Source organism: Mesoplodon densirostris, chromosome 1, assembly GCF_025265405.1.
Source record: "Mesoplodon densirostris isolate mMesDen1 chromosome 1, mMesDen1 primary haplotype, whole genome shotgun sequence".
Classification (NCBI taxonomy): domain Eukaryota; kingdom Metazoa; phylum Chordata; class Mammalia; order Artiodactyla; family Ziphiidae; genus Mesoplodon; species Mesoplodon densirostris.
The window spans coordinates 142,456,703-142,745,060 of NC_082661.1; the positions used below are offsets into that span (position 1 = coordinate 142,456,703).

General features: G+C 41.2%; 4 protein-coding genes and 2 pseudogenes across 9 annotated transcripts; 3 read left to right on the forward strand and 3 right to left on the reverse strand.

The window, feature by feature from the left end:
- The first annotated feature begins 38,949 nt into the window (after positions 1-38,949).
- IGFBP7 (insulin like growth factor binding protein 7) lies at positions 38,950-117,828 on the forward strand. Of its 2 annotated transcripts, XM_060109061.1 has the most exons (6): positions 38,950-39,475; positions 97,949-97,996; positions 106,419-106,528; positions 115,536-115,652; positions 116,331-116,457; positions 117,556-117,828. In XM_060109061.1, exons 1-6 carry the CDS (start codon positions 39,001-39,003, stop codon positions 117,573-117,575), a joined length of 897 nt encoding a protein of 298 aa, XP_059965044.1. In that variant the 5' UTR covers positions 38,950-39,000; the 3' UTR covers positions 117,576-117,828. The 2 variants fall into 2 exon arrangements, with proteins under 2 accessions (XP_059965044.1, XP_059965053.1); XM_060109070.1 differs by lacking the exon at positions 97,949-97,996 and having other exon boundaries at positions 38,952-39,475.
- Positions 82,353-83,105, reverse strand: LOC132484356 (protein FAM3C-like; annotated as a pseudogene).
- On the reverse strand, positions 117,443-164,943 carry POLR2B (RNA polymerase II subunit B). 2 transcript variants are annotated; one of them, XM_060109038.1, is made up of 25 exons: positions 164,830-164,943; positions 162,312-162,384; positions 158,911-159,061; positions 154,328-154,440; positions 153,991-154,210; positions 153,454-153,612; positions 149,688-149,852; positions 147,372-147,568; positions 147,089-147,208; positions 145,890-146,076; positions 142,351-142,494; positions 141,944-142,083; positions 141,735-141,846; positions 137,453-137,607; positions 136,370-136,568; positions 135,888-136,056; positions 125,587-125,683; positions 124,374-124,468; positions 123,095-123,345; positions 122,925-123,014; positions 122,235-122,342; positions 121,376-121,489; positions 120,820-120,980; positions 118,494-118,689; positions 117,443-117,990 (listed from the first exon to the last, which is right to left on the reverse strand). In XM_060109038.1, exons 1-25 carry the CDS (start codon positions 164,846-164,848, stop codon positions 117,901-117,903), a joined length of 3,525 nt encoding a protein of 1,174 aa, XP_059965021.1. In that variant the 5' UTR covers positions 164,849-164,943; the 3' UTR covers positions 117,443-117,900. The 2 variants fall into 2 exon arrangements, with proteins under 2 accessions (XP_059965021.1, XP_059965031.1); XM_060109048.1 differs by lacking the exon at positions 164,830-164,943 and adding an exon at positions 164,592-164,693.
- LOC132484366 (coatomer subunit zeta-1-like) lies at positions 154,932-155,519 on the forward strand (annotated as a pseudogene).
- A 736-nt stretch (positions 164,944-165,679) lies between the features above and the next one.
- On the forward strand, positions 165,680-176,591 carry LOC132496687 (nitric oxide-associated protein 1). The gene is made up of 7 exons (XM_060109084.1): positions 165,680-166,978; positions 168,116-168,280; positions 168,914-169,119; positions 171,638-171,769; positions 172,797-172,913; positions 175,708-175,828; positions 176,275-176,591. Exons 1-7 carry the CDS (start codon positions 165,829-165,831, stop codon positions 176,475-176,477), a joined length of 2,094 nt encoding a protein of 697 aa, XP_059965067.1. The 5' UTR covers positions 165,680-165,828; the 3' UTR covers positions 176,478-176,591.
- Positions 176,592-186,519: 9,928 nt separating this feature from the next.
- LOC132496694 (RE1-silencing transcription factor-like) lies at positions 186,520-211,673 on the reverse strand. Of its 4 annotated transcripts, none has more exons than XM_060109122.1 (5): positions 211,581-211,673; positions 211,392-211,460; positions 204,572-205,475; positions 199,416-199,499; positions 186,520-192,118 (listed from the first exon to the last, which is right to left on the reverse strand). In XM_060109122.1, the coding sequence occupies exons 1-5, from the start codon at positions 211,671-211,673 to the stop codon at positions 190,152-190,154; spliced, it is 3,117 nt and encodes a 1,038-aa protein (XP_059965105.1). In that variant the 3' UTR covers positions 186,520-190,151. The 4 variants fall into 4 exon arrangements, with proteins under 4 accessions (XP_059965105.1, XP_059965089.1, XP_059965098.1 ...); XM_060109106.1 differs by lacking the exon at positions 211,581-211,673 and adding an exon at positions 210,357-210,559 and having other exon boundaries at positions 211,392-211,478; XM_060109115.1 differs by lacking the exon at positions 211,581-211,673 and having other exon boundaries at positions 211,392-211,556.
- Between the last annotated feature and the right edge of the window lie 76,685 nt (positions 211,674-288,358).

Below are 288,358 nucleotides of genomic sequence, written 5' to 3' on the forward strand. Positions count from 1 at the left end.
GTAACAGAGGTGGCAAATCCCATGTGAGGGCCCTTGAGTCTCTGCTTGTCCTCCTCCTTCATCACCAGCCACTAACCTCCCCAGCTTCTGTCAGTCCAGCGGGGTGCCTGCTCAATGCTGCCAGTCCTTTCTGCTGCCTGTCTTTTCTTTCTTTGCTTTTACTGTCCTCCCCTTCTTCGTGAATTAGCTATAATTCTGGACTGGCTCAAAATGAAAAGGCTACTGAAAGGATAGAAAAAAAACGTCAGCAACCAAGGACACAGAGGACTGTTGGGTCTCTTGAGAAACTCGCAATGAAGACCTTCTGGGCTACCTAACCCTCCCCTCTTTTTTCTTCCTTCGACTCAGCTAGCTGCCTCACTTTACTCATCTTTCACATGCCCACCTCCAATTTATGTGACTTTTCAGCTCAGCTCTCCCTAGTTTGACTAGACCATTCTTGTCCCAGTCCCAAAATCTCAAAAGGAGACTCTGATCATCCCATTGCCACCCCAGTTTTGTAGCTTTGGGTCAGGCATCCTGCCCAGGTCCAATCATGCAGGGCTGGGATGGAGGCTCGGATCATGTGGCCCGATGTGCTTCCCTCAACAGGGGGTGGAGGAAGAAGGGATGGTTAGGTTCAGTGACTGCATCTCCAGTTAAGCTCGAGGTAAGGACATTTTTCAATCTTGGACAAGCCTTGAAAGAGAAGCACCAGCTGTTTGGAAGTAAAACATTGTTAATTTAAAGCATTGCTATACAGGAGACAAACGTTGCCCACCACGCTCAGTGTAATAGCCCAGAGACTACTTTCTAAACATTATTTCCATGCAGGCCCTGTTAGCCTGGCAAAAGTGAACAAATGGGTCTATAGCTCAAAAGAGAAATTTGGACTGGAGATAAAAAATGGTTGTCATCTGGGCTTCTCTGGTGGTGCAGTGGTTGAGAGTCCGCCTGCCAATGCAGGGGACGCGGGTTCGTGCCCCGGTCCGGGAGGATCCCACATGCCATGGAGCGGCTGGGCCCGTGAGCCATGGCTGCTGAGCCTGCGCGTCCGAAGCCTGTGTTCCGCAATGGGAGAGACCACAACAGTGAGAGGCCCGCGTACTGCAAAAAAACAAATAAATAAATAAAAAGGTTGTCATCAGGATTAGTGATCAACAAATGCTGGTGGTTGTTGAGAAGGTGGTGGTAGGTTGGCTCCAGGCACGTATACAGGTTCTCAGGGAAGGTGAGGAGAGAGAGAAGGGGGCCAAAGACAGAACGCCGGGACCATGGGTATTTAAAGGGTTGGCGAGGGAGCACATTTCTGAAGAATAGAGAAAAGAACAGCCAAAACAGTGGAAATCTCAAAACCAAAATCTAGCCGAGGTGACATAGATCTTGGAGGAAAGGACAAGGTGCCAATTCTAGAGAGGTGGAAAAAGTAAGGATGTGCTTCTGAGAAGTGGGGGGGAGGGGGTGGAAGAGTGGTGAAGGGGATTGAGGAAGCTGGCCAGCTTGGTGGTGGGGGAGGGCGCCTTGAGAGACGCGGGTAGACAGCAGAGAGGAACTCAGTGTCATGGAGATCCACCGCTCTCACCCCCATGAGGTTTACCTGAAGATGTTTAAAAGCTGATGGGAAAGAGCCCATCTATTCAGAGAGATTGAGAAACAAGCAAGAAGGGGGAGGATGGGTGGAATGAGGTTCTGAGAATAAGGGACCCAACACCCCTGAAGGAGCCCAGGGGAAGAGGGAATGCCCCCGCCACAGGCAGTTGCAGGTCCCAAGGTCAGGTCTAGGACGCTGACCGTGGGACCAGGCCGCCGCCTTCCCAGCCGGGCTCCTGGGCAGCATGTGACGTCGGTGCCCTCTAGTGGCGATAGTCGGAATCGTACGGCACGCGGAGTCTCCGTTGGCGGGAGAACCCGAGCAAGAGGCAGTGACTCGGGACCCTGAGCGGCTGGGGACACAGGGGTCGCCAAGGATAAAGCTCATGCCACAAAAGGAGTGGGAAAAGAAACCATTTGGATGGGGTACGTTTTTCAAACTTTCCTGCACTTCTCCTTTGCGGGGGGGCGGGGAGGGAGGGTACCGATCTGGGCCAATTAACCAAAGCAAAGGTTATGGCCGGAGCCACAAAAACACCCGAGCCTGAGTCAGATCCATGCTGTGGATTCCGACCTGTTGTGACCCGCCAGGCACAGATCGTCTGTAAATGGTGCAGCACGGCGGAAGTCGGGGAGTCAGGAGATGCTGCTACCTTTGCCTCGTGGTCAAGCACAAGGAAGACGGGGAGGGGAGAAGTGGGGCTGGCGCAGGGAGAGGAGGCATCGGCTGTGCAATGCTGCCATCTACCGGGCGCCCGGCGCTCGCCCCGGGGTGGGAGTGGGGCGGCATTTCAATGCAGAGGGAGCTACGTCCAGCTCAACTGTGGCACCGGATCTGGTCTTAGCGAGCGGTTTTCAGGCTTAGCCACACAAACTCACCGGCTCACATAGCAACTCGGGAAAATATACAGGTGTTTTGTTTTTGGGGGTCATTGGTTTTGGATTTTCCGTCTTAAAACATCCACAAAAAAGCTTCTAGGCACAGAATTGCTCCCATGGCCAAATGGGATAAAATCTCCAATAAGTGTATAAAACAAAGAGCAGATCAGTCTCTGGGGTCTGGAATTGTGTGGGTGGCAGTCTTAGGGTCCGAGGTCATTCTCAGCCTTACAAATCTGTGAAGCGCATGGAAAGAGGGTTTGGGTCTTAAGTCTGTTTGTTTCTCTGGGCTCAGTTTCTTCATCTGTAACATGGCAATAAAGTTGCCCTCACAGGAATGCTTGGGGGATCAGATATACTGATCCTTGGGAACAGTGTGGAAAGTATAAAACTACATGTCATCACTAGCTGTGATCAAATGCAAACTTTTCTTCCAAATCAGAGGTGACTGAAGATGTTGCACATACAGCAGCTGCTGGTAGGGAGGAGAGGATTTGAGTATCTCTGTTCCATTTTCCCAGATATTGTTTTCTATAAAACCTGACTTTCGGGCTTCCCTGGTGGTGCAGTGGTTGAGAGTCTGCCTGCCGATGCAGGGGACATGGGTTCGTGCCCCGGTCCGGGAAGATCCCACATGCCGCGGAGCAACTGGGCCCGTGAGCCATGGCCACTGAGCCTGCGTGTCCGGAGCCTGTGCTCCGCATTGGGAGAGGCCACAACAGTGAGAGGCCCGCGTACCGCAAAAAAAAAAAACAAAAAAAACAAAAAAAAAACACCTGACTTTCCTGAATGGTTCTCCCATACCACCCCTAGGGATTTTGTAAGGAAGACTTAAATCACTTTAACAGAAAGCTTGTCTCTGTTCCTGGAGAGATAATGATGAGGTCATTAGGTTTTTGGAGTTGTATTTGTTAAGTCAAAATGTATGTCGGTCTTATTTTTCGTAGCTAAACAGAACAAATGCTAGACGTTTTTGCAGTGAGAATGATTTTCTCCATATTGCATAAGACAAACTGAGGTTCATAGAAGTTAATTTACCCAAGGACATAAAGCAAGTAAGTGATGGGTATAAAACTCACAGTTGGGGGAGAATTAATCAATAAACTTTGAACAAAGCCTTGGGCATAGGCAGGATACGGGGCCATCCATAACATCTTTCCAAATGCAATATGAGGACTTCCCTGCCTAAAAAAAAGCACTTTCCATACCTGCTTATAGAGAAGATGTTACCATTAGACAATAATTCCTCAGGTTTAAGACATTTTTGTTCCCTTTTTGAAAAGCAAATTCTCCCGAGAATGATAATAACTTTAAGCTTTTTTAGTTATCTATACCTACGTAAGAAAAAGTTTATTATATTCTTCCCTAGAGAGCAGCTTTTGATAAAGAGATGGATGGAAAGCATGTAGAGAGTCTGAATGCTCACAGGGAATAAAAAGAAAAGGGATACAGAAAGGGAGGCAGGTTGCCCAAAATTGTTATTTCACTGTTTTACCTAGAGTTTTGGCTTTGTTGATGGGATGTGGTTTTGGTGCCAAAACATCACATACTGAAAAAGAACAAAGTTGGAGGGCTCACATTTCCTGATTTCAAAACTCATTGCAAAGCTACAGTAATCATGGTATAAATTTGGTATGGGCAAAAGGATTGACATATAGATAAATGGAATAAAATTGAACTCAGAAATAAACCTTAACATTATGGTCAACTGATTTTTGACCAAGATGCCAGGAAAATTAAATTGGGGGGGGGAATAGTCTTTTCCATAAATGGTACTGGGAAAACTGGATATATACATGTAAAAGACTGAAGTTGGACCCTTTACTCCACTATATACAAAAATTAACCCAATATGGATTATAGACCTAAGTCAGAGCAAAAACATAAAACTCTTAGAAGAAAATATAGGAGTAAATCTTCATGAACTCAGATTAGGCAAAGACTGCTTTGCTACGACATCAAAGGCACAAGCAACTAAAGTAAAAATAGATAAATTGGACTTAAAATTTAAAACTTGTACTTCAAAGGACACTTCAAGAAAGTGAAAAGATGCCCTACAGAATGGGAGAAACTATTTGCAAATCGAATATCTGATAAGGAAATTGTATCCAGAATATATAAAGAATTCATATACATCAATAATTTTAAAAGATAACCCATGTTAAAATGGGCAAAGAATTTGACTAGACATTTCTCCAAAGAAGGTATACAAATGTCAATAAGCATATGAAAAGATCATCAGCGTCATTAGCCATCAGAGAACCCACCTCACACCTAGCCAGATGTGTGTAAAGAAGACTGTAGATGATTCCAACCCCCAACCATTCAAATCTTCCCACTCAGACATGGTGGAGCAGACAAGTTATTCCTTCATGTGCTATCCAAATCCCTAACCCACAGGATCCATGCACATAGCAAAACAACTGTTGTTTTATACCCTAAGTTAGGGGTAGTGTGTAATGCTGTCATAGATAACCAGAACATCGTTCCAACATTGTGTTCAGACTCTCCCTCTGTCAACCTGACCAACTAGGACAAAGGAACAAGAGAGGAACATGGAAGCCTCCCTATGAAAATTATCCACCATGGCAATAGAAACCATTAATTGGGCATCTATTGTATGCTAGAGTGGTGCTAGGTGCTTTCTGTACTATATCACTAATCCTTCTGGAAACCCACCTAGTATGCGGTGTGAGCCCCATCATACAGACAAGGAAGCTGAGGTCTGGCAACTCTGAATGACTTGCTCAGGGTCACATAGACAGTAGACAGCCGGGATTGACATCCATGCTAATCTGACCACACCACATCCAAAACCCACATGCTTCCACCCACAGAGTAGTACCCACCCCCTGCCTACCCCCAGGCTCTGCACCAGGAATGCAAAACTATTTCTAAAGCTGTAATCATGGTATTGAGGTATATAAAGAAGGATGACATTTTTTGTTTCACTGTCAAAACATCATAAAATATGCCGAACGCCAGGTGGCAGAAGTGTTCAAGGTGTTCATTTTCATTAATTCATCTTATCAAAAGAACTTTAAATAATAAAAAGGAAATGAGGGGAACAGAAAAACAGCAGATTTCCCCTGCCTGGAGTAGAGACTGGTAAAGTCACAGGAAGAGCCTTTCCACTCTGGACCAGACTTAAGGTAGAGACCTGGCTGGTCATGTCCTGCCCTGTGGGTGCAAGGAGGTGGTCAAATTGTGGGAGGTGAGCCAGTGGACCAGGGTGCTTTGGAAAAAGGCCAGAGACTAGGATAACCCTGAAGATGGTAGAATACATGCAGCCCCTAGATATTTCCATATCAGCTCACCACATACCACATCCCCAAGCAGTTATATAATTATTTAGTATGTAAGTTGTTTGTTTAATGTCTGTATTAGTCAGGATTCTCCAGAGAGAGAGAGAGAGAGAGAGAGAGAGACAAAGAAATTTATTCTAAGGAGTTGGCTCATGTGACTATGGAAGCTGAAAAATCTCAATATCCACAGTCAGCAAGCTGAAGACCCAGGAGAGCTGCTGGTGTAAATTCCAGTACAAGCCCAAAGGAAGAACAGACTGCTTTCCATCTCAAGGAGCTGCCTCTGAAGTTCCTTCTTACTCAGCCTTTTTGTTCTATTCATATCTTCCACTGAATGGATGAGGCCCACCCACATTGGGGAGGGCAATCTGCTTTACTCAGCCGACCGATTAGAATGTTAACCTCATCCTAAAATACACAGAATAAAGTTAGACTAAATATCTGGGCATCCCATGGACCAGTCAAGGTGACACAGAAAGTTAACCATCATAATGTCCATTGCCCCTACCAGACTGTAAGCTCCCTGAGCCCAGTGACTATTTTTTCTTGTTCTCAGACATAATCCCAGAACCTGGCATAGTAGTTCATCATCACGAAGATGTTACATAAATATTTGTTGAGTGAATGACCCCAGGAGCCTTCTTCATTGATATTAAACTACCAAGACCCTGATGAACACCCGATTATAACTCATACCTGAGTATAAAATAACACCATACTGTGAACTACCTCTTAAGTTTCAAGATCCAAAGCAGAAGACCTACTTGGTCTCCACTAGTAACAGTGATGTCAAATGAAGAAGCAGAAGCTAAAAATAGAGTAAAGGCATTCAGGGATGTGGGTGAATATAGAGTAATCCAATAGAAATGTAATGTGAACCACTTGGGTATTTTAAATTTTCTAGTAGCCACAATTTTAAAAAGTAAGAAGAAGCAAGTGAAATTAATTGTAATAATATATTTTATATTCTTATAAATACAAAGTATAATTTTTAAATGTAATTATTGCACCCAATATATCCAAAATATCATTTCAGCATGTAATCCATCTAGTAATTGTGAATGAGGTAGTTTACCTTCTTCTTTGATACTAAGCTTTTAAAATTCACACAGCACGTCTCAATTTGGATGAGCCACATTTCAAGGGCTCAGCCGCCTCATGTGCTGGTGGCCAGCACAGTCCAGGGGCTGGCAGAAGATGTCTGACTACTTATAAATGAGGGTGAGAGCATCCTCTGAAGCCCTGGTTATTTAGTCAGCCTGATTTGAGTGTCCATGGGATTAAATGTCTATGTCCCCATGTCTTCTCTGATTTGATCAAAATCAGAAGCAGGGTCACCATGGACCTGAAGTCCATGGAGCCAGATGGGGCCAGAACTCGGGACCTGCCCCACTGTTCACAATCATTGAGACCTGGGGCAAGTCACTCAGCCTCTCCGGGCGCCGGTGTCCTCACAAATGAAATGGAGCATTGCTGTGACAGTCAAGTTTCAACACCGCCAAACCTGATGCTTCTCTTTTCCTGCACAAGGCATTCCAGGATTCCAGGCTTACCTCCCCAAACATGGAACTAAACTGGGGTCCTGCTATTGGCCTCTCCCATGGAATATCTGAGGCTTGACTCAAACCAGAAGAAAATTCTGCAATAAGCGACAGTATGCATAGATCTTGAGCACATTATGCTGAGTGACATAAGCCCAGACACAGAAAGGCAAGCACGGCATGTTTCCACTTATATGAGGTATCCAAAATAGTCACGTTCATAAATTCCAAGACTGGAACAATGGTTGCCAGGGGCAGGGGGGCAGGGATGGATGGAGAGTTATTAATCAACTGACATAAAGTTTCAGTTAAATATTGGCTTAGCCAAAAAGTTCATTCAGGTTTCTCCATAACACCTTGCGGGGAAACCCGAACGAACTTTTTGGCCAACCCAATAAGATGCATAAGCTCTAGAGACCTGCTGAACACATTGTACCTGTAGTCAGCAGTAGTATGTGCACTTCAAATTTGTTAAGGAGAGAGGTCTCATGTTAAGTATTTTTAGCAAAGTAAAATTAAAAAAAAAAAAAGAGGGCTTCCTGGTGGTGCAGTGGTTGAGAGTCTGCCTGCCGATGCAGGGGACACGGGTTCGTGCCCCGGTCCAGGAGGATCCCACATGCCCCGGAGCAGCTGGGCCCGTGAGCCACGGCCGCTGAGCCTGCGCTTCCGGAGCCTGTGCTCCGCAACGGGAGAGGCCACAACAGTGAGAGGCCCGCGTACCGCAAAAAAAAAAAAAAAAAAAAAAGAATGGCTGAGGCCTGAAATAGTGCCTGAAAGGGAGTTTCCACTTCCCTAGGACTCCCCTCTGTGGGACTCCTGAAGGAAGCTAGTGCATGAGGGGCCCCCGTAGGGTGGACTTCATGGTTGCCATCCGTGGAGAGAGCTGGTGGTCTCTTCCAGCCCCTGACGCGGGCTTCTAGACCAGACGTAGGAGATTTCACATAGAGCAAATCAACGGCCAGAACACAGAATCAGTGGCCCTCTCTACAATGTAGCCAAATGATGCACATGCTCTCACTCTCTCTGCCATTTTTGGAACTATCCCAGGAGCTCAGAGAGATGTGGACCACAGGACTGCAGCTGCATGAAGTGACCCCAGGCAAAACCAACACGGGAACCACCCACCTGAGCCCAGCCTAATTTGCTGACGCATAGAATCACAAGTAATTAAAACGGTGGTTGTTGTAAAAAAACAAACAAACAAACAAAAACACGCCAGCATCTCCAGGGAGTGATGCCAGGATCAGTCATATTAGGAAGACAATCACAAACCCATTGGGGGCCCTCACAGCTGTTTCCAACCCTCTGCCCATGATCTGGTTTCCCATGGCCCATGTACCTTCAAATTTCCCACAAGAGCAGCTTCTGAATGTCAAAGGCATTAGAAATGTATCATCTTCTCCTATTTTCTATTTTGTACATTGGCTTCCCAGCACCCTTGACATTAACCTCCTCCCAAATGTTATCAAATCCATGTTCCCATTCAGGATCTGTCAGCCTCTTTATCTTTTAGAAAGGTAACAGAGGGAAAAGAAACCAGCCCAAATGGCTTTTTTGGCTGCCCATGGTGTTCTTGGAAATCTGTAAGCAAGGCATCCAAGCCTTCTCCCCTATTGTTAGTACCAGCTGGCAGGCCGTGGACTGACAGTGCATTCACCAGCATCTGTGTTGTTCTATCCAGCAGAATAAAGCCTGGCTGTTTTTTCTCTCTACCAAAGTAAAAGAGGAGTCATGAGTAACTGACAAATTATCTGAATGAGACAACAAATTTTTAAGAAACTTCCTGCTTTCATAGAACTATACAGAAGACAGCTGAAGTGTGCACACTTCTAGGCCCCCTGCAGGGGAGCCGCAAGCTCTCAGGACTATGGGAAGGATGGGAGCTCCTGAAGGAGCAGGTGCAAGAGAAGCAGACAGATGGAGAATGGAAAGAAGATGGAGAAAAGCTAAAAAAGAGGATGGCTCTGGTGGCCGGAAGGAGGCATGTTTGTTGCATCCCTACCTGGTAGACGTGAAGATAAACCCGCTGACCCAGTCTCCAGGGAAGCCTTGCTGCTTTGCTGCAGGACTGTGGCCAGCAGGCAGCCTCCCGATGTCAGCTCAGGGTTTGCCTCTGATGCAGGAGCTGCCTAACCAAAGAGTACGCCTTTCTCCAAGGCAGCCACATCTGGTGGTTGAGTGAGGCAGGGATGGAGAAGGCCGGCCATCTCGGCCCCTCGTGGGACCATGCAGATGGGCAGTACTCACTCCAGGGCTCTGGGGGCCTGCACTGCAGCCCAGCTCTCCCTCTGCCCAGGCATGCCTCCCCGCCTTGCTACTCACAGAGACAGGTCCCTAGAAAGGATTTGCACCCCAATCTCCATCTCAGCATCTGCTTCTGAAAAACCCAGCCTGCAGTGGCCTAGATTTCATAACACGTTGCCCCTCTTCATCTGCACTATTATGACTTGGATATAGATAGATATAGATATAGATATAGATGATATAGATGTAGATATAGATGATACAGATATAAAGACAGATATAGATATAGATGGTATATAGATATAGATATAGATGATATAGATATAGATGATATAGATATAGATACAGATGATATAGACATAGACACAGATGATATAGATAGATAGATATAGATATAGAATTTCCCTTTTACAACTGAGGACACCAAGGCTCTAGGAGGTTTAGTAACTTGCCCTTGGGTCACAGGTGGCAGAACTGGGGTTGAACTCAGCCAATCCAGCACCAGTGTATGCTACCACCAGGAGCTTGCTGATTAGAAGACCCCCCAAATGAATTGCTGATGACCTAAAGTACACCAGAAATTCTGGAATGAGTGAGCCCCTTTAAGGGAAGAGCAGAGGTGGGAGAAAAACTGCAGACTCACCATTTGATGAGATTTCAAGGTTTCTCGGAAGGTCCCCTGCACCCAAAATACTCCTCCCACCTGACCAATTTTGGGGTTGACTACAGTCCCAAAACTGGAAGAAAAATTAATACATAATCCTGAGAGGAGTATCAAATTCACTTAATGTATTTGTAGGGTTAGGTCCGCAGGCCCCCAGGCACCACTTTCTGTGCTCCTTTCTATCATCCTCTGCTTTGCCTCCTGTTCCTATCCTATCATCAAGAAAGTGATCTGATAAACTAACTCCTTCAGAATGACATGCAGACAACACATGTACATTTTGCAAGATAACTCAGGAAGCGGTAAATGTTTAATGTAAGCACAGGGATTCCGGGTTGGGAAGATATTTTAAAGCAGGAGGATCATGATGTCACTTAATGGATTTGCATTTGCAAGTCCAACGCTCCCACAGCTGTTTATTTCTTTCTAGTTATGTTGCCCGTAATTGAGATAAGGTAGATAATGGTCCTTTAGTAATTGTCTGGTGGTAAAAATCGCTATAATTTACACGGGCATTGTTAACATAGATATTTTCTAAAAGTCAAAATAGAATTCTTCATTAAGCAACATCATTAAATACTAGTCTCTAAAATATAACACACAATTAAGGGTAGCTTTTTTAGTAAAAATAAATAAAATCATTTGAAATCTTAATCTAAGCATAGCTTCCCTTGGGCTGGATGACTATCACCCTGTCTCACCCTATAACACTGTGACACTGCTCTTGCAGAAGTCTGAGTTTCACCAGCCCTGATGTTGGCAAGTCTCTGAATCCAGTGAAGCCATCCAGAATATGCTAACCCCCAAATAAGCCACTTTGGTATAAAGATTATTTCTAGCTAAAGGTAATTGAGAGTCAACATATGCAGGAAATTCTCTGCCCTTCCTCTTATCTGCCTACAAGCAGGGCACATATCTCCCTTTGTGAAGGTATTTGCCTTCCCATTCCATACCAGGAAGAGAGGAGCATTCTTACCACACAGAGAAGGGTTTGCATAAACATACCTTACTAAGTAACCTGTATATTCCATATTAGTGCCCCCATATGTTTCCTAGTCACTTCCCCATGATTTATACCCCTTGAAGCCAAAACCCATTTTCCTTTGTTAAAATGGTATATAAGCCCCCTAGTCTCATCACTTCTTTGAGTTTCACCTCTTTTCTGTGAACTTCTGTGTAAATAAAATATTGATAAAATTGTACTTTTTTCTCTTGCCAGTCTGTCTTTTGTTAGTTTAATTCGCATGCCCCCAGATACTGAACTTAACAGGGTAGAAGAAAGTTTTTCCTCACCAACACCATATACAGTCTTTTATTCCAAGCCAGAGAGGCTTTCGACTGCTATTGAATTTCCCTGTTATGGGGCTCCGGCTTCTTTCTACCAAACAAGGCAGGCGCTCCTTGTTCTCTACTTTGAAGGGAAACACTTTCTGAATAATCTGGCTATTGAAAGGGCAAACCCATAATCCCCTGGTGCATTACTTCTCTAGGAGTAGAAATCTTTGAGACACAAGGAGAGAGGGCAAACTAAAAGTCACGAGGTTTGGGTTCTTTCCTAACTCTGCTCTATGACCTTGGCAATAATCAATCTGGGGCTCAGTTTCCTTACAGAGGGGAAGCAGGGGGAGAGAGAAGAGGGAGTTGATTCTAACCCCAGATTTTCTGCTTATTATCAGAGTCACCTTGAGCCAGCCCCTCACCTCTCCAAGTTTTAATTTCCCCATCTATAAACTGAGAGAAAGGGAAGTTGCCTTGATCAGTGCTTCTCAAGGCGTGGTCCTCCCATCCAACAGCGTCAGCACCTGCCTCACTGGGGAATTTATTAGAAATGCAAATATATGGGCCTTGCCCAGAACTACTAAATCAGAATCTCAGGGATTCAACCAATAAATCTGTTTTAACAAAATTTCCAGGTGATTCTCCCCCAAATTAAAGAACCACTGGCCCAAATAACCTCATAGGTCTCTTCCAGATTAAAAACCTCAAACTCAAGTCAGACAGAGAAAGACAAATATTGTAGGATATCACTTATATGTGGAATCTAAAAAAAAATACAACAGGGCTTCCCTGGTGGCGCAGTGGTTGAGAATCTGCCTGCCAGTGCAGGGGACACGGGTTCAAGCCCTGGTCTGGGAAGATCCCGCATGACGCGGAGCAACTAGGCCCGTGAGCCACAACTACTGAGCCTGTGCATCCGGAGCCTGTGCTCTGCAACGGGAGAAGCCACAACAGTGAGAGGCCCGCGTACCGCAAAAAAAAAAAAAGCCAACTCACAGGATGGAACACAATCTAAGGTCCTAAATCCAGATGAAAGTGTCTGTCTCCACAGTAGGACTCCATACACCTTTATTGATGTCACACTCTATCCATTGACCCTACTTCCAGAAAGAGCTGCCTACTCTAACTGTTGAGCCACCCTGCCCCACTCTCAGACCAGGAAGTTCTAGTGCAGCTGAGTCCACACCCAGCTCTGGGTACTCTAACTGATTCAGAGGTGGGCCCATGACCCATCAAGGCCAAAGACACATTGATTAAAGCTTCTGGGATATAAACATGTGAAATTTCTCACTAGAGTGGAATCTGAAGTGATGAAGCCTAGAACTCCATAGCTGTTTTAATTGAATGAAGGGAAACTTGTCTGAGATGGAGCCACCAAAGGGGAAGAGGAGCTGAGAGGCCAGGAGAGAGAAACTGGAGCCAGATGACATCATTTCTGAGCCTGTATTGAACCATGCTCAGAGTGGTTTGGTAGAAGGTCCATTAAGTGTTCCTTCTCCACTTTGGGTTGACTTTTCTATCACCTGACACCAAAACCATTTTAATGGGTACAGAGTATAAATCATTTCAGCTTTTGTTAGGCAACTTGTCAATATCTATAAAAAATTTTTTTCATGTGCAATAACTCTTGTCCTAGCAATTCTACTTCCAGAAAAATAATCTTCAGAAATGATCTCACAAGTATGGAAATATATATATGTACAATCATGAAGTTCATTGAAGCATTGTTTGTCACAGCAAAGAGTTGGAAACAACCTACTTTCATTCACTAGAAACCTGCCTCGTTTTAGGCATTTATGATGTTAATGAAGAGTAAAACATAACCCCAATTATAGGGTCAAGGACTCTCAGAGCTAGAAAGCATCTTAAGTCAAGCATTCCACATCTGTCCCCTGATAGATGCAAAATCTGAAGCCCACAGAGGTAAAGTGACTTGGCTAGTGTCATTCAAGCTAATTCTTCAAAGAGCCAGGACAAGACCCTTTATCTTCAGGCAGCCATTCATCCTCTATGTCATGCTGGGTCTGAAGTTCTAGTCGTGATGCTCATTGTTAGACAATGGCAGGTGTCTGTCTTTTCACCATAAAATCAATACCCCCAAATGCAAAAGTTAAATCAACATTACACTCAGTGTCAATGATAACAAATTAAGCTGCTTCAAGCTAACAAAAATAGCTTTTTCCCTAAGGACAACTTTTTCTTTCCCTTTCTTCCCCTTCTTTTCCCCCAAAACTCACACTTATCCTGGACAACCTAATACAAATGGCAGTTCAGAAAACTGCGGCAACTAAATGCCAGTCAGAGCAAAGCTCTATTCTCAGTCACAGTAATAAAAGCAGTTGAAAATGCTGTGCATTCAAGTCACAAAAGATATGATTTCTGCCTGAGATTGTCCGATAACAGAAATGAATGATGGTTCTTTGCCTGAAAATACATAATGATTGTTGGCTGTGTATTTCACCATGGATAATGCGGAAGTCACCATCCTTCAAATGTGTGTGGATTGAAGTTGCTGTTGCCTATTCCTTGCAGGATGATTTGCAGCAAGAGACAAGACAAGGCAGGAGAAATGTCTACATCCAGGTCAGGCTGGACGCTCTCCAGCCAATTTTCCACCATGAATTGTTTGATCTTCCCTTCTAAGGTCCCAGTTTATTGCATGCAAAGGGCAGATTGATTGCCTGCATTTGACTAAGATGAAGGCACCCTCATATTCTTTAAACTTTTGCAGAACTGAATTCCTCAGAAGTCACTCCATATTCCCAGGCCCGGCCACCATTTAACAACTTAAATCTCTGATGGCCTGACCTACCTAGTTTGTAAACACTTTCTGCTTGACTGAGAATGGGACCAAATGGAAACCAGCACATATACTGGGTGTCATCACCTCCCCCCAGGCCAGACCAAACTTCATTCTTGCTGCTCAAATGCACCAGTCGTTTTTATCACTTTCTGATGAATTAAGAATTACTGGCGGGCTTCCCTGGTGGCGCAGTGGTTGAGAGTCCACCTGCTGATGCAGGGGACACGGGTTCGTGCCCCGGTCTGGGAAGATCCCACATGCCGCAGAGTGGCTGGGCCCATGAGCCATGGCCGCTGAGCCTGCACGTCCGGAGCCTGTGCTCCACAACGGGAGAGGCCACAACAGTGAGAGGCCCGCGTACCGCAAAAAAAAAAAAATTACTGGCTAATTTGGCTACCAGAATACTATTAAAACCTGCGGAAGGTAGTTGGTTGGTCATTGTTGGCCGACAGAGGAAGAGAACAGTCTCTCTGAGCATCAGCCTCATGCTATTCACAACCCCAGGACATCAGAGTCCAGTGAGCTCAGGAATTTTAAGTATGAAGTTTTTCACAGGATAGAATTCAAGGGCTCCTAAGGTTTTCCCTAACCCCAAGCCCTTCCCCGGGAGCCTATTATACCTAAAATTTCACCATTAAAAATGTGTTTCATTAGAGTTCAGTCAAACTGAGGGTCTCTCAGTGGTCCCTGTGAAATTCTAGTACCACTGAGAGGGCTAAATATTATCTCCACCTTAGCAGAGATGTCCTCTAAATTGGCAGGCACTGAGCACAAGGTTTTATGACAATTTGAAGCATCCTGATGGGGGAGAGACAGGAGGAACAGGAAGTCACAGAAAGGAAATGGAAAAAGACACCACAGATACCTACTTTCCAATTTATCCGAGGATCATCTCAAGTAAAATACCAATCCAGTTTATAAGAGAAATCAGTCCCAGTGAGATGCTCTATGGACAGAAGTAAAATTCCACAGGACATTCCTGGAAAGTCAGTTAAGTCCCGGAAGAGGTTTTTCATGCCTTTCCAGCTCTGTACCTCATTTCATTGGTTGTTTCCAGGTGCCTAATGAGGGAAACAGGACCAGGGGGGCAGACAGACTTGAGGCATGGAGGATGTGAAGAGGAGAAACATACCATTCAATATCATCGAGTGTCAGTAAAAAAGTTTTTAATGCTTTATACAGCAAGACAAATTAGTTGACTTCACATTCTTATTTATTTATTTGTTTGTTTGTTTATTTTTGGCTGCTTTGGGTCTTCATTGCTGCACGCGGGCTTTTCTCTGGTTGTGGCGAGCAGGGGCCACTCTTCACTGCGGTGTGCAGGCCTCTCATTGCGGTGGCCTCTTCCGTTGCAGAGCACGGGCTCCAGGCATGTGGGCTTCAGTAGTTGTGGCACACAGGCTCAGCAGTCGTCGCCCACAGGCTCCAGAGCTCAGGCCCAGCAGTTGTGGCACACAGGCTTAGTTGCTCTGCGCACGTGGGATCCTCCCAGACCAGAGCTCGAACCGTGTCCCCTGCATAGGCAGGCGGATTCTTAACCACTGCGCCACCAGGGAAGTCCCCACCTGCTTTTTTAAAAGTGTAAAATATTTGTTAGAGCTTCACAAAAAAATCTCTTTAGCTATATCAATGCTTTATTATCGTTGTCAGCTCTTGATTTGTCTAACTAATGACTTAATCATGTTTCTCCCTCTGGCTTAATCATCTTTCTCTTTCCCCCAAGTAAGAACGGAGTCAGTTCCCCCCACTCATTTGAGACTTAGACCGTGTGCGTATTCAAGGGCTCTTTACCATCTCTTTTCAGCAAGGTCTCTACTGACTGAAACTCTTCTACTCTAAATGGATCCAAAAAAATTTAAAAACAAAACAAAACAAAAATGGATCCTATAATTGCCCTGAGCTCCAAAATTCACTAGGTTTCTTTTCTGGCTTGTTTTATGTGACCATTATAAATAGATAGAGGTGGTTCCTACACAGGCACTCCCATCCCACTTACTTCATGTGTATCTATTTTACTTCTCCAGTTTCTATTACTAATTGAAGCAGTTTACCTCTTGTGTTTTAGGACAACTAGACCCATCTGAGATTATCCAATGCAACCTTCATCATAGGACCCACTGGCCTCTGAGAAAACCTGCCTGGGGATAAATCCTCCAAACTCTCTCCTCTCAACCTTTGAATGTACTTATAATTCATCGTCCCTCCTTCAAACTCATCCCGGGATAAATGCACTTCCCTTCCCAAAAAAACACCTCAACTTTCTCTTAGTTTTGCCCGTTTTTGCCTCCTACTGTATCTTGAAATATTCATTTCTACCCCATCCAGCACCTCATCACAAATGCTCCCATCTCTCCACCTTCTCACTCCCAGCCTCTAAATATGCACCTATCTCCTCCAATTCAAAGACATCTCAATCCTCTCTCCATGGAGAAAGTGCAAAGACTAGACTTTATGTTCAATGACTAAACTTTATGTCCTTTAAACTATATTTCTAGAGTGCCAGTCACATCGTGGATGCTCAAATGTGGTTCTCTTTCCCCCAACTGGGGATTTGCTCCTCAGCCTTCCAGGCAAGCCCAGGGTGGTGCAGCATAGTGGAAAGAGCACAGACAGATCTTTATTTTTATTGAAGTATAGTTGATGATTTACAATGCTGTGTTAATTTCTGCTGTACAGCAATGTGATTCAGATATATACAATATATGTATTCTTTTCCATATTCTCTTCCATTATAGTTTATTATAGTATATTGAATATAGTTCCCTGTGCTATACAGTAGGACCTTGTTGTTTATCTATATTGTTTATATTATATTCTATCTGCTAATCCCAAACTGAAAATCCCTTTCCCCACCCCTTCCTCTTTGGTAATCATAAGTTTGTTTTCTAACAGACAGATCTTTAGGGTCAGGCAGATATAGGTGTCCTTCCCAGCTCTCCCACTTGCCATCACATCTATGTAATGGTGGGGATTGTGCATAGAGATCAATGTGGAGGTTTTCCCTCTCCCACCATCAAGGGCAAGGACCACGACCTCAGTGATCTTTGTCTCTATCTCCAGTCCCAAGAGGCACACCTAGCAGATAGAAGCTGTTTACTGGATGTTGAACTAACATGCAACAGTGATAACTGAAGATGGTATTAAAGGTATTAAATATCAGACACCATAGAGAAATGGTGGGGGGGGAGGGGAGAGGGAACCCAAGTTTTTCAGAAGTGCCAAGAAATCCCTGGATTGCCCCTAAAGCATCGGTCACAAGTTCCAGCAGCCGAAAGCCCTTTATCAGAAAGAAATATTATAGCAGAGACCAAGTTAATGATGACACTAGCGTCCCATTATCAAAAGAAGACAGTGGCTAGTACGTTTCTACCTACTTGAAAACAGCATGACTTATTTTCTGATGTGCTTGCTCTCCTCAGAGGAATGAAAGGTAATAATTGTGAAATGCTATCTTTACCCTGTTTTCAAAGAATCTAATAGATGCTAAAAGTGGAATTACGCATTTTTAAAATGTTCTTGTTTTTCCCTTTGTAAGCCAAACAAAACTGGGTATTCCATGGTTAGCTTCAACACAGTGTTGCATGCAAAAGAATCCAAAATCCAAAAAAAAAAAAGCACATTGAAAAGCAATTAAAATTTTTATGAAATTCTTTTGAAGAGCGTGGGAAAGGGGTATTAGATGGCATGACACTTGGGAAAATGTCTTTGTCTTTTTTTTAATGTTTCTCCTTGGCAGCTCCACGCAAAACTCCATCCTTGTTCCTCTTCCTCCCACCCCAGCCACTTGCTCTGAGACCCTTTCTGCTCTCCCAGTAGCTCTGGGCTCTTCCCACTAAAAACCAGTCTAGTCTCTCTCTTCTTTCCAGTTCTGCAGCCTCACATTTCCTCAATTAGCACAGCAAGATGTTAGAGCCGAGCCTTCTCAGAAAAGGAGGGAGTGGGGAAAGCTGTGATTACTTACCCGTTAATACTTTTTGTGTCACCAGTTCTATCATATCTTTATTTTCTAAATTTTCTAATAAACGTGTAACACTGTAATCAGAAAGAAAGACCTATTTCCTTTTTTTCCAATAAAACATAGAGCATCTTTAAAATGCACCTTAAGACAGTGGTGCCCAGATTTTAGAATTTTACAGACAAGTACAATTTTAATAAAAATTCTGAGAACTAACACAGGGCTAATAATTTTATATTTAGCCTCCCAAATGATTATTTATTTAATCTGCTATCCTCATTATTTCATAAAAGAAAGAACTTTTTAACAGACATACAGGTATGGTAGACATTATCCCATGATGAAAGAAAATGTTTTATATTGATTAACTTGGCTTTGCAAAAACTCCCTACAGGGTGCTTATGTTTTCTTTCACCACTCGCCGTGTATAGTATGAACTTTGTCAGGGGCCAGGGCTGCTCTGAGCACTGGCATCTGGGGACTACCAGCTGAGTGGTGGTGGAAAATACAAGAATGGAGTCAGTATAGACTAGTGAATGTAGAGAAAGAGATGAAGATTAGGAACCATCAGACAATGATTGAACAGAGTAGCTGCAGGGAAGGAGGAGAAGGTCAGCTGTGGGTCTCCTGGCTCCCACTTCAACCAGAGAGGCCTTACCCTCATTCAACATATATTACAATTCCACCTAATCAGGCTAGTCGGGTGCATATGGGTTCTCTGGCCTGGCTAATGGTTACTGCCAATTCTTTAAATATCGAGTGAGCCTATATGGTGAGAGGAGAAAGAAATGAACTGACTTCTGTTGATAAAAATTATATACGTTTTTATGTTCAGAACAACAGGCGATTCCATATACTTATCATTAACATAATACTTTAACTTATTTGCAATTGTCTTTCGTTTCACTGATTTTTCCATTATTCTTAACTGCTAAGCACTGTGCACTCGTACCCCGCTCTTCAGACTCACTGGGATAGAAGGAGCCTACATGGCTTTTTCAATGTGCTTTTATCCTGTTTTGTTTTGTTGTTCTTGTTAACAGAACATTCTGTTTTCTGAAATCTTTGATCTTATTTAGTCTGTAAATCTGGGTGTAGCCAAACCAGATATATTTTAGGAGACATTAAAGGTCTTAAAATTTATGTGATAAAATAAATCATTTGTTCTCAGTAAGTGGGACGAAGTGAGTGCTGTTGGGTTTCAGAATTTTGGCTGGTTGCTGGCTGGCTGGCTAGGCTTGATTGGGGCCGAATGAACTTCACAGAGTCACAAAAACATTCAGACAAAATTGGCCGCCACCTTCAAAGAGTGTTTCGTATTTTTGCTTTTGTTTCCACACGAAGGCTTCTGTTTCACTAGGATAGGAACAGTGTACATTTTGACGCTTTTGAAGATAACAGCAGGTGGAAACCTGAGTTTAAAAGTACCATATTTCTGATTTATTCCAGAATCCCTTATAGTTGCCTCCCTAGGAAGTAGCTCAGCTGACCTGCTTCCTAATCCAGCTTTATAAAATTCACATGAATAAAGGGCTTGACTTTTAAGTAAAGTTTAAAAACCACAAAAGCATAGGTGTGCACATCAGGGTACACCAGAGGGTGACAATACATAGTGGTAAAATGAAGAGTATTTTTAAAGTCTCACATAGTTATTGACTACCAACCTATGTTTCCCTAATGAGAACCTCATCCAGCCCAAACTCATAACAATTGCTTTCCCTCTGAGGTCAGCTTTGATAGCTGCCAGATATGGAAAGGAAAGAGGAAATGAAGGGAAGATGACACCAGGTGATGGCTGACAGTGTATCCTCTTTCTTTTCCGAGGAAGTGAAGAGAAACGAGACTCTTCCGCCTACCTCCACTTTTCCCCACTTGTAATTGGCCAAAGTAGCCCCTGCGGAAAAGATGTGCAAAAACAACAGTCACTTCCCCTTCCCTCGCAAATCTGCACCCATTTTTTGTGCTGATGCAGACAGTTCATTTGATGTGCAGAGAGGACCCCACACAGGAGGAAAGAATCCAGCCCAAATTCTTCTCCAACATCCTGAGGAGCAGCCTGGTTCCATCGCACCCACCTCCCCGCTGGCAGCATATCCACGTGGATGGGAGATATAGGTGGGTAGGACTTGGCACTCGTTGGAGCTGCCCTCTGAAGCTCATCCAATAATCCACCCACTGGAATCAGGAGGTGTGGAGATAATGACTATTTCCTGAATATCATGCTGTTTAAGCAGCCCCGCTGTGGTGTTTGGAGAAATTCAGGATGTTTTTGCACCCCAGGTGCTGTTGGAGCTGCCTAGCTAAGCTAAACATGACACACAGACATTGAGAACATGTGTTGGCTGGGCAGACTGCTGGCAGTCAGGACGGTGGTGGTGGTTTTTCTTGTTCCAACAGTTGGCAGAGGAATACATGCTTCAGTATAATCAGAAGCTTTCCACTCTTGAAACAGGAATGTTTTCCCTGACACCAGAGCATGAAGACAACGCTCTTCACTGCTCAAAAGCCCTTTCAGAGACAAAGTCCAAAACTGCAGACGGCCACTCAGAATGTTCCTCCATTTATCCCTGTTCTTAGTTGAAGCCAAAGTTGTTCTTTGGCTTGCAAGATGGGAGACCCATTCAAGCTAGCTCAAAAGAGGTTGTGTGTGTGTGTGTGTATGTGTGTGTGTGTGTGTGTGTGTGTGTATCGATATTATTGAAGGAATGCAAAGAGGCTCAAAACAACCAGGGGTCCACCAGGAATCACCTGTGGCTTCCCTAAATCCCTCAGGGATCTCATAGCCCCTCCCATCTCTGGTTCCCTCATGGACTCCTCCACCTGTCAACTATTTTCCTGTTTGTGGCCATGGCCTCCTGGCCCAACAGCATTGTCACCTTCTTGGAAAGGCCTTCCTTGACCCCCCTATATGGTGCTATCTGTCTCACCCAGTTATACTCTATCAGATGACCCTGTTTTATCATTCTATTGCCTTTATCACTGCAATGTATCAAATGTTTGTGTCACACTCACAATTCGTATGTTGAAACTGAACCCCCCATGTGATGTTATTTAGAAGTGGGGCCTCTATTAGGTAATTAGGCCATGAGGGTGGAGCCCTCATGAGTGGGATTAGTGCCCTTATAAGAAGAGGCCAAAGAGCTACCTAGCCCTCTTTTCACCATGTGAGAATACAACTAAAAGACAGCTGTCTGCAAACCAAGAAGCAGGTCCTCACCAGAATGTGACCACTCTGGCACTCTAATCTCAGACTCCCAGCATCTAGAACTGAGAAAAGTAAATTTCTGTTGTTTATAAGCCACTCAATCTATGGTACTTTTTTATAGCAGCCCAAACTGACTAGGACAATGAACACTAAAATTTGCTTCGGCCATTTCCCCACTTTGACATGAGCTGGATGAGAATAGGACTTTCTCATGTGCATCACTGTTGTCTTAGGCCCTAAAACAGCATGAGGCGGGTAACACTCTGTAAGTGCATGATCATTCACACCCAGTGCCCTCTGCTGTGAAAATCTCTGTGATCATTGGTTCAAATTCCCAAGAGAGATCATCCGGTTGGTGCTCTGGCCAACTAATGGGCTTGTGCCCTTAGTTATGGCATCTGTCCTTGGTCTGATCAGCCAGGTCACAGGGGAGGAGTCATAGACAGCCCTTTCCAAGAGAATGGGAGGTGCTGGGTCTCTAGAAGGCTCTATGGATGAAGAAGATACTGAAGCCTGTCTCAGAGAGAGCTGGCCACTTTGCAGAGTTACCTCTCATTACCTACATGTGTGAACAAGTGTGTGTGCAACCCATTCTCTATCCCATTCATGTGGGCCACTCACCATGCAGACACCTGGCTCAAATTAGGCACTCCAAAATTTTTGTTAGGTCACCCTGTATCCCCTGCTTCCAGATCTTGCCTCAAGCTGTTCCCTCTCTGCCAGAAAACCCTGCCCCAACTAGCCCAGCCCCACTACCAGTCTATAGATGTTATAGCCTCACTTCAGAATTCAACTCAGATTTTACTCCTTTTCCAGATTCTGCAATTCTAAATTAGTCACTCCTTTCTCCCAAGGGGCCACCTTGTTTTAACTTCTATTAGGAACTTACTCCAGGCTTCTTTCTAAGAGAAAGGCAAGAATCAGGTAATAAAATGCCACACAAAGAACCCAAGCAGTGGTAACCCAAAGACTTATTCACAATAAGATGGAGATAGGGCCTCCCTGGTGGCGCAGTGGTTAAGAGTCCGCCTGCCGATGCAGGGGATACGGGTTCGTGCCCCGGTCTGGGAGGATCCCATATGCCGTGGAGCGGCTGGGCCCGTGAGCCATGGCCGCTGGGCCTGCGCATCCGGAGCCTGTGCTCCGCAACGGGAGAGGCCACAACAGTGAGAGGCCCGCATACAGCAAAAAGAAAAAAAAAAAAAAAAAAATGGAGATAAAGCATGACATCCATGCCAGGTGGCCTCCTTCCTGAAGGAGGCCACTGGAGAATGCTGTGGCAGCACAAACTGACATGGAAAGAGGCAGCCAGGGAAAACATTGTGCCCATTTAACAACCAGGATAAGCCCAGCCTTTACCCAAATACAGGTGTCTCTAGATTGCACCTCTAGACCAATGATTAACATCACCTGGAGTACTTTTGCAAACTACCCAAGTCCAGACCCCAATCTAGTGATTGTGACTTAACTGCTCTGAGGTAGGGTGTGGTCATGGAAAACTACTGGCCTGAAGCTGTATCAAAACACGTATCATAAGAGAAAGACAAGGGCCTTGGTTCCAAAGCAGGCTGAGCATGAATTCCAACTCCACCATTTACCAGCTGTGCCACCTTCACTTAAAATCTCTGAGCCTCCATGCAGGTGAGTTGGTGCTAATAATTCCTACCTCGTATGATGATTGTTAGGATTAGAGAAAACATGTTTACAATTCCTAGAGCATAGTGGACCCTCAATGAAATGGTGGGTATAAGTATTGTTAATGCCTTCCCCCAACCTGTTGCAGATTGATATTTAACACTGTATGGTTTAAACATGTAAGGTAATGTTACCTGCATGAAAAAATATTAGTGCTTTACGGGTTGCTTTGTTTCTGTGTAGGCCACCTCAGTCCAGTCATACAGGAAAGTTGTTTGTCAGGCCAGATGCATGCTTCTCTGAAAATTAACATCATCCAGAATCTGACTTTTCATTAAGGCAATATGCCCTTATTAAATAACATTTGTGTCAGCAACTACAGACCAGGAGGCAGCTATTCTGCCACAAAGCAATTGACATAGAAGTCAGTAGCTGCTCTTGAATAAGAATGCTGTGCCCACAGAAAGCAACGTGCAGCAAAAGCACTATGGGAACATCACATGAGCATGGGCCAGGCAACTATCACGTTTTACAGGCACATTTGTATGTGAGGGGAAATCCATCATCACGAACAAGAGGCAAGGAGAAATATCTTTCCTGTTTGTTATTAGCAAAATAACAGTATCCAGTTCCCAAATTCCATTCAAGAAATGCTTCCTGGCTTCTTCTCTCTGCTTGACCCTCTTCCCACCCAAAACTGGCACTAAATCTAAAATACAGTCTTATGAACTGAGACTTGCAAAGTCTAGCCTGACTTAAGCCAAGTTTGTGTGTAAGATAAATATGCTGTCATTATAGTCTGAACCAACAGAGAAGAGAAATTTTTAATCAGGATAATTATTCATTGACTTAATTTAGACTTGTGGAAATGTCGATGAGCCTAGGTTCCCACTTTAAATACAAGATGGGGAGGGGAATTCCAATGTGGGAATCAACGGATTAAATTAAGACAAACTATTGCAAGACAAGCAAAACAAATCTATGATAACAAAAATTTGGACCCTAATCAGGACCCTAATCCATGAATTGACCTATTGATTATTCTCAGCTGTTTATATTAGCCAATGCTTGGTCATTATCCTCGATAGTCAGGGTCAGCAAACTATAGCCCATGGGTCAAACCCGGGGCCCATCACCTGTTTTTGTCAATAAAGTTTTATTGGAACACAGCCACATTCATTTGTTTGCCTATCATCTCTGGCTGCTTTCATGCTACAACAGCAGAGTTATATAGTCTTGAGATCATATTGCCGGTAAAGTTGAAAATATTTCCTATGTGGCCATTAACCAAAAAAATTCTCGCCAAGGCTGCTCTTCAGAAACATGGCGTAATGTCATTTCCCCACCAAAAATACTTAGGCTAGACATGATATCTTAAGTAAAAATATATTAAAATATGTGCTTGAAGACTTATGCTTTATGTGGAGTACATGGAAGAGCAATAATGTATTTGTTGTTTGTTACATATCATCTGGGAAAAATTACTAAGTAAAATTACCTTATACCACTAAATATTTTTACATAGGTAAGAGTATGCTAACAGTAAAAATTTCATTTCAATCCTTATTAGTAACTACTAAGCGGTTAGTTATTTTCACCTATCAGTGCAACTTGGAAAAGAAATACAGTTCATATTTTTTCTGTCTTGGCTTTTCCACAGAGTAAATGTAAAAGGAAATGGAACTGATGTGTTTAATTCAACTCAGCACTTTCTAACAAGGATGAAATAGTGTCAATTATAGGCACTGCAGTTGTTTCAAAGCAAACTGAAACATAAAATATACTCAATTTAATTAAAGCATAAAAATAAAATGAGGTACCAATAGTAAAAGAGTGAGAACAGCAGTATTGGTATGGTAATCTTATTTATGCATCTAGATTTACTGCATCCAAAATTGCGTGGGTTTTAAACAGTCATTAATAGGAATCCGGATAAAATAGAGCAACAAAGGGCGGGGGAGGGAACAATTTAATAAGTGACATTTTTCTTTTTTGCATTTAGCCATCTTCTAAAGAAGGGGCTATTAAAATTTTAAATCAGTTTTTAATCAAAGTTTAGTGGTACAATATTTAATTGAAAACAACACCAGATGTTCTTTACCAAAACATCTTTCATAATGGCTAAATCAAGGTCTGAGAAGTTATTTAATGAGATAATTGTTGGTCTGTGAATACAGCAGCAATTTCTTATTTCCTTGTAAAACTAAAAACACCCAGGTTTGGAGGCTGGCCTTGGTTCTGTTGACTGCTATCTGCTTCTCATAGCTCTCCTTGGGTGGTCCAAGCAAAGATGGGTGCTTGGAACACCAAACCTCAAAGTCCAAAACCAACAGAGAGCCCCAGGAATCAGTGCCCTGGGAGGTTGGCACCCTCTTTGAACCACATCGATGAGACAGGGAACAGGCAACAAACTGCAAGGTTCACAGACACATAAAAGAAAGAAAGGAAAGTCACAGAAGCTTGGCTTCAGTGAAGAGCTAATTTCAGAAAACAATACTTGACAACTGTGATAGACAGAATTCCAAACTGACCATCCAAGATTTCCCACCCTAATCTCCAGGACTGTAAATATGATGAGATATCATGCCCCTGATTACATTATATTACCTGGCAAAAGAGATTTTGAAAATATAATTAAATTATTACTGATCAATTGACTTTGAGTTAATCAAAAGGGAGATTGTCCAGATAAGCCTAGTCCAATCACATGAGCCCTTTAAAGGCAGAGAGTGTTCTGTGGCAGAAGAGGAAGTTAGAGAGACTTGAATCACTAGAAGGATCTGACTATGCTATTACTGGCTTTGAAGATGGAGGGGGCCACAGGCAAGGACCAGAGAGATGACCAGCCAACAACCAGCAAGAAAGTGGGGGCTTCAGTCCTACAACCACAGGAACTGGGTCTTGCCAACAACCTGAATGATCTTGGAAGTGGATTCTTCCCCCAGACCCTCTTATGGATTCCATATGAACCCAAACCAACGCACACTTTCACTTCAGTCTAGACAGAGGACCCAGTCAGTCCTACAAGCTGCTAAACTTGTGTTAATTTGTTAAGCAGCAATAGAAAACTAATACAACCACCACCCCCTCCATTATTCAGGCCAGAATGACAGGATATTTCCAAAGCATCTACTGGTTTTCCTTATGGAGCCTCTGCTTCATCAAATAGGTAAGACACCACCCACTAACACTCACGATGAAATTAATATTTCCTCTCTCTGGAAAAGAGGATGGAATTGAGAATCTATGAATATTAAACAAGTTACACTGAGATCTGCAAGCACCTTTTCCAAAAAGACAAATACTGAAACAGGTGGAACGTGTAATGCTTGTGCAATTCCTGGGAGACACCTGTCCCTAAAAGTTGTGCCAGTTCACTGTTCAATGCTGCTACTACAGAGCAGAGGTCGACTTAACTATGAACCTGCTTCAAATGGGGTGATTAAATTCAGATTGGATATTGACACTGATCATCATTTCTGCTACATGGGAGATAATAAAAAGAGATAAAAATAGCCCTACCCCAACCCCTCTGAATCAGCCCGTTTGTGAACAGAACCCTCTGTGTTCACTTTGCCCTTAAAAATGAAGGACTAGAGGGGCGTCCCTGGTGGTGCAGTGGTTGAGAGTCCGCCTGCCGATGCAGGGGACGCGGGTTCGTGCCCTGGTCCGGGAAGATCCCACATGCCGCAGAGCGGCTGGGCCCTTGAGCCATGGCCGCTGAGCCTGCACGTCCGGAGCCTGTGCTCCGCAATGGGAGAGGCCACAACAGTGAGAGGCCCACGTACCGCAAAAAAAAAAAGTGAAGGACTAGAAATATTTAGCCTTCTGAAAAAAGTGTATCTAACCGGCAGGGGGCTGAAACCAGTGTGGGGAATATTTAAATGTCATTTCCAATTCTTTGAGATAGAGAATTAAAGAGCAATAGGAAAACCCTTTGATGCCTTGGAACCTCTGCCTTATTGCTTATTTGAAAAGAATGAGGAAGGAGAATCCACACACTTCTGTAGGTCTTAAGGCAACAGCCACGAGACTGAAGAACTCCACGGGTGCAGAGGAGGCAGTGCTTTTCAAGAAGTATGGACTGTTCTCCTAGAGACCTTCCCATCAGCACATGGCTCAGAGATCCAGCTTGTAAGTCTTGCAAGTTAGGCTAGAAAGACTAGCCCTACACAAACAAGTTTTCATTTTGTCCCAGGCATCATTTTAACTTTATCAGTGTTCACATAGGGCTTTTTTTTTTTTTTAAATACAGATGTCCTTGTAAAACTGTTGAAACATCTTCAAACTTAAGTCTCAAACCTTAGGTATCACTAATATCCTAAGTGTGGCCTGCAAAGTCATTTGGTCCCAAGGGCCACCAACAGAGCTACCCACCCACCCCCCTCAGTACCCTGAGTCCTTCCAAGAAAGACAGGAGGAGTCAAATGCAGAAGCAAAGTAAAGGGAAAATAAAGCTATGTTACATAATTCCCACCAACCTGGTGAGAGGAAAATGTCCACCAATATTTTATTCTATCAATTTTGACAAAATTGTTGGTTTAGTAATCCTGTGCAAACACCAAAGAATGCACAGAAAATGATAGAAAAATAACATTTATTGAGGGTTAATTAGGTCCCAAGCACTGTTCTAAGTGCTCAATGTGTATTAGCTCATTTGATGCTCCTACAACATTGTGAGGTAGTTACTACTCTTTTCCTCACATTATAGATGAGAAAACTGAGGCACAGAGAGGTTAAGTTACTTACTCAGGTCATACAGCTAGAAACTGCTGGAAACTGGAATAAGAGAAGAAAGGGACCTCCCCACAAAAAAAGAGTCTGAAGAATTTATGGTAACTGAGATGTCTTAGACAACAGAGAGCTAACTCGTGGAAGATATAGAGAGAAGACATTCATTCAAGCATTCATTCATGCATGCATGCTCCTACTGGGCTGAGTGCTAGAGATACAACATTAGTAGTCAATTGGTTTTAAAAGCCATTCATCATCCTTGAGATTGCACAGTCTGTTGGTTGGATAGAGTGCAATGAAGCTAAGAGGGAGAACGTGCCCAGGAGGGGCCCCTCTACCAGACCTGAGGGTTAGAGAATGTTCTTCCCATGGAGATCAATGTCTGAGCCGAGATTTGAAGGAGGAACCAGGATGCTCTGGGGGTCAGAGCAGAATGCCTTAGTCTTGGGGAAAAGTTTTCATTCCTCCTGAGCCCTGAATGTTTTAAAAATAGACACCCAAAGAAGAGAAGATTCTGACAGCCAAATCCCAAGCAACTTCAGTCAGAGTTTACTTTTCCTCCTACCCTACAAGCCCCCAGGGAAAGAGACAGGGCTTGGTAAAGGCAGGATGGATGTGTTGGGAAAGGCTGGAAGCTGGGACGTGATGTGCTTACTGAAAGGAAGGAACCCCTGGCGGGCAAGCCCAGCTACAGACGCTGTGGGGGAACGCAGCCTGGAGTGTGGATGTGTACGTGGACGATACGACATATGCAGAGCGAAGGTAGTCCAGGTAAGCGCCTGCCCAGGACAGCCCAGCAAGAAGGAACTGAACTTCTGGAGCAGACGACACAGAGGTCTACATGGGCAGATGGGCATCAGACAGACCTGGCAACAAACTGCAGGAGTCCAGACGTGGCTGGGGTTCAGAAGCACAGCTCCCAGAAGGGAAACAGGCAAAGGAGGCAGGGTTCCATCACAGACAAAACTGGGTCTTGGGAAGATGAATGCTCAGTTTCTCCAGGGAATTCCAGAAAGCAGAAACAGCACATGAGAAGTCTAGAGAAGATGGCACATCCAGAAAACTGGAAGCCTTTCAGTTTGGTGGATCAGAGAGGTCAAAGGAAAAGGGTGCAGCGATGCAGCTGGAGGACAGGTTTTTTTTTTTTTTTTCTTTTTGCGGTATGTGGGCCTCTCACTGTTGTGGCCTCTCCCGTTGCGGAGCACAGGCTCTGGATGCGCAGGCCCAGCGGCCATGGCTCACGGGCCCAGCCGCTCCGCGGCATATGGGATCCTCCCAGACCGGGGCACGAACCCGTATCCCCTGCATCAGCAGGCGGACTCTTAACCACTGCGCCACCAGGGAGGCCCTGGAGGACAGGTTTTAAAGTGCCTTATAAAGAAAACTATAAGGGACTTCCCTGGCGGTCCAGTGGTTAGGACTCCATGCTTCCACTGCAAAGGGTGCAGGTTCAATCCCTGGCTGGGAAAAGAAAAAGAAAATTGTAAGAAGTATGGCATTCTTCTTATTAACTGGGGGTGATAAATCAATAGTATTTATTTGAATATAAACCCTCGACTGACCAGACCTGCCTCGAGAGGCCCAGATGAAGAATTTTATATGTTCTGAATGGTTTGATGCAGTTATACCTGAGAAAATCTCTAATTCGGTCCCCAGTGAGCTCTTCTTGTGAATGCTAGTGGTAGACAATTACACTAAGAATGTGACCCAAAAAGATTTAGCAAGATGGTTTCTGAGAGGCACATGAAGCTGTAATGTGTCACTTTCCCACAGTAAGCGAATTTCCCGGACTCTGGAATGTGCATCACCTGACTGCCATGGTTAAAGAGGTGGAAGGTTTTTCCACACCTGCGTCATTGCCACCACAAAGCCCCTCCTGCCACTCACTGTGCACCTACCAGGACAATTCAGTGGGTCTGCTTCCCACCCTGAAGGCTGTTCAAGCCTCCACTAGAGTCCCCTGCTGTGTGTTAGCCTGCCCCGTGGATTCCTGAGACCTGGGACTGCACAGGACCAAGGAAGCGTTGGTTCCTTTCTCTTAAAGTTGTATCCTCTCTCCCCTTTCTTGACTACCTCATCCCCAAATCACTTTTTCTGCAGTAAGAAAGTCACTGGGGAACCTCCCCTGCCCCTGAAGGCCTTGACTTTCAAGCCAACAACGAGTGCATCTCAGGGGCTTTCAGGACATTTTTGAGGACAAAATTTTCACCTCTGAACCTTGGGGAAAACCTAAAAATGTTACTTCTCAAGAAGGCATAGGAATATACTCAAATGACCTGAGAGAATTCCACTCAGCAAGAATTAAAAAGAAGAGAGACTTACACTTTTCCGGTATTCCCTCAGTTCTGGCACATCACCACTTCTCTTAAAAAGCAAGCATTTTGGGCTTCCCTGGTGGCGCAGTGGTTGAGAGCCCGCCTGCCCATGCAGGGGACACGGGTTCGTGCCCCAGTCCGGGAGGATCCCACATGCCGCGGAGCGGCTGGGCCCGTGAGCCATGGCCGCTGGACCTGCGCGACCAGAGCCTATGCTCTGTAACGGGAGAGGCCACAAGAGTAAGAGGCCCACGCACCGCAAAAAAAAAAAAAAAAAAAAAGCAATCATTTTTTATTAAACGTGAATGACATGAGGAGGCACTAATGAGGGAGGTGGCTTGGCATGAAGGGATTTTAATTTGAAGCTTGATAAGATATGGATTTTGACAATACTGGAATTAGCTTGTTATTCCCCTAAGAGGCTGACATCCCAGCTAGGTAGCTCCATTGCAGGAATAAAGGAACAATCATGTCCTTCGGGTATCAGCTTTTTAAAAAGTGAATTTTAAGCAGCATTGAAAGGAATGTTATTCTAATAACATTATTATTAGTGTTATTCTAATCCCTTAACAAGCTTAAAATAAATAAATAAATAAATAAAACAGCATCAGTGAAAGAAAATTTGTTCCTCAACTTCTTAACATTGTAGCTGATCATCTGTTCAGAAGGGAAGGAATCGAGGCTCTCAGGATAAACACCCTCACAAACTATCAAAGACAGCCGTCCCCAACCCCCTTAGTGGTCCGTGGTCTGTTAGGAACCGGGCTGCCCATTAGGAGGTGAGTGGCGGGCGAGTGAGCGAAGCGTCATCTGCCGCTCCCCATCGCTCGCATTAACGCCCAGATTATTCCCCAACCCACACCCCCACACACCCCCCCATCAGAGGAAAAGTTGTCTTCCATGAAACTGGTCCCTGGTGCCAGAAAGGTTGGGGACCACTGATCAAAGACATCCATGTAACCCCCTCATGAGCACAAAGTTTCACTCACAGTTAAGTTTGTGACTGAACCGCTTATTCCCTGAAAATATTTTTTTTCCTCCTGGTTTGATGTTCTCCCAGGCTTCTTATGATGAGGAGCCATTTTTAATTTTTTTATTTTTCTACTTTGCCAAGGTGAATTATGGAATCAGGCAACTGGAAGATTAATATAGGGGCACTGCATCATTTACCACCAAATGATCATATCATTTCCCCCATAACAAAAAAGGATGAAGCCTAATTATGGAATAACCCAAAGAGATTTCTTCCTACTTTTTGTCATAAGAAGCAATGCTTTCTAATTTATTTTATAGAGGAATGTAAATGTAAAAGTCTATGTTAATTCAAAGTTAAGGTATAAAATAATGAATTTTAAGCCAGGCAATGAAGCTCCTAGAGGTTTAAAAGCCTCACATGACATATCTGCTATAGTAAGGATTAGAGCTTAAACCTACATTTTCTTTGCAACTGTATATATTTGGAAGTTGGCTAATTATTCAGTGACTTTCTGAAATCTTGAAAGACTGTCAAATAATAGAGCAGAATACAAACAAGACCATCTTCCTCGATGATCTCTAAGAGTTCTCAGTTATCTCTGTGCCCCTGAGTTCTCAGTTATCTCTTACAATCAGGGCTAATGGCACACTCCAGTGTCAGCTAGCTTTAAATGACCTCTAGAGAGTCCTTCAAGTTCTGTCTCTAATATTGAATTTTATAGGCTATTAATGCCTTTTCTATTATATCATTAGCTATTTCCCTGCATAGCCATAGCTCTTTTAAGAGATCAGATACAGAATGCTGATAAGAAATCAGTTTCTGTCCTTTATTAAACAATAAGATTTAATCACTGAGGGACTTCACATATAGAGAGAACAAACATCAAGGGCTTACTCTAAGTCAGAGCCCTGCAGTGTCTCTAGAGCAATGTCATTTGATTACTAGATAGTTTCTCCTGTTTCCCTTTCTAGAACTGTCCAAAAAGGATAGATCTGGTTTTGTAAAGAATCAGCATGTGCAAAATCAAGCTGGTTTCCTTCCCCCAACACAAACCTGCAGCAGCTTTCACCCCGTCTCCCATGCAAGAAATGTCAAGGTCTTTCTTGACTTCCTCTCACAAGTCAGTTGCTTCCTGAGGCCTGATATATTCTACCTCTTAAAGATCTCTCAACCATCCCTTCCCCTCTATTTAGGGTGACCATATGTCCCTGTTGTCCAAGGCAATCTTGATTTATGCCTATGGTCCAGTGTAATTATGAACACTGCCCCCTTATCCAGGAAGGGCCAGAAATGATACAGTCCATTCCCTCCAGCCCCATGGCCACGACTTACTCCAAGCTCTCATTGATTCCTGCCTGGATGGTGGTAGTAGTTGACAGTAGTGGGTGGTGGTAGCTGCCCAACTGATCTTCCCTTTCATCCATCTACCTTTCAAACTTTTTAATTGAGTGCTAATTCTGAACCACACACAGTGTTGGCACCAGATTGGGTTTCCCTGTAAGGCTGTGCAGTTTGCACACTGTTCAGGGGTGCCCAGCCCAGGGAGCAAGTGAGGCCAAAGTTCAGCCCTCCCTCCACCTGCCAAGCCATGCACCTCAGTGGGGTGCAGGTCCTCTTCTCAGGAGAAAGAGGGTCCTTTTTCTTGGCACAAAGGTGCCAGCTGCTTGCCAAGTCTTGTACCCTCAGTGCCACATCTGCCTACAGTGCTTTTTTTCAACTCTGTCATATTTAATTCTGCATGCTCTTGTAAGTCAGCAAAATATTCCATATATCATTTAAGTTGTCACTTACTTTTTTTAAACATCTTTATTGGAGTATAATTGCTTTACAATGGTGTGTTAGTTTCTGCTTTATAACAAAGTGAATCAGTTATACATACACATATGTTCCCATATCTCTTCCCTCCTGCGTCTCCCTCCCTCTCACCCTCCCTAGGTAGTCACAAAGGACCGAGCTGATCTCCCTGTGCTATGTGGCTGTTTCCCCCTAGTTATCTATTTTACGTTTGGTAGTGTATATATGTCCATGCCACTCTCTCACTTTGTCACAGCTTACCTTTCCCCCTCTCTATATCCTCAAGTCCATTCTCTAGTAGGTCTGTGTCTTTATTCCCGTCTTACCCTTAGGTTCTTTTTTTTCTTTTTTTTTTTTTTTGCGGTACTTGGGCCTCTCACTGTTGTGGCCTCTCCCGTTGCGGAGCACAGGCTCCGGATGCGCAGGCTCAGTGGCCATGGCTCACGGGCCCAGCCGCTCCACGGCATGTGGGATCCTCCCGGACCGGGGCACGAACCCGTGTCCCCTGCATCGGCAGGCGGACTCTCAACCACTGCACCACCAGGGAAGCCCACCCCTAGGTTCTTCATGACCTTTTTTTTTTTTTCTTAGATTCCATATATATGTGTTAGCATACAGTATTTGTTTTTCTCTTTCTGACTTACTTCACTCTGTATGACAGACTCTACTCTACTCACTACAAATAACTCAATTTTGTTTCTTTTTATCTGAGTAATATTCCATTGTATATATATGTGCCACATCTTCTTTATCCATTCATCCAATGATGGACACTTAGGTTGTTTCCATCTCCTGGCTATTGTAAATAGAGCTGCAGTTAACATTTTGGTACATGACTCTTTTTGAATTATGGTTTTCTCAGGGTATATGCCCAGTAGTGGGATTGCTGGGTCGTATGGTAGTTCTATTTTTAGGTTTTTAAGGAAACTCCATAGTGTTCTCCATAGTGGCTGTATCAATTTACATTCCCACCAGCAGTGCAAGAGTGTTCCCTTTTCTCCACACCCTCTCCAGCATTTACTGTTTCTAGATTTTTTGATGATGGCCATTCTGACTGGTGTGAGATGATATCTCATTGTAGTTTTGATGTGCATTTCTCTGATGATTAATGATGTTGAGCATTCTTTCATGTGTTTGTTGGCAATCTGTATATCTTCTTTGGAGAAATGTCTGTTTAGGTCTTCTGCCCATTTTTGGAGTGGGTTGTTTGTTTTTTTGTTATTGAGCTGCATGAGCTGCTTGTAAATTTTGGAGATTAATCCTTTGTCAGTTGCTTCATTTGCAAATATTTTCTCCCATTCTGAGGGTTGTCTTTTGGTCTTGTTTATGGTTTCCTTTGCTGTGCAAAAGCTTTGAAGTTTCATTAGGTCCCACTTGTTTATTTTTGTTTTTATTTCCATTTCTTTTTTTTTTTTTTTTTTTCGGTACGTGGGCCTCTCACTGTTGCGGTCTCTCCCGTCGCGGAGCACAGGCTCCGGACGCGCAGGCCCAGCGGCCATGGCTCACGGGCCCAGCCGCTCCGCGGCACGTGGGATCCTCCCAGACCGGGGCACGAACCCGTGTCCCCTGCATCGGCAGGTGGACTCCCAACCACTGCGCCACCAGGGAAGCCTTATTTCCATTTCTTTAGGAGGTGGGTCAAAAAGGATCTTGCTGTGATTTATGTCATAGAGTGTTCTGCCTATGTTTTCCTCTAAGAGTTTGATAGTTTCTCATATGAAGGCACTGCATAGGCTTCAGGTCGCTTCTGCACTGTGAAAATTACATTACTTCTCAAGTCCATTTCCATCTGAATGCATTTCTCTCCTCTGTATTGACCTGCCTACATTGAAAACCTGATCTTGCCTCTCCCCTGCATCCTTCAACAGCTCACTGTCACCTATAAGTTCCAGTCCAAAGTCCTGGGCATGATCTGCAAAGCCCTTGGTCATCTGACATCTGCCCTCTCTCCAGACTCATTTCCCCCCATTTCCCCCCATCCACACCTTGCTTCAGCTGTGCTAGACTTTTTCCGGTTGCTGGAATGTGCCAAAATTGTTTCCACTGACTTCATTCCTTTTTACATGCTGTTTATCTAGGCTTGGAGGGTCATCCACATCCCATCCCACCACCTGACCATCTACCTACTGGTGATGATGAAGGAGGAGGGAGAGGGGAAAAAATGAGATGATGATAAAGATGATAGATAATTATTGTAACAGACTATTGAATAGAACAACTTTTCCCTTGCCTGAAAATGGCACTATCATCCATAACCCTAAACTACAAGTGCTATGTGTCCCCACATTCTGAAAAAGAGCCACCAAGAACTGGAGCAGAATGTTCCTCAAATTTTCCTAAATGGCCCTACCTCAATCAACCCCCCCAGGCACACTAACCCCCTCTCTATATGAGGAGGTTGGGGATAAGAGCCTAGTGGAGGATGCATGGGGTTTCTCCTCCCATTCCATGCCTGTCACCCCCCACCCAAAGAAGCCAAGTAAAGGGGGAGAAGCCAACATATTTGTGACAATTGCAATAAAGGGAGACAAACATTCCATTTTCCAGTTAGCCATCTAACTGCTAAGAAGGATGGGCACAGAGGGACACAGCAGTGTAGGCTGCATGGCACTATGGGTTTCCTACAAATGCCACTGAAGTTTGCTGGCCAGAGAAGTCTTGAAGATGCCCCACCAAGAAGGATGCTTGCCAGGTACAAGGACCCATCAATGAAGGTTATTGGAGTGTACTATGGGTTCAGGCAGGAGAATTTTGAGCTGAAGTAGGATAGAAGAGAAGGAGCTGAAAGGAAATCTCTCATGTGTCATTGCCCTTCATGTAAAGACCTCCAGGAACATACCTGTAGTCAAATAAGTTGGGTTTATTACCCATCTTAGCAAGAGAGAATGGACTCCATATGGAACTGTTGGGGGTCTCAGTAAGAGGAAGTTGTGAAATTATTATGGAATTTGGGCTTTGGTTGAGTAATTTTGGCAAAGGCCTAAGGAAGCAGGAGCTTGCTCTAGATGGGGAGAATTCTGTGATTGAGTATCTCAATAAATCTTATCTATAAGAAAGGCAGACTTGAGCAATGTAAAGCTATAACTGGTAAAGCAGCAGTCTTATTTAGTGAAGGGAGGAGGGTTCTTGGTATTTTGTGGGTGGCACCTTGTGGGAAGGATCTTGCCCTTATGACTCTCAGAGGAAAACAACCCTGCTGGCACCTTGATCTTGGACTTCCAGTCTACAGAACTGTGAGAAAATAAATTTCTTTTATTTAAGCCACACAGTCTGTTGTATTTTGTTATGGTAGCCCTAGCAAACTAATACAGACCTATAATAAGTGAAGAGATTGAGTTAATAGCCAGACACTTCCCGTGAAGAAAAACCCAGGTCCAGATGGCTTCACTGAATTTTACTAAACATTGAAAGAAGAATTATACCAATTCTTCACAAACTCTTCCAAAAAAGCAGAAGATAAGAAAACACTTCTAACTCATCCTATGAACCCACTATTACCCTGATACCAAAATCAAAGACATCACAAGAAAATTACAATCCAATATCTCTTATGAATATAGATGCAAAAATCCTCAGCAAAATATTAGCAAATCACATCCAGAAACATATTTAAAATGGTTATACATCACTATATAACAAGTGGGATTTAATCCAGGAATGCTAGCTTGGTTTAACATTCAAAAATCAATAAAATAAAATACAACTTTATTGATCATCTCAGTAGATGCAAAAAAGGCATTTGACAAAATGCAATACCTCTTCATGATAAAAGCACTCAACAAACTGGAAATAGAAAGCAATTTCCTCAGTGTAATAAGACCATCTATGAAAAACCCACAGTTAACATCTTAATGGTGAAAGACTGAAAGCTTTCCCTCTAAGGTCAGTAATAAGGCAAGGAAGCTCACTCTCACCACTCTATTCCACGCTATACTAGAGGTTCTAACCAGGGCAATCAGGCAAGAAAAAGAAATATAGGTCATCCAGCTTAAACAGGAAGAAGTAAAATGCTCTCTATTTGCAGATAACATATCCTGTCTCCACATCTAGGCTCTTCGTCTCACCAGAACTGAAGCTGAATGGGTGACAATATCTTCTTTCTTGGAAGGCAGGGGTTGTCAAGTTTCTTTGTAAAGGCCCCATTTTCCTGCCTTTTCTTCTTCTGAATAACCACATCTCTTCTTATTTTCAAGTCCTCCAGACTGGTGTCATCACACAAAGCCCAGGCACCGTCTTCAGTGATTAAAAACCCTACTTGCTCTTCTGCTTGCTGGGCAGTAAGGGTCTCCTCATGCCGCCAAAGGGATTCTACTGTGCCTCGTATTTGCCTTCTTACTGCTGGCTCCAATGCAGGGTTTGAAAAACACTGTGGTATACAGCCCTTAGTGGTGCAGTGTCTGCCCCCTACTCCCCCAACCCCCCCATACACAAAACTTTGCAGAGCCTGAGGAGGCTTCATCTGGCTACAGAGCCCACCCTGCCCAGAGCTGACTTGATAAGCATCTTTATTGGCTGTCTTCCCCTCTGGCTCACTCCCTACCGCCTCTGCCCCGCCCCCCCCCCCCAGTTGGTATGTCCTGACATGGCCTCTCAGGTAAACTACTTGTACTGGAATCCTTGTCTCAGGTTCTGGAGATCCTAAAACTATAACAGTTATAACAGGTCATGAAACCAACTTAGTGGACCTTGACCAGCGAATTAATAAAATTGAGATAGAACAGGCAATATCAGAGTGCACTCTCTGCATTTGTTTTAGTTTGGGACTGAAGACTGGGTCTCTAAACTCTATTACTGAGAGACAAAGGCAAGAATACTTAGAAAAAGTCTGCTCCAAAGACTTTTCATTGTTTTATAAACACTTGTCATGTCAACACATGACCTTTAAAAAAAAAAGTGCCACTTTTCTAGAATATGGTAAGGAGAGGCCAAAGAATCGGTGCTAGGTTTTCTGGTTAAGAGGTTCGTTTTTTATTCTGAGTTTTGTGACTATTTAATTTTCAGAAAAGTTTACAACGATTATCCCAGGAAGACTGGTGAGAGTGACATCTATACATTGCTGGTGGCATAGTGAACCGCACACTTTGAGTTAGCAATCCTATACATCCTTGGATTTGTGCTAAGAAAAAAGAACTCAGATGTGACATGCAGAATGACGCACACTGCAGTGTTGTATATTTAATAAACATGGAAACAAAAGTCTGGGTAAGAGGGATTTGAAGAGTCCTTTTTCTTGGAAAAAAAAGCTTTGAAGTTGAGTTTGCAGAGCACTTTTGAGAAAGACTGAGGAGGAATTGTCAGTCGTTTATATCAAAAACCTCACGGAATGACTGGTGAAAACTGGGGTGCTTTAGGGGCCTCAGTGGCACCCCCAGCTGTGCTCAGTTCTCCGGAGAGGTTTGATGGAGGTCCAGCACCACATATTATAAGCTGAAGACAGGAACTGTTCTCGCATGGGTTCCAGTACTCACACTTAAAACTTCGCATAAGGAAGCAGTTATGAGGTGCTGAGAACAGGAGTGGTTGGCAACGGTTTGTCCTTTTAGCTTGACACCCAAGACCACACCGGGCCTGTGGCCAACGGGGACACAAAATCCCCAAGCGGGGTTTGAAAAACTAATTGTTCTTAAAAGAGCTTCCCAAACCGCAGAGCAATCAACACTCAGGTCTCCCAGACTCACGGAGAATATAATGGGTTACACATGGGGTCATCTCAAAGCTGTTGTTAATAAGTGTGAATACCCGGGCTGCGAGAGTCGAGGGACCAGAGGGGAGGGAACTGTCTTCACTGCGGGAGAGCCCGAAAGGACGGGGTGCAGTCCTCGGGAGCAGGGGGCTGAGCAGCAGCCGGCGGGGTGCGCTCAGAGCCAAAACCAAAAGCGAAGAGGCGTGAGATAGAGCGTCCCTGGGCCCAGCGGATGCCCCGCCAGCTGGGGCGCGCTTGAGCCCCGCGGTCCCGGGAGGGGCGGTGCGGACGAGGCGGCCAAGCTCTAGCCGCCCGGGGGGTGTGGTTCCCGCGGCCCGGCCGGGCGGGGCGCCGGATTTAAAGCGCTGGCCGGCGGGACGCGGCTCACTCGCGCTCCCACCGCCGCGAACGCTCCCCGCCATGGAGCGGCCGCCGCTGTCCGCCCTGCTCCTCGGCGCAGCCGGGCTGCTGCTCCTGCTTCTGCCCCTCTCCTCTTCCTCCTCTTCGGACGCCTGCGGCCCCTGCGAGCCGTCCGCCTGCCCGCCCCTGCCCCCGCGGGGCTGCCAGCTGGGCGAGACCCGCGACGCGTGCGGCTGCTGTCCGGTGTGCGCCCGCGGCGAGGGCGAGCCGTGCGGGGGCAGCGGCGCCGGCAGGGGGCACTGCGCGCCGGGCATGGAGTGCGTGAAGAGCCGCAAGAGGCGGAAGGGTAAAGCCGGGGCAGCAGCCGGCGGCCCGGAGGTGAGCGGTGTGTGCGTGTGCAAGAGCCGCTACCCGGTGTGCGGCAGCAACGGCATCACCTACCCCAGCGGCTGCCAGCTGCGCACCGCCAGCCTGAGGGCCGAGAGCCGCGGGGAGAAGGCCATCACCCAGGTCAGCAAGGGCACCTGCGAGCAAGGTGGGCATGTGCGCTTTCCCCCTCCGACTCCGACCCCGCCCCGCCGGGCGGGGAGAACCAGGTGCCCCCTTGCGGGGAAGAGCCGACCGGGCGTCCGCGGCCGGCGCACCTGGCTGGTTCCCGCGGCTCCTCCCGTGGTCATCCGGGCCGACTCGGGGAGGGGGGAGTTGGCAGCGGGGTGATGCTGGGAGGGATGGGCGACACCTCCCCTTCTCTTTTTTTGGTGGTTTTGAGAGTTTGGTGCGTGCGCCAAGAAAGTGAGGACTTGCAGGGCGAGTGTATGTATAGAAAAGATTTCCAGATACCACAGATTCTCCCGTTCCCAAAGCTCACCCAGCTCATGCTAACAGCTGGCAAGTCGATTCGCAAAAGCTGCCCCCACTCTGCTAGGAACCCAAAAATGTCATTTCCTCTCCATTCTTTCTTGGCTTGAGTGTCTAGAGGTGAAGTCAAGAGATAGGAGAAAGGCGTTTGACGATGAAATACAGTATAAGGACTTTCAGAGAGAAGTTGTTTGTCCCATGTTTGATTGGCTAGATTGTAAGAATTTTAAAAATTGGATTTCATGGTTTCTTAATATTAAGGAAAATAATTCACTTACTGGAAGTTACAGATTCTCAAACAGTAATCTAACTAGCTAATTATTTGTGGGCCAAAAAATACAAACTCTTTGAAGGATGTTTTTATGATGTCGTTTGTGTTGTGAACCTTATGACCATTTTGTTTTTCTTTTTCCTTTCTTGTGTAATTTGTCCCCAGGATGCACTGTTCAGCAGGAATGCCTTTGAGGTTATTTTTGATCGTTTATTTTATTCCAAACAAGTCCAAGCTTGCCGTAAATGAAAGGGGAAAATAGAGTCTAGACTTACAAAAAAGAAAAAAAAAGAGCTTTTAATTCTAATGTCTGTTTAGGCAGTAGTTTCAAGGGAAGGTTAGAAATCCAACCTTGGCAGTCTCTCTCCTGGTCCCAGCCAAGGTAGGAAAAAGGGAGAGAAGAGGCAGTTCTCCTGAAATGACAGAAGCAGTTGCTTCTTTAACACAGCTCAGACTTTCTCCAAGCCTTCCAAGTAATTTTTTTTTTTTTTTAGTTTTTCCCAGAAGTCCACATGGCTAATAGGTCATCTGCCACTGATTTCAGAGTTCACTAATTGAAAGCCTTTAAATAGTGAAAGCAACTTACTGTTAACTATTTATATTATCATCACCTTAAACTTAAATCACAATCTAAAATAATCACACACTTTCCCAACAGAAACAGTCCTTTGGGTCTAATTTATCAGTCATACCATGAAAAGAGAAATGGGCATAGCTTAAGAATTCATTCCAAATATTGACATTTTTCTTACACATTCCAAGGGGACTTTTTCCCCACAGTCTTTCCAAATCACTGGAACTTGCCTTATCAGAGCAGAAGGATAGCTTGGTGATTATTTAAGTATTATCGTCACTTCTAGCCTGTAGCTAGTTTTATCCATCTTCTCTCATGCTATTTACATCTCTAAACCCTCACACAGTGCAATTATAAAATATTGAGACTGATAGTTGTATAGAACTAGTCATATAACCTCATTATCATGAAAACCAGATCCTCAGCATCTCTCCAGACTGCAAACCTCAGGAGGGTACAGACCTAATTTTTCTTTATGTTTGGGGAAAATGTTAAGAGAAATAGCATCTAAAACTGGAAACCTTGTCATAAATTAACCTTTCTTCCCAACCTAAATTTAGAGATAAGGGGTCTAGTGCCTGGGGCCATTTATAGAAGAATGCCAGGCAGAGCAGAAAAGAATGTGAGGTCCACCAGAGTACTTTCCCACAGCAGGGGCTAAAGCCAGATCTCCTAATATATTTCTCCTGGAAGTGTTTTAACAATTATAGAAGCAAACCCGTCAGAGTGCCATTAACTTCTGTGCCATTTAGTACTGGGGCTTTTAGAATAGGAAATGCATTTTCTAGGTTCTTCCAGCCTAGAAAGGGGTTCTTCTTCTACCCTCAGAGGAAACTTGTTATGCTTCCTCAAGTATTGAGAGGGAGGGGGCATCATTCCTTCTGGTGATTGGTCTCATTTAACCTGCATTTATTGAGTATCTGTCAGGTGTCAGCACTGTGCTAAGATTCTATACAGCTGAGGATACACAACACAGGTCTGGTCTTGTTGATTTAACAAAGTATCCATGCAAGTTACAAACCTACCTCCCAGAGTGCTTGCCCTGGAGCCCTGGAGACACTCTGAATCTTTTCCCAGTCCCTTCTTTTCTGAGGTCAACACTTACCCACCATCTGTGGAGAGACCTTGGTCTGCTTGCTTTCTGTGCCTCTGTGATAAGAGGCAAAGCCATCTTTCTAAAAAAAAAAAAAATCTATCTAAAAGGTAGTGACATAATAATCTCAAATCTAAAACTGTTATCATTAATTTAGTACCATTAGATCTTACTGAGGTCCCTGAAGTCATGCGAAACTGGAAGAGGAGATTTGAAAATTCAGTTTAATAAAAAGTTAATAGAGACATCAAGATGTGTAATAAAATCTCACAGTTAGAAGAGAACATGGTGCTCCTTTATTCCGGTTCTTGGTTACTCCTTTTGTTCATGGTCTGTTATATCTGAGCTCCTTGGCAATCCCTTGTTTCCTTTGGGTCCCATCCCCTCTTCTTCCTTAGAATTAATTTTTATTTGTGGAATCAGAATTCACTCTTAAGGGTCTTCCTTGCTAGTACCTTTAGTAGCAAGTTAAAACTATCTAGCACTTCACAATAACTCTTATTTTGGCCTCTTCTGTCCAACCCCCTTTGTGGTCCGGCCACCGTAATTGTTTGCTCTTTGCTGTTGTTTATAATCACACCCTCACTTATCTTTCCACCCTTTGAACTCTTAGCCTTCAAGGAACAGCTGGTGTCACTTTCTTTGTGAAACCCCTTGTCTTTCCCCTCCACACCCCCCATAATGATGTTTTTGTCCTTTTGCAGCTCTGTGTAGGCTTCCAGACTTTTTTTTTTATGTTCTGATTCTGTTTATACATTTTGTGGGGGGGGTGGAGGGTGTTACTTTTTAAAATTTTTTATTGGGGTAACGTTCGTTTATAACATTAGATAAGTTTCACGTGTACAATATTATGTTTCTACTTCTGTAAACCCAACAGGGTGCTCACCACCAAAAATTTCGTTTCCATCTGTCACCATACAGTTGACCCCCTTTACCCATTTTGCCATCTCCCCCACCCTACCCCCTCTGGTAACCACTTCTGTGTTCTCTATATCTACATGTTTATTTTTGTTTGGTTTGTTTATTTATTTTACGGTTTTATTTTTTTTTTAGATTCCACATATGAGTGAAGTCATACAATATTTATCCTTCTCCGTCTGACTTCACTTAGCACAATACCCTCAAGGTCCATCCATGTTGTTGCCAATGACAAGATTTCACCTTTTTTATGGCTGAGTGGTATTCCATTGTGTATATGTACCACATCTTTATCCATTCATGCATGGATGGGTACTTAACATTGTTTCCATATCTTGGCTGTCGTAAATAATGCTGTGATGAATGTAAGGTGTGTATTTCTTTTCAAATTAGTGTTTTCTTATTCTTTAGGTAAATAGCCAGGAGTGGGATAGTAGGGTCATATGGTAGTTCTATTCTTAATTTTTTGAGGAATATCCATACTGTTTTCCGTAGTGGTTGCACCAATATACATTCCCACCAACAGTGTACAAAGATTCCCTTTTCTCCACATCGTCACCAACACTTGTTATTTCTTGCCTTTCTGATAATAGCCATTCTGACACAGGTGTGTGAGGTGATAGCTCATTGTGGTTTTGATTTGTGTTTCTCTAATAATTAGTGATGTTGAGCATCTTTTCCTGTGCCTCTTGGCCATCTGTATGTCTTTGGAGAAATGTCTATTTAGGTCTTCTGCCCATTTTTCGACTGAGTTGTTTGTTTTTTTTGTTTGAGTTGTGTGAGCTGTTTGTATATTTTGGAAAATAAGCCCTTGTTGGTTGCATCATTTGCAAATATTTTCTCCTATTCCGTAGGTTGCCTTAAGATTCCTTTAAAGGTCTAGAGAATGGACTTGAGGATACGGGGAGGGGAAAGGGTAAACTGGGACAAAGTGAGAGTGGCATGGACATATATACACTACCAAACGTAAAATAGCTAGCTAGTGGGAAGCAGCCGCATAGCACAGGGAGATCAGCTTGGGTGCTTTGTGACCACCTTAGAGGGGTGGGATGGGGAGGGTAGGAGGGGAGGGAGATGCAAGAGGGAAGAGATATGGGGATATATGTATATGTATAGCTGATTCACTTTGTTATACAGCAGAAACTAACACACCATTGTGAAGCAATTATACTCCAATAAAGACGTAAAAAAAATAAAATAAAATACAAGAGTTTCAAACACACACACACACACACAAAGATTCTTTTAAAGGAATGTAATCGAAAGAACAGGTTAATGTTTCTTCATGGTTTGGGAATTAAATGGAAGGTGCCTGACCTACTGTTCTACAGCTCTTCAGGAGAGGAATTAACAGGCTGGAATTAAATAGCCACAAGGCACATTTAAGTTGCACACCAGGAAGAACTTGCAATAAAAGCTGTTGGATACTGTAAGTGCTATGTGAGAGTCCGGAGAATTCTGTTTCCAAGATTCCCTTTTAGGTTATCTCTCAGCTCCATAAGGGAGGAGGGGAAGTGTCTGGGAGAGGATGTTATAACTTTTAAGATCTTTTACACTCTAGACCTACGCTATGGAGTGATTGAGCTGAGAAGACATTTATTTGATGCCCTTAGATACGATTTCCATCTTTCTCTAGAGCCTGCCCTCAGGGTTTATTACAGACTTGCCTTCTAGAAGAAACTGCCTTATAAGGCTCTCTTTTGGGTAGTTTAGTGACAGAACTCCCTTGGATAAGCTCCAAGGCCAGCCAGCCTTCCCTCATTCTAAATCCCTCCCCACAGTGGATAAGATTATGGTGCTTCCTTTACCTCAAGCTACCCCACAAATTATCTCACCTCATCTGTGTTTTTAATTGTAAGATAAATAACATCTTGTTTTTAGCAACTGTTTGAAAACAAAAAACAAAAAAACCCTGAATTATTGTCAAAAGAATTTTTAAGCCAGGGAACATATGAGTGTAACCTTTTTGTAGTTTAGATCTGGGAGTGGCACTGTTAAAAAGCTTTGAGATGGAAGCAGACTTAGGAATATGTAAATGAATGAGTCTAGTTACTTTAGGAAATTTTAAAGATTTCCCAGTGAGTCCTTTACTCTTTATGAGGGGGGTAGGAGAGTGGGAGGGACTATAGAAATATCTAAGGAAAGCTTTGCCAAGCCTGATTGGTGTGGATTTTTCAGGTTGATCATAGACCATCACCCCACCAGTATCCCACTCACTACCCCTATGAAGTCTCCAAGAGAAAGTGAGGAGGTTAGGAGAAAAAACAAAACAAAACAAAACAGGTTGATAATGGAGGGAGGGGTGTTTTATTCTTGACTTAAAATTAATGTGTAAAATGGTTGAATTCTGTTTTACCCCAAGCTGGTTTAATGGCAAATGATCTGGTGCCTTTGAAAATGCTAATCTGTTGAATTGACTTAACCATCCTAGGAGGAAAGCAGGGTGAGGTTAATTAGAAACAGCTGGAGCTAGCAAGAACCCCACCCGCTCAGGGCCTCCACCAAGCAGTGGGTTCCCAGGGAGAGGAGGCATCCATGAAATTGCCTGGGCCCAAAAGCAGGTCCAGGTTGCAAAGTTTGGTGTCTGAAAAATAAGAAAGGTTCAGACCAGGTTAGACAGACCTAGTAACCCACTGTTGACAAAGCCCCGTTCACATGGTCTGAAGTTACTTACAGTAAGAGTGTTGGCAAGGCCAAGGACAAGCCAACATGCTCAAAGTAGAGTTTACCACTATGAAAAAGGAACCCCCGGGCTTCCCTGGTGGCGCAGTGGTTGAGAGTCCGCCTGCCAATGCAGGGGACACGGGTTCGTGCCCTGGTCCGGGAAGATCCCACATGCCGCAGAGCGGCTGGGCCCGTGAGCCATGGCCGCTGAGCCTGCGCGTCCGGAGCCTGTGCTCCACAACGGGAGAGGCCATGAGAGTGAGAGGCCCGCATACCGTAAAAACAAAAACAAACAAACAAAAAAAGGAACCCCCTCCAAACCTCAGGATAACATATATAATAAATGAAGGCACAGTGTAGTCTACCTACTTCACAGGATCATTGCGAAGATCAGATTATAGAATGGATATGAAGTCACTGTGTAAAACTGCAGCACCAAGTAAATGTAAAGAACCATTATTGACTAGACTGTAAACTCCTTTGGGGCCAAAACTCTACATAGTATCTTGTAGGGTGTGTTAATGATAACTGATGTTTGTGCAGTACTTAGGGTTTCTGTGGATGTTTCCTCCAAAACCTCACAACAGCCTTGGAAGATAAGGGGAATTATTATCCCAGTTTCCAAATAAGGAACTGAAGGTCAGCCATCACACAGCCAGTAACTAGCAGTTCTGGTACATAAATCTAGGAGTTCTGCTACAGCCTTGCTGTTCACAGTGTGGCATGTAGACCAGTGGCATCGGCTCTGTGTACATACTGTCTTTCTCTTCTGTAAACCTAAAATTATTTCAAAATTAACAGCTTAAAACAAAAGGGATTCACAAAGTCAAACTCTTGGGTGTGAAAAAGCATTAGGAAGAGCTTAATGAATTTATCTTGCTTCTGTTTGCCTTTTGATGGATTGACAAGGGGGATATGTGATACATTCCCATCTAAACTGCTCTAAAAGAGCTCTTTCAATAGCATAAAAGAGAAATTCTATATGATAACAGCATTGATATCATAGTTTAATTGGCTTTTTGTGGTTATGTGGTGGTATACCTTGTAATAAATGTCATAATATATTTAGCAAAAGATGGTATGTCTTCAATGAATGAGTGTCTCTGAGGCGCCTTTGTACAGATCGCTGAGCCCAGAGTCTAGAGTCAGGCCTTCCAGGGCCAGATTGGAAATCGGAGAGCCAGTGTCTTTAATTGCAACCAAGAGGCTCTTATAGATCCAGTATGCTGGGGGCAGCTGGCCTGGATATTTTCCCAAGCAGGACCTCTTGGGGGTATAATGTTTGTGTGTGGTGTTTGATCACTGGCCAGGCCTTTCTGGTAACTCCAAGCAGGATATAGGAGAAAATCACTAAGATAACTGTGAACACACTCAAGTGTGTGCTTTCACCTGAGGTTTTAGCCCTTGAGTGCTGACTGAGGCCTGCCCCCAGCATGGAGCCATCAATATTCCTAGTTGGGAAAATAACATTTACTCCACATCTGAGCTGTAGTTCACTGTAGGTCAGTACTCTCTTCAGGGAATTTGCATTTTTAGGGACTGAAGCATATTTTTTGTCAGTCAAGTGACAACTTGCAGAAGAAGGAAAAATGCATGTAGGAGTTTGAGAACTCAAGATAATCCATTGTGACTTTCTGAGAAAGAGGAAAAAAAGCACACTTTAATATTCTAACAGGCAGAAATGCAGCTGACTTCAATCACCCTGTTCTTTTATGTTATTTTTCTTGAAGAAGGGATGTCTCCAGCTTTTTTGGAATCTTGTCTTTTTCTGAGTGAGAAAAGCTCAAAGACATTTCATTTACATTAGGGCAGATTAGCAGGCCGGCGGTCAAGTGGTTGAATTGGGAAAGCTTCAGATCTAACATCTGTTCAGCTCTCTTCTGGCCCAGACCTCAAGCAAGGGAGAAAAAGTTATCAAGAAATAGATCTCCTGGAACCTTCAGAAGGTTTTGAGAGAGACCACACAGAAAGGAGGCTTTAGGAATTTGTCAGGATAGCCCGAGCCTGCAGGATGCAAAGCCTGCTCCCTTCTCCCTGGGAGCTTTCAGAACTTTCTGCTCAGGGAACGGAAATCCAAAAGTGAATTTCAATAGCAGCTGCAGCAATTACACTGCATCCCTGGCTTCCCGGGGGACACCCCTCAGGAAGCCGTAGAGCGCGTGATCCAGAATGAAGTGCTCAGGCGGCAGCGCAGCTCTGAGTTAGAGGAGGTGAGGCCAGGGATCCGTGCAGCGAGACCGCTTATTAGAGATGCTCAGCCCAGCTGGAGAGGGCAGGCTGGGGCAGAAATGAAGATGCTGCCTGAGTTTTGACAGGTCAGGACTGTGGAGCCAGAGGCCGCTCTCTGCTCAGGTGTGTCTCAGATCAGAGCTGCAGAGCAGAAGACAGAAGCTGATCCAGCTTGGCTCTTTCTACACCACAGAGCCTTTGATTCACTAGAAGATAACTGTCAGGGCCAGGGCAGGCCTGTTCAGGACCCAGTCGTGATGTGGGCGGGTTGTCAGCCCCACCTCATCTGAAGCCTCTTTCTTTTCACCTGCTCTGCCTGGCCTGTCATTACACGCTGCCCCTTTTTCCTGTCTGACTGAGTGCAAAGAAATGTGGTGTTCTTTCTCCACCTCCCACCCCTTTCTTAGCTACAGAGCCTGGCCAGCAACTTTATAAATGGTGAACTCGGCTCAGTCTGCTCCCTCAGCTCCATCCCCAGACTCATGAGCCATCTCCTGGCTTCTCCCACAAGACAGTGAAGACGCAGACACTTGGTGTGCCACCCCTATAAGGCAGCCAGCTCGGTCCACATCAGCCAGGAGTTGGCTGTCCCTTCTCTTCTTGATACTCCTTTGGGATGCAGTTTTTCAGATGTCTTAGGAGCCTAATCCGTTCCGTGTTATCAGCCCCAAACCCTGTGACCCCTCTCAGGTCCAGTCCAGAGGGTTGGGGAGATGGCCACATCCCATGGTGACCATGGGCTTAACAGATCCCCAAGGCTGACCCCAGGCCTGACCCTTGTCTTCAACTCTTGTGACTATGCTGGTCACCAGAAACCAAAACGTGGCTGGTATGCGTGGGGAAATACAGCAGAGGGGTGAGTATGTATACTTTGGACTCGGACCACCTGAGTCAAATTCCTCTCCGCCACTTAACTGTTTGTGTGACTCTAACCTCCTTGATTCATAGTTTTCTTACTTGCAAATCAAGTATAATAATAATGTCGGCCACTTAGGGTTGTTGGGAGCTTAAATGAGATACATGAAAAGCACTGGTACCTGGCATATAGTAAAGTCTCATTAAATGCTGTTTTCGTTTCAGTTTTTATTGTTATTAGCGTCATAAACCCTGGTATGAGTTAGTTTATAAGTGTCTTGACTGTGTCGTGTTGATGTCTTAACTTTGACCAATCCAAACTATCTCTAGGCTAGATCTGAAACCTGTGTTTAGATCTATGCAAACAAAATAGCAGTATAATGTTCTTATAAACAAATCCCTGGAAACTTCCATCTAGCTCTTGTTCTTGCTCTTCAAGGATTCCAGGACAGGGAGTCTTACTCCATCTGGGAGAGATACCAGAGTCCAAATGCACACAGTCACATGGGAACCCCCCAGGATACCTGCCAGAGGGTTCACTTTGCTTTTACAGCATGGAATATTTCCATCTTCGAGCACAGGTCACACACAGTATTTTCTAATAACACCTTTTATGTATAGAGGACATTTTGGATTTTCAGGACACTCAAATTCAGTAATTACTGGTCTATTTCTTCCCTACATGTATAGGAAATGTTGTGGGGTTTTGCTGGTTGGTTCATTAAAAAAAAAAAAAAAAATGGAGTTATTGTCTCCAAAGAGGAATGTGAATCAAAACCACAGAGATTGGCAGAGGAAGAGTATGATTAGTATCCATTAAGTACATATTGGGTATTATCCTTGACTTTGAGAGACTTATTGATGGAAATAATAGTCTTTTGTTTGCAATTCATGTGTCTCTTCTTTGGCTTTCATCTGTAGCCTTAGCTTAGCAGGAACTCATTTTAAAAAATCAAATGTTTAACTATGAACGGGCATATTTAGACTCAGGAAGGTACCCACTTAGGTTGGTTCTTTGCATCCATCTGAAAAGTGATAGCATCCACTTCCCAGTATAAGGGGCGAAAGCAGAAGAAATGAGGTGGTGGAGAAGAGATGTAAGAAGCTGGATAACTTTTCAGCTGCCCCAGCGTCAGTAATTTTGAGTGAAGTTGACAGAGCATTGGGACTACTGCCTCTCCGTGCACTGCATACCCTACGACCTTCTAAAGCAGTAGTTCTTGACCTTGGCTGGACACCAGATCACCTAGGGAGCTTTATAAACTGCTGATGCCTGAGTGCCACTCCAAGATTCTGGTTTAATTGGTTTGCTTGTGATCTGGGCAGCAGGACTTTTAAAAGCTCCCCAGATGATTTAATGTCCAGGCGAAGTTCACACCATTGTTCTTAAAAGACTTCATGTGACCTAGGGGGTGCATCATTTCCTCGGGATAATTATAATAATGATGGGCCAATGTTTGCTCAGTTTATCCAGCTTCTAGTGTTTTACAGCAGGTTGACTTTTCAGGCTATCTAGTACACCATAGGAAGCGGAAGCCCTAGAAAACATGATCACTCGATACGACACAAGCAGCGTGGTGGCTTGGCTGCTTCCTGTCTCCTTGACTATTCCAATGCTGTAATTTGAATCAGACGGAATGAAAATATTTCTACATCCATCGGTCTTGTTGGTATTAATAAAAGTTTGAGTACCACAGTACTTTAAGTATTCACCTAAATGCACACAATCCAACCTTTCAATCGCGTCACTAGAACATAAGTTCCATGAGCCCAGTGCTTTTTATCCTTTTTGTTCACTGTTGAATTCTCCGTGGCACTAAATAGACTGCAAGGTTACAGTGTGAGACCAGGAACAAGAAGGGGGGTGTCGCCTTGTTCGACCTCAGCTGGGCCTCACATTTTTTGCCACTCTGTGCATGTCCAAGGATGATTTGATTTGGGGGTTAAAAATAAATTTTAGCAAGTAGGTGGATTCGCAAATACGGAACCCACAAATAATGATGATCAACACTGTTAGAAAAGGGTCAGATCAGTGACAAGCAATAGGTAACTAGCAGGGTTTCTGAAACCAGAGCATACGTATGGGTTATGCCTCCTTTGCATAGTTCTGGTGCTTGGAGGTACTTGCTAAGAAGGTGCTTAGAAGATTATTCTTGGACTCTTGACCCAGTTTAACAAGCACATGTGCTATATCCCTGTGTTGACTGTCCCCATGATCAGTCTTTTTTTTGCCCTGCACCCACCTGCAAGCAGGACTTCCATCCCAAAGGTGTTCATGAGAAGTGTAGATTTTACTAAGTCTTTGTAGGGTGGCAGGAAGGTCCTCCCGTTTCTCTCTCCAGCCTTACCACCAGCTGGTCTCCTGGGTGCCCTTCCTTCCCTCACGCAGAGCCAGGCTCATGGTGCCATCCCTCACCTTGCCTGCAGCCGGGCCTCTCATCCCTCTCCAGGTTTACGCTTAGCAGTTAGGCTCTGTCCTGGCTCCTATGAGTTCACGCGTCACTTAACTAGGGAAACAACGGTTACCTGGTCCTCACTGTCATTAGAAGTGGAAAATGATAATGATTTCCCTGTCAGTCAAGTGCCTGCTTTTTGTAAATGCTGTGCAAGGTGCCATAATAAGGAAATTTGCAGTGGTGAGGAAGATAATGCCCCTTCTCTAAGAAGCCTACAAACCTGTGGTCCATCTGGTGGTTTGTAAAGTGTGGGAAGGCAGAAGTGGCAGTTAGACTAAAATAAAAGAGCCCTTTGTAAGTCAGGTTAATAAGAATGCATAGGAGCAAAGAATGCACACACACATATGTACTCACCTCAACTCTTTATCATTGGAAGCATTTATTTTCTGTGCAATTTATACTGGAAGGGAAAAGATGAACAAAAGTACATTCATGTTTGTGGCCTATGAATACATCATAATTTAATTATAGACTTATGAGCTTATAAATAATGTAACTATGGCTAGGTGTGTAGTATGTAAATGAATTAGCTATTACTTTGCCCAAAGTGCCATTCAGGAGAGGAGATGAGTGAATTTTGTTTTTGTTTGCTGAGAATTGAACTAAGGATAGAATAGTGACCCAAAAGAATCTTTAAGATTGTGTTTAAATACTTTGGTAACACTAAGAAAAAAAAATACTCAGTAAATTCACTTTGCTCTGCCTAATTCCCTGGCAATGTGTAAAAGCAAAATTTTAAACGGGCAATGCCCTACTGAGACCAGGAGGATATATTTTGCAGTTGCTAAACATCCATCAGCTGTTTAGCTTTTCGGACAAACCACAGTGGGTTTTAAATTCTAGACTTACATATCCTTGTTCATTTAATTTCAGCTGTGTGTTCTGGGAATGTTAATTCCCAGAATTAATTTCATTTTCAATAAAGATCTTTGTTATTGAAGAAAAATAAAGAAATCTGTAGAATTCATTGAAATCAATCATTAATATTTTTATTCTACCCAGTTCATATTTTATTATATTCTAGTGTTTTTTAGGCATGTATTATACAACCTTTTCTTTTTTTTTTTTTTTTTGCGGTATGCGGGCCTCTCACTGTTGTGGCCTCCCCCGTTGCGGAGCACAGGCCCCGGACGCGCAGGCTCAGCGGCCATGGCTCACGGGCCCAGCCGCTCCGCGGCATATGGGATCCTCCCAGACCGGGGCACGAACCCGTATCCCCTGCATCGGCAGGCGGACTCCCAACCACTTGCGCCACCAGGGAGGCCCTATACAACCATTTTTGATAGTGCTATCCATATATTTTTTACATCTTGTTTTTCATTTATAACTATTTTCCATGTGTTTAAAATCTTTTATAAATATTTACGATGTTGCATAAGCATCGTATGAGCCATAATTTACTCCAGTTTTCCTCTGTCAAAAACAAGCTTTAAATTCACATCTTTGGACATATAGATCTTCTTTCTTCTGCATTATTTCTTGAGAATAGATTGCAAATTAGAATTACTGATTCAAAGGTGTGAACATTTAAACATTTTTTATACATGTTGACATTGGTAGATTCCAGTTTAAAACTTAGCCTCTCCAAAATAATTTAAACAAAAGGCCAAAAGCAAAGCATTTCAATATGCCATTGGAATTACTTTTTAATTATCTTCAGACTTGGGTTATACTTGTGACTGCCCCTCTCTGATGGCATAGAGACCACTGAGAGTTGTTCCTTCAGCCCAGTTCCCATTTATGAAATTTGTAATGACTGGCCAAAAAACCAAGGGCCCTGCCAGTCATCTAGTTTGCATCCAAGACTGCCAGGCATCGGGAATAGTTCAGATCAGCTAGAACTCTGGTTACATCATTGAATCGGGGTTTATACAAAGCACATGCATCCCTGCTAGAGTAGCTTGAAAATGTCTGTTGGAGTGGCAGCCACCTATATGAGATGTAAACAGTAAAAACTTTGTGCAATTTGGAAGGTTTGTCTTTGGTATTTTTTTCACAGAAGAAAAAAAATAGCCTTCACAGCTTTATTTGACTACAGCCAAATATACGTACAATTGATTCTCAGCATCTCTTTAAACACGAGTTGTGTGCATAATACCAAGACCATGGTTTGACCCCTGTTTCATCTGTTTGTGAGATGCACTGTTACTCTCCACCTTTCAGTGAGAGCCTGTGGCCTGCTCCACTTCATAAAACTGGAAAAGAATCTACTTACAACATTTTACTGCACGTGTCCTTGGAGCTTTCCTTGGGTCCTTAAAGAGACCAGCAAAGCCTTGTTTCTTTTTTCCTTAAGTCCTTTAATCTCCAGCACATTCAGCAACAAAAGTCTTTTGTAAGGCAGTTATTCCAGCTAAGACAGTAACTAAACAGTGCTGAGAGTATATTTATAAAATGGAGACTCTGTATGTGATTGTTCTGGTGGAATTTTTCCCATATTTGACTGGGAGAGAGGAATACTAACAAGACCTTAAATCAACATAGCACAGTACAGTTTATAAGCATTTTCACATACATGCACAAATATATCACCTTTTTAATCCCCACAAGAACCCTGTGGTGTGTTATCCCCACATTATAAATTATGCAACCATGATTCAGTTTGAGTGCCCAAACAGAGCCCTAATTAAGGGGGAATCCAGTGAAGCTGGAGCAAGGATTTTGGGTGAGCTGTTGTGTAGATGGGTGCACACACACATACCCGTGTGCCCATATTTAAAGCCACAGGAAGCTAAAATTGAATTTCAGAGCCAGTTAAACATAAATGCTTCATTCCAGTTCTTGATCTGTGGATTTCAGTTGCCATTCCTAAACTTGTGTCTCCATTAAATTGACTGTATTGTGTTTTGTTTTGGGTTTTTTTGGCGGGGGGTGCTGCGTTGGGTCTTGGTTGCTGTGCGAGCTTTCTCTAGTTAAGGTGAGCGGGGCCTACTCTTCATTGCGGTGCGCGGGCTTCTCATTGCGGTGGCTTCTCTTGCGGAGCACGGGCTCTAGGCACGTAGGCTTCAGTAGTTGTGGCCCGTGGGCTTCAGTAGTTGTGGCTCACGGGCTCTGGAGTGCAGGCTCAGTAGTTGTGGCGCACGGGCTTAGTTGCTCCGCGGCATGTGGGATCTTCCTGGACCAGGGCTCGAACCTGTGTCCCCTGCATTGGCAGGCGGATTCTTAACCACTGCACCACTAGGGAAGCCCCGCCTGTATTGTTAAGTTACTCTGATTATTACTAAAGTATGGAAATGTATATACTTGTGCTTGTTTTGTTAAACCATGTATGTGTTTTTGAAGAAAGATGTCCAGAGAATCCAAAGCTGTTGTTTCAGCAAATAACCTAAATTCAAGGTTTTGGCAGTGGCAGTTGTCTAATACAGCATGAAATAATTATTCCCCAAGTGCTTGTGATTAACTTGGTTAATTAAGGTAGTCCAACTCCCAAAGCAAGCACACTGCCAGGATCTGTAAGCTTTGCTCAGTGAAATAACCAGTGTGCCATTCAGTGTTCTGAGGGAAGTGCAAAATAAGTTAGAAAAGGTAATGAGATAAATCGCTGCTTTCACATGTTTTCTAGAAAATAAAACCTATATCATTGAAGAGCCTAAGGAGAACTTTGTGAAGAACAAATTAAATTTTTAATCAATTTGAATAAAATTGAGTCTCAGGGAGATTTGGGGTTTTTTTTTCCTTGTGTCACATGAATTCATGTGAGTGTGCTTCATCTTTGTGGAATGAGAATGTGACCCACCGAGAGGTCCTTAAAACTAACAGAGTGTGTCATAAGAACTAGAAGGCCTTGACCTCAGATACTGCCAAAGAAAGCAGGAAATAGTAGGTTTCTCATGAAAGCGTGACATTTATCTCAGACTGAAGAAATCCTTAGTCAGAGGTGAAGGAACGTTTCTCAGCAATTTTCTGAATCATTCGTGTAATTTAGTGTGCATTATATTTTAGTTTGCAAATACTTTTTAGGTTATGTGAGCTTGTACCTGATGTGAAAGTGCCATTCTTACACCAGTTCCTTCAACATATAAGGGGATGTTTAGATTTGGGGAAGGGGAAAAGAAGAATGATCACCCAAAAGGGCAACAGCTGGTCTCTCAGTAAGGCACATGTTCAGCTGCAAGTAATAGAAAACCTGGCTACAGTGGCTCCCTTAGAAGGGGGTTAGTTGCTTGCAGAACAGAGTCCAGGTGTAGACAGCTCTTGGTGTGGGTTTAACAGTTCAACAATAACAGCTTGGAGGACCCAGGTTTTTTCTTTGTGCTCTGCCGTCCTTTGTGTGTTGGCTTTTGACTTCATGCCTAATGGTCACAAGGAGGCCGCAGTACTTCCAATCATTGAGTCCTAATTCAAGGCAGTTAGAAGGAACAAGGAAAAGGGCAGTGCCTGTCATAGGTCCCATTTTATCAGGTGAGCAAAAGTTTCCCGTACACTCTTCAGCAAACGTCTATCTCATTGGCCAAAAATGGGTCACTTGGCTACCTCTAGCTGCAAGAAAGACTGAGAAGGAGGGTGGAGATTAGGGCAGAGTCTGCCTACCTACAATGTCTGCTATAGCTGGGCAGCAGTTATCAGTTTTACACTTCAGAAACAGTTTCTGGAAGCAAATTTAAAGGATGACTGGAAGCTCAGTGTTTGAGAGTCCACAGACCCCCTCAGATTTCACTGAACAGTAATCAGTTACTTTTGAGAAGCAGGTGATAAAATAGATCATGGCTGGGAAAAAAAAAGAGCTTTCTAGAAAAATATGTCATTCCCAAAATTCAGTGGGAAGAGGGAAGAAGTCCTATCTAAAAGGTGCCAAAGATGTTCATAGAGACCATTTTGAAAGAAACGATATTTCACTCCTTAACAGTTTCCTTAACAGAAATGATGGCTAACAGATGAGTGTTCATGCCTTATTTGCTTTAAATACGTGGAAAAGGATCATTTGAAATTAACTCAAACAAGGAAAGTAGGGTTTTTAATTGTTTGTGGGTAAGAGCTGTAAAAATGCTTAGAAAACAAGAATACTTTGATTTTTCATAAATTGTATAAAGATGAACTTCAGTTCATCCTCAGGTCTAAGTATGGTGAATTTCTAATTGCTGTAATGTTTTTATGCTTATTTAAATCATACGTATTGCAGAGATTAATGTTTGAGAGCATGAGGTTCAAATTCCCACTCCCCCACTTACTAAATGCATGATCTTGGGCAAGTTACTTAACTTCTCTGAGCCTCGGTTTTGTCATGTGTAAAGTGGGGACGATATTGCCTACTTTTCATGGTTGTCTTCAAACGTGGTACTCAGCACACACAGTTAGGGGCTCACAGTCTGGTCATTACCTCATATTAGATGTAGTGCCAGTGCTTCTGGAACAGCCCCCAAATGTCATCCTGGTACTTTTGCCCTTCTTCCCTCTTTTTTGGTCTTTTTCTGCCTTTTTCTGCAAGGATGCCTAGAGATGTGGTAATCAAGGATGGAGGCAGCAACTGAATGGTAGGAGTAATTTGGGGGGATTGTATGGAGAAAATGAAGGCTATTGCCCAAACTAGTCCAGAACCTCTTTGTCTTTATATATTTATAATTTGTACCCTGCCTTCTTCCAAAATGGAATATGAGGTAGTCTATATCATCACACTCTTCAGGTATAACAATAGTGTTCTAAAATACTAATCTTGTATCAAATCACTATGTTGTGTACCTGGAATTAACATAGTGTTGTAGGTCAATTAGACTGCAGTTAAAAATAGGGCTTCCCTGGTGGCGCAGTGGTTGAGAGTCCGCCTGCCGATGCAGGGGACACGGGTTTGTGCCCCGGTCCGGGAAGATCCCACATGCCGCAGAGCGGCTGGGCCAGTGAGCCATGGCTGCTGGGCCTGCGCGTCTGGAGCCTGTGCTCCGCGACGGGAGAGGCCACAACAGTGAGAGGCCCGCGTACCAGAAAAAAATAAAAATAATAATAATAATAAAATTAAAATTAAAATAAAGAGTATGAACATATGGTATTAGGAATGAAAAGGGTGGGTATAACCTATAAATACAATAAAATTATTAAAAAATTTTAAAACCACTAGTCTTAGAAGAGTCAGAGTCCTGATTATACATTGACCAAATGTGTGATTGTGAGCACATTACTTAATCTCCCAGTCCTGTCCATTTCCTCACCTGTAAAATGGAGCCACCAAGACCTGTATTAAAGGGTTAAGGTTATGGGAAAGAAATGAGGTAATGGATTGGAAGGCTCTTTGTAACTGTAAAGCCCTGTATGAATGCAAGATTTTATTCCCTTTGATTTCACCCGTTGCTATAGCAACAACTCTCAAATATGCCCAATTAGTTAACTACCTTGTGTACACCTGTGTCAAATGTTTACTTTTTAATAGGCCACCCCATGTATGCCTTCCCTTCAAATCACTACCAGCAAATAGTGCCCAGGAACCTTTTATATTATAATGTTAGCCTGAACCAAACATAATTAGTAAGGAAATCTGCCCCAACAAATTCATACACAGCAAAAATATAAAGTAGTTTAAAATCAGCATCCATTTGAGTTAGTCTTTTCTTCTCCTGCCCTCCACTTGTTGAGTCATCAAGAGTTGGCAGTGCTCTCCCATCTAGAAGCTCGTGTTGCATATTGACCTGGAAAGGTATTAGTCCAGGTAAGGATGGCAACTTTTATGTTAACCATCAATCACTTTAATGAGTACAAGAAAGCATCCTATCACCCTGCCAAAAGGAACAGGAATTAAGAATGACTCCTTCGTCAGTTAACTATGTGCATGTTTTCTATGTGTCAGGTGCTACACTGGCACTGTGGGCATGGAACAGGCTCCAGTCTCCAGGAGTTACAGTTTAATAATGGGACCGTGGCAGCAGCAGAGTTTGTTGATCTCCCTGAATTCAATCCCCTCATAAAAACAGAGCCACTGGAAGGATGGTTGCCAGGACCTGGGGAAAAGGAAGAGTAGGGAGTTTTTGAGTGGCTATAGAGTTTCAGTTTTGCAAGATGAAAAGAGATCTGGAGCTCTGTTGCCCAAAAATGTGAATATGCTTAACACTACTGAACTATACACTTAAAAATTGCTAAGATGGTAAATTTTATGTTGCATATTTTACTACAGTTTTAAAAAAAGTAAAAAATAAAGCCATTAGATACCAAAATCAAAACCCCCATGGACAACATTTACCACACAAAAGTGTCAAGCTAGCCTTGTGAATCCCAAAATATAAGTGGCTTTAAACAAGCCCCCTGTGCTGGGAGGCCTGCATGATGTCAGCAGCTCTGTGGAAGGAAGCAGAGGGAAGTAATGAGGTGAAGACAGACCTGATAATAGGAAAATTCCAACATAGCCAACAGGTGTTCACTCACTGGAAAGTGTGGTGCACCCAGTCCATTAGTGGGTGAGCGCAAGCACCCATGGGAGGGTCTATGGAGCTGGAGCATCCTGAGCCCCGTGAATTCTCACAACTGACTAGCTAGGACTCCCTTCCAGGACAGGGTCCTTCACCAAGAAGAAACTTCTAGAAGTAGAATCAAAATTGAGCAGGAAAGAGACAACAGAGATGAAGGAAAGACAAAGGCAGTTGGGGAGAGATTTAGGTCCTTGTGATTTCGAGACAGCTCAACAACAACCGGAGAAAAGAGGATCCTATCTTCTTATGCATTCCACATTGCTATCAGAGAAAACCTTTCCAAGAAATGCTCCAGTAGATTTATTCGTGAGTCTCATCAGCCAGAATTGGAGCACACACCCATGCCTGAACCAATCACTGCCAAGGGGAATGAGACACCATGATGGGCTGACACCAGTTGTAATTCACCACTTAAGAAATAACCTTCTTCTGTCGCATGAGAGACTGAAGACCCAAACAAAAGCCTGGTTTGCCATCAAGGAAGAAGGGGCCTGCCTACTGGGTATATAATCAACAGTATTTGCAACAATTTGCTGTCTTCTATCTTAGCATCATGCCCGATTATGTTGTGGCCTCTGATCTTCAAATAGTGCAGTCACACTAAGTCTATGGGAATTCTTCTGTTTATTGCAGTTGGTAGATATGTTATCACACATGCAAAATGAGTCTTCAAGGGTGACATATGCAGTTGTTTGAGCCTCTTTTCAAAATATCCTCAGTTCTCTTGGGTAAGTTAAATGCATGCTCTACTACCACAGTATTAATTTAAATAAGTATTATTGACTGCTTAATATATCAAAATAATCTTTGAATTATGGCAGGATGTAGAATGAATAAGGTATGATTTCTATCTTTAAGGTTCCTAGACTATAATATAAAGTGTAATCAACCACATTCAAGCCCGTGACATAATTTTATTGTCTAAGCAGAATAAGTCTCAAGAAGCACCTGGGTCTCTTATCAAGTAATTCTCCTAGGGAGCAGCTCAGCACCAATTACATAAAAATTAAAAAAATTTTCCAGTGGGGAGGTAAAAAAAAAAATGGGAAGGGAAACAGAACAAGGAAATCACAAAAAGCAAGTTACCATCTTTATTTTTTTATTTTTATTTTTTTTTTCTTTTTGCGGTATGCGGGCCTCTCACTGTTGTGGCCTCTCCCGTTGCGGAGCACAGGCTCCGGATGCGCAGGCCCAGAGGCCATGGCTCACGGGCCCAGCCGCTCCGCGGCACATGGGATCCTCCCAGATCGGGGCACGAACCCGTATCCCCTGCATCGGCAGGCGGACTCTCAACCACTGCGCCACCAGGGAGGCCCCATCTTTATTTTTGAATAATTAATTTTAGATATTTTAATAGCACATAAAATGGTTGGTAGGGTGTACTTCTATTTTAATGTATAGAACACATAAAATGCAAGTTCTTTTTAGAACTTATTTTAATGTAATGCTTTTTATACAAAGTAGTGGCCAAAGCAGGGTCAAACAGTTTACCCTGCTTCCTACTGCATGCAAAACAAATTCAAGATGGATTAGCACTCCAAATAGGAAAAAAAATTTTTTTAACAAAAAATTCAAGATGAATTAAAGGATTAAATGCAGAAAAGTAAAAGTAATAAAAATAGAGCTATTCTGATAACCCAGAAATCATAAAGGAGAAGGTTGACAGCTACATACAAGTTTTAAGCTTGTATTCAGTTAGTCAGACATTATTTTTATTGGGAGTGAACTATGTGCCAGGCACTGTTCTTGATGCTGAAGATACAGCAGTGTGCTAAAGAGCCAGCATCGCTGCTCTCAAAGAGCTTACATGCTATATGGCAACCAGTACCACAAATAAATATCTGTAAAAACAAAAACAAAAACAAACAAACTTGAAAGACAGTCATAGCATGGAGAAATTATTCGCAAAATATAAAGAGTAAATATCTGTAATAAACAAGAGCTCATATAAATTGATAAATGACCCAAAGGCAAATAAACAAATTATAGTGAATTAAAGTGAGAACAAATGCTAATGGCCAATAAACATGTGAAGAGTTGCTCTGAAAAGTTGCTCAACCACACAAGCAGTCCTGAAAATGCAATTAGAACAGCAATGACATACAGCGTTTCCTCCTTCAACTGGGGCTAATTTTTTAAAATTCCTAACTCCCATTGCTGGGAAATGTGTGAGGAAATGAGCACCCTCATACACTATCACTAAGTGCAAGAATTCCTAACAAATTTTTGAAAGTGATCTAAGAATGTCTATTAAAATTACACATTCTCATACCCTTGACCCAGAAAGCACATTTCTTGGAACCTATCCCACAGAAACAAAAGCACTAAGAATATGTGTAAGAATATTTATTGTATCATAGTTTGCATATAGAAAAAAGTTGAAACATCCTGAATATTATTAAAGAGGTACACCCGTGTTATGGAACATTTTGCTGTTATTGAAAAGAATGAAGTTGATTTATGTGTATTGACCAAAAAATCAATATATGATATATTGATCACTGATAACAGGCAAATTTGTAGGGTGATAGTTATAAAATTTTTAATTTAAAAAATAAAATGAAAAAGTATATGGATGTATAAACTTTACAGGTTATTGGGAGGTTAGGATTATCATGAGATTAAAAGTGGACAATTTACTGTCTCTATATACTTGTATATTGTTTTAATTGTTACAATGAGCATGTACTTTTTTTTTAATCATCTTGAAAAACAATTTAACTTATTCAATGATGTTTTGGAGGGTGGAACTGTAATCAAAGGTGGAAGTTGCAGGAAGGCTGATTTTAGTTCACCTAAGGAAGAACCTTATAACAACAACAGTGATTCAGCAATGGATTTGGGAACCTTGGGTGAGGGTCTCTGGAAGTTTTCAGGCAGAGAACCATAAGCTGTTGGAGAGCAGACTTTTGTATCCAGTTTGAGGGTTGGACTAGATGACTCTTAAGGTTCTTTTCAACCCCAATAGTTTTATAATAGCTTAATGTTATACAGTGAGACTTGTGATTATTTTTTATTAAAGGTTATTGAGATATAATGGACATACATTATATTAGTTTCAGGTGTGCAACATAATGATTCAATATTTGTATACTTTATTGTGAAATGGCTACCACAATAAGTCTAGTTAACATTCATCATCACATAGTTATAATTTTTTTCTTGTGACGAGAACTTTTAAGGTATACTCTCTTAGCAACTTTCAAATATAGTACTATTAACTGTAGTCACCATGCTGTACATTACATCCCTATGACTTACTTTATGACTAGAAATTTGTACCTTTTGCCCCCTTCGCCAACCCCCTACCTCTGGCAACCACAGTATCTATAAGTATAGTTCTCTGTATCTATGAGTTCCATTGTTGGTTTGTTTTAGATTCTACATATGAGATCATAATGGTATTTGTCTTTCTTTGTCTGACTTATTTCACCTTTCATAATGCCTTCAAGATCCATCCATGTTATTGCAAATGACAAGATTTCCTTTTTTATGGCTGAATATTATTCCATTGTATATATATACAGCACATCTTCTTTATTCATCCATCAGTGGACACTTAGGTTACTTCCATGTCTTGGTTAGTGAAAATAATGCTGCAGTGAACATAGAGGTGCATATATTTACCGGTTAGTGTTTTTGTTTCCTTCAGATAAATACTCAGAAGTGGAATTGCTGAATCATAATGGTAGTACTATCTTTAATTTTTTTAGGAGCCTTCATACTTTCTTCCATAGTGGCTGCACCAATTTACATTCCCACCAGCAGTGCACAAGGGTTCCCTTTTCTCCACATCCTCCCCATCACTTGTTATTTCTTCTTTTTTGATAGTAGTCATTCTAACAGATGTGAAGTGTTATTGCGGTTTTGATTTGCACTTCCCTGATGATTAGTGACATTGAGCACCTTTTCATGTACCTGTTGGCCATCAGTATGTCGTCTCTGAAAAAAGTGTCTATCCAGATCCTCTCCCTATTTTTTAATCAGATTGTTTGGTTTTTGGCTGTTGAATTGTATGAATTCTTCATATGTTTTGGATATTAACCCCTTATCAGATAATATGATTTGCAAATATTTTCTCCCACTAGTTGGTTACCTTTTCATTTTGTTGATGGTTTCCTTTGCTGTAAAGGAACTTTTTAATTTGAGGTGGTTCCACTTGTTTATTTTTCATTTTGGTGTCAGATTTGAAAAATTATTGCCAAGACCAATGTCAAGGAGCTTACCCCCTATGTTTTGTTCTAGGAGTTTTATGGTTTCAGGTCTTACATTCAAGTCTTTAATTCATTTTGAGTTAATTTTTGTGTATGGTGTAAGATGGTGGTCCAGATTCATTCTTTTGCATGTGGCTGTCCAGTTTTACAAACACAGCTGTTGAAGTGACTCTTCTTTTCCCTTTGTATGTTCTTGGCTCCTTTGTTGTAAATTAATTGGTCATAAGTGTGTGAGTTTATTTCTGGACTCTCTATTCTGTTCCATTGATCTATGTGTCTGTTTTTATGCCAAAACCATCCTGTTTGGATTACTACAGCTTTGTAATATAGTTTGAAATCAGGACACATTATGCCTCCAGCTTTCTTCTTTGTCAAGATTGCTTTGGCTATTCAGGCTCTTTTGTGGTTCCATACAACTTTTAGGTTTGTTTTCTCTACTTCTATGGGAAACACCATTTTGATAGGGATTACACTGAATCTGTACATTGTTTAGGGTAGTATGGACATTTTAACAATATTAATTCTTCCAATCCATGAGCAAGGGATATCTTTCTATTTATTTGTATTTTCTTCAGTTCCTTTCATCAGTGTATTACAGTTTTTTTGTTTGTTTTTGTTTTTTAAAGAAGATGTTGGGGGTAGGAGTTTATTAATTAATTAATTTATTTTTGCTGTGTTGGGTCTTCGTTTCTGTGTGAGGGCTTTCTCTAGTTGTGGCAAGCGGGGGCCACTCTTCATTGTGGTGTGAGAGCCTCTCACTATCACGGCCTCTCTTGTTGCAGAGCACAGGCTCCAGACATGCAGGCTCAGTAGTTGTGGCTCACGGGCCCAGCCTCTCCGCGGCATGTGGGATCCTCCCAGACCAGGGCTCGAACCCGTGTCCCCTGCATTAGCAGGCAGATTCTCAACCACTGCGCCACCAGGGAAGCCCAGTATCTTATAGTTTTTAGTGTACAGATCTTTCACCTCCTTGGTTAAATATATTCCTAAGAATTTTGTTCTTTTCGATGCTATTGTAAATGAGACTGCTTTTCTTAGTTTCTCTTTCTGATAGTTCACTGTTGGTATATAGAAATGCAACTGATTTTTGTATATTTATTTTGTATCCTGCAACTTTACTGAATTTGTCTATTCTAACAGTTTTTTGGTGGAGTCTTTAGGTTTTCTATATATAACAGTATGTCATCTGCAAATAATGACAGCTTTACTTCCTCCTTTCTGATTTGGATGGTTGCCTAATTGCTCTGGCTAGGACTACGAATACTGTGTTCAGTAAAAGTGGCAAGTGTGGGCATTTTCATCTGGTTTATCATCTTAGAGGAAAAGCTTTCAGCTTTTCACTGTTGAGTATGTTAGCTGTGGGCTTATCGTATATGGCCTTTATTATGTTGAGGTATGTTCCCTCTATACCCACTTTGAGAGTTTTTATCATAAATGATGTTGATGAACATGCACTTTTGTATTTTTTTAAAATACCAACAAAATTTTTTAAAAAAATACTGTACCATTACAGCATTGGTGATCCCTGTGTAACATGATAAAAGCTGCTAAATTTGTGAAGGGAAATTTTCTTTCCCTTCTTTTAATTACCAAAAAACTTAATTAGATTTCAAGTGTAGACTCATAGATCTAGAATGATTCTCAAGTGATATTTTAGTTCACCATAACCATCCAATGCCCACATCCTGTATCATCCCAGTCTATGAGATTTCACACTTGACAGCTCCAAAACACCAGTCCTGGAAGAGTTTTCTTGGACCACAGTTTAAGACCCACGCTGGTCTAGAAGGGAAAATTCCAGAGTGTCCTTTGCAAACTCAGGGTTACTCTCAGGAAAGTCTTTCTTATTGTGACTCATGTCCTTTGGGCTGAAGCTTATGCCTATTTCCTCAGCTTCAGATATTAGAGACAAAAATATCAGAAATTATTGTTGGCCCCCAAAGGACCTCCTAGATGATTGCTTCAAACTTCCCATTTTAAAGATGAAAAAGCTGAGGACGAGTGGAATGTGTAACCTGCATGTGGTGAGAGTGGTACCAAAACCCAGTTATCCTACCTGCCAGACCTCACACTTTCTATTGCCTTAGTCATACCTTCCTCTCAGACACACACCAGCATCACCTAGTCGAGTCTACATACAGTGCCTTTCACGCATTGATACAAGGTCTGTTAGATATGTACTACTTACAGAACTTCTGAAGCATAAACTAATTTATCAATATCAAAGGCCCAAGAAGGCAAAGCAATTTTTCCTACTCCAAAGTAGGAGTGTTTCGGAGCAAGGATAAAACTCTGAATGACCCTCATTTTGTGCTGAAGACCTAGAACCTCCACTGGTTCCAGGCTCCATGCTAGAGCTTTGTTTTAAAATCAAGACCCCACAGGACCCACAGAGCTAAGAGGATTATTTTTTTCCTGTACCTATTCAAAACTGAAGCCCTGCAGCCATCAGGAAGCTCAAGTTCTTTGCTCAGCTTCTGCCTGTGTTTGGGCTAAGTGAAAATCCCTGGGTGGTAGTGGATGCTTCTAGCACCAAATGGTTTCTGTACAAAGTCCAGGCATTCCTCCTGGCCTGATTGGAGGGTTACCCCACACACAGAGAAGGATGTGACTAATACTGAATGTGACTTCAGACTCTGCAAGTCCAGACAACTTCTGATAAACATTTAAACAGAGGTCAAGAATGTTTTCCTTTCTGAGGGGAAACTATGCAGTCTATGGTGTGAGTGGGAGGGAGTAGAGGGGAATAAATCTAAACATCAGCTTCCTCCTTCCATAATTCTTATGCATTTTAGCAGCAACCATTTTTAATACTCTGACAGGCTTTCATACTTAGGACCCATAGCTGGGTGCTTGCCAAAAGAGAAGAGAGATGGAAAAGGTGAAGAAGATCCAGCAGTTCCAAAGTGATTACCAAGCAAGTTTAGAGCTAAGCAGGGCAATTAGGGCTGGTTTCCCTGTTTCCCACCCTCAGGCCACGAGTGCTCCAAAATGTATGCCCTCAAGGCACAATTCAAGTACCTGGTTGGGATGCTCCCTTCCTATGCTGACAAAAGGGGGAAGCTCTGTAGAGGAAATGGGCGTTGACTTCTGGGGGAGGAAAGGTGAGTTGGTCCAGATGGCACTTCTCAGCATCCTCAGCCCACCCAAGGAATTCTGGGGCGTTGGCCCAGGACAAGGAGCAGAGATTGAAGAGCAGAGAGCCAGCATAGATGTCCCCTTCACAGGGGAAAAGAAAGCAGCATAGTTTCTGTGACCCAAAGCGCTTTCACTGGTAGTGCGGATACAATGTCTTGAGCGCTTCCCTGCCCATGGGCTGTTTGGTTTGTCTCCTTACGTTTCCTGGATGCGTGTTGTGTTGAGGGAAGGAGATGTGGGTAAAGACTGGCATTCTGTCTCCCCAGTACTAAATAAAAAGCAAGAAGAATAAATGTCACTCAGCAAGCTCCCTCTAAATGGTAGGAGGGGGATTCAGTATTGGAAAAAGAGACGTTGATGTCAACTTTAGTGAAACCCTTCATGTATCTGAAATCAAAGTTCTTTTGAATATGTCAGCTTCGGTTATTTCAGCCATTACCTCTGTGGCCGGGAGCACTGAGGACCAATGTAGGTAGAATGCAATTGTGTCAGTTACTCCCTGTTGAGTTTTAAGCAGGTGGAGAAAAGATCTCCTTTTTGAAGTCATGACTGTGGAGTCATGGAGTATTCCCATACTCCATTTTAGACATGAGAGAGAACTTTACTTTAAAAAGCTAGTCTTCAGAAAGCACATCCACTTGTTTGTTGATTTCTTTCTTCATGTAGTCATTCATTAATTCATACATTCAAGTGCCCTCCAAGCCCTATGGTGGGCTCTGGGGGTATGGAATGGGCCATGTCAATGGGCCATTACTCAGAAAACTGGGAATCATGGTCAGGATGAAAGTTCTGGAGTTAAACGTACTGTAGAATCCTGGCCCTGCTACAGATACGCTCTGTGCAAGGTACTTAACCTCTCAGAGCCTCTGATTTCTCACCTGAAAATGGGGCTAATAAGCATAAACACCTCATTGGATTCCTGTGAGAGTTACCTGAAATAACATGAGAGAACCTGCGCCGTGCCTGGAATATAATAAGCTCATACGTGGTGGTAGAGGCAGTATTAGAGGTTATGGTAAGGATAGTAGTAATTTCTATTATTAGCAATTACTATTATTTATTTATTTATTTATTTATTTATTTATTTATTTATTTATTTAGGACTGTATTGGGTCTTCGTTTCTGTGCGAGGGCTTTCTCTAGTTGCGGCGAGCGGGGGCCACTCTTCATCGCGGTGCGCGGGCCTCTCACTGTCGCGGCCTCTCTTGTTGCGGAGCACAGGCTCCAGACGCGCAGGCTCAGTAGTTGTGGCTCACGGGCCTAGTTGCTCCGCGGCATGTGGGATCTTCCCAGACCAGGGCTCGAACCCATGTCCCCTGCATTGTCAGGCAGATTCTCAACCACTCTGCCACCAGGGAAGCCCAGCAATTACTATTATTAATGAGACCAACAGCACAAGAGTGAGAGAGCAAAGCAAAAGTGATAGGTTTCAGCAGGCGAGAGATTGCTGGATAGGAGATGACTTGTGGACTTTCTTTCCCTTGAGCGCTATTATTTTTTTCAATGACATCTTAGTGGAGAAATTTGGAAATTCCTTTCCCTTTGCATTCCATTTTCTATTACATTCCTGAAGACTGAAGCTTTGGTACAGAATTCAGCTGGAGGCTACATCCCAGCATTTGCATTGACCTTAGAGTGCTTAAGGTAATTATTCTGTCAATTATTTGACTTTTTAAAGTGTGCTTACCTTGAAGAACCTCTGCAAAGGAGGACCATGTTAATGTGTAACATGGAGATAAGCAGGGTGCTGCTCATTTTTATTTCTTTTTTCTTTTTCCTGGCTGTTCAACTGGAAAACTGAAATGGTTCTATTTGCATCTCATAGAGCAGTGTTGAAAGGTGGGGACGAAAGAGCTTTTACTAATGAAGTACAGCAGAATGTGAATTTTTGCAACACAAATTGCAAGGAATCATCTGCAATTTGTTTTGGTTTTAAGAGAAAAAAGGAAATTACAAGGCAATGTAATACCTTGCTTGAAAAAGTGACAAGACATTTGGTAGTGTATATATGTCCATGCCACTCTCTCGCTTTGTCACAGCTTACCCTTCCCCCTCCCCATATCCTCAAGTCCATTCTCTAGTAGGTCTGTGTCTTTATTCCCGTCTTACCCTTAGGTTCTTCATGACATTTTTTTTTTCTTAAATTCCATATATATGTGTTAGCATGCAGTATTTGTCCTTCTCTTTCTGACTTGAGATCAGCTCGGTGCTTTGTGACCACCTAGAGGGGTGGGATAGGGAGGGTGGGAGGGAGGGAGACGCAAGAGGGAAGAGATATGGGAACATATGTATATGTATAACTGATTCACTTTGTTATAAAGCAGAAACTAACACACCATTGTAAAGCAATTATACTCCAATAAAGATGTAAAAAAAAAAAAAAAGAAAAAGTGACAAGATAGCAGAGAGGATACTCTTGAGTTGAACCAAGTAGCTGTGTGCATCTCTTGTAGATGGAATGAGTGGTCCCTACTTGCATGGACAGCAAGGTCATTTTTCTCACCCTAAAGAGAGGGTATTAACCATCGGTGCTAGAGGAAACGTGGAACAGGAAGGAACGAGCAACTGCAGCAGGAGGCCTGAGTTGAGCCCAGGAGGGTTGGGGACCCTGTGGGCGGGAGCCAGCTCCACCCAGGTGGCAGCTCCCGGGCCAGCAGGCGTTGGTGGTGGAGCTGGGCCTCTCAAGTCCTAACAGCTTTTTCGGGAACTTTCTGTTGTTAGAGAAACCACCTCCGCATCATCCGAGTGCATTTCTGAAATGCCTGACTGTGCTCAGGGCTCTGTAAGCTCAGGATTAGCCAGCCCTCCAGGGACCTGGTCTGCATCACCAGCAAAGATCAGAGGAACTTGGTAGAGCCATTTTTTTGAAGGAAAAAAACAACCCTAAACCCACAAGTGAATGGAAATGCATATTTATATCACTGGCTCATCAAGGGTCAGGGTGTTTTGTGGCAAGGGAGAGAAATTGGTGATTAGGAATGAAACTCTGGAATGTAAAGCTAGAAGATCTGTAGCGAAGATGGAGAAGAGGAGACTGAAGGCAAACACTGGATCTTGTACCACTTTTTCATCAGCTGCAGCAAGTAGTTGACTACACATTGGTTAGCTGATATGTCGAGGCAGAATTTTAGGTTGCCTGGAAGGTCATATGGGACAGTGGTTAGGAGCCTGGGCTCTAGAACCAAATTGCCTGGTTTTGAATCCCAGCTCTACCATTTATAAGCCTCGCAACTTTAGGCAAATCATTCAACTTTCCTGTACCTCAGGTGTCTCCTCTCGTGAAATGGGAGGCGGCCCCAACCTCACAGAGTGGTTGACAGGGTTAGATTAGTTACACACCTGAATGCCCATGGTGAGCAGTCAGTGAATAGGCGTAGCTGTTGTTGTGAATGGCCATTGGTGGGGAGGTGAGGGGCAGGACTGAGTTGAGGGGAAACAATTAGCATGAAATAGGATAACAGAGTATATGGTGGTGAGAAACTATGAAAGTCATTGGGTCCAGCTTCCTCCTTAACCAGGAAACAAATCCTATTCCACTTTAAAATAATTAATTTGAAATCATAAATAACAGTGACCGTTTATTGAGTACTCACTGTGTGCCAGACAGCAGGGGAAGCCCTGTGCATGCATCCAAACAATCCCATGGGGCCCTGGTACTTATTATTACCCCATTTTTATCAATGAGAAGACTGAGGCTCAAAATGTTAGGTAACTTACCCAACATCACCTAGATCTGTCTGAATCCAGAGATTATGTTCAGAACACAGCAGTTCTGTTCCCTTTGCTTTCCATTTTCTATCACATTCCTGAAGACTAAAGCTTCAGGACAGATTTCAACTGTCAGGACAGATTTCAACTGAAGGCTGCATCCCAGCACGTGCATTGGACCTGGAGTGCTAGGGTCATTGTTCTGTCAATTATTTGACTTTTTTTTAATATAAATTGATTTATTACTTTATATTTATTTTTGGTTGTATTGGGTCTTCGTTGCTGCACGCTGGCTTTCTCTAGTTGCGGCGAGCGGGGGCTACTCTTGGTTGCAGTGCGCGGGCTTCTCATTGCAGTGGCTTCTTTTGTTGCGGAGCGTGGGCTCTAGGCACACAGGCTTCAGTAGTTGTGACACATAGGCTCAGTAGTTGTGGCTTTCGGGCTCTAGAGCACAGGCTCAGAAGTTGTGGCGCATGGGCTTAGTTGTTCTGCAGCATGTGGGATCTTCCTGGACCAGGGCTCGAACCCGTATCCCCTGCATTGGCAGGCAGATTCATAACCACTGCGCCACCAGGGAAGTCCCTATTTGACTTTTTAAAGTGTGCTTTCCTTGGAGAACCTTTGCAAAGAGAGGACTGATTTATTGTGTTCTATGGTCCCATTGAAGCAAGTATTTAATACCCATGAATACATGCCTTATTTTGTTTTGTTCTGTATAAATCCAGGCACCATATTTTGAAAAATACTTTAATTCTATTAATCTTGAGTAAATCATTTCCCAGTTCTTGGTTAGCTATTTAAAAGAAATGATAATATTAAGTAATAAAAAATTTTCCTTTGGAATCAATCCATCGTTTGATTGGATTTGATTGAAATTGTGAATAAAATGAAGAATTCATCCCTGACAACTCTCAGCCATTGCTCATCCATGCATGAATGCATTTAAAATTGTTAGACATCTTTAACTGCTGACGAACACTTTGTTACCTTGACTTTAAATATGCGATGTGTCTTTGATCTTAGTGCTTCCTTTGGGAGTAAGTAAAATCAAGACTTCTCATTCCCTGACATGGCATCCCTTCAGATGTTAGAAGATATTTAACAGGCAGTCCCTCACCCCAGGCATCTCTTCTTTAAGCTAAACACCCACATCACCTTCTATGTTTGTTTTCAGACCCCACACCAGTCTTTGATGGGTGGTTTCCACCCTTAAGAGTTTGAACAAGATCCAGGGCTGCCGGACTGACTGGATCAATACAGAACACACTGCAGCCACAGGGTCACACAAATGCAGACCCAGACAGATGGCCTCCAGCCTCCTAGCCTCACTGATGTCATAGTAGACTCCATGGTTAAATAATAAAGGCAGGGTGATAAGCAGAAGCCAACAGAAGGATTTCCCCAAACCGTTTCAGAGTGGTCCATGGTAGAGGCTTCATGTCATTGCTATTGTTTGTATTTCAAGTGAGAGTTCCTCATGTTGGTTCTAACAAAAAGATCCTTGATATTCAAGATTTGTGTGGACTGTTCCTAAATTCTCAGGCACAAGTTCTAAAAATGAAAAGCTGTTTCTTCTTTTCATAAGAGGGGGCATTTGTAGCTACGTTTATCACAGATCCATGTTACAAATAGACAAGGGTGCATGGAAAGGGAGATGTTTAAAGTCACATATTGAGATCATCAGGTGGCTCCTTTTGATCTAACTCCTACATTGCTCTGCTTTGTGTCTACCCTTTTTTCTCAGATGTGAAATTGTTGGGCTTTATTTTTCCACTTGTCAAATTCTCTTCAGCTTTTTAGCTGCTGTGTTGAACTCTTCTTTTCCTTAAAGGCATTTGGTTATTTTTTTAAATGTTTTTGCTTTACTGAAGGTTAATGTGCTTTTTATGGTTTTATAGTTACCTTGCAGAAATCTCATTAGAAAAGCACTTTAATATATTACTTGGCAACCAGACATCTGACAGTGTTCTAGTTCATTAGTTAGGAAACCTCCCCTGGCTTGGAGGAATGGACATTCCTCTGTGAATTGGGAAGCTTTGATCACTCCAGCAGGGGCCAGGGTTTATTTTAATTCATTTGAGGGGGAAGGGGAAGAGGTACTCTAAATCTGGCAAAATAAAAATAACACTGATTAAGAAAACAATGAAACATTCTTGAAAAAGAATTGCACTTCATTTAATATTATTCTGTGGTATCTCCTGAGTCCTTTGAAGACAGGACTTATTTTAGAAAATGGGTGTCTTTCTGTGGCAAGAGCCTAGTTAAACAGACTCATTCCAGGTCACAGATCACATTGAAATGATCCTAATGAGGGTAGACTTTTCAAAGCTATATTCATTTTACCATGAATAAATGGATTCAAGTCTTATTCGTGGGTTTTTAATTTTCAACTTTGAATTTGCAAACTATCAAATTCCTTCAAAGCTATGGTGTGCAGAGAAGGATCTGACTAATAGGATTGCTTTATTTTTAAAGAAAGATGCCCTTTAGCACAGCACTGGACTTTGAAATATGATCAGTCAAGGGTCTAACAGGCAAGGATTTCCCACATGACACTGTTTCTTGTTGAGTTCCAACCAGATTTAATGTCTCTCATACAAAAAAGCTACCGGGAGGGCTTCTAGTGCATTCAGAGTAGATAATGCTACGGCTTCCCTGGTGGCACAGTGGTTGAGAGTCCGCCTGCCGATGCAGAGGATACGGGTTTGTGCCCCGGTCCGGGAAGATCCCACATGCTGCGGAGCGGCTGGGCCGCTGAGCCTGCACGTCCGGAGCCTGTGCTCCGCAACGGGAGAGGCCACAACAGTGAGAGGCCCACATACCGCAAAAAAAAAAAAAAAAAAAAGATAATGCTATATTGTTTCAACACAGAGTATACCAAATGAAGTAAAAGTTCTGAAGCACGGCAATACTTGGGTGCTGGTGACTTTTTTTTTTTTTTTTTAAGGAGCTGTATCTTTTTTAATTGAAAGACTTGAAGCAAGCTGTATGAAAAGGTGTTTTTTTTTTGTTGTTTGTTTGTTTGTTTGTTTTTTGCACGATACGCAGGCCTCTCACTGTTGTGGCCTCTCCCGTTGCGGAGCACAGGCTCCGGACGCGCAGGCTCAGCGGCCATGGCTCACGGGCCCGGCCGCTCCGCGGCACGTGGGATCTTCCCGGACCGGGGCATAAACCCGTGTCCCCTGCATCGGCAGGTGTACTCTCAACCACTGCGCCACCAGGGAAAACCTGAGAAGGTGTTTTTTTTTTTTTTTTAAATGGGGGGGGCTCAGTTATTAGAATGGTATAAATAGGGCAGCAAGCAAATGGTCGTATGAAATGAGGGCCTCCTCCTTTATCAAGAGATAAAGGGAAAGGAATGGAGCATTTTGGCAAGAGTGACATTAAGCCGCTGAAGTAAGGTTGGAGAGGAAACTGGAGCATCCTGCGTAGTGACAGAAATAAATGAAAGAAGCATGTAGTGCTTTTCGGCTTGCCTGATTGACAAGCAGAACCCAGTTGCCAATGATGGCTGACTTTCACCTTTTAATACCTTCCAAGGCAGGTAGGAGAGAGGGAGGGATGGGCAGAAACAATAAATCGTTTAGTTCTGTGTTAGAGGTGCATTTTCCAAAGAAAATGCAATTTGGAGATCTGTGTGCTCAGACCAGGACCCGCTGTGTGAGTAGCTGGCCTCAGGCAGGTTACTAAGTACCCCCCCGACACACACACTGTGTTTCCTCATCTCTGTGCATTAGGGATCACAGAGGCTCTCAACCAACTCCACAGCTCTGTGCTGTGGGTCAGGTAAGATAACACACTTTAGAAAGTTCTCCACAAATGGGCAATGATGGTGGAGCAAGCTGGAGGTGGTGATGATGGCTGTGATGTCTTATCCTGACTGACTCCAAGCCTGGCCAGTTCCTTCGCAGCCGTGCAAGCTCAGGGGGCTACTCAGAAGGCCCATCTTATTGTCCCTTCTGATCCAGAGACCCTAGTTCTCAGGTAGTTCTGGCTTTCTTTATAACCACCTCCCTTCCCGCAAGGGTTCACAATCCGCAGAGAAAAGCTGTTCAAGACAAGACCTCTTAAGCAGGCTCAAAGTTTTGAAAGCCACTGTGGACCTGCCTTCCTGAGTCCCCAGATATTCCCCCACACCAAGTACAGTCCGAATCCATGGGTTTTGCATCCTCAGTATACCGACAGCCGACTATATTCATCACACTGCACCATTCTATATAAGGAACTTGAGCATCTGTGGATTTTGGTATCCGTGAGTACTCCTGAATCCAAACCCCTGCAGATATTGAGAGAGGAAAGTATGCACAACACCAGTGTGGCTCCCTTAGACCTGTCATGATATTGACCCAGCCCAGCCCCCTCTGCTGGGCTGGGAGCCAGGACTGTGGGCCGGGGTGATGGCCCAGCATGTGCTGTTAGAGGATCGTGACCACCCAGGAAAAACCAAGGGAAGCTGTCTTACCTTGTGTGTGTTAGAACCCGCCAGTGTTGGAATCTGGGGTTGCTTAGTCTAAGCCTGAATGATCAAGAACGGGGGACAGTGCCAGAATGAAAGCGAACATTTGTTTGTCAGCACAGATAGAGGAAGGAAATAGGCCTGCTAAATATAACAGCCTCAGTAGGCCTCCTACTGACTGGTCCTTCTCTCCTTACCCACGCAGAACTCGCCTGATTTGATGAGACATATATGTACTCAATAGCAGCATGGAACATAGTGTTTGACTAGAAGAGGCTTTCCAAAGGCTAGAGCAAGAAAGAGGAACATTCTTTGTAAGTTCCAAGTTAGTGTTTCATACCCCAGAGATATAAGAAATGGTGCCTTCAGTAGGACCTAGAGTTGTGCATTGATCAGCATCGCTTTTGGCCAAAATATACTCCTGATGCAGCTTGTACTGATTCACACACTTCCTCCAGCTAGGTTTCACCACTGCCACATGCACAAGGACCGAGGGGCTTCCTTAACTAGGTGAGCCTGGTGTGTTTAGAGCAGAAGAAATAGCATGTAGTGAAAAAAGAGCACATGCAGGGAGAGCCCATCTGCAGAAAAATTGGCCTTTTTTTTGTTTTGTTTTGCGGTACGTGGGCCTCTCACCATTGTGGCCTCTCCCGTTGCGGAGCCAGGCTCCGGACGCACAGGCTCAGCGGCCATGGCTCACAGGCCCAGCCACTCCGTGGCATGTGGGATCTTCCCGGACCAGGGCACGAACCTGTGTCCCCTGCACCAGCAGGCGGACTCTCAACCACTGCGCCACCAGGGAAGCCCAAATTGGCCTTTTTAATTAGCAGTTTTGTTTCAATACATTCTTTAATACATTGTGTTGTACTGTTCAGCATTGATCTTCAAGATCGATCACATTTGTTTTTCAGGAGGAATCAATCTTAACCAAATAGAAAAATGCACTGAGGCCCCCCCTGTGTTTGTTGCTCATTACTCCTCCCCCAAATCTGTGAGCCGGCTCAAGGGGTCTGAGGCATTCAGAAGAGAAGCATTCTTATTTAAACTTCTGGTGGTTCATTTTGCATGTTTTTGAGACCGATTATGGTCTCATAGAGGTTCAGGCCCACAGTCAGAGATTGAGAAACTTCCATCATTATAAATGTGGCCTGTGGCGCCCACCTCATTTTAACTAGCTTGATGCAAAGGAGTGATTGGGGCCTGACTTCTGCCTCCTACAAACTAGTCTTTTTCAATGGTGTGCACTTCTTTCTGTCCCCCAAAGGGATTTGTTAAATGTGATTTTCAGCAGGAAATGTGCTTTTTTAATTTGTTAGCCATAATGGAAATGCATAGATAAACAGAATCTGTGTGAATATAGTCAGATTTGGGAGTGGGGGACAGGATAGGGGAAACAAAAATAGAAAAAGCTCTGTCAAACATGAAATGAGGGGCAGCACAGGAATAAAGAAGCAGACGTAGAGAATGGACTTGAGGACACAGGGAGGGGGAAGGGTGAGCTGGGACGAAGTGAGAGAGTGGCATGGACATATGTACACTACCAAATGCAAAATAGCTAGCTAGTGGGAAGCAGCCACATAGCACAGGGAGATCAGGTCGGTGCTTTGCAACCACTTAGAGGGGTGGGTTAGGGAGGGTGGGAGGGAGATGCAAGAGGGAAGGGATGTGGGGACATACGCATATGTATAGCTGATTCACTCTGTTATACAGCAGAAACTAACACACCATTGTAAAGCAATTAACCTCCAATAAAGATGTTAAAAAAACAAACAAACATGAAATGAGTATGTACTTGATTTTCATTTTTGTTTAAACCAGCCTCTTTATAAAATTTATTTCTTAATAAGACAACATTTTACAATGAATATGATCAGCGTTTTGAAGAGAAAACATCTTACTGTGGAAGGACTTCTAGAAGAAAGAAAGACTCACCTAAGATTCCTGCAGGAAATCTAAAGAGAACTCCTGGTGGCGGGCCTCCCATCTGTGTTTTGTGGTGAGGGACCATAAACAACCCAGAGAGAGAGAGAGAGATCCCAGTAACTGGAAGTTCCCCGGTGGCCCGGCCTCTGCTTCCTGCCTAGCTTCTGCTCATTTGCCATCTTTATTCTTCTCTTCTGCTCCGTCCAGCCCCACAGATGGTCCAAGAGACTCAGAGGGGCCTTCAGGCTTCTACACCAATTTGAGTTTCCCTCCTGGGCAAGTCAATGTGTCTCATGGTAATATTCTGTCCTGAAACCATACAAGGAGAGGATGTAACAGTCCCTGACACTCCTGGGAGCACACCTGGAGGAAAGCCTGAGAGTGGTGGCCTGGAGGAAGCCCCCCGCCCTGGACCCTACTGTATGTCTGGGCAAGAGGCTCAGAACATTTCTCTAGTCTTGGCTAGAAAGGCTTCCTTAGAGCTTTGGCTTTTCTCTCATGTCCTTCAGATGGATTCTGCATACCAGAATGGCAAATTGAAAAGCTTCACAGAATTAGCTTTTAATGTTAAAAACAAACAAAAAAGCAAGTTGAGGAATGACTGAAGAGAAAGCACACTCCAGCTGTCAGACAACTTTGAGAGCATTAGTGGATGTTCTAAATTTAAATATAATTTGTCCCTTTCTCCTTATCCCTATAACACCCGAAGTTTCCTTTCACTTCCCTCCCTGCCTTCCACTAACCCCATTCCTGGTTTGCTACCTGGCGATGGTAATTATGTATATGCATCCTGAAAATTTAACCCTTCATGTGCCATTTCCTCTCTTTCGCTATTTTCTTTCCTTTTTTGTGGAAAATTATGTAACAGAAACTTGCCATCTGCATGCTCTTCACTTTTTTTAAAAAATAAATTTTTTGGGCTTCCCTAGTGGCGCACTGGTTGAGAGTCCGCCTGCCGATGCAGGGGACACAGGTTCGTGCCCCGGTCCGGGAAGATCCCGCATGCCGCGGAGTGGCTGGGCCCGTGAGCCATGGCCACTGAGCCTGCGCGTCCGGAGCCTGTGCTCCGCAACGGGAGGAGCCACAGCAGTGGGAGGCCTGCGTACCGCAAAAAATAAATAACTAAATAAATAAATTTATTATTTATTTATTTTTGGCTGCGTTGGGTCTTCGTTGCTGCACACGGGCTTTCTCTAGTTGTGGTAAGCGGGGGCTACTCTTAGTTGCGGTGCGCGGGCTTCTTGTTTTGAAAGAACAGTGATAAACTTTAATCAAATTAAAGTCAGGAATATAAAGATTCTGCCTCAATTTTTCTTTAATTTCCCACATATCACTTATTTTCCTACTGTCTGCTGAATTTTAACAGTCTGGGACAGCCTCTATGATTACAAATTTAAAAATACACATCCATAAGTCCTTAAACACCATTTTAAAAAACCAGAGTGTCAATGCCAAATTTCTGATTTTAATGAAAATTCTGAACATTAAATGAGCATTGCTGCATTTACAATGCTGACTTTTAAAAGCTATCTGAAAATAAAATATAGTAAAATTATTGCTTCCCAAAGTTATGTTGACATAATCTATACAAGGCAGAATTGAAACAATAGCAAACTGCATGAAAACAGTTACATAACCAATCTTTATCCCTTCTTTTGGCATTTTATACAGCTCTACAAAGCTATCACGTTATAGTCCTTATCTTTAAAGGGATGTCCTGCCATCTAGATTCTTAAATTCTATCCATGTTAAGATATATCCTGAGGATATTAGTGTGTTTACCCATAGGAATGACTTTAATTTTGCATGTTAAGCAGTACAGTACACGCTTGACAAATCTCAGTGTGAAGTTCTATAGGCATATTACTTTGCCAGATAATACAAAAAAAATCACAATGCAAAACCAAGAGTAGTTATTCTCATTATTTAAAAAAAAAAAAAAAGCAACACTTATTTCACAATCCCTGGACCTGTAAAATAGCCATTCTTTTAATTTACAGAATCGAGGGAAGTATTTTATTTTATTTTATTTATTAAATATGTTTCCTGCTCATACACAATGTTGATATCATTACCATGATTTTTTTTTTGAAGATGTTGTGGGTAGGAGTTTATTAATTTATTTATTTTTGCTGTGTTGGGTCTTCGTTCCTGTGCGAGGGCTTTGTCTAGTTATGGTGAGCGGGGGCCACTCTTCATCGTGATACGCGGGCCTCTCACGGTCGCGGCCTCTCTTGTTGCGGAGCACAGGCTCCAGACGCGCAGACTCAGTAGTTGTGACTCACGGACCTAGCCGCTCCGCGGCATGTGGTCTCCTCCCAGACCAGGGCTCGAGCTCGTGTCCCCTTCACTTGCAGGCAGATTCTCAACCACTGCACCACCAGGGAAGCCCGAGGGAAGTATTTTAAATGTCAGAACACACATGCTGAATGTGATTTAGTGTATCAGCACCAAAAATCTGAAAAGTCTACAAAAATTGTTTAGATATGTAAGGTGCATACATGAATTACATTCAGTTTGAGGGAAGAAACGGTACCCCCAGATGCACTGATATTTAAGAAATAGCTGAATAACTTTCACCTTGGTTTATAACAAAATTTAAAAATACTGCTTTTAATTTTTCTTATATGTCATCTAAAATTTAGATCCAAAATTGAAGTGCTGCCTTTTACTGTGAATAGCAGTTAGATCGTTACTTTTTTTTTTTTTACAACTTTATTGGAGTATAAATGCTTCACAATGGTGTATTAGTTTCTGCTTTATAACAAAGTGAATCAGTTATACATATACATCTGTTCCCATATCCCTTCCCTCTTGCATCTCCCTCCCTCCCAGCCTCCCTATCCCACTCCTCCAGTCGGTCACAAGGCACCGAGCTGATCTCCCTGTGCTATGCGGCTGCTTCCCACTAGCTACCTACCTTATGTTTGGTAGTGTATATATGTCCATGCCTCTCTCTTGCTTTGTCACAGCTTACCCTTCCCCCTCCCCATATCCTCAAGTCCATTCTCAAGTAGGTCTGTGTCTTTATTCCTGTTTTACCCCTAGGTTCTTTTTTTTTTTTTTTTTAGTTTCTGCTTTATAACTACCCCTAGGTTCTTCATGACATTTTTTTTCTTAGATTCCATATATGTGTGTTAGCATATGGTATTTGTTTTTCTCTTTCTGACTTACTTCACTCTGTATGACAGACTCTAGGTCTATCCACCTCATTACAAATAGCTCAATTTCATTTCTTTTTATGGCTGAATAATATTCCATTGTATATATGTGCCACATCTTCTTTATCCATTCATCGGATGATGGACACTTAGGTTGTTTCCATCTCCGGGCTATTGTAAACAGAGCTGCAATGAACATTTTGGTACATGACTCTTTTTGAATTATGGTTTTCTCAGGGTATATGCCCAGTAGTGGGATTGCTGGGTCATATGGTAGTTCTATTTGTAGTTTTTTAAGGAACCTCCATACTGTTCTCCATAGTGGCTGTACCAATTCACATTCCCACCAGCAGTGCAAGAGTGTTCCCTTTTTTCCACACCCTCTCCAGCATTTATTGTTTCTAGATTTTTTGATGATGGCCATTCTGACTGGTGTGAGATGATATCTCATTGTAGTTTTGATTTGCATTTCTCTAATGATTAATGATGTTGAGCATTCTTTCATGTGTTTGTTGGCAATCTGTATATCTTCTTTGGAGAAATGTCTATTTAGGTCTTCTGCCCATTTTGGATTGGGTTGTTTGTTTTCTTGCTATTGAGCTGCTTATAAATTTTGGAGATTAATCCTTTGTCAGTTGCTCCATTTGCAAATATTTTCTCCCATTCTGAGGGTTGTCTTTTGGTCTTGTTTATGGTTTCCTTTGCTGTGCAAAAGCTTTGAAGTTTCATTAGGTCCCATTTGTTTATTTCCATTTCTTTTTTTTTTTTTTTCGGTACGCGGGCCTCTCACTGTTGCGGTCTCTCCCGTTGCGGAGCACAGGCTCCAGACGCGCAGGCCCAGCGGCCATGGCTCACAGGCCCAGCCGCTCCACGGCACGTGGGATCCTCCCAGACCGGGGCACGAACCCGTGTCCCCTGCATCGGCAGGCGGACTCCCAACCACTGCGCCACCAGGGAAGCCCTATTTCCATTTCTTTAGGAGGTGGGTCAAAAAGGATCTTGCTGTGATTTATGTCATAGAGTGTTCTGCCTATGTTTTCCTCTAAGAGTTTGATAGTTTCTGGCCTTACATTTAGCTCTTTAATCCATTTTGAGCTTATTTTTGTGTATGGTGTTAGGGAGTGATCTAATCTCATCCTTTTACATGTCCCTGTCCAGGTTTCCCAGCACCACTTATTGAAGAGGCTCTCCTTTCTCTACTGTACATTCCTGCCTCCTTTATCAAAGATAAGGTGACCATATGTGTGTGGGTTTATCTCTGGGCTTTCTATCCTGTTCCATTGATCTATCTTTCTGTTTTTTGTGCCAGTATCATACTTCCTTGATTACTGTAGCTTTGTAGTATAGTCTGAAGTCAGGGAGCCTGATTCCTCCAGCTCCGTTTTTTGTTCTCAAGATTGCTTTGGCTATTCGGGATCTTTTGTGTTTCCATACAAATTGTGAAATTTTTTTTTCTAGTTCTGTGAAAAGTGCCAGTGGTAGTTTGATAGGGATTGCATTGAATCTGTAGATTGCTTTGGGTAGTAGAGTCATTTTGACAATGTTGATTTTTCCAATCCAGGAACATGGTATATCTCTCCATCTATTTGTATCATCTTTAATTTCTTTCATCAGTGTCTTATAATTTTCTGCATACAGGTCTTTTGTCTCCTTAGGTAAGTTTATTCCTAGATATTTTATTCTTTTTGTTGCAATGGTAAATGGGAGTGTTTTCTTGATTTCACTTTCAGATTTTTCATCATTAGTGTACAGGAATGCCAGAGGTTTCTGTGCATTAATTCTGTATCCTGCTACTTTACCAAATTCATTGATTAGCTCTAGTAGTTTTCTGGTAGCATCTTTAGGATTCTCTGTGTAGAGTATCATGTCATCTGCAAACAGTGATAGCTTTACTTCTTCTTTTCCGATTTGGATTCCTTTTATTTCCTTTTCTTCTCTGATTGCTGTGACTAAAACTTCCAAAACTATGTTGAATAAGAGTGGTGAGAGTGGGCAACCTTGTCTTGTTCCTGATCTTAGTGGAAATGGTTTCAGTTTTTCACCATTGAGGACAATGTTGGCTGTGGGTTTGTCATATATGGCCTTTATTATGTTGTGGACAGTTCCCTCTATGCCTACTTTCTGCAGGGTTTTTTATCATAAATAGGTGTTGAATTTTGTCAAAAGCTTTCTCTGCATCTATTGAGATGATCATATGGTTTTTCTCCTTCAATTTATTAATATGGTGTATCACGTTGATTGATTTGTGTATATTGAAGAATCCTTGCATTCCTGGAATAAACCCCACTTGATCATGGTGTATGATCCTTTTAATGTGCTGTTGGATTCTGTTTGCTAGTATTTTGTTGAGGATATGTTCCAGTTTAAGACACTTCACACAACAGATATTTAATGACCTAAAAATATTTTTTAAACTTGAGTCATTTTGTGAACACCTGAAGTTAGATCTTTTATATTTTTATGTAGAGTTGGGTATAAAGTCATTGTGTGTCAAATAAAAATTATTTTTAAATATTATCAGTCCCAATCAGTAATTAGGACTTTTCTAAATATGTCGTCATCTTTTCAGGCAAAAATTACTATCATGAAGTTAGATGAAAGTAAATACGGAATTTTTTGGTTTACAATCCAAAATTATTGTGGCATTAAAGCATGCCTCTTTCCAAACCATTTGATCAATGCTGATGACACTTAAATAAGGAAAACTTAGGCCAGTATTGCTCTAATTGTACTGACATGCTGTCCTGAATGACCTACCAAGGCTGGGGAAGGGACCTGGCCTGGTTCCTCCGCTCTGTGAAGTGGCCCCCTCCTGTCTTACTCTAAATAACTTATACAAAATCAACTTATGCACACTGTTAACACAAAATCCAGCAAGCTACAGCCATGATGCCACCTACATGTATATATTTACTTTTTACTGTGTACATTAAAGAATTCTGTTGTGCTCTTCACATATTGGATATAAGTCTTCATATTTTATTTCTAGGTTTCTTGGGAAGGGAAGAGAAAGACTAAGAAAAGAAATAGAACAGGGGAGTCAGACTGTAAAGTAACAACACAACTAGCCCAATATCTTTTTAATTTAAAAGATACTATCATCAAAAGGTTATATATATATATATATATATTTATATATAAAAGAAAAGTCTCCTTCCTAAAATCCATATTATCCCATGATAGATTTTCACAGTGATTAGTATATATATCGATATAGTTTTCAAATCTCTTCAGTTATCCATTGGGTAATGGTTTTGGAATTAAAAGATGCCATTATCATTGTAGTCTGAACATTGTACCATTAGAGAGATGTGCTTAGAAATGGTTCAGTGATTTGCTCATTATGATGACTATTTACAAAGATGTCTATTTAGCTTAGCAATAAATAATCCTGATACCAAAAGAGATAATGGTCATGCACACACTGAGATGGCTGCATGCTCTTAAAATATTTACATGTAGTTTTTCCATTAGGGCTTTCCCATTAGCAAGTGAAAGTGAGCTCTCTTCAATTTTCTCCACATCAGTCTTGCTTCTGGGGAATGCATCCTTCCATTTCTACAGTTTCGGGCCATCCTTCATATTTGTTTGTGTCCTTATTGTTCTTTATGTGCTGTTCAAAAGGGCTTTTTGTCATAATGCCTTTTCCACCACAGAAGACCCAGTTGTCTCTAAAACCAAGATGAGTAATAGATGTACTCCCCAATTCAGCAATGGGCTGCCAGGCCTCATCATTGAGTTTGGTTGCTCCATCATCATATGTTCCCATTAAGACTATTGTTCCATCTTGTATGGCCTTCAGAAACTCAATAAATGAGGCCACATTTCCTCCCCACATGTCAAAATATCTGGTGTCTATTAGATCTCCTGTTTTTCCATTTACCTAGGCAACATTGATTCCTCTTCCAACATTATTCTAAACACCACTCATTAAAACATTATCCTCCAGGCAGATTTTGGGTCCTACCACATTGGCTGCTCCACTTGCCATTTTAAAAGCAAAGTGCTTCTCAGGGCAAGCTTTTGAGATCCCACACTTATATCTGGGAGGTTTTGTGGAACGTGCAACTGCGTCCATTGCTGACCTTGCAAATAGATTTCCTAAACTCGCTTCCATTTTTATTTCAAATGCTTGAGAAACAACATAGAATGTCAGTAAGAATACTGCCACAGCTACCACCAACTTTGCAGCACCTGCTACCCTCATGTTTGGTTTTTCAGTCTGTGGCACTTTTCATTAAATAAGCTCTGGCATCCCGCCTGCCTCTCTGCCTCGTGCGCCCGCTCGCTCCTCCGGCTCCTCCCCTGTGCGCGGGCTTCTCCTTGCAGTAGCTTCTCTTGTTGCGGAGCACGGGCTCTAGGCGCATGGGCTTCAGTAGTTGTGGCATGCAGGCTCAGTAGTTGTGGCACACAGGCTTAGCTGCTGCGTGGCATGTGGGATCTTCCCAGACCACGGCTCGAACCCATGTCCCCTGCATTGGCAGGCGGATTCTTAACTACTGCGCCACCAGGGAAGCCCTGTTCTTCACTTTTGACCCCAATCATGTATTAATGGATAGAAAGTATTTCAGTTTCCTTATTTTTCTCTGCCATTGCTGATGCATTACTAGGCTCCTCTTATCTGGGCATTAGCTCATTGCTTATCTGAGTCTTCACTGGCTTCTGTTTTGCCTTGATCTCTTGGTTATGATGTCTATAGGTCTTGTCTCTATGGAGAATTAGATAGTAAACTGGCGACAGCAGTCCTTTGATTGGAGCTTAGCTTTTTCAAATGCTCAGAATTTTTTTTATTACTTATTTGTACTTTTTTATGGCTAACATTTTTCTGATTCTTTGCCTGAAAGTTTTTTTTTTAATTATTTATTTTTGGCTGCATTGGGTCTTCATTGCTGCGCGTGGGCTTTCTCTAGTTGTGGCGAGCTGGGGCTACTCTTCGTTGCAGTGCACAGACTTCTCATTGCGGTGGCTTCTCTTGCTACGGAGCACGGACTCTAGGCACATGTCAGATGTTTTTTCAAGCATGCTTCTTCTGAAACCTCAACATATCTCCAGATCAATGATTCTCAAACTTCTGGGAATTGTAACAACCTATCCTTACGTTTGGTTTGTATGAGATCCTACCTCCCTTTTCACCCTATCAATCCTCCAGGAAGAAGAGAGCAACATTTTTTGGTTTTTAATGTAAAAACATGTAAAAAATTTTTTAGTTTTGAGGGGGCTTGGGGATGACATGACACTCAGTGGTGTATTGGAAAAGACGTTGCAAAAAAGGAATCACTGCTGTGAATCTTGGAATAAGGTCATTTTAATCTCACTATTTCCTTTTTTTTAATTGAGGTAGAAAATGCATAACATGAAATCTACCCTGTTAACAAATTAAGTGTACATACAGTATTATTAAATATATGCACATTGGTATACAGCAAATTTCTAGAACTTTCTCATCTTGCAGAAACATTGAACAGCAACTCTGCATCCCCCCTACGTCTATCCCCTGGCAACCACCATTCTACTTTCTGCTTTTATGAGTTTGACAACTTTAGATCCTTCATGTGAGTGAAATCATGCAACATTTGTTTTTCTGGCTTATTTCACTTAGGTTAGTGTCCTCAAGTTTCATCCATGTTGTAGTATATGGCAGATTAATCTCACTATTTCCTGAAGTGTGAATATAAGACCCTTAAGGGAAAAAAAAAGTCTTTTATAGTTTCTATGGGCTGTTTAAGGTTACAAATGCTTACAGTTAAGGCTTATGTTTGGGGGATCCTGGGGGGATATAAGGTCCAATTCTTTTTTATATAATGATGAAGTAACGTAAAAGATTCTAGGAGAGCATGTACAAAGAACAGTCCTTGAAAATGCATATTATCATTATTGCAGTTATCTCCTTGAGACTTAGCCATAATGACCCCAAATCAATAAATGTCCATCCATGAGGACTGTACAAATGTGGGAGGTTTTGCCGTAACCCTTGAGGAAAGAACTGTATGACAAAAACAAAAAAACCCTCCTTCTCCAAAAAGAGATTATGATTAATTAAGGGACAGCTCTAGTTGACAGTAGAGAAAGCTCAAAGATGTTGTATTAGTTATTTACTGCTACACAATAAATTAGTCCAAAATTTTCAGGCTAAATAAAACAACAATGAATATCTAGTATCTCATACAGTTTCCGTGGGTCAGAAATTTGGGGCTGGCTTATCTAGATAGTCCTTGGCTTGGGGGTCTCTCATGAGGTTGCAGTCAAGATGTCAGCGGGGGCCAGTCATCTGAAAGTTTGAGGTTGGAGAATCTGTTTCCAAATTGGCTCACTCACATGCCTATTGTCATGAGGACTTAGTTCCTCATCACATGGACATCTCCATTGCACTGCTTGAGCATCCTAACAACATGGCAACTGGCTTCTCCCAGACCAAGTGATCTAAGAAAAAGCAAGAAGGAAGCTGCAATGCCTTTAATGACCTAGTCTTAGAATTCACATATTGTCACTTCCACCACATTCTTTTCATTAGAATGGAGTCACTAAGTCTAGCCCACATTCAAGGGGAGCAGAATTCGGCTCCACCTAAAAAGGGAGGATTTGATAAGGGGATGGGAGACCCATGAAGCAGAAGGGAAGAACAGGATCTGGACCAGATACTCTAGTGATACCTGGAGACAAAGAGAAAGAGAATGTGGACACAAACTCCAGTCTGTGGCTGGCATGGGGGCTAGTAGTGGGGGAGGGAACTGGGGGAGCAACTGGACAGCCAAACCAGAGAAATGATACAGGTAAGAGTAGTGGCTTTGACCATGAGCAAGGGTGGATGCCCCAGGCCAGCCCAGGAGCTTGGCACTGCTGGAGGGGGAAGTACTTTTCGCCGATATGACTTTCCTGTTGCTATCAGGCCTTCTTCACTAGAGATTCTTCTTCAGCTCAGCAAGGAGCTGGCTCAGAACCCAGACTCCACATGGGAGGAGGGCTAACGTCTTGGTGCTGTTTGCCTCTGGAGCTGCCCCTTTGAACATGTCCACCTGTTGGCATGTTCAGAACTCCATGCCTTAAGAGTGAGCCCTGGGCTTCCCTGGTGGCGCAGTGGTTGAGAGTCCGCCTGCCGATGCAGGGGACATGGGTTCGTGCCCCGGTCCAGGAAGACCCCACATGCCGCAGAGCGGCTGGGCCCGTGAGCCATGGCCGCTGAGCCTGCGCGTCTGGAGCCTGTGCTCTGCAACGGGAGAGGCCACAACAGTGAGAGAGGCCCACGTACTGGAAAAAAAAAAATAGTGAGTCCTTTTCTGTTTTCACTATGGAGTTTGATTCCAGGGATGGCCTCTGTGTTTTCTCCAAAGCCTCTTTCTGAAACTGAACTTTTGTTTACCTCCTAAATTGCTCTTCTAGCCTCCTTAGACTGAGTTGATTTGTCTTGATGGATGAATCCGATTCTTGAACTCATCCTCTTTGGCTCCACTTCTCTTGGCAGAGAACACAGGAAGATAGTTTTTCTTATGTGCGTGTTTGGGGAACATTTTTTTTCTTTGTTTTTCTGTCTCAGCCACAACCCGTGGGCGAGCCCAGCACCTGGGACCTTGACAAGCCTCTGTGTGTTCATGGGTTGAGGTCATCTAGGGAGTTCCTCCCAGTGTCGTTCGTCATGTCCCTGAATTCCAGAGCAGACTGCAGTTTCCCAAATCCCAGGCTCATGGAAATTGGGGGAATTACTTTTCTGGAGCCAGCTTTATCTTACTTGTCCATGTTCCATTCATGCAAATTGGAAATCCTCCCGCAACTAAACTGTGTGCCGCCCTTCTGCCTGGGAAATGCAGCTGTTCATGCTTAATGCTTTTGCTTAGCACCTTTCTAATCTCTCAGCTTTACACTGTTTAAATGGCAGCCAGCTGATTGAGAACAGATAATGTTTTTTCTGATTATTAATAAAGTACAAGGAAATGAATTCATACGGTTCTAGTTCCGCTTCTGCCAGCCCCCTGGAATGAGTGTAGGCAAATGTTGAACCAGCGCCCGTCCCAAACCTCATCTGTAAAATGAGAATTTGGACAAGATGGATCTTAGGGTCCTTCTACATCTAAAGGTCACTGGCTATATGATAATTTAAGAACATGGAAGTATTAATAGGGTAGGATTTATTTACCACAAGAGGAGAATCTCAGTACTGTCTCCTGTGAAGCATCCCACCAGAAAGGGCCTGTCTGTCAGCCGGTGCTTTTCCTCTGCACGTGGAATCAGCAATTCTTCTTTCATGTTTGGAAACAGACTTTAAAGTGGACCTTTTTCACTTAAAACCTCACATAAATGTTTGGGTTTTTTTTTTGTTTTGTTTTGTTTTGTTTTTTGCAGTACGCGGGCCTCTCACTGTTGTGGCCTCTCCCGTTGCGGAGCACAGGCTCCGGACGCGCAGGCTCAGCGGCCATGCCTCACGGGCCCAGCTGCTCTGCGGCATGTGGGATCTTCCTGGACCGGGGCACGAACCCTTGTCCCTTGCATCGGCAGGCGGACTCTCAACCACTGCGCCACCAGGGAAGCCCACATAAATGTTTTTAACATGTTTTAGGGAACTGGGGTTTATGCTTTGCTGATTGTTTCTTTTAAATCCATCTTTTCTAATATAACATTATTGCTTGTCAACATAGACTTGCCCTTTTGCACTTTTAAATAGTTACCCCAAACTTCACTCTGGTTTCTCCCACTAAAAGTATGACCAGTGACCCCCAATTTTTAAATCTCATAAACTGACTAATAAGACAGCATTTTGCTATAGGGTCAGCCTTTATCTTTTGTCTCCTGGGTTTTATCTAAATTTTTTAATGAAATTGCTACTTTTGTATAGATTTTTACCATATGGTCTATGTTAATGTAAGCATAAGAATACAGCATCAGCAACTCTGGCCATTTTATTGCTCTAGTTGAGTAGCTGGGTCAGGAACATAAACAGAGCATCTCTAAACATTGGCCTGTTTGTACCTATGAACAGCTGAGGACAAATTTTTAAAAAGCCACAGTAATCAAAATTTCTGCCCAAATGGTAAAACATGCCCTTGTACAAACTCTGGAATAAAAGTAGTTATAACTAGCTAGCCCCCCAAAATCTTTTTAATGACAAAGGAAGCCAGTCTCTTGGAATGGTTCTTAAAGTCTTGCTACTTAAACCTTTACATGAAAGCACAAAACCTGGTGTATATTTTGGTAACAGCATCAGTACACTCAGCTACTCAGGTTTGTTGATCATTTACTCAGTGCTAGGCACTGGGATACAGAATAGAACTTGAGAGAAGTTGGCCTGTCCTTACCAGCATTGAGCCCACAGTCTAATGGGGTGCGAAGACACAGTTAAAGCCCTGAGAAATTGCTGTGATGAGGGTAAATAGAACCATACAAGAACGAGGAAGGAGGCCCTCGTTCTATTTATTGAAATATAATTGATTTACAGTGTTGGTTAATTTCTGCTGTACAGCAAAGTGACTCAGTTATACATTATATATACATTCTTTTTTATATTCTTTTCATTATGGCTTATCTCGGGATATTGAATATTGTTCCCTGTGCTATAGAGTAGGACCTTGTTTTTCCTATATGTAATAGTTTGCATCAGCTAACCCCAAACTCCCGGTCCATCCCTCCCCTCCCCCAACCTTGGCAACCACAAGTCTGTTCTCTGTCTGTGAGTCTGTTTCATAGACAGGTTCATTTGTGTCATATTTTAGATTCCACATATAGGTGGTATCATATGGTATTTGTCTGTCTCTTTCTGACTTACTTTGCTTAGCATGGTAATCTCTGGGTCCATTCATGTAGCTGCAAATGGCATTATTTCATTCTCTTTTATGGCTGAGTAATATTCCATTGTGTGTGTGTTTATGTATATATTTATACACCACATCTTCTTTATCTATTCATATGTTGATGGACATTTAGATTGTTTCCATGTCTTGGCTGTTGTAAATAGTGCTGCAGTGAACATTGGGGTGCATCTATCTTTTCGAATTATAGTTTTCTCCAGATATATGCCCAGCTGTAGGATTGCTGGATCATATGGCAACTCTATGTTTAGTCTTTTGCGGAACCTCCGTACTGTTCTCCAGAGTGGCTGCACCAATTTACATTCCCACCAGCAGTGTAGGGAGGGTCCCTTTTCTCCACACCCTCTCCAGCATTTGTTATTTATAGACTTTTTTTTTTTTTTTTTTTTTTTTTTTTTTTGCTGTACGCGGGCCTCTCACTGCTGTGGCCTCTCCCGTTGCGGAGCACAGGCTCCAGACACACAGGCTCCGCGGCCATGGCTCGCGGGCCCAGCCGCTCCGCGGCATGTGGGATCTTCCGGGATCGGGGCACGAACCCGTGTCCCCTGCATCGGCAGGCGGACTCTCAACCACTGCGCCACCAGGGAAGCCCTATAGACTTTTTTTAATGATGGCCCTTCTGACCGGTGTGAGGTGGTACCTTATTGTAGTTTTGATTTGCATTTCTCTAATAATTAGCAACGTTGAACATCTTTTCATGTGCCTTTTGGCCATTTCTATGTCTTCTTTAGAGAAATGTCTATTTAGGTCTTCTGCCCATTTTTCAATTTGGTTATTTGGTTTTTTTAAATTTTATTTTTATTTATTTATTTATTTATTTATTTTTGCTGTGTTGGGTCTTCGTTTCTGTGCGTGGGCTTTCTCTAGTTGTGGCGAGCGGGGGCCACTCTTCATCGCGGTGCGCGGGCCTCTCACTGTCGCGGCCTCTCTTGTTGCGGAGCACAAGCTCCAGACACGCAGGCTCAGTAGTTGTGGCTCACGGGCCTAGTTGCTCCGCGGCATGTGGGATCTTCCCAGACCAGGGCTCGAACCGGTGTCCCCTGCATTGGCAGGCAGATTCTCAACTACTGCGCCACTGGGGAAGCCCATGTTATTTGTTTTTTTGTTATTGAGTTGTATGAGCTGTTCATATATTTTGGAAATTAAGCCCTTGTTGGTTGCATCATTTGCAAATATTTTCTCCCAGTTCATAGGTTGTCTTTTTCTTTTGTTTATGGTTTCCTTTGCTGTGCAAACACTTATAAGTTTGATTAGGTTCCATTTGTTTACTTTTGCTTTTATTTCTATTGCCTTGGGATACTGACCTAAGAAAACATTGGTACAATTTAGATCAGAGAATGTTTTGCCTATGTTCTCTTTTAGGAGTTTTATGGTATCATGCCTTATGTTTAAGTCTTTAAGCCATTTTGAGTTTATTTTTGTGTATGGTGTGAGGGTTTCTTATAACTTCATTGATTTACATGTGGCTGTCCAACTTACCCAACACCACTTGCTGAAGAGACTGTCCTCCCCATTGTATATTCTTGAGGAGGCCCCCATTCTAAATAGGGGGAAGGGGGATGAGGAAAGACATCAAGGGAGGTTTGTCAAACAAAAAGATAACTGAGATCTAAAGGATATCTAGGGGTTAACCAGGCAAAGATGGGGAGGAATGGGAAATGGGGAGAATGTTCCAGGAAAAGGAATGACATGACCAAAGGCTAGGGGCCAGGGAGAGCAGGACACATTTGAGGAACACTGAAGTTCATTATGGCTGGAGCTCAGAGTTCAGGAGGGACAAGGCAAGAAAGGAGGCTGGGAACATACTCAGGGCCAGATCTTATTTATTCTGGATTTTATAGTTTAAATAAATGTAGTCATTTCGAACCCTTCTCCCCTTTCTGGCAGTTAAATATTTTCTCAAGATGAAGATGTAAATCTGAAGCATATCTAAGCCCAAAGAGGAGACATTTTCAGTAATAGAAGGATTGTTTGGCTCTGCCCAGGAATGTTTACTAACTGTTAACATTGACTTTTAAAGTTTTCTATTAAAAAAAAAAAGAAAGAAAGAAAAGGGCTTCCGTGGTGGCGCAGTGGTTAAGAATCCGCCTGCCAATGCAGGGGACACAGGTTCAAGCCCTGGTCCAGGAAGATCCCATGCGCTGTGGAACAAATAAGCCCGTGCACCACAACTACTGAGCCTGCACTCTAGAGCCCGCGAGCCACAACTACTGAGCCCACACACCACAACTACTGAAGCCCACACGCCTAGAGCCCGTGCTCTGCAACAAGAGAAGCCACCACGATGAGAAGCCTGCGCACCACAACGAAGAGTAGCCCCCACTCACCGCAACTAGAGAAAGCCCGCGTGCAGCAACAAAGACCCAACACAGCCAAAAATAAATAAATACATTTATAAAAATAAAAAAATAAAGTTTTCATAGGATTCCTGCCTATATAAGGTACTTTCTAAGAAGATGACATCTTCTTAATGATTTGCAAAACAAAACACGAAGCATATTTTCAAATACTGATTTTCCCATTAAACATTCATTGAAACCATTCAAATCTAACGAAAAGGACTGGCGTTCTCAGACTGTTTTATTCTAAGATGTGGTAGGACTCTAAGTATGTGGTCGTGGTAGAGTTAACATCTGCTGAGCATTCAGCATGAGCAGGATAATTCTGACCTGTTTGGGGTTACAAGTCCAAACTGCTTACCCAGAGACGCTCAGAAAATACCCCTGAAACATTTCAGGCCGGAGTGTGAATGGTGAGCCGTGACCACTGTTTAGGATTCTCACAGTTGTGTAATCTTTTCTCCAAAAGACATTAATGTTTTCATTATCTTGTTTTTCTTTTCTCCTTGATAACTTGTAGACATACCTAATCTCCTTGCCTTGACACTGAAAACCGCTGCAAACTAGTCTGGCCTCCAGTTCTCAAGATATCTTTTCCTTCTCTCCAAACCCCTCACCCTCCAACAAAACAAAACAAGAAGGGACACTTCAGCAATACTGGGTTGTGTAGAGAGGCACCACAGGAGCCTAGGGAAAGCTCTGGGTTTGGACTCAGAAAACGTAGATTCATGTCCTGGACACACCACTCCCAGGCTTGGGGACTTTGCACAAGACACTGAACGTTAGTGAACCTCAATATCTTTATCTGTAAAATGACTCGCTTAGCTGATTGTTGGGAAAGTCAAAATGAAGTAATAGGTATAAAAACTCTTTGTGGGCTGTAAACCCTAACGCCAACATACAGCGACATCTCACCTCTTTGAGCAGGCTGACCCCCTCGCTTGGAATTTCCTTACCAACCCCACCCACTGCCTTTAACTTTGAAAGCCCTTTTCCTCTTCCATGAATTCAGTTCTGACCTACTCAGTCAGAATGCTTTTTATATTTATATCATAGGACCAGTCATACTCCTTCCATATTATAGTTGATTCTATACTTGTATTCTAGTCTACACTTTGTGGATTCTAAATCCGTATCAGATAGGAGTCCAACCCCATCATCTTTCCATTCCTCCTGTCACCCAGCACAGCACTTAGTTTGTGGAGGACCTGAATGAATTAATCCACTCCTTGTTTTTACCTGCTTAGTGCCATACAATGCTAAAATTCAATTTAGTTTCATTTTAGTTTCATTTTAGTGAGTCTTTCTCAACTTTTATACCTTTTTCCATAGGGATTTTTCCTTAAGGAGTAACTTCATCTAGGCAACAGTGGAAGTTAGTGCTCTCATTACAGGAAATGAATATTAATGATGACTAGATGACATTTTTCTTTTGATAACCCCTAACTAATAGGAATTAAACCACTGGCCAGTCCAGTTTTTTTTTTTTTTTAATTTATTCGTTTGTTTGGCTGTGCCGGGTCTTAGTTGCAGCATGTCGGATCTTTAGTTGCGGCATGTGGGCTCTTAGTTGCGGCATGCGGGATCTAGTTCCCTGACCAGGCATGGAACCCGGGGCCCCTGCATTGGGAGCGAGTGCAGAGTCTTAACCACTGGACCACCAGGGAAGTCCCTGGCCAGCCCAGTTTTACATCTGTTGATCAGTATGTTCCAAAAATAGCCGTTCTTTAATTGTCTGAGCATGTTATGACATTGGGAAAGCTATCTAGTGCTGACACTGGAGTATTTGTGGATCTGTTATTCCTCATTATTGCTGTGTAGGTTAAAATGCTGCTGTTAGTTTCCAAAGCATTATTCAGAGCTGTCTGTGGGTGAGGTTACGCTCTCTCAGCTGCAGAGATCATGGCTGTGTTTTCACAGAGGCCCGTGGATGTGTGGGTGGAAGCAGGTTTCGTGATTACCAGTGTCATGCTTGTCCCGGGGGTCTTGTCTCAGTTTATCTACTTGAGTCTACTTTCTTCTCTTCAAGTGTCAGTTTAACTGATTTACAGGCTCTGAGACCATAATCCTTTCCCATGGACTAGGTAAGTCTGGGCTGCTTTCCACCCCTTGTTCACAGGCAGAGCAGGCATCACCCCCTTGTGAACCAGCCTCATCTTTGAAGCCCCCAGCTTGCTAAAGGGGTCACACGTTTGCTAGAGAGATCCCCTGAGAATGTACCCAAAAGGCAAGGACTAAGGAGGCATAAAGCGCAGGTTCTATGTCAATTTTGGGAAAATCGTGGACATTTTCTTCCCCAAGTTTGTAAAGAACGAGTTTCCTGCTTTTATGCATGGCTGCTCTAAAGAGGTGCCCAGTCTGAAATCCCGGCTACTGCTCTGGAAGGAAATTACTTTCCTTTACTTAAACAGAAAAATAGAATCTCCAAGCCTGGAGCTGGTGGCTGCCCTAGAAGAAACACCTGCAGAGGGAAAGGTTGTTTCGATGACAGGCCCCATAGCACACTTCACATGCAGTTGCTCCAAGTCCTTGTAAAGATGCGGTATCTTAAACTTTCAAACCCAGTTTACTATTGAAACCACGAGAGCCCCTTTTTCCCCTGCATTGTAAAAGGAATTAACAACTCAAGGAAAACAAAACTCAAAAATAAAGAAAAAAGAAGAAAAGAAAAAGAACCACTAATTATAGAAAAATAATCACTGTCTGAAAATAATCAAGATGCCAAAGTAAAGCTGTCTGGTCCTATAAATACCAGTAAGAGCAGCAAAGAGCATTTTTATGCCCCCAGAGACCCTCCTTCTGGGGTAACTACTCGCCCATGAGGTAGCATAGCTTTCCTTTACCTGGTTCCCACTTTTCTTTTTTTTTGTTTACAATTGATTTATTAATTTATTTTTGGCTGCGTTGGATCTTCGTTGCTGCGCATGCGCTTTCTTTAGTTGTGGTGAGCGAGGGCTACTCTTCGTTGCGGAGCACAGGCTCCAGGCGCGTGGCTTCAGTAGTTGTGGCTCACAGGCTCTGGAGCACAGGCTCAGTAGTTGTGGCGCACGGGCTTAGTTGCTCCGCGGCATGTGGGATATTCCCAGACCAGGGCTCGAACGTGTGTCCCCTGCGTTGGCAGGCGGATTCTTAACCACTGCGTCACCAGGGAAGTCTGGTTCCCACTTCTCATAGCTTACACCCAGCAGGGTGGGCTCCAGGTCAACCTCCACCCAACAAGAGCAAGCAAGACTTGCCTCACTAATGAAAAATACAAAACCCTTATTCAAAGTTCCCCAGTTCCTCTTAGAGAGGTCTTCCTCCCCCGTGATCAGAGACCTGCCCATTTCCCTGATTTTCAGAGCAGTGTTACTTGGCACTTCTGAGCCTCTTTGAACAATCTAGCTCTTCTAAGCTCAGATGGTCCACTGCACCCACATCTAGCACCTTCTGTAATGTGAATTTCCTTTCAGCACTCAGAAAGAATGTCTTGTTATACTGGGAACACACAGTATGTCCACAAAGCAAGTACACAGTAGCAAATGTAGTAAGTACTCAGGACGCACATGAGAAGAATTAGCCCATGGGTAAGAGGAATGTTCTGTTCCAGTTTGAGCCTGGAGAACAGTGCTAGAAAAGTGCAGAACATGGGAGAAGGAACCTAAATCCTACTAGGAAGTGGGGAGGAAATCTGAGAACACTCAGCAAAGCAGAGATAAACAAAGGATGAAACTTGGAGTAAATAGCTGAGAGCTTTCAAGTCTGTGGAGATCACAGAGGAGTACAGAAAATAACCAGAGGGCACAAGTGAAGGAGGGGAAAACACTGAGAAAGAACAGGGGGAGCCGTTATGTGTGGCTGATTAATGTCTGGGGTTTTGGGCCAAGGAGGCAACTGTAACCATGAGAGCTGTAGAGACTGGGGCCTGATGGGCAAAGACATCACCGGGTAAAAATGCCAGCCAGGCACAGGCACGGCATGCCCTGCACTGTGTTCATGGTTGGGGGGGGACGGAGGGGGCCGTGCCTCACACAGATCCCTTGTGTTTAATGCGGCTCTAGGCCCTCGCAAAGCCGAGCTGAACGCGTATTAGCAGAGAGGGGATCTGACTCTAAATGAGCAAAGGCAAAGGGTCCAGATTTAGTGGGCTCTTAAATGAGACCCACAGACTCCAGACGGACGCAGAGCCCCATCTCTGGCACTGCCATCAAGGGTAGGAATTCTGAGGGCAGGAGAGGGGCAGGGGCGGGGCTGGGGATGTGAACCAAGTGCTTTATTTTAGGAAAATGGAAAACAGCATAGAAGGAGAACTACTGAGACTCTGAGAGCAGGCAACTCAAAGCTTGTGATAAACGGGGGGGAGGTCAGACATGGCCCACCATACCCCCCATGGAGCTAGAGCGATAATAGTAACAATAAGAAGGTTATCGGGTATCTATACCCTTCACTCCAGCTCCTGGAACTTTCCTCTCTTCTCCTTAAATGCTTGCACCTCCCAGTGTCCTCGGCCTCTCCCTGAACAGACCTGGGAGCAGTGTTTCTCCAGATCTGTCCTCCTCTTCTCCTCTCTTACTTTCCACCCTGGTGTTGTCTTCGTCATCTGAGCATCTCCTGCTCTGAAGCCGTGTTTTTTGTTTTTGTTTTTTACATTATTGGAGTAAAATTGCTTCACAATGGTGTGTTAGTTTCTGCTTTATAACAAAGTGAATCAGCTATACATATACATCTGTTCCCATATCCCTTCCCTCTTGCGTCTCCCTCCCTCCCACCCTCCCTATCCCACCCCTCTAGGTGGTCACAAAGCACCGAGCTGAGCTCCCTGTGCTATGCGGCTGCTTCTCACTAGCTATCTATTTTATGTTTGGTAGTGTATATATGTCCATGCCACTCTCTCGCTTTGTCACAGCTTACCCTTCCCCCTCCCCATATCCTCAAGTCCATTCTCTAGTAGGTCTGTGTCTTTATTCCTGTTTTACCCCTAGGTGCTTCATGGCATTTTTTTTTCTTAAATTCCATATATATGTGTTAGCATACGGTATTTGTCTTTCTCTTTCTGACTTATTTCACTCTGTTTTAATTGAGTGGTTCTACCTGGGGAGTTGAAAAAAAATAATTCCAGTGCCAGACCCCACACCCAGACCAATGCCCAGACCAACGCAAAACTCTGGGAATGCAGCCCAGGCCTGCGTACTAGTTAACCGCTCCCAGAGGAGCCCAGTGTGCAGCCAGGATTGGCAGCCACTGCAAGACAGCATCCTTCATAGAGGCCGGTTCCCAGGTGGCTGGAGCTTGCCCTGTTGGCTGTATGTCTGGTGCCTGTTATTCCTGCAGATGCCCCTCTGCGAGCTCTCTTCCAACCTGCATAATCTTCCAGAAACTGAACAAATCTCCTCTTTTTGATAATTCCTAATCTAAAAGAGTGACCCGGTACTGCACTGTCAATCCCCACAGTTTGCTTCCAGAGTGGTCAGCCTGGCCTGAGGGATTTACTGGGCCTCCTACAATGTAAATCTCTTCCTTGGATGAAGTAGAATTGAGGACTTATCTAGTTCTCAGGGAGCTGAAGAACTTTAGTCTTCTACTAAAGACCCCAGGTAGGAAGCTCCCTGGAGCCCGGGCTGTCTAGTGGATGGGGAACAGCAGAAGTGGCATCACGGTAGCATCCTCCCAGGTCCTCCTGGTAGCTCAGGCCTCAGCCTTCTTCAGCTTTCCAAAATGTTCTAGGCACTAGGCTTAGCAAGTCCAACCCTCCTGAAGTTGAAGGCCACTTGGCAGTCCCTCGTATCCTTCCCCCTAGGGGCAGGGTTCAAGAGCATCTCTTTCTTTGGACTACATCCCTTGTTAGTCAGCTCAGGGCCTATGGACAGAGACTAAGCTTTGAAGGTGGATGAGCCTCCAGATTCTGGAGGAGTTTCCCTTACAGCTCACAGCTCAGCTCAGGAAACACTTCTGATACCTGACGACACCAGGCACTGGGGGTGTGTAGGGAAGGCAAGGACTCAAAGATGAAGTGTCCTGGGGGAACTTGCACTCTGGGTTTCTAGGAAGCTCAGAATCAGCTGGCAATAAGTGCCCTCCTGTGGAAACTTCCCCACCCAGTTCTGTGCTTGCAGAATAGGAAAAAGTGACCCAAAATTTTAACGTGTTGGATTTAAGGTGAGTCATAGTCCAGATAGGACAGGCCCATGAAATGTGGGGAAAAAAAGTATTTCCAAGGCTTCATTAGCATGAACAAGATACACCCACATAAGTAGGGAGTTTCCCTTCATAAAGGTACTCTGTATGAAGTCAGTTCTTCCATATGCTCAAACCACATAAAAATGTAGCCTGCTAATTTAACTTGTGTGGACGTCAGTTATGCCGGTGTTGTGATGGTACTTTAGATATTCCAGCTCCGTGGGAGCTTTGCCGGATACATGAGCTCATCCCTTGGAGATGTTGCTGACACAGCCCCAGGTTAGCTCAGCCACCACATGGCCACCAGAGTGATCTCTCCACCTTACACATCTGAACTTGGCTTTAAATCCTTCATGGATTTATTTTACCTAGTGCAGTGTTGCTCCAAGGATGACCCCAGACCACATGTACCAGAATCACCTGTGGGTGGGAACCTCAGCCTGGAGTCAGACCCTTGGTTATTATTCTATCATTTTGTGCTGGGTCCATACTTGTTAGGGGAAAAGAATAAGAAGACATCATCAAATAAGAGATTGGTTTGCAAGCAACAACTTATAAGGAACAGCAACTTTCTTTTTATGTTCCATGGTCAGTTCAAACTTATGATACTTCTGAGACATTGCAAGAGTCACAGTCATAGAAAGACGTTTTGAATACTATGATATCTACTACAGAAAAAAAAAAGATTAATACACTCTAGGAAGATCTTCAGTATCAAAGATTGGAGCCAAAATGGGGTGTCCCATTAACCCAGAGATAACTAGCTGTCAGCCAGGAAGTGTAATTCACAAGATCTGTGTATGCCGTTACCAGGGTTGCATCATACTGGACAGTCTACTTTCAGACGAACTGCCCCTGCAGGTAAGTGGCTGGTTGCTAAGCAGTGTCTTAGCTGTCTACTTCCCTGCTTTACCTGGGATGGGGTGGGGTGAGAATGGGCTGGGTGTCGGCAGCGAGCTGATGGAATTCCCTCCAGAGAAGCTGTCCATGGGAAAGCGAGCCACAGCTGTCCTCCTTCCATACCCAGGAACCCCCCACCCAGCCTGCCAGGGCTAAAGTGTAAACTTGACAGTGTTTACCTTGGTACCACTTGTCCCCCAGTCTGTTTCCTTTCTCTCTGTGGGGTTCGGCACCTCCTCATCGCCCAAATCCACAAATCTAAGCCCAAGCTCATCCTTTCCCCGTCCTCCGATCCAAAGCCTTCCTCAGACAGACACCCTGGCTTCTGTCCATGGTGTTGCAGCCTCCTCTTACCCAGCCCACAACTTTTGACTCATTCCCTCTTCCCCACATCCAGTCAGTTCCCAGGTAGTGTTGGTTCTTCCTGAATAATCTCTCAAGTCTGCCTCTTTCCTTTCTGTTCCCATTGCTACCACTTTGATTTAGGCTTCTAATCCCCACCCTGTCCCAGTCCTGCTGCAAAGGCCTCCAAAGTCATCTCCTGAAATGTCACTTGAATCACATCTCTCCAACATTCAGAGACGCAATGGACCACAAAGTGTCCCCACCTCGTCCTTCCACTGTGCTCCACACCCGAATCTCAGCTGTGCTCTCCCTGAGCGGACTGGGGTGCTTGCTGTTCCACCAGTCAGCTGGTGTTTTCCTGCCTCCACACCTCTGCTCAGACAGGTCTCTGAAGTTGAAAACCCTCCTTGAGAGAAAGTTTACTTCTGAAATTCAGGGCCTGCTCAGATACCAGCTCCTTTCGCCAGCCACCCCAGCTCCAAACGATGTGTCATCTCCATTCTCTGAAGAAGCAATTTGTATTAGCTCCAGTCGTGAGGATTTACTTTGAAATAAAAGCAGTAACCAATACTTACTGAGTGTTTACCCCATGCCAGCTACTGTGCTAACTGCTGTATCTTGTTTGATCTTTCTGAAAATCTAATGACTTAGGTATTATCCCATTTCACAGATGAATAAACTGAGAAAAGTTAAATAACTTGTTCGGTGTCACATAACCCAGAAGTGGTAGAGCAGTCTATTACCTTCCTAGCATTTTAATCTCAGTCTATATGTGTTAAACCTCCCCATTCCACCTCAATATATTGTATCCAAAAAAGAGGAAGCATTTCTTACATACTTTTACCCCCAGCAGTGTTTGGGAGAACTCCATCATTATAAACTTCTGGGTCTTCACTCACACTAAAATGTAAATGACCAACAGTAACAACCATAACGAGATGACTTTGCCTTAAACAAAAACCCTGAAGTTAAATCTGGCCTACGGTGCTTAAGATTTAGTACTTTTTTCTCCTGCCCTTACTGTCCTCAACTGATACCCATGAGACTGTGTGCCAGATTCTCATACCTAGGGTCATTAGCTGTATCACCGCACCTCTAGAAGTTCCCGAAATGACCTGCCTTGGCAGATGGCTCTGCCCTTTAATTAGCCATACAGTTCCTGCTTCCGCTTATTTAATATCAGGAAGTTTCCACATATTTCATCCCCTTCCCCCTCTTGGCCATAGTGCCTTCCTACTATTCTTTTCCCATTTTGTACTTTTGTTTGGTGCTTTTCCCTTCAGTGTGTTATCGGAATCCAATCTGGGGATTTTTGCCAAGTTGTCTGAACTCTTTATCTCCATATGTGGTGTCTCACTTCGTTCTTAAACCCTCCTTTTTTGGTATGAATGCACATACTCTCTGTGAGCTATTTTAGGACCCAGCATCATTAAGAGACAAGATGAGTGTGGTTTGCAAATCTACCATAACTTGGAGAAGTCTTTATACTCGACTCTCTTAGCCATGTTAATAAGTACTCAGTGAGAGCTATAATGTGAATAATATAACCCAGCATATTGCAGAAACCCTGTTTTTTTTATAGTGTTTATTTATTTTTACTTGTTGACAGTTTGCTTATTTATTTATTTATTTATTTATTTGTGGCTGTGTTGGGTCTTCGTTTCTGTGCAAGGGTTTTCTCTAGTTGTGGCAAGCAGGGGCCACTCTTCATCGCGGTGCTCAGGCCTCTCACTATCGCGGCCTCTCTTGTTGCAGAGCACAGGCTCCAGACATGCAGGCTCAGTAACTGTGGCTCACGGGCCCAGTTGCTCCGCGGCATGTGGGATCTTCCCAGACCAGGGCTCGAACCGGTGTCCCCTGCATTGGCAGGCGGACTCTCAACCACTGCGCCACCAGGGAAGCCCCAGAAACCCTGTTTTTGATGTGAGGTTGATTGATGATCGTTTCCCCACAGCAGATCTACCCTTCTCACTGGAACTTTCTTGGCTAATATATATTTAAATTACTTTACATCCCTGATTGTATACAAATTGGTTGTTGAGTGGGCAGAAGCCAAGAAACCTTGTTTATGGCAAGAGGAAGTCAAGTGGAAGATTAAAGAAAGTCACAGTGAATAATCTTCCAGTTGATAAATAAGAAGTGACTATAGCACCACTTTGGTTAGATACCTTGGCAAATGTGTACACTGGTATATTTTCAAGGTCGTGGCTATCTTCTTAGCTCCGTATGACTGGTCATGTTATGTTCTGAATTTACTGCTGCCCTTTTCCCACTACATACAATCTGGTCTGTCCCTCCTGCCAATGAACACGAAGTACATCTGATTCCAGAGTTTCTGGCTCAGTTATGACTCTATCAGGACACTGGCATCTTCAATTAGCCCTGCTAAGGAAAGCACTAGAGAATAATGATGCACTAAGCTATGTAACACTAACTCTGAACTCAACAAAATTTCAGAGAAGAAATAAGTGCAAACTGGAGCTGTAAAAAAAAAAAAAAAAAAAAAAAAAGTCAAAAAGGAGATGAAACTTCAGCCTTAGAGCTCCAAATAAAAGGGTAGGGCATAGATAATAGATGAGAGGAAGGAGGACATCCCAAGTAGGCAAGTGCATCAACATAAGCAAAGGTTCTAGAAGTGGTAATAAGCATGTAATGAGAGAGTGAGCATGAATGCTAGGAGCAGAGAATTTGGTAGAAATAAGAAAGAAGAGTGAATTTGTAGGGTAAACATGGGAGAGATCATGGGGAAAATGAAGGCAACAATGAAGAAAAATGTGGTTAAATAGGATATCAACAAATTTGAACAAAAATTGACTGTTAAGGAGAATTTGACTTTTGACCATTTCCCAGATTCAATCGAGTATGTATATTTAGCTCCAAAACATGACCTCTCCTAACATCTTCTGTGCAGCTTTTCCAGATTAAAAAATTGGCTAACTAGGTAACCACTGATACCTTTATAATAAAGCTCTGTTTTTTTCATCACTGGGAGAATGAACTTTGTTATGAGTCATGTACAGTGCATTTAGGTAGATGACGTGGTGCATTGGACTGATTTGTAGGGAATGAGAGCTCCCAGAACCAGGCAGTGGAGCCTCAAAACTTCATGGATGTCAAAGATGCCATATGACTGTGCTCTAGGACACATTCATGATGGGTACATTCACTTCCAACCCAAAAAGAAAATTCTTAGACCTGCCCTGGTTTCTTCTGTATAAATGGGTAAGTGACTTGTCCAAGGTCTCTTGGCTATAAGCAGTAGACAAGGATCCAGAGCCAAGTGTTCTCTTCCCAAAAGTGCTTTGGGTATTTTTGTTTGTTTGTTTGTTTTAATGGTAACGTGGTGAGGGCATCTCAGGTCATGTCTGGGGAGTGTTTTGTGCTCTGTAAGAGACTAGGAAATTGTTCACATATTTCTTTTATATTATTCCCATGCTTTTTATTAGTAACAAATTTTAACTCTGTCCTCTCCTACAATTTTATGTAAGATCAGTTTGAATCAATTTCTTGTCAAGTTCAAAATTAATTCTATTTCAGGGTCTTTTTCTCATGACATTTGTGTGTTTTGTGAGAACTGCCCTTTACTTCTTCAGAATCAAATTGAAATATTCCAAATTTAAATCCATCGACAATTCTTCCTTTTCTATATCTTTAGTGATTTTTCAGACCATAGCTAATTTTAGGTTATAATTGAATAAGCAATCTGTGGTCTGTGGGTCATTTGTCTAGAATTTAATTAAGAGTGTCTGAGGGGGAGGATGTAGACTTAGGTGGGCATTCCATAGGAGAATCTGACTCCTTCCAGGTAGTTTTAAGGTGACACTGGTTCCTTAAATTGAATTTTAGTTTTCTTCCAAACTTAAAACTTTCTTCTTCCTTACACAGTTTCATTCAGGACCTGGTTCTCTTTATTTCACTTTCTCTTTCTTCTCCTTCTCCTTTACCTCCTCCCTCCCTCCCTTCTTTTTCTCCCTCTTTCTCTTCAAGGATTGATTAAAAGGAAGGGACCACCTAAGTTTACCAGGCAAGACTTATAAAAAATAAGGGAGCAAGAAAACAAACTTAGAGGGCTGAGAAAGATCAAATGAAATTGAATGAGAATTGAGTTGAGAAAGGTAAGAATGGAACATGGAGTAGCCTGGTTTGGGGACATTCATGTGAAACAGAAAGATAGGGTGAGTTGGAGGTGGGGAAAGTCTTGGGATGGACTCTCCTCACATCAGCCACCAGACATCACTGTGACAGCTTGGTTGCTGCCTGGAGTTGTCCACAGTGGGGAAGGAGAGGAGAGAGGCAGTGGGCAGTTAATCTGTACAGGATGTCTGCTAGACAGATGTTTGTGGAGCCTGAAGTCCTTACTGGAACAAAAGCAAGGATAAATAAATAATTGAACCTATTCTGGTGTTCATCCCTATACATTTAAATACTCTGTGACTTGTTTTAAGTGGAATCCAAACACTGTGCATGATTTAGATGGCAATGTTGTTACCCTTGGCTTGGCCTCAAGGGCTGATTTTGAGCTTTCTGCCCAAAAATGAGCTCAGAATGAACTAAAAAGTTATTTTATCCTTAAAAACAGAAATAATTCTGGATCTGCTTTGGCCTTCTTGGAAAAAAGGCAACGTGGAAAGATTTAGAAATTATTTTGGTAAAGAGTCATTTTGTCAACTGCTCTCCTGAGGTAGAACAGAACCTTCAGGAATTGAGTTGCATGGTACACATGTGATTTGAGGTGATTTGGGCAGTGACATTGCTTGTCAATGGAGTATGCGGGATGGTGGTTCTTTAGAGTGGGATGGGGTGCAGTGCTATTGGATCGGCCATCATATCAGCCCCACATAGTTTCACCGTCCTTCACTTCCACACAGAACGTGTCCACTTGGTGTCTCTGTGGGTCAACATTTGTTCAAGGACATCTGAAGTAGCAAGGGGTTTTGTAAATGTTGTGTAGCAAACTGGTCCTGATGGCCCTTCCTTTGCCTCTCCACCCCATCAACTCAACAGGGGTCAGTGAGTAACACAGATTTTTGTGGATGCAAATCTTGTTGAATTCTAGGCGTTGCCTGGTAGCAGAATTGACAAAATTATCTATATTCTCGGGATGGTCCAAATATTGACTCAGCCCATCCACCCGAGGTTTTATATGTATTTCAAGAGTTGGGAGAGAGAAAGAGGAACTCACAGCATGATTCGTCCTAATCTTGAATGCCCTGGGGATGGCTCTCATTCAGAGTGTTCCTGGGTAGGTTCAGATGTTTTTAAAGAATTTTTGCTCCTCCTGAAATGTTCTGCTTCGTGGAATAAGGAGAGGATTGCAGGGAGATAAAACAGATCTGTTCTCCATTCAGTGCTTCAGTTTTATTACATTTAATTCTAAATCATACCATGTTTGTTGGTACAAGATAGACACATAGACCAATGGAACAGAACAGTGAATCCAGAAGAAGACTCACACATATATGATCAATGGATCTACCACAAAGGCACCACTTGCAGTAGGAAAAGGATGGTCTTTTCAACAAATGATGCCAAAACAATCAGTTGTCCTTTGGGGAGAGAGTGATGAACTTTGACCTCTACTTCATAGCATACACAAAAATTAATTCAAGATGGACCACAAACCTAAATGTGAAAGGTAAAACCATAAAGCTTGTAGAAGAAAACAGGAGATCTTTAGGGCCATGGGCTAAGCAAAAAAAATTTAACAGGACACAAAACGCACTAATCATAAAAGAAAATTTTGATAAATCAGACTATATTAAAACTATGAATATCTTAGTTTTGGACTTCCCTGGTGGCCTAGTGGTTAGGATTCCAGGCTTTCACTGTGGTGGCCCAGGTTCAATCCCTGGTCAGGGAAGATCCTGCAAGCCACGGAGTGTGGCCAAAAATAAATAAATAAGATAAATAAAGAACATCTTAGTTTGGGATTTCCTGGGTGGTCCAGTGGTTAAGAATCCATCTTCCAATGCAAGGGACACCAGTTCGATCCCTGGCTGGGGAACTAAGATTCCACATGCCGTGGGGCAACTAAGCCCGCACGCTCTGGAGCCCGTGCACCACAACTAGAGAGAAGCCGTATGCCGCAACAAAAGATCCCGTGTGCTGCAACTAAGACCCGTCGCAGCTAAATAAATAAATAAAAATAAATAAATAAATTTTTAGAAAAGAATATCTTAGTTTTAAAATTAGGCTGTCGGGGCTTCCCTGGTGGCACAGTGCTTAAGAGTCCGCCTGCCGATGCAGGGGACACGGGTTCATGCCCTGGTCCGGGAAGATCCCACATGCCGCGGAGCAGCTGGGCCCGTGAGCCATGGCCGCTGAGCCTGCGCGTCTGGAGCCTGTGCTCCGTAATGGGAGAGGCCACAGCGGTGAGAGGCCTGTGTACCGCAAAAAATAACAAACAAACAAAAAAATTAGGCTGTCAGAGGAATCCATAGCATGTCTTCAAGATGTGTGACAGAAAATTAGGCTGGAGTTCTTCCGTGTGCTCTCCAGAATCTGCCCCTGGCAAAGATGGATAACTCTACTTCCTGCTCTGCCTATAGAGAGATGGCTGCGAATTGAAATAAGTGGTTTGTCACAAGGCTGAGGCACTCAGATCTCACAGGAATCTTGCATTCCTCCTGTGGTTTTGCTACGTGAGAGGCAGCTTTGTTCCCGAGCCCCTCCAATCTCTGAACACTGGTGTATTTTTCTCAACACTCCCTTGAGAACCCCCAAGCTTTGAGGTCATCCCACCAAGTCCGTGTGTGGGAAGGAGGACAGTCTCTCGGGGCCCTCAGAGGTGAGCCAGATCCGGTTCTGTGGTGTCCAAGCTCTTGGGGTTCCAGGGCCCTGGAGGAAGCCCGGGATGCAGTGAGGCCCAGCCCTGCCCTGCCCTTTGTGGGGCCTTGTGTTGGTGAGGACAGATGAGGAAGCATCGGAGACAGAGCCAGAAACACACATACACACAGCACCGCTGTGCTTACCACATCCACGTTTGCCACAGAAAAGCCAAGACCCCTGGCCAAGACAGACGCTTCCTTTCAGACCTAGGGTTTAGAGGGAAGGAAACACGAAATATATTTAGAGCTTTCAAAACTTTGTTTTGCACATTCTTACAAAGGGGAAAAATAAAACTACCCAGAGGGATTTTTAAAAAATCAGCTTCCAATACTTTAGATGAGTGGGAAAAATCTTACATGCTGTTATCATTTCCTTTCTGTTTCAAGAAGTTAATCGTGGGCTGGAAATAGCCTGTTGCAAAAGGGGAGACTTCATGCCCTTTGAATGCTGCTTATGCCAGAAAACTTTCCAGGCCCCAAGGGAACGTTGTCCCTTTCCCAGGACTGTGATGCAAGACCCTAAAGTTAGATATTTTATTCAGCTGGAAGACTCAAGACAGTGGAGAGCTGAAATTCAGAGGGAATAATTAACTTATTCTTTGAAGCAATGGCGTCGAGCTTTGGGTTCAGGCCAGGTTCGGTTCTGGAAGTAGTGCGCTGTCACCCCAGGCTCCTGGCTCTCCTTCCCTCTAATGCAGACTTTCTGAAGGCCCCTGGTGCCTGAAACCAGGCACTGTGAATTAGCAGTGGATGTGCTGAGTGTCCAGCACATTAACCAAGGAGTGGTTGTTTGTTGCCCCTCCCCTCCAAACAGAAATACTGGTATATAAAAAAGAGAAACATTAACTATTTGGGGAGTAAAATTTCACTGTATTAATTGGAAAGTCGCAGATAAGCAAAACAGCTGGTAAATTAAAACTCATTTAAGCATGATTCGTGGGAGAAGAAAATTTTGTAAGCAATATGTTTTTCTTCCTAATTATCTTTTGACTGTCAAGATGTATGCATCACCAAAGAATAGCCTAAACTCCCGCTGGTGGCTGGGGTAAGCTAGTCTGGTCTTTGAATTTGGCTTCACGTAATCAACAGAGGGGATAGCCTCCTAAATATAATGAGGTAGTTACTTCCTAGTAATACTTACAGATTACTAGCACGCTGACGGATGTTAAAGACTGCTTAAAAGGATGGTTTGACTTTGTGCCCTCTCATAGGTCCCTCCATCGTGACGCCCCCCAAGGATATCTGGAATGTCACTGGCGCCCAGGTGTACTTGAGCTGTGAGGTCATCGGAATCCCAACCCCTGTCCTCATCTGGAACAAGGTCAGTGGCCCAGATTTCAGAAGATACCCTAGATTGACCGGCTCCTCTTATGCTGCACAGGGTAGTAATAGCCTAAAGTCCTCAGCCAGTCCAGTGCCTGCGGCTCCTTAAACTCAAGGCCTCTGACAGTCTTCCAGACACCTGTTCTGGATCTCTCAAAACAATTTTACTGACCTCCAGAATAGTCCCTGCCCTACTTTTGTTAGCAGTCCCTGAGCAGGGAGCCTTAGGAGCTGGAAGAACTATGATGCTAAACACCCATCCCACCCTCTGAGTGTGTGTGTGTGTGCATATGTGAGTGTGTGTGTGTGTGTGCATGTGTGTCACAGTGTAACACTGTTACAAGTTAAGATTGTGAGTTCCTTGGGCGGGTTGGCTGGGTTGTCTCTGAGCCAGGATTTCTCAGCGTCAGCACTGTTGACATTTTGATCCAGATGGTTCTTTGTTGTGGCAGCTGCCCTGTGCACAGTAAGTAGTTTTGCAGCATCCCTGGCTTCTACCCACCTGACGCCAGTAGCAGTTGCGCATGTGCATGTGCGTGCGCACACACGCACACACACACACACACACACACACACACCACTGTGATGGTTAAAAATGCCTGCAGACATTATCAGATGTTCCCTGGGGGAAAAGCCACCCTAGATTGAAAAACAATGCTCTAAGTCTCAGTTTTTCCTCCACATGAACATGGCATAGAATTCTTGTAAAGATTACATAAAGTAACCCAGCTACATCACTTGGCCCGTTGTCAGGTAAGTAATTAGCACTCAGGAGATGTTAGCTCTTGTTCCTGAACATGTTTCCCTTTGAGGAGCGGTTATCTTGTATAGCTATCTTCATATTTGAAAGACAACATATTCTTAGTGTGTCTGTAGAAGGGAAGAGAAAACACTCGTTTGCCAGATCAAGTAATACTTCACAGTCATACTGTACCTTATTTTACATTATTGCCCTTATACCTTTTGACTTAAGTCTCACAACAGTCTGTGGGGTAAATATCATCAAACTCATGCTAACAAAAGGGAAATCTAGTTTCAGTTAAAAGGCATGACAAGAAGCCCCTTTTCAGGTGCTTTTCTTCTCCAGCAAGCTCTAAGGTGGATGGTGGTCTCTCCTGATTATCTTGTTTGCTTGGTGTCTGACCAGAGGAGCAACTTCTAGAACTCCAGGAGGGATTTTGGCTCCCATCGTCAGAACTCTTTCTGTTGCAAGTTGTAGAAACTCACTTCACACTAGTTTAGGCAAAAGAGACAAAAAAAAAAGGCGGGGGGGGTGTACGTTTCTAGCCTCAAGGGCAGCTGGATCCAGGTGCACAGTGGGGTCAGAAGTCTAACTCTTGGCTCTTTGCTTTCAATGTAAGGGTATCATTTTTTCCTTCTGCTTCAGAAAGATTCCTCCATGCTGTAGGCCATAGTGTCACTGGCAGCTCCAAGGTCACATTATAATGTTTAAAGACCCCAGAGGAAAGCAAGCGCCTCCTCTCCCTGCTGCTTTGTAGAATTCCCACTGAAGGGCTCTGACCCAGGCTAGGTCACCTGCTAACCTCCGGGTCCCCCACGTGGCCGTCTGGCAGGAGCGGTGTCAGGGTGACTCTGGAACCTCCCTGGGGCTGGGGGGTGGGCAGAGATGACACCAGCTGTGCTATTACTGTCCTTTACAGCCAGAACGTCTGTTAAAGGGAAGGATGAAATTTTACCTCCGTAAACTATTTTTTTTAAAAGGGGAGGCAGGAGCAGTGAAAAGCAAAAATGCAGCCGGTGGATATGTTCCTCCTGGCCTTCAGCAAAAGCTGCTTATGCTCCTCATTGCTTATTTGGAGGTTGCTGGTTTGATCCAGGGGGTGGAGAGGTGAGGAACAACTTTTCCAAGGATATCCATAAAAAGCTCTGTGCAGTTCTCTAGGGATACACAATGAGAAGCCAGGGTGACCCAAGCGTCCCAGGGCATGTGACCTTCAGGACCGATCTTGACAGAGAGTAATTTCTTCAGTCCTTGCTCTGCCTATCCCTCCAGCTAACGTACGCACATACCAGGGAATAAATTAGCCTCAGGAATCTTTTCCTTTAAACTTTAGGATCCTATGGGGGCAGATTCCATGGGCTTCCCTGAGGGCTTGTCAACTGGGGGAGTTCGGGGGGAGGGTGGGAATGGATGGAGTGGGAGTGGGGAGAGAGAAACAGAAAAAAAAATGTCTACAGACTTGCCAAAACAAAAACCCACCTGCCAGGCTCTGCTGATTTTCTTCCACCTTCATAATGTACTTTGCCACATGCATGACCTAAAGCAGTGTTTTTCAAACTGCAGACCATGACCCATCAGTGAGTCTTGAATTTAATGTAGGGATCACAACGAGCATTTTCTTAAAAAATTAAAAATAGAACATAAAGTGTCTTAGGTAAAGGTACATTTAGTAAAGGTATTTCATAAAACTTTTCCTTTGTATATTCCAGATTGCAATGCAAAATATATTTCTTACTATGGACCACGTCAAAGCACTTTGAGAGTCACTGACCTAAAGAATTAAAACAGGCCATTTGTTTTCTGCCCCACTCTCCTTGTAACCAAACTGTTAAGAATAGATTTATATTTAAGATCACCTGTCAAAGCCAATTTAAGCACAGGACTGCTTTTTGGACATAAATGAATCTTAGAGTCCTCACTTGTTAAACCAAGGTTCAAAGAAGGTAGCATGTCTTTCTTGCTCAAGGGTTCTTAGCAACAGCAGAACTGACAGGATGAGTCTTCTCTCCGAGACATTTCAGGCTACAGTGACAGTTCTATGGCAGGCCTGAGTGGTCTGTGCTATCCTGACCAGGATTTATCATTTGACCTTAACAAGTCCCATAGTTTTTTTCAGAAAATCCCTAGCCTATAAAGATTCCAAGGGAAATATTTTGAAATGGGGAAATGAACTGAAATAGCTGAATTTACCTTAACCCTGGTAAGTCAGAGGGACGCTTACAGGGAAGGTAAAACACCAGAATTCCTTCCAAACATTTAGATGTTTCTGAGATTGAGGCTTCCTATTCTTTTCCTACCTGAACATTTCTTCAGATTAGGGCTTTCATGACCTCTAAGAATATTCTTTTTTTAGTAAAAAAAAATATATATATATATATATATATATATATATATATATATGTATGTATGTATGTATGTATGTATGTATGTATATGTGTGTGTGTGTGTGATTGTGGTAAAAAGGAGAAACTATCCAAAGATGTATAAAGAAAGAGTTCATAATATCCTCCCACCTCCTTCCACTCCTTGAAATAACCAATGTGAACTTCCCAGGTTTTTATCTTTCTATACCCTTATTCATGCCCAAGTGTATACAAACACATATTCCCAGTGTGCGGGGTGAGGTGAGGATGTAGTGCACAATTACTCTGAAATTGCTTTTCTCAAGAAATATTTCATGGGCATCCCTCCAAGTCTGCTTCTCAAGAACTACATAATATTCCAAGTGTGGATGTACCATAATAAATACAGTTTCTGTATTTCCAACTTTTCATCACCTTAGATAATGCTGCCTTAAATATCTGAGTATACATATCCTACATGCAACTACCTTTTTTTCCCCTATAGGATAGATTCCCTCAAAAGGTACATGACTAAGTCAAAAAGATTTATTTAATTTTAGTCTTAATAGACATTGTCAGATTACTTTTTTTAAAATTCTTTACCACCTCATTTAATAATTATGAAAATGTTAAAAAATCTGACAAGTTGGAGGCAGTGTACCTCTTAGAGTACTCTTTAGTACCCTCAATACAGTAAACACTTATTTCTTATCTACAGTGTGTTATGCACTCTGCTAATCTCATTTGTTCCTGTTTTCAACGAATTCTCTGGTTTCTTTTCTAATTGAACTATAGTTGACTTATAATGTATTAATTTCTGCTGTGCAGCAAAGTGATTCAGTTATATATCTGAGTATAGCCTACATCTGCTAATCCCAACCTCCCACTCCATCCCTCCACCAACCCCCTCCCCCTTGGCAACCACAAGTCTGTCTTCTATGTCTGTGAGTCTGTTCCTGTTTTGTAGATAGGTTCGTGTCGTATTTTAGATTCCACATATAAGTGATATTATATGGTATTTGTCTTTCTCTTTCTGACTTACTTCACTTCACTTAGTATGATAATCTCTAGATCCATCCGTGTTGCTGCAAATGGCATTGTTTTGTTCTTTTTATGGCTGAGTAGTATTCCATTGTATATATGAACCAGATCTACTTTATCCATTCAAATGTCCATCATGTCTTGGCTATTGTGAATAGTGCTGCTATGAACACAGGGGTGCACGTATCTTTTTTTTTTTTTTTTTAAAGGTGTCACATTTTATTTATTTATTTATTTATCTTTGGCTGTGTTGGGTCTTTGTTTCTGTGCGAGGGCTTTCTCTAGTTGTGGCGAGTGGGGTCCACTCTTCATCGCGGTGCGCAGGCCTCTCACTGTCGCGGCCTCTCCCGCTGTGGAGCACAGGCTCCAGACGCGCAGGCTCAGTAGTTGTGGCTCACGGGTCCAGTTGCTCCGTGGCATGTGGAATCTTCCCAGACCAGGGCTCGAACCCACGTCCCCTGCATTAGCAGGCAGACTCTCAACCACTGCGCCACCAGGGAAGCCCCACACGTATCTTTTTGAATTACAGTTTTCTCTGGCTACATGCCCAGTAGTGGGACTGCTGGATCATATGGTAATTCTATTTTTAGTTTTTTAAGGAACCTCCATACTGTTTTCCATAGTATCTGTATCAATTTACATTCCCACCAACAGTGTAGGAGGGTTCCCTTTTCTCCACACCCTCTCCAGCATGTTATTTGTACTTTTTAATGATGGCCATTCTGACTGGTGTGAGGTGGTACCTCATTGTAGTTTTGATTTGCATTTCTCTAATAATTAGTAACGTTGAGCATCTTTTCATGTGCCTATTGGCCATTTGTATTTGTTCTTCAGAGAAATGTTTATTTAGGACTTCTGACCATTTTTCGATTGAGTCATGTTTTTTGTTGTTGGGTTGTATGAGCTGTTTGTATATTTTGGAAATTAAGCCCTTGTGGGTCACATTGTTTGCAAACATTTTCTCCCATTCTGTAGGGTGTCTTTTCAGGTTTTTTTTATAGTTTCCCTTGCTGTGCAAAAGCCTGTAAGTTTGATTAGGTCCCATTTGTTTATTTTTATTTCTATTACCTTGGGAGACTGACTTAAGAAAACATTGGTACGATTTGTCAGAGAATGTTTTGCCTATGATCTCTTCTAGGAGTTTTATGGTTTGTTTTATGCTTAAGTCTTTAAGCCATTTTGAGTTTATTTTAGTGTATGGTGAGAGGGTGTGTTTTAACTTCATTGATTTACATGCGGCTGTCCAATTTTCCCAACACCACTTGAAGAGACCGTCTTTTTCCCATTGTATATTCTTGCCTTTGTCAAAGATTAATTGACCGTAGGTGTTTGGGTCTATTTCTGGGCTCTCTATTCTGTTCCACTGATCCATATGTCTCTTTTCATGCCAGTACCACAGTTTTGATTACTATAGCTTTGCAGTATTGTCTGAAGTCTGGGAGGGTTATGCCTCCTGCTTTGTTCTTTTTCTTCAGGATTGCTTTGGCAATTCTGGGTCTTTTATGGTTCCATGTAGACCTGAGGATTATTTTTTCTAGTTCTGTGAAAAATCTCATGGGTAATTTGATAGGGATCGCATTAAATCTGTAGATTGCTTTGGGTCATATGGCCATTTTAACAATATTAATTCTTCCAATTCAAGAGCATGGAATATCTTTCCATTTCTTTGAATCATCTTCAGTTTCCTTTATTAATGGTTTATAGTTCTCAGCGTATGTCTTCCACCTTCCTGGTCAGGTTTATGTCTAAATATTTTACTTTTGGGGGTGCAATTTTGAAAGGTATTGTTTTTTTACATTCCTTTTCTGATACTTCATTGTTAGTGCAAAGAAATGCAACCGACTTCTGTATGGTATTTTTGTACCCTGCTGTCTTGCTGAATTCGTTTATCAGTTCTAGTAGTTTTTGTGTGGACAGTTAGGGTTTTCTATATACAGAATCATGTCATCTGAGTATGACAATTTTACCTCTTCCCTTTCGATCTGGATACCTTTTTCTTGTCTGATTGCTGTGGTGTCAGATCATTTTCTAAATGGATTGTAGCAGTTCACACTCTCCCCAGCAATGTTTGGATGTCATTTCCCTGCATCCTCACCAGCACTGAATATTACCACTCTTTTTAGTTTTTGTTAATGATGGGTAGAAGTATCATCTCATTAATGCTTTAATTTCCTTGACTACATTGAGAATATTTTTATATTTGAATTTTCTTTTATATGAATTACCTGTTCATAGCCTTAGTCATTTTTCTATTGAGTTGATTCTTGTTATTATCAGTTTGTGGCTTTTTGTACATTAGAGACACTGACCCTTTATCATGTATTACAAATATTTTTTCCTAGCCAACCATTCTTTTATTTGTTTACAGTGGCTGAGGAGCTTAAAATTTTAAGTTGTGTATTCTATTTCATCATAGAATTCTGAAACTTCACCAAAAAGGCACAGCAAACATGTTCTAAGCTGCATAAATGACCCCTGCAATTCAGTGAATGCTTAAGGTTTATCAATCTGTAGCAATCAGACTAATGCATCCTGTTTCTGTAGTCATTGGCACCTTTTTCTTAGTTATTGCTTGCTGCAGCTAAAACACAACCAGAGAGGGCTGAGATGATCCTGGGTCTCCCTCCCTCACCTAGTTGAGGCTCCATGGTGAGCAGTGACTTCTAGGCAGTTTTTTCCACCCTACAAACTTCCAGCCCATTGCACATCTGTAGAATTGTTATTAGAAATCACTTTTCTCAGCTCAGCCTGCATCTTTTTTCTCAAACCAAAAATGTATTTATCAACAAACTCCCCTTACATAAGTAAGGCAGTAGTTTGCCGTATAAAAATTTGCCACGTAAAAATTCTTTGCACTTCTGTATGTTTTCTACATGATATAAAACTTTTTACAATATGTTCATTAAAATGAGTTCTGTTGAATATAAGCATTCATTTTCCAATCAGATACTTAACAAGAACAGTTTCTTGGCACACAGTGGGTCAGGTTAATTGGTACAGAATGCTCTTTACTGAGAGCTACATGAGCTGAGGAGCAACAGCTCAGCTGCTAAGATTCACTATTTCAACACAGTAGTGTTTTTCTGCTTTGGTCACATACAAAACCCTTAAAGAATTCTGAAATTCAATATATAAAGACCAGAAACATATTACTTTAGCCACTGAATCAAATTAATACTTAAAACCATTATTTTAAAAAAAGAGAAATACCAAAACCATTATTTAAAACCGTTTTTAAGTAAGTGTTTCAAGATCTGCACTAGTATAAACCATTTCTTCCAGCTTGGAACTTGGGAACTGAAGGAAAAAGATGCCTATTGAGTTTATCTGTTTTGTCTTTATAACATTCATATGAGAAAAACACTGAGATACCTGGTTTTCTCTCACTAATAGTGGCAATATGGGGAAATCTCAGGGAAAAAAAGAAAAGCAAACAGGCGAAAACCAGGCATTCCAAATCAGTAATGTTAGGTATTTTTTATAGAGTACAAGTTGGCCTAGATTCCATATGGTCTGCAGAGTGCCAATCCTGGTGTCATGAAGCAGAAAAAATAAAGGGTGGGCTTGATGCTGAGACAACAGCTTAGTAACAGCATGTGGTGGCAGTGGGCTCACAAGAGAAGCAACTCTGATGTAAAGTGTCAAAAAAAAAATTGGATACTATGATCTAACTCAAGATTTGCTTAATTATGAAAGAAAATGAAAACTACCTATTTGAGACTGTAAATCCTTTTTTCTAATTACAAAGGTAATATCAATAAACATCAACCTAACCCTTGAAGGCTGGGATGGAATAAACAAACATTGCTTCATGTATTCTTTGATATATATTTTTAAACCCATCATTATCACAAGCCTTAAAATAGTTATACTGTGACTCAGCAATTCCACTTCTAGAAATTTATGCTAAATGTATATGTATGGAGGGGTTACAGGTAAATCTTACTCTTCTGTGAATTTTTATACATTTTCCAAAGTTTATATAAGGAACACAGTTTACCTTTTTATGCTTTTTTTTTTTTTTGCGGTACGCGGGCCTCTCACTGCTGTGGCCTCTCCCGTTGCGGAGCACAGGCTCCGGACACGCAGGCTCAGCGGCCATGGCCCACAGGCCCAGACCAGGGCACGAACCCGTGTCCCCTGCATCGGCAGGTGTACTCCCAACCACTGCGCCACCAGGGAAGCCCAGTTTACCTTTAAGTAGGACAGTATTCTCTAGTGGCCTCAAGCCAAGGGAACCCAGTTTCTTCTTACTTCATCTTTCTGAATCTCATCATGATATGCACAGGGATAGCAAGTTTTGTCATAAGAGAACAACGACAGCAGCTTGTACTTGACAGGTGTTTTTGCTCTCAGGTCTTTAGTAAATCATGTGATGAACCCTTAGCCCTCAGAACAAAGTAATGGTATTGGCTTTGGACTCAACCTGTTATTTTCCATTGATGAGGCTGTTGCAGGAAGAGTCCCAAGAGTTGAGCTCTTACACAAGGTCCCAAGTATCAAACCTAGGACTCGGTGACAGTTTATCAAAATGGCATATGGCAAATAAGACCCAACATTGAGAAGCAGAACTTACAAGGGCATGCGTTAATGATGGTAGCCAGTGGCAGGAAAGTGTGACAGTCTGTATTCCCCAAACATGCAGAAAAATACATTAATTCAAAATATACAAGCTTAGAGGGAAACTGACAGGAAGAAGTAAAAAAAAGAATGTATATTTTACATAAGTATTCAGGAAAGGGTAATATGGAAATTGCTGGGTTTAATCCAGTTAGGAAGTCTGATGTATACCCTGTGTAATTCTAGGAATGTTGACCACTTTCAAGTTGATTCAGTGCAGAGAACTCAGACTATATCCCACCCCCCCTTTTTTTTTGCAGGTTAAAAGGGGTCACTATGGAGTTCAAAGAACAGAACTCTTGCCTGGTGACCGAGACAACCTGGCCATTCAGACCCGGGGTGGCCCAGAAAAGCATGAAGTAACTGGCTGGGTGCTGGTGAGTACCAAGAGCTAGCAAGGATTTCACTCTTAGGAATAGACACAGCAAACCAAAGGTGCCTGATGTACTGCCAGGCTCAAAGTATTCATCTGCCCTTCCACATCTCTTTAGAACAGCCTTACCACGAGCTGCTGTTTCTCTTTCAAAGGAAACTAAAAAAAAAAAAAACCAAAAAAACCCAAAAACAAACAGCTGGGGTTTATTAGGATGTTTTGGAAACCACCAAAAACTAAGTGAGAACCAACTTTTTTTTCCCCCTTAGAGTTCAAAGCAAAATCCTCAAAGGGAACTAATGACCCAAGCATTATTTTAATCAATTATTATTTTACTTGACCTCTGACAGCCATGGACACGCATGGATAGTACTTAGATCACATACCCTACACCAAGGTCTCCCTCAAACGAGGATATGTGCACCTATCCTGTTTTTAACCTACGCAATGTGACCTAAAGTTGTCCATGACAACTTTACCTCATAGTAGGAATCCTCCTGACAGACCAAATATGATAGCTATATAATTACTCCTAACACAAGACTTGCACTGTTTCTAGCAGTAGAAATTTGCTATGAAACCCCTGGTCATGTTAGGAAACTTATGAAATAATGACCTAATTGAAGCCACAGGAGAAAAGTTCACTGCCATAGAGAAACTAAAGATCCTTTTTCTTTCACAGGTATCTCCTCTTAGTAAGGAAGATGCCGGAGAATATGAGTGCCATGCATCCAATTCCCAAGGACAGGCTTCGGCATCAGCAAAAATTACAGTGGTTGACGCCTTACATGAAATACCAGTGAAAAAAGGTAGGTAATAAATCTCATAACCATTTAAAAATGACTAGTGCTTTTGTTTAATAAAGGACAGAACCAAGTATGAAAGTATCAGACATAGCTCTTAATGAAATTCTGTGATGTTAGGAACCCACAAGGGAAGGGCATTAAGTATGTAATCAAAATGTAGAGTGCATGGCTCCAAAAGAACATTCAGTGGTTGATGGAATGCTATTATTATGACTCAGATGCTTTCACTTTATCTTACACATAAGAGTCAAACCTGATTGGAATGGTTTATATTTCCCATAACTTTCTATCTATCTTCACAGCATTTTCCTTGGTGTTGTGACTATTATATTAAATTCCCATTTAAAAGGAAATTATTGTAGACAATTCTGGTCCTTCACTTTGAGCTTTTCTAAGAAAAAACCAGAAAGAGTATATTGGCAAGTACTCAATTCTGTTCTGCCTCTATCCACTTCACTGTCAAAAGCTTCCTCTTAAGCATCCATCCTGGCGGTATGAGAGTAATGCTACTTTACATTTATATAGTTCTATTAGACTGATGTCTGAATTGGTTTTTCCTTAAGCCAAAAATAACGAAAATTACTGTCAGCATTTGTCAAAACCATTCCACTGTGTGGATCACTCAGCTGTGGTACGAAAAGAAGAAATACCAAGTAAAGATGTGTTTGGTCAGAGTCTCTTTAGCCAAGATGTGTAAAGTCAAGTGATGAAACAGAGCAGTAGCTAAGAGTCATGTGTTTGAGTCTCAGCTCTGCCACTAATTATTCCATTTTAAATTCTGAATGAGAACTGGATGACAAAGGAAAGTTCCTTGGCCTCTCTGGATCTCACCTTGCTCATCTGTGAAACATGCTTCTCCCAGTTCTATAGTAAGGTCTGTCGCTTACAGATAGACAAGTACAACAAAATCACCTTCCACATCTAAAATCATATGGCTCAAATTCCAAAAAGCATTCCCACCATATCATTTATAGTTACTCACACATCCTTTATCCCACATTTTAACAACTTCATTTATTTGGAAACACTAAACTGCCTCAAAATTAGAAAGTCAACCATGTCCATATATGTAACTAATTTTTATCTTTTCTTTTTAAACAGGTGAAGGTGCTGAGCTGTAAACCTGCAGAATATATTAATCTGCATAGCTAAAAGTAGTCTGGGTAACTACAACCCCTGTTCTTGCCTAATAACCAGTTTCTTTTCATCCAGTCCACTAACAAACACTTTAGTTATATTCACTGGTTTTACACCATGAAATATAAAATAAAGATAACACATCAAGACTGTCTACAAAAATTGTCTATTTACAGAAGAAAAGCATGCATATCATTAAACAAAACAAATAAAATGCTTTTTTTCATAGTACAAGTACATTTTTGTTGTTTTAAAATTTTTTTAAAGCTGTATCATCATAGAAACAAGACACAAAGATTTTTAAAAGAGCTAAACACTCATCATTCGAGGTGCAATACTCATAGACATGAGTTCCTGAAACAACAGCTTGCATGCATAAGGCATTCGCACCAAAGAGATCTGGGGGAGAGAAAAAAAAAAGGTAATTAGCAAAGCTGTATTGAAGGGACCCCACTTCCCTACCCCAGAAAAAGCTAAAGACTTGGTACTGGAGGTGATGAACAAATGAGGCTGATAACACTCATCCTACCTTAGCCTTTGGTGGCTCTTCTCCTAAAAGGCTTTGGTATTCTGCCCTTTCTGCCAGATATAATTTATATTCACCCTTCTCAATTAAAAGGTTTAACAAAACTCATTGTTTAAAATTCCTTGTACAAGGCCTTATTATTTCCAAAAGATGAACAGCTTAGCTTAGAGAAATTACCACACTAAAACTTAAACTAGTTTTTAGAAAAACAGAATTGTTACCTTTTTCCTCATTTAAAACTAGGAATCTTATAGAAGCATGCTATCAAAATTGTGAAAATGCCAATCTGTTCCACCACACTAAATCTGCCTGGATGATTAGGCCAACGTGGTTATATCCTAAACAGATATCAACTGCCAGTAAGGTCTGCACCTACCTGGGTTTTATTTCGGCAGCCCCTGCATTCATATGTATGGGTCCTGGTGTTAGCGATCGCCATTATTCCACAAAGATTGCAAACATGAACCTGATATGGATCTGATGCCTCAAACAATCTTTCCCTTAAAAACTGGGCTGCTCCGTGGGCAATCTGACAATCTCGTTCCATTTCTCCAAAACGCAGGCCACCATCACTGTCATGGAAAAAACAACAGACTATTTTGTACTGATTTTCTATTATCATAAAGAATATTAGAAAGAAAGAGAACTAGACTCCGATTTTTCTACTCTTGCATTCTCTCTACATGGTGGGGAGGTTGAGAAGTCTATCAACTATTTGGTGTGCATTAATTAGAAGGTCCCCAGAGTAAACACATAAGATTCTCAAGTATAGCATATACTTTTCCAAATAAAATACAATGAAGTACAAAATAAAATCTCATCAGACTATCATTTAACTTACTAGAATTCACCTCTATACTAAAAAATGAATAATAAAAAAGTCAATCTAAATAAAGCAGCTTCTCCATGAAAGAGACTCCCAGGCAATCAAACCTGAAATGATAAATGCATGTCGGCAAAAGTGATGGAAAGAACAGGTGACTAGTCACAGGTTTCCCCACATGTAAGTGAAATGCACTGTTCCGATGGCCAGGCAAGTGGATGGTGATGGCTTCCTTAACATTCTTAATATACAAAATACATAAGATCAATGAGCTTCTAATGATATTACCAAAAACAAAACATTTGGTCAGCTTTGGAGGATTCTAGGCAACCAACGCATCATTTTGAAAATTGGTAAATAAAAGGAAAGAATTAAGCATTTATTTTGCCTTTTAGTATATGAACCATGTCACCAGGTTAGCAGCTGAGGAAACAAAGTTTCTCTCTGAAAGTATTCCAGCTAATAAATGAAGGAATGATAAATTAGAATCTCATCAGTTTGCAAACCTTTAAATAATTAAAGGTTTTACGTAATGATCATTAATAGCTGCTAAAGTCATAAAAGAGACAAGCAGATATTGAAAGTATTTGCCTTTGAAGTATTACTGTAAGAGAACACAAACCCTTCACCTCATCAAGGCTCTAGATCCGATTAGCTATTTGCAAGAAAAATAGGAACACAGAGCCCAGGAATGCAATCAACAAAAATCCAGACTGTGAGAGGGAATTCCTTGGCAGTCCAGTGGTTAGGACTCAGCGCTTTCACTGCTGAGTGAAAATATTTTCCAAATGACCAAATATGATACTACAAAATTACATAAGTATAAAAGATACAAAGTGTAAGGCCAGTGGATTTTAATATAATAAACATAAAAGATTCATCTAAGTGGTTTCAAATTCTGCATCACCAGTAACCTTTAAGAAAGGACAACTTGGACCTCCCTGGTGGTGCAGTAGTTAAGAATCCACCTACCAATGCAGAGGACACGAGTTCGAGCCCTGGTCTGGGAAGATCCCACATGCCGCGGACCAACTAAACCTGTGCGCCACAACTACTGAGCCCACTTGCCTAGAGCCTGTGCTACGCAATAAAGAGAAGCCACTGCAATGAGAAGCCCGCACACCACAACAAAGAGTAGCCCCCGCTCGGAGCAACTAGAGAAAGCCCGCACGAAGCAACGAAGACCCAACGCAGCCAAAAATAAATTTATTTTTAAAAAAAGGACAACTTGTTTTGATGTAGCATCAAAAAAAAAAAAATCCACAATCACCTGACAATTATTAAAATATTCTTCCCTTTCCAACCACACATCTGTGTGAGGTCAGATTTTCCTCATATAGCAACACTTAATTATAAAAAATAAAATCCTGCAATGGGAAGAATGCAGAAGCAGACACAATAATCCAGCTGTCTTCTCACAAACCAGTTCATTAAAAAAGGTTTGCAAAAAGGTAAACCAAAGTCACTCATCACTAAATTTATTTGGAAAATATTTTTCACCTAAAAGGTTACTTATGTTAATGTGTAATGGATTTGTTACTGTTATTTTTTAAGTAAAGTAATAAATATTTTAAACCTTTCTCAGTTTTAATTTCTAACGGGATAAATATCAAAAGATACAGGGACTTCCCTGGTGGCGCAGTGGTTAAGACTCTGTGCTCCCAATGCAGGGGGCCCAGGTCCAATCCCTGGCCAGGGAACTAGATCCCACAACTAAGGAGCCCATGTGCACAACTAAGGAGCCTGCCTACTGCAACTAAGACCCAGTGCAACAACAAAAAAAGATACAACTCCCAGACAAAAGCCTTTGGGGTCCTGGAATCAAGAAATTTGAGAACCATTCCTTTATATAACAATGATGATGATGCAGCTCTCTTACCGAGATCTACCCTCCATGGGCTGCCTATTAAGGATCTGAATAGGTCCCCGAGCACGAGAATGAATCTTGTCATCCACCATGTGCTTCAAACGCTGGTAGTAAGTGGGGCCAATAAAAATTTGTGATGTGATTTTTCGACCAGTGAATCCATTGTATAGGACCTGAAACAGATTTTGAAGCACAGACTTAAAAGTAAACAAGTTCAAAGAATATATGTGCATATACTATATAATTCCATTTCTATAAAAATCAAAACAAAACTATAGTGTAAAGAGAGTAGTCACCTTGCGGGGGGGGGTATGATGGTAGTGAATGGAAGGGGACACAAGGGGGGCATCTAGGCATAAAAGGGTTCTGGTAATTTTCAAGATCTGGGTGCCAGTCACACAGCTGTGTTCACTTTGTGAAAATTCATCAACCTGTACATTTACGGTTTTGCATGCAATTTGAAGTATGTGGTATACTTTAATGAAAAATTTAATTTTTAAAAAAATGAAATTACAAACATACAAAAAAGAATACTCATAACAAATTACCAATGTAAGAGCAAACATACCTCATTTCCTCTGAGATGGTAGCCATAATCAGATAAAAGATTAGAAATCTTCTGTACATTAACAGCATCATTGAATGGAGTGGCATCACCAATTTCACCCTTGTTAGCTGATACCTTTAAAACGAAAAGTCATCTCTAAAAGGCTGCTTCCTTCTGTCACCCTTTCGAAGTCTATGTCAATACAAATATATTCAATAAAAAAAAAAGATCCTTTCTGGAAAGGAAGATTTTGAACTTAAGATTAAGGATTAACTTAAATATCTATATTATGGAAAGCTGTAATACAGTAAGGTTCATTTTATTAGCATTTTACATAAAATATAACAAACTAATTTACCTAAAAAATAAAAACAACTCAATTATAAGCCTTCAAGTAGGAAGCTCTCTGTGAGACCAGATACAAAAAGAGTGAGACTCCCAAGTACTTCCTACGACTCAAGGAGAATGACATTTTAATGCCCTAAAACCAAGCCATCCATGTGTTAGGCTGTAGCCACTCTGCCTTAATAAGATACTTAAAAATAGAAAAACCTCCACTGAAAGATGCATGCGTAGCTAATAGTATAGCTATAAAACCATTAGGTTCACACTGAACTAACTACCATTTATAGAAAAGAACCAGTCAAAAGAATAACCATATATACAAGTAAAGACTGGATGTCGTAAATTTTGCAAAACTTCTCAGTCATAACTTTGCAAAGTTTGGCAAAAAAAGACATAATCAAACCAATTTAAAAGCAGGAAAGTTAAGTGTCATATTGGCTTTTTCCAAAGTACCCTGGCTCAAATGAAAGAAATGACCTAACATTTCGGAAGAAACATCAATTTTGAACCTATATTTTTAAAGAAAACCTCTTACCTTCCCTTGAAGACATTCAATCAAGTGACCAATAGTCATACGAGAGGGAATGGCATGGGGATTTATGATGATATCGGGGGTGATACCTTCGCAGGTGAAAGGCATATCCTATAAGGGAATTTTTTTAAAAACACTTAAAAAAACTTAAATCTCTTAGCTAGAGAACTAGAACTCCCGCTCATCTAAACTTTTCTATGTCCTAAATTCTGTTCAACGTAGTGTGTTCACCTACTTATTCAACACTAAAATTAGGGCTTCCCTGGTGGCGTAGTGGTTAAGAATCCGCCTGTCAATGCAGGGGACACGGGTTCGAGCCCTGGTCCGGGAAGATCCCACATGCCGTGGAGCAACTAAGCCCATGCACCACAACTACTGAGCCTGCACTCTAGAGCCCATGAACCACAACTATGGAGCCCACGAGCCACGACTACTGAAGCCTGTATGCCTAGAGCCCATGCACCACAACGAAGAGCAGCCCCCGCTCACCACAACTAGAGAAAGCCCACACACAGCAATGAAGACCCAATGCAGCCATAAATAAATAAATAATTAAAATCTAAAAAAAAAAAAAAAAACCACTAAAATTAAAAGTCAAGCCTTTACTGCCTCTGGGCTCTTAAGTTAAAGAACATTTTGATTTAATAAAATGTTCAACAAAACTTTGGGTTAGAGGTGATAAAAGATACCTACCTCTTGTCTATACTGAATACCACAAGTACCCTTTTGACCATGTCGACTAGCAAATTTGTCTCCAATCTGTGGAATTCTAACAGAGCGTACCTGAATTCACACAAAAATAGGTTAGTTAAGTCATTCTGGTTTACTTTCTATAAATAGCAATATGACAAAGCTATACTCACCCTTATTTTACAAAATTTATATCCTTCTTGGTTGAGAGTTACCATAACCTGATCCACAATGCCCGTCTCACTAGTCCTGAGAAACGTGCTACAGTCTCTCTTAGTATACCGTCTATTAGTGCCCTCCAATTCATCTTCATTTTCAGGCAACGTGACTGTTTTGCCTATAATAACATCATCTCCTGATACACGAACCCCAGGAGCTATCAAACCATCATCATCCAGCTTGTCATAAATAGCATGCCTCATACCTGAGAAGAAAGAGACAGAATTTTCTGAAATGGTAATACCATAAAGAAAAGTATTTAAAATGTCCCATAATACCCCTCCCCAAAAGATTAAAAACCAAATATATAAATCAGTTTAAAGTCAGAGAGAAGTTCATAGGAATCTCTAACATGTGTAGTAATGTGCCCTTATTCCAAATACTACAAACTTCTGAACTCGGTAAAAAAGCACTGGACTGATTCAGATTCTCCATTTGCTAAGTGACTTTGGATAAGTGTGTTGCCATCTTCTGATCTCTATATTGCATAAGGAAGAGTATCTATGTCCTCTACATATAATTTCCAACAGAAAGTTTGAATTTAATCTTCTATAATCTTAACTCCACTGAACATCAATTCACTACCACAGAGAGCCACCCACAGGAAATGGAGTAATAGGAAGATATCTAAGGAAAAAAGAAAACATTTTGCTTCATGCAATACTATTAAAAGCCAAAACTGTAGGAGAGATAACCCTTTTCCCTGGGATATCCCATCCATCCCACTTTATACAGCTTTTAAATGTCTGTAAAAATAATAACTAGAAAATAAGTTTTGAGTTTTCCAGAGGAAACAGAAAGTTCTAGGTATCCTCTCATTAGTTATTTGTTAAATACATACAAATATTGTGGCTAGACAAACACTATGGTCACACCACAATGTGAAGAGGAGAGGAAGTTCCCATGCAAATAGATAAACTGAGGGACAGGACACAGTACAAGTGAGAATGGGGCTGAGGCGTGTCCCATGAAATTACATGACCTCTCTGATTTCCTAAATCCCCTCCTCAATGCAAGACCTAGCAGAATGGAAGGACTATAGCAAGTCCACTCCTAGGTGCAAAGACTTCTGGCAAATATACCTATTTCCTTAATATAAGCTCTAAGAATAATAAGAAAACATACTCCCACATGGCAAAAAGAAAGGGGGGTGGCCAAAACCAAAAAAATTAATCAGGAAAACCATGGTAAGCTAACTTTGAATTCCATAATTTCAATGTCAGTATTGCTTACCCTGGCAAGTTTCACGTGTAGGCTTCTCAAAAACTTCTTCTTGATCAAACCCTTTTTTAGACTCCTGTTCTTTGTATGATCGATAGAAAACAGACCTAAAAACACATGGTTCTAAAGTTAACTTCTATTTTCCTTTAATAATAGGGCTTAGAACATACCAATAAATTTTACTTAATTGATATGTGGTAATTTAAACCATGGCAATTTAAACCATGAATCTGGGACAAGAGTTAACTGTATTAAGGGTCAAAGTTAAGCCTTAAGAGCTATTACACAGGCCACACATGTAGCATTTGACCCATAACCTTAACACAGCTGGAATTATATGCGAGACCAGGAAGGACTAATGTCACTGAGTCCAACCTCCTACCCAAAATAAGAATCCCTCCCATAATAACCCTCAGAGATGGTCACCCAGGATCTGTCCCAATATTTCTAGTGAGAAGTTTATGATATTAAGCTATAACGTCCACCTCTGGTCTTAGTGCCTATCCTCTGAAAACTATACAGAAAAAAAAAAATCCATCCTCTCTTCTTAACTCCCAGTTTTTTAACCAACTTTCACATATCATGGATTTGAGATTAATGTTTGACAATAAAATAATCAAACTGAAGAATAGAAAATAAGATTGAAAAAGAAAATATACTATAATTTTAACAGTTGTTATTGGGTTGGCCAAAAAGTTCATTCGGGTTTTTCCATAACATCTTACAGAAAAACCCAAATGAACTTTTTAGCCAACCCAATATTCATGAGTCCTAAAACTCTAGGTTTATTTTTACTTTAGACATTTCTATATTATCTAAACACAAACATTTATTTGCTTACAAATAAAGGGGGGCTCAAAATATTAGTAACTGAAAATCCTCAGATACAAGAAGCAGTGTCTTCAGTTGTTCGTGACCATCACCCAGGCCTTCTACTTTCTGGAATAGGGCACTGATTTTACCACACTAACCCCTATATAGGAAACCATACAACAACATGTGCCTGGCAGATATCCACAACATTTCATGAATGGAGGCAGAAGATTAAATATCCTAACAGAAAAATTTCTCTGCTGTCAGATCAAAATTTCTTCCGGACTGACATTCAAAACCCCCAAAAGTTTGGAAACACACAATTCGCACCTATTTTTAAAGAATTTTTTAAAAATAAAATATTAATATTTCCACCATATGTGTATTTTGACAACTTTTATAAATAGCTGACCTGAAAAAGCCTCGGTCTACAGCTGAACGATTCATGATAACAGAGTCTTCTTGATTATATCCAGTGTATGATGCAATGGCCACAATTGAGTTGATACCTGCAGTGCATTTAAGAGAAAACATTAAAGCACAATATGAGAAACAAAGAAAAATTACCCCTTTCTTTTAAATCAATTTTATTTAATCATATTTGCCTCAAATGTTTTCACCGTGGTAAATGTCAAAGTCTACTCCTCCTGGAATAGGAATCTGTGAGACAGCTACTCTGATGGCTAAATGTTTGATATAAGCAAGTTTTTAATATAAACAATCTTATTTAGTTGCTGCTGCCAAAACTTTTTTTTTTTTAAGTCATAGTTAAGGCAGATGTGTTGGTTTTTTTTTTGCGGTACGCGGGCCTCTCACCGCTGTGGCCTCTCCTGTTGCAGAGCACAGGCTCCAGACGCGCAGGCCCAGCGGCCACGGCCCACGGGCCCAGCCACTCCACGGCACGCGGGATCCTCCCGGACCTGGGCACGAACCCGCGTCCCCTGCACCGGCAGGCGGACTCTCAACCACTGCGCCACCAGGGAAGCCCCTGCCAAAACTATTTTTGATGGGACCATAAAGATTTAAAGTATCAAGTACTGATAAACAAAATTGATAAACCTTTAGCTACACTCATCAAGAAAAAAAGGGAGAGGGCTCAAATCAACAAAATCAGAAATGAAACAGAAGTTACAACTGACACCACAGAAATACAAAGGATCATAAGAGACTACTACAAACAACTATATGCCAATAAAATGGACAACCTAGAAGAAATGGACAAATTCTTGGAAAAGTACAATCTCCCAAGACTGAACCAGGAAGGAATAGAAAATATGAACAGGCCAATCACAAGCACTGAAATTGAAACTGTGAATTTAAAAACTTCCAACAAAAGTCCAGGACCAGATGGCTTCACGGGCAAATTCTATCAAACATTGAGAGAATTAACACCTATCCTTCTGAAACTATTCCAAAAAACTGCAGAGGAAGGAACATTCCTAAACTCATTCTATGAGGCCACCATCACCCTGATACCAAAACCAGACAAAGATACCACAAAAAAAAAGGATCACACACCATGATCAAATGGTATTTATCCCAGGGATGCAAGGATTTTTCAATCAGTGTGATACACCACATTAACAAACTGAAGAATAAAAACCATATGGTCAACTCAATACATGCAGAAAAAGCTTTTGACAAAATTCAACACCCATTTATGACAAAAAATCTCCAGAAAGTGGGCATAGAGGGAACCTACCTCAACATAATAAAGGTCATATATGACAAACCCACAGCTCGCATCATACTCAACAGTAAAAAGCTGAAAGCATTTCCTCTAAGATCAGGAACAAGACAAGGATGTCCACTCTCACCACTTTTATTCAACATAGTTCTGGAAGTCCTAGCCATTGGCACTCAGAAAAGAAAAAGAAAGAAAAGGAATCCAAATCGGTAAAGAAGTAAAGCTGTCACTGTTTGCAGATGACGTGATACTATACACAAAAAATCCTGAAGATGCTACCAGAAAACTTACTAGAGCTCATGAATGAATTCAGTATAGTTGCAGGATACAAAATTAATACACAGAAATCTCTTGCTTTTCTATACACTAACAACAAAAGATCAGAAAGAGAAATTAAGGAAACAATCCCAATAACCATCGCATCAAAAAGAATAAAATACCTAGGAATAATCCTACCTAAGGAGGCAAGAGACCTGTAGTCTGAAAACTATATGACACTGATGAAAGAAATCAAAAATGACACAAACAGATGGAAAGATATACCATGTTCTTGGATTGGAAGAATCAATTGTTGTCAAAATGACTATACCACCCAAGGCAATCTACAGATTCGATGCAATCCCTATCAAATTACCAATGGCATTTTCCACAGAACTAGAACGAAAAATTTTTAAATTTGTAATGGAAATTCAAAAGACCCCAAAGCAATCCTGAGAAAGAAAAATAGAGCTGGAGGAATCAGGTTCCCTGGCTTCAGACTATACTACAAAGCTACAGTCATAAAAAGAGTATGGTACTGGCACAAAAACAGAAATATAGATTAATGGAACATGATAGAAAGCCCAGAAATAAACCCACACACCTACGGTCAATTAATCTACGAAGGAGGCAAGAATATAGTGGAGAAAAGACAGTCTCTTCAATAAGTGGTGCTGGGAAAACTGGACAGCTATATGTTAAACAATGAAATTAGAACATTCTCTAACACCATACACAAAAATAAACTCAAAATGGATTAAAGACCTAAACGTAAGACTGGACACTATAAAACTCTTAGAGGAAAACATAGGCAGAACACTTTGACATAAATCGAAGCAATATCTTTTTGGATCCACCTCCTAGAATAATAGAAATAAAAACAAATAAATGGGATCTAATTAAACTTAAAAGCTTTTGCACAGAAAAGGAAACCATAAGCAAAATGAAAAGACAATCCACAGCATGGGAGAAAATGTTTGCAAACCAACTGACTGACAAGGGATAAATTTCCAAAATATACAAACAGCTCATGCAGCTCAACATCAAAAAACAAACAACCCAATCAAAAAATGGGCAGAAGATCTAAACAGACATTTCTCCAAAGAGGACATACAGATGGTCAACAAACACATGAAAAGATGCTCAACATCACTAATTATCAGAGAAATGCAAATTAAAACTACAATGAGGTATCACCTCACACCGGTCAGAATGGCCATCATCAAAAAATCTACAAACAATAAATGCTGAAGAGGGCATGGAGGAAAGGGAACCCTCATGCCTTGTTGGTGGGAATGTAAATTGATACAGCCACTGTGGAGAACAGTATGGAGATTCCTTAAAAAATGAAAAACAGAGCTACCATATGACCCACCAATCCCACTACTGGGCATATACCCAGAGAAAACCATAATTCAAAAAGACACATGCACCCCAACGTTCACTGCAGCACTATTTACAATAGCCAGGCATGGAAGCAACCTAAATGTCCATCGATAGAGGAATGGATAAAGAAGATGTGGTACATATATACAATGGAATATTACTCGGCCATAAAAAAAGAATGAAATAATGCCATTTGCAGCAACATGGATGGACCTAGAGATTATCATACTAAGTGAAGTAAGAAAGAGGAAGACACATATTATATGATATTTGGAATATATGTGGAATCTAAAAAAAATGATACAAATGAACTTTTTTACAAATCAGAAACAGGTTCACAGACTTCGAAAACAAACTTACGGTTAACCAAAGGGGAAGGGTTGGGGGGAGGGATAAATTAGGAGTTTGGGATCAACAAGGATCTACTGTATAGCACAGGGAACTCTACTCAATATTCTGTAATAACCTATATGGGAAAAGAATCTGAAAAAGAACAGATATGTATATATGTATAACTGAATCACTTTGCTGTACCCCTGAAACTAACACAATATTGTAAATCAACTACAATATAAAATTAAAATTATATTTAAATAAAGTAACAAGTATTAAAGAAGAAAAAAAGTTGAAAACTCTATAAACTAGTAGATTGCAATATAAGAAATGACTGTTGAATGTGAGTGGGGTTTCTTTTTTTTTTAAGATTTATTATTTTTTTATTTTATTTTTGGCTACACCAGGTCTTAGTTGCGGCATGCGGGATCTTCCGTTGCGGCGTGCGGGCTTCTCTAGTTGTGGCATGGTTTTCTCTTCTCTAGTTGTGGCGCACAGGCTCCACGGTGCATGGGCGCTATAGTTGTGGCGCACGGGCTCCAGAACACATGGGCTCTGTAGTTTTGCAGCACGTGGGCTCTAGTTGAGGCGTGCGAGTTCAGTAGATATGGCATGCAGGCTTAGTTGCCCTGCGGCATGTGGGATCTTAGTTCCCTGACCAGGGAGTCCCCTGCATTGTAGGGCGGTTTCTTTACCACTGGACCACCAGGGAAGTCCCTGAGTGGGGTTTGAATGAACATAATTCATATATACATGAATCATCAGATTTTCCAAAAACTGAAACACACTCAACTCTAAAGCTACAGTAACATAATATCTTGATCTAAGTATTTCAAATGTGGAGTAAAAACTATGACTATGGAATACAAAGGAACCAAAATCTGGATGACTGTTTTGGTTATCTAAGTTCTGAATAAACTGTTTATATTTGCTTCCTTAAAGCTAAATTCAACTTTCAAAACACAACCCACCCTTCAAGAGGAGACACACCATTCATTCACACTTTTATGTGTACAGCAGGGATACAAACGTTTTCATAAGCGGAGTGCAGGTAAGGGGTGGCAGCACTGCTGGTCTGAATCTGGGTCACTAAAGACACACTCCTCTCCAAGTCTCTGATTCTCAGTAATTCCCAACCCAAGGTAGGAATAGATTTGTAGAAAGAGATACACACAAACAGCAGGCCCTCCTCCCTACCACATTTGCTCCTCCTTAACAACTACATTTCTATGGCCCGCTGTGCCATAGAAAGCTTTCCACTAGCTATTTTAAATGCACTGATCATAACATTTTAAAAAATAAATTCACACTAAAGCTTAGATTTCAAGCTTTTCTTGAAAAATCAGGTCTGGCATCACTGGGTCTGCACGTACACATCACAACCACAGCTGAAGGTGAATAGTGCTAACCTCAGCAAAAAGGCAAACCTCTCTTCAGCTCCACCTACTCACCAATCTTGCCTAAGCCTGTATGAATCTGAGACTGCAAGCTCTGTTGAAGAGATAACAAGAAACACTTTGTGCTAAATATAACCTTGATTGCTCTCTAAAGAAGGATCATAGTAACAAGAGGGCATCTGTTGTTCTGGGCACCCTGATGGGTCTGTGTACCTGTATTTGGAGCAGGAAAAACTAAAATGTTCTGCTGGGAGAGGAAGGGGAGTAAGAAATACTCCAAGGGAAAGGCAGTGTCAAGGAAGCTGAGTCCTTCCTGGGAAGGACCAGAGATAAAGCACCCAATAGCAGGGAGCCAAGAAGAGTTTTCAGAGATCAGAAAAGTCAAATAGTCTCTCCTCAGGTGTGCAATGAAAACTCCTGAAATCTAAATTATTTCCTCTAAGGAATCTTTAGTAATATCCACACTAGTCACCACTCTTTTGTGTGGATTGTCTGAGAAAACTAGAAGAATTTTAATTTTCACACACAGTCAAGCTGCATAACGCAGAAAAAGTACATAAAGATGCAGGATCCTGGGCTTCCCTGGTGGCGCAGTGGTTGAGAGTCCGCCTGCCGATGCAGGGGACACAGTTCGTGCCCCGGTCCGGGAAGATCCCACATGCCACGGAGCAGCTGGGCCCATGAACCATGCCCACTGAGCCTGAGCATCTGGAGCCTGTGCTCTGCAACAGGAGAGGTGACAACAGTAAGAGGCCCGTGTACCGCAAAAAAAAAAAAAAAAGATGCAGGATCCTGATGGCAGGGGGGGATCTGAAAAGAGTCGAGAATTTGCAGAAATCCCAGGGTCTTGGGAGATGTGATATGATCCTACTACTAGGGAGCCAGGAGCAGGACATACGTGACATCTGTAATACATGGAATGGGCAAGACTTCCCTAGCACGTCCTCATGTTTCTGTGCAGCGCTATCTATGCCCTCCCTCTTCTCCAGGTGACAGCCTATAGGTGCTCAACTGTCTTGGCCTTTGTGGGGCTTTCCTCCTCTCGGGTGACAATCCCTGGATCGCCCACACTTGCTATATCAACTACAGCCCAGGAGGCAACCCCCTCCATCCTACAACCTTTATCTAAGGTATCTGGGCAAGTCTGAAAGATCAGCTAAATTTAACTAAAAACAGTAAACTTCTGAATTATATGTCTAATATTTTCTTCTTAGCTTAAAAGCCCCAAATCAAGAAACAATGTAGTGAAGAGGAAACAGCACAAGAAAGTGAAATGGGGGGAAGGTGTACATCTGGTCTAAAAGGGAAAAAAAAGAACCAGAGTTTACATTCTGGATTTTCAAATTAAGTTGTATAAACTTTGGGCAAATAACCTTTCTGATCCTGTCACCACATCTGTAAAACAGAGATGATACAACCACCACTATCACTAATCAGCTAACATTTATTTCTCCCTTATTAACTGCTAGGCACTAAGCCATGAGTTTTAAGTGGATTTAACCATTTAATCATCACAAAAGCCTTATGAGGTAGGTATTATTATTATTCTCATTTTGTAGATGAAAAAACATCACAAAGTTTTTATGATGCTTAGAAATAACGTGTAAGGTGCCTTGGGTGGTGGTTCACACAAACTGCTCAATAAATATTAGTAACTTCAAAAAAGTATCTGTGATCTCAAAGACTATAAAATCTAGGATTATAACCCACCTGTCAGCCAGGCTCAAACCCTTTCAGCCATTCTGTCCCCACCTACTTCAAACCTCGGGCTCAGCAGTAAGGAGGCTCTAAGTATCTTGACCCACTTTAAGTCAAGGTGAACTTTTGTCACAAGGATCTTTGCTCCCAGAAGATGTCAACCAAAGAAACAGTACTCTATAGAAATAGGAATGATACTAATCCAAAGACATTCCTTAAGATAACCCTATTAGCCCCTTCCCCTTAGGGCTCAGAATTTGGCCAATGCAGCTGGCAGGTTAGGCAGGGCCAGAGCTAATAATTCAGCCACAATGGTCAGGAGATTGGTTACATCAACAGATTGAGCAAATAACTAAATATACTGAGGACAACAGGAGCCAGGTTTCTCACTGTCAGAGAATGGAATTCTAAAATAAACACTATGGTGTTGTACTGGGATGGGAGATATGGTATTGATATGAACTCATGGTTCTTTAGTATATAGAGATATAAAAATAGATAAAGGTGGGGAGGGGTATATGCATACATATATTTTCCTAGTTCCAACAGCCGAGAGGACCTAGAAATGATGATATTATAATAGCAAAGAGCACACCTACCACCCAGATTTTGGTTTCTACACACTATTCTTTTATCCTAAAAGGAGAAATGACCAAGTCCAAGTTTAGGGGAAGAAAAGCACAAGATGAGGCAAAATGTAAGGAAGTGCTTGAAGAACAATGAGGACCTATCAGGAGTCATCTTGAAGATACTCCCATTGGAAAATCTGGGACAATTTCAGCATCAAACACGGAGGAATGATAAAATTAGAAAATCACCATTTGGCAATAATCACCTGCTAAATTAATGACTGAAAGTGTGACAAGGAATAGCTATTCACATCATCTCAAAGTATCTTTTCACAAAAACTTATTACTTATCTAATAAGTACAAAATAATTATAATTAATAAAAAGTGGAGAAACCTGACAACACCATCTTAATTACATGAAAGAAGTTAAAATTACTAATAATGGGACAGAGATAGCATGTGCTTCCTGATATCATGCCCTAAGAATACAGCACTGCTTCTATGCTAGTACTGCCAAAACTTCATAACCTGAATATAAATCATGGGGAAAGAATAGTCAAACCCAAATTGAGAGATAATGTATAGAGTAACTTGACTGGACTCTTCAAAAATGTGGAGGTCACAGAGACAAGGAAAAACTAAAGAACTGTTCCAGATTAAAGAGACTAAAGAGACATGTACTATCCTGGATTAGACCCTAGACCCATAACGGACATTATGAGGACAACTGGCAAAGTCTGAATTGGGGACTGCTGACTAGATGGGTATCAGTGTTAACCCCCTGATGTTGACGGTTGTACTGTGGATAATGTCTTTTTTAGGAAACATACACTGAAGAATTAAAGAGTGATGTGGGACTTCCCTGGTGGCACAGTGGTTAAGAATCCACCTGCCAATGCAGGGGACACGGGTTCAAGCCTTGGTCCGGGAAGATCCCACATGCCACGGAGCAGAGAAGCCCGTGCGCCACAATTACTGAGCCTGCACTCTAGAGCCCGCGTGCCACAACTACTGAGCCTGCGTGCCACAACTACTGAAGCCTGCGTGCCTAGAACCTGTGCTCCGCAACAAGGGAAGCCACCGCAATGAGAAGCCCACACACCACAACTAGAGAAAGCCCGTGCACAGTAACAAAGACCCAACGCAGCCAAAATAAATAAATAAATAAATTAATTAATTAATTAGTGATGTGGCTTCAGGTCTGTAACTTAACTTTTAAATGGTTCAAGAAGAAAGAGAAAGGGAAAGAATAAGGCAAATGTGGCAAAATGTGAACTAGGAAATCTGGATGAATAGTATATAGGAGTTCTTTGTAACAGTCTTACAACTTTTCTGTAAGCTTGAAACTATCTCAAAATAAAGTTTTTAAAAATATAGATAGATAACAAGATTAAGGCATGAAGCAATAACAGAACTGAAAGGCTTGTAGTCCCTACCAGCCATGCCCTCACCACTTCATATCAGTGCCAAAGGAACATTCTATTTCAAATCCAATCCTTCACCTGTTTCTTTTCTTCTCTAGCCATAAAGAAATTATTATCTAAATGCTGAAGAAAAACACAGCACTGCAAGTATAGCCCAAAGATACCAGCACATTGTAGACAACGTAACAGATTTTGTTTTTCTAGACAATAGTAACCCCTTGTGGAAGACTTTGAAAATAAATCATTCTAACCTCTGAGAATTTGCTATCAAAATGTTAGATCCCCTATTACAGTAAATAATTTAAAGCCACTATTTACAAGGCAAACTTTACTAAACAATGTTATCCACGGTCAAAGCTAAAATTCCGCTAATAATACGGTAAGACAACAACTCTGCCAAAGAACTAAGCTGTCTCCTTTATATTCAACACTGATACCCTTCAGACTTCTCTGCACCATTTTACCCGTTGTCCAGTCTCCTTGAGAATCTCTTCCTGCAACTTCCTGATTCTTCTCCTTATCAGCTACATCTCAAATCTCCTCTCTGGATTTCTTTTCCTGGTGCCTGAAGTTCTGACGGTTTCTGGCTTTATTCTCACTCTGAATTTTCCCTCAGCAATTTCACAGTAATCTATAATTATCATTAATATATCAAAAACTTCACAGCTCTTGATTTGACCTTCTTTCTAACCACATTTGCAACTCACTGTTGGAGGATCATTCCTGAGATGTTTTGGCAGCAACTCAAAATCAGCATGTTGAAAACTGAACTTATTATCTTACATCTAAAACCTCTTCCTTCAATCTAAAAAAGAGTGGATATATGTATAACTGACTCACTGTGCTGTACAGCAGAAACTAACACAACATTGTAAATCAACTATACTCTAATAAAAATTGATTTTAAAAAATAAAGAAAGAAAACCTCTTCTTTCTTCTAACATGCTCCCAATATTATTAATAGTATCTATCTCTTGATCACCCAAGCCAGGAACACCAACAATATTTCTAATTCCTTTCTACCCTCTCTTCATCATTCTACATCCAATAAGTAATCAAGTGTTAATCTTAACAAGTGTATTCCAACAGGTGTCTCAGGCCCTTACACTTTTTCATGTCTTAATAAGGACCTTACCATTTCTCACTTAGACCACTACAAGAACCTCTAAGTTACCTCCCTACTTAATACCGTATCTGACTCTAATCGATCCTTTACGTGACTGCCAGAATTATACTGTAAAATAAATTTGTAACTGTATTACTTCCTTGTTCAAAAGGCTGGATAGGGCTTCCCTGGTGGCGCAGTGGTTAAGAATCTGCCTACCAACGCAGGGGACACAGGTTCGAGCCCTGGTCCAGGAGGACCCCACATGCCGCGGAGCGGCTAGGCCCGTGAGTCATGGCCGCTGAGCCTGCGCATCCGGAGCCTGTGCTCCACAACGGGAGAGGCCACAGCAGTGAGAGGCTCGCATACCGCAAAAAAAAAAAAAAGGCTGGATAGTTCTTCATTCTCCAAATAAAATTCAACCTGCTGTCTCCACACTATGAGACCAAGTATCACTCCCATGCATTTCCACTCAGGCCATATTAAACTGACATAAATACTGACAGTTGCCTTCATGCACCCAGGACCTTGTTCAAACCATCTCTCAAATTCAAATACCCTTTCATCAACTTTACTCTAGTCCAAAATGCTACCTCCCCTATGGAATTGGCTCTAGACTCCAACAGGAATCAATCATTTCTTTCACTCTGCGCTTCCAAAGGAATCTATACCTCCATCATAACACTATACACATATCTACCTTTTTATTGAATTGTGCTCATGTTTTCCCACCACATTATAAATTCTAAGAGAATAGAGACTGTGTCATATGCATTTATTAACCCTCCAAAGAACCCACAAAAGTGTCTTAAGCATGGCAGGATCTTAAAAAATGTAGAACAAAACTGAACATACCTGCTGGCAACTCTCTAAATCGTAGGTATTCCATTGACCGTGTAGTCACAAGTGGTTTTTGAGGATAATAGAGAACATGGGCCAATGTATCCATACGAACATGAAAGTTGGTAATATAAACCCCCATAGCCTGCTTACCCATAGCAGACTGGTATGTGTTTCTAGGGGACTAAAGGTAGAAATGAAAAGCAGAATCGGTGAAACTTTAATTACTTCTAAATAAACAGACTTTACAGGGTACTTCATAAATCAGAAATATGGTTGGTAAAGTTCCTATTCCTTCCGAAAAATAAGTGATAGCCATTTGGAATAATCAATTATGACTCTTAAGAGTCAAACACAAGAATAAGCATATTAAATGCTGTAGTTCATCGTCTTTACACTAAAAGGCTTTTCTTTCAGAAAAAACTACAGACTAATCTCTAATTTTTATTCTGCTTCCCCCAATTCCTCACAAAGCATAGTCAAAAACTGCTACCAACCTGGTTATGATCAGGAAAAGGAATAATAGATGCACAGACACCAAGAATCATTGATGGATGAATCTCACAGTGCGTATATGTGGAACAATAAGCTACTTCTTTCTCCTGTAAATCATCTGGGGTCATTGCGAGCATCACTGTTTCTTCTTCTAGAGTATCAATATATTCTACTACCCCACTGGCCACAAGATCCTGCCAACTAAAAAAGAATTCATTTAATTTCCTTACTTCCTGAACTATTTTAATTAACTAGGCTTCCTACTTAATAAAGAATATTCCTATATCTGTATGCATTCACATAGAAAGGGTCCCAAAATAAGCATATTATTGTTAACAGTGAAAGAAACAAGTTACTGAACAATACACATAAAGTATGGCTCTGTAACTACTGTTAGTTTGTTTTGCTCTGCTCTGATCTAAAGAACCTACTTGTGGGGCTAGGGTGAGTATATAAAAACAAAAATAAGGTCTGGAAGAACAAATACCCCAACTGGTAACAGTATTTACTTCTGAAAAGGAGAGTGTGAATTGGGGGCTTTTATATATTTTTATTACACCTATTTTTTGAATTTTTAACAATAAAAATATATACATTTATATATCACTAATAATAAATTGTAAAAGATTCTTTTTATTAAATTTATTACTATATTGTTCATATTATGTTATACATTGTTTATATCACATCGGTTATTTCTTTTTCTTTTTTTTGGCCACACCACGCGGCATGCAGGATCCTAACTCCCCAACCAGGGATCGAACCCAAGCCCCATGCAGTGAAAGCACAGAGGTTATTTCTTATTAGTAGCAGAGGTAGTCTTTACCATGTCACAAAGACTTTTACGCTTAAATAAAACCCTGAAAGTCTCTTACTTGATAACAAAAATTAAGAAAAAGGAAATGTGACTGCTAATGAGTACAAAGTTTCTTTCCGGGTCAATGAAAATATTCTGGAATTAGATAGTGGTAATGGTTGCACAATCTTGTGACTATACTAAAAACCACCGAACTACATAGTTTAAAATGCTTAATTTTAGGGCATGTGAATTGTATCTAACTTTTTTTCTAACTGCATGTTCTTACCTGTAGTTGTTATATTCTCTCTCTTTCAATTGATCAATGTGCCTCTTCTTCAAAAGTAGCTTTTGTTTTTCCACAATAAGAAGTGGTCTACAAATACGGCCTGCATCTGTATAGATCCGAATCTCCCTCTCTCGAATATCTCTGATCATAGAAACCTATACATAAAAAGACAAAACAGTCTCATGAACTTTTATTTTCTCTGTATCATTAAGGCTTAGCTAAAAATACAATAGGATTGATAAATTATCAAATAAAATTAATAGATCTTAGTTTATCATTGTTCAATATACTAAAAACCTAGGTATAATTTAAAATTTTATATAGGATAAATATCTAACCTTGGTAATTATAAAGCTGAACAACATCTGGTAATAATGTCATGCAGAATAAATTAAAATGAAGAACATATATGTTTGATATCACAAATACTAGTATATTTATTATTTTCTTGCTTTCCCTCTTTGGTAATTACATGTACTTCACGCGTGTAACCTTTCAATATCCAGCCCTATATCACTCTGCCTTGATCAGGCTTTCCCAGTAATAAGCCTGACTTCTCACAATCACCTATAAGACAAATGGTTTATAGTCTAGCTCTCTGACAGAGCAGTCACTAGCCACACGTCACTACTGAGCACTTGAAATGTGGCCATTCTGAAAGGAGATATGCTGTAAGTATAAACTACTCACTGGATTTCAAAGATAGTATAAAAAAATAAAATAAAATTTATCATTAATAATTTTCCATTGATTATATGTTGAAATTGTAATATTTTTGATGTATCAGGTAAAATAAAATATATTTAAATTATTTTCATCTATTTCTGTTTTTGGGGGGGCCACGCCGCATGGCTCACGGGATCTTAGTTCCCCGACGAGAAACTGAACCCGTGTCCTTGGCAGTGAAAGTGCAGAGTCCTAACCACTGGACCGCCAGGGAATTCCCTTTTTACTTTTTTAACATGACTACTAGAAAAACATAAATTGCATATGTAACTTGCACTATATTTCTACTGGATAGTGCTAGAAAATATATTCCTGGAAAACATCAAAAATATTTTGGGAAAACTTACAATAAAGAACATAATATTAAAAGCACTACAGGGGGGCTTCCCTGGTGGCGCAGCAGTTGAGAGTCCGCCTGCCGATGCAGGGAACACGGGTTCGTGCCCCGGTCCGGGAAGATCCCACATGCCGCGGAGCGGCTGGGCCCGTGAGCCATGGCCGCTGAGCCTGCGCATCCGGAGCCTGTGCTCTGCAACCGGAGAGGCCACAACAGTGAGAGGCCCGCGTACCGCAAAAAAAAAAAAAAAAAAAAAAAAAAAAGCACTACAGGGCTTCCCTGGTAGCGCAGTGGTTGGGAGTCCGCCTGTCGATGCAGGGAACACGGGTTCGTGTCCCGGTCCGGGAAGATCCCACATGCCGTGGAGCGGCTGGGCCCGTGAGCCATGCCCGCTGAGCCTGCGCGTCCAGAGCCTGTGCTCCACAACGGGAGAGGCCACAACAGTGAGAGGCCCACGTAACGCAAAAAAATAAAAAATAAAAGCACTACAGAATCTGAAGTGCCAATATAAAAAGAAGTCAATAAGTAAACAAATAAGAATCTTCAGTAAATTATCTAAATCTAATATATAATCTTAAAAGTCAACTAAGAAATGAATTGCCAATGAGTTGGGAAATGGAAAAACAGATTGGTATTTCTACACAAAAGTACTTCAAAAAAGTGAAATCACATCTGGATACTTTTTTTTTTTTTTTTTTTTTTTTTTTTGCGGTATGCGGGCCTCTCACTGCCGTGGCCTCCCCCGCCGCGGAGCACAGGCTCCGGACGCGCAGGCTCCGGACGCGCAGGCTCAGCGGCCATGGCCCACGGGCCCAGCCGCTCCGCGGCATATGGGATCCTCCCAGACCGGGGCACGAACCCGTATCCCCTGCACCGGCAGGCGGACTCTCAACCACTTGCGCCACCAGGGAGGCCCTGGATACTTTTATTAAAGAAAAGATTGGGTGGGGAATTCCTTCGTGGTCCAGTGGTTAGGACTCCGCGCTTTCACTGCCGGGGCCCAGGTTCGATCCCTGGTGGGGGAACTAAAACCATGCAAGCAACTCAATGCAGCCAAAAAAAAAGAAAGAAAGAAAAGATTGGGTTTATTTAAGAAAGGAAAGGTTTGGATTACTCAGTTTTAAAATGATAGTAAATCATAAAAGCTTGATCAAAAACACCAAGTTCTCCCAAAGTAAAGAGTCAAAAGCCAAGAAAAAGATAAGTCCCACATTCCTAGCCCACTTCCTGTCCTTAGAAAACAATCTGAGATGAAACACTGTGTTTATGAGCAAAAACACCATGAGTAGCATTCTCAAATGCTTACCTTGAATACTTAGAGAATTTCTAATAGAATATAGAATATTACAATACAGTTAATAGAATATAGCTCTTGTCTTAACAGGAAGACATAAACTGAGCTGTGTCGCCTCAAAGGCCAAACAGTATCTTGTGTTCCAAAGGAAATAGGTGTTCTTGAGAGGACTATTGACAGGAAAGCCTAACAGGTCCAACACAAGGCTAAAGTTAGAAATGGGTAAAATGAGGACCTCTGATTATCAGAAAACATGAAGGGAAAGAAAAAGTACTAGACTGCTGAAAAATATACACAATTTTCCCACTAAGAAGCTCCCAACAACACTCTCCAATAGGAGATTAAAGAGCCTAGTCCAAGGACACAGGGTCCGTTTATAGTTTCAACACTCACTCACTCAGTGTGAGACACTACATGTCAGGCACCATGCTCAGAACTGAAAATACAAAGTCATATTAAGACATGTTCCCTGCCTCTGAGAAGTTAATAGTTTAGTAAGTGAGGTAGGCAAATAAATCAACAGTTACTGTCTGGTATAAGCATTCTGTCAGAAGTTATTTAAGGAAAATATGCCACATATAGTCACAGAGATAGATCTAAATCAGGGGCTCAGCGAACAGCCTGCAGGCCAAATCTGCCCTCACCTGCCATCTATTTTTTTTAAATAAAGTTTTACTGATTTATGTATTGTCTATGGCTACTTTTTACTACAACAGCAGTGCTGAATACACAACAGACACTGTAAGGTAAACCAAGACTAAAATATTTAATATCTGGTCCTTTAAAGAAAATGTTTGCCAACCTCTGGTCTAAATCAAACTGGGTGGTCAGGTGAAATATCCTGAAGGATACGAAAGTTAACACTAGAGTTTTGCAGAATTGGTGAGATTTACCTAAAAAAAAGTAATAAGCACCCTTCTCCCTATTACCCATGTTTGAGGAGGCATGGGTGACAAGGAGCACAAGCATTCCAGGTTGAGGGAATGGGCCCGTGGAAAGGTAAAGAGGCCTAAAACAGCATGAAGAATTTAATTTTATCCTAGAGAAGACAGAAAACCTAAAGGTAGCTCTCAGCAGAAACACCTGGCATTAACAAAGTTCTCAATCACAAAAAACACAACCAATTTTGGTTCTTAGGCTTTCTCTTAGCCTTGCCCGCCACACTCAAGTGAAGCATGCTGTTCCTGACTTCTTCAAGCCATGAATACGCCTGGGTCAAAATCCAGGGTTTGCCTGTTAGAGGAAGGCCTGGAGCAGCCAAACCTCGATTCTCTGCTTTGCTACATAGACAGGAGGTCAGCTTAAGTGTATTACAGTTTCTCTCCAAACCCACTTTCACCGAGACAGACCCAAAGGTGTAGATTTGGGGAAATCAAATGCCTGAGCCCAGCCCTCAATACAGTACACTAAAAGCAAAAGCCCTATTCTGGGGAGGAATAAAGCTCATACAGTATTTTGATAACTAAAAAAAAAAAAAATCCATCCTAATCCCAGAGCACTTCAACATCCACCTAAACATAAAGGAATCTAATAGAGGTGTATCACATTTCATGAATGAATCTCTGGATTCCGACAAAGGAGAAATCAGAGATATTCACTCGCTTTTTAAAAGCACTGTAGTCAGCTTTACAAAAAGATTCTCAAAAGAATTTTTTACTTCAAAATGTAATTTGAATTCCAAAATATAATTTAATAACAAATTACATGTCAAAATTTTAGATGCGTATATCTAAGGCATTAAAGCAAACAATATCTTATAATTAAATCTAGCTCAAAACATCATCTAGACTTTTGAAAATGTACTTTACAATTCAAAGGAAACCAGTTCAAGAAAGATACCAACGCAAAGATAACTTTCACTAGTCTTTATGCCTCGTTTGGAAATCCCAGAGATCATGTCCTCTTAAGTAATTAAGGACTCTTACTTCAGACACAATGATGTCCATCTGACGCCTCAATTTCCGTAGAGTGTTCATAAGTTGTTCAGGATCTTTATGTATTCCAACCCAGCAGCCATTAACAAAAATCTTGGTTGCACTAAAATGCAAAACCAAAAGCATTCTGTACTTAGTAACCCTCTAATAAGCTATAACCAAAGATTAACAAGTTTTTTTTAAATTGTATTTATACACACTCAGCAATAGCTGCAGGAGAAATTTCTTCTAAATTTTCCATACTCCATTCTTCTAAAAATTCGAGAATTGGAGAAGGTTGAGATCCAACTGAAATATAAGCCATCAGAGCTAAATTCTTCACAAGTCCTACAGCATGGCCCTTGGAATAAATAAAGTACATATTACTCATACTGATTTAACATGCCTGTCCAAATTCTTTTCCACAAACATTTTCCTCCAATTTGATTTCAGAATGTACTCTTACTTCCTAAGAACAAAATTATAATATCTTAGTTCTAAACTATACTACATAGTTAAATAAAATTAAAAGTAATTATAAGTAACAAAAAATTACTTATAAAAGTAATTATACTCTACATGATTACTGTTGGACTTTCTGTCTTGAACATAAATTCTAATGCATTACCTCTGGAGTCTCAGCAGGACACACCATTCCCCACAACGTATTATGCAACTGTCTTGGTTTTGCTAGCTTGCCATCTCTACCAATGGGAGAATTTAAACGACGCAGGTGAGAAAGAGTAGATGCAAAAGTTAGGCGGTTTAATACCTAGAAAACAATAGTAAATCTTTAAAGCTTGGGCATTTCGGTTACTCACACTATCACGTTTTTGGCAAATATTAGAATGAGGCAAAGTCATATTTTTACATATAATCCACTCAGTGTCCAACTGTCCCCATCCCTCCTTTCTCCATCCTGCCCTGGATAATCTTATTCACCCCTGTAACTTAACTGAGCCTTACAGCAGGGATGGCAAATATATGACATACAGTTCTAACATGCCACATAAATGTTTTGTTTACGGTCTATCTCCAACCACTAGGATGTTAGTTCCACAAGGGTGGGGAATTTTTATTTGTTTTGTTCTCTGTTGTATCCCTGTACCTAGAACAGTACACTTGGCATACATTAGGCACTCAGTAAGTCTTATACGCTACCAACTCACATTTCTTTGACCATAGCAGACACCACTAATCCATCCCAGAACTTTTCCCAGGCTGAGGCCTCTAAATCCAACACAGAGATTCAGTACTTACAGAACACTAAGCAAGGTAACACTTGTGAGTAAGATAATATTTCGAAGGATATAAAGCAAGCAACACAAGCTCAATGTACCTAATAACAAAATCACCATGTTCCCCAGCCCTACAACAACCCATCCTCCTTCTTATTCCTAAGTCTATCATTGTTAATGGCATCACCCTTCCCTTTATCTCCCAATCTAGAAATCTCAAGATATTTCTGTCTCTGACTTCCTCCTTTCACATATAATAAACAATAAACATATCCTGTCAACTCTATGTTCAAACTTTCTCAAAAAACCATTCCCAATGTCACAGCAATAAACCAGCCCTTTACCTCTTACTTATACTATTGCCATCAGCTAAGTTCCTGTAATGTCCTCTCCAATCTACTCTCCTCAGTTACCAGAATTATTAAAACACAGATATAGATAAGTTCACATCACTCACTGAATTAAAAAATATTAAACAGTTCTCCTCCAACTAGAGCAGCATGACTCTGAAGCTCTTCTCAATGAAGCCCCAAATGACCTTCCCCTACCAGTAGTCTCCAGAACTCCTGTATTCCATCCACATTGCCAAACACCCTCTCACCTCCACAACTCTGACCACGCTACTGCCACAGAATGGAATGTACTTTCCCATTCTGCTCTGCCTGGTGAAATGTTACCACTTCCATAGAAGACATACGACCCACCACCAGGAAGAACTGTTCTCTTCTCTCTACTCTGTGGAGTTTTCCATCATTCAACTAATCAGTCACAAAGTCTTACAAAACTTACTTCTTAAATATTTCTCAAATTTGACTCCACTCTCCACCTCTACAAAACTGCTCTAGTGCAGGCCCTAATTATTTCTCACTAAGGCTGTTGCAACAATCTTTCTGCCACCAACTCTGCCCTTCTCAAATCTTTCTCCACACTGCCAATTACTGTGAAGCTACCTAAAACGCAAAAATGAACATGTCACCCCCCTCTATGAGGTGTTCCAGCTCTCCACTCCAACCCCATCTTCCTAACGCTTTGATTTGAAAACCCAAGAATGCTCTAGTTCCTTCCACGTACACATGCTCTTTCCTCCCTGTACCTTTGTTCAGGATATTAATTTTCTCCAGTTTTCCTATGAGCTACTGGTTCTACCCTCCTCCAAGACTTGGGCTATTTCCCAACTACCCTTCAAGATTCAGCTCAAGTGTCACCTCCTAAAGAAAACACTTCTTTTCACCCTTTCAGCCAGTGCTAAATGCCTTTCTCCGGCATTCCCACAGAGCAGGTGTGAACAGCTCTCATTTAATACTCACTGTATCATGTTGTAATATCTGTTTACATCTATGAGTATAGACTGTGAACTACTGAAGATCAAGGATCATGTTTTATTCATTTTTGTATCTCTAATGTGTGACAGACTGCCTGGCACATCTTAGGTCCCAGTACACACACTGAACTGAATTGGCAGGATGGCATTTATCATAATTCAGCTCAAGGCAGAATGAGCTGTACACGGACGAATGTTTCCTTTAATAGATGATAAGCTCGAGGGCTAGAAGAGCATCTCATTCAACCCTGTGAACCCAGCATCACAAACATCAAGTAGACTCAACAAATCCTTACTAAACTAAAAGGAACTAGAAATTTAACTGGGCTATAAGCATCCTTCCAGAATTTCTTAAGGCATCTAGGTTTCTAGGAATCAGGAGCTTAAAGTTGGTGTCTGAATGCCAAACTAATCAGGTGATGCTGGTATAGGCTAGTTTTAAAAAAAAAAAAAAAAAAAAGAGGGGGAGATCCCCTCCATAAAGCTAGACTGACTATAAATTTTCAATCTTATATGAAAATTAAAAAATTAATAAAAATACCTAGTGAGACATTTTTGTAAAAGGTTTCCCCCATTACCCCTCCTGAGAGTAGCTATTGCAATCACTGTACATAACAACAGGACAACATAGAGAATTCACTGTTAGAAGTATTACATTTTGCAAAAAAGGAAGTAGATGCCCATTTATTCTCTGGGTATCAGCTTCTAATACAGAGCTTTTAAGAAAGAAAAACTGGGACTTCTCTGGTGGCACAGTGGTTGGTGGGAGTCCACCTGCCAATGCAGGGGACATGGGTTCAATCCCTGGTCTGGGAGGATCCCACATGCCATGGAGCAACTAAGCCCGTGTACCACAACTACTGAGCCTGTGCTCTACAGCTTGTGAGCCACAACTACTGAGCCTGTGTGCCACAACTACTGAAGCCAATGCACCTAGAGCCTGTGTTCCGCAATAAGAGAAGCCACTGCAACGAGAAGCCCACGCGCCACACGAAGACTAGCCCCCGCTCACAGCAACTAAAGAGAAAAGCCCGCGCACAGCAACAAAGACCCAGTGTAGCCAAAAATAAATTAATTAATTAATTTAAAAAGAATATTTACAGCATTAAAAAAAAAGACAGGGCTTCCCTGGTGGCGCAGTGGTTGAGAGTCTGCCTGCCGATGCAGGGGACACGGGTTCGTGCCCTGGTCCGGGACGATCCCACATGCCGCGGAGCGGCTGGGCCTGTGAGCCATGGCTACTGAGCCTGCGCGTCCAGAGCCTGTGCTCCGCAACGGGAGAGGCCACAGCAGTGAGAGGCCCGCGAACCACAAAAAAAAAAAAAAAAAAAAGACAAAAATTTCACAAACATGGACTGTCTCACCTCCCAAGAAGCTACTCGAATTCATTAAATATCTTGATGCAAGTCAAAACTTTTAAATCTCTCTTAGTAATGCTAACAGCTAATTTAAGAAAAATTTCACTTTCATAATTCAAAAGCCCCCAAGTACTTTTATATCTGACCAAGAAAAAAAAAAAGGCAAAACAATTTACATTCAGTGAATGAAAGATTCTATTAGTCCCATAACATTTTTTATCAAACCTGTAGTCACAGTTAACATCCTTACCTGAGATACTCCAGCTCTGGCTTGATGAGCTTTCTTTTGGTCACCCCAGTTCCCAGTAGCTAAAGAATATTTTAGGCCATCAGATATAATCCTTGTTTTAATTGCCAACTCCAAGTTAAAATCCTTTCCTCGATCAATGAACTTCTGGGCATAGATCCGTACTTCTTTAAGCAAATTCTTAAACATTCTGCCCAATAAAATGTTTTAAACATGTAAAGGTCTACAATATGCATGCTTAACAAGGACAATATTGCCCACAAGGGGGCGAAAAGTGGTTGAGGTAGAGGGAGGGAAGTGTTATTACATTTTATATAAAAAGCACAGACGTACATATGGTACATAAACATATACAAGCAAAGCAATTAGAGAAAAATAGTCAAAGGAGGCCCCTTAGTGGGGTGATAACAAAATGAGGTTGAAAAACACTAATATACAACATAATAAATAACAGAACACGTACAAAACATTGCTAATATTATTTCTGTATTAAATTGCCCACATTATTTTTACAAATAAGTTTTTCTAATTATAGAAGTATTATATGTTCATTATAGAAAATATGAAAAATATAAAAATATATCAAGAATAAGATAAAAATCACATATAACCCCAATACTGAGACAACCACTGCTAATATCTTGATAGACTTCCTTCCAGCTTTTGTGTTTTTATAAACTGCAAAGCAGAACTAATAAAAATTCCAGGGCTTCCCTAGTGGCACAGTGGTTGAGAGTCTACCTGCCGATGCAGGGGACACGAGTTCATGCCCCGGTCCGGGAAGATCCCACATGCCGCGGAGCGGCTGGGCCTGTGAGCCATGGCCGTTAAGCCTGCGCGTCCGGAGCCTGTGCTCCTCAACGGGAGAGGCCACAACAGTGAGAGGCCCGCGTACCGCAAAAAAACACAAAAAAACAAAAAATTCAAAAAATTCCAGTATCAGCACTTAGAAAATCAAGGCAATAATTCAGCTTTCTCAAATGCTTTGTAGAGAAAATGTAAACAAGTTATAAATTTCCTCACAATCTTGAAATTCTCAAATATGAAATATCAATAGAACTAAACTGAGCAAGTGGCAAAGAATGTAGCTAACTTCATGTGTACCCAATATGGATGCCAAGATAGTTTAGCATCTCAAGTGCAATAAACAATCTGAAATGAAATCTCTCTACTTTTAACAGTATCATTCTGTAATTCCTTACCCTCTAAATAAGAATGCAAGTAGTGGTCCAGCAAGGTCCAATCTTTTGTTTCCATAGTGATCTCTGTCATCTAATTCTCTTCTACCCAAAGCTGCTAGCAGCAACCTATGAACCATGTACCTTTAAAAAAAGAAAAGAAAGAAGTAAAAAAGAAAGCATATGGTTTGGGATTTTTTTAAAACTTCTACATTAAAAACATCAATTTTGACATTTTTAGCTTTAAGAAAAATTTTATCTCAATCACAGCTTGGCAAAGAACTCAAAACAATGAAATTTGACATACCCTAAGAAATAAGCTTTCTTGGTCTCACAAAAATCACTGACGCCAACATGAGGGAGCATTTCTTTCTGTAATACTTCCTTTGCATATTTAATTCTTTTCTCTTTGGTGACACCAGGCTTTGCCCCTCTTGAACCAATGAAATTTAGTGCGACATTCTGTTCTTGGATGACAAAAGCTTCATCGAGAGAAGGTTTAACCTATCAGTTAATTTAAATAAAAATTATTTTCAAATTCATATCTTTACTTTAAAATAAGGCAACTGTCACTTAATTTATGTTAAATATCCCTATGAACCTAACTGAATATGCAAATATTTTTAGAAATTCAAGCAATCACAAAATCTTAGAACTTGAAGACACCTTAGAGATCTAGGGACCTCTGAAAAAAAATCCACTCATCAGCACAGACAATTATACTTTCCAGAAAAATACAAATAATTCCATTATAACAGAGCACAGTGAGTCTTGGGGATGTTTTGTTTGTTTTTTACATTTTAATGAACCATAGCTTTAAAAAGTTCCTTTCAAATGTCTAAAATCAATTTAGAGAAGTTTAACACTCAAATTAAAATTTACTAAGTCTCAAATGAATAAATGTGTCATACTGTTTTCAGCCTTGGTTTAAAAGGTTATCTTTTAAGTATCTAAATACTTATTATCTTTAAGATTTTTTTTTTAAAAAAAGCATGTGACTATTGCCAAAAACTTAAAGTAAAAATCTAACCAGAATCCACTTTTGTCATGTAACCATATCAATAAATACTCTAATAACTAAAATATACTCCACTTTCTCTGTGACCGATGTTTAGCCTGTATTTTACCTTATTTGTCTGTAGTCTTAAAGATTCTGGATGATTCAGGACAACTTTAAGAATATCAACTACTCCTTAGCCAAGGATCATCAATGGAAAAGATTGATAAGGAAATGCATATTTCTCTAGACTCAACAATCCTTCCCACAAAAATAAATAACTTTACAGTGGCGGAACCTAACAGACGGCACTGTGAAATTAACATTACCAATAATGGGACGAAATAAAATCATGTGACTCCTGATGTGATGCCCTGGAAAGCACACAATATGATCTCTGTATTTGTCCTGCCAGAAAATGCATAAATTGAAGCTAATCATGAGGAAATATCAGAAAAACCCAAATTGAACGATATTCTACAAAATAAATGGTGTATCCTCTCCAAAAACTTCAGTGTTATGAAACACTAAGGAAAAAGACAAAGGAAGATTAAAAGAGACTAAAGAGACATAAAAACAACATGCAATACATTATCCTGGATTGGATTTTGAACCAGGAAAAAAAAAGAAATGCCATTAGGACATGATCAGGACCACTGACATAAACCTAAATAAGATCTCCAAGTTAACAGTATGTACTGCACTGAAGTACCAATTTTAAAAATTGTAATACTATGATTATGTGAGTAAATATCCTGATTCTTAGGAAATATACACTGAAGTATTTAGGAATAAAAGGGCATGATGCCTAAAACTTACTCTCAAATGATCCAGAAAAAAACAATGTGTATATATAGATAAAGAGAATCCTAAAGCAAATGCGGCAAAGGTAACAACTGCTGAAAATAGGTGGAGTATACAGGAGTTACTTGCAACTTTTCTATAAGTTTGAAATGATTTCAAAATAAAAAGTTATTTAAAAAAAGATATCAACTACATTTTCCCATTTTACTAAACTGCATCAGACTAGTATGCTTTTACGATTTTCCTTACTACTGTTTCTTCTTGCTGCTGTCAATGAACTCTGACTGCCTCTAGTTTTCATGTTGATTTTACAGAGAATTGTCAAGAAAGAAGCCAAATGGACATATATACACTACCAAATGTAAAATAGAGAGCTAGTGGGAAGCAGCCGCATAGCACAGGGAGATCGGCTCGGTGCTTTGTGCCCACCTAGAGGGGTGGGATAGGGAGGGTCAGAGGGAGGGAGATGCAAGAGGGAAGAGCTATGGGGATGTATGTATATGTATAACTGATTCACTTTGTTATAAAGCATAAACTAACACACCATTATAAAACAATTATACTCCAATAAAGGTGTTTAAAAAAAAAGGTAAAACAGAAAATTAATTCATTAAATTCTGGTATTTATATGCCTTTAAAAAAAATAAATAAGAAAGAAGCCAAGGCAGGGCTGAAGGCTTTCACTACACATTAAACAGCATGGGGTTTGCAACAGCTAAACTGATCTTCAGAGCAGCTTTCTACTATGTTTTTGGATTAGCAACAGTCAGTAACTTTAAACCTCTTGAAAAATACTATGAATATATTTTGCTTGCACATTACCATTTCCATCATCTCTGGATCTTCAAAATCATAAATAATATGCTCTAAAATATCTCTGTCAGACACAAAACCTAATGCTCTGAACACAATAATGATGGGAACTTCTTGCTTGATATATGGTAGGGTTGCCACAATGCGCTGACCAATAGCACTCTTTTTTGCACCCTAGAAAAATAAAAAATCATTAGAATATGAGAATACAGACGTTATAGCCATACATAAACATCACAAGAACCATTTTATATACATGTTCATTGTAGGTATTTCAAAAGAGGCATGCCTTTCATATTCTAAGGAACGTCCTATGGCTGCTTTTCAAAAACCACTGCAAGAGGTTTACTTATTTGATGGATAGACTGGTCATCTGAACCTGAGAGAACTTCCATTCTCTACTCTCTGTCTGCCAAGATCCTCTAGAACTGCTCCAGACTGTATTTGGAAATGACCTTTGGCTGCAGGTATGAACACAGACACCCCCCGTCCTTTCCCCCAACCAAAACAATTAAAAATTTTGGAAGAAAGAAATAGATGAGGGGAAAATAAGAGAGAATATAGCTAGACAAATGTGGAAAAAAGCTCAGAATGAAAAATAAGTACTAACTCAGTGTTGGTCTGTGACATATCTCCAAATATGAATAATATTTCAAAATCAACAAACAGCCTCTCTCACATAAGATTCTCTTCCAATTTCTCCCTCTTTAATTGCAACACAGACAGAAGTGAAAAAAGTTACTACACTGGCATACAAACACCTGATTTCTCAATATTAATCAAATTTCTTTCTTTCAATATCAAACTCTATCTTTTCTTGGCCTCATAACCCTACATTATCACGGTCCATCTAATAAGTTTCTGTTGTCTTCCTCCTCCTACTTCAGGCCTCCTTCCTTAGAAACCTTAACCCTTCTAACGGATGTTCAGTAACAACTTTACATAAAGGACAGGCAAATCTTCATCTTGACCTTTTTCCTGTACTCTCAACCCTTCCATCCCAAGTGCCATTTGGCTGTTTCAACTTAGTTTTCAATTATTCCATTAGTTTCATCATAGACCTTTTTCAGAATACACAAAACATTAAAAAAGAATGCCTACACCATGCACCACGTCCCCTCCAAACATTTTGTCTAAAACTGAACTCACTAGGTTCTTTCTAAAAATCAATTCTTGGACGTTCTCTATTTTATCTAGAACCTCAGGAGAGAACGATAGAATTTTTTTCGCGGCTGCCCACGTGCTGCTGGTACTTATAATCACAATGTTGGCAGCTCAGGCAGACTAGTCATCTTTTTGGGTGCACACACTTTAGGAGCCTAATAAAATACAGGAAATTCAGTGGCTGAGAATCCTAATTTCACTCCATTGCCAGCAAGCCTCAAGGCCCAAGGCAAGTAATTTGTAAAGTTGGAAAGGTGAGGGAAGGTTTCAGATTGTTTTAAAATAGCTACTGTGGGCACTAATGGGCGTAATGAAGCCCTTCGCAATGATTACACAAAGCCTGGTGGATACAAGGAGTTGTGAGATACCAACTGTCCCATACTTAGCCAGGGTTGACTACAAAGCACCCCGAAAGCACACAGAGTATGGGAATGGGCAGTTGGCTACATCTTTTAGCCACAACGTCCAAGTCAACAGAATCACTGTGAACAATTGTCTGTGAATTAAAAAAAATTAAAAAGACTACACAGAGGGAGTTCCCTGGTGGTACAGTGGTTAGGACTCAACACTTTCACTGCCGAGGCCTGGGTTCAATCCCTGGTTGTGGAACTAAGATCCCGCAAGCCAAGTGGCAAGGTCAAAACAAAAAACCTACACAGAAATATACGTGTATACTGAATTTCAACAAAATAAAGACCATACACCTTGACTGTTCACTTCATTCCCTTTAAAATATTATCCTTTTAATTTTATTTCCCATGATTATAAGACAAAGACCTTGTGTTTTTGCTCAGTGATTTTCAACTCTGGCTTCGCATTAGAGTACTCTGGGGAATTAAAAACAACAGCAACATGGACACCCAGGCCTGATTCTTAAATTGATTAAATGAAAATTCTGGAAAGAACCGAAGAATCTTAACTGATTCATCCTCATATCAAACTTACCACTAAATCTATACGATTTTCTTTTCTTTTGCCCTCCATAATCCAGGCCAATGCTTATCAACAAAGAATGCACATCACAATAACCTGGGGATCTTTTCCAAACATTTGTACTTGGGCCCCATTCTACCCCCATTCACAAGTAAAAACCATTTTAATTCTTTAAAACACCTATTCCACACAGGATTTTAACTTCAGGTACTTAAACCTCTCTAATGTTCAAGTTCTTCTTCTTTATAAAACTTATTAAAGTGACATTAGACTCTGCAGAACTGTTATAAGAGCACAAAACTGGAAACCTAAACATCCATCACAAGGGAAATGGCTCAATAAATTATGCTATATCTATGCATGGAATATCACAGCTTAGAAACAATGATCAACTGCTGATCTAAACCTGTTTTAAAAAGATATCAGCAATGTTCAAACAGTGTGTATAGCATGCTCCCATTTTTTTTTTAAATTTTTTAATTTATTTTTGGCTGCATTGGGTCTTCGTTGCTTCGAGTGGGCTTTCTCTAGTTGGGGCGAGCGGGGGCTACTCTTCGTTGCGGTGCACGGGCTTCTCATTGCGGTGGCTTCTCTTGTTGCAGAGCACGGGCTCTAGGCATGCAGGGTTCAGTAATTGCAGCACGCAGGCTCAGTAGTTGCGGCGTGTGGGCTCAGTAGTTGTGGCATATGGGCTTAGTTGCTCTGCGGCATGTGGGATCTTCCCAGACCAGGGATCGAACCTGTGTCCCCTGCACCGGCAGGCGTAATCTTAACCACTGTACAACCAGGAAAGCCCCCATTTGCATTTTTTAATTAAGACTATTTCTGGATGGATTCATGAGAAATTATCAAAACCAGGTGCTTCTTAGAGAAGAGATCTGGGGGTCACAGGAAGACTAATTTTTATAGTGTATGCTTTTTTGTACTTTTTTGAACTATTTAATGTGTACACGACTTATTTTTAAAATTTTTACAAACAAAAATGTACATGAAATTAAATAGTTAATTACAACAAATTTCCAGTATAGTTGCAAAGATTAAATCAAGCAATCTGAGTAACATAATTGGCACATAGCAAACAGTCAAGAAATGCTATTATTAGATTACGTTATTGTAAGTAACATGCCTATGGTAGGTGGCTTCTAAGATGGTGCCTAATGATCCCTGCCTACTAATACTGCCTTGTGTAGTCCCCCCTTGAGTATAGACTAGATGTACTGACCTGTATCTAACAAAAAGAACATGGCAAAAATGATAGGATGCTGCTTCCAAGATTAAGGTATAAAAGATGGTGATTTCCACCTTGCTCATATGCTCTATGGCTCTGCTTAATTACTTTCTCTGACAAGTGAGCTGCTGTATGGAGGGGAGCCGTGCAGCAAGGAACTGGATCTTGCCGACAGTCATGCAAATAAGCCTTATGATGATGACTGCAGCCCAAACACTTTGTTTGCAGCCCTGTGACCAGAGAACCCAGCTAATCCACATCCAGACACTGTGAGATGATAAATGTTGCTACTGGAGTGATTTATTACACAGTAATAAGTAAATAATAAAATGCCTACCATACAACACTGATAATATGCTCCAGAAAAACTTTTTGACTAAACATGCAGCCTGGTAACTTACAAAACTAGACCAAAAGGAATAAACCCAAATAGCATATAATAGTCCATACCTGTCCTCCTCTTGCCAGCATGCTAACCCAGATAGTACTGGTGGGTCGAGAAGAATTCTCCAGACATGACCTACACTCTCCTGTGTAGGCATATTTAGAATCCTTTTTGGCAAACACATAGACTGTGTTTGTTGCCATTTTCTCTTGAGCAATCAGAACCTATATGGACAATAAAATTACAGCCATAAAACCGACAAGGTCTTTGAATTAGAAAGAACAGTGAAAGCTGCATCTTTATTTAGTCTGTATAGGCTTACTGAAACATCAATTCTTGAACTTTACACACTCCATTTTGCATAAACGCTTCACCAAAACATATAAGCTCAAACGGACCAAATTTCTAGTGTATATTATTGGGTTGACCAACCCAATATTTACAACTAAACAAAGTTTTGGCTTAATATAAATTCGGCTGTCACCTTCTTAAGAATTCAACTGCTACTTCCAGATTATACAAAAGTTTACTTTTTGACTTCAACTTTCATGATTTAAATCTTAATCATCATTTGGTAATTAAAAAAAATAATGCTACTATACCTTTTCGGATCCATTAATAATGAAGTATCCACCAGGATCCAAGGGGCATTCATTTAACTCACAAAGATCACGATCTGTTAAGCCATTCAATAGGCAGTAAGTTGAACGCAACATGATTGGAATTTTCCCTATAAACGTTTTCTGATGCTGCGTCTGCAGCTGCTCTTCGCCTTCTTTGATGACGGTCTTTGTTATATCAACATAGAGGGGAGCAGAGTACCTTTGCAAGTAAAAGCAGATCACAAGTGAACAGTAAGGGGATTACGAAAACTCTCCACTGGCTATTTTCTGAATCTTATTTCAATATCAGCTGCTGGAGAAGAAATATCTTTCTTACGTGAGATTTCTTAATCTGGCCTCATTTGGCATCATTGGTGATGGAGCACCATCTCTTTCCCAATGGGTAGGCTTGGAGAGGTAAATCTGTTCGAACTTCAGCAAGTATCTTGGCTAAAATGAAAACAAAAACAATGGAAAAGGGTAAATAACTTTTTTCCATAAACGACTTAATGATTCCATTTTAATCAACATTAACATTTTGAATAGAAACAGCTCTAGAAAATGCCAAAGTTAATCCACTTTACTAAAATGGTGACTCTCCCAAGGCAACATCCATAATCCACAGATGTCAAGTTTTATACTTCATCACTTTCTTAAGGTGGAAGACAAAAGGAGATTTAATATATCACAAGTAAATAAAGACTAAGCTCTGAGTTCCTATCAAACAACTGAAATGGATTTGCATTAATGATCTGTATAGCTGTTTCATGTGCCCTCTCCTTAGGTCAGGTTTAGGTCAGGTTAACAAAGTTATCAGAAAACAAAGATAAATTCATACAATTAGAAGCGTGTTCTAAACTAATCAACAGAAGACAGAAAAAAAGTAAACCTATCTCTTCAATTAAACGTACAGAAGACATCGGTACCAGCTATGGGGCAAGATGGATGCACTGATTTTGGACCCCTCCTTGTACACCGTCAAAGCCATTCTGACTCTGGACAATGATGGAGATATTTTTTGCCAACTACTGTGACGACAGCTACCCCGGTGTCAAGGAGCAAAAGGCCTTTGAGAAGAACACTTTCAACAAAACCTGTCAGACTGACACTGAAACTGCCCTCTTGGGAGGCCTGACAGCGGTATGCAAAAGCAGTATCGATCTCTATTTCTATACGATTGGCAGCTCATACGAAAATGAGATGATGCTCATGGCTATTCTGAACTGCCTCTTCTTCGACTCACTGAGCCAGATGCTGAGGAAAAATGTAGAAAAGCGAGCTCTGCTGGAGAACATGGAGAGGTTCTTCTTGGTTGTGGATGAAATCGTAGATTGGGGGAGATCCTAAAGAGCAATCCCCAGCAAGGGGTACAGTGGGTGGCACTAAGGGGAGATGTCCCCCTTACAGAGCAGACCGAGTCTCAGGTGCTGCAGTCAGCCAAAGAACAGATCAAGTGGTCACTCCTTCAGTGAAGACCTCACTGTTCCTGGCTCCTTACCCCCTCAAAAAATCCACATGTCTGCTGTGACTTCTCATCCAGTCCCCCAACTAATGCTCTCAGGGTCATCTCGGGGATCACAGGGATCCTTAGATCTCCATCCTGTCTGTGGCTGCCTCCCCCACAAACCCGTATACGCTTCCCATTCCTTCGCACTCTTTTTTGCAGTTCTGGGACTAAAGCTCTCAGCAGATTTTTGGACACAGGGCAGTGGAAGAACCCTCTTCCTTTCTCAACTGGATTAAGCTCCCATGCTCTCCTATCCCCCGTATTTTCTCTCCCACTTCTGTGCTATTTGGCTGCGGCTACACTTCAGATCAAAGCAGGAGAAAGAATGTGCTGAGTGTTTTCCTCCCTTTGTCTTTACCCTGCCTTCATCCCAACAGCCCATCAAGGGGAGGGAGAGCAAATTCTTTTCTACAGAATGAGTGGGGGTGGGGAGAGGCATATCAAGTCTCAGCCGCAGCCCTACATGCTGGCCTCAATATTTTCTCCCATTCCTTCTTACTGTCCAGGACTCCAGCCTTGGAAGAAAGCTTGGGAACAGCTCATAGGCAGGGGACAGAGTGGAATAAGCAGTGATTTAAATTTTATTGGAGAGGGCCTATAACATTCTGTATTTCAGCCACAGCTGCATGTTTTACCCTGATCCTGGCTTATAGTTTCAAAACTGCTGTGGTCTGTGCGTACTCATTGTGGGAGTGTCCATCTTTCTGTGCGATACCTTAACTCTCCACCTTCACTACCTGTGAGATCTCTGCCTGGCTTGTCCTCTCTGTGCCCTGGAGCAAAGCCAGTCCCTGAACTAAAACTCCATTGCAGTCTTGGGAAGAGTTTCTGCTCAGAACTGGAGACAGGGTGGAATTTATGACTTGGACCTCTGGGATCTCTCAGTCCCCTTCTCCCCACCTCATGCGTTTCATTCTTCTGTCTTGGGTGTGAGATATCTGCTTAACCCTGTCCTCTCTGTGCCTCAGCCTTACATCCAGGCAGTAGGTCTGGTCATCTGGTCACCTCCCCTCCCTAGGTCACTAAGAGAGGTGCCTCTCTTCAGAAAACTTTTGGGATTTGGATTTCCCCAGGAAGGCAGAGGATGGAACACCCACTGTTGGGTCTCATCTCTCCCCTTGACCCAAAACTTCCCATAAAAATGTCTCAAGAAACCTTCCTGAGACTTAGCGTTTTGCCCCACCTGCCAATTCTCCAAAACTGAAGTGGGGTGGATAACTGGGCATCCTTGGGGGGCATTTTTGTGTAAGAGATGTACAGAGTCAGGATGACAGCCACCTTCATATACTGCTCTGTGCAAAGAGGAATTTAAAAACACACAGAAAATCCTAATTACTATTCTACATAAAGGAATGAGAATTTCCAACCCTGGCTGACTTTAGCTCAGTCCATAGTTAAGAAAGAAAGAAAGAAAGGAAAAAAGGAGAAAGAAAAGTTTTCAATTAAATATCTATCTGCTACCCAATGAAACAAGATCCATGAGAACTTTCCAGAGCTAAATGGATAGTGGATTTCTCTCTAAATCAAATATCAGAAAAGGAAAAGATGGGACTAAGCAGACCACTGAAGGAAAATTATTAATACCCAAGTTTCCCAAACTGGAGTAGGTAAAGAGCAAAGAGAACTAGTGGTGATAATGAACCAAAAGGAATTCAGCCATCCAACTACTCATTTCCACTATTACCCTATTCTAGGACATTATTATCTAAAACTTCAGCTATTCCAAGATTTTAATCTGACTCCAGCCTCTTCCCACTCCAAGTAAACACTATTTCCAAAGTAACCTTTTAAAAATAATGCTTCATGCACATTCTTTGACAATCTTTCCACAATGCCCCACGACATCCAATGACATCCAAAGCATGTGACAATCTGGTTCCATCTTATCTTCCATGAACACCTATCAAAAACAGATCAAACCAAAAACAATATACTGACTACTGTGGTCCCTCTATTCCAGCCATAAGCCAAAAACACAAAGTATTTTTGCTGAAATGATTAAATATCTTTTCCCTACTAAGACAAACACCCTTCACAGTCAGCTTAAGTCCCTCCCATCTTTTCCACTAAGCTCTGATAGCCAAGCTTGAGAGATCTCTTTGGTAGTACTTATTCTGGCACTATGAAGCTGCTATGTTATATTATTATCTCTCTTGTTTTGAAAAGACCATGAAAAGAAAACGCCGTAAGTATAGGAAAGGCATTTTACACCCATTTTTCCAACACAGTGCCAGAAGAGCCAATTATTTTTGTTCTTAACAGTAAAAGTCTGTGCAGCACCTCCAACCAGAATAAGAATAATACATCAGCCCTTACAAGATAAGCTACAAAAAAGAGGGACTGAACTGGCAGGAAATAATAATCTCTCCCTCTGTCTAATTCTACTTCTTCTCTACCTCATTTTTTTTTTAGCTTTCCCTGTCCCTCAAGGCCCATCATGCTGCCTCTCTAGTCAAAAACTAAGGACATGGGAGTTCCCCGGTGGCCTAGTGGTTAGGATTCTGGGCTTTCACTGCCGTGGTCCAGGTTCAATCCATGGTCAGGGAACTGAGGTCCCACAAGCCAGGTGGCACGGCCAATAAATAAATAAATAATGTTTAAAAAAAAAAACTAGGGACAGTCATTTTTTGGACTACACACTTATTTACAATCACTCATGTAAAACTAGATTCTAAAATGATAGCCTTGCTATGATTTAACAATGCTGAAAACATGCATATGTGTAAAAAAAAAGACTACAATGAACTTAGAAAAATTAAAAGAGCTAATATATTTGGGTGATTCTCCCTTATTATCTCTTATATTGATATAATAATGTATTTCATGCAACAAATAATCAAGGGAAAAAGGTCCTTCACCTATTTTTCTTTTGATTCCTTACTCTGTGAAAGAAAAAAGTGGGATTTTCTGAGGCAACATGACTATTTCTGGCTTGCTTCTCTTTGTAGTTCATCATACCTCTGAGTTTCCTCTTCCTGGCTATTAAACACATACTATCTGAATAAGAATTAGGGTTCTGCATTACTTGCAAAAATGCATCTCTCCGTTAGTAAGAATAAATCAGGAGCTGATGGAAACGTTATAAGTACACTAATAAAAACACCTCCTGGGGATTCCCTGGTGGCGCAGTGGTTTAGAGTCCGCCTGCCGATGCAGGGGACATGGGTTCGTGCCCCGGTCTAGGAGGACCCCACCTGCCGTGGAGCGGCTAGGCCCTTGAGCCATGGCCACTGAGGCTGTGCGTCCGGAGCCTGTGCTCTGCAACGGGAGAGGCCACGACAGTGAGAGGCCCGGTACCGCAAAAAAAAAAAAAAAAAAACACCCTTTTTTTTTTAACCTTTAAGCCAGGTGAGAGAAGGACCGAAATTTCAAATCAATACCCTTATTTATGTTCCTTTATTGAACCATCTTACCGGTTCTTCAACTTCTCCACTAGCATGCTGAGCTTCGGCTTGTAGGTCTATAGGTGGAGCATCTTCCACAATTCTTTGAACAGACATCTGAATAAACTCATCAAAAGAATCCAGCTGTTGTCTGACCAAGCCTTTCTCATCAAAATAGGAACTGGGAAAATATTTGAGTTCATAATCAGTTACAACTAGTGATGTTTTCTAGCATATTTCCCCATTTTCATTATCATCAAATTTGACAAATACTAATCATTAAATACCAACACTCTGCACCCATCACTACATAAAATACTATGAGGTATCCAAAAAAGAGGTGAGATTAGGAACACTTTCTTTGTAGAACTTATTGTCAAGTTTGGGGAAATGAGACAGACTTGTGGGTAAAATTATTAAAGCACAACATAAGAAGTATAAGGAAGCCCTAATTTATAAATGTCCTTTATAGATAAATTTCATCCAACCTCTTGAAACATTTCTCAAAATTAATGAAATGCATAGTCAAAGAGAAAAATAAATGACAACATGGACAGACCAAGAGAATATTATGCTAAGTGAAAAAAGTCAGAGAAAAACAAATACCACATGATTTCACTCATATGTGGAATCTTAAAAAAAACAAAAACAAAAACAAAACCAACCCGACAAACAAAAGAAAACAAAAGCTCACAAACACAGAGAACGGATTAGTGGTTACCAGAGAGGAGGGGGTTAATGTGTGGGTGAAATGGGTGAAAGGGGTCAAATGTATGGTGATGGATGGTAACTAGACTGTGGTGGTGATCCCTCTGTAGTGTATTCAGATGTTGAACTGTAACGCTGTCCACCTAAAACTTATATAACAAAAAAAAGCATGAAAAAAAAGATAAAAATAAGAACTTTAATTTGAATAAGAGGGAAGAAAATGATATCAATGACTAAAATATAGCATGTGTAAGAACTTCTATTTTAGGTTAAAGATTATTCTACTTTGAATATGTTAAAGGTAAGATGAGACTAAGTCATTCAAGTGAAAATACTCAGCAAATGACTGATTAAAAATGGAGCAAGGGTGAGAGATCAAAGCTATTAGTACAGACACAGAAATCAAATACTGAAGCCCTAAAGAAGGACAGAGACTCGAAAAGAGTAGACACACTGCAAGAGGAATCTCTCCCCTCACCACCACACCGGAAGAGCTGCATAGCTGGAATTAGCTCCTTGCCCTCTCTGCCTAGTAACTAACTCCCCCCATCCTCACATCAATTTTCTGAGACAACATTCGTAGCCCAACTAATCATCAGCCTTCCATTTTGGCATCATCAGATCACCTCACACGTCACTGGCCAGCCTACAGATTGGCTGGCTTTGGGTCAAGGTTCCACCCTGATTCAATCAACCATGGCCACCAATATTAGAAGCTCTCTATGGCAGAGAACACAGTACACATTCATCCCTGTATACGGCACAGACTCAAGAAGAGTGGAGGCAACTTCCTTCAGTAGAGACTGTGAGCTGACAGGAAAGAAATTTCTCACAACCATTTGGGTTAGCCATTGGTACATAAGCACATGGAAAGCACAATCTGTAAGGTAAACAGCAATGGTTTTTATGGACAATTTACAATGAAAAATCTTTAAAAAACTATGGACAAGTTTCATCCTCCCAGGAAGCTGAACCATAGTTACTCTCCCCAAAATCATTAGGACAGTACTTCATTAGAATGCCATCCCTTAAACACCTAAACTATTTGAATAGTTCTTATTTATGGTATCTACTACCATGACTATTGTCCAAGAGACATCTTACTGAAGTCACTATATATTAAGTAATATCACATTCACAATGCTTGGGAAAGATCACTTGATATTAAATAGTGAAAAAACAAAGTCGTATCACAAATAACTAAAGCACCTATAATCAATTAAAATATAAAAATCAAACGGCATTTTATTCTGTAACAAATGTTAAATGCAAGGACTTGTCAAATAGCATATATAATCCTTGAGCAATCTGTCACATAAGTTGAAAACAATTTTTTTTTTGGCTAAGATCAAAATATTCTTTCTCCCTGGCAATCACAGAATATAGGCATACTCCAAATATCTGGCTATTGTTTCCTAGTAAAATGTCTCTTCGTGATTAATACTCAAAATCATAGAAGATACAAATGTCTCAATACAAAGTGTTTATAGCCCATGTTTAATAGGAAAAATAAATACATACTTACATCCCCAAAACTCATATTTTTAACAAAACAACGTTCAGCAAAAGGTTCAGTTTTATTCCATATACAACTGGTAGAATGTCAGAAGCTTGTGCTCTCTGAAAAGGGAGAGTGTCAACTGAGAGGATGTGCATCTTGGAGATGGTGGGGCTCAAACAGGCATCAAAATGTTACTATATACAAAGCACCTGTCAGTTTGGTAAGTGGGAAGACTTGTAGCATTTTATATCCTAACATAGCAGGATGTTACTTTATTACTTAAAAGTTACTTCTCTTACCTATATGTAAGGCTTGCTGCTGAGTTTTATTACAGTTTAATTACACTTAGAATTGGATGGGAATGTGGGTCGAAATACCACCTGTTATAACTTTTCCATTTAAAACAAGGCGAAAACCAAGAGGAATCAAATTAACAGCACCAGTAATGTAACAAATAGGCGTCATGTGCCTCCTGATACAATGGACTGGGAGCAGAACATCACTGTTGCCAAAAGTAATCATCTGAATCTAATGATGAGGAAACAGACAAACCCAAACTGAGGGGCAGTCTAAAAAGTAATTTGCCTATATTCTTCAAAAATGTCAAGGTCAAAAAAAAAAAAAAAGTGAGGCCATGGGAAGCTGTAGAGAGATGGTGAGTTTGAGAAACAGAAAAAAGAAAAAAAAGAAAAGAGGAAGATTGAGGAACTGTTCTAGATTATAGGAGACAAAAGAATAAGTCATGAAAACAAAATGTAATATATGATCTTATGTTGGATCCAGGATAAGAAAATTTTTATTTTGCTATGAACATTACTGGGACACTGGCAAAATCTGCATAAGGTCTCTAGATTAAATAAGATTACTGTATTAATTTCCTTATTTTAATAAGATTATGATTCTGTAAAAGAATATTCCTAGGTAAACAACTGACTCAAATATTTCAGAAAAAAAATATGTAGACAGAGAAAGAATAAGGCAAAGAAAACATAGCATAAGGTTAACATTTAGGGAATCTGGGTGAAGTGTACATGAATTCTTTGTGTAACTTTTCTGTATATCAAAATACTTTAAAAGTTAAATAAATAAATAAAATGACAAACCAGCTCTCATGCAGCATATTCACACAGAACATCTAATTTTAAAACACAGAATAAGCAGGAACTCCCTGTATAGTTTACAGTGCCTCTTAAAACTTATTCAGTTTGGTCTAAAAAGTTACCTAATTACAATCCAGCATGCCTCTTGCCACAAATCTGGTGTGATTTCATCATCATCCTCATCATATTGCATATCTGCAAAAAAAAAAAAATCATTCTCACTTGCAATAAATACTACTAGCTCACATCTTACTATGATGTGAAGTAGCAAAAACACATTTACTCTTTACTAAATAAAAAACAATCGCTTTACCCCACTTCTTTAAAATTTCAGTCATCACATTACTTGAACTATAATGAAACAATATACATAGGTATATATGTACACATACATAGGTCTACGTCACATAGGTATTCTACCAATACACAAAGAGGCCTCATGAGAAAGGTTCAGTGCAAGTCGTGTGAATCTGTAACTGTTCCATCGTCTCCAAGAAGCCCATATAATTCTCATTAATAACTAACTAGAATGATAACTAGGAGCAAGCTCATAATCCTCTATCAATAGGCTCCTCAGAGACCAGAGATCAGGTTAAGAGGGAGGAGTCAGCAAAGGACTCCAATAGCTGGGCAATACCTTAAGGTGGGCTGCCTATTACAGCAACATTTCACACATGGACAGGGATGACAGGCTGTATTTTCCAAAGATGGCCACAACTATCTTCCATTTCACATGCTCTTTTATAAAGTGATCCTGACACTCCTACCATCAAGATATAGGGGGTCTATGCTTCCTCCCCTTGAATCTGGGTGGGTTTTTGACTCTCCATAACTAAGAGAATACAGCTAAATCAATGCTACATGATTTTAGAAGCTAGGTCAGGAAAAACAATGCAATTCCACCTTCTTTATTGAAACACTTACTTCTGGAGCCCTGAGCTGCCATTAAGAACTCCTACTACTTAGGTGAGAAAATCTAAAGGGAGGGCCCACTTACGAGATGCTGCAATCAGCAATTCTAGTCCTTGAGTTCTCCTAGGCTAGATGCCAGACACATGAGTAAACACTCCAGATCACCCAGCCCCCAGCAATTAACACTCAGCCTTTGTGTCTTCCCAGTTCAACCACTAACAGACATCAGGCAACAGACAAGCCATTCCTACTATGCCTGTCCAAATTCCTGACTCATTTAATCCATGAACATATTAAATAATTTTTAAGCAGCAAAACTTTGGGGAGTTTGTGCAGCAACAGTAATTTATAAAATGGGGCATTTGAAAAATCAGTGTGCACTGGTGCTAGTATTAGTCTCATCTTCTTATGCAAAAGAATAAATGTGCTGTATTTTTGTTTTTCTATTCTGACCTATATACATAGTCTGTAAAAGTTAACAACTTTGATTCAAAATTTGATACATATCCGAAATAAATTATTAATAAGTGCTTCTTGAATGCTCTGGAATTACTGACTCCTACACATGGGGGGAGAGGTAAAATAGACAAAGGTATCTAAAATGGCTTGGAGATTACTAGCTTTGATGGCACACTAGATGTTATTATCACAGCCACCCAGGAGAAGTAGGAAGGTTGGAAAAGGAGAGGTAATAATGAAGTCAGTTTTAGTTATACTTGTAGATCATTTATCCTTTTTAACATTTTTATGTTTTCTAGCCTCTGAGAAATGAGACTATTACCTACTCAAAAAATTAAGCTGAAAAAAATTTTTTTGAATTTTTTTCTCAGGAGTTAAGAAAAAGAATACAATGATGCTAATAAATTTCTAGACGCAAGATAAAAATGAGACAGAAGTTTAAACAGTAGAGTTTAAGTTTTTGCTTCTATTTTCTCCATGAAGTAGCTGAGGGAATAAAGAGAAACGTAAGCGGTGGCCAGGAGATTGGGAGCTAGAAGAAAACGAACTTTGAAATAGCAGCTTTGGAGAACGGAAGAGGGAGCATTAAAAATATACAATGAAAATACACTATACGTGACTACGAACTCTACATGTAAAAAGAAAAAAAAGACATACTGTCCCTGTTCGTTAAACTACATACCATCTAGAAATGTGTCATCACGCGGAAAGAGGAAATGTAAAGGTCATCTTTTAAGATAATTTACTTAGGCATATGACAGCATGAAGGAACGCCAAACTAAACCAAACCCTGACCCCGCGCCGCACACACACACACACACAAACTATATTCCTTGTCCCCGGAGTTCTTCCAGAGCCTAACACAATGCCTGGCACAGGCTGACGCTCAAAAATCCAACTATTCATAAATTCATTAACTCTGGCCTAAGGGAAATCAAGAAAGGAGTCCTTTGCTTCAAAGTCGGAACAACGGAACCTGTCGCATGGCTCTGCGCGCTATTTTCAACACGGGAAGGGAGTGTCAGACTCACCCAGGGGCAGACAGAGGAGAGAACAAGAGTCACCCTGACCGAGATGATAAAGGCTACGTTCCCTGCACCCTCCACCTCTCAAAATCCCGGATTAGTTCCCGGCCTCGGGAGTGTGGGGAAACGACTGGGGCCATGGTGCGGCGGACCGAGGAGGAGGCCGCAAATCCTCAATTCGTCCAGCTACCCACGTTTCCCCCCCTTAATGGGTCGCCGCGGAGTGTTCTGAGTGGTCACCTACCCTCGTCCGCGTCATACATATTGGCAAACAGTTCCCGAGCTCCTAACTCTAGAAATCACACACGGAAAGGCGCGCAGCAGCTCCCACATCCGCAGCGTGAGGCGAAATAATTTCCGTCTCCGGCGTTCCCAGAATACTCTGCGTTCCACACGAAGCTCCGCCCACAAAGAAGCCAATTAAGGTCTGCGCCTGCGCGAAGGGTAGGTTGAGCTGTGTTAAGGGTTAGTATTGTGCATGCGCGATTTGTGGGCTGAAGTTTCCCCCGTGCCTGACAGTGAGGACTGTTCCTTACATTTTGAGTCGGATCTAGACAATGAAACTTTGTTTTTCAGTGTTGTTGCACAAATAATGGCACCTAAAAAGAAAAGTCACAAAGATTTAATAATAAAGGGTTTAGTTGTAGCCATGCTTTATTTTTTTTTGGTTCCAAAGATTTAAAAACACGAAGCTTTAAAAAATGATTTCTGTGTACATAAACCATAGTCAAATTTTAAAAAAATGTTTAAGAAATATTATTTTTAATGTTGTTGCACAAATAATGATACCCCCCAAAAAATAATAACGCCAGGAGGACGTATTAATAAAAGGTTTTAATTGTGGCCATAAGTCTGCGGCATTAGATTTTCTATTTTCCAGTCCGAAAGACAAAACAACACGAAGCTTTAAAAAATGTGATTTCTTAACGGCAGGCAGTGCCAGCGGCGGCGCGTTGAAGAAGCCTGCAAGTGGATAAACCCTCACTCACTAGCCTATTCGGCCAACCCACCCCAGTTTAGGTGCCCGGAGCATTTATCTCCGCTTTAAGTGGGCTCTCTGACCACAGAGAGTTCATCGCGAGAACTCACGAGATAAGACTCAGGAGGAGGAGCTGAAGTGCGACGCTGAAAAATGACAGCTCTCAGGTAGTCCCGGGCTGTCGCTACTGTTTTACGCACGTCTGGGGCCACAAAGCACGTGCGAAAAGGTGGCTCAGCCCCTTTGCCCACGCCCGCGTTTCTCATGCTGCCCGCAGGCCTCACTCGTAGGCTGCTGTGCAGCTTTCTGCGGGGATCCACTCCCACGATAGCGCGCCATGGCCCCTGGGAGACGCTCCTCGAGAGGAGATGTGCGGCCAACTCCACCTCCCGGCACCCATCCGGCCAGGGATGTGGGCTTCCCCGTGGCGCGACAGCGACTAGGGATGACCAAGGAAGGGCTGACATGGAGGAGAGTTTTCTGTTCCCCGAGTACGTCCCGGATTCGGAGCCCGCAGTGACCCTCCAGGACCAGCTGCAGGAGCTGCAGCAGCGGCAGGAGGAGGAGGAGCGACGGGTGCTGCAGCGGCGGGAGGAGCGGCGGCAGCAGAAACTACGCATCGGCCGGTGGGTGCACCCGGTCGTGGGGCACCCGGACGCGACGGTGCCACCCAGCGGCCTGAACTGTTCGGGTTGCGGGGCGGAGCTGCACTGCCAGGACCCGGGAGTGCCCGGTTACCTGCCCAGCGAGAAGTTCCTCAGCGCGGCGGCGCAGGAGGACGGCGGGCTGGCGCAGACCGTGTGCCAGCGCTGCTGGCTGCTGGTGCATCACCGGCGCGCCCTGCATATGCAGGTGAGTCGCGAGCAGTACCTGGAGCTGGTGACCGCCGCGCTGCGGCGGCCCGAGCCCGCGCTGGTGCTGTACATGGTGGACCTGCTTGATCTGCCCGACGCCCTTCTGCCCCACCTGCCCGCGCTGGTGGGCCCCAAGCAGCTGATCGTGCTGGGAAACAAGGTGGACCTGCTGCCCCAGGATACTCCCGGCTACCGACAGCGGCTCCGGGAGCGACTGTGGGACGACTGTGCCCGCGCCGGGCTCCTGCCGCCCCCTGGCTACCGAAGGCCACAACACCCCAGCGGGAACCGGCCACGGGACGGGGAAGAGAATGTAAATCTTTCGCCCAGGTCCCGCACGGTGCTCAGAGACGTGCGGCTCATCAGCGCCAAGACTGGCTATGGAGTCGAAGAGTTGATCTCCGCGCTCCAGCGTTCCTGGCGCTACCGCGGCGACGTCTACCTGGTTGGCGCCACCAACGCTGGCAAGTCCACTCTCTTCAACAAGCTCCTGGAGTCCGATTACTGCATTGCCAAGGGCGCTGAGGCTATCGACAGAGCCACCATCTCCTCTTGGCCTGGTGAGCCTTAGGACGCCCGTCCCCTTCGTATTTTTTTTTTAATATTTATTTGGTTGTGCCTGGTCTTAACTGAGGCAGGCAGGCTCCTTAGTTGCAGTACTTGGGCTCCTTAGTTGCGGCAGGCTGGCTTCTTAGTTGTGGCATGCATGTGGGATCTAGTTCCCTGACCAGGGATCAAACTCAGGCCTCCTGCATTGAGAGCGTGGAGTCTTACCCACTGCACCACCAGGGAAGTACCCTCCTTCGTCTTCTGAGAAGCTGGAAGTCTGATCGTAGTTCAGGCACCTAGTCCTATATCCTTCCTTAATGTACACCAGGGGCTGGCTGGAGGCTTCCTTTAAAAATTCTCTACCTCTTTCGGTCACATTTCTCTTTTGTGTCAGTTTAATGCTTGGAAATTCAGTACATGTTTTAGTAACTTTCCAATAGAAATAATTAGAGTACTTCTAGGTACCAGTCACTGTTCTAGGCACTGTAGATGAACCAGGGGACAAAGCAGTGTCTGCTCTCTTGGAGGTTCCCCTCGTAACTTTAGTTCTTCGTACGTTTCTCCAGAAAGTCCTTTTACTTTCTAAACCTCCCACCACCCTTCAGTCTCACTCTTCATATCTTGAGTTTAGTCAGGAGAGTACTATACAGATTTAACATTTGAATAATTCACTAATGCAATATATGTGGCTTTGTTGTAAAGAAATATCAGCTTTGTGACTTTAAGAAACGTCTGTAGTAATTGCAAAATGGGTCCTTCTGTGACCTGTTTGTATCTAACAGTTGGCAAAGCGAACTACTTCATTTGATCCTTTGAAACCAGTGTTGAACATTGCTTGATAAGCTGTACTTCTCTGTCAGGGACATTGGTTGACTTATACACAGAAGTGCTTTTATACCGGTTAGGAGTATGCAGAAGATGGAAAAAGATCAGGCCTATAGATTTGGCATTCAAATCCTGGTTGAGCTTGTGGGCCGATCTCTGAACCTATTGCCTCATCTGTAAAGTAAGAATAATTTTGTGGAGGGTTGTCATGAAAGTTAAGAGAAATAATCACAGTTTCCAAGACAGAGTAGATCCTCATAAATGTTTTATTCCATTTTCTTGTACAATGTTTATAACAACGTATGTATTCTTTGGTATTTCAGGTACTACATTAAACCTTCTGAAGTTTCCTATTTGTAACCCAACTCCTTACAGAATGTTCCAAAGGCAAAAAAGGCTTAAAAGAGATGCAACTGAAGCAGAAGAAGATCTGAGTCAGCAAGAACAAAATAAACTTAATCTCTTGAAAAAGCATGGTTATGTAGTAGGTAAGCATCTTCTATAGGAAAACTCTTCCTTAGGTCTATGCTAAAACTTTCTGTAGAATAACCTGAAATAGAGCTCTCTGGGGCTAGCCAGTTTTTGTGGGGAGAGACACTTCCTCTTTCTGGAACGTAGAGGCCTTTTAGAGGCAAGGCTACTGTTTGGAAACCCAGAATTCATTGTGTTGGGAAAACTGAGACAGTAGATACTTGGAGAGATCCAGGAAAGGAAATGCAAATAACTGCCTATCTGGCCATTGTCAGCAACAGAAGCATTTTCACTAAGATACCAGCCCCCTCCTTACACACCAATACAAGTTGTTGACCTGTAGCAGGTTTAAATTGGATTGTCCCCCTTTCCTTGGTATCTCTTTACAACCTTTCTTTACTAAAAACAGTTTGATTCCCAACACTCTCCCCCTTCGCCCAGTGTGCACAGCCAGCCACACATACTTGATCAATGCAAGAGTCTGACTCCCACTGCATTTAGAAATAAAGCAAAAGTATCATTGTGGTCTCACTTCCTTCCAAACACCATTGTTAGTCCTAGTAACTTCTTCAAGGCAAACATAAGAACTACCTGTCTCGAGTCAAAAGCTTTAAAGGAGTGACTACTAACTTCAGTATAACTTGTTCTAGGAAGAGTTGGAAGAACATTCTTGTATTCAGAAGAACAGAAGGATAAAGCTGCCTTTGAGTTTGATGCCGATTCACTTGCCTTTGACATGGGAAGTGAACCTGTTATGGTTGCAGATAAATCCACCAAACGAGTAGAATTGACCCCACAAGATGTGAAAGATGCCCACTGGTTTTATGACACCCCTGGAATTACAAAAGAAAATTGTGTATGTATTTAATGTCTTTTAGAAACATTAACTTTCAGTTGCAAGAGTACTGTCTTAATTGGCAGAAAAAGAGGTATCCTTTCATTTTAGACTCAGTTCTGATTCATGCATAGAAGTGTTTCAGGGATGAATTTATATGTCATCAAGTACTGTATGCCATTTGGTAGACGTCACTGCTAACAATCTACTTCTATCCTTGTGGTTGTTACCTTAGTTAGGGAGACATTTACAGAATCCTAGATTCTGCAGTTGGAAGAAATCATAAATATCACTGCAGTCCAGCCACCTGTTCCATGCTTGAGTTCCCTCTATAACATATTCACCAGGAGGTGCATCCACCTTGAAGTAAGGAGTGACTCACCATCAGCTGAAGCAGTGTCACATCACCTCCCAAGGTCACCCTGCTCTTTATATTGAGCCGAGCAGTGTCCCTGTAATTTGTACCTATTGTTCCCCAAAGGTGTATGGAACAAATATAATGTCTAGTTCCCTTTGCCAGACATTAAAATGTTTTAGAGTATAATATCCTCTCTCTTCCTCACTCTAACCTTTTCTTCTCTTTCATTAGTTCAGCCAACAAACATGGAGCACTTACTGTGCTGACATAATCCAGACGGTTTGTCTTCATTTCCCATAGCTATTATGAGAATAGGCTATGAACAAAGGACCCTTTCCAGAATGAATTCTAATTTGTTTTTGTTCCTGAAAATATGACACAAAGAACTAACTTTCTTATGTAAGTGCCCTCAGATGAACCTAATTTAGAATAGGATCAACTCTACCTATCTTGCCCTTGTATATCTTTTCAGTCCAGTTGCAGGATCTCCCGGGCAACTTTGATTTTATCTTAAATTCAGCCTATATCCTATATATTTGTTATATCTCAGAACCTTTTATTCATTTGCAGTTTTTGTTGTTGTTTTTTTTAATTTATTTATTTAATTTATTTATTTTTGGCTGGGTTGGGTCTCCATTGCTGCGTGTGGGCTTTCTCTAGTTGCGGCGAGCGGGGGCTACTCTTTGTTGCGGTGTGTGGGCTTCTCATTGCGGTGGCTTCTCTTGCTGCGGAGCACGGGCTCTAGGCACACGGGCTTCAGTAGTTGTGGCACACGGGCTCAGTAGTTGTGACACACAGGCTTAGTTGCTCTGCAGCATGTGGGATCTTCCCAGACCAGGACTTGAACCCGTGTCCCCTGCGTTGGCAGGCGGATTCTTAACCACTGTGCCACCAGGGAAGCGCTCATTTGCAGTTTTGATCATTATCCAAGTCACTGACTGAATCAAGCGTGTATCCAGGATACTGCCTTTCAACAGATCCACTAATCAGCTTCCTTTGAATCTGGTTAGTGACCAGGTTCTAATTCACCTAGTTATCTCTGTATATCCCTGTGAAACAACATTAGATTCTTAGATACTTTTCCTTCCTTTGCCTCACCAGAATCACTTATAGTTTCATTCTCAGAATTTGATGTACCTATATAGATCTTTTAACTTTTTTTTTCTCTCCTAGAATAATTGTGTCCAGTCTTTACTTCCTTAGCAATCCAGAACTTCAGAGTAACTGTACTGCTTCCTAGTAATGTTCTATCGCTTTAACTTCACCAACTCATTCTTCAGTTTTAGGCTCAGTTAGGTCAGGGATAGCAGTTACTTCAGTCATGTATATATATCCTCTTATCAACTAGTCCGTGGCTTTTAATGTGCTTTTTCAAGCACAAATACTGAAGAAAACTACTCACAGCCCCCTTACATATTCTCTTGTGAGTCTCCCTAGGTATCACATATTTTTTTATCTTCTTGTTATTTTTCTTAAGAAGTTCACAAAAGATTTTTAGCCATTTTTTTACTTTCTCAAAATTTTTTAAATCAGATTTTGATTCCCTAAGTCTTATCAGAATCTTGTACTGCCTGGCTTTTCTTTTCCATTTTCTTTAGTCTATTTAAGAACTCTTCATCCTTAGAAGCCACAGGATTTATAACTTTCTCTCATTTTTTTTTTTGCTGAGTATTTGGAAGAAATAAGGAAACCAAAGACTGGAATTTAGAAAAGCTTCTTCAAGCTGTTTACCTGCTCCAAGAATGGGGTGATCATTTTCCTTTAACGCATGCATAGCTGCCACTAGGACAGAATATAGCACGTTACCTTACCTTTATCTGAAAACTACTGCTCCCTAGAAGGCTTGACAAGAGAACATATTTTCTCTCCTGGGATTGAATCATCAGTGTTTTCAATTCACAGCAAATTTGACAGAATTCGGGGGATGCTGCTGTTTCATATTCCTATAAAGTTATTTTGCCATTACTCAAGATTAAGTTGTGAAACAAGAGTAAAGCCATCTATAAATTGATTCATTTAGAAAGAATATATGAATTTTATGTGCAGCAAATTCTAAAATATATACTTTGATTTATTGTGAAGCCTGGAATATATAATAACTTTTTATCTTACAGGTAAAGCACGATATATCAGACGTTCATCGAAAGTAGTTCTCTAAAAAATCTGCCCTCTGCTTTACAGATTTTAAGTCTTCTAACAGAAAAAGAAGTAAATATTGTTTTGCCAACACATTCCATTGTTCCAAGAACTTTCGTGCTTAAACCAGGAATGGTTCTATTTTTGGGTGCCATAGGCCGCATAGATTTTCTGAAGGTAAGGAAAGTCCGTACCATTAAAAAATAACTTTAGTATTGGGATTTACTTTAAGGAAGCAGATATACGATCAAGACTAGCAAAATGTTGATAACTAGGTCATGACTATGTCGGGGTTGGTATACTATTCTTTTGTGTGTGTTTGAAAATGTCTATAATAAAAACCTGGGATAATGAAATGGGGGGAAAAAAAGTAATAGGTCTTTAAAAACTATATCTTCAATAGGCAGTTGAGTGCCCCATACAGCTTGGCATTAAGCAAAGATACTTTCCCTCTCCTATGGTATTGTCTTATGTGGAAATCAGAGATCGTACCTTTAAGTGCAGGGTTAATATGCATTAAATAAATTCCATGCTCTTTATATTCCATGATGTGTATACTTTTATAGATGTGTTTTTGGGTTTGGTATTCATTTACATAGCATCACTCAGAGATTTTAGAGCATCTATAGAATTGATCCCCGTTTTACCAAAGTGAGGAGAAAAATGGAAACTGAAACATTGATATGTCCAACAACACTAAATGCAACCTGCAAGCACACTTAGCACACTTCTTGGTTTTGTGTTTGTTCATAATTTGTTGGAAATTTAGGCTTACACACTTAAAACCTTATGTATTTCCATAGAGACCACAGAACGTTAACATTTTAAACCAAACTTTACATAGGGACACTTAAAGCAGACAGTATTTTCTTTTGTTTTTTATAATAGATGTTTGTTTGGTTTTTTTAAGTGTCAACAAACCTATGGAAGGAATCATAGTTTTATATAAATGGGTGAAATGCAGTGCTTCTGCCATATTTTGCCCCCCCACACCTTGTTTTTTTTGGCTGCACTGCACGGCATGCAGGATCTTAGTTCCCCAACCAGGGATCGAACCCATGCCCCCTGCGGTAGAAGTGCAGAGCCCTAACCACTGAACCACCAGGGAATTCCCCCAATTTTTTTTTTTTTAATCATACCTTGTAATGTGCTGGTTTTGCAAGTTTTTCATTATATAAAATAAGTTCCTTCTTCCTTTCTTAAGGGAAATCAGTCAGCTTGGTTTACAGTTGTGGCTTCCAACTTCCTCCCTGTTCACGTTACTTCGTTGGACAAGGCGGACACTGTATATCAGAAGCACGGGGGTCATACGTTACTCAAGGTGAGGCAATACGCTTTGATGGTTGCATAGTTAGGTTAACACACCCTGTGATAGTCCCACGGCCCTGCTAAAAAAGCCTTTGTTGGACAGAACCATCTTTGTTACACCCTCAGCTAGCTCTCCCCTGACCTTGAGGATTTTGACTATAATGTGAGGTAGGCTCCTATAGGAAAGGGATGTTGGATTGGACCGATCCTAGAATAGTGACACACCTAGGTTTTCTCTAGGTCATACTGTCCAATACGGTAGGCCTGTGTGCCTATTTAAATAAGTTAATTAAAATGAAATAAACTTTAAAATTCAGTTCTTCACTTGTACTAGCCACTTTTCAACTGCCCAGCGGTCACATCATTGCAGAAAGTTGTGCTGTATACTATGAGTGAAGTTACAGATTTTCTCACAACTGGGTGATGCTACTGACATCTAGTGGGTGGAAGCCAGAGATGATGCTAAACATAATGCAATGCACAAGACAGCACCTCACAACACAGAATTATCTGTTCCAAAACGTGCGTAGTGCTGAGTTGAGAAGCTCTTGTATGAGTGGAAAAGCTCTCCTCCCAGGTTCTTAATCCCACGCACTTAGAGGTTATCGTACCTCCTCTCTCCTGCTTTACTTGCTCCTTCCTTTGACCTGTTAAAGAGTGTGTTAAAATTTCTCTGACCTTTAAAAAACAAAACAAGACTCAGTGTCCCGCTCGTTCCTCCTCTTTACAATCAAGCTTACTCCTCACGTCCCATCCTCTGCAGTCCCTGTTGTGCCCTTTCTATGCCACCGAAATTGTTCCAAGTTCACCAGAGACTGAATGGGGCCTGTTTACAGATCTTTAACCAGACATGGGTACACACTGTTGGCTGGTGTGTAGTATATGATAGTGAAGATCTCTGGAGCCAGGCTGGGTCCAAATCCTGCTCTGCTCCACCACTTAACGAAGCTGTGGGACTTTAGGTAAGTTTCCTTTACCTCTCTCTGTTGTACCTACACCACGAGGTTGTGGAGAAGATCAAGTGCAAAGGGACTGTTGTCACTGCTACCTAAGTATTTGTGATGATGAAGATTATGGGACATACCTACTGCAAAAATAGCGGGTACGTCCAATGCAGAGGTGATTTACCATTAATTAATGCTCAAACAACTGAAAATAAGTCAAAACACAAAAATACACACCCGCCCTTCAACAAGGATAAAACCAACCTGACTTGAGAAGTAAATGCTTCTCTCTGGATTTCCTAAGAAAGCCAGAGTGAAATTAAAACTCCATCGAAATAAATGCCCTAAAGTTAATACTCCAGAGACATGTAGGATTTGCAGGGTAGGGCTCCACCCCCACACATCTGTGTAGTCTTCAGAGTGGACTCACTGATACTTCTCAGAACAACACTTGAGGCTTCTCTCCCAGTGTAATACAAATGGTTCCTTGGGCTGCTCTGTGGCTCATCCTTGCCTTCTGGTTTTCTTACTCACCTCCCAAGTCAAAGTCACTCCTGCCTCCTAATTATCACTGAGACCAGCCTCATAGTCCAAACTGTAATCTACTTTCTTTAGGCTGTTTTGAGATCCTTAGGTATTTTCCCAGCTCCCAGTTTTACTGCCTTCTGCCCACCCTCACCCCACCACAGCTGTAGTTCTCAACCAGGGTTGACTCTTACCTCAAGGGAACACTTGACAAAGACTGGAGGCGTTTTTGGTTTTCACAACTTGGTGGATGCTGAGTAGAGGCTGCTAAAAATTGTGCAATGCACAGGACAGCCTCCCGAGACAAAGAATTATTTGGCCCCAAAGGTCAATAGTGCCGAGGTTGTGAAACCCTGCACTATGCAGATTTTTCCAAAATACAAAGCAGGCCACAGTATTCTTTTTTGACTCTTTTCTCTTTCCTGCTTATAATTCCTTGGTAGTTCCACATTACTGAGAGAAGTCTAAACTGATAGCCTCATCACTAATGCACACACACACATAACATACTCTGCACAGTTAAACTACAGTTCTCTGAACTCATTATCCTTTTTCCAATTTCTGTGTCTGTACATAATACTAACCCAGGATACCTTTCCACTGAGTAACTTTAAGCTATTTTTCAAATTCTGCTCTTCATTAATGTTTTCCTTGACCAAACCTCGTTCATTACTTCCTTCATAATCACAGTACTTAGTAGATGCCTCTCATCACATTTCTTACCTTGTAATTTATTTACTTGCTGTTTCCACCATCTGATCTCCTTGGGGGTAGGGACCATATAGAACATATTGTAATAGCTATCTTTGTGTCCTCAGTGCTAAACACAGAGAGATCTGTTAATAAACAGGTAAATTATTATCCAGTTACTTCCAATTTATGGAAACACCTGTAAACATAGAAGCTGAATCTTACCCATTATCCATGTACCCTTGAGAGGTGATGAGGCAGGGATTAATCTCTGTGTCCATCCAGGCCTGTAAGTACTAAGGTATTTGGAAGGATGTTGCTTTAATTGCCCAAAATTATTGTGTCTAAAGCTTTATGGAGGACTGTAAAAACAGTAAGCTAATAAAGCAAGATTCTGCTGTCTGGAGGTTACCACCAGATGGATGCCCGCATGGGGCCCTTGTCACTGGGATCTATAGGCTTCATCCCATCACAGAGCTCCCGGGTTTTTCATTTGACCTAGAAGTGATTTGAGGTTTTTTCAACAGTTGAATGTTTAAAAGGATTTTATTCTTGATACCTGTACAGTACTATCTTATCAGTGCCTTACTTAAGTTATCAGGAATTTAACTTAAACCTCCAAATATCTTCATCTCCTCCCAATGGAAGGTTCCAATGGGTGGAGAAGAAAGAATGGCAGGATTTCCTCCTCTTGTTGCTGAAGACATCACATTAGATGAAGGACTTGGGGAATCTGAAGCAGTGGCTGACATCAAGTTCTCCTCTGCAGGTAATTTTACACCAAGCACTTTTTTATTTTTTAATTTGGCCACACAGCATGGCATGTGGGATCTTAGCCCCCTGACCAGGGATCGAACCCGCACCCCCTGTAATAGAAGCATGGAGTCTTATCGACTAGACCGCCAGGGAGGTGCCTACACCAAGCACTTTTGAAAACGTGAATGAAGTAGCCTTACTGACTTTTAGTATATTTCTATACAGATGTGCCTTAACTGACATAAGCTGAATATTTTAAGAAATACATACTAGATTATTCATAAGATGTAACCTACTCTGAAAATAAATCTGTACCTTTTCACAAATGCATTGTATGCTTTTAAAAAATAGAGTGAAAGGCAGCAGTAGCCTCCCTTGGGTTTCCATTTTGAGCTGTGTTTGGTGTTTTTAATAAGATAGTTGCTAACACCGTCTGTGTTCTGCCATGCTCTTGCATAGGCTGGGTAGCAGTAACGCCACAGTTTAAGGACAAACTGCACCTCCGAGGCTACACACCTCAAGGAACAGTTCTGACGGTCCGGCGCCCACTCTTGCCACATGTAGTTAACATCAAAGGAGAGCGCATCCGGAGAAGCGTGGCCTATAAAACCAAAAAGCCTCCTGCCCTTGTGTACAATCTGCAGAAAAAGAAAAAAAGATAAATATATGAAGCTGACCTGTTCACATTGAAGATTAACGATATAGACATACTGTATACATTACATTGCATTAAATTTTTTGCTATAATAAAACCTTCCGCCACCCTTTTTAAGCTACCAAGGACCGTGCCTCTTTTTAATGAATTGAGTTTGTAAACAGAAGTTATTTTTTGCTGGGTAAGTATATGTGTGTATCTGTGATTCAGATATACCTAAAAAGGAGTTCTGTTGAATTCAGGTTTCTCCCACTATATTTTTAATGAAACCAGATAGCATTTCTAATTTGGAGGCTAGTTGAGAGAGCAGCTTAGCAGTTGGCCTATGAAAAAATGGCAGAACATCAATGCCTTCAAAATACATGGGCTGAAATGAGATAGAAGCGAGTAAGTGGCTTTGCTCCACAGAGTCATCCAGGGACCCAACCGGGGGAACATGCCGCAGCTTCCATCTCTGGGTCTAAGGTGGTTGCTCAAGTTGTCATCCTTTCACAATGGGAAAAAGAGAAGAGAGTGAAGAGCATGCAGCTCCCCTACTGAAAAGGGGGAAGTGCTGGAAGTTCCCCACTCACAGCGTCCATTGGTCAACACTTACATGGCCACACACCCCCCCATGGGGAAGCTGGAGGATGTAGAGGGAAATGGGGTTTCAGACTTGTATTACTTAAGGGAAGAAGGGGACAATGGAAACTGGAAAACAAGTAGAAGTTTCCCTTACATAATCTAAAAGGGCCTGAAAATCTTAGAAAAGAATTCATGTTATGTCTTTCTGGCATTCAGAGTTTCTTCTGCAAGGATCAGAGCACTTTAACCATTTTATCAACATTTGCCTGTAAACACTGTATAACATTACATCAGTCAGAAGTCTTTACCTTTATGTATTACTAATTGAGTAAGTGGCACTACAGCTGTGGACAATGAACTGGCCAGTCAAGTCCCAGATCCCAATGTTGAGATAAAAGCTCGTGGAGTAAGCTGGCCTGAAACACAGATCCATGAGCTTCCCATGGACTAAGGTTTAGCATGAACTTCTCAATAGTCCCATGTTCTCTGTCAATGTGTACACTCTAGCTCCCTTCTCACTAAGTAAGTCATTGTAGGATAAACGGTCAGTGTTTTAAAATGAAACTTGTCAAAACTCTGTAGATCTCACTTTCATTGAGTTTCAAAGTGAATACTATTGACATCTTGGGTAAGGTAGTTCTTTATGTGCATCCTTCATCCCCAGATATGAAAGGCCAGGAGCAACACTCCAGCCCCATACCTCATCGTGATAGTTGAGAAGTACCCCTAACGTTTCCAGACCCACCCTCTAGAGGGCGGTAACTTCCCAAGTTGAGAAAATGATTGGTAGTCGATTTCTAGTTGATTTTGGAGAGAATGAAATACTGTTAATTTTACAAGTTAAAATTGTGACCATTATATTTCTATGTACTGTTCATAGTTTGGAGCTTAGGCCTGAGTCTTTAGACTAAATGAAGAAAATATGGTAAATTTGGCATTTGTGTAAATATACAGAACCCCAAAACTGATGCTGTATTTACCCTGAAAACTTATAATGTATTTTAGAGAGCAGAACATTTCTCCCTCCTAATCTTCTCTCTAGGCTTTTACACCTCTCTACTAGCAAAGATTCCATTTTTAAATGTTCATAACTTATATTCTCAGTTTTCTCTTACCTCTAAAATTCAATGGTTACGTTTTGACCGAGGCATATCTAAAAATGTTCCAATGTACCTTGCTAGCAGTTTCAAACAGTGCAATTTACTAAGTAAGTTTCAGTTTCCCTGGTTATATTAGTCTCTTTGGGTCATTATTTTCTCATCTATAAATGAGGGAATTACACTATATATTTCTCAGTCCTAACCTTTTATGATTCTCAGCAAAAACAGGCAGGAAAGCCAGGAAAGGGTGGTTACAATACCTCAGACAAAAAAAAAAAAAAAAAAAGGCCCTCCGAGCATAAGACAGTGGAGAACTGCTGCTAGAATCTGCTATTAATTTACATTCTGCCAACCTAATGCAGCCCAGCATCACTGCCAGTCGATCCAACTGATTCACAGTGGATTTGCTATAAGAAAGTTCTCTTACTGTGTTGGTTTCTAAGTGAGCTTACTGATACTTTTTTTTTTTTTTTCTTTTGTGGTATGCGGGACTCTCACTGTTGCGGCCTCTCGCGTTGAGGAGCACAGGCTCCGGATGCGCAGGCTCAGCGGCCATGGCTCATGGGCCCAGCCGCTCCGCGGCATGTGGGATCTTCCCAGACCAGGGCACGAACCCGTGTCCCCTGCATCGGCAGGCGGACTCTCAACCACTGCGCCACCAGGGAAGCCCAGCTTACTGATACTTCTTAATCCATTGATCTAAGGAAGACTGCCCTTCCATCACTAATCATTTACACTGTGGCAGCATGCAGGAATTAGTAGAGTAGAAATTAATGGCAAGGTGTCAGGACAGCCCCCTCCTGTCCACAGGACAGAGGTTGAAGTACCCCCATCTCTCTCCCCACCACCCCTGCCGTCACCTTTAAAACAGCAGCATTTTCTTCAAAGTTACAAATTGAAGCTTAACACATTTTGTATTTTTCATTACCATAAACAGCAAGCCCTACCAATCATCAGGGCTTTACTGTGTAGTTCCCCAGAGTCTAAATGTGTTTATGATACTTGGGACGCTTCCCATGACAACCAAGGAAAAGCGGAGCACAGATGCAATCCTGTGTGCTTGTGTTTCCTGACCACTCAGACGTTTTTTGCAAAATGGAAATCAAGGCTAGTTTCCTGCAGATGACTAACTTGGAGCTCCAGCTATGCCAGACATGGCAGAGCTGTTATTCACTGAGTAGGCACCCAGCACTGAAGCTGAGGCGAGCTGTTTTGTAGATGGCCTCTGATCATTTACCCTGGCTTCCCTCCCACTTGGCTCTGTCTTGTGGAGCAATAGAATCATTTCCATTCTTTCTCAGAATGTTGCATTTTCTCTTGGCTGCTCTCCTTCTCCCCGGGGGATTGTTTTCTGTCAACCGTCAAAGAGTAGAGCTTAAACAATAAAAACAAAACTTCAGACTCATGTGAATCCAATAGATAGCACCTCTGCCTGCTCTTAATGTCTCTGTCATGTTGTCTGCCCCACTGATGCCCTGTAGTGGGTGGGAATGGCTAAAGATTAACATTTTAACATCATATAGGAATGATGCCTCACTTTTCCCCTTCAGGTCAAAGACCATCGATATTCTCTCATTTAGTACAGGAGTTTCATGATCTGAATATACCTAAGAGCATACTTAATATACCCATGGCCTGGAGCCCCAGGTTCCTGTTTTGCAGAAGCTTCCTTTTGCTTCTCAAACAATTCTCAGAATTTACCTTCTGGCTAATCAACCTAGTGGAAGAATTGGGTCATAATATTCTCACTGGTAGGTGCAACAGGTATGATGCTTAATCACACGACAGTCAGTACCTCTGGCCAGGAGCATTGGTAAATCTGAGAAAACTGAGGCCACACACACACAGACACATGTGCTAGAGAACACATCATCAGGTAATTTGGACATGAGAGACTGCCAAGATCCTTTCTAACTTTTCAGTAAGTCCCTGGAAAATAGCCAGCATTCAGTGCAGGAATGAGTGAATTAGGAGAATGAAAGGACTTTTCTATTTGGGGTGTTGTTTTTTGCCTTCCCTGAAAAATAGTAATAGAGCAGACTTAAATTTGCTTAGTAGCACTGACACTTTTCTAGGGTTTCTTCCCATCCTGCCTAAATGCAATACCTTAAGATAGTTGTATGTGAGACTATTCCTAGCTGCTATGATCACATGATAGCCCATATAGCTTCTTTTAATTCCTTACGTTCTTATAATAATACTAGCGGCTAGCCCTTATTTAGCACATACAACGAGCCAGGCACTGTTTTAAGCATTTTATATATTTTAACTGTATCCTTAGAACAACCCCATGTAGGAGGTATATACTATTATTACCTGTATTTAGAGATGAAGCTGAGGTAAAAGTAATTGCCCAGGGTCACACAACTAATGAGTGACAGAGCTGTGATTCAAACAAACACAAGCTCCAGTACCCTGTGGGCTTAATTATACAGTAAAAATGACTTTTTTTTCCCTTTCAATGTACAGTTCTATGGATTTTTAATATACGTATAGGTTCATTTAACGACCATCATAATCAGGACAGAAAAGTTCCAACAGCACCCAGGTTTGTGTGTGTGTGTGTGTGTGTGTGGTGTGCTGCACCCTTGCTGTCTTACTTCAGCAATGCTGCCCAAACCTAAACAAGTGTCCCACTGTGATTTCCATGCTGTCTTACCATCTCAGGCAGCTTTAAAACGAAAGTGCTTTCATAGCTGGCTGGGAATCTTTTCACATTGCTAGTGAGCTTTGCCAAGTACCACGGACAGATCACAGCATGAGTGGAGATCCTAACCCACAATCCTGATTAAGAAAATAGGAAATTACATACACAGGAAATTTGGAATGCAAACATCCAAAGAATTAGATCACTCAACTATCCTAAAATAGAAACCTACTTAAAATCCTGATCCTATTAGTGACATAGGAGAATTGGTGGTCCGTATTTATTCACAAAACCAATAGCTTCAAAAACAAAATTTGGCCCTGAACTTGTTTAAGTGGCCTTGTCTTTTGTACTTGTGTAGCACTCATCCTGTTTCCTGTTCCTTTTCACATCTTACTTTCACTAAAAGGGGATCCCAGTTGCCTACTTAAAGACTTTTTATTAATCTCCAGTTTTCCTCAGCATTTAACATCTGGCCTAAAAAGATTTTTTTCCTGTCTTTGACTTTAAACTATGGTTAAATATTCAACAGGAAGGAAAATTAGAAAAATGGGGACTGTCCCTTAAAATATCGGATGAAAGATGTATTTTATTGAAGCACTAGCTAAAGAAAATGTGTTTTTCACTGGACAACTCAGGCTATTACATAAAGTAATTCTGAGGAATGTGTTGAAGATTTGCAACACTTGGCTAAGACTGTTCAATAAAAGGAAGCAATGCTTAGCAGTCCCACTAACCCACCAACTCTACCATTCAGTGTGGCTTCAGTAACTTCTAGGTACAGTTACTCATTTGTCAATTGGAAATGCTTCTTTTTTAACCAGATTGAGGGCATAATTAGGTTTGTATCCACATCTGTTGCTGAGCAGCTAACCACCCCAAAACTTAGTGACTTGAAACAGCTTCTATTTGCTCTTTAGTTGGGCAGTTTAATCTGGGCTCAGCTCAGTGGTTCTTCTGCTCTATGGGGACATGCATTTACAGACCTCAGTCCATGTCAGAAGCTTCAGCTGGGATGGCTGTAATAGGTGAGAAACCTGGACCTTTTTCAATGGGTCCCTCTCTCTACCTAGAATATCATCCTAAAGTAGGCCAGTTCAGGCTTGTTCACAAGGTCATCGTGTTCAGAAAAAGCATGAGAGTAGAAGCTGCAGGGCCTCTGGAGGCTGAAGTTCAGAAATCACGCAATGTCACTCTGCTGCATTCTATTGGTCAAAGCAAGTCGCAATGGCAGCAGACTCAAGCTGATTGGAAGGGCTGCAAAGAATCTGTGGCCACTTTCATCCACCACAAGGTTTCAGCATGTTCATCACCTTGAGGCAAATGCAGTATAATATGCTATATATTCTGACCTACGTGAAGAGAATCCACTGTAAATTTATCAAATAAGAAATTTGATGCTAACTTAAATTTACCTCAGGAGTCAGATACATAGAGCAGCTACGTGACTGAGAAAAGGACGGAACACAAGGCTGTAGGATTTTGATTTCATCATAAATCTTTTAGGAATAGTTTGGTTTTTTTTTAACTGTGGGTGTATTACTTTCCTAAATTTAAGATGACCAAAAATTATTCAGATGCAAATCTAGGCTATCTCTACTCCCTTACCACATCAATGCTGAATGTTAAATGAACACGTTATCCATCATTTTGTTATTATAAGCAACACTAAATTAAACATCCCGAATATATACATCTGTGTTAAAAAAAAAAAACTTGAACATAAAGAGTCCAAGACATGATTACTATTAGCAAATCTGAAAGAAGTTCTACCTTTTTTTTTAAAATTTATTTTTGGCTGCGTTGGTTCTTCGTTGCTGCATGCAGGCTTTTTAGTTGCAGCGAGTGGACGTTATTCTTTGTTGCAGTGCACAGGCCTCTCATTGCAGTGGCTTCTCTTGTTGCGGAGCATGGGCTCTAGGTGTGTGGGCTTCAGTAGTTGTGGCTCACGGGCTCTAGAACGCAGGCTCAGTAGTTGTGGCGCACGGGCTTAGTTGCTCCGCGGCATGTGGGATCTTCCTGGACCAGGGCTCGAACCCGTGTCCCCTGCATTGGCAGGCGGATTCTTAACCACTGCGCCACCAGGGAAGCCCTGAAAGAAGTTCTATCTTAAGAACACAAGCATAAACATAACTTGTAAGGCTGTACGATATTATGGGTTCCCTGAATCACTCACTTCACATGGCGTCCACTCTCAAAGTACTTCGAGTGTCAACCAATTTTGGCAATAATTAAAGTGATAAAACCAGATATATCCACACAATAAAACATGACACGATAGTTGTAAAGAATGAAAATAGTCCTAAATACTGACTAAAGATCTCCAAATTCTACTCACTGCAGAGTATCAATAACCTCAGTTATGTAAAGTGCATAGAAATCAAGCATTTAACATGCATACACAAATGGAGGTAAAGAGTTAATATTAACCATTAATAGTAGTTAATTCTGAAGAAACAAATGAGAGTAAGAAGACTAGTAGGAAGAGAGCTAGTCAAGATAGATTTTAACGTGTTTGAGTTTTTTAAGTATGCAGTTGTACGTGCATTATGTGATCTTTAAAAAGTAGAGCACACAATAAAAAAGAAATGAAAGGTGTGGTATTTCAAAATCAATATAAGAATTAGGATTCTGTTCTCTAAAATTGCCCCTTCTGGTGGTAGAATCTTGACCACTGGTAAATTTCCACAACTTAATCCTTAAGGCATTCCATTAAGCTTTCATAAATTTTATAGCACTGTTACAAGATAAGCAGAGAGAAATGTGATAAATCTGAGTTTCAGTCGTTCAGTGTAATAGTCTCACAAGAGTCTCACTTAGGGAGCCTGAAAGGACACCCTCCCCCAACCCCACAGGATGAATAGGGGTAAACAAATGACTGTGAGATAACACAGAAACAAGAACCTGCATCTATGGGGAAAGGGGAAAGAAAGCTCTTTTTCATAGAGAATATCAGTTACCATAAAAGATATAAATGACTCAAGCAAAAAATCAATATACACTAAAATCAATGGGTTTGTTGAAGGGTAAGATAATTTCGCTATATCATCCCACAGAATATTAATTACAAAGGGAAATAAATAATAACTTAGTGGAGAAATCTGGTAGACAACACATTAACCAAATAGTAAAAATTAACACAACCAATAATGGCATCATGTGTCTTCTGATGTAATGCACCAGTACTTACTATTCCTGACAAGATGCATAACCTGAATTGAGGCATGAAGAAGCAATTAGAATAATCCAAATTAAGGAGCATTCTTTAAACAGCTTCCAACTCTTCATGTTGTGAAGGACGAATGCTAAGGAGTTATTCCAAATTAAAGGAAACTGAAGAGATGTGACAACTAAATACAATGAGGGATTAGGAACAGGGAGATTGTTAAAGATTAGTGTTAAGCGATTTGGCACAATCTGAACTACACCAATCTTTGAAGTCCTGAATTTGATTTTTACAGTATGATTATACAAGAGAATGCCCTTATCCTTAGGAGATACAAACTCAAGTATTCAGAGATGAAGGGGTATGCCTACAACTTAATTTCTGGGGGTCTACCACATAAGACACACATAATATACAGAAGGTAAATGTGAGTGGTGGATCCAAATAAGGGGTACACAAGATTTCAGGGTACCATTCCTCCAACTTCTCTGTAAGTTTACACATTTCTGTTTCTTACAGTCGCTTTCTCAAGACTTGCTATTTCCTGCTGCTTGAGTGAACTCTCCTCCTTGCCTTGTTAATGCATCCAGACAATACCGAAGTCTATGAACCAAGATTTCTGTATTACCAGAATTTTTAAATTACAGTAAAACGACCATTGTATATTAATTAGTTGAAATCAAGGAGAAGCACACACACAGAAAAACACCACACACACAATCCTTGGCCTGGGCAATCAACTATTTGCCCTTCTAAGGGCCAGATATTGTTTTAGGTACTTGAGTAAAGCAGTGAATACAAAAGCATTCTGACTCTAGTGGAGATTACAATATCATCTGACACAAAAGCCCACATACTACTTTAACATTAAAAGCTATTTTGCAAGACATGGAAGAGAAGCAGGTGGCTTATACAACTTAATCAATGCCAAATAGAGGAAGCACTTTATATATTTAAGGATACTTACTTGCTTTGTTATCTAGTGCAAAAGGTCTTAATACTAAAACTACATGCCAAGCACTAGGCTAAGTGCTTAATAAGCACTTAACACTCGGGAATTCCCTGGCGGTCCAGTGGTTCGCACTCGGTGCTTCCAATGCCATTGCCCAGGTTCAATCCCTGATCTGGGAACTAAGATCCCATAAGCCATGCAGCACAGCCAAAAAAAAATATTTTAAAAACCAACAAAAGCATTTAACACTCAAAAGCCACTCTATGGATAGAAGTACCATATGCCCCCATTTTCTGAATGAAGAAACAGGTTCAGTAAAGTTAAAAATGATTTGCCCAATTACAGCAGTAAGAGGCCCATCGTGAACCAGCTCTAATTGCAAGGTCAACCAAGCACTTAGTACAGCAAGCATCAAAATCCTTTAAAAAGGCATTTTGTGACACTGAAACTTCCCCTGATTACCAGAGATCAGTACATTATCCTTAGCATCTTCACCAACCTGCCCTTATGGAGCTGAGGATGAGACCTCTGAAGTACTCTTGGAGGGGAGCTCATACTACCGTACCGTTAACTCTGCCTACAAACTAGGGTCAAGCCCTTAGTGAGACATGAGCAGAATACAAGCATGGCCAAAAGGTAAACGTAAAATGGATGACTGAGAAAGGAGTAGCAAAGGACTGGAGAAACATACTTGTAACCAAACACACTTGTAACTTGAAGGTAACAAACCAAGTCACACATCAATAACATTTATATATTCGTGATAAATTCCCCATATATCCTTAGTCAGGCAGAAATTTTCATACTTCTTGTTATCGATTCCACCATGCCAATAAAATAAATGCTTGGAAATTCATTTTGCTTTTCGCTGATAAAGAGTCTTGCAAGAGGGGAAAAAGGGTGAATCACTCATCAATTCAAGAAATATGCATTCTTTCCTGACTCACAATCTTCTAGGTCACTTGCTGCATCAGGACAGAATGCAATCCAGTTGTTCTGATGTTTCTCCAGCTCACTCTCCCTTTTCTCTCAAGTCCACAAATACCTAAGCCTTCAACATACAGCACAACTGTTTATTTCCATTAACAAAGGAAGCAGAACCTTACTACAATATGGCTTATCACTTTCCCTTGGACTTCATTTTCATCTCAGACTTCCATTAGTAGAGTAAAATCCTTAAAATACTGCCCTAGCATTCAGTGAACATTCAATGTAACTTAATCTTATTTTCCCTTCGATGCATCTTTTTCCAATTATGCGTGAAAATTTACTGATACCAGGCCTGCTACTGAGAATGGACATGTATATTACAACTGTTAAGGGGACCTGTGGTTTGGAAAATATTACCACATAAAACTTCCTATAAAATTGTCTTCAGGTTGTTTCTCCCCTACCTCCACATCCACTTCCAGAATGCAGATTATAGGAAGAGAGGATTTGGACTACTACCCACTGGATTGTTTACCCCAAATAAAGACTTCCACAACCTTTCTACTTACCTAGGTTATCGGGGGGAAAATATTTTGAGAATTATTAATACACTTGCAGTTCCGGCCAAATAAATTTGGCTTCCTTGACATCTGATGTACCAAAAATAAACAAAGGCATAAAATGCTTTTTAAAACTTTATTTCAACATAACTATGCATACAGAAATACACTCATATGGGTTAATAGAATGCAATTTAACTTATCCTACACAATTTGGACCAAATACCTGGTACGTGGTTTGCTTCAAAAAAAAAAAAAAGGATTTGCAATCTGGTTTATTTTTTATCTATTACAAATGTATATATATAAAAAAAAGATACTCCATCAAATGCTGCTAAAGCAAACAGCAAGATCCTTGAGAAATTAACCTTTGGTTTGTCTCTGAAAAGTAACAGGTATTGCACTGTAAAACTTTACAAAACTGGTGCAACAAAACATTGTTGTAATGTTTCAATGCCAGTTCACAAAGTTCAATAACTAATGGATGTTGATGAGGGTGAGGAAAGCCTATGTATACATGTGAAAATATAAAAGGTATCCGATCTAGTTAATATTGCATGTAGATCCCGAATCAACTCAAACCAAGATTCAGATAATTTCTTAAATCTGAATTAACACTATCAGTCCAGTTCATCTGCTGAGGTCAAAAGGAAACTCTGCACAGTAGCTGTTTTCCTGATTTGTGCAAAAAAGAAAATTAAGTTTCTTCCCCAGCATTTTAGTCCAGAACTACAGCAAAGTATTTCATCCATTGTCAACATTCATGGGGTGAGAGGCAATGAGGTTACTTAGGCTTAAATCTGAATTAGCACTCAGATGCAAGAGTCCCCAAAGTTAAGGACCACATGACTTTAGAAGTGACTCTAAAAAATAAAATGGCCCTTCCTGGAAGACTACAGCAAAACATCTAGCAATAGTTATAAGAAGTCTTATCAAAAAAATGTAGCCCTTTGTGAATTACACCTCAATTTAAAAAAAAAAAAAAAAGAGCCCCAAAGAAGCAGCTCTGAAAAGAGGAAAAAAATATAACTTAAAATATCTTGAAAAGCAATGTGAATATAGGCGCAGAAGATAGTTAAAAGAGATCTATTTTTACAAGGCTACCTAGCATTAGGCTTATAATGTATTCTAAGTATTTCAAATTTCACTCTAATACTAAACATCAATTTACAAACAAGATGTTCACTTTTTATTCTGTTATCAAAAGGGAAAAGTCTAGCTTCAATCCTATCCAGTGGAGGGGAAACTGAGAAAACAAAAAGATTCAAACAGTCTCATGCAAATAGCACATTTTTCAAATGGAAAAACTCCCAACTAGACCAGAAGTTCATATTACTAATATACTTTTCAATGAAACAATTTTTAATAAGCACAAATACATGGCATTAAAGTTCAGAACCTAATATAGGCCTGACAATCAAGTCCTTGTTTTCTGAAGGAAAGGCCTCAAGTTCATTCAATTTCCAGTAACAATGTTTTCACAGATCACTTTAATAATAAGGGGTTTTAATTTCCTTCACATTTTTGTTTTTGGAATTCTAGTTTTAAATCTAAATAAGAAAATTAGTCCAATTCCCCAGAAGTCTATTTTTTTCTTTTGAAATGTCAAAGAATCCACAAAACCTCTTCCCCAAACGGATTCCCAATCTCTAATTTGAACTTAACATGAATATTTTCACATGTACTGTAAAAGGTAATTTTTTAACATAAAATGTATCCATGAATATTAAATCTAGTTGTTAGAAAGGTTTAACTAGCTTTATAATTTAAGTTTTAAAACATAAATATTTGCAGATTGATCTGTTTGACAATGATTGTCAGAGCTGAGAATTCACCTAGGATTCAACATCATTTACAAATCCCCATCATGCACACAAAACACACACCAGTAACAAACAACTTACTCATGTCTTGAGAAAATCTTCTGCTTCTTTAAATCTTTGGCCTCCCAGCCAATTCCAAGGTTCAAATGTCTTTTACCTTAAATTTCATTCTCAGGTTAATAAGTTTTCTACCCACACTTTAATACTTTTCCTAATCTTTCATGTTGCATTGCCAAACTCTGAAACCTGCCTCAGAGATCACCAGACAAAAGAAAATAAATGAAATATAAAGTGGTTACTTCAGAATAGAACATGGGAGGATCAGAATCAAAGTTCCCTACTGGGATCATATTTTATTTTACTGTAATGAATAACTTATCAGCAAGGAAAAACACCTATGTTAGAGTCTTTCATATTCTTTGGTGACTGGCCAAAGAACCTACTAACAAATATGGGGTATATACTCTTTTCCATACAAAGTGGTCCTGTAGGAACACCAGAATAGCTTCTATTCATTTGAGGCCTCACCTGTAGAAAAAGGCTGTCCTGGGAACAGCCAGGACATCCCTGAGAAAGTATGATTTTTTAATCTGGACTGAACTTAACTTTCACCAGGCCTTTTTCATTGAATTCACAGGAAGTAGCAGCTGGTCTACCAGCACTCATACTACCTTTCTCATCCTAGGTTTTCCACATAATTGCTATGGCTTTGGAATCTCACAAACTGATATCCTGTATAACTTGAAGGAGTAATTATGCCTCCTAATTCCAGATTTGCAGCTTCCAAATAAAAATTACAGTTCTTTATTCAGCGGAGTAGCCATAAAAACACCAACCATCTATAAGAAGAGGTTTTCCTCTAAGATACGATTTAACACCATACATTTAGGAAGTAAATCTACTAAAACAGACCGAAAGTTTACTTACGGTTGGTACTTGAGATAAAAATTCATTCAGTATAGAGCCTAGTGGTTTATTTATTGTAAAGTTCAAACTGAGAGCTGTGATTCACCACATCAATTTAAAATAAATAACTTATATGAAATACAGATTCTGGCATAGATATAAGATGTTAAAATCAAAATCAATGGACTGAACCTGCATCTTTCATTTGCTCACAAATTTGAACAGACTAATATTCTGCAAAAAAGACAATTGCAGCAGGGGAAAAGAAAACTGCTCTTTTGCCAACAAGACTTAAGCACCCCTCCAAAGAGGTCAAAATAAACATGCATATATAAAGTGTTACAACACAAATGCTATTTCTAGAAAAAATTTAACTGCATAGGTTAAAAACAACAATGTGCAACATCTTAAGGCATTAAAGCACCAAAAGAAAAAAAAAAACCCACCAAAATCACTTTTTTATGACGATTGACATACACAAAACACATATACTGATCAAAACTCAGGAAGTAAATACTTGGACTGATATAACGTCCATTGTTGGGAGAATTTCTCTTCAATTTAAATGTCTCTTCTCATCTCTAAAACAATTTTAAAGTGCTAACTTTATGTAAAGCAGGCAAATTCTTCAAGTAATTTGCTATTTAAGTATGCTAATTTTTGCAGAGCTAAACAAGGAACTAAGGATAAACTAACGTGAAACAGGAAGATAGACATGAGGAAAAAACTCACAAGTTATAGCTGAACAAATCAATAGAATGCTCTAATACCACCTTGGCTTTCTGGGTTCAATTAAAAGCAAAAGCTAATAGATTTAGATGTCTGCTGGTTTATTACACTAACTCCCTTGGATTTGCTAAAATGTGTACATCAATAGGTACACGGATTCCTAAGGAAAAGAATGCCACTTAAAAATCAAGATTGGATACTAATTAAAGCAATGTTAAAAACAAAAGGTTGTCTGTTACTACAAATGAATACAAAATGTCACAGACCTTACAAACTAAGAACTGAAGCCTTGCCCAACGTTTATTTACTCCTGCCCTTGAGCTGCCTCTTCAAGGAAGTATACATTAACCAAATGGCGATTGAGGTGTTTGCTGTAATCTTTTTCCTTTCTAAAAGAACGATCACAGAAGATACAAACAAAATCTCCCTCGGCCACTCTGACTGCCAAGGCTTCCTTTCCATTTTTTCTACTAGTCTCTTGTGGAACTGGCCGAGCCCCATTCAATCCAGAGTCATCACTATCCTCTGACATGTTGTCACTTAGGTCACTTCCATCATGACTGTGGATGCCTTCGTCTTCATCCATTTCCTGAGACTCATTTACTGCCACGGTGACAGGAGGTGATGCCACAGTAGCTGTGGACGCTGCTTCACATTTTTCTAGCGGTAGAGGAAGAAGTGGTGGTGAAGTTGGTTCTTCAACCGCCGAGTCTCTGCCAGGGGGATTCTCTGTTTTCTTCTCATCAGTGTCCATCTTCATTTCACAAAGCATAGTGTCAGCCTGATGTTTACCATCTAAAGTTTCACCCTCTGGCATATTCAAGTTTTGTTCAGGGGATGAAATATTGGCAGATGCCTTGGTAACAGCAGCAAGACCAGCTAGACTCTTATCTGCCTCTTCTGCTTCCACTTTTTGAAGAGGAGCTTCTTTATGTCCTTCGTCTGAAGGGACTAATTTTTGGTCTTCTGACTCTTCCTCTTTTAAGTTTTCCTTTGGCAGAGGTGGTGATGGTGGTAAGAGATCCTGTGCACTGGCACTTTCCTTTAGAAGCTGCCTGTCTTTAACAGGCACTAAGCCAACTTCAATAAGGACTTGCTCCTTCTGTGCCATTTCACTCTGCATGTTGGACTGTTCCTTGCCATTATCTTTTTGAGGAGACCTTTTGGGGATCGGCTCCATGGGAGGAGGAGGAGGCTCCGCATGAACAGGCCCCTTCTGAACGACCTCGACCTCAGCATGCCACACGGGGGGAAGAGGTGGAGGAGGAGATGGGGGGGGAGGAGGGGGAGGAGGAGGGGGAGGAGGAGGCGGCGGCTCCGTCTCAACAACCTCGACCTCAGCATGCCGCTCAGGGGGAAGGGGAGGAGGAGGAGATGGGGGAGCAGCGGGAGGAGGCTCTGTCTGAACAGGCCCCCCCTCAGCAGACTCCATGGGAGGAGGAGGCTCTATCTGAGCGGGCCTCCTCTGAGCAGGCTTGCCGCTTTTTTTACATGATTTACTTCTCAGAGTTTTCTTCTTTGCACTGTTTTTCATGCAAATACTTTGCTTTTTATTCTCCTCTACTTTGCTGTCACCCTTTGGCACCTCCTGACTATTTCTGGATTTGCTTTCTGCCTTCTTTTTCTTTTTTGTCATAGGTTCCTCATCAACAGTTTCTTGTAAGGAACGGGCTTCAGCTTCTGTCTTCCTTTTGCTTTTCTTGCTTTTACAGCTTTTTTCGGCATTATTTCCTGGGTGCACATCCATTTCTTTAGCTTCCAGTGCCGATTTGCGAGTTCTGGTAGTCACTTGGCTTGAGGCATTACTACAAGGCTTTTTCTCTTTTGAAACATTATCTTTTTTCTCCACTTTTACAGACCTCTCGTTTTTCTTCCCAGTCACATCCCCCTTCATTTTTGTCTGCTCTGTTTCTGTTTTCTCATTGGTGATTTTGTTATCAGGCAAGTCAGCCTCTCGCTTTTTGGTTTTCTTCAGTTTCACTTTTGAGACATCCATGGTCTTATTAGGACAAGTAGGATGCTTAGATTTGAAATGATACTGCAGATTACACTTCTTGGAAGCTGCGTAGTCGCATACAGGGCAGTTGAACTGCCGTGGATTAACATGTAGCTCCACGTGTTTTTTGAAGTTACTTCTATCTGCTGTTTTGTAGTCACAGTGTGGGCAGTTAAGAGGTTTAGGCCCATTGTGAACCTGTCTTGCGTGACGGGTTACTTCATGCTGATTAGAGGCCACATAACTGCACTGATCACACTTAAATGGCTTCTCACCTGAAGGTAAACAAGAGATGTTGCAGAAGGCATACATTAAGAAATGAATTCAAGATTTACTCAAGCATACTTATAAGGAATTGGATATATGTAAAAAAACAAACAAACAAAAAACCACCAAAACTATTTCTTGAAGACTTTATCATGCAACTTACATTTACCATATTTATTTGTATATCCTTTCTCTATCTCTTGACGTTGATTCTCATAACAAATGGGAGAATAATTATCTCAGTTAATCACCATCTTCTAAAAAGTTCACCAAGCTGGGGCTCTCAAGCACTAATAAAGGACACAGATTCATCAAGAAATACACAATTACTGGAAAAGTGACTTGGGCTCTTGATGTTAATTTTGGGGCAAGGGCACTCAAAGAGATGAGATAATTTTAAAGTTTTTATGTTTAGTTAAAACAAATGTATAATGGAATAGAACATAAAAATCCCATACATTTCAGATAAACCTTGAGACTTCAAAAGAAATATTATACACTCTAGGCTACACTCCCAGACCTTCTGTGTGAAAGTTTTAAAAGAATGCTTTGGCTTCAGGGAGCAAAAGGATTTTTCTTTAAATTTAACCCTTTTGTGCATCGTGGCAAGAGCTGAGTCAAGTTTCACTTAGCAAACTTTTTCACTGCTGTAGTTTCTATTCTGCAGCAAAAATATAACAAGTCAGAAATCTTTTCTTGATTTTCTCCCACCTTCTTCTAAAGAATGGGCAAAGAAACTAGGTAAGTGAAAAGGGGCATACAAATATATATGGTATATAAAATTAGCAAAGGAAGTAATCACACGTACATACAAGACTAGAAGCCCACCCCCAACCCCCAAATTAAAGGCATTAAGATTAACTCATTCTACCTGAATACATACCCATCTAGATCACACTCTAGCAAATATTACCAAATGGTATCCATACCCCACTGGTCCAATGGAATGCATAGCAGAAAAATGGAAATTGACATTTATGAAAATTCATCTCTCAAACATTCTCAAATTCACATCAAATCTTATTTAATTTTTTCATAAAGCAAAACTACTCAGACATGAAGTAAAACCATGTAGATGGTAAGCTTTACATGATTAAAAAATGTCTGATGATAGAATACTCAATCACAAAAACAAAAACTTATCCACCTATGTCAGATTGTAAATGCAGCTAACTGGACAACTCTTTTCCATATTAGTCCACTAACAGATTCATAAATAGAGGTTTCTAACAACATGCTACATTACTCAATACTTCGCCCTATCTTGTCCTCTCCATTGAATGACTTTAATGGAGACAAACGTTTACTTAACATATATAGATACAGAATGGGGAAAAGGTATGTGACATAATGGTTAAGAACTTGTTCTACAGTAAAAATACATGGGGAGATCTAATATGGGCTCTGCAACTTACTGTGAAGTCTTGAGCAAGGTACTGAAAACTCTCTAAGGCTCAATTTCCTCATCTGTAAAGTATTCTTAAGTGTTGTGAGCTATAAATAATCTAATCCACATAGAGCTCTTAGCATAGTACAGATAGTCAAGCAGTCAATACACATTACCTGTAAGTCATCACTTTTGGAATGAACTGGTAAGTTTTAGAATAGGTAAACAAAAGGGAAGATTTCATGTGCCTATCCTGCCTTAGTACATAAATCCTACTTTTGAGTAAACAAACAGCTGATAAATGAAGTTTATCTCTTCAGGAAAATAGCTGTGCTCTTAAAAGAATTATAAAGAAAATGCCATCATTTTATAAGCCCTAATGAATGAGAGTATTTTCACAGCCAGCATCAAACAAGATGCAAGCCTCCACCTGTGAAACAGTCAGAGAATGGGAGTTCCTAGGACTCTGTATAAAACTGTGACATCATTTATTTGATTCATTCACCCCACCACCATTTTTGCTTTACTGCCATCAAATCTTTCTTGTATTGGAAAATCAATTCATCAAGTTTAGCTTATTAATACCTAGCTGAATGAAAATTCTTTTGCCCTGTACCAACAGTTTTAACTTAATTCCCGTTTCCAGTTCTAGTAAAATTTTACCTGCTTTTCATCTTTATAAATGTCAGATGTCTGTTTAATTCCTCCCCAATTAATTTATAGATGTACGGCAAATTCAAAAAGGGAGTTTTATAAGCTTTACACATTCTTATCAAGAAGCGCCCAGAAAGAGTAACAAGGGAAATTTTAATTAGTGAGTAACAGGGGCATACTACTCAGCAATAAATATAGAGTTCTGAAAACGCAGCATGAAATCAATCTCAAAAATATTTTACAGAAAGATGTTACATTTTTTAACATAAGTCAGAGTATCAGTTGAGGGGGGACTATGGGAGTACTGACTAGAAAGGGTAAGGAGGGAACTTTTCTGAAGGTGGTAAAACATTTCATGTCTCCACCTAGATGGCAGACAAACAAGAGAAAACATACATAAAGTCACTGCCCCGTATACCTAAGATGTGTGCATTTTCGTATGTGTAAATTAAACCTTAGTAAAAATTATTAAAAAATTATTCTAGGGACTTCCCTGGCAGTCCAGTGGTTAAGACTCTGAGCTCCCAATGCAAGGGGCACAGGTTCGATCACTGGTGGGGGAACTAAGATCTTACATGCTGCCTGGTGTGGCCAAAAAAAAAAAAAATCTAAAATTCATAAAAAGGGCTTCCCTGGTGGCGCAGTGGTTGAGAGTCCGCCTGCCGATGCAGGGGATACAGGTTCATGCCCCAGTCCGGGAAGATCCCACATGCTGTGGAGCAGCTGGGCCTGTGAGCCATGGCCGCTGAGCCTGCGCATCCGGAGCCTGTGCTCCGCGGTGGGAGAGGCCACAACAGTGAGGCCCGCGTACCGCAAAAAAAAATAATAAATAAATAAAATTCATAAAAAGACTCTCAAACCATAAAATGTGTCAAATGACCCAGCTATTAAATAGTGCCACCACGGAATTCCCTGGTGGTCCAGCAGTTAGGGCTCTGTGTTTCCACTGCACGGGGTACAGGTTCAATCCCTGGTCGGGGAACTAAGATCCTGAAAGCTGCGCAGCCAAAAAAAAAGTGCCTCCATAGTAACCATCAAGTATTCGGTGAGAGGAAAATAATTTTTGCTGAATAAAATATTTTTTTCATCTTAAAAAGAGTAGTCCTGAGAAGATAAACAAAACTGATAAACCATTAGCCAGACTGATCAAGAAAAAAAGGGAAAAGAATCAAATCAACAGAATTAGAAATGAAAAAGGAGAAGTAACAACTGACACTGCACAAATACAAAGGATCATGAGAGATTACTACAAGCAACTATATGCCAATAAAATGGACCACCTGGAAGAAATGGACAAATTCTTAGAAAACCACAAGCTTCCGAGACTGAACCAGGAAGAAATAAAAAAATATAAACAGACCAATCACAAGCACTGAAATTGAGACTGGAATTAAAAATCTTCCAACAAACAAAAGCCCAGGACCAGATGGCTTCACAGGTGAATTCTTCTCAAACCCTTCCAAAATATAGCAGAGGGAGGAACACTCCTAAACTCATTCTACGAGGCCACCATCACCCTGATACCAAAACCAGACAAAGATGTCAAAAAGAAAGAAAACTACAGGACAATAACACTGATGAACAGAGTTGCAAAAATCCTCAACAAAATACTAGCAAACAGAATCCAACAGCACATTAAAAGGATCATACACCATGATCAAGTGGGGTTTATCCCAGGAATGCAAGGATTCTTCAATATACCCAAATCAATCAATGTGATACACCATATTAACAAACTGAAGAAGAAAAACCATATGATCATCTCAATAGATGCAGAGAAAGCTTTCGACAAAATTCAACACCCATTTATGATAAAAACCCTTCAGAAAGTAGGCATAGAGGGAACTTACCTCAACATAATAAAGGCTATATATGACAAACCCACAGCCAACATCATTCTCAATGGTGAAAAAAATGAAACCATTTCCTCTAACATCAGGAACAAGACAAGGTTCTCCACTCTCACCAGTATTATTCACACATAGTTTTGGAAGTTTTAGCCACAGCAATCAGAGAAGCAAAGGAAATAAAAGGAATCCAAATTGGAAAAGAAGAAGTAAAGCTATCACTGTTTGCAGATGACATGATACTATACATAGAGAATCCTAAAGATGCTAGCAGAAAACTACTAGAGCTAATCAATGAATTTGGTAAAGTAGCAGGATACAAAATTAATGCACAGAAATCTCTTGCATTCCTATACACTAATGATGAAAAATCTGAAAGAGAAATGAAGAAAACACTCCATTTACCATTACAACAAAAAAATATAATACCTAGGAATAAACCTACCTAAGGAGACAAAAGACCTGTATGCAGAAAACTATAAGACACTGATGAAAGAAATTAAAGAGGATCCAAACAGATGGAGAGATATACGACGTTCTTGGATTGGAGGAATCAACATTGTGAAAATGACTGTACTACCCAAAGCAATCTACAGATTCAATGCAATCCTTATCAAACTACCAATGGTATTTTTCACAGAACTAGAACAAAAATTTCACAATTTGTATGGAAACATCAAAGACCCCGAATAGTCAAAGCAATCTTGAAAACGAAAAACGGAGCTGGAGGAATCAGGCTCCCTGACTTCAGACTATACTACAAAGCTACAGTAATCAAGATAGTATGGTACTGGCACAAAAACAGAAATATAGATCAATGGAACAGGACAGAAAGCCCAGAGATAAACCCAAACACATATGGTCACCTTATTTTTGATAAAGGAGGCAAGAATATACAATGGAGAAAAGACAGCCTCTTCAATAAGTGGTGCTGGGAAAACTGGACAGGGACATGTAAAAGTATGAGATTAGATCACTCCCTAACACCATACACAAAAATAAACTCAAAATGGATTAAAGACCTAAATGTAAGACCAGACGCTATAAAACTCTTAGAGGAAAACATAGGCAGAACACTCTATGACATAAATCACAGCAAGATCCTTTTGGACCCACCTCCTAGAGAAACGGAAATAAAAACAAAAATAAACAAATGGGACCTAATGAAACTTCAAAGCTTTTGCACAGCAAAGGAAACCATAAATAAGACCAAAAGACAACCCTCAGAATGGGAGAAAATATTTGCAAATGAAGCAACTGACAAAGGATTAATCTCCAAAATTTACAAGCAGCTCATGCAACTCAACATCAAAAAATAAACACCCCAAACCAAAAATGGACAGTAGACCTAAATAGACATTTCTCCAAAGAAGATATACAGATCACCAACAAACACATGAAAGGATGCTCAAGATCACTAATCATTAGACAAATGCAAATCAAAACTACAATGAGGTATCACCTCACAGAATGGCCATCATCAAAAAATCTACAAACAATAAGTGCTGGAGAGGGTTTGGAGAAAAGGGAACCCTCTTGCACTGTTGGTGGGAATGTAAATTGATACAGCCACTATGGAGAACAGTATGGAGAATCCTTAAAAAACTAAAAATAGGGCTTCCCTGGTGGTGCAGTGGTTAAGAATCCGCCTGCCAATGCAGGGGATAAGAGTTCGAGTCCTGGGCTGGGAAGATCCTACATGCCGCAGAGCAACTAAGTGTGTGCTCCAGAACTACTAAGCCTGCGCTCTAAAGCCCATGAGCCACAACTGCGGAAGCCCGTGTGCCTAGAGCCCATGCTCCACAACAAGAGAAGCCACCGCAATGAGAAGCCTGCTCACTGCAACGAAGAGTAACCCCCGCTCACTGCAACTAGAGAAAGCTCACTGCAACTAGAGAAAGCCCGCGTGCAGCAACAAAGACCCAATGCAGCCAAAAATAAATAAATAAAACAAATAAAAATTTTTTAAAAGTTAAAGAAAAAAAACTAAAAATAGAACTACCATACGACCCAGCAATCCCACTACCGGGCATATACCATGAGAAAACCATAATTCAAAAAGAGTCATGTACCACAATGTTCATTGCAGCTCTATTTACAACAGACAGGACATGGAAGCGACCTAAGTGTCTATCAACAGATTAATGGATAGAGAAGATGTGGCACATACATACAATGGAATATTATTCAGCCATAGAAAGAAATGAAAGTGAGTTATTTGTAGTGAGGTGGATGGACCTAGAGTCTGTCATACAGTGAAATAAGTCAGAAAGAGAATAACAAATACCGTACGCTAACACATATATATGGAATCTAAAAAAAAAAAAGTTCTGAAGAACCTAGGGGCAGGACAGGAATAAAGACACAGACGTAGAGAATGGACTTGAGGACACAGGGAGGGGGAAGGGTAAGCTGGGACGAAGTGAGAGAGTGGCATGGACATATATAGACTACCAAATGTAAAATCAACAGCTAGTGGGAAGCAGCCACATAGCATAGAGAAATCAGCTTGGTGCTTTGTGACCACCTAGTTGGGTAAGATAGGGAGGGTAGGAGGGAGACACAAGGCGGAGGAGATATGGGGATATATGTATATGTATGGCTGACTCACTTTGTTATAAAGCAGAAACTAACACACTGTTGTAGAGCAATTACACTCCAATAAAGATGTTTAAAAAAAAGAGTAGTTCGTGAAAAAACTTAGTAAGATGTCAATTCCCTTTAACACACATTCACTGTGCTTACAATGGGAAATGAATTCCTATGTTAGCAGGATGGGGGAACTATCCAGTGTGATACCTACAAAAATATTACAAAGGCAAATACCAACTGGATGTATTTCCTCCAGTACGAAATATTTCATCCAAGATGAAATGGTAACTTATCTACTGAGAAAAGGAAAGGAAGAGTTGTGGATCATGTCAATATCTCTAGGACCACCCAAGGGTCAGTGTGGCCAAAATGAAATAATTATCCATTCAAGACCACCTATGCTAATATTGACTTTTTAACTTTGCCATCTAGATACCTTCATAAAGGGGACCAATTCGGGATGGTGACAATGATTATTTCAGTTCTAGAGTGGATAAATCTCTCACTTGTTATAGTCCTGTATTTTATTTATTATAGGTTAATAAATTGGGATCCTGGATTATCAATCATTCGTTAAAGTTTGGCTTTTGTTAATCAATCCTCAGAAACCTTATCAACTCTCAAGAGAACAAACCCAAATTTCAGGAAAGCAGCTCAGTAGGAATCCCTGGAACCCAGCAGCCACACACTGAAATTAAAAGTATATAAATATCCACATTATATTAAAAATAAATCATAAACAATGACCCAGTTCCAGGTCTAGAAGAACTTCCTTATAATGGTAGTTTACTAAAAATGATAGAAAAATTCCGATTTCTTACCAACCTGAATGAGTACGCATATGTCTGGTTAGATGAGTTTTCTGAGAACTTGAGTAAGGACAAAGCTCACATTTATATGGACGTTCTCCTACAAAAATATAATGATTAATGTTCAAATAATAAAATAAGGCAAATACAATTCTCACTAACAATACATACATTATTCAATACTGAGCATAAATTTTTTACCAAGAATTTTTTCTCCCTATTCCTGGCAAAATGGCCAATTTTTATCATTTATTGGAACAGTAAATGATTTAATTCAGAACACACATAACTACATTATTTCTGCTTTGCTGAATAAAAAGTATCATTGGCTTTCTGAATTACAGCCCTTTTAATTTTCACAGTAATGCTACATGTGTAATAGCAAATATGAAGAACTGAAAAATTATCTTGATCAGGTATCAATCAACTTCTGAAAATCAGAATTATCCTTAAAAAAAACATGTACCCAAATTTTCTGATGCTATGGCTTGGGTAATTTTTTGGATCCTTGTAAATGATAAATCTACCATTTTAAATTGTTAGCTTAAAGCAATAACATTTTTGAGTGGGGAGGCTATTGTTTTAAGCTAAAAATTTCAAGTGGTAAATAGAAGTTTTATAGAAGACTCAGGTCAGTTTTTTTTTTTTTTTCTTTTTTAAATTTATGTATTTTTTGGCTGCGTTGGGTCTTCGTTGCTGCGTGCGGGCTTTCTCTAGTTGCGGCGAGCAGGGACTACTCTTTGTTGTGGTGCACAGGCTTCTCATTATGGTGGCTTCTCTTGTTGCAGAACACTGGCTCTAGGCACGCAGACTTCAGTAGTTCTGGCTCACGGGCTCTAGCACACAGGCCCAGCAGTTGTGGCACATGGGCTTAGTTGCTCTGCAGCATGTGGGATCTTCCCAGACCAGGGCTCATACCCATGTCCCCTGTATTGGCAGGTGGATTCTTAACCACTGTGCCACCAGGGAAGTCCCAGACTCAGGTCAGTTTTAAATTATACTCATAAAGCCACAGGGACAACAACCAGCTGACAATAACAGACCAGTGATTTACTACTAAATAATTTAAGATTCAAAGGCAGAAGATGTGTGTTTTTTGGACATGGGTTGTCGACCACAAAATATACTGAAAAAAACACCTTGACAATTTGTTTTTGTCTATTTTTTGGCCACAAGATAATAAGTATGACTTCAGGCAAGCCTCCTCATCTATAACAGTAACACTACCTTCATTTTCTAAAATTGTGAGAATTTAAGATAATACATGTAGCGCATTCAACCCCTGTACCTGGCACATAAAGCCCTCAATAAACACCAGTTGTTATTTTGTCTATATTATACATTACAGCAACAGATGTATTTAATAACATGGGACAAGGAAAGGAATAGACAGAGTGAAAAATAAAAAGAGAATGTGGTGATAAATGTGAAATGTGTTCCTAGTAACTGTTCAGCTGTTATTAGCTGGTACTATAGATTAGACATAAATAGCTCATGGTAACAGAATGCCTACTTTAGCCTGGATGAATTTTAAGATTTAAAAAATGCTGAATGTGGGCTTTCCCTGGTGGCGCAGTGGTTGAGAGTCCGCCTGCCGATGCAGGGGACACAGGCTCGTGCCCCAGTCCGGGAAGATCCCACATGCCCGGAGCGGCTAGGCCCATGAGCCATGGCTGCTGGGCCTGCACGTCCGGAGCCTGTGCTCCACAACGGGAGAGGCCACAACAGTGAGAGGCCCGCGTACTGTAAAAAAAAAAATGTTGAATGTATTTTTGTAAAAAAAGATACATAACTGGCCAATAAGCACATGAAAAGATGCACAGTATCATTAGCCATGAGATAAATTAAATCAAAACCACAGTGAGATGAAGATTTCACACCCACCAAGATGGCTATATCAAAATAACAGACGTTAATGTTTATTTGTTAGGTTGTGGAGAATTTGGAATCCTGATACAGTGCTTGTGGGACTGTAAAACAGTACAGCCACTCTGGAAAACAGTTCGCCGATTCCTCAAATGATTAAACATAATTACCATATGGCCTAGCAATTCCACTCGTAGGTGTATATTTACCCAAGAGAAATAAAAACATATGTCTACACAAAAACTTGTATAAGAATGGTCACAGCAGCATTACTCATAATATCCAAAAAGTGGAAATAATCCAAAAATCCATTAACTGATGAATAGATAAACAAAATGTTGCTTACCCATACCAGAGAGAATTATTTGGCAGTAAAAGGAAAACAAGTACTGTACATAGGACATGGATGAACCTTGAAGACAGTATATTAAGTGAAAGAAGGTAGCCACTGAGGGCCACATATTATATGATTCCATTGATATGAAATGTTCAGAACAGGCCAATCTACAGTGAATTGTATGGTACATCAATTGTGTATCAGTCAAGCTGTTACCAAAAAAAGTTAACGGAAGAAAAATTTGATACCCTTACAGATTAACATGAAGGATCAACTAAGGATAATTTACTTTTAAATTCTTCGTAACGAAACAAATTGCTTCTGCCTGTGCAACTAACCAAAATAGGCATAAATACTCTAGAAGCGCTAGTAATTTTTCAGTCACACATATAGGCAAAAACGTCATCTTTTAAAGTAGAATTTGTGAGCACTTCCCTGGTGGCGCAGTGGTTAAGAATCTGGCTGCCAATGCAGGGGATACAGGTTCGATCCCTGGTCCAGGAAGATCCCATATGCCATGGAGCAACTAAGCCCGTGCGCCACAAATACTGAGTCTGCGCTCTAGAGCCCGCAAGCCACAACTACTGAGCCCGCATGCTGCAACTACTGAAGTCCGCGCGCCTAGAGCCTGTGCTCCGCAACAAGAGAAACCACTGCAATGAGAAGCCCGCGCACCTCAGTGAAAAGTAGCCCCCACTCACCACGACTAAAGAAAGCCCGTGTGCAGCAACCAAGACCCAACGCAGCCAAAAATTTTTTAAATTAATTTAAAAGACACACAAATAAAAAAATTTTTTAAATAAAAAATGTATTAAGACCAAATAAGTTTAATACTAAAGTGAAATGAGATATGTACAACCAATGTCAGGTATGTAAGTCATAACCTTATTGTGGAAATAGCAACTTTAATGTGGAGAAAAAGTTAAGTAATGAATGATGACGTATATAAAATACAGCCATTAAAATTAGTCACCTAGACTGTAATTAAGTGAAAAGAAACCACTATAAGAAAAAAAATTAAGAAATGGCAAAAAGTAGAGATGCTATTTAAAAAAAAGTATACATAAAAAATTGGAAATATACAACAAAACTGAAATTTTCCCAGTTCTCTCCATTTTCCTTTTTTTTTTTTTTTTTTTTGCGATACGCGGGCCTCTCACTGTTGTGGCCTCTCCCGTTGCGGAGCACAGGCTCTGGACGCGCAGGCTCAGTGGCCATGGCTCACGGGCCCAGCCGCCCCGCGGCATGTGGGATCTTCCCAGACCGGGGCACGAACCTGTGTCCCCTGCATCGGCAGGCGGACTCTCAACCACTGCGCCACCAGGGAAGCCCTCCTTTTTTTTTTAATTCTAAAAATTTCTTAAATCAACTAATTTAGACTTATTGTTGAAAACATTTGTAGATTTTTAAACTGTTCAGTGACTCAACAATTTTGAAAGTATCAAAATACAACTGACACCAAAAAATCAAAATTTAATAAGACAAAGACACTGGTCATATTCTTTTTTTTTTAATACTTTTAAAAAATATATTTATTTATTTATTCAGTTGGCTGCGCTGGGTCTTAGTTGCAGCATGCGGTAATCTTTTAGCTACGGCATGCAGGATCCAGTTCCCTGACCAGGGATCGAACTCAGGTCCCCTGCATTGGGATCACAGAGTCTTAACCACTGAACCACTAGGGAAGTCCCAACACTGGTAATATTCTTTATGTTGACTTGCATGGTGGCTATGAGTATATATATTTGTAAAACTTCATCATTGTCAATAATACCTCAATTTAAAAAAAATTCATAAAGGTGTACACATAAAAGTCATGCACTTTTACCATATGTCACAGTTACTACCTGAAAGCTCTACAGATTATGGCCAATTCTAAATTAGGCCCCAAGGTTTTCACAAAACTGTGAAAGGACATAAAGTACTTATGGCTAAAGAATATATGGTATCTGGGATTTGTTTTATGATACTGCAGGTCAGGTTAGTTTGGTCTAACAGTTTGTTTAATTAAAACTGTTAAGTGATTAATGGTGTAGGATTCACAGGTAACTCTCATTTCCTATGCCATGTAATTGTGAAGTGTTTGTACTTTTTTACTTTTGAAATAAAGTAGTTTTGAAGCCTGGAGACAATCAATCACAGGTTACAACAAATTCCAAAGAGATTGCAAATTCTTTTACATAACTAGATTTTAAAGTTTTAAATTACACAGAAGCCATCTACTAGGGCTTAGGAATCTTGCTACACATGGTCTTTCTTATAATGGAATTTCATCTGCAAGTTTTCTTGTTTATGTCTACCACTTAAGCAAAGCAACATCAATTCCTCTCCTCAGTCTCACTGACGCACTTCAGCATGGGGTTCAGTCCTGCAGAGTGACAACTACTGCAAAAGGGATCTGATGCAAACAGCATTCCACAGCCCCTTTTCACTTCTGATGCAGAGTACTAGGTTACCCTATCCATTTTGTTCAGACCAGTAATCAGTCCTCAAATGTACCAATTCGTATAAGGAAAATGTTAACATAACTATCAGTAGTTACAAAGACTGTTTTTAAAAAATGAAACCCCTTAATTACAAAGATTTGAAAGTCAATTTAAAAGTGAATAATTAAGGGGTGTTGGGGAGAAATGGGAAGCAACCACTGAGTGGGGTTCCTTTCGGGGTGAAGATGTCCTAAAATTGATTGTGGTGTTGGCTGCGCAAGTCTGTGAACACACTAAAACCAATGCATTCTAACTTTCAATGGATGAATTGTGTGGGAGTGGAGTACATCTCAATAAAGCTGTTATTTAAAAAACCGAATTGCCAAATATGACAAAATATTAATAATTCTTGAGTATAGGTGATGGGGACCCATGGGTGCAGCGGGGCATTCTCTTTACTTCTGAGATGTTTGAAATTTTTCATTCTTAAAGTGTTTCATTTGGGGGGTAGCGTACACTTATAAACGAGAAAGGTCCTCTTACCTGTATGAGTTCGAACATGCTGAACGTAATTGTTTTTTCTGTCTGAAAAATAGTTGCATTTTCCACATGTGTATACTTTCCTTGGAAAATGGTTTCTTAAGTGCTTCCTCCAGTGATATTCGCTTACTGTGGTGTACGTGCAAATGATGCACTTGTAGACTCGCTCATTGTCCCCGGCTCGGGTGTGGTGTTTCAGGTGAGCAGTATAGTGATCATAGCGATTGGTATTGTAGCCACAGCGGTCACAGCGAATGGGGCCCTTGGAGAAATCTCCCTCTTCCCCAGTGGAAGAGCCGCATTCCCTGGCTTTGGCTTGCTTCTCTGCACTTTCCTCCACAAAAAATTTCTTGGCACTATGAACTCGGATGTGATGCACAAACTGTTCTTCAGATTCTGCTTCATACTGGCATGGTTTACAGCGAAAGGGCTTGGTCTTCAAGTTCTTGCATTTGTCCTCTGCTACAGGTGTTTCCCGAGGAAGATCTTTATTTGCGCTGCATGGTTCTGAGGCAGCTGACACCTCAAACACAGGCCGTGGTTGGACAACACTGAGTTCCAAACTCTCCAGTTCCACGTTTTCCAGCCCACTGGGCTCGCCTTTTACCTCAGGAGACTCCTCAAGTCCTTCTCCATCACTATCTGAAAAGTTGTTATCCCCAACAGGCATCAATTCTGCCATCTGTCTTTCTTCGCCAACCAGGTAATCACAGCAGCCGCCGTTTACTTCCCCAGTTAAGGCCACATTTGCCAACATGATGAGCTGAGGCGCAGCCAGTTCAGCTCTGGAGAGATCAGGCAAGTCATACATGTCGTTAGGCAAGGCCATGCCCATGGTGCCACTGACGGTGAACAGACCTCCTCCTCCGGAAGACTGCCCCATTACCTGGGTGGCCATAACGGTGTTCTGCATTCAAAACAAAACAAATAACACGAAAGCACCAGTGTAAACACAACTTTTACTGGTCTAAAACCACAACATCACTGTAATTCTTCATAACTTAAAAAAATACATTTTCCTATATAATCTTTAAACTCAATCGGCCTCATTAACTACTGAAAATAAGCCTTTACAATATTTTTGTAATTCCAAATTCTCTTTACTGCAGTCATCAAAAAAATTTCTATGACCCCCTACAAAAAATTCTATCAAGTGTTTGACACAACTCATCCATCAACTAGGTCTACCACTGGCTTGCCTTCCCTCAAGCAGTTTTACTTTTTCTAGTGGAAAAATATAAGTAACCTTCATTTTTAGTGCTAATTAAAATTTTATTTTAAATTCCATATATGGACAGTAAACTGCTGTCCTCTCAACTCCCCCTTCAAAAGTTTACTGGTCTGAATCAGAAAGGGGAAAAATCCAAAAGCTACCTGTGCATTTATTAAGTACAAACAGCCTGAAAAGCAGAAGCCTATAGTTAGTGAATTGAAGTTCATATGAACTCAACTAGCTCCAAAAGAATAATCTACAGTTGACCCTTGAACAAGCGGGTTAGGGGCACCAACCCCCAGTGCAGTTAAAAATCTGCATGTAACTTTGGGGTCCATAAAAACTAGACTACCAATAGCCTACTGTTAACCAGAAGCCTTATGGATAACATTAACAATCAGTTAACATATTTTGCATGTTATGTGCATTATATAATAGTGTACAAGATGAATTGTGCTTGTCAGTACCTTTATCAATATTGTATTATATGATGCAAAATACTGTAGATGTTATAGGTATTACTAACACTAGGCATCAAAAGAGAAAAGATAATGTGAAAAAGAAATTCATACTTATTTACAGGTATAACGATTAATGCACCGATAAAGAAGCAGCAGCAATATGATTGCTTTATGGTAGTCTATTGTAATCAATAGGACTGCTTCACGGTAGCCTAGCCTATATGCAAATGAATGAATCACAAAATTTTTAAGCATATAGTATAAGACATATTCATAATATAGTATTAGAAATACTGTTTGGTTTTAAAAAACTGCATACATGTGATGATAGGCTGATACACTTTCTCAAATTATAAGAGGTATACTGTATTTTAATGTAAGTATTTAAAAGCAAAGTTATATAGCAGTAGAAAAACTAATACCTTATTAACTTCATATTAAATATCACCTTATACCTCTGTACAAGTCTTGCACATAATGAATACTTAGGTAATGACAATGATGATACAATGTCTCCCAGCTCTTGCTATACGATTACTAGATTTTCACAAGACACACACACACAGACCCAACAGATAAGTTTATTAACTGAATGGCATGATTATTTACTATTCATTAAGTGGAAGTGGATCATCATAAAGGTCTTCATCCTTCTGTCTTCAGTTGAGTAGGGTGAGGAGGGCGGGGAAGAGGAGGGGCTGGTCTTGCTGAGTCAGGAGTCACAGAGTGGAAAGAGGTAGAGGAAGTGGAAGGGAAGGCAAAAAGAGGTGCAGAGGCAGAAGAGGTGGAGGAAGTGGAAAGAGGCAGGCACTCTGTGTAACTTGAGGGAAATACATCTTAATTTCTGTCTGACTTTTTTGCTTTTCCACTTCTCTAAAAATGTTTCTATAGGGTACTAATCCTTCTTCAACCACTGGGTTTAGTTTTAGTGTCTGTATCACACAAGGGTCCAAGTCATAAAAGAAGTCAAAAGTAGTCTTCAACAAAAGGAACCCTGCTGCCAGACAGTCTAATGTCAATTTGTTTTCTGGCACTGCTTCTTCCATGTCTTTTTCCTCATCATCTGGCACCGACCGGCTCAGAAGCACTTAACTCCAAATCGACTTCCGTTAATTCCTCTGGTATGGTGTCTATTAGCTCTTGAATATTCCCAAGATCTGTATCTTGAAGCCCTTCACCGCCCCCCCCCCCACCTTTTTGCCATACCCACAATCTCTTTCATGAATTCCTTGATTGGCTGTCGTAAATCCTGTGAAGTCATGCACAACATCTGGACACAGTTTTCTCCAGCAGGAATTTATTGTTTTAGGCTTGATGACTTTCACAGCTTTTTCTATCACAATGATGTGATCCTTCCAGACTTTCATGATGTTCTATCGGGGTTGTCTTTCATAGCATTGACAATCCTTTCATAGAGTACCACATGTAATGAGCCTTCAAGGTCCTTACAACACCTCGATACAGGCTTCATTCAAAGACGTTGTGCTGGGGGACAAGTATACTACTTTGACACCTTCAATGTTGAACTCATGGTTCTATGTGGCCAGGGGCATTGTCCAATACCAAAGAACTTTAAAATGCAGTCCCTTACTGCAAGGTACTTCGTGATCAGGGACAAAGCACTGATGGAACCAATCCAGAAAAGTGTTCTCATTCATTGCCCAGGGCTTCTTGTAGTACAACCAAAAGAATAGCAACTGGTGTTTATCTTTTTTCCCTTTAAGGATAGTGGGCTTCAGGAGTTCCTTGGCGGCCTAGTGGTTAGGATTCCAGGCTTTTGCCATGGCGCAGGTTCAATCCCTAGTCAGGGAACTGAGATCACGCAAACCGTATGGCATGGACAAAAAAAAAAAAAAGGATAATGGGCTTAGCAGCTTTATAGATAAGAGCAGATCTGATCAAAAAATCAATTTGCTGGGCTTCCCTGGTGGCGAAGTGGTTGAGAGTCCGCCTGCCGATGCAGGGGACACAGGTTCGTGCCCCAGTCTGGGAAGATCCCACATGCTGCGGAACGGCTGGGCCCGTGAGCCATGGCTGCTGAGCCTGCGCATCCGGAGCCTGTGCTCCGCAGCGGGAGAGGCCACAACAGTGAGAGGCCCGCGTACCGCAAAAAAAAAAAAAAAAAATCAATTTGCACAAAACATGTTAGTCTTCAATCAGCCTCAAATCCTGATGCTCGCTTCTTTCTTACTAATGAATGATCTTTTTGGCAATTTTTTCCAGAGTAGGGCACATTTCTCTGTGTTAAAAACCTGGTTTAGGCAGACAGCCTTTCTCTTCAATAATTGTGTTCACGACACCTGGGAACTCAAAGCCGGTTGTGGTATCCTGAGATTTTTTTCTAAAATTACCAAACTATCCTCTGCTGGCATTAAATTCTCCAGATTTAGAAACTTCACCTTCCTTTTGCTTTAAGTCGTCATATAACTTCTCTTTTCCTCGAATCATATTAGACTCTATAGGTGTGCCTTTCTTATAGTAATACTATACCCACGTAAAAGATGCATTTTCAATACGAGATAGAGAGGCATTTCGCAAAAAGTGCAAGTCTTTCATGTCTGCTGGCAAAAATGCAGAGACAGTTTCCAAGTTTCCTTTATTTTACAACAATCCTTACACTGGACTCATTGATCTTGAAATGGCGGGTAACAGAAACTACAGAACTCAGTTTATGGTACATATCAAGCAATTCAACTTTTTCTTCTAATGTCATGACTTTACTTCTTGGGAGCATTTCCAGCATCACTAGAGCACTTCATATAGGCCCCACGGTGTTATTCAAGGTTTCTGGTATCACACTAAACACGATGAAAAACACTCAGGAACTGCGAGGGGTGACTTTTTTTTTTTTTTTTTTTACTGCAAACACAATTTACTGGAGAGACCAACTGCTCACCCGGAAATGATTAGACTCACAAGACGTTTTGAGTGGATACCTGCAACACTTGCACTCACCAAAATAGCAAAAAGAGGTAGCTATGAAATTATTACAGTACTACAGTATGGGCTACAGTTAATATTATGCAGTAATGAGTTATACTGCATCTTTACATTTGTTTACATTTCTCTGGACTGGAATGGTGCCATGGGTGGTCTGTGTTTATGTAATTTTTGATAAATTTAAACTTTTTATTAGATTTGTATATACTTTATGGTAGCAAATGATAAAATACACTATTATCTACATATATTTTATGCACTCAGGTACCTTTTTCTAAATTTTTTCGATACTTCTACGCTATGTGTATCATCTGTAAATTTTTTCAAAATGTTGCAAATCTCTAAGAAACTTTCCAATATATTTCTTGAAAAAAAATCCACATATAAGTGGACCCACACAGTTCAAACTCCTGTTGTTCAAGGGTCCAATGTACTCTGAAAACGTACTTAGTACCATTGAAGTACCACTTAGTTTCTTTTTTTTGATGATGACCTGGTTCAAAGTAAACAAAAGTTATGGACCTGTCTTCCTGTGAAAAGGGAAGTTTGGTGTATTCAAAAATACACAAATGCAAATACAGAAACTTTCAAACCCCTTAATAAAATAACTGGACAACTCATCTCCAAATCAGCAACTTTCTTGCATTGCGCTTGACTTGGCCCACTTGCCTGGCGGAGCCATAACAAGATCACCTCGAAAACATGTTGGGCTTTTTTATAAACTGTCTTAACCACGCTACTTTCAAATCTAAACGGTGTAATTCTCAAATTAGGTGTTCTCCTGCAAATTAGAAAAAGCAAAATAGGTGGCAAAGGCTAAAAAAAATGTTAAACCCAAAGTACAAAAAGTAATCCTGTCTCACCCAAGTGCATAAACACAAACCGGTTGAGTCATAGGTACCAACAAAAGTTGGAATCAAATGCCATCACACAAAGCAAACGCTGTCCAAGGGTTTAACATAACAGCCCAGACTACTCGGTCATTTCTAATTCTTCCCAAACCCTAACTACCATCCCCAAAGGGATTTTAACGTTGGTCGGGAAGACTGTCCAAGCACAGTCCGAAAGCCCAACGTGCTGCGCGAATTCCTACGAGCTGCTGCCACCAGCGCCTGCCTCGGCGGCGGCATTCCTAACTGAAATAGGCATTCGGCCATTTTCTCAAAATACGTACCAAACACAAAGCAGCTCTTTGCAAACTCGGGAGCTCTCGCTTCCTCTCGGCTCGGCCCGCTCACTGCACCACTGACACACCAGTTGCCGCCACACTCGTCCTGAACCTTTCCCTGGGCTCCCCAACACTCAAGACTGCAAGACGGGCAAACTCGGGGTGCCGCTGGGCCAGGCCAAGTCTTCCCCAGGCCAGGCTGCCCCCTCCTGGCCCGCGCGCCCGAGTCCGGGAAGAGGGAGGAAAGTTACCGCGTCGCCGCCGTCCCGGCTGCTCGCCGGCCCCAGGCTCGCCCTCCGCAGGGGGCCGAGGAGCCGCCGCGAGCGCCCTCCCGAGGCGCCGGGCCCCGAGCGCCGGAGGGGGGCCCCCCTGCGCCCCGGAAGCTTGCGGGTTCACTCCCCCACGGCGCCCCGCGGGACGCGCGCCCCGGCCCCGCCGACGGCGGAGGCTAGGTGGCCCCGCGCAGAGGGCCCCGGCGGCGGGGCGGCCCCAGCGCAGAAATCGCTGTCCAGCCCCATTGGCAGAACCGCCCGAGCCCCAGGCTGACTCAACCCTCCCGGCCGCACTCAACGGCGCCTTCCGGCGAAAGGGAAAGGCCGCAGAGGGAGGGGGCGGGAGGGGCGCCGGCAGGCAAGGAGCTGCGGCGGGACCTGGAGCAGGAGCACGAGAGGAAGTTTCAGAACTAGGGCCCCAAGCAGCTCCGCTCCTGGCCTCAGGACAAGACTGCCAGGGACGCCCAGGCCCGCGCGGAGGCGACGGCCCGGCCTCAACTGAGGAGGGGGTCCCGGCGCCGCGCCGCTCCCCACCAACGCCCCCGGCCCAACCCCCGGACCGCGACGATGTAACCCGATCCCGCTCAGCCGCCAGTCCCCGCCCGACGCGGCCGCCACCGCCGGAGCCACAGTATCTGCAAATCAGCCCTGGACAGCGCCTCGCTCCGCGTCCTTCCGCGCCCTCCCCCTCCCGCGGCCACCGCCGCCACGACCGCTCGGCCGACCCGCCGCCCCCACCCGACCGTCTCCCAGACCGCGCCACGCTTACCGGCCTTCCTGGGCGAGGAGGGGCGACGACCCGCGTCGCCGCTCCTTCTCGGACTACTTTTCTTTGTTGCTGGAGTTTCGGGGGAGGGGAGGGAGAGGGCGGAAAAGTTGGACGCTGGGGCAGTCGAGGCCCGCGAAGACCCAGGAGAGGGACTGCAGAAAGTGTTCAGGCCTCCAGCTCTCGCCCTGCCGTCCCGGCCGCCGCCGCCGCCGCCGCCTGGGGCCCCGGGCCTCGGCGGCGCTTGCTCTGCTCCTGCGCCGTGAGCTCTCGGGAGCCGCACATTCCAGCACAGAAGGCTGCGCCGCGCACCCGGCCCGCGGCGCCACCGCCGCCGCCGCCGCCACTCCCGGGACACGCCCCTTCTGCCTCCCGCGCGCGCCCGCGGGACACGCCCCCTCCACCGCCCCCGCGCGTGGCCGCCTGGCGCGCCCCGCCCCTGGATGAAGGAGGTTGCTCTGGGCCCCGGCCGTGCTGGGGGCGCGCCCACGGATAGCGGACCCTAACTTCCTCAGACCCCCAACTCTGACCCTTATGTCTAAAGAGAAGCGAGCCCGCCTCCCTTTCTTGATTCCCATCATAAACATCAGAAAAGTTAACTCCCAGCCCTGGCGTGCATGCATGAGAACAGCACTGTTAAAAGAAAAATGTATAAGCTTTGTCACCCTCCCTTTCAAGTCTAAAGTGCTTGAAAATACCTTTCAGAATCTCTTCAAGTCGTCACCCTTAACTAATTAAGCTTCGTTTTAAGCTTCTACGTAAAAAATGCCTTCCAAATTTTAAACTGTAAGCCAAAAAAACGCAATCAGTTAGTGAGTTGTGAAAAGAAAATGTTTCAGGAAGGTCGTGGATTCAAAATTGTGAGAATGAGGACAGAGGGGACAAGTCCCTAGACGTGGAAGGTCATTGCTGAGCCTTCAAAGCACTATTTCAGTGTAGCAATTACCCTTAGATTACAGAGGGTATAGAGGGTGGTGAGCACGTGGAGGCTGCTTCCTGAGCAAGTTTTGGAGAGTAACCTGCTTCCACGTTTATAAAGTGGGGTAACCCATGCATGCTACCTGCTACATAGTAATATGCTAGAGAGAGAGGGAGAGAGAGAGAGAGTAGTTTCATGCCCCCTTCCCTTCTTTTTGTACCAGAAATGCCTTAGATGTCTTAAATAACAGCTGTCCTCAGAAATTGAATGGCTCCCTTAAACCCCTTAGTGTGGCATTCGAGGTCCTGACTACCCAGATCTAGATAAGTTGGACTATCAGTTTTATAAAAGAGGTAGCAGTAAGTGCTTTAGGGGTTTAGAGGAGGGAGATAGTTTCTAACTAAGAGGATCTAGAAACGTCATAGTAGATGATTATCTGATCTGGCCTTGAGAACTGGGAGAATTTCAACAGGTAGAAAATAAGGGAAGGAACATTATACACAGCGAAAACAGCAAGCTCAAAAACCTACCTGAGACTTCCCTACCTCCTTCTCAGGCTCCCCCAGTTCCTTCTCTTTAAAGTTCCTTCACTTTTTTCTCTTATGAGAGAGCTTCCAGACTCTGGTCTACTCCTCAGTAGACTTCTTTTCCTAACTGTTGACAATGTTATTAATTAATGCAATGTCAGATGCAAAATGGAATGAAGGTCCTATGGTGCTTAACCACCAAAGGTTTTGATACTTAATATCAAATGCAAACTCTCCCCATGAATCAAGAAGTATTCACCTTCACTGATCCCAAAAGAAAAAGAAAAATGCAGAAGGGAACAGTAAAAAAAAGAGAGAGAATGGGGGGTGGGGGAGTATAGAAGGAATGAAAGGAAGGAAGAAAGGAAAGAAGGAAGAAAACCTTTGTAGGCCTGGTAACAAACTTTTTTTTTTTTTTTTTTTTTGGCCACACCACATGGCTTGCAGGAATCAGAGTTCCCTGACCAGGGATGGAACCCAGGCCCCTGGCAGTGAAAACGCCAGGTCCTAAACATTGCACCACCAGGGAATCCCCCAAATGTTTCTACATTTATTCAGTTAAAAAAAAATTTTTTTAACTAAAATCTAATTTGAGGTTGCATGGGTTTTTTAGATGCTGTAGCCCAGGGAACAATTCTGTCCTCTATCAAAGCCCTCAAAAATGTTAACATTCTTTCCCTTTTTCATGTCCAAAAAGGCAACATCTCTTTTTAAACTTACTAGATAAATGTCCTTCATTCCTCAGTCTGACTGCTTACTGGAAATGTTTTATTAATTGGGAATTTATTCCCACATATTGTGATGCAAATAGATGAATGGCAAATCAGCAGCCGCATTCATTTAAAATTAGCGGAGGCCCTTGTTCAAGAGATGGCATATTCAGAGTGACCCAAATTATCATGACATGAAGGCCACAGGTCAAATTCAAAGCCAAGTTACAAATCAATAGAAACTTTCCATGGAGAAGCTGGTTCTATAAACTAATTATTACTTGTTTTCAAGAAGCTCTGTATTACTTTGCTGCATCCAAAATTTAAGATCTTCTGCAAAATAAAGACTTTAAACTGTCACTGATTTCTGGTTTTTAAAATCTGAGCCCATGGATTCTTTCCCAGCAAGTTAATTCATCATTTAAAAATTTTTAATTATCATATGTTCTTAGTGATATTTCTCTCTAGAGATTCACTTCATAAGTTTGGTTAAATATTGTTTTTGAGCTTCTATGCTTTTTATTCCTGACCATGATTCGCTTTTTCTTCAGGAAGAGCTTAATTTGACTGAGCTCTTTTTAATGTTACACTGAAGTTCAATAATCCACTTTAAATGTTACATCTTACTCAAGGTTTGTGTTGATTAAAAATTAGGGTACAACATCTCCATCCTGATATTGAAATGTTATGGTTCCACTATCACTATCACCAGCCAAAGAGGTAACATTGGACGAATACCTGGGGTCTTTCTCCCATTTTCCCTACATTTCCAGCTTGCACCTCCAGGAGTCTCCTCCAGTTATAACTGATCCTGTAAGGATTAAAATCTGGCTCTGAAATGTGTGTTCTCTGAGTCAGCACAATTTCCATTTCTCATTTAGTTCACAGTGACTTACAATAACTTAACAATAACTTATAATAACTTACAATAACTTAACAATAACTTACAGTAACTTAAAATATTGCTTTGTGCTCTCTACAATCTTATTCTGAAACTTTTGGGGACAGTAACAAAAGTTGTGATCGATTTGAGACAGAAAAGGAAGGGGGCAGGGCACAACAAATAAAAGAATGATATAACCATTAAGAAGATCAGGATATGACAGAAACGGGTTAGAACCTACTAGGCCAAAGATGGCAGAAGACTAGATCTCCAGTAGACTTTGAGCCTCATTATATGCTCATTGTAATACATTAGCATGCTAAATGAAACACACACAGGTGCCATCACAGTTCCAAGGCTGACCATAAATGGCCAAAAAGTGGGTGCTGCCCCAATTCCTGGAAATCCCTGCCCCTTCTCCAAGATAGTTAGAATATTCCTCCCACTTGTTAGCCTTTGAAATTACCCAGTCCATAAAAAGTAAACACCTGCACACCCCAGGGCCTCTAGCCTTCTGAGACAGCCCCAATCTGTCTATGGAATGTGTATCTCTCTAAACATATTTGCTTTCACTTTACTCACTCTTGAATTCTTTCCTGCGAGAAGCCAAGGACCCTCACTTGGCGCCCGTCCCAGGAACTCACCGGAGACCTGGGACATGACTATCCTCTCCTGCCCCATTTTTCCGGCAACAAATTAGACAGTGCACTGGCCAGATAGGATAGAGAACGGTTTCTCCTTCCCTATGTTGCTTTGAGAAATCACTGCTCTTGACTTTCTTCTGTAAAATGAAGAGGTTGCACTATTGATGGCTAAAATTCTCAGCAGCTTAGTAGTCTAAGGTGCGCTTTTTATTCAATTAGTTTTTTATTGGAATATAGTTGACTTACAATGTTGTGTTAGTTTCTGCTGTACAGCAATAAGGTGCATTTTATTCTGTTAAAATTTGAATCTTGGGCTTCCCTGGTGGCGCAGTGGTTAAGAATCCGCCTGCCAATGCAGGGGACACGGGTTCAAGCCCTGGTCCGGGAAGATCCAACATGCCGCGGAGCACCTAAGCCCGGGCACCACAATTACTGCGCCTGTGCTCTAGAGCCCGCAAGCCACAACTACTGAGCCCAGGCACCACAACTACTGAAGCTCGCCCGCCTAGAGCCTGTGCTCCGCAACAACAGAAGCCACTGCAATGAGAAGCCGGCGCACCGCAAGGAAGAGTAGCCCCGCTCACCACAGCTAGAGAAAACCTGCATGCAGCAACGAAGACCCAACACAGCCATAAATAAATAAATGAATTTATTTTTAAAAAAATTGAATCTTGGGCTTCCCTGGTGGCGCAGTGGTTGAGAGTCCGCCTGCCGATGCAGGGGACACGGGTTCGTGCCCCTGTCCGGGAAGATCCCACATGCCGCGGAGCGGCTGGGCCCGCAAGCCATGGCCGCGGAGCCTGTGTGTCCGGAGCCTGTGCTCCGCAACGGGAGAGGCCACAGCAGTGAGAGGCCCGCGTACAGCAAAAAAAATAAAAATAAAAAAATAAAGGGAACAGTAAACTACAGAGAAAAGCTAATGAAAAATCAGAAAATAGTTTAAAAAAAAAATTGAATCTTGTGCAGGTATTTCCTAGAACACATATATATTATATATAATATATATATTATATATATTAGTTCAATATACCTGGCAGTCCTAGTTTCTTCTCTGTAGCTTCTTTTGCCCTCTGTGGGGAGACCCACCAGTAGGCCTTGAGTCACACTGCCTTCAAGACTGATGGTGTCTGAAGACAGGGATTTAAGGCCTGATCTAGTGCTGTTGATGGCAGCTTCATCTACCCTCGCTGCCAGTTGAGTCCCGACCTTCTGTTCTGGTTCTGGTAACTGGAACACAGTGTCTTATCCATGACAGTATCTGCAGCTTGAGCCACAGAGGTGTTCCCTAAATGCTGAGGGACGGGAAGGAGGTGAGCAAGGGAGCTCCAGAATGAGCCGGGATCCTTCCTGCCTCCTCATGGAGCCCAGACCACATTTTGAACTACTCTCGCCTCGTTCCTCTTCCCTTCACCTCACTGGCCTCCTTGAACCCTGGCTACTCTCCCAACTTGCTGTTCTTTTTCTGAAAGACTATCCAGTACCTCTCGGTCCATGCTGCTTACTCCCTCCCCTCCTGGGTCCGATGTTATCTTCTCAGTGGCCACACTCTTTAGTAGAATTACAGCCCCATTCCCTTTACACCCAACCCTACTGTCCTTCCCTGCTTTGTTTTTCTTATTAGCATTTATCACGAACAAACATGCCATGTATTTTATTTGTTTATTTTTTCGATCATTTGATTGTTTAGCTTTCCTCACTAGAACCAAGGTGCAGAAGAGCAGAGGAATCAGTCTTTGCCTCCAGTGCCTATAACATGGTAGTTGCTCAACAAGTGTTTGTTAAAGTTACGGGATCCTAGCTTGGTGTCACAGTCTCAAAATGGGGCCCCTCATATCCCCATTGGTACCCCCAGCTCAATACCCATCACAGACTTCCCTCATGCTAAATGCTGGCCTGCCCCTTTGAATGGCCCCTAAAATATCCCCTTTTCAATAGCTATTTATTGAATGGATAAATAAATGCTCTCAGATCACCGGTCCCTATGTGCTGCTTTCCTGTTGAAAATCTCCCTTCCTGCTCTTCTGCATATTGTATTCCTAGCACACTCCTAGTTCCACACACCAGTCTTTCCTTGGATTTTCCTTGGTGAAATTTAAGAGTCCATTTGGGCCTCAAGGGTCCCTCCATTTGCCCCTGTTTTTTTGTGTTTTGCCTCTATTTTTTTTGGCCATACCACATGGCATGTGGGACTTTCCGTGACCAGGGATCAAACCCGTGCCCCCTGCAGGGAAAGGGCAGAGTCTTACTCACTAGACGGCCAGGGAAGCCCCTTGTTTTTTGTTTTTGGCCACGCCACCACACGGCTTGTGGGACCTTAGTTCCCCGACCAGGGATTGAACCCAGGCCCTCATCAGTGAAAGCAAGGAGTCTTAACTACTGGACTGCCAGGGAATTCCCTGCCCCTGTTTAAATACAAGCCACACCCCTCTCCCTGCACAGCCCTGCCCCTCCCCTGCATTCTGTCTCTTTGTTCTGGCCTCCCCTATTGTCCTTCTTCCCAGAATCCTTCCTCCATGTCATATGCTGACCACAAAATGTCTCAACTGGAAGAGATCTTAGGAGTCCAAGCTCTTGTTTTATAGATGAAAAGAGACAGGCCTGCAAGCATTTGGCTTGTCCAGATTTGCACAACTAGTTAGGCCACGGCCGGAACTTGGATCCAGGGACACAGATTCCCAACCGGTCCAGTGCCCTTCCCACGTGCCTTAAATTCTCTTCACTGGCAGCAGTCTGCCCTTACCTAAAACATCTTTTACTCTTTTGGGCCTGGTGAATTACTTTGTTCAATGGCTATACAGATAGTGTATATCTGAGGTAAGAAGTCTCTTCAGATCCACATTTCCTTAACTCTTAAGCCTATTTTAAGGTTAAGATTACCTTCTGGCAAGGGAAACCCTTATTGTCCTCCATTGCTTTTAAAACACTCATGCCCCAGCATTGACATTTTAACCTACAAAGCTCATTGTCAATTTAGGGGAAATGGGACTTGATTCAAAAGGTGACTTCTGGCTGTCTTTCCCTTCCTCCCAAAAAGAGGCAAAATCTTCCAGAGTACCATGAGAGGTATACTATTGTACATACTTTTTACACCCTTTCTGACCTGACCACGAGGACCTGAAGAGATAAAGAATTGTGTTGTGTGTTCTCCACATGATCTTATTTCTGACACTGTCAATAAAATCAAACAAAGTATTTATATCAACCCAGCCAAAGCTAAAACCAGGTAGTGGTTTTATAAATAAATGTTTCTTCAATGGACAGTTCCTTATTTGTCTTCAAATAATCACTTAACCTACCAGAATGGCTAAAAGTAACATAGCTAACCATATAAGGTGCTGATGAGGAAGCTGAGCAACTAGAGCTCTCATCTATTGATAATGGAAATGAAAACTGGTACAACTGATAGGGTAGGGGGTCCCCAGAGAAAGAGAACAAGGCATGGCTTTCCCAACATAAGAGAAACTAATTTGGCCTAAGCTTTCTGCATCTAAGCCTGGCACCATGCTTGCCTCAGTAATTAATGATCTTAAGGGAAATTAGGAAAGAAAGGAACAAAGGAAAAGCAGTCAGGGAACAATAGTTCAGAGATAAGACGAGTTTAGTTCCTCCTCAAGGGATATAAATAACAATCTGTTACATATCTTTGAGCTCTGCAGGAACCAAGGCCCCTACCCAGGTGGAGGATGCAATGATGATATTGACCTTTTCTGACTTCTATCAACTAAAGCTTGGACTCAGTCAACCTATGTCCCAGTTCTGTGTTGAATTCTCTGCTCTAGCTCCTTCAAGAATATGTATGTACCCTTAGCTTAAAAGTTCCCCAATTTTGCTGTTTGGGAGACACTGCTTTAGGAAACATCCCAAGTGTTCTCCTTATTTGCTGCAAGTAATAAATCCTCACTTCTCCCAATCTTTGGCTTGCTTCTGTCTTTTGGTTCAACATCCCCCATAACAACCATTCTGGAAAATAGTCTTAAAGTTTCTTATAGAGACACAAAGAATACAATCTAGATATGCCATTCCAGGTATCAACTGAGGAGAACTGAAAACTTATGCCATGCAAAAAACCCTATAGATTAGTGTCCAAGAACTGAAACAATCCTAAAGCCCAGCTAGCGAATGAATAAACAAATTTTAATATACTCATACAAAAGTGTCTAGGAGTTAAAACTTTTCCCATAGAACTCTCCTACACTATTGGTGAGAATGTTAGTTGGTGCAGCCACTATGGAAAACAGTATAGAGGTTCCTCAGAAAACTAAGAATAAAATTACCATATGATCCAGCAATCCCACTCCTGGGCATATATACTAACAAAACTATAACTCGGCTTCCCTGGTGGCGCAGTGATTGAGAGTCCGCCTGCTGATGCAGGGGACACGGATTTGTGTCCCGGTCCGGGAAGATCCCACATGCCGTGGAGCAGCTAGGCCCGTGAGCCATGGCCACTGAGCCTGCGCGTCTGGAGCCTGTGCTCCACAACGGGAGAGGCCACAACAGTGAGAGGCCCACGTACCGCAAAAAATAAATAAATAAAACAAAACAAAACAAAACAAAACTATAACTCAAAAAGATACATGCACCCCTATGTTCATAGCAGCACTATTCACAATAGCCAAGACAAGGCAGCAACCTAAATGTCCATTGATAGATGAATGGATAAAGAAGATATGGTACATATATACAATGGAATACCACTCAGCCCTAAAAAAGAATGAAATAATGCCATTGCAGCAATTTGGATGGAGATAGAGATTATCATAGTAAATGAAGTAAGTCAGAAAGAAAAATACCATATGATATCACTTATATGTGGAATCTAAAATATAACACAGGGACTTCCCTGGTGGCACAGTGGTTAAGAATCTGCCTGCCAATGCAGGGCACACGGGTTCGATCCCTGGTCCAGGAAGATCCCACACCCCACGGAGCGACTAAACCCATGCGCCACAACTACTGAGCCTGCGCTCTAGAGCCCGCGAGCCACAACTACTGAAGTCCATGCACCTAGAGCCCGTGCTCCACAATGAGAAGCCTGCACACTGAAATGAAGGGTAGCCCCACCTCGCTGCAAAAAGAGAAAGCCCGTGCGCAGCAATGAAGATTCAACACAGCCAAAAATAAATAAATAAATAAATTTCTTTAAAAAATAAAATAAAATATGACACAAATGAACCTATTTAAGAAACAGTAACAGACTCATGGATATAGAGAACAGACTTGTGGTTGCCAAGGGTGGGTGGGTGTTGGGGGAGGGATGGAGTGGGAGGTTGGAGTTAGCAGATGTAAGTTATTATATATAGAATTGATAGACAACAAATTTCTACTGTATAGCACAGGGAACTTTATTCAATATCCTAAGATAAACCATAATGGAAAAGAATATTTAAAGAAGAATGTATATATATGTATAAGTGAATCATTTTGCTGTACAACAAAAATTAACACATTGTATATCAACTATACTTTAATAAAAAAAGAAAAGAACAACAACAACAAAAACTTTTCCTGTACTCATTCTTTCTTTTTTTTTTTTTTGCGGTATGCGGGCCTCTCACTGTTGTGGCCTCCCCCGTTGCGGAGCACAGGCTCCGGACGCGCAGGCTCAGCGGCCATGGCTCACGGGCCCAGCCGCTCCGCGGCATATGGGATCCTCCCAGACCGGGGCACGAACCCGTATCCCCTGCATCGGCAGTCGGACTCTCAACCACTTGCGCCACCAGGGAGGCCCTCATTCTTTCTTGATTCAGGTCTTTTGAATTCAACTGACAAAAGACAGATTAACAAAAGATAACATTCAATCACCATATTTTCGTTAAGGTATGTAGAGGGTGCGCAGAAAAACGTGACTCAAGGGGCAGTTAGAATTTGGGGCTTATTATATACCATCTTAATTGGGAAGGGGAGGGAGAGAAAGACACTTATGGGGAAACAAATGAGTTCTCAATAAGGGAAAGGGAGGGAGAAAGGGCATTCATGGGGAAACAAATGACTTTCTGGAAAGATAAATGGGCCTCAGGAGAACAGATGGGAGATAGGATAGCTGTGTGACAATGTCTGTTTACATGTGGTGTGGAGACTTCTCATGGCTCTTGATTAGCGTCAATCATCCCTGGTGGATCCCAGGGATGGCCTCTAGGGTAGGGGATTTATGACAATTGAGTTCTTAATTCTGCTTTTAGGAAGATAAGAGATTTCACAAACTCAAATGCCTTCTGATAAAATAATTTTTATGCCACAGTGAGCGGGTATTACTGACCCTTTCAATAGTGAAACCAAGCAGGACCCTGTGGGGTTTCTGGGCAAGGAAGCCTTTCCGTGTCCCTTGATTCTTGTTTGTAGGGAATAGGTTTCGGCCTCCATGACTTTCACTGAGTTCCAAAGGGCAGGTTCAAACAGTTGCTAATCAGGGAGGGGAGGGGATGCAGAGACAAAGGAGGAACAACCAAGAAACAGTAGTGCAGCCTTGGAGCAGGGTCCTGGTTCCCTCTCAAGGAATAGCATAACAATGTCTTTAAGCTCTTTATAGAATTAAAACCCCCAAAATGGATTATGTCAGCATTCCTCATACCAGAGAAGATTACCTGAGGCCAGATTAAAGGAAGCAGAGAGGCTCATCAAGATTACCTGAGGGGCTTCCCTGGTGGCACAGTAGTAAAGAATCCACCTGCCAATGCTAGAGGACATGGGTTCAAGCCCTGGTCCAGGAAGATCCCACACACCGTGGAGCAACTAAGCCCATGTGCCACAACAACTGAGCCTGCGCTCTAGAGCTCATGAGCCACAACTACTGCAGCCCACGCTCCTAGAGCCCATGCTCCGCAACAGGGAAGGCACCATGGTGAGAAGCCAGTGCACCAAAACAAAGAGTAGCCCCTGCTCGCCCCAACTAGAGAAAGCCTGCAAGCAGCAACAAAGACCCAATGCAGCCAAAATAAATAAATAAAATAAACAAATTAGGGCTTCCCTAGTGGTGCAGTGGTTAAGAATCCACGAGTTCGAGCCCTGATCCGGGAAGATCCCACATGCTGTGGAGCCACTAAGCCCGTGCACCACAACTACTGAGCTTGCACTCTTGAGCCCGCGAGCCATAACTACTGAGCCCACGTGCCACAACTATTGAAGCCTGCATGCCTAGAACCCGTGCTCTGCAACAGGAGAAGCCACCGCAATGAGAAGCCCGCACGCCACAACTAAGAGAAACCCGGCGTGCAGCAACGAAGACCCAACACAGCCAAAAATAATAAATAAATAAAAATAAATAATTTTTTAATTAATTAATTATTTATTTATTTATTAAAAAAAAAAGATTACCTGAGACCAGATTAGAGGAGTGCAGGCCCTGCACACACCCTAATTTTGTCAGCAATTCCACCCTTGAACTACTGCTATAAAACATCTCACTAAATCCTCCTGGGTTGGGACACATAGTTTTCTTTTTTTTTTAAATATATTTATTATTTATTTATTTTGACTGCATTGGTCTTCATTGCTGTGCACAGGCTTTCTCTAGTTGCGGTAAGTGGGGGATACTCTTCATTGCGGTGCGCGGGCTTCTCATTGCGATGGTTTCTCTTGTTGCGGAGCACAGGCTCTAGGCACGTGGGCTTCAGTAGTTGTGGCACGCGGACTCAGCAGTTGTGGCTCATGGGCTCTAGAGTGCAGGCTCAGTAGTTGTGGCACACGGGCTTAGTTGCTCCATGGCATGTGGGATCTTCCCAGAGCAGGGCTCAAACCCACGTCCCCTGCATTGGCAGGCGGATTCTTAAACACTGCGCCACCAGGAAAGCCTAGGGGACACATAGTTTTCAAGGGCAGAATCCTGCTGTGTCCCCCTTTGCCTGGCAAAGCAATAAAGCTCTTCTTTTCTACTTCACCCAAAACTCTTTCTCCAAGATTCAATTGAGCACCGGTGCACAGAGGCCAAGCTTTCGGCATCAACACCGTGAAACCTTAACTGAATCAAGTGTATTGATTTGGATGAAAATGAAATCTAAATTCCGATGTTGTGCTCAGAAGATAGAATGTTTCCATAAGAAGCTAGTCTGCATGTAATCTAGAAAAGAGGAAAATGAAGGGGGAAATATTGGCACTGTTTACCTAACACTATCCGCAGAGCACTGAGACACTGAATCTGACAGAGATGCATAATCTAGGTTTAGGACAAGCATAGTTCACTTGGATTTTTTGGCTCAGAATAGATGTGAAGATTATCTTTCCTGACATTAAGTCCATGCTCACGAAGTCACTTAATAGCTAATAACATATACCGTCCATACTTTGATTTCAAGCAACAATTAAGTCATTAAACAACTAGTATTCTAATTTTTGCATCTCCTCCTGCTATTCTCCCCCTAACATCTCCTACTATATTTCTTTCCTTGTTTTTCACTCTCACTCACTGGGCTCCAGCCACACATGCCTAGCATAGTGCTGTCATAAAACCTTTGCACATGTACTTAAATGAAGGATCTTGAAATAAGGAGATCACCCCGGATTATCTGGGTGTGTCCTAAATCCAAAGACAGGTGTCCTTATAAGATATACACAGAGAAGAAAACAGAGAAGGCAGTGTGAAGACTGAAGCAGAGATTGGAGTGATGTGGCCACAAGCCAAGGAAGCTGGCAACCACCAGAATTTAGAAGAGGCATGGAATGGATCCTCCCCTAGAGGCCATTCAGAGGCAGCATGGCTCTGCTGACCTTGATTTTGGACTTCCAGCCTCCAGAACTGTGAGAGAATAAATTTCTCTTTTTAAACCCCCCAGTTTGTGGCAATTTGTTACAGCAGCCCTAGGAAACTAATACAGTGCATGATACCATCTAGGTAATGTTCTCAAACTGACAAAATTATAGATATGGAGAATAGATTAGATGTGACCAGGTATTAAGAATGGAGAGGGGGGGTGTGTTTGTGGGGTTGGGGGATGGGGTGGTGGCTTGTGATTGATTATACAGGGACACCACAAAGGAGACTGTTGTGGTGATGGAATAGCTCTATATGCATGTAAATGTGATAAATCCGAATAGGGTCTGTGGACTGTACCTGTATCAATTTTCCTGTTTTGATATTATACCATAATCATATAAGATGTTATAATTGGAGGAAAGTGGATGAAGGAGGACATCAAATCCCTCTGTACTATTTTTGCAACTTCTGTGAATCTATAATTACTTTAAATTGAAAAATTTAAAGAATTAATTTCACTTGTTTCTTTTCACTATTTTCAGTTATGACTGCTAGAAAATTTTCAATTACATATGTGGCTTGCACTATATTTCAATTTCATCAGTGCTGCCCTAGAATGTGATTTTCTCCTTTGGGGTTCTTATATAAGGAGCTGAGTGGCCTCCTGCCCTGAAATCTCAGCCTGACCTTCCACAATTGCAGTGAAAACTCTACAAGCCTGGGAAGTAAAGTAGTAATAGGAGGGAAAGTACAAGCTGAGTCAGAGAGACCTGGATGGAATCCTGGCTTTGCTACTTAGACCTCAGGCAAATCCTTTAACCTCTCTCAGTCTCCATCTCTTAGTCTGGAAAATCAGAATAATAACGCCATCTTGCCAAGTCTAATGTGAGAACAAAGTGAGGTCATAAATGGAGAACTCCCAGCAGGGTGCCTAGCATAGCGTTGTCTCAAGTGCTCAGTAACTGTCAGTTCTTTGCCATTCTCTTCTAAGTTTCTCAGGCCACATTAGGCCTGGACAGTTCAAGAAAGAGGAAGAGGAGGGAAGTGATAATTGGGCACCATCTTAGGCACTGTCTGCTGTGCATTGGAAAGTACATTACTGTTTAGAGATGCTTTCAGGACTTGATTTCATTCACTGCTCATGACAATCCTGTGATGTAGATTATTGCTGTCAATCATTAACCTCCCATAAAACCACCAAAAAACATGTTGACTAAGCAAAGCTAAGTTTAATACTGCAGAAAGAAGGAACAGCACCTTGACAAACTCTTAATAATAAGCGGAGGATATTTATAGGGTTTCAGGCCCAGGTCAGATGACTTTAAGCTGCTCTGGTAAGGCAGGGAACTGGTCGGGAATGGGCAGAGTTTATAATATAATAGTATAGCATTGGTGAGCATAGCAAGGTGAGGGTCTTGAAACAAGTATTAATGAGCAAGTTGTTAATTTTGATAAGTAATTTTGATAAGTCCACTTCCCTGGTGTTCCAGTGGTTAAGAATATGCCTGCCGATACAGGGGACACAGGTTCGATCCCTGGTCTGGGAGGATCCCACATGCTGTGGAGCAACTAAGCCCGTGCACCACAGCTACTGAGCCCGTGCTCTGGAGCCTGCATGCCACAATTACTGAGCCCACATGCCGCAACTACTGAAGCCTGCATGCCTAGAGCCTGTGGTCCGCAACAAAAGAAGCCACTGCAAGGAGAAGCCCATGCATGTTAACGAAGAGTAGCCCCTGCTTGTTGCAACTAGAGAAAGCCCAAGCACAGCAATGAAGACCCAGTGGAGCCATAAATAAATAAGTAAATAAATAAATAAATAAATTTAAAATAAACAACATATTTATTTGCTCATGTTTACATTGCTTTTTCAGTTCCAGTGGGGTAAAAATGTAAAGTAAATAAATTAGTAACCCTCATAAAGAAACCTCTAAGCAGTCTCATACATGGTTAAGTTGCCATGTAAATTGGTATCACCTCTTGGGAGGGTAATTGGCTTGGGAGGGTAGACTCTTGAAGACTTCATTGTGCATACACTTTGTCCTAGCAACTCTATTTCTAAGAATTTACTCTACAGAAATATTTGGGGGAAAAAATATATATACATATATATACATATATATGTGTGTATGTGTATATACACACACACACACACACACATACAGAGAAAGAGAGAGAGAGAGATGGTTATTGCAGCACTATTTTCAATCGCAAAAAAACTGGAAACAGTCCAAATGTTCATCAGTAGGAATTGGTTTTGGATGTAATCATAGACATATAGTTTCTAAAAGGGAAAAAATGGGGGGAGGGATAAATTGGGAGATTGGAATTGACATATACACACTACTATATATAAAATAGATAACTAATAAGGACCTACTATATAGCACAGGGAACTCCACTCAATACTCTGTAATAACCTATATGGTAAACGAATTTAAAAAAGAATGGATATATGTATATATATAACTGATTCACTGCGCTGTACAGCAGAAAGTAACACAACACTGTAAATCAACTATACTCCAATAAAAACTTTTTTAAAAATAAATGTTTCATATAGATAAATACAGCTTAAATAGTACTGTATATTTGTATAAAAAGATATCTAAGTCACATTGTACAATTTTTAAAAAGCAGATTTCAGAACAGATCATATAGTATGAACCAGTTTTTAATTTTTTAAAAAGAGTATATGGGAATTCCCTGGCAGTCTAGTGGTTAGGACTCTGCACTTTCACTGCCATGGGCCTGGGTTCAATCCCTAGTCAGGGAACTAGGATCCTGAAAGCTGCACAGTGTGGCTAAAAAATAAAAAATAAAAAGATAAAAATAAAAATAAAAAGGGTATATATTGGTCTGAAAAAATATCTGGAATAACGTTTCAAACTATTTGTGGTGATTTGGGAAGTAGGGTGACAGGAGATTTCTGCTTTCAAATAATAATTTTCTTGCTATTTGAATTTTTTATTATAACAAGAATTATTCTTTCAAAAACTGAAATGTAAATATATGGTCAATCCAGCAAATGCCTCATGTATCAGTTAGCCTAGGTCAGAGTTTCTCAACTTCAGCAGTGACATCTTGGGCTGGATAATTCTTCATTTAGGGTCACTGTCTTTGCAGTCTAGGATGTTACCAGCATTCTGGCCTCTACATTCTGGGTGCTAGTAGCACACCTTCCTGCCCAGCTGTGACTCCAGACATTGGAAATGTCTCCTAGTGACATGGTTGCCTTACATAGCAACCCAGTTAAATTTGAATTTCATATAAATAGCAACTAATTTTTATAAGGTTGTCACATGTAATATTTCTATGTTGCATCCTATAATTTTATTTGATAAATCTGGCAACCTACCTGGGGCATTAGCTGTTCTGGTTGAGACCCACTGGCCTTAAGTGTTACACTGCTTTGTTGCCTTGACTTTTCTGAAGATCAATCTTGGTACAGAAAACTCCGCTTCTTTGTCCTTCTCTGCACCTTGATATAGCCATGGGCTGTAGGCTGATTGGAAGCCTGCAAAAAGCCAAGTCATTTTCCTGTTACATCTCTTGCACTGTCTGCCACCAAACAATCAATAGTATCTCCAGAAAATTCCCTCATTCAGACTAAGCTCCACAGTATTTTTCTGAAGAATTGCTGGGCCAGATAGTTTTGTGTAGAAAGTATAAATCCTGTCCTTCTGCTCTGGTATGATTCTTTCTAAGCTAGATCAGCCACCTCTACAAGGTTTATGCTCTAAGCTTTGAAAATGGAATTGTAAGACAAGTTGACAAAGGTTTAATGAAAGATTACAAATACATTATGTCAACTTAATTCATAAATTTAGCATTTACTAAATGTCACTATATATTTAAAAAAACTTAGACTACATTTTCTCACTTCTCAAGAAATCCTGAGTATGCAGAACAGTTATTGAGAAATCATAACTGATAAATTAAATGTTACTTACACTCAAGTATTTTTAAGAGAAAAATATTAAATTATTACCATTTTGTATGGGTATATATATATATATATATATATATATGTATAATATTTGATGTAGCTGCATTTGAAGTTGATTGGTAGGATGTAAGGTAGGGCCTTGAAAAGCAAGAGTGCCTGAGGTCTCAGAGGCCTAGGCAGGTCTCTCCCAGAATTTCTTAGGAGTGACATAGGTTGTTTACATATGCTGGGGGGAAAAAGAAAAAAATGATAAACTAAAATTGATTTTGAGAGATTAATATATTGACCATATCATCATCTCATTCTAAAATAACCCCCAAAATTGGATGGAGGGTAGGAAATACTATGATTTTCTAATTTGTATGCTCCCAAATTGTTCTAACTCTTCTCAAAAGGATGTGTACTTTTATAATATAGAAAATAAGAATTTTTAAAGTAAAATAAAATAATCTTGGAACATCTTATAAGAGTATGTTTGGGGGAGTGAAAAATGTTACAACTTTTTTGGAGAATAAGTTGGCACTGCCAAAATAAACACACACACATACATAAACACACAAGGCTCTTGACCCAACAAAATCTCCTTGTGTATATAGATATACAAGTATATTCAGTCCAGTGTTTTCAATAAAACTAGTGGTTAAAATATTAACCAGGTTTATTTTGTAGAATGGGCTTATACGAGGGTACTTTCACTTTCTACAATATGCATTTCTATATTATGCAGCTTATAATGTTATATTTAAATTATAGGCCTCAAATTTGCTTATAAATTGCTTCATTCATTCAACAATCATTCAGTACTTACAATGTGTCAGGTTTACTCTTTTGAATCTTCCCTCACCAATGCAAATAAGGAGATGGCTAACTGAATGTTTTCTGGGTACCAAGGAATCTACATGGTGCAGAATGACTGGGTAGAAGATAAAATAGAGGGTGCTGGGGCTTCCCTGGTGATGCAGGGGTTAGGAATCCGCCTGCCAATGCAGGGGACATGGGTTCAGGCCCTGGTCCAGGAGGATCTCACATGCCATGGAGCAACTGGGCCCTTGTGCCACAACTGCTGAGCCTGTGCTCTGGAGCCCGCGAGCCACAGCTACTGAGCCCGCGTGCCTAGAGCCCATGCTCGTCAACAAGAGAGGCCACCGCGGTGAAAAGCCCATGCACTGCAACGAGGGGTGGCCCCTGCTTGCCGCAACTAGAGAAAACCCATGAGCAGCAACGAAGACCCAATGCAGCCAAAAATAAACAAATAAATAAAATTTTTTTAATTAAAAAAAATAGAGGGCACTATTTGAAGAGTTCCTTGATCACAATCCTAAGGAACACCTGCCACACCAGCCACTTTGGAAAAGAAATTAATAGCTAAAGTTAATTCCTTTAACTGTCAACCACCACCTTCCAAGATCCAGAGATTTCAGACTGAAAGTCAATAGAATTACCTCACCACTCACTCACCTTCCATATAATTGTTTTAGTGAATATAAACTATTATCTTTGCTTTCTATATTCGGAAGCTATTAAATGAGTAACAGTCCCCAGCTTAAATAAAACAAACCCGGAACTTCTTCAAGTTTATTTTTAACATGTAATATAACTCAAAAATAGACAACTATGTGGTCACTCTCGGTGGTTTATGCAGACAGCTGTGGTGACATTGATTACTCAATGTCAAGGAACAGTTAAGAAAAAATGACGTTCAGTGATTAGGGAATGTGGGACCAACACAGACTCACTTTGTTCTCACAATATCCCCTGTATAAAAAGTATGGATAAAGATAATTCATGTATGGGGACCCAGAAAATGGAGGCCGCCCCAGCAGCCCAGCCCACGTCACAAATCTAAACCTGAGTCAGCCTGCACTTCCAGGAAATGCCGCACTCTCAAGGAAACCTAACACACACAGATCACAATCCTCTAGCTGAGCTTTAGCTAGCTCACCTTACCCTGGAAAACAGGACCTACTAGGCTTATAAGGAAATCACGCCCTGTTTCCTGTTGCCTCTTCTAAGTGCTATAAAACTCAATCTGGCCTAAAATCCCTCAGGAAGAGGCCTCCACCCACTCTCTGTGAGCAGCATCCCCAATTCAGGGATGGTTTTCCCTTCAATACAGTTCATTGAACGCGTTACTAAATTGTATTATCTTTGTCATTTGATAGTATGGACTCCCATCTTACAGAAGATTCAAAGAGAGGTTCCATGTCTTGCCCCAGGGAAGTGCCATGGAGTACAGCAATCTGGCACTATCTATGACTATGGCAATCAGTCCAAATACTACCCAGCTGAGTCTACCAGTCTGGGGCCCAGAGGGTACCATGTGAGTATGGGAGCCCCAGGAAACTCTGGAATTGTTTCCATTGCTAAACTGACTCAAAGGCCTTGAATTTGTACCTATGCCCCAACAGTTTTAAAGCACTGCTTTATATAGAACTGTTTATTATAACATTTTCAAACATATCAAAGTAGAGAGACTAGTGTAATGAAGTTCATATATCCATCATTTAGTAAAGCACTGTTTTTTTTTTTAATTCAAAAACTTGCTGAGTCATATGAGGAGGTCCATAAAAAAAGGTAGCAAGAGAAAAACGCACAGTTGGTTTGTAGTCCTATCTCTACTATGAATAAGCTATGTAGCATTGGATAATTCATGGTGCCTTGTTAATTGAGACATAAAACCTGGAACCTGGAAGGGATTTGTGGGGACTTTCCAGACCTTATATCCTATACTTTTATTCAAAAGTTCTGTCATTCACTCTATCTACAAGCATTAAGCCACCATTATCTCTTGCCTTGATTAATGTCCCTTTGCCCATTCCTGCTCCTCTACATTCCATTCTTCATCTAGAGGCCTTAAAAAGTCAACTTTTAAAAATGCACATCAGATCATCTGACCACATCACTCCTGGGATAAAATCCCCTCAGTGCCTTCACATTTCTTTTAGGGCAATGTTTGAACGGCTTAACAAGTCCAGTAAGAAGCTGCCTGACCTGGGCTGCTACCTCTCCTTTCACCAGCTCCACCACATTGGCCATTTCCAGTCTCAGACTATCTCCACGTGCTGTTCCAACTACCTAAATGGTTATTCTGGGCCTCAGTACTTACCCCCATTGCAACACAGACCCACTCTGCTTGGGCAGCTTGTTCTCATTTCAGGAATCTGCTTAGATGTCACATCTTCCAGGAAGCCTCCACCTGAACTACATCAAGTCCTGCTAAGCCTCTATGTGCTCTGTTAGTACCTGGTACTTGGATGTCGTGGCCCTAAACACTATTTATTTAATTATGCATGGCAGCCAATCCATGCACCTAACCCAGTCTGGGCCAGGACAGGTTTACTGGAGGAGACTCTGTTAGTACCTGGTACTTGGATGTCGTGGCCCTAAACACTATTTATTTAATTATGCATGGCAGCCAATCCATGCACCTAACCCAGTCTGGGCCAGGACAGGTTTACTGGAGGAGACACTGACTTTGTAAGCAGGTAGGGTAGGGGGTCCCCAGAGAAAGAGAACCAGGCATGGCTTTATTGACATAAGAGAAGCCATTTTTGGCCTAAGCCATTTTGTGATCTAAGCCTGGCCACAGTGATTGCCCTTGAATGGGTCTCAGTAATTAATGATCTTAAGGGAAGTGAGGGAATGGAGGAACAAAAGAAAAGCAGTCAGGAAACAATAGTTCAGCAATAAAACAGAGTCCTAGTTCCCCCTCAAGGGGTATACATCACAATCTGATACATATTCTGAGTTCTGCAGGAACTGAGGGCCCCACTCAGGTGGAGGATTGAATGATGATGTTGACCTTTTCTGACTTCCATCAACTAAAGCTTGGACTCTGTCGACTTTTGCACCAATTCTAGCCTGAATTCTCCCTTGCTCAAGCCCCTTCATGAATATGCATATACCACCCAAGCCCCTTCATGAATATGCATGTACCCTTAGCTTAAAACTTCCAAATTTTGCTGTTTGGAGAGACACTGCTTTGGGAAAGATCTCTGGTGTTCTCCTTACTTGCTGCAAGTAATAAATCTGTTGATGAAAAATTAATCAGTCGATCTAAGAAAGAAATGGAAAATTTTATTCAAACCAAATTTGAGGATTATAACCCAGGAAGAGCATGTCAGAAAGCTCTGAGAACTGTTCCACCCTTTAGAAGTCAAGGCACAGTTATATAAGCTTTTTTGAAACAGAGGGCTGGACATCAAATGAGTCATTGTGCTAGGTCATGTGACCTCTTACAAGATCAAGAAGTAATGCTATCTTTTAAGGAGTTGTCTTGTTGATGCTAGAAGTTCCTCTTTAAGGTTGAGCAGGTATTTCTCCCCCTCCCAGGGGAAGGTTGGTGATGCATAATGCAGATATACAATGCACAGTGTGGGGAGAGAGGAGTCCAAAGGGCTGAGAAGATTTTTTGTTTAAACTTCTCTTGTCTTGCCATAAAAATATGACTTTTATTTCACAAATCATTACTTCTTCCAATCTTTGGCTTGGATGTATCTTTTGCCCTGACACCCACCAAGAAGCAAACCCAGTTTTCGAGTAACAACTTTGTGGAGGAAATCCATCCAACAAGCCTCCAATAGTCTTATATGTGGTAAGTGGTTCACTGAGGGAGGGGAACTCTTTCAGGGATCTTTTAGGAATACTCAGTTACTGACATTCCGGCATGATATTCTGCCAAACTAACTTAGCCTGTGGTCAGGTACCATCCATCTTTTCCCATTCACAGTGAACAGAGCAACTATTGGTCAGTACCAAGATGGGCTGGGTTAGTAAATCAGCAGGAACTGGGTAAGCCCCACCCCCCTTTTCTTTTAAAGACGGAAGTGGGAATTATAATAAGGAGGTAGACTTTCCCTTAATATAAGCCACAAAACTGAAGCATAACTTTTTTTTTTTTAGAATAATCACTGATAATTTGTCAGCAAGTATAGATCATCTTAATCTGGAAGTCCAAATAAAATGGGTCATTTACACCTAGAGAGAAGTTTTAGTCCAATCATTGACTATCATTATTTTACAATAGTCATAATTTAGTTCTATTTTACTAGTTTCTATAAATATGAATTTAAACACTAAAGTATTATATACTTTATAAGTATTAGATTCTGGAATTTTTTGTGATTCACAACTAATTAGAAACAAACTTGTAAAAAATATCAAACATTCCAGAAGTGTACGATTTGAAAACTAAAATTTTATATATCACTCGTACTCAAGAATAAGTAATGTCAATAGTTACATGGTTAAGGCTTTTTTCTAACCATATATGACATACATATAAAATACATTCTCAAACTAAAATTATTACATACTGTCCTGAACTTTTTTCCTTTAATAATATATCTTGAACCTGTCATTATATGCAGATTTGTCTAGTTCTTTTAAATAAATTCCCAGAATCCCATGTATTAAAATTTTAAAGCATTCCAAAAACAAAATTAAATATTTGTATACTGAAATTTTCTTTATGTTGCACAAATGAAATTCATTTATTCATCGTTTTTACTGGGTGTGTCTCCTAGAAATATTCCGGTAAAGTGTGCTCAGACCTGAAACCCACCAAATCCAGTTATATATAAAAAGATCAAATTGAATTTCTTGGAGGAATCTCCCCAAAGTAGAGTTGTAGGAGGATAGATAAAGTCAGTATAGAAGAAATAAAGACGAGGTTTCACATACATGTTTATTTGGTGCATTTGTGACATGCAGTTTCAGGAATACAAAGAAAATTATTTTCCCATTTACAGGAGTGAGGTCTTTAACTGAAGACAAGGTTTTGATAGAATAGATAAACTAAAGGACATTGGTTTGCATATGCAGATCACTTCAGAGTGACCTCCAACATTCCTCTGGAATTGGTTTAGTCTGGAGAGGAACTCTACCCCTGACCCCTGCTTTAAATACTATAGAATAGTATTAAATACTGTAAAAACCTGTTAGAAAATAATCAGATTTTCTTTTCAGATTGACATATTTTGCTGAAATTTTTTTAGAGGTTAGTTTCTTTAAGTATTTTAGGAGTTTGGATTCTTGTCTCTCTGCAAGGAGAAACAACAGGGGAGGAGAATGACCAGGTCTGTTTGCAAAAGGTCACTTTGGCTAATGTGAGGGAATGGATTATAGGGAAAAGTAGCAGCCTGACTGAGGTTTTATAAATAACGCACAAAGTTTAAGTCATTCCTTGGCTCAAAAGCCTTCATCTCGTAGTAAAACCAAAGGCCCTTCAGTGCTCAATCTCTCCAGCCCCTGCCACCGATTTTGGGGGTGTTGGGCTGCACCCAGCCGGCCTACAAAACCTATACTTGCCCAGCTTCAAGACGTTAAGAAAGAGCCTGGAGTCAGCAACAGAGACATCAATGGTTTAATGGATGGGGGTGAATTTAACATGTCTGAAGCAATGTCCTGAAGCGACACCCCACTGTTTGCTGCAGACAGCGGGTGGGATGTGGGAGCAGTCTTTTCTCCTGGGGAGAGGGGAAGATTGCCAGTTATAGGGGGAATTGACATCATGTTGGTTCATGGATTACCAGGAAAACTAGCAGAGGGGCCCGCCCCTCACCCAATCACTAGCTTGGGCCTGGGGCAAGTAGGTAGGAAGATCAGTCATGTGAGTAGGGTACAGGTGAAGCAGACACTGGTCGAGCAGGGTATGTACAGAGAGCAAGAGAACAGCCATCTTGAATGGCCTGACCAAGCAGGGAGTCTCCTAGGGCAGGGGTTTTATTGTTTTGTTCACTACTATAGGGCCAGTGCTTAGCAGAGCTTCACATAGGCATGCTGATAATACTGGTTATTGAGTAAATGGTTCTTTCATTTTAGGATAAATTAAAAAATTCTTAACCTGGTATCCAAGGCCTATCTGGGGCAGTCACAGCCTCATCTTATCATCTTTGCCCAGGGCTCTTGCTGTGGTCACACTGCACTTGCTTTAACTTTCTCAGTCTTAGAATTCCCTGCCTAGAAGGATCTTAATGTCCTCTTTTCTTGCCCAACTCCTTTTCAAACTTCAAGTTTCAGCTTTTATGTGATTTCTCAGGAAGCCTTTTCTTGCCACTTTTAGAGACTCTAACAACAAACACCAGTTTTTTTGCCTTCTTAGTGTTTATCATAAATAATTTTTCTTTTTATTTATAGAAAAAGCATTTTGAAAATTTCTAGACTTTATTTTTTTAGAATAGTTTTAGATTTATAGAAGAATACAGCAGATAGTACAGAATTCCCATACACTTTCATTCCCAACATAGTTTGCCCTATTATCTTATTTTTAAAATGGCACATTTGTTATAGTTAATGAACCAGTATGTGTTCATTTCTTTCAACACATTATTAGTATTAATTAAAGTCCATAGTTATTCAGATTTCCTTAGTTTTTACCTAATGTCCTTATTCTGTTCCAGAATCCCATCCAGGATACCATATTATGTTTATTCATTGTCATGTCTCCATAGGTTATGACAGTTTCTCAGACTTTCCTTATTTGTGTGTGTGTGTGTGTGTGTATTTAATATTTATTTATTTATTTATTTGGCTGCACCGGGTCTTAGTTGTGGCATGTGGGCTCTTAGTTGTGGCATGTGGGATCTAGTTCCCTGACCAGGGATTGAACCCAGCCCCCCTGCATTGGAAGCACAGAGTCTTAACCACTGGACCACCAGGGAAGTCCCAGACTTTATTTTTGATGACATTCACAGTTTGAGGAGTACTGGTCAGGTACATTGTCAGATGTTATTTTTTTAAGGAAACTTTTTATTTAAGAATAATTTCTTTTTTTTAAGAATAATTTCTTAATAGTAATTTAATTCTCTTTGAAAAATTAGTATTAGTTTTTCCCAGTACACTATAATCTCCATGAAGTTGGGCCATGTCTGACTTACTCACAGCTGTATCCCAGTGGCTAATACATAGCAGACACTCAATATAAATTGCTAAATGAATAAATTATTACTCATGAAACAGCATTCCTCCAGGAGGTATCATTGGAAATTCCTACTCTTAGGAATTCTCCTCAGGGCTAAGTATGGCCTTCTTAGTATATCATTACAAATCTTTCTTCGTATATCAGTACAAATCCATTCTCTCTTCTAGTTGAAATTCAGATTCCTTCTGTCCATTATGTTTTTCATATTATTTTACTTTACAATATGTCTCCTTTAAGGGCTTCCCTGGTGGTGCAGTGGTTGGGAGTCTGCCTGCCGATGCAGGGGACACGGGCTCGTGCCCCGGTCCGGGAGGATCCCACATGCCGCGGAGCGGCTGGGCCCGTGAGCCATGACCGCTGGGCCTGCGCGTCCGGAGCCTGTGCTCCGCAACGGGAGAGGCCACGGCAGTGAGAGGCCCGCGTACGACAAAAAAAAAAAAAAAAAAAAAAAGTCTCCTTTAACTCAACTTCTTTAGCATTCATTTCCATGTATATATGGGTTCATTATAGCTAATTCTTACTGAACATTGTAGAGCATATCCAAGGAGCTGTAATTACAGCAATGTATTTAGAAGGAAAAATTCCTTTTGAGAGGCTTACAGTCTCCTTGAGACGACTAGATATGTACATAGAAATAAATATCAAAAAATGAAACATTGGGTGACCTGGGAAATGAATGATATAAACCTGAAATACTTACTAGGTCTCTGGGAACAGAAAACTCAATAGGACCCAAGAGAGTAGGCTTGAAAAAAATCCATAAACAATGCTCAGCTTTCTGAGAGCACTTGGTTCTGGTAATGAATATTCAGTTGTCAGCCCTAGAACCTGAAAATCTTTATAGCATCTAAATAAAAGGTATGTGTCAAAGGAATATGGTAGAAGGAATATAAGCTTTAGAATCAAAATTCCAGCTCTATCCATTATAAACTGTGTGCTTAAGAAATAGTGTGTAAAGATTCTGATACTTCTTTTAAAAAATCATCCAAAACATGGAAATAAGGCAAAAAGAAGCATGTGTACCTTTTCAATGTCATGTTTGAGTTCTATCTTAACAGGTCTGCTCAAGGATGATTTAAATCTCTAGGGAAATGACCACTTTTGCTATGCTATTTACTATTAATCAGGCACAGACTTGGTGAAGTTAATGTTAACTTGTAGATTTTTGTCTGATAGAGAGGAAAATGATTTCTCTCCAGCAGAAAAGATATCCCCAAAGGCTATAGTTTTATTGCCCTGTAGGACGTTAACTAGTTGTGTCTCTCATCTAGCAAATTTTTTTTAGCATGTCTTTCCTGGCAGACTTTGTAAGTCTCTGTTTTTCAAATGGTGAGCTTTACCATCTGTCTGTTCCCTTACTGATAAGTTCAACAAATCTTTCATGCACACACACACACACACACACACATACATTTCTCTGAGAGCCATATTTTAACTTTGGACAAGTAACTAATAATATCCTCTTTGTGTTCAGTGTTGTATGGGAAAAGACCTTTTCTTTGGCAAAAGATCTGCCTAGTCTCCACAGGTTATAGGGCTTAGTTTTTCTGCTTATACCTTACAAGCAAATTTAGTTTTGAACATGAGAGGTTTAAGATGCCCATAAAATATGCCAGTGGAGACGTCAAGGAAGTTCTAAACTTAGAGTTCAGGGAAGAGGCCTGGGCTGACAATGTAAGTTTGAGAGTCATTTACATCATCAAGAAGGTATTTACAGTCATGAAGATAAACAGAGAGGGATGAAGGAGTGGGAAAAAGAATGAGAGAAGGAATAAAGACTGACACAGAATTGTTGACATGATACAATACCACATTGGAACTACAATATTCAGAGACCCACAGAGGATAAAGCGGTAGCAAAGGAGACTGGAGAGGGAACAGAGACACCAGAGAATAAAACAGTATAGTGTTAGAAAAAACAGTGGGCTGGGTCAAATGCTGCTGAGAGGCTGTGTCAGATAAGGAGTAGAATGCATGTATTAGATATGGCAACAAGGAAGACAGCAGGACTTTAAAAAGGTCACTTAGTGTGGAGTGATGAGGACAGATGCCCGGCTGGATGTGAATGGGTTGAAGGGTAAATGGAAGCTGAAGATGTGGAGAAAGGGCTTCCCTGGTGGCACAGTGGTTAAGAATCCACCTGCCAATGCAAGGGACACAGGTTTGAGCCCTGATCCAGGAAGATCCCATATGCCGCAGAGCAACTAAACCTGTGCGCCACAACTACTGAGCCTGTGCTCTAGAGCCCACGAGCCACAACTACTGAGCCTGTGCTCTAGAGCCCACAAGCCACAACTACTGAGCCCGCGTGCCACAATTACTGAAGCCCAAGCGCCTAGAGCCCGTGCACTGCAATGAAGAGTAGCCCCCGCTCACCACAACTAGAGAAAGCACGCGTGCAGCAATAAAGATCCAACGCAGCCAAAAATAAATAAATAAAATAAATAAATTTATTTTTTAAAAAAAGATGTAAAGACCGTACAAGTAGAAAACTTATACTACAGACGTACCTGAGACTTCTGGAAGAGATTTAGACTCTACAAACATTAATTATGTTCCTAGAAGGATCCTGATGATCTCACCAAAGTGAAATCCAACAAGATTAGATGCCTGGTACACACCACACTGTGCTATTATAGAATTCTTGAGAGCAATACTCGAGGAAGCTTCTACTGAAGTGGAATGTGGGTTCTAGACCCTGACTGCCTGGGCTCAAATCCCAGCTGTCTCATTAACTAGCTCAATGACCTTGGGAAATTACTACAACTCTGAATCTCAGTTTCTTCATCTGTAAAATAGGGATAGTTAGTAGCACCTGCTTCATAAGTCTGCTGTAGAGATAATATCTCAAATAAAGACAGTGTCTGTGGGACTTCCCTGGTGGTCCAGTGGTAGAAAATCTGCCTTCCAATGCAGGGGATGTGGGTTTGATCCCTGGTCAGGGAACTAAGATCCCACATGCCGCGGGGCAACTAAGCCCGCACGCCACAACTACTGAGCTTGCCCACCACAACTAGAGAGCCCACGTGCCGCAAACTACAGAGCCCACAAGCTCTGGAGCCTGCACACCACAACTAGAGTGAGAAAACCCATACACCACAACTAGAGAGAAGCCCGCGCCACAACTAGAGAGAAGCCCCCGTGCCACAGCGAAGAGCCTGTGTGCCGCAACAAAGATCCCACGTGCCGCAACTAAGACATAACACAGCCAAAAAAAAAAGACTGTGTCTGTCATCTATGCTTGAAATTTCTCAGCTTGCACTTAACTGCCATGAGGGAGAGAGGGAGGTCGAGACAGAGATAAAGACTTGGCTAGGGCCCTGGTGGTCTGGGGGTTAAGACTCCACGCCTCCACTTCAGGGGGTGCTGGTTGGAGAACTAAGATCCCCTATGCCTCATGGCCAAAAAAAAGAAAAAGAAAAAAGAAAAAAAGACTTGGCTAGGGGATTGTTGCAAATATCTAGGCACTTTCCCCAGTGGTCGCTTGTATGTTGTTCTTAGCAAGAAAGGAGTGATAGTAAAGCAATCTGCCCAACTTCCTCCTTGTTTTAAACCTGTCAGTGTTTCTCCGCAGTAAAGCCCTCAAGTCCTGGTTTAAGATAGTTTTTATTCATATTCTTTTTTTTTTTTTTTTTTTTGCGGTACGCGGGCCTCTCACTGTTGTGGCCTCTCCCGCTGCGGAGCACAGGCTCCGGACGTGCAGGCTCAGCAGCCATGGCTCACGGGCCCAGCCGCTCCGCGGCATGTGGGATCTTCCCAGACCGGGGCACGAACCCGTGTCCCCTGCATCGGCAGGCGGACTCTCAACCACTGCACCACCAGGGAAGCCCTATTCATATTCTTTTCATTCTTAAATGTTCCCTTATAAAAAGTTTTCCTCTATTAATCCATTTAGTTCCTGCTTTTGAGATCTCATTCCACTGAGTTTTAAGAATTCTGTAATCTAAAGTCTTGCTTCACAGAGTGTAGTCCATCAACCAGCAGCACTGTCATCACCTGAGAGCTTAGTAAAAATGCAGAATCTGAGGCCCGACCCAAATCTACTAATCAGAAATTACATTTTGACAAGCTGTCCATGCATATTAAAATTTAAGAGTCACTGTTACAAAAGAAGTAAAAGGAACTTGGGAAGACTTCAGGGATCCAAGAATTTTTGCACTGAAGTAGGACAAATTAAAACTAAATCTACCATGGAAATGTTTTCCAAAATCAGATGTATAAGTTCAAAATAAAATTTGTGACATTTTGTACACTCATTAAAGTGACTTGCTACAGCTGAATATTTAAACTGTTTTTTAAGTATTCAACTTTTTTCAGAGAGCTGGCCTTTCATACTGATAAGTAGGACTTAAATAATGACAATGGAAAGGACACATTCTTTATTTTAGACTCAGCCCTGGGACAAAGTCATCTCCAAGAACATGTGTCAGATAGAAGAGGTCAAATGGTTTCTTTTGCCATATTTTTTTTTTCCTTCCAGAATCAATGGTAGACACTTTTTAAAATCTTCTTTTCCTATTTCTAAAGAACTCATCTTTCACTGCTTGTAGACAACTTAGCATTCTCTATGACAATTTGTTCTTGTATTTTCCACACAAGAATTTGATAATTTTTAAATGCCCTTGGAAACTTCTTGGTTTCAAGGAATTTTTTGTAACCACATCTACCTACAACTCTATTCATCAGGTTTGCGTGTACATTTTATATCATTTATCGGAAACAGTTTGTCAGTTTTAAATAGTTAGAAGTGGGCACAAAAAGATATTAATAAGTTCATGATGATGAGCATAGCATATACTACTTGGACCTATTTGAAATGTGATTAATTATGGAAGGCATTGGGAGCCCAAAGTACAGCTTTATCCAGTATGGCTGGCATCTTCCTTTATCTTACAGGAAATGGCCAACAGTGGAAACCTGGAGAGTTAGGATCTGAACAAGAAGCCCCTGGTTCTTGACTAATTGTTGAGGTGTGATGGGCTGGGGATCAGGACACCTATTAAACTGTTAAAACGTTTATAATTAGGTACTTTCAATAGTCTTAAAATTTCAGTTATTTCCCCCAAATCAGGATGTATTAAAAGTGATTGTTTTGTTCTAATGTAACTAAAGTAATATATTGGATTAGACTATTTTATGCCCATCCCTGTGAATGCCACTGTCCTGGTATCATTTACTGAGCATACTGCCCCAAACAAGCCAGTAATCTTGAATGCCATTTCCCCATTCTCTCAAAGCTCCTTGTAGTAGAAAGAACATGATTTTAGAGTCTAGAGATCTGAGTTTAGATCCCAAGAGAGCTTCATTTTTTTCTCATCTATAAATTGGGACTCTTAAATGTTCTAGGATTAAGATGGATTTGTACAACTTGTGCCCCGTAATCATGAACCAATAAATGTTAGTTCCTTTCTCTGGCACTGTCTAAAATGTCTTAATCCTTCAAGAAATATTGCTGGGTGTAGAAGGCAGAAATGGTTTCTGGAAGACAGGCCCTAGGGCACTGTTATCACCCTAGCAAGGATCTCCTCTTTTCTCTACCTGCCCTTGGAATTCCCCAGCTACAGTTTTGCAATGTTAAGAATCACTTTGCCCACAGCAGAGGCAGCTTGTGAATCCAGTGGAGATCTGAGATGAAAATGCCGCCCCAAGCCATGTGACGATGGTCATACATTTTAGAAAGGAACATTATATAAGCAAACCCTTGGAAGTTCCCTTTGCTCTCAGTATAGCCTTTAGCAGTGCCTGCAGCCTCTGGCACCATGGATACTGCCTTTACTGAGGCAATAGTCTCCATTGTTGTGGGCAGCCTCCCAGAGTAATTGACAGTGGCAGGGGTTAGGAGAAGGAGGAAGGCCACAGAACAAACATCAAAGGCAATTATCGCAAAACCCAGCTTGTTGTGAATGGAAGCAGTCACTAAGAATGTCATTTTGGAAATAAATTCCTTGGATAGATTAAAAATTTTGATAGTCAACAAAGTAAAAATGTTACCCCAGAGTTTTGACCAACAGCATACTAGCATCTGCTTCCTGGGGTTGAGTGTTTCCTGATTTGCAAATACACTCCTTCCTGGTACCTAAAAAGCTGTTTGATTATATTTCCAAAGTACTGACATCTGTTTTCCATTCCACAGTAAGTTCCTATATTCCTTCCTGCCAGCTTGCAGTAAATAGTCATGCAGTACCTACTACGAGCAAAGCTTTGCTTTAAGGTAATTTGAAAATTTGATAGAGGTGGGCAGGGGAGCACATTAATTCAAACCAGAGATCTTACACAAATCATCACCCTGTCAATTATTTTTGTCAGTAATGGCTCCAGGCCACTAGGAAAAATTCTTCTTCAGGTAGACATAAAATCTGATAGATCTGATGTTTTGAAGGCCCCAGAGAATTCAGCTCCCCTTATTTTCCTTGCTCTTAATATTGGGAAATAGATCCGAAATTCAAATGGTCTTGATTTTAGTATTTTATATGCTTATATTTTAGTGTGTATACTTCTACATATGCCAAAAATTGAGACCCCCTACACCTTATTATTTTGCAACTCCCATTTTTTATTTAACAACATATTCTAAATATCTTTTCATATCAATAAAATTTGTATTTTTTCTTTATATCACATGTCACTAGCTAAAATTAAACTTACTGTTATATTCCTATCTATCCTCTCCTTATTTCTATTGATTGTCATGTTCTCCCACCATAATTTAAGCTCCAGAATGCAGAGAATTTGTTTTCTGTGTTCTCCATGTCTGAAACAATGCCTGGCACATAGTCTGAACTTCACAGTTGTTGTTAAATGAATGATTGAATAAATAACAAAAATATCTTACTTTAAACGTTAAGATATAATTACTATTTTGGGACTTTCCTGGTGGTGCAGTGGTTAAGAATCTGCCTGCCAATGCAGGAGACACGAGTTCGAGGCCTGGTCCAGGAAGATCCCACATGCTGTGGAGCAACTAAGCCTGTGCACCACAACTAAGGCTCACTACTGAGGCTGCGCTCTAGAGCCTGCGAGCCACAACTACTGAGCCTGCGTGCCACAACTAATGAATCCTGTGTGCCTAGAGCCTGTGTTCTTCAACAAGAGAAGCCCTCGCTCACCGCAACTAGAGAAAGCCCATGCACAGAAACAAAGACCCAGTGCAGCCAAAAATAAATACATAAATAAATTTATTTATTAAAAAAAACACACATAAGTACTATTTTACTTTCCTGAACCTGTGGTTTACTCAATTTTAAAATAACTGTAGGGACTTCCCTGGTGGTCCAGTGGTTAAGACTCCACACTCCCAATTCAGGGGGCCCAGGTTCGATTCCTGGTTGGGGAACTAAGATCCCACATACTGCAGCTGAGCCTGCACACCACAACTAGAGAGCCCTCACACTGCAACTATTGAGCCCATGTACTGTAGAGCCCACATGCCGCAACTAGAGAAGCCCATGCGCCACAACAGAGACACTGTGAAGCCAAACAAACAAACAAACAAACAAAACAACCCCTTAAAAAAAATAACCATAGAAGAGAAACCATTGGAAAAATGAAAAGACAACCTACTGAATGAGAGAAATATTTGCAAATGACATGACCAATAAGAGATTAATATCCAAAATATATAAACAGCTCATATAACTTAATATTTTAAAAAACCGATCAAAAATGGACAGAAGACCTAAATAGATATTTTTCCAAAGAAGATATACACAGGGCCTTCCCTGGTGGTGCAGTGGTTAAGAATCCACCTGCCAATGCAGGTGACACAGGTTCGAGCCCTGGTCTGGGAAGATCCCACGTGCCACGGTGCAACTAAGCCCATGCGCCACAACTACTGAACCTGCACTCTAGATCCCTCGTGCCACAACTACTGAAGCCCGTATGCCTACAGTCCATGCTCTGAAACAAGAGAAGCCACCACAATGAGAAGCCCGTGCACCGCAAGAAGGAGTAGCCCTTGCTCACTGCAACTAGAGGAAGCCCACGTGCAGCAACGAAAACCCAACACAGCCAAAAATAAATAAATAAAATAAATAAATTTTTAAAAAAGAAGATATACACAAACATGATAATAATCACAATTGCAGAAGTTCTCCGCAAGTAGTAAAGGGTCTGATCCCCACATTGGGCTCCCAATGTGGGGATCAGACCACGGTCCTGTGTTACAGGACCCCAGTCTAAGTGTCCTATACCAGAAGATGAGCCCCCAGAATACCTCGCTTTGAAGACCTCACAGCTAGCCATACATATTCAAAGTGGTGAAAGGAAAAAAACCCACAACCAAGAATATTCAACTCACAAAGGCTATAATTCAGATCTGAAGGAGCTATAAAGAATTACAGACAAGCAAAAGCTAAAAGAGTTCAGTGCCACTAAACTGGCTTTACAAGAAATGTTAAAGGGATTTTCTAAGTGGAAAAGAAAAGACCACAGCTATAAAAATTAAAACTCTGAAAGGGAAAAGGCAAATACACAATAAAGGTAGTAGATCAACCACCTACAAAGATAGTAGGAAGGTTAAAAGACAAAAATAGTAAAGTCATGCATATCCCCAATAACTAGCTAAGGGATAAACAAAACAAAAAGAGGTAAAATATGAAGTCAAAAATATCAAATGTGTGTTGTGGGGGGAGTAAAAATGTAGCATTGTTAGAATGCATCTGAACATAAGAGATCATCAATTTTTATTTATTTATTTATTTATTTTTTTGCCACACCATGCAGCTTGCAGGATCTTATTTCTTATTTCCCCAACCAGGGATCAAACCCAGGGCCCTGGCAGTGAGAGCAACAAATCCTAACCACTGGACTGCCAGGGAATTCCGGAGATCATCAACTTTAAATATATGTATATTTAAAATATAATATTACCACAAACCAAAAATTTATAATAGATACACACAAAAAGATAAAGGAATCCAAAACAACACTAAAGACAGTCATCAAAACATAAGAGAAGACAGCAAAAGAAGAGGAAAAAAAACAGGAAGGTTGGTTCAAGATGGCAGAGTAGAAGGACATGCTCTCACTCCCTCTTTCGAGAACACCAGAATCACAACTAACTGCTGAACAATCATCAACAGGAAGACACTGGAACTCACCAAAACAGATACCCCACATGCAAAGACAAAGGAGAAGCTGCAATGAGATGGTAGGAGGGGCGCTATCACAATAAAATCAAATCCCATAACCGCTGGGTGGGTGACTCACAAATTGGAGAACACTTATACCACAGAAGCCCACTCACTGGAGTGAAGGTTCTGAGCTACACATCAGGCTTCACAACCTGGGGATCTGGCAACGGGAGGAGGAACTCCTAGAGAATCAGACTTTGAAGGCTAGTGGGATTTGATTGCAGGACTTCAGCAGCACTGGGGGAAACAGAGACTCCACCCTTGGAGGGCACACACAAAGTACTGTGCGCATAGGAACACAGAGCAGTGAACCCATAGGAGACTGAACCAGACCTACCTGCTAGTGTTGGAGGGTCTGCTGCAGAGGTGGGGGGCAGCTGTGGCTCACCAAGGGACAAGGACACTGGCAGCAGAAGTTCTGGGAAGTACTTCTTGGTGTGCGCCCTCCCAGAGTCCGCCATTAGCCCCACCAAAGAGCCTGGGTAGGCTCCAGTGTTGGGTTGCCTCAGGCCAAACAACCAACAGGGAGGGAACCCAGCCCCACTCATCAGCAGAAAAGCACATTAAAGTTTTACTGAGCTCTGCCCACCAGAGCAACACCCAGCTCTACCCACCACCAGTCCCTCCCATCAGTAAACTTGCACAAGCCTCTTAGATAGCCTCATCCACAAGAGGGCAGACAGCAAAAGCAAGAATAACTACAATCCTGCAGCCTGTGGAATGAAACCACATTCACAGAAAGATAGACAAGATGAAAAGGCAGAGGGCTAGGTATCAGATGAAGGAACAAGATAAAACCCCACAAAAACAACTAAATGAAATGGAGATAGGCAATCTTCCAGAAAAAGAATTCAGAATAATGACAGTGAAGATGTTACAGGACCTCAGAAAAAGAATGGAGGAAAAGATCGAGAAGATGCAAGAAATGTTTAAGAGGGCCTCCCTGGTGGCGCAGTGGTTGAGAGTCCGCCTGCCGATGCAGGGGATACGGGTTCGTGCCCTGGTCTGGGAGGATCCCATATGCCGCGGAGCGGCTGGGCCCGTGAGCCATGGCCGCTGGGCCTGCGCATCCGGAGCCTGTGCTCCGCAACGGGAGAGGCCACAACAGTGAGAGGCCCGCATACCGCAAAAAAAAAAAAAAAAAAAAAAGAAATGTTTAAGAAAGATCTAGAAGAATTAAAGAACAAACAGAGATGAATGATACAATAACAAATGAAAAATATGCTAGAAGGAATCAAGAGCAGAATAACTGAGGCAGAAGAACAGATAAGTGACCTGGAACACAGAATGGTGGAATTCACTGCTATAGAACAGAATAAATAAAAAAGAATGAAAAGAAATGAAGACAGCCTAAGAGACTTCTGGGACAACATTAAATGCAACAACTGTTCGCATTATAGGGGTCCCAGAAGAAGAGAGACAGAAAGGATCCAAGAAAATATTTGAAGAGATTATAGTCAAAAACTTCCCTAACATGGGAAAGGAAATAGCCACACAAGTCCAGGAAGAGCAGAGAGTCCCATACAGGATAAACCCAAGGAGAAACATGCCGAGACACATAGTAATCAAACTGGCAAAAATTAAAGACAAAGAAAAATTATGGAAAGCAGCAAGGGAAAAACGACAAATAACAGACAAGGGAACTCCCATAAGGTTAACAGCTGATTTCTCAGCAGAAACTCTACAAGCCAGAAGGGAGTGGCATGATATACTTAAAGTGATGAAAGGGAAGAAACTACAACCAAGATTACTCTACCTGGAAAGGATCTCATTCAGATTCGATGGAGAAATCAAAAGCTTTCCAGACAAGCAAAAGCTAAGAGAATTCAGCACCACCAAACCAGCTCTACAACAAATGCTAAAGGAACGTCTCTAAGTAGGAAACACAAGAGAAGAAAAGGACCTACAAAAACAAACCCAAAACAATTAAGAAAATGGTAAAAGGAACATACATATCAATAATTACCTTAAAAGTGAATGGATTAAATGCTCCAACCAAAAGACACAGGCTCGCTGAATGGATACAAAAACAAGACCCATATATATGCTGTCTACAAGAGATCCATTTCAGATGTAGGGACACATACAGACCAAAAGTGAGAGGATGGAAAAAGATATTCCATGGAAATGGAAATCAAAAGAAACCTGGAGTAGCAATACTCATATCAGATAAAATAGACTTTAAAATTAATAAAGAATGTTACAAGAGACAAGGAAGGACACTACATAATGATCAAGGGATCAATCCAAGAAGAAGATATAACAATTATAAATATATATGCACCCAACATAGGAGCACCTCAATACATAAGGCAACTGCTAACAGCTCTAAAAGAGGAAATTGACAGTAACACAATAATAGTGGGGGACTTTAACACCTCACTTACACCAATGGACAGATCATCCAAACAGAAAATTAATAAGGAGACACAAGCTTCAAATGACACAATAGAACAGATAGATTTAATTGATATTTATAGGACATTCCATCCCAAAATAGCAGATTACACTTTCTTCTCAGGTGTGCTCAGAACATTCTCCAGGATAGATCACATCTTGGGTCACAAATCAAGCCTCAGTAAATTTAAGAAAATTGAAATCATATCAAGCATCATTTCTGACAACAATGCTATGAGATTAGAAATCAATTACAGGGAAAAAAACGTAAAATACACAAACACATGGAGGCTAAACAATACATTACTAAATAACCAAGAGATCACTGAAGAAATCAAAGAGGAAATCAAAAAATACCTAGACACAAATGACAATGAAAACACGACGATCCAAAACTATGGGATGCAGCAAAAGCAGTTCTGGGAGGGAAGTTTATAGCTCTACAAGCCTATCTCAAGAAACAAGAAAAATCTCAAATAAACAATGTAACCTTACACCTACAGGAACTAGAGAAAGAAGAACAAACAAAACCCAAAATTAGTAGAAGGAAAGAAATCATAAAGATCAGAGCACAAATAAATGAAATAGAAACAAAGAAAACAAAAGCAAAGATCAATAAAACTAAAAGCTGGTTCTTTGAGAAGATAAACAAAACTGATAAACCATTAGCCAGACTCATAAAGAAAAAGAGGGAGAGGGAGCGGACTCAAATCAATAAAATTAGAAATGAAAAAGGAAAAGTTACAACAGACACCACCGAAATACAGAGCATCCTAAGAGACTACTACAAGCAACTCTATGCCAGTAAAATGGACAACCTGGAAGAAATGGACAAACTCTTAGAAAGGTATAACCTTACAAGACTGAACCAGGAAGAAATAGAAGACATGAACAGACCAATCACAGCTAATGAAATTGAAACTGTGAATAAAAATCTTCCAACAGGGCTTCCCTGGTGGTGCACTGGTTGGGAGTCCACCTGCTGTTGCCGGGAACGCAGGTTCGTAACAGGGCTTCCCTGCTGGTGCAGTGGTTGGGAGGCCGCCAGCCAGTGCAGGGGACATGGGTTCGTGCCCTGGTCTGGGAGGATCCCACGTGCCACGGAGCGGCTGGGCCCGTGGGCCATGGCTGCTGGGCCTGTGCATCCAGAGCCTGTGCTCTGCGACAGGGGAGGCCACGGCAGTGAGAGGCCTGCGTACCACACACACAAAAAAATCTTCCAATAAACAAAAGTCCAGGACCAGATGGCTTCACAGGTGCATTCTATCAAACATTTAGAGAAGAGTTAACACCCATCCTTCTCAAACTCTTCCAAAAAATTGCAAAGGGGGCTTCCCTGGTGGCACAGTGGTTGAGAGTCCGCCTGCCAGTGCAGGGGACGCAGGTTCGTAACAGGGCTTCCCTGGTGGTGCAGTGGTTGGGAGTCCGCCTGCCAGTGCAGGGGACGTGGGTTCATACCCAGGTCCGGGAAGATCCCACATGCCATGGAGTGGCTGGGCCCGTGAGCCATGGCTGCTGAGCCTGCGCGTCTGGAGCCTGTGCTCTGCAATGGGAGAGGCCGCAACAGTGAGAGGCCTGCATACCGCAAAAAAAAAAAAAAAAAAAAAAAATTGTAAAGGAAGGAACACTCCCAAACTCATTCTATGAGGCCACCATCACCCCGACAGCAAAATCAGACAAAGATACTACACAAAAAGAAAATGACAGACCAATATCACTGATGAATATAGATGCAAAAATCTTCAACAAAATACTAGCAAACAGAATCCAACAACACATTAAAAGGATCATACACATGATCAAGTGGGATTTATCCCAGAGATGCAAGGATTCTTCAATATACGGAAATCAATCAATGTGATACACCATATTAACAAACTGAAGAAGAAAAACCATATGATCATCTCAATAGATGCAGAAAAAGCTTTTCACAAAATTCAACACCCATTTATGATAAAAACTCTCCAGAAGGTGGGCATAGAGGGAGCCTACTTCAACATAATAAAGGCCATATACGACAAACCCACAGCAAACATCATTCTCAATGGTGAAAAACTGAAAGCATTTCCGTTAAAATCAGGAAAAGAAAAGGATGTCCACTCTCGCCACTATTATTCAACATAGTTTTGGAAGTCCTAGCCACAGCAATCAGAGAAGAAAAAGAAATAAAAGGAATACAAATTGGAAAAGAAGAAGTAAAACTGTCACTGTTTGCGGATGACATGATACTATACATAGAGAATCCTAAAGATGCCACCAGAAAACTACTAGAGTTAATCAATGAATTTGGTAATTTTGCACGATACAAAATTAATGTACAGAAATCTCTTGCATTCCTATACACTAATGATGAAAAATCTGAAAGAGAAATTAAGGAAACACTCCCATTTACCACTGCAACAAAAAGAATAAAATACCTAGGAATAAACTTAACTAGGGAGATGAAAGGCCTGTATGCAGAAAACTATGAGACACTGATGAAAGAAATTAAAGATGATACCAACAGATGGAGAGATATACCATGTTCTTGGATTGGAAGAATCAATATTGTGAAAGTGACTATACTACCCAAAGCAATCTACAGATTCAATGCAATCCTTATCAAATTACCAATGGTATTTTTTACAGAACTAGAACAAAAAGTCTTAAAATTTGTATGGAGGCACAAAAGACCCCAAATAGCCAAAGCAGTCTTGAGGGAAAAAAACGGAGCTGGAAGGATCAGACTCCCTGACTTCAGACTATACTACAAATCTACAGTAATCAAGACAATATGGTACTAGCACAAAAGCAGAAATATAGACCAATGGAACAGGACAGAAAGGCCAGAGATAAACCCACGCACCTTTGGTCAACTAATTTATGACAAAGGAGGCAAGGATACACAATGGAGAAAAGACAGTCTGTTCAATAAGTGGTGCTGGGAAAATTGGACAGCTACATGTAAAAGAATGAAATTAGAACACTCCCTAACACCATACACAAAAATAAACTCAAAATGGATTCGAGACCTAAATGTAAGACCGGGCACTATAATACTCTTAGAGGAAAACATAGGAAGAACACTCTTTGACATAAATCACAGCAAGATCTTTTTTCATCCACCTCCTAGAGTAATGGAAATAAAAACAAAAATAAACACATGGGACCTAATGAAACTTAAAAGCTTTTGAACAGCAAAGGACACCATAAATAAGATGAAAAGACAATCCTCAGATGGGAGAAAATATTTGCTAATCATCGGACAAAGGATTAATCTCCAAAATATATAAACAGCTCATGCAGCTCAATATTAAAAAAACAAACAACCCAATCCCAAAATGGGCAGAAGACCCAAGAGACATTTCTCCAAAGAAGACATACAGATAGCCAAGAAGCCCATGAAAAGCAGCTCAATGTCATTAATTATTAGAGAAACGCAAATCAAAACTACAATGCGGTATCACCTTACACCAGTCAGAATGGGCATCATCAGAAAATCTACAAACAACAAATCCTGGAGAGGGTGTGGAGAAAAGGGAACCCTCTTGCACTGTTGGTGGGTGTGTAAATTGATACAGCCACTATGGAGAACAGTATGGAGATTCCTTAAATAACTAAAAATAGAATTACCATATGACTCAGCAATCCCACTACTGGGCATATACTCAGAGAAAACCATAATTCAAAAAGACACATGCACCCCAATGTTCATTGCAGCACCATTTACAATAGCCAGGTCATGGAAGCAACCTAAGTGCCCATCGACAGACGAATGGATAAAGAAGATATGGTACATATATACAATGGAATATTACTCGGCCATAAAAAGGAATGAAATTGGGTCATTTGTAGAGACGTGGATGCATCTAGAGAACACAAAAAAAGAAAATTACTGGCTAATATCACCAATGAATATAAATGCAAAAATCCTCAATAAAATATTAGCAAACTGAATTCAACAATACATGAAAAGGATCACAGAACACTTTTTTTAATTAAAGTATAGTTGATTTACAATGTTGTGTTAGTTTCTGGTGTACAGCAAAGCGATTCAGTTATATACATACATACATATATATATATATATATTTATACACACACACACAGACATTCTTTTTCATATTCTTTTCCATTATGGTTTATTACAGGGTATTGAATATAGTTCCCTGTGCTATAGAGTAGGACCTTGTTTATCTCTTTTATATATAGTAGTTTGTATCTGCTAATCCCAAACTCATTTATCCCTCCACCACCTCCTTTCCCATTTGGTTACCATAAGTTTGTTTTCTATATCTGTCTGTTTCTGTTTTGTAAATAATTTCATTTGTGTCATATTTTAGATTCCACATAAAAGTGATAGCATATGGTATTTGTCTTTCTCATTTGTACATTGGTATGATTTATTGCAGAGAGTGTTTTGCCTATATTCTGTTCTAGGAGTCTTATGATGTCATGGCTTATATTTAAGTGTTTAAGCCATTTTGAGTTTATTTTTTGTATGGTTTGAGGATTTCTTCTAACTTCATTGATTTACATGCAGCTGTTCAGCTTTCCCAACACCACTTGCTGACAAGACCATCTTTTCTCCATTGTATATGCTTGCTCCTTTGTCAAACAGCAATTGACCATAGGTGTGTGGGTTTATTTCTGGGCTCTGTATTCTCTTCCATTGATCCATATGTCTGTTTTGGGGCCAATACCACACTGTTTTGATTACTGTAGCTTTGTAGTATTGTCTGAAGTCTGGGAGGGTTATGCCTCCAGCTTTTTCTGTCTCCTCAGGATTTCTTTGGCAATTCTGGCTCTTTTATGGTCTGATATAAATTTTAGGATTATCACCTTTTTTTAAAATACAAAAAAGCAAACATACCATTTGAATTGTCAAAAAACTATCAGAATTCATCAATGAATTCAGTAAAGTTGCAGGATACAAAATTAATATATAGAAACTTGTTGCATCTCTATATACTAACAACGAGCTATCAGAAATAGAAATTATGAAAACAATCCCATTTACAATTGCATCATAAGGAAAAAAGTACCTAGGAATAAATCTACCCAAGCAGGTAAAGGTCTATATTTGGAAAACTATAAAACATTGATGTAAGAAACTGAAGGACTCTCACTTTCTGATATGGCCCACACTCTGTGAAGTGTGTTTCTCCCAGTGTCACTCTTGCCTTTTGAGATGGACTGTATTCTGTCTATGGAATATGTATCTCTCTAAATAAATCACTTCTTACCTATCACTTTGCCCCTCACTGACTTCCTTCTGTACTGAGATATAAAGAAACTGAGCTTCATTAGGCCCTGAGACCAGCTGGTGAGCCACAAAGGGACAGCAATAAGCTAGACCAACTCCTGCTCATCGTTGACACTGTGGGAGACACCTTCTGCAGCATTTCTTTGTGACAACATTTTGGGCACTAACACCTGGCTGGGAGACTACCTTGGAAGGGATAGCACCTAAAATCGAACTAAGGCCCCCATCCAGGTGGAGGATGGTAACTTCAGGCTGAGCACAAGATTGCTGGAACACTGCCCTTTTACCTTACCACCAACCAATCAGAAGAAAGTCATTCACTCTGCAGCTCTCATCCCAAATTTTGCCTATTAAAAACTTCTCCCTGAAAACCATTGGGGAGTTCAGGGTTTTTGAGCATGAGCCACCCATTCTCCTTGCTTGGCCCTGCAATAAGCTTTTCTCTCCTCCAAAAAAAAAAAAAAAAGAAAAAAAAAAGAAACTGAAGATGACACAAACAAATGAAAAGATATACCATCCTCATGGATTGGAAGAATTAATATTGTTAAAATGACCATACTACCCAAGGCAATCTACAGATTCAATGAAATCCCTATGAAAATACTAATGGCATTTTTTCCAGAGCTAGATAGAACAACTAATTTTAATATTTGTATGGAAATACCAAAGACTCCAAATAGTGAAAACAATCTTGAGAAAAAAGAACAAAGCTGGAAGTATTACACTTCCTGAATTCGAACTATACTACAAAGCTTAGCAATCAAAAAGTATGGTACTAGCATGAAAATAGACACATAGATAAATGGAACAGAATAGAGAGCCCAGAAATGAACCCACACTTATATGGTCAATTAACCTATGACAAAGGAGCCAAGAATATACAATGGGGAAAAGACAGCCTCCTCAATAAATGGTGTTGTGAAAACTAGACAGCTACATTCAAAAGAATCAAAGTGGACTACTTTCTCATACCAAATACAAAAATAAACTCAAAATGGATTAAAGACTTAAATGTAAGACTCCAAACCATAAAACTCCTAGAAGAAAACACAGGCAGTTCACTCTTTGACATTGGTCTCAGCAATAATTTTTTGCTGTGTCTCCTCAGGCTAGGGAATCAAAAGCAAAAACAAACAAATGGAACTACATTCATCTAAAAAGCTTTACAGGGCCTCCCTGGTGGCGCAGTGGTTGAGAGTCCGCCTGCCGATGCAGGGGATACGGGTTCGTGCCCTGGTCTGGGAGGATCCCATATGCCGCGGAGCGGCTGGGCCCGTGAGCCATGGCCGCTGGGCCTGCACATCCGGAGCTTGTGCTCCGCAACGGGAGAGGCCACAACAGTGAGAGGCCCACATAACGCAAAAAGGAAAAAAAAAAAAAAAAAAAAGCTTTACATAGCAAAGGAAACTATCAACAAAACAGAAAGGCTGTCTACTGAATGGGAAACGACATTTCCAAACAATATACCTGATAAGGGGTTAATATGCAAAATATACAAAGAACCCATAAAACTCAACATCAAAAAAGCAAACAACCTGATTAAAAATTGGCAGAGGACCTGAATAGATATTTCTCCAAAGAAGACATACAGATTGCCAACAGATACATGAAAACATGCTCAACATCGCTAATCATCAGGGATGCACATCAAAACCACAATGAGGTATCACCTCATACCTGTCAGAATGTCTATTATCAAAAAGACAACAAATAAGTGTTTACTAGGATGAGGAGGAAAGGGAACCCTGGTCCACTGCTGGTAGGACAATAAATCGGTACAGCCACTGTGGAAAATGGTATGGGGAATTCCTAAAAAAAAATTAAAAATAGATCTACCCTATGACCCAGCAATTCTACTTTTGTGTATTCTTCCAAGTAAAAAAAAACACTAATTCAAAAAGATATATGTACCCTTATGGTCATTGCAGCACTACTTACAATAGCCAAGACATGGAATTAAACTAAGTTTCCATCAATAGATGAACTGATAAAGAAGATGTGGTATAACAAAATGTAAATTACTCAACAATAAAAAAAGCATGAAATTCTGACATTTGTAACAACATGGATGGACCTCGAGGGTATTATGCTTAGTGAAACAAATCAGACAAAGACATATTCTACGTCATCACTTATATTGGAATCTATAAAACAAAACAAATGAATAAAAATAACAAAACAGAAACAGATGCATAGACACAGAGAACAAACCGGTAGTTTCCAGGGGCAGGTATGTAGGTGGTTCAGTGAAATGGGTGAGAGAGATTAAGTGGTACAAACTTCCAATTACAAAATAAATGAGCTATGGGGATGAAATGAAAAGCATGAGGAATATAGTCAATAATATTAAAATAACTTTGTATGGTGACAGATGCTAACCAGACTTGTCATGTATTCATTTTGTAGTGTATAGAAATATCAGATCACTATGTTGTACACTGGAACTTATAGTGTTGTAGGTCAATTATACTTCAATAAAAATAATAACAAAATTTTTATAAAATCCATGTCTTTATTGACATTTATGTTAAGTTTTGAGAAGAATAGATGATATATGTATGATCACTTAGCTATGTTTAACCTTTTTGCTTTTATTATGAGGATAGTTCAATCAACTGAAAATTAAGTACAAGGGTAAGGTTTATAAATTGTATTCAAAATTCAAATCTTTTAAAATATTCTGTTCAATAAAACATAATTAAAATCAAAATAGTAAAAATTTAAAAATTTTTATTTTATTTATTTATTTAATTTTTTTTTTGGCGTTACGTGGGCCTCTCACCACTGTGGCCCCTCCCGCTGCGGAGCACAGGCTCCGGACGCGCAGGCCCAGCGGCCATGGCTCACGGGCCCAGCCGCTCCGCGGCATGTGGGATCCTCCCGGACCAGGGCACGAACCCGTGTTCCCTGCATTGGCAGGCGGACTCTCAACCACTGCGCCACCAGGGAGGCCCTTAAAAATTTTTTAATTAAAAAAGAAGTCATGGTAAATCTTCCCATGACTGAAATTCAAGGAATCTTCCTGTTCGGGCAGTTTTCTTCCAAGTAGTGATTCAGGGATCCAGGCTCCTTTCGTATTAGAAATGTGGCTCCCAAGGTTGCCCTGGGAGTCATCTCCCTTCCCGTCAGCTGGGAGGGTTCAAGGGCATAGAGGATAACACAAGAAAGTTTTAATGGGCCAGGCCTGGAGGTGCTACATATCACTTTTGACCACATGCCACTTGGCATACCTAAGTGTAAGGGAGGTGTGGAAATATAGTTCAGGTGTGTGTCTAGGAGGAGAAGAAAGCGGGTTTGGTAAACAACTAGCCAATCTCTGCCATTGTAGTTAAATAAGTCGGTCCCTCTTAGATATCTATAAATAGAGAGTTCAGAGTAAAGTCATTCACTCCTGTATATTTGTGTTTATAAAATCTGGAAACTATTTGTTCCAGAGAATTTCCAAAGTCTCCAACTCTGACAAAACCATTCCCTATTCTTGTGAGCTGCCTTTTATTTCTCCAAGGAAAGAAAGGAAAAACTTAAACTTGATTTTTATAAAAATCCATTTGTATTTAAACTGCTTTGCAATTTTACCAAACCCACTTCCTTCTTCTCCTAGACACACAACTAATAAAATGTTTGCATAAAAGCTGTAGTTTTGACTTGATTACAAAACCTGCCAGAGTTGCCCCCAAAGGTGTGGATTTCCAAACAGCGTGGCTGTCAACGCTCCAAAATGCATTTCTGAGAGTCTGAAATCTTACCACGTAGAAAGGAATGAATTTTTCAAAATTTCCAAATTCTAAGATATGCCTAGATGAAGCCTGGTGTTTCCACTCAGATTGTCTTACCATAGTGTTTGTTTTCTAATTTAATACTGGTTAAGACTATAAGCTCCAGAAGGAGTTTTAGTCCATTGGTGAGAGGGGTAGAAAGGTGATACTAGGAAAAAACTAACATTTACTGAGGCTAATTTGTCAGGACTGAGCTAGGCACTGTGCCCATACACTTGACTTCCTTTAATCCTCACATCAACACTGCAAGGAAGGTAGTGTGATCCCAGTTTTATCGGTGAGGACCCTTTGTCTCTGGGAGGCTAACTAGCTTACCTGTGGTCGCAAGCCAGCAAAGGACAAAGCTTGGATGTGAGCTGAGGTGTATCCGCCACCAAAGCCCACACTCTTGACTAGAGCAGACTGGGAAAAAGAATGAAAATGAAGAACTTGGGAAATGAGCTAGAGACCAACACTAAGGAGCTTTGGAATTTGATTCCTCAGTCTTTTCTTTCCTAAGAAATCCCTGGAGGTGATTAATTCCTTTGTATTTCTGTTAGCCACTAGCTCTGTAGAAAGACTGAAGGTACATGCAAGGTTAGAACTTCAGATCCTAGTACCAGCTCTCTGATATTTCTGGTCACTCACTGAAATCACCTTGCAGGGAGATTTTCCAAACCAGCTGTCTGTGGGAGCAATCAAGCTCTAACCCAGATTCTGACTGGGAAGGTTTGGCCGCCCTGATCACACCTCCATGGGAAAAATGAAACTGACAGATTAAGGGAGCAATTCCAAGAATAATTTTGGTACTCAAGACTGAAAAACAATTTTCCTTTTTATTTGGGCAGGGAAAATGCCTCAAGGACAGTAAAAGCCTGCAGGAGAAGCCAGCTGAGAGCCCTTTTTTCTCTTCCCCTCTGCCAAGGCTCATGTCTGTAAAACAGATGAACTATTTGCTACCTTCCTGGGTTTTTACTCAGTTGTTATAGCAGACCTGGCAATATGTGCATCATCAAAGTAAAGAATGAAGCCAAATAGCAAGATTTCAGAGTGGGAGAAATAGCAGTCTTTACAAACACATGAATTAAACTAAAATTCCAACTTCAACTATAAGGTAAGTTTTTTGAACCCTAAGAATTATATTTTACAATATTGAATGTATCATTTTTGCAAAAGCACACCTTTCGAATCTACTTGGGTTAACACTATTTTCAAATTACCTTTCTCACAGCCATTGCATAGAGTACAAAGGAGATAAAGGAACAACTGTGCTAAAATGTATTCCCTGTAAATTGGTACAGTCTCTGTGGAATCTTGGTGAAGGATACATTGACAACATTTATCAAAATTACAATACAAAATTACAAACTTTTTGACTCAGAAATCTCACATCCAGGAATTTATATTGTAGAAATACTTGCATAGGTACTGATATATGAACATGGTTATTCTGCACCATAGTTTATATAAAGGCAAAAGAATGGAAGCAACCTAAGTTTCAGTAGAGGACTAACTAAATAAATCACAGTACATGTATACAATGGAATAGTATGCAGCCACTGGAATGAATAAGGAAACTAACATTTAATGTGCTGATATTTAATGAGATCCAGGATATGTTATTAAACAAAAAAAGCCAAATGCAGAACAGTGTGGTAAATATAGACAAAAGTCAACTTGTATGGGGATGGGGGATATATATGTTTTTGCTTTATACACAGGAACTATCTAGAAAGATAAAGAGAAATTTGTAAAAGTTACTTCAGAGAACTGGTAGCTGGTGAGGAGACTTCTCACTGTATGCTCTTTGTACCTTTGAGATTTGAACTATATTAGCAATTTAACAGGATAATTTTTTAATAGAAAAGATTGAGAATTAAAAAACACATAACAAAATAAGCATAACCAATAGTTTCTTTAATAGTATGTTTTTTTTTCTTTAAAGAAAAAATAAATAACAAGAATTGTGGAGTTATACATCACACCGTAACACCTGGACATTTTAAAGCTCTCTTTACAATAACTTAGAATCAAAGAAAAATCCAAGCCCAAACTTCAAAATGTACAGAAGATAAATATAATAAAATTTCTACATATTTATATGGTGTCAAAGTGACTCTCCCCAGATTTCTTGTTTGATTCCGAGGAGCAAAAGTGTAACTATTCAGTGGAGAAACTAGATAACATCTTGACTGCGTGATCAAAATTAATATCACCAATCAGAGGCAGACAGACCTTGTGACACCATGAAAAAGACACAGATCACTTATGGGAATGTAAAACCAGAATCTAATCATGAGGCAACCCAAACTGAAGAACATTCTAATAACTGACCTGTATTCTTTAAAAAATGTCAAAGTGGGAATTCCCTGGTGGTCCAGTGGTTAAGACTCCATGCTTTCACTGCCAGGAGCCCAGGTTCAATCTTTGGTTGGGGAACTAAAATCCCACAAGGACCATGGCACAGCCAAAAAAAAAAAAAAAAAAAAGGTAACGTTATGAAAGACAAAGAAAAGCTAAGGACTGTTCCACATTAAAAGAGACTAAACAGACATAACTAAATTCAATGTGTCATCCTAGACCAGGTCCTGCACTAATGGGAAAAATAATATTGTAAAGGATATTATTGAGACATTTCACAAAATTGGTATACGAATTATAGACTGGATAAAAGTAATGTACCAATGGTTATATAGAAATATATTCTAAAGAAGTACCTGTAATTATAGTAAAAGAGTGTGGTGTGTGGAACTTATGAAATGGTTTATAAAAATATTATGCATAATCATGTGTGTATAGCTATAGATAGTGAATTATAAAGCAAATATGGCAAAATGTTAAAAGTTGATGGATTCATTGTGAATGTACTGATTGCCACTGATTTGTTCACATTAAGATGGTTAATTTTTTTTTAATATTTTATTTATTTATTTATTTGGCTGTACCGGGTCTTAGTTGCGGCATGTGGGATGTAGTTCCCTGACCAGGGATCAAACCCAGGCCTCCTGCATTGGGAGCGCAGAGTCTTAGCCACTGGACCACCAGGGCAGTCCCAAGATGGTTAATTTTGTATTTTGTGAATTTCACCTCAATGAAAAAACTGATGGATTGAGTAAAGGATATAAAAGTGTATCCAAGATTTCTCTGTACTATTCTTGCAACTTTTCTATAAGTTTGAAGTTATTTCAAAGAAAGAGTTAAATGAAACCTCTATGCAGTTAGTCTTAGGAAAATGGAAACCATAGTCGTGGTTCAACATAAAGAATTTAATTTGGAAATTAAATCGGTTAAAGAGATGTTAAAGGACTGAAAAAAGCAAAGGGACACTGAGGTAATTCCAAGGTAAAGCCTGCAGGTAGCATCTGCCATGTTCTAAGAAGGGTTCCACAGAGCTGAGACTCAGGCCTCTGAGGGGTAGAGTGGGGCTGCTTCAGGGAGCCTGGAAAAGAATCTGGAGGCTGAAACCCATCTGCTGCTGCTGCTGCCGCCACCAGGGTGATGAGGCACGCTGGCCTAAGCTGAGCTTAAGGTCTTCTAAACTTTTCTGGTCCATAGGCAGAATAATGGTCCAAACCAGTGCTGTGGTCCCACTGGGAAGTGGCCCAGTTTCTTTTTATTCATCTTCATAGTGGGTCAGAAGTGGATTCACATGAGAGTAATGGAATACAGTATGGATACCATTTCCCACAGGAAAGGGCTTGGACCTGATGCGGACTTGGGTGTAGGCAACAAACTTGGGTCTTCCATGATCTCCATGGTGTGACTTCAGGAAGACAGTCAACATGCTCACTCCCACATCAGAGAGCCCTCCCAGTCATGGGCACCACTTGACATAGGCCATCTCAGCTGTGGTCCAGAAACCCAGGCCTCAGCTGCCATTACCATTTTCTACCAGGATCCAGCAAGTGCTATTTTAGTGTTGACTTTTATTATTTTATTCATGAGAAAAGGATGACCCAGAGAAGTAATTTGCCAGCATTGGAACTCTTATTAAAAACTGGGAAAGGGGTATATGCAAAAGGGGACTCATTTTCACCTTTGCCCTTAGGGAACTTGAAGAAAGATAATCTGAAATGGGGAGATGGTGATATTGAAGACAGAGATTCAATGGAGGGGTTCTGAGTAGCAACATCCTGCTTTGTCACCTCTAAGTCATTCAATCTCCCCTACATAGGAGAGGCTCCAGATGCCCAGAGTAGTTTGCTTCTTCAGGGTTGAGCCGCTGACACACCTCACGCTGAGAAGTGGGATCAGGGCATCTCCAGGTCTTCCCTGTGGGCTATCCCAAGAAGCCAGCACTTCCTGAGGGCTTATTATGTCACTGGCACTTGTCTACCCACACATTTTTTATGCATTAGCTCATCCCAGAAACCCTTTGGGGTGGCTATTATTATCTCCGTTTTACATATAAGGAAACTGAGGCACAGAGAGGTCAAGTAATTTACCCAAGGTCACACAGCTAATGAGTAGCAGAGCTTTGAATCTGGGCAGTCTGGCTCCAGGCTGTGCTCCTAAACACTCTCAGGTGAAGAGGTTTGGTCCTACCAACCTCAACGGGGGCTCAACTCAAGCACCCAGTAACCACCTCATGTGCTGCTCACTGTCATAGGCTGATATAATGGCCCCCAATGATATCCATGTCCTAATGTCCAGAACCTGTGAATGTCACCTTATATGGCAAAAGGGACTTTGCAGATGTGACTAAATAGAAGACTTTGAAAGGCAGACACTATCCTGCATTATCCAGATGGGTCTGAACATAGTCAGGTATCCCTATAAGAGGCGGGCAGAAGGGGATTTGAGTACAAAATCGCAAGTAGGAGAGCTGAGGGTGGAAACAAGGGGTTGGATCGATTTGAGGAGGGAGCCAGGAGTCAAGGAATGCAGGCAACCTCCAGAAATTAGAAAAGTTAGATTCTCCCCTACATCCCTAGAAAGAGCCAGACCTGCTAATACCTTGTGTTTGGCTCAGTCAAATTGATTTTGGACTTCTGACTTCCAGAAGTGGAAGAGAACAAATGTGTGTTGTTGTAAGCATGTGGTCATTTGTTATAGTAGCAATAAGAAACTAATAGTCACCAACTCTGAGGGGGCCTCATTTCAGGGGTCATGGCATTGGGGCAGGGACTGCAGGCAGTCCTGTCTCCCTTCACCCCTCCCTCCCCCCACCCCAATCAGTCATCTGTCAAATCAACTGTCAGCTGCTCTCATTCCTTCATTCACGTATTTATTGAGTGCCTCTTAGGGTCGAGGTGCCATTGTAAGTCCTGGGCTTATAATAAGCAGTAAACAAGACAGAAATGCCATCTCAGGGCTTCCATTCCAATGAAGGAGAAACATACACACACGCATACACAAATGAAGAAACAAATACTCTGAAGACAGTCATCTGTTGAGTTAGGCCTCAGTCATCTCTCATCTGGGTAACCTCACAGACTTCTAGCTGCCTCCTCGTGGAAGAAATACTTGTCTGGTTCCTATTTGTGTCAGATCCCATGTTATGCACCTTCATTCTTGCAGTCCCCTCACCCCAACCAATGCATTCAGCCCACCACAGAGGAATTTTCTTAAATGGCCCACATGCCTGAGGTATCAAGACCAAACTCCTGAACGTGGCTGAAAAGATCCTTCACCCTTTGGACCCTGTGTTCCACTCCAGCCTCATCCCACCCTTCCCTTGCCCTGCCTGACTTTGCCCTCCAGCCTAGCTGACCCAATGGTGTTCTTGTCTAGGCTAAGACCCCTCTCTAGGCCTTTGCCTGTCTACTTCCTGCCTGGGATGCCTTTTCCCATTCCCTTTCCAGAAAGCCTTTTTAGGGCCCCCAAGTCTGGGATGGTTTTTTGTTTGTTTGTTTGTTTTTTAATTTTAGGTGTTTATTAGATATTTAAGTATGGAGCTCAAGTAGATAGATAAGTAATCCTTGAGCTCAGAAGAAATGTTTAGACTCAAAATATAAATTAGGAAACCACTGGCTTATTTTTTAAATATATAGATTCTTACATTACGTATAGGTGAGAGGAAAAAAATTTTAAGAGTGGATTGAAAAATTCAACAAGAAGAGTGCACTAGAATGAATTCCAACAGACCAATACTTGAATAAAGTACTCTAAAATGATACTTGAGCTCAATATATCAACAGTCATTATCAAAAAATCATCTTGTTTCACCTGTAAGCTTTTAGGTGGGCAAAATATTTTTATTCATGTTTTTTATATAAGGTAATAAAAACTACATTGATGCCTGGGATGGTTTTTCATGGTACTTGGGGAATACCCCAAACAGCACCTACCATACAGTAATATGTTTACATGTCATTTTCCCTCACTGATCTTCAAGCTCCGTGGGAATAGGACTGACTACTTTATACATCTTGAAATTGTTAGTGTACCTTAAAAATCTCCAGGCATGCAGTAAGCCTTCATAAATATTTTCTGAATTAGCCACTATGAGTGTGGACGTTTTACAAAATAAGCATAGGAGTGAAGAGAAAGAAGTCATTCATGAGGGCTAGGTGTGCCTTTTGGAGAATGTTGAAATTTCAGACAACGCTTTATGGAAGGGCCAGGGCTTGGCAGGGCTTTTACGTGCTGGCAAACTGGAGCCTGGTTTTTGGAGATGAAGGTGTGCTTAGGAGGCTGGGGAGGAGGCTGAGGGGAGGAAGCTTAAACAGGGTGAGACAGTGGCTTTAAGCAGGAAAGTTTCAAGAAAACAGAAAAGTTTTTTAAAACCACCTTGGTGAGGTGCATGGGCCGTAATTATTAAGGTGTCAGAAAACCGTTGAAGGTATGTAACTGGCTGGGCTTCTTTGGTGTACTGGACAGGTCATTACAGAAGTAGATCATTCTCCAGAGACATGTTAAAAGAGACACTTCTAAATACAATGGCTCTTCCTTTATTTGAACCAGATTGCTTTAAAATGGCTCAGGCTGCCCAGGGGAGGAAGAAGGACCCAGAGAGCTGGCAGAGAAGTGTTGGCCTAGGGCTAGGAGGCAGTTGAGCCCCCAGGAAGCCAAGATGCTGGAGGTGAATATACAAAGAGCTCCATGATTCTGTGCTCTTGTAGGCCCTCTTAAATTCTGAAGGGGGATGAGCATCTTCATTGTGTGCCTAAAGCTTGTTTACTCTCTGGGGCTGGTTCTTTGAATATGCTGTGCTTCAGAATATTTGCTTAAAAATGAGATACAATGGGACAGTATTTACACAGAACCCCAGGTGGGCTGGTGTAAATTCTGGACCAGAATTGGAGGAGGACTGACCTTCAACTCTTCTGGGAATCTCTACATCAATTTAATGGACTACAGAGCTAATTCAGAAGATAGACTGGGTGAGACCTGAATATTAGTATTCTCTTTTAACTGTTTTTAGGCTGAGAGGGGATAGGGGAGGATGACGTTTCTCTTTCGCACTACTAAAGGAAAATAAAAATGGAATTCTAAGGGAGTTCTCTGAAATGGAGCTGGGAGGCCAGTGAGGAAGTGTGACCTATGCATGTCTCAGCATGGATGGAATCTTAATCTCAGCATGGATGGAATCTTAATCTTAATCAGCATGGATGGAATCTTAATGCAGGAGTTCTAAGGGAGTTCTCTGAAATGGAGCTGGGAGGCCAGTGAGGAAGTGTGACCTATGCATGTCTCAGCATGGATGGAATCTTAATGCAGGCATCCAAAACATCTGCTCAATATTCTAGAATCTCAAGATACTTATTAAACCCTTACCCTAAAACAACTCATGACAGCCTATTCCTTAAGAACAAATATTTCCTTTCCTGCATCAGAGTCAATACTAATTCTTGACAGACAACTTTAACAACCTTGTGGATTTTGCCTTATAAGTTCCCAACTCTCTCTTCCCTGAATCACTTTTTCAGTTTTCCCCGAATCTGTATCTCCTTTATTACAATTCCTAAGACCCCAAATAAAGTTCTCTGTTCTTTGCAGCCTTGATATTGATTACTGTTTGACATTACATGGTGTCAGAAGTGGGATCCAAAGTGACTCACCTCTACCTCCAGTACTGCTGTGAAGGTGAGTAAGGTGTTTATGGGACTCCCTTGTACTCCGATGTTCTCCTTGGTGGCCTTGGGTCATGGGGGTAACTCCTCTTGGTTCCAAACCTACCTGTTTGTTAGAGGTTCTGAGCCTTTATTTGTGTGTCCTCTATTGCTGTGTTCATCTAGGAAGGGAATCCTTCATCTTGGTGAGTATTCAGTTATGGGGAGTTTGGTTTCTAAGGGCAGTGCTGACAGGCAGCTGCCATTGGACCTCGGCTCATGTTTAAAACTGATGGGCCCTCCTCTTGAAAATTTCTGTTGTGTTGGACTAAAATCAACCATGACTACTTGAAACTCTGTTGGCCCACATGGGGCTTATTTGAGAGTCCTAAATTAGTTTACTTGCACAATCAATTGGAGAAAAGCTATAGAATAAGACAATAGGAATAGGAAGCATGTTTCGATTGGCATTTTCAGCCTCCAAATATAATACTAAATCCATAATTGCTTTCCTCAGAGAAACTAACACAATTATCTCAAAGGATTTCCAAGTTGGAAAAATCTTCCAAGTCTTCTGAAAACTCTCTCCCTCTGGCTCTCTCTGCTCCTTCCCATTCTTCTGAATGTCTACTGCAATGCTCTCTTCCTTTATATCTCTGAACTTTTTTTTCATAACATTAAGATTGATGCCCCACAGATGGCTAGCCATACTGCACCCCCCCCAGCTCTGTAATGACAGCTCCTTTTAAAACCAGGTATAATGTAGTTGGATGGGTGGATCAACCTATCATTTAAGTTAAATCTTACAAATTTTGGCAAAACTGGAAATGCAGTCCTATAGGCAGTTCAAATTCCACCCATTCCTTATCATCAACCCCCAAACCTCCCCTATTTATCTCAAAAGGCTTGTAATCTCTCTGGGAACTCTTAATGGAACTCTAGACCATCTCCAATTCCTAAGACTGAGAAAAGAAAAAAGAAGCCCTTTTAAACACAAACTGTTAAAAGGACAATTTTGCCCAAACAGCTTCCTTAAAATTTCTTGTCAAGGGCAAGTACAGATCATAAAAATCTTTTTCACAAATAATAAAAGACTTTAGCCAACTGAGTGAGTAGATTTAATTTACTCTGTTATTTATAAACTAGTGAGTTTTGTATTGTAGCTAATTTATGACTAAAGTAAAGTGAAAATTATGAGCTCTCTGTGTCTATCTAAGTATGTTATAGTAAGGCTATTTTTCTACCTTTGGATGATATTGTCAAAATTAATTTGTAAAAGAGCTCTATTTAATTGGCTTAAACAAACCATTACTTATATAAGAGTCTCAGAAATATAATAGAAACTAACCAAAGAATTTCAGGTTCACATGATCTGGGAAAATATTTGGTATTAAAGCTAGGTTGTTTGTTGTTTTAATTAATATGGACACATCTTTCGAGTTATCAACATTAAGTATGATACTTTTATTGTACTTAGCTTTACTAAGAGCCAAATAAATTTATTTTATCTCTGTTACAAAATTTTTCAGCAAGAAAAATAACTTGTTAGGATGACATTTTCATAAGTAAATTAAATGTAAATGAGATAAGAGTTTTTAGATAAACTCTTTAAGAATAATTATGTTTTATGGTATGTCTACTTAAAAAGTAGTTTCTTAAATCTTTCTGCTAACATGATTCTTTAGAGCTCTGCTAAGTTAAGTTAAATGATGGGAATTCATTGAATGTATAAATCATTTCCAAATAAGATAAAATACTGAAACATTAATTGCTAAACGAGTCTAAGTTTACCTAGTTTTGTCTTATTACAGAAAAACTAAAGATGTTTGGGTTTATTAGAAGCATGTCTTGTACCACATTAAGAAAAAGAATGCTATGAGGAAATGTATGTTTCTAAAAATTATGAAATGTATTCATAAGTTTGCCAATCCAAAAAAAAAATACTGGTATAATGAACAGTTCACAATTGCTTACTTCTTAGTTTTCACTAGAAACTAAGGTTTCTCAGGGTTAAGAATTCAAATTAATATATGTAATTAAAACTACTAAAATTAATAAGGAAAACATCTTTGTATGCAAGAAAATTTTTAAAAAGGCATAAGGAATGGACATACATTTTGTTAAGGAAAAAGAAAGTGATTTTGTTCTAAAGTTGGTTATTTCTAAATGGGTAAGAAAACAAGGGACAAGTAGAATGGACATAGAAAGTTGTAAAAGGTTTGTGAAAAAAGGAATCTTTAGAAAGGAAGTTTATTTGTGGTCAGGACTAAGATTGGAATGAATTAAGTAAATGAGTTCTAATATCAAAAATAAACTGGTACAAAATTAAAATTTGGTTTCTCTCTCTGCTAAACGGACAAAATTTTCTTAGATTATTGTAAACAATGGTTACAATTTCTTTATTTTTAATATAATCTACCTACAAAAACAAAGATTCTATATTTTATAGCTAAGGGTTTTTACAACTATTTAACTTTCTGTATTCACGTATGTTGTCTTTGTCACTTTGATTAAAGTACTGTTTCACAATGACCTATGATCCAATTAGATCAAATGCTTTAACAACTTTTGATTTTTTTTTTTTTTTTTTTTTTGCGGTACGCGGGCCTCTCACTGTTGTGGCCTCTCCCGTTGCGGAGCACAGGCTCTGGACGTGCAGGCTCAGCGGCCATGGCTCACAGGCCTAGCTGCTCTGCAGCATGTGGGATCTTCCCGGACTAGGGCACGAACCCGTGTCCCCTGCATCGGCAGGCGGACTCTCAACCACTGCACCACCAGGGAAGCCCAAAGAATCAGATTTTAATACAAGAATAGTCTTGAATTACATACATGAATTAACTCATTGAATCACTGATGGCCTCCCAAGTTCAGAGATGGCAAATCTGTCTTAAACATAACCCAGGAAAACCTATTCATGCATCTTTGGGACATTTTCCTCTCCCGTGGGGACCCTTTGAGATATGGCAAATGGACTTCATCCAATTGTCTCCCTCTCAAGGGTAAAACTATGTTCTGGTAATGATTTTCATGTCTTCTCACTGGGTAGAAGCATTTCCTTGTCACAGAGCTATAGCCACAGCAGCCCAACTTGGGGAATTCCTTCTGAAATACATAGTGACAGAGGCTCCTACTTTCAGGAAAAATTTTAGAGTCTGTCTGTAATATTTGGCCAGTAATGCAACATTTTCACTGTGCTTAGCATCCTCAGGCTTCTGCATTGGTAGAACATGCTGTTGGAATAATTAGAACTCAGCAAAATTAGTTGAATCATTTAAGCTTCCTTGGCTCAAAGCATTGACTTTGGTTTTGCTTAATCTCATATCCACTTCCTCAGGAAAAATATACTTTTACCATTTGAAATTGTTACTGGCAGGTCCATGCAACTAGATGAAGGAATATATGAACCTACTCTGATTAAAGAACACCTTCTCACCTACTGCCAATAATTAACTAAAGCCCTTGAAATACATGCAAAGCTCATAGAGCAGTCTTTCCACAGTGCATTCCCAGGAGATGAAGACCTACAACATCATGACCTTCACTTAGTGACTATATCTACTGGAAATGATATCTTCACAAAGATGCCCTCCAACCTCACTGGAAGTGACCTTGCCAGGCATTATTAACTAAACTTTGTGCCACTAAACTTAAGGACATTGACTCATGGATTCATGTTTCTCATTTAAAGAAGACACCTAGACTTAACTGGTTAGAGAACTGAAACTAAAATTAACCAGAAAAAGGCGGGGATAATGAAACAGATGACATCTGTTGTGGACAGCTTTCCCAAGATTCAGGACCAGGCCTCTATAATCTTCCTTTTTATATGCCCTTTTCCACATATCAATGCTTTTGATTCAAACGCTTTTTCTCCTATGGGTACAATCCTATGCTAATTTAAAAAGTGAATCCAAGAGTCAAGATGGCAGTGTGGGAAGACACCGAGTTAGCGTCTCCCCACAACTAGGGTGCCTGTCAGCTGCTGGTGGGGGACGGTGACGCCCAAGGAGACAGGAGGAACCCCCAAGTGAACCAGTAGAACGTCGGGGTACAGAGTGGGGAGGAGAAGTGGAGGCCAGACAGGATCGGCACACCTGAGTCTGGGGAGATCAGGAGAGGTAGGCAGGAGGGCCCTCCAGGAGGAGCAACAGAGGAACAGAGGGAGATCTCCTGGTCCACTCTGCCCGGGAAGCATGCTGCACTCCCAGGCCAGTACCCCACCTCCAAAGACCCCTCCAGGCCATGTGGGTCCTGGGGGCATAGGAGGGAGGCCAGGGATATCAGGAGAGGACAGGAGGAGCAGGAGAGGAGAGGAGGGCATTTGCCCCACCCACTCGAGCCCAGGAAGCCTGCTGGGCTCCCAGGTGAGGTCCTCTGCCCTCTGAGACCAGGGGTGGGGGGCATGCCTGGGCCCCTTCTGTTCCTTGAAACTAAGCCCCACCCCCCACAGCCCCCAGGGCCTTTTCCAGCCCTGGGGGTCCTGAGCATAGGCCACACCCACCTCCCAAACCTCGCCCTTGCTTAGGCCCCGCCCTCCATAGCGAAGGGCTTTTCCCTGTTTTTTTTTTTTTTTTCCTCCTTTCCCTCCTCCTCTTTTTTACTGTGGTGGTACTGTTGTACCTTTTGGTTGTTGTTTCATCTATATTTTTATTTTTATATTCTTTCTAACATATCGGTTACCTTCCTATTGTAATTTTATTTTTTACTTTGTTATTGATCTCTCTCTCTCTCTTTTTTTTTTTTTACCACCCCACGCAGCTTGTGGGATCTTGGTTCATGACCCGGGGGGTCGGGCCAAAGCTCCTGCAGTGGGAGGCCGTGTCGGAACCACTGGACTAACAGAGAAAGTCAGATTCCAGGGAATATTCATCAGAGTGAGGTCTCATGGAGGTCCTCGTCTCAGTACCAAGACCCAGCTCTACCTAACAGTCTACAAACTCCAGTGTTGGAAGCCTCAGGCCAAACAACCAGTAAGACAGGAACACAATCCCACTCATTAAAAAAAAAAAAAAGAGAGACGGCAAAAAAAATATGTCACAGATGAAGGAGCAAGGTAAAAACCTACAAGACCAAATAAATGAAGAGGAAATAGGCAACTTAACTGAAAAAGAATTCAGAGTAATGATAGTAAAGATGATCTCGGAAATAGAATGGAGGCATGGATTGAGAAAATACAAGAAATATATAACAAAGATCTAGAAAAACTAAAGAACAAACAAACAGAGGTGAACAACACAATAACTGAAATGAAAAATACACTAGAAGGAATAAATAACAGAATAACTGAGGCAGAAGAACGAATAAGTGAGCTGGAAGAGAAAATGGTGGAAATAATTGCTGAGGAGCAGAATAAAGAAAAAAGAATGAAAAGAAGTGAAGACAATCTCAGAGACCTCTGGAATAACACTAAACGCACCAACATTCGAATTACAGGGGTCCCAGAAGAAGAGAAAAAGAAAGGGTCTGAGGAAATATTTGAAGAGATTATAGTGGAAAACTTCCCTAACATGGGAAAGGAAATAGTCACCCAAGTCCAGGAAGCACAGAGAGTCCCATACAGGATAAACCCTAGGAAAAACACACCAAAACACATAATAGTCAAACTAACAAAAAGTAAATTCAAAGAAAAAATATTAAAAGCAGCAAGGGAAAAACAAAAAATAACATATAAAGGAATCCCCATAACGTAATCAGCTGATTTTTCAGCAGAAACTCTGCAGGCCAGAAGGGAGTGGCATGATATACTTAAAGTGATGAAAGAGAAAAACCTACAACCAAGATTACTCTACCCAGCAAGGATCTCATTCAGATTCAACAAAGAAATCAAAAGCTTTCCAGACAAGCAAAAGCTAAGAGAATTCAGCACCACCAAACCAGCTTTACAACAAACGCTAAAGAAACTTCTCTAGGCGGGAAACACAAGAAAAGAAAAAGACACACAAAAACAAAGCCAAAACAATTAAGAAAATGGTAATAGGAACATACATATCGATAATAACCCTGAATGTAAATGGATTAAATACCCCAACCAAAACACACAGGCTGGCTGAATGGATACAAAAATAAGACCCATATATATTCTGTCTGCAAGAGACCCACTTCAGACCTAGTGACACATACAGACTGAAGGTGAAGGGATGGAAAAAGATATTCCATGCAAATGGAAATCAAAAGAAAGCTGGAGTAGCCATACTCATATCAGATAAAATAGACTTCAAAATAAAGACTATTACAAGAGAAAAAGAAGGACACTACATAGTGATCAAAGGATCAATCCAAGAAGAAGATATAACAATTATAAATGTTTATGCACCCACATAGGAGCACCTCAATACATAAGGCAAATGCTAACAACCATGAAGGGAGAAATCGACAGTAACACAATAACAGTAGGGGACTTTATAACATGCCACTTACACCAATGGAGAGATCATCCAAACAGAAAATAATAAGGAAACACAAGCTTTAAATGACACAATAGACCAGATAGATTTAATTGATATTTACAGAACATTCCACTCAAAAGTGGCAGAATGCACTTTCTTCTCAAGTGTACACGGAACATTCTCCAGGATAGATCACATCTTGTGTCACAAATCAATCCTCAGTAAATTTAAGAAAATTGAAATCATACCAAGCATCTTTTCTGACCACAATGCTATGAGATTGGAAATCAATTACAGGAAAAAAAAAAACTGTAAAAAACGGAAATACATGGAGGCTAAACAGTGCACTACTAAATAACCAAGAGATCACTGAAGATCAAAGAAGAAATTTTAAAAATATATAGAAACAAATGACAACAAAAACATGATGATGCAAAACCTATGGGATGCAGCAAAAGCATTTATAAGAGGAAGTTTAGAGCAATTCAATCTCACCTCAAGAAACAAGAAAAATCTCAAATAAACAATCTAACCCTATACTTAAAACAACTAGAGAAAGAAGAACAAAGAAAACCCGAAGTCAGTAGAAGGAAAGAAATCATAAAGATCAGAGCAGAAATAAATGAAATAGAAACAAAGAAAACAATAGCAAAGTTCAATAAAACTAAAACCTGGTTCTTTGAGAAGATAAACAAAATTGATAAACCCTTAGCCAGACTCATCAAAAAAAATAGGGAGAGGATGCAAATCAATAAAATTAGAAATTAAACAGGAGAAATCACAACTGACACCACAGAAATACAAAGGATTATCAGAGACTGCTACAAACAACTGTATGCCAATAAAATGGACAACCACGAAGAAACGGATAAATTCTTGGAAAGGTATAATTTTCTAAGACTGAACCAGGAAGAATTAAAAAATATAAACAGACCTATCAAAAGTAATGAAATTGAAACCATAATTAAAAATCTTCCAACAAACAAAAGACCAGGACCAGATGGCTTCACAGGAGAATTCTATCAAACATTTAGAGAAGAGCTAACACTGATGCTTCTCAAACTCTTCCAAAAATTGCAGAGGGAGAAACATTCCCAAATTCATTCTACGAGGCCACCATCACCCTGATACTAAAACCAGAAAAAGATATCTCACACACACACAAAATTATAGACCAATATCACTGATGAACATAGATGCAAAAATCCTGAACAAAATACTAGCAAACAGAATCCAACAACACATTAAAAGGATCATATACCATGATCAAGTGGGATTTATCCCAAGTATGCAAGGATTCTTCAATATAAGCAAATCAATCAATATGATACACCATCTTAACAAATTAAGGAATAAAAGCCATATGATCATCTCAATAGATGCAAAAAAAGCTTTTGACAAAAACTCTTCAGAAAATGGGTATAGAGGGAAACTACCTCAACATAATAAAGGTCATATATGACAAATGCACAGCAAGCATCATACTAATGGTGAAAAACTGAAACCATTTCCACTAAGACCAGGAACAAGACAAGGATGTCCACTCTTGCCACTCTTATTCAACATAGTTTTGGAAGTCCTAGCCACAGCAATCAGAGAAGAAAAAGAAATAGAAGGAATCCAAATCAGAAAAGAAGAAGTAAAACTGTCACTGTAGGCAGATGAGATGATATTATACATAGAAAATCCTAAAGCTGCCACCAGAAAACTATTAGAACTAATCAATGAATTTGGTAAGGTTGCAGGATACAAAATTAATGCACAGAAATCTCTGGCATTCCTATACACCAACAACGAAAAATCAGAAAGAGAAATTAAGGAAACAATCCCATTTACCATCGCAACAAAAAGAATAAAATACCTAGGAATAAACCTGCCTAAGGAGGCAAAAGACTTGTCCTCAGAAAACTATAAAACACTGATGAAAGAAATCAACGATGACATAAACAGGTGGAGAAATATACCACGTTCTTGGATTGGAAGAATCAATATTGTGAAAATGACTGTACTACCTAAAGCAATCTACAGATTCATTGCAATCCCTATCAGATCACCAATGGCATTCTTCACAGAATTGAAACAAAAAATTTTACAATTCGTATGGAAACACAAAAGACCCCGAATAGCCAAACCAATCTTTTTTTTTTCATTTTGTTTTGTTTTTTGCAGTTCTTTTTTTTTATTTAACAAATTTAATCAGTTATACATATACATATGTTCCCATCTCCCCTCCCTTTTGCGTCTCCCTCCAGCCCTCCCTATCCCACCCCGCCAGGCGGTCACAAAGCACCGAGCTGATCTCCCTGTGCTATGCGGCTGCTTCCCACTAGCTATCTACCTTACGTTTGGTAGTGTATATATGTCCATGCCTCTCTCTCGCTTTGTCACAGCTTACCCTTCCCCCTCCCCATATCCTCAAGTCCATTCTCTAGTAGATCTCTGTCTTTATTCCTGTCTTACCCCTATGTTCTTCATGACATTATTTTTTCTTAAATTCCATATATATGTGTCAGCATACAGTATTTGTCTTTCTCTTTCTGACTTACTTCGCTCTGTATGACAGACTCTAGGTCCATCCACCTCATTACAAATAGCTCAGTTTTGTTTCTTTTTATGGCTGAGGAATATTCCATTGTATATATGTGCCACATCTTCTTTATCCATTCATCCGATGATGGACACTTAGGTTGTTTCCATCTCCGGGCTATTGTAAATAGGGCTGCTATGAACATTTTGGTACATGACTCTTTTTGAATTATGGTTTTCTCAGGGTATATGCCCAGTAGTGGGATTGCTGGATCATATGGTAGTTCTATTTGTAGTTTTTTAAGGAACCTCCATACCGTTCTCCATAGTGGCTGTACCAATTCACATTCCCACCAGCAGTGCAAGAGTGTTCCCTTTTTTCCTCACCCTCTCCAGCATTTATTGTTTCTAGATTTTTTGATGATGGCCATTCTGACTGGTGTGAGATGACATCTCATTGTAGTTTTGATTTGCATTTCTCTAATGATTAATGATGTTGAGCATTCTTTCATGTGTTTGTTGGCAATCTGTATATCTTCTGTGGAGAAATGTCTATTTAGGTCTTCTGCCCATTTTTGGATTGGGTTGTTTGTTTTTTTGTTATTGAGCTGCATGAGCTGCTTATAAATTTTGGAGATTAATCCTTTGTCAGTTGCTTCATTTGCAAATATTTTCTCCCATTCTGAGGGTTGTCTTTTGGTCTTGTTTATGGTTTCCTTTGCTGTGCAAAAGCTTTTAAGTTTCATTAGGTCCCATGTGTTTATTTTTGTCTTTATTTCCATTTCTCTAGGAGGTGGGTCCAAAAGGATCTTGCTGTGATTTATGTCATAGAGTGTTCTGCCTATGTTTTCCTCTAAGAGTTTGATAGTGTCTGGCCTTACATTTAGGTCTTTAATCCATTTTGAGCTTATTTTTGTGTATGGTGTTACGGAATGATCTAATCTCATACTTTTACATGTCCCTGTCCAGTTTTCCCAGCACCACTTATTGAAGAGACGGTCCTTTCTCCACTGTACATTCCTGCCTCCTTTCTCAAAGATAAGGTGACCATATGTGCGTGGGTTTATCTCTGGGATTGCTATCCTGTTCCATTGATCTATCTTTCTGTTTTTGTGCCAGTACCACACTGCCTTGATTACTGTAGCTTTGTAGTATAGTCTGAAGTCAGGGAGCCTGATTCCTCCAGCTCCGTTTTTCGTTCTCAAGATTGCTTTGGCTATTCGGGGTCTTTTGTGTTTCCATACAAATTGTGAAATTTTTTGTTCTAGTTCTGTGAAAAATGCCAGTGGTAGTTTGATAGGGATTGCATTGAATCTGTAGATTGCTTTGGGTAGTAGAGTCATTTTCACAATGTTGATTCTTCCAATCCAAGAACATGGTACATCTCTCCATCTATTTGTATCATCTTTAATTTCTTTCATCAGTGTCTTATAATTTTCTGCATACAGGTCTTTTGTCTCCTTAGGTAGGTTTATTCCTAGATACTTTATTCTTTTTGTTGCAGTGGTAAATGGGAGTGTTTCCTTGATTTCACTTTCAGATTTTTCATCATTAGTATATAGGAATGCCAGAGATTTCTGTGCATTAATTTTGTATCCTGCAACTTTACCAAATTCATTGATTAGCTCTAGTAGTTTTCTGGTAGCATCGTTAGGATTTTCTATGTATAGTATCATGTCATCTGCAAACAGTGACAGCTTTACTTCTTCTTTTCCGATTTGGATTCCTTTTATTTCCTTTTCTTCTCTGATTGCTGTGGCTAAAACTTCCAAAACTATGTTGAATAATACTGGTGAGAGTGGAGAACCTTGTCTTGTTCCTGATCTTAGTGGAAATGCTTTCAGTTTTTCACCATTGAGGATGATGCTGGCTGTGGGTTTGTCATATATGGCCTTTATTATGTTGAGGAAAGTTCCCTCTATGCCTACTTTCTGCGGGGTTTTTATCATAAATGGGTGTTGAATTTTGTCGAAAGCTTTCTCTGCATCTATTGAGATGATCATATGGTTTTTCTCCTTCAGTTTGTTAATATGGTGTATCACGTTGATTGATTTGCGTATATTGAAGAATCCTTGCATTCCTGGAATAAACCCCACTTGATCATGGTGTATGATCCTTTTAATGTGCTGTTGGATTCTGTTTGCTAGTATTTTGTTGAGGATTTTTGCATCTATGTTCATCAGTGATATTGGCCTGTAGTTTTCTTTCTTTGTGACATCCTTGTCTGGTTTTGGTATCAAGGTGATGGTGGCCTCGTAGAATGAGTTTGGGAGTGTTCCTCCCTCTGCTATATTTTGGAAGAGTTTGAGAAGGATAGGTGTTAGCTCTTCTCTAAATGCTTGATAGAATTCGCCTGTGAAGCCATCTGGTCCTGGGCTTTTGTTTGTTGGAAGATTTTTTATCACAGTTTCAATTTCAGTGCTTGTGATTGGTCTGTTCATATTTTCTATTTCTTCCTGATTCAGTCTTGGCAGGTTGTGCATTTCTAAGAATTGGTCCATTTCTTCCAGGTTGTCCATTTTATTGGCATAGAGTTGCTTGTAGTAATCTCTCATGATCTTTTGTATTTCTGCAGTGTCAGTTGTTACTTCTCCTTTTTCATTTCTAATTCTATTGATTTGAGTCTTCTCCCTTTTTTTCTTGATGAGTCTGGCTAATGGTTTATCAATTTTGTTTATCTTCTCAAAGAACCAGCTTTTAGTTTTATTGATCTTTGCTATCGTTTCCTTCATTTCTTTTTCATTTATTTCTGATCTGATTTTTATGATTTCTTTCCTTCTGCTAACTTTGGGATGTTTTTGTTCTTCGTTCTCTAATTGCTTTAGGTGCAAGTTTAGGTGGTTTATTCGAGATGTTTCCTGTTTCTTAAGGTAGGATTGTATTGCTATAAACTTCCCTCTTAGAACTGCTTTTGCTGCATCCCATAGGTTTTGGGTCGTCGTGTCTCCATTGTCATTTGTTTCTAGGTATTTTTTAATTTCCTCTTTGATTTCTTCAGTGATCACTTTGTTATTAAGTAGTGTGTTGTTTAGCCTCCACGTGTTTGTATTTTTTACAGCTCTTTTCCTGTAATTGATATCTAGCCTCATAGCATTGTGGTCAGAAAAGATAGTTGATACAATTTCAATTTTCTTAAATTTACCAAGGCTTGATTAGTGACCCAAGATATGATCTATCCTGGAGAATGTTCCATGAGCACTTGAGAAAAATGTGTATTCTGTTGTTTTTGGATGGAATGTCCTATAAATATCAATTAAGTCCATCTTGTTTAATGTATCATTTAAAGCTTGTGTTTCCTTATTTATTTTCATTTTGGATGATCTGTCCATTGGTGACAGTGGGGTGTTAAAGTCCCCTACTATGATTGTGTTACCGTCAATTTCTCCTTTTATGGCTGTTAGTATTTGCCTTATGTATTGAGGTGCTCCTATGTTGGGTGCATAAATATTTACAATTGTTATATCTTCTTCTTGGATCAATCCCTTTATTATTATGTAGTGTTCTTCTTTGTCTCTTCTAGTAGTCTTTATTTTAAAGTCTATTTTGTCTGATATGAGAATTGCTACTCCGGCTTTCTTTTGGTTTCCATTTGCATGGAATATCTTTTTCCATCCCCTTACTTTCAGTCTGTATGTGTCTCTAGGTCTGAAGTGGGTCTCTTGTAGACAGCATATATATGGGTCTTGCTTTTGTATCCATTCAGCCAATCTGTGTCTTTCGGTGGGAGCATTTAGTCCATTTACATTTAAGGTAATTATTGATATGTATGTTCCTATTCCCATTTTCTTAATTGTTTTGGGTTCGTTATTGTAGGTCTTTTCCTTCTGCTGTGTTTCTTGCCTAGAGAAGTTCCTTTAGCATTTGTTTTAAAGCTGGTTTCGTGGTGCTGAACTCTCTCAGCTTTTGCTTGTCTGTAAAGGTTTTAATTTCTCCATCAAATCTGAATGAGATCCTTGCTGGGTAGAGTAATCTTGGTTGCAGGTTTTTCTCCTTCATCACTTTAATTATGTCCTGCCACTCCCTTCTGGCTTGTAGAGTTTCTGCTGAGAGATCAGCTGTTATCCTGATGGGGATTCCCTTGTGTGTTATTTGTTGTTTTTGCCTTGCTGCTTTTAATATGATTTCTTTGGGTTTAATTTTTGACAGTTTGATTAATATGTGTCTTGGCGTATTTCTCCTTGGATTTATTCTGTATGGGACTCTCTGTGCCTCCTGGACTTGATTAACTATTTCCTTTCCCATATTAGGGAAGTTTTCAACTATTATCTCTTCAAATATTTTCTCAGTCCCTTTCTTTTTCTCTTCTTCTTCTGGAACCCCTATAATTCGAATGTTGGTGTGTTTAATGTGGTCCCAGAGGTCTCTGAGACTGTCCTCTGTTCTTTTCATTCTTTTTTCTTTATTGTGCTCTGCATCAGTTATTTCCACTATTTTATCTTCCACCTCACTTATCCGTTCTTCTGCCTCAGTTATTCTGCTATTGATCCCATCTAGAGTATTTTTCATTTCATTTATTGTGTTTTTAATCGATGCTTGATTCATCTTTAGTTCTTCTAGGTCCTTGTTAACTGTTTCTTGCATTTTGTCTATTCTATTTCCAAGATTTTGGATCGTGGAAATAGAATCTTGGATCATCTTTACCATCATTATTCTGAATTCTTTTTCAGGTAGACTGCCTATTACCTCTTCATTTGTTAGGTCTGGTGGGTTTTTATCTTGCTCCTTCTCCTGCTGTGTGTTGTTCTGTCTTCTCATTTTGCTTATATTACTGTGTTTGGGGTCTCCTTTTTGCAGGCTGCAGGTTCGTAGTTCCCGTTGTTTTTGGTGTCTGTCCCCAGTGGCTAAGGTTGGTTTAGTGGGTTGTGTAGGCTTCCTGGTGGAGGGGACTAGTGCCTGTGTTCTGGTGGATGAGGCTGGATCTTGTCTTTCTGGTGGGCAGGTCCACGTCTGGTGGTGTGTTTTGGGGTGTCTGCGGACTTTTTATGATTTTAGGCAGCCTCTCTGCTAATGGGTGGCGTTGTGTTCCTGTCTTGCTAGTTGTTTGACATAGGGTTTCCAGCACTGTAGCTTGGTGGTCGTTGAGTGAAGCTGGGTGCTGGTGTTGAGATGGAGATCTCTGGAAGATTTTCGCTGTTTGATATTATGTGGAGCTGGGAGGTCTCTTGTGGACCAGTGTCCTGAAATTGGCTCTCCCACCTCAGAGGCACAGCACTGACTCCTGGCTCCTCAATTTGAGATGATTTGTTGTCTATTCATGTATTCCACAGATGCAGGGTACATCAAGTTGATTGTGGAGCTTTAATCCTCTGCTTCTGAGGCTGCTGGGAGAGATTTCCCTTTCTCTTCTTTGTTCTCACAGCTCCCGGGTCTCAGCTTTGGATTTGGCCCCGCCTCTGCGTGTAGGTCACCGGAGGGCATCTGTTCTTCGCTCAGAGAGGACAGGGTTAAAGGAGCAGCTGCTTCGGGGACTCTGGCTCACTCAGGCCGGGGGGGAGGGAGGGGCACGGAGTGTGGGGCGAGCCTGCAGCAGCAGAGGCCGGCGTGACATTGCACCAGCCTGAGGCGCGCCGTGCATTCTCCCAGGGAAGCCGTCTCTGGATCCCGGGACCCCTGCAGTGACGGGCTGTACAGGCTCCTGGAAGGGCGGCGTGGACAGTGACCTGCGCTCGCACACAGGCCTCTTGGTGGCAGCAGCAGCAGCCCCAGCGTCCCATGCCCGTCTCTGGGCTCCGCACTTTCAGCCACGGCTCGCGCCCGTCTGTGGGGCTCCTTTAAGCAGCGCTCTTAATCCCCTCTCCTCACGCACCAGGAAACCAAGAGGGAAGAAATAGTCTCTTGCCTCTTCGGCAGCTCCAGAGTTTTCCCGGACTCCCTCCCGGCTAGCTGTGGTGCATTAGCCCCCTTCAGGCTGAGTTCTCGCCGCCAGCCCCAGTCCTCTCCCTGCGCTCTGACCGAAGCCCGAGCCTCAGCTTCCAGCGCCGCCCGCCCCAGCGGGCGAGCAGGCAAGCCTCTCGGGCTGGTGAGTGCCGCTCGGCACCGATCCTCTGTGCGGGAATCTCTCTGCTTTGCCCTTCCCAGGTACGTGGGGAGTTTCTTGCCTTTTGGGAGGTCTGAGGTCTTCTGCCGGCGTTCAGTAGGTGTTCTGTAGGAGTTGTTCCACGTGTAGCTATATTTCTGGTGTATCTGTGGGGAGGAAGGTGATCTCCACGTCTTACTCTTCCGCCATCTTCCCCTCCTTCCAAGACAATGTTTTTTTTTTTTTTTTTTTTTTGCGGTATGCGGGCCTCTCACTGCTGTGGCCTCCCCCATTGCGGAGCACAGGCTCCGGACGCGCAGGCTCCGGACGCGCAGGCTCAGCGGCCATGGTTCACGGGCCCAGCCGCTCCGCGGCATATGGGATCCTCCCAGACCGGGGCACGAACCCGCATCCCCTGCATCGGCAGGCGGACTCTCAACCACTTGCGCCACCAGGGAGGCCCCAAGACAATGTTTTAATTCCTTTGTTGTTGGCTCCAAGTCACCAGACCAATGCAAATGGCAGCGATGCATGTTCACTGGGGCACTGAGTGCTCCAGCTCAGCCAACGGGCAGGTCTGTATGGGATCTGTTGTTATCTGCTCTGCTTTCCACAAGTGCCATAGAAATCCATTTTGTTTCAGGACGTCTGAGCGAGAGAATCCCTCCCCCGTGTGTGATGGGTGGACCAGCAGCATCCCAAACCAATCTTGAGAAAGAAAAATGGAGCTGGAGGAATCAGGTATCCCAACTTCAAACTATACCACAAAGCTACAGTAATCAAGACAGTATGGTACTGGCTCAAAAACAGAAATATAGATCAGTGGTACAGGATAGAAAGCCCAGAGATAAACCCATGCACATGTGGTTGCCTAATTTATGCCAAGGGAGGCAAGAACATACAATGGAGAAAGGACAGCCTCTTCAATAAGTGGTGCTGGGAAACTGGACAGCCACATGTAAAAGAATGAAATTAGAACACTACCTAACACCATACTCAAAAATGAGCTCCAGGGCTTCCCTGGTGGCACAGTGGTTGAGTGTCTGCCTGCTGATGCAGGGGATACTGGTTCGTGCCCTGGTCCGGGAAGATCCCACATGCCGCGGAGCAGCTAGGCCCGTGAGCCATGGCCACTGAGCCTGCGCGTCTGGAGCCTGTGCTCCACAACAGGAGAGGCCACAACAGTGAGAGGCCCGCTTACCACAAAAAAAAAAAAAAAAAAGCTCCAAATGGATTAAAGACCTAAATGTAAGACCAGACACTATAAAACTGTTAGAGGAAAACATTGGAAAAACACTCTCTGACATAAGCTACAGCAAGATCTTTTTTGACCCACCTCCTAGAGTAACAGAAATAAAAACAAAAATAAACAAATGGGACTTAATTAAACTTAAAAGCTTTTGCACAGCAAAGGAAACCATAAACAAGACAAAAAGACAACCCTCAGAATGGGAGAAAATATTTGCAAATGAAACAACAGACAAAGGATTAATCTCCAAAATATACAAACAGCTCATGGAGCTCAATATCAAAAAGACAAACAATCCAATTAAAAAATGGGCAGAAGACCTAAATAGACAGTTCACCAAGGAAGACATACAGATGGCCAAGAGGCACATGAAAAGATGCTGAATATCACTAATTATTAGAAAAGTGCAAATCAAGACTACAATGAGGTATCTCCTCATGCCAGTCAGAATGGCTATTATGAAAAAATCTAGAAACAATACATGCTGGAAAGGGAACCCTCCTGCACTGCTGGTGGGAATGTAAATTGATACAACCACTATGGAAAACAGTATGGAGGGTCCTTAAAAAACTAAAACTAGAACTACCATATGACCCAGCAATCCCACTACTGGGCATATACCCTGAGAAAACCATAATTCAAAAAGAGTCATGTACCACAATGTTCACTGCAGCACTATTTACAATAGCCAGGACATGGAACCAACCTAAAAGTCCATGAACAGATGAATGCATAAAGAAGATATGGCGGGCTTCCCTGGTGGCGCAGTGGTTGAGAGTCCGCCTGTCGATGCAGGGGACACGGGTTCGTGCCCCGATCCCGGAAGATCCCACATGCCGCGGAGTGGCTGGGCCCATGAGCCATGGCCGCGGAGCCTGTGTGTCCGGAGCCTGTGCTCCGCAACGGGAGAGGCCACAGCAGTGAGAGGCCCGCATACAGCAAAAAAAAAAAAAAAAAAAAAAAGAAGATATGGCAATATATACGATGGAATATTACTCAGCCATAAAAAGAAATGAAATTGAGTTATTTGTAGTGAGGTGGATGGACCTAGAGTCTGTCATATAGAGTGAAATAAGTCAGAAAGAGAAAACCAAATACCGTATTCTAATGCATATATATGGAATCTAAAAAAAAAAAAGGTACTAATGAACCTAGTTGCAGGGTAGGAATAAAAATGTAGACATAGAGAATGGACTTGAGGACACGGGGTTGGGGAGGAAGCTGGGGCAAAGTGAGAGAAGCATCGACATATATACACTACCGCATGTAAAATAGATAGCTTGTGGGAAGAAGCCGCATAGCACAGGGAGATCAGCTTGGTGCTTTGTGACCACCTAGAGGGGTGGGATAGGGAGGGTGGGAGGGAGATGCAAGAGGGAGGGGATATGGGGACAGATGTATGCATATGGCTGATTCACTTTGGTGTACAACAGAAACTAACACAGTATTGTGAAGCAATTATACTCCAATAAAGATCTATTAAAAAAAAGAGTGAATCCAATTGTTGGATTTATGGACAACTGCCCTCATCCAGCACTGCTGGGTTAACTGGCAAATATTAGTTAATTGACTACAAGGTTCTGACTCGTTGGCTTTAATAAGTTTCATTTTAAAAGACAGAAACACCAGTAGTACTCTAGAAACCACAGATATCACTAATTGGAACACACATGAATGGCCATCAACGAAACCTTAAATGACTCTAGGCGTAGGAATTTGTTTTCTCTTAATGCTACCAAGGCCCAAACATGGGAAAGAACTAGACCAGAATTGAAGAATGTCACCTTTTATTTTTTAGGGGGTACTGTTCCTCGATTATGGGACAGATTTATATGCCTAACACAGGATTATGAACATCTAGGTACCAAAGTCCCTTTGTGTGGGGAAGAGCTTAACCATACAAAGATGAACTTACCTAATAATACCCAACATCTATGATGGGCACCACATGATTCTCGTACCGCGACTATCACTTAAAAAGCTAGTGATTGGTATTGGAACTGATCGGAACAGACTGTCCAATATTTATTGGGTAGCCCCAAATGGAACCCAATGGCTTTGTGGAACTACCAAAACCCTGGCCTTGGCTCCCTCCCAAGTGGACATTGTACTTTAGAATTTCCTTGGACTCAAGGGCATATTGGCTTAACCCTCAACACGGCCCCTGCAAACTACTCCTTATTAAAAGCAAGATGGGCTAGGTCTTTCACTGGTATGATCATGTGGCAGCTATTTTTGTTCCCTCACTGAGACTTGAAGATGTCATTACTGATATAGAAGCTTTAACCAAATTTACCCAACAAGCCCTAAATGACAGCCAACAAGATATCAATCTTTTAAATTCTGAAGTATCTTTCATAGGAAAGGCAATCTTACAAAACTGGATGACTCTTGACATTACTATAGCCTCTCAAGGCAGTACCTATGCTATAATACAAACTGAATGTTGTGTTTTATATCAGATAAATCATCTAATGTCACCCACTTAATAAGTTACATGAAAAAAGCAAATGCTATGAATGACCCAATACCAGTCTTGAAGTACTACTAAAAAGAATAATGATAGCTTTATGTCTGGAGATAATTAATCACTCCTATGCGATTCCTCCTAACGAAGGTCCATGAATTTCTCCTGTTTTGATCACTGCCTAAGACTCACTTCCCAGATGGCCCCTTGTTGCTCAAAGGCGGCCATAAACTCTCTAAAAGCACACCTCTCACACAACTACCTCTTTCCCTCCTCTATGGGACATGACTCTCTGGGAATGAGTCTTCCCTGTGAGAAGGAATACATGCTGATGCTAAATAACCAAAAGTTTGAATACTGATGCTTTCCAAAAGGAAGATCTTCATCAAAAGGGGGGAAATATGAAAGGAAAAAAAAATGGAGTGGGTACTGCTAAGAGAGTTCTCTAAAATGGAGCCAGGGGGGACTTCGCTGGTGGTCCAGTGGCTAAGATGCCATGCTCCCAATGCAGGGGGCCCAGGTTTGATCCCTGGTCAGGGAATTAGATCTCACATGCCACAACTAAAGATCCTGCATGCGGCAACAAAGATCCCACACGTGGCAACAAAGATTTGCATGTGGCAAGGAAGATTCCATGTGCCACAACAAAGACCAGGTGCAGCCAAATAAATAAATGAATATTTTAAAAATAAAAATTAAAAATGGAGCCAGGAAACCATTCAGGAAGTAAGACTTATGCACATTTCAGCTCAGATGGAATATTAATGCAGGCATTCAGAACATCTGCCCAATATTCCAGAAACTCAAGATATTTACTGTACCCTTACCCTAAAATAACGCATGACACCCTATCCCTAAGGACAAATATTTCCTTCACGCATCAAAGTCAATCATAATTTCTGCCAGACAGCTTTAAAAACATAGTGGTTTTTCACTTCATAAGTCCCTGACTCTTTCTCTTCCTTGCAACACTCTTTTGGTTTTACCCAAATCTGTGCCTCCTGAATTGCAATTCCTAAAACCCCAAATAAAGCTCTTTGTTTTATGAAGCCTTGCTATTGATTATTGTTCAACAGCATTGGCCTCTCTCTTCCCCTCACTCTGGCCCTGCACATTGCCACATTAGTCCACAACTCCCACCTGCTTCCACTGAAAGGGCAGCCTGCCTCCTCTAGCTGCCACCAAGTGTACAATTTTCCAAGGGGACAGAGTTTTTGTGGTTGTCCCTGGTCTGTGACTGTATTCTGTTGCCAAATCTCTTCCCTGCCTCTGTGTCTTAATCTCTTCACCAACCCCATATGGTGTCACCTCACTCAACATTTCTTCAAAGACTTGATATTGTCACCAAATACAATACAAATACAAGTCACCAAGGTCACTGAAGTGGGTGCTACTAGTGATGTTTGTGAAATTTTCACCTGAAAATGAAACCCTCCAGTGATGGAGAAATAAGAAATGCTTAAATGTAAGTGTAAGGAAAATTGGGGACCATATATATATATATATTTTTTAAATTTGGCTTCATTTAGAAAAGATAGCTCATCACTAATCCATGCCAGCTTTACTGCCTTCTCAGGGCTTCACGGAAGGGGCACACAGGTCTCTTAGTACTCGAGACTGTGAGATCCTCGAAGCTAGAGGCTGTGTCATATTTATTCCTGGCACGGCCTCACAGCTGACATTCAGTGAGGCCGTTCCTTTACTTCGGAGAGAAGTTGCCCATGTTCTCTGGGCCAACTTCTCCCTCACACCCTTCCCTTTCTGCATAAGTCATAGACTCAGGTCTTCCCCCTGCAAAATCAGACCAAACAAGTGTCCCCATAATCCGCTACACTCCTCATCCCACTTTCTCTCACTTGCCCCTGACATCAGCCTTAGCTACTGTTTTTTCCCTGTCATTCTAGGAAAAGAGAGAGCGACCAGGTCCACTTGTCCTATTCCCCAACATTCTGACATCTGCTTTCTGTTTTCATTACTCACCGAAACTGTCCTCGCTGCATTCATCAGTAGCCTCTTCATCGACAAACCAGCAAGACCCCGATTAGTCTCTTTACAGGCGTTGCTGTTGATTATTTCGCCTTGACATGCTGCCACCCTGGCCTCCCCAACAACACACTGTCCTGGCTCTGCAAGGACCTTCTCAGGCCACCTCCCCGCTTCCCTGCGTCGGAGCCTCCCTTTAGTCCCCCAAACACAGGTGTTGCTAAGGGTTCTAATGCTGATCTCCCCCGCCTCCCTCCCATCTAGAGCCTTGCTCCTCAACGTGTTCCACCTGGACCAGCAGCATTGGTTTCATTGAGAGTGCATTAGAAATGCAGAATCTTAGGTCCTACCCTGGACTTCCTGCATCAGAATCTGTATTTTTGGGGCAGAAGACCTAAATACACATTTCTGCAAAGAAGACATACAGATGGCCAAAAGGCACATGAAAAGATTCTCAACATCACTAATTATTAGAGAAATGCAAATCAAAACTGCAGTGAGGTACCACCTTACACCAGTCAGAATGGCCATCATTAAAAAGTCTGCAGATAACAAATGTTGGAAAGAGTGTGGAGAAAAGGGAACCCTCCTACACTGTTGGTGGGAATGTAAATTTGTTCAGCCACTATGGAAAACAGTATGAGGTTCCACGAAAAACTAGAAACAGAGTTGTCATATGATCCTGCAAACCCACTCCTGGGCATATATCCTGAGAAAACCATAATTTGAAAAGATCCATGAACCCTCTTCATTGCAGCACTATTTACAATAGCCAAGACATGGAAACAACCTAAATGTCCATCAAAAGATGAATGGATAAAGAAAATGCGGTACATATATACAATGGAATTACTACCACTCAGCCATAAAAAAGAAAAAAATAATGCCATTTGCAGCAACATGGACGGACCTAGAGATTAGCATACTAAGTGAAGTAAGTCAGAAAGAGAAATACAAATACCATACGATATGACTTATATGTGGAATCTAAAATATGACAAAAATGAACTTAACTATGAAACAGAAACAGACTCACAGACATAGAGAACAGACTTGTGGTTGCCAAGTGGGGATGGATTGGGAGTTTGGGATTAGCAGATGCAAACTATTATATATAATGGCTAAACAACAAGGTCCTACTGTATAGGGTAGGGAACTATATTCAATATCCTGTGATAAATCATAATGAAAAAGGATACGAAAAAGGATGTATGTATATGTACAACTGATTCACTTTGCTGTACAGCAGAAATTAATGCAACATTGTAAATCAACTATACTTCAATAAAATAAATTTAAAAACAGAATCTGCATTTTAATTCAGATTCCCAAGTGACTCATCTGCACACTAAAGTTTAAGAGGTGCTGGTCTATAGCAGCACTAAGCAATAGAAATATAATGTGTACCACATGTGTAATTTGAAATTTCTAGCAGCCACATTTTAAAAAGTGAAAAGAAACAAGTGAAATTCATTGTCATCATATCATTCATTTAACTCAATATATCCAAAGTGTTATAATTTCAACGTGTAACCCATATAAAAATTACTGAAATGTTTTACTCTCCTTTTTTTGTAGTAAATTTTTGAAATTCAGTGTGTATTTTACCCTTGCAGCATATCTCACTTCATACTAGCCACATTTCAAGTGTTCAATAGCTACATGGCTAGTGGCTACAGTATTGGACAATGCAGCTCTAGAGTTTAGCCTGCAGGTGAGAACTTAAGAAATTTTTTTTTTTTTAAACAGTTTTGCTTTATTTATTTATTTATTTATTTATGGCTGTGTTGGGTCTTCGTTTCTGTGCAAGGGCTTTCTCTAGTTGTGGCAAGTGGGGGCCACTCTTCATCGCGGTGCGCGGGCCTCTCACTGTCACGGCCTGTCTTATTGTGGAGCACAGGCTCCAGACGCGCAGGCTCAGCGGCCATGGCTCATGGGCCCAGCCGCTCTGCGGCATGTGGGATCTTCCCGGACCAGGGCTCAAACCCATGTCCCCTGCATTGGCAGGCAGACTCTCAACCACTGCACCACCAGGGAAGCCCAAGAAATTTTTTTTAAGTGAAAAAAAAATCACTGTATGAACCTCAATTCAGCATGTATTAGATTTGTGATCTTGAGCAAATTACCCCTGTCTGGCTTCCTTCCCTCATCACGTGAACAGGGAACAATATTAACTATTTCTCAGGGTTGCAGTGAAGATTGAAGTATGTAAAAGTACACAGCTTTCACTTGCTAAATGGCGACTATTAGTACTCTATTTTCTGGGCTTTATCTAATTATATGCAAAATTCATCTGTTTAATAAGCAACACATTAATTACCATCATTATTAGTATTTTTTGCATAAAGGTTTCTTATAATTTAATGGTTAAAGACCATCTTAGTGCTTCTCCATGTGGTTTTCAGTAACTGATTAAAAATATAAACAATTTAGGGACTTCCCTGGTGGCACAGTGGTTAAGACTCTGAGCTTCCAATGCAGGGGGCCTGGGTTCAGTCCCTGGTCAGGGAACTAGATCCCACATGCATGCTGCAACTAAGAGTTCGCATGCCACAACTAAGGAGCTGGCGAGCCACAACTAAGACCTGGCACAACCCAATAAATAAATAAATAAATAAAATATTTAAATATATATATAAACAATTTAAATCCTTGCTTCCACAGTTAGATGATGGCATACACGCTGTGGAGGTTCATATCTGAGCTGTATCACTTACCAGCTGTGCCTCTGTTTCCTCATCTAAAATAGGGCTAAAAATATTCTCTATCCTATGGGGTTTGTTGTAAAGATTAAAGGAATAAATACACAGAAGTTCCTTGCACCAATACCTGACCCATAGAAGGCATTACACAAGTTATAATGTTAATAAAGGACCTATTCACAGTAACAATTATGAAGAGTTTGGGGATATTGGAAATGCCTAAGTTAAAATGTTAAATAAAAGAAGCAGAACACAAAATGGTTTTTATAGTATGATCACAACTATATTAAAATCAAAGTAGCTTAGAATTATGGCTAGGAGTAAGACACCAAACATTAATTTTGATTGTGTTTGGGAGACAGAACTTTGAATGATTTTTTCTTTCTGCTTTTCTAAATATGTATTAATTTTGTAATTAGGAGGAGCAAATTAACTTTATTTCTTAAATTGATTATTGGTTGAGAGTATGGGGCTCTGGAATAATACTCCCTGGGGTTCCCTTGAGGGCATTATGGTAAGTGAAATAAGTCAGTCAAAGAAAGACAAGTACTGTATGATCTCACTTACATGTGGAATCTAAAAAGAAGTCAAACTCAAAGAAACAGAGAATAGAATGGTGATTTACAGGTGCTGTATGGGTAGTGATAATGGGGAGATGTTGGCCAAAGGGTACAAACTTCCAGTTATAAGATGAACAAGTTTTGGGGAACAGCATGGTGACTACAGAATTAATAATGTTGTATTATATATTTGAAAGTTGCTGAGAACAGATTTTTAAATGTTCTCATCACACATACATAAAATTTGTGATTGAGGTGATGGATATGTTAATTAATTTTTTGTGGTAATCATTCACATACATTATGTGTATCAAATC

Coding starts and splice junctions, on each gene's coding strand:
- LOC132496694 (XM_060109122.1), bottom strand. CDS start 211,673: ATGTGCGGCTCCCGAGAGCTCACGGCGCAGGAGCAGAGCAAGCGCCGC. Junction 211,461..211,580: donor CGGCGGCGGCGGCCGGGACG/GCAGGGCGAGAG, acceptor CCGAAACTCCAG/CAACAAAGAAAAGTAGTCCG. Junction 192,119..199,415: donor ACATATGCGTACTCATTCAG/GTTGGTAAGAAA, acceptor GTTTACCTTCAG/GTGAGAAGCCATTTAAGTGT.
- POLR2B (XM_060109038.1), bottom strand. Junction 124,469..125,586: donor GTAGACCGAGGCTTTTTCAG/GTCAGCTATTTA, acceptor ATGTGTTTTTAG/GTCTGTTTTCTATCGATCAT. Junction 121,490..122,234: donor TTGAATGTCTTCAAGGGAAG/GTAAGAGGTTTT, acceptor TTCGTTTTAAAG/GTATCAGCTAACAAGGGTGA.
- LOC132496687 (XM_060109084.1), top strand. CDS start 165,829: ATGCTGCCCGCAGGCCTCACTCGTAGGCTGCTGTGCAGCTTTCTGCGG. Junction 166,979..168,115: donor CACCATCTCCTCTTGGCCTG/GTGAGCCTTAGG, acceptor TTGGTATTTCAG/GTACTACATTAAACCTTCTG. Junction 169,120..171,637: donor GAATTACAAAAGAAAATTGT/GTATGTATTTAA, acceptor TCTGCTTTACAG/ATTTTAAGTCTTCTAACAGA.
- IGFBP7 (XM_060109061.1), top strand. CDS start 39,001: ATGGAGCGGCCGCCGCTGTCCGCCCTGCTCCTCGGCGCAGCCGGGCTG. Junction 106,529..115,535: donor CTGTCCTCATCTGGAACAAG/GTCAGTGGCCCA, acceptor TTTTTTTTGCAG/GTTAAAAGGGGTCACTATGG. Junction 116,458..117,555: donor TGAAATACCAGTGAAAAAAG/GTAGGTAATAAA, acceptor CTTTTTAAACAG/GTGAAGGTGCTGAGCTGTAA.